General features: G+C 35.7%; 7 protein-coding genes and 1 long non-coding RNA gene across 13 annotated transcripts; 3 read left to right on the forward strand and 5 right to left on the reverse strand.

Moving 5' to 3' along the window:
- The first annotated feature begins 702 nt into the window (after nt 1–702).
- Nucleotides 703–27,090, forward strand: LOC149910835 (tetratricopeptide repeat protein 39B-like). Its single transcript, XM_090119592.1, has 14 exons — nt 703–884; nt 12,985–13,086; nt 13,257–13,285; nt 13,541–13,636; nt 14,060–14,243; nt 15,435–15,592; nt 16,079–16,244; nt 18,907–19,068; nt 19,487–19,650; nt 22,219–22,374; nt 23,040–23,226; nt 23,631–23,845; nt 24,137–24,256; nt 24,667–27,090. Exons 1-14 carry the CDS (start codon nt 801–803, stop codon nt 25,130–25,132), a joined length of 2,289 nt encoding a protein of 762 aa, XP_089975718.1. The 5' UTR covers nt 703–800; the 3' UTR covers nt 25,133–27,090.
- A 6,643-nt stretch (nt 27,091–33,733) lies between these two features.
- Nucleotides 33,734–93,838, reverse strand: LOC149910836 (facilitated trehalose transporter Tret1-like). Of its 2 annotated transcripts, none has more exons than XM_090119814.1 (14): nt 93,712–93,838; nt 63,982–64,093; nt 46,398–46,502; nt 45,672–45,874; nt 43,575–43,730; nt 41,735–41,818; nt 41,451–41,538; nt 40,738–40,868; nt 40,220–40,429; nt 39,805–39,882; nt 39,317–39,415; nt 37,834–37,979; nt 36,237–36,357; nt 33,734–35,578 (listed from the first exon to the last, which is right to left on the reverse strand). In XM_090119814.1, the coding sequence occupies exons 2-14, from the start codon at nt 64,091–64,093 to the stop codon at nt 35,492–35,494; spliced, it is 1,620 nt and encodes a 539-aa protein (XP_089975940.1). In that variant the 5' UTR covers nt 93,712–93,838; the 3' UTR covers nt 33,734–35,491. The 2 variants fall into 2 exon arrangements, with proteins under 2 accessions (XP_089975940.1, XP_089975933.1); XM_090119807.1 differs by having other exon boundaries at nt 40,738–40,871.
- LOC149910837 (uncharacterized) lies at nt 68,462–74,648 on the forward strand. Its single transcript, XM_090106804.1, has 5 exons — nt 68,462–68,632; nt 69,022–69,300; nt 71,168–71,325; nt 73,486–73,744; nt 74,517–74,648. Exons 1-5 carry the CDS (start codon nt 68,462–68,464, stop codon nt 74,646–74,648), a joined length of 999 nt encoding a protein of 332 aa, XP_089962930.1.
- LOC149910838 (uncharacterized) lies at nt 84,153–88,660 on the forward strand. Of its 2 annotated transcripts, XM_090119615.1 has the most exons (3): nt 84,153–84,613; nt 86,038–86,378; nt 86,967–88,660. In XM_090119615.1, exons 2-3 carry the CDS (start codon nt 86,043–86,045, stop codon nt 87,945–87,947), a joined length of 1,317 nt encoding a protein of 438 aa, XP_089975741.1. In that variant the 5' UTR covers nt 84,153–84,613; nt 86,038–86,042; the 3' UTR covers nt 87,948–88,660. The 2 variants fall into 2 exon arrangements, with proteins under 2 accessions (XP_089975741.1, XP_089975750.1); XM_090119624.1 differs by lacking the exon at nt 84,153–84,613 and having other exon boundaries at nt 85,745–86,378.
- LOC149910839 (uncharacterized) lies at nt 88,854–91,641 on the reverse strand. The gene is made up of 2 exons (XM_090119602.1): nt 90,234–91,641; nt 88,854–90,055 (listed from the first exon to the last, which is right to left on the reverse strand). The coding sequence occupies exons 1-2, from the start codon at nt 91,069–91,071 to the stop codon at nt 88,869–88,871; spliced, it is 2,025 nt and encodes a 674-aa protein (XP_089975728.1). The 5' UTR covers nt 91,072–91,641; the 3' UTR covers nt 88,854–88,868.
- Nucleotides 93,839–105,796: 11,958 nt separating the features above from the next.
- Nucleotides 105,797–175,515, reverse strand: Imp (IGF-II mRNA-binding protein). Of its 4 annotated transcripts, none has more exons than XM_090119644.1 (8): nt 175,308–175,515; nt 111,777–111,947; nt 110,658–111,041; nt 109,907–110,150; nt 109,631–109,786; nt 108,797–109,069; nt 108,390–108,644; nt 105,797–106,242 (listed from the first exon to the last, which is right to left on the reverse strand). In XM_090119644.1, the coding sequence occupies exons 1-8, from the start codon at nt 175,364–175,366 to the stop codon at nt 106,156–106,158; spliced, it is 1,629 nt and encodes a 542-aa protein (XP_089975770.1). In that variant the 5' UTR covers nt 175,367–175,515; the 3' UTR covers nt 105,797–106,155. The 4 variants fall into 4 exon arrangements, with proteins under 4 accessions (XP_089975770.1, XP_089975762.1, XP_089975781.1 ...); XM_090119636.1 differs by lacking the exon at nt 175,308–175,515 and adding an exon at nt 137,381–137,868; XM_090119655.1 differs by lacking the exon at nt 175,308–175,515 and adding an exon at nt 114,764–114,923.
- Nucleotides 175,516–206,743: 31,228 nt separating this feature from the next.
- LOC149910841 (insulin-like growth factor 2 mRNA-binding protein 2) lies at nt 206,744–212,659 on the reverse strand. Its single transcript, XM_090119668.1, has 3 exons — nt 212,455–212,659; nt 209,967–210,024; nt 206,744–206,834 (listed from the first exon to the last, which is right to left on the reverse strand). Exons 1-3 carry the CDS (start codon nt 212,657–212,659, stop codon nt 206,744–206,746), a joined length of 354 nt encoding a protein of 117 aa, XP_089975794.1.
- A 253-nt stretch (nt 212,660–212,912) lies between these two features.
- On the reverse strand, nt 212,913–213,989 carry LOC149910842 (uncharacterized). The gene is made up of 2 exons (XR_016457601.1): nt 213,730–213,989; nt 212,913–213,374 (listed from the first exon to the last, which is right to left on the reverse strand). It is a non-coding gene; the product is annotated as an uncharacterized LOC149910842 (long non-coding RNA).
- Between the last annotated feature and the right edge of the window lie 17,042 nt (nt 213,990–231,031).

Below are 231,031 nucleotides of genomic sequence, written 5' to 3' on the forward strand. Positions count from 1 at the left end.
AGTGAGTCGCCTTGATGTGTTGGCTAATTTGATGAGTAAATTTTTAAGACTATTTTTTTTTTGAGAATTTTCGATGCATTTCGAGGCAATGGCTTTTTTTCTCGGCTATTTGGTAAATTTATATTTTGGTAAATTATTAAGATTTCTTTAGAATATTCTTACGTTGGAAACCGCAACACAAAGAAATCAAGGATTGAACCAATTCTATTTTAGTCTTTCTACGCATTTCGGATACATATAATATGTATAATATGTTATAGTTTTTAAAATAACGCCTAATTTTCTTTAAATCTCTAGGTTAAATTGTTGTTTATGTAGGCGAGTGTGGAAAAGAAAAGTTTAGGTGTGCGCTCTTTTCGCGTAAAAGTTTTGAAAACTTCTAAAGTGTAACGTAGCTAACTATATTATTGAAAATAAAACTTCTGAAGTGAATGGGTATTTTTTATATTTATTATAATTAATAAAATATAATTTCTTTAGTAAGTTTTTTTTTATTTAGATTTATAAATTTTTCAATAGTTTTGAGAGACACACCCAAAGGGGGACGGAAAATACTAGATCCAGGTGACCTATTTTATAGCTGTATCTGGGAGATAATTAATTCAGTGTTAGCCCGCCCATATATCACGCGATCGATCGGCTGCAACTGCGCCTGTTATTATTATATACAGTATTGAAATGTTAGGTCGGGTGGTGTCTATATAAGGCGGGGTGGCAGCTTCCCTCCGGCAGGGTCGGCCAGGACTCACAGTCGGAGCGACAGCGGGCCTAGGCAGACGTGCCTGGGTCCCGGCCCCACGATGCACTCGTTCAGAGTACACCGTAAAGCGCGGCGGAAACGTAAATGGCAGTTGGTGTCCAAGGAGATCGAGCACCTCATGGAGGTTCGTTGCGTTTTTATCAGTTTTTTATTGTTTTGCGTGGACGAGCGGACTCGAGCTAGGCGGAGCTGGGCGGATGCTGGGCGATGCTTTTTATCTTTTTATTTTCCATTTTATATTAAATAGGATTACTTTCTAGTGTTAAGGGGAAACGATTTAATCAATTTCGCGAATATTTTGAGAATTTCTTTTGAGTTATTTGATAGGGCTAGTTGGTGTGACGCCAGCGCAACGACGAGGGACATTCAACAAGTTCTCGAAGCAAAATTGAACCCGCGACCGTTGCGTAATTTTATATGATTTATTAATTTATTATTATGTCCTAAACTATTGTTCTAACTATTGGTCTCGTGCTATTCAACCGTGAAATAGTTATTGTGTGAAATTTTATAAATATCATTAACAGTTAACACATTTTTGCGACAAAAATAAAATTAATGTTTAAAATATTATAGTTCCTAAAGGTGATGGCACAATGAAAGCGAATGCGATTGCATTGCGATTTTTTAATGCAGGCGATTTTTTTATTTCTATAAATAGATTAGGCCGCCATTTTGTGGAAATTTCTAGAGCTAAAAATCGATAACAGCATAGGTGGCGCCCCCACCCATATAGCCTCTACAAAATGGCCGCCTGGTGGGCGTTGTCTGTATAACATGAAAAAATATGTTCCTTATATTATATATTTTATATGATTTTTTCTAATCTTGGCGTTCTTTAACAACACATTGCGGCTTTTTATTTACTTGCAATAGCATAAGATAAGAAAAAAACACAAAAAAAAACGTTAATATTAATTTTATAAAATAAAAAAAAATTGGTAATAACATAATTTTAAGAAATATCTAACTTATAAAAAAAGTTTTAAATATATAACATTTAATAAAATTACAAAAAAATGACGAGGCCGCCATTACTGGGTGTGGTCAAGCGCTCGTTCAGAGTCTAGAACAAAGAGCCCTCGGCACTTCTTTGTCTCAACAATCAACCCTCACTTGACATTTCTTTCAAAACATTAATTGAATGCATAATAATATGCATGCGACCTTATTGTCAGTGTCAAAAGTAACCGGTTCGGAATAGCTAATTACTTTTTAGAAAGTTGGAGGACCTAAGCAAAATATAAAATAAAGAGAAAAAATTGTGAAATCGGTGAGGTATTGCGGAATTCGCTATCTATTATTGTATGCATATTCATTTTTCGATGCTTAATTTATTCGAAAGAAAGTTCTAGAAAGTTACGTATTATAATTATTACATGGCGTCCCCCGCACCCTTAGAGGCATGTGCCGTAGCGAAGGCCCCGCCCACACGCTTCTGCGCAACTTTAGGGCGTTATCACGTTGTTCCCGAACTTTGTTATATGTTATATTTATTCCATGGAAAGTTTTAGAACGTTTTGTTGTAACATAGCGTCCCCCGCGCCCCCGCACGCATGCGCAGGAGCAGGGGCTCCTCCCACACGCTTTGGCGCAACTTTAAGGCATTGTCACGTGGTACTGGAATATTGCTATCTATTATATTTATTCTATGGAAAGTTCTAGAACGTTTCATATTTTATAATTATATCATGGCGTCTCCCGCAACCCTGCAAGCATCCGCCGTAGCAACCGCCCCGCCCACACACTTCTTCCCAACTTTAGGGCGTTGTCAAGTTGCTCTAGAACATTGCTGTCTCTTATTTATTCCATGGAAAATTCCAGTACGTTTTGTATTATCGATATATCATGGCGTCCCCCGCATCCTCTGCACGCATGCGCCCTAGCAACAGCCGCCCAACAATGCCGGCCCACACGCTTATGCCTAAGTTTAGGGCGTTGTCACGTTGCTCCAGAACTTTTGCTATATGTAATATGTTTTCCATGGAAAGTTTCAGTATGTTTCGTATTATCCATATATTATGGCGTCCCCCGCACCCCCTGCACGCATGCGCTCTAACCGTATCCGCCCAACGTTGCCGGCCCACTCGCTTCTGCATAAGTTTAGGGCGGCGTTGTCACGTTGTTCCAGAACTTTTGCTATATGTAATTTGTTTTCCATGGAAAGTTCCAGTATGTTTCGTATTATCGATATATTATGGCGTTCCCCGCACCCCCTGCACGCATGCGCCCTAGCAATATCCGCCCAGAGATGCCGGCCCACTCGCTTCTGCATAAGTTAAGGGCGTTGTCATTTTGTTCCAGTACTTTTGCTATATGTAATATGTTTCCATGGAAAGTTCCAGTATGTTTCGTATTATCGATATATTATGGCGTCCCCCGCACCCCCTGCACGCATGCGCCCTAGCAATATCCGCCCAAAGTTGCCGGCCCACTCGCTTCTGCATAAGTTAAGGGAGTTGTCATTTTGTTCCAGTACTTTTGCTATATGTAATATGTTTCCATGGAAAGTTCCAGTATGTTTCGTATTATCGATATATTATGGCGTCCTCCGCACCCCCTGCACGCATGCGCCCTAGTAATTTCCGTCCAACGATGCCGGCCCACTTGCTTCTGCGTAAGTTTAGGGCGTTGTCACGTTGTTCCAGAATATTGCTATATGGTATAGGTATTCCATGGAAAGTTCCAGAACGTTTCGTATTATTATCGATATATTATGGTGCCCCCTCAGGGTGCACGCATGCGCTGTAACAAGGGCCCCGCCCACACGCTTCTGCGCATCCATAGGGCGTTATCACGTTGTTCTAGAACTTCGGCATCTACTATTGAGTGCATATTCATTTTTTCGATGAGTAATTTATTCGATTGAATGTTCTGGAACATTAGTATCATTTATTATAGCGTTCCACCCCGTTCTCCCTGTACGCATGCGCAAAGACTCCGCCCACCCGCTTCCTGCGAGCAGCTTGAGGGCGTTGTCGTCGTTGGACGTTGTTCTAGAACATCGTTATCTATTATTAATTCGATGGAAAGTTCGTTCGTCTAATACGTTGAGTATCATAATTGTATTATGGCGTACCACCCCAGCACCCCCCCCGCAACGCAAGCGCAGTTGCAAATGCTCCGCCCACCCGCTTCTGCGCAACTCTATAGCTGCTTAAGCCCTAGGCTTTGGCAGATTGTTCTAGAACTGCATAGATTATTTTCGCCATTTGCAATGTGATCGCCGGAGCTTGCGGTTCGTGGCGCTAGTGGTGCGTAGGTAGGTGAATTAATATATTTTTTTAAATGGTTTGAATTTTTGTGGGTATTCGCAGCTCGTCTGTTTTTTGTTTTGGTTTTAGGGATTTAAACTTTATCTTTTTATTTTCAGTTAACATATTATACACAGTTAAATTGTTTTTTTTAACCTACAAAATTTTATGGGTCTTCACTCTTCACAGACCCTCTTAAATTTGAGATTATTTAAATTTGAGATTATTCCTTTATTCTCCTTTAATATTTATTTTTATTGACAACTTTAAATAAAGAAATCACAGAAAGAAATGATTCTTATATGTATTATAGTATATATGTCGTGGCCATATTGTAGATTTGCTCATTTCATGATATGATCGATCATTTCACGAAATGGTCGCATTTCATGAAATGGCCAACATAGTTTGATCAGATCGTTAAATCGTCAACGTTTCACGATTTGGCCATCCACATTTGGCCAGATCGTATAAAATATAAAGAGTCCATAAAATATTAAAAAAAATCTGAATATTCTAAAAACTTGTTTAATGTCATTTAAGTTAGTGCCGCGGCAGCGGCCGGCGAATGCTAGAAGCGAATCGTTTTTGCAATAAAAAACAGTTAGTTAGGTTAGACTTTGATAAACAACGCATGAGCCGAGCGAGCAAAGCGAGCGTGCCGCGGCAGCGGCCGCCGAGTGCCAGAAGCGGATCGCTTTTTAAAAAACAAACATTTATAATACTATAGTAGGATATATAAATATATATCCTAAAAGAAAAAATGCGTCTTAAATTATTTTATTTAAGACGCAGTTTTTCTTCAATACATAATATAAGATATTCACATTTTCCATAGTACTCGAACCGTCGTAAATTCTTTGCTATGACTTTCTTCATATTAAACGAATTATGAAGTTTTTAACTGCGAATAATTAAATTTTCGCCAGCGGCCGCCATCTTATCACATAAACACAGAGCTTGCAGCGCCTCTACCAATGATTAATGTAAATATTTTAGGATATGATCAAATAATTTTGATCATTTCATGAAAAAACCGCGCGTTTAGTTGGCCATATCGTTTTTTTTTATGCAATAGGAGGCAACAGAGCAGACGCGTCACCTGGTGGTAAGTGCTCTACGTCGCCCATATGTACCCACAGTGCCAGAGACATTGTGAGTATGTTGCCGGCCTTTAAGGTAGGAATATGCTCTTTTCTTGAAGGTCCCCAGTTCATAGCCGTTTGGAAAAGACGTGAAACGATTTCTTATCATTGATTTGCTCAAGCCACATCATGATGTGGCCAAACTAAATTGGCCATTTCGCGAAATGCGACCATTTCGTGATGGCCAATCATATCATGAAATGAGCAAATTTACGATATGGCCACGACATATATAATATAAAGATTATTTTTCATTAATCCTCTACGAAACAAAGAAATCGATAATCATATATACTCGAGGTTAAATAAATCTATCAATTTATTATTCATTACAATGAGGTTTCGCCAATACATTGTCCATTTTCTAGGATAAACGTCATAACTGCTCCATCAAACGGCTATTATATCGATTGCAAATACATTTTTAAAGAAGCGGTAATAGCGGCTGACTGGAACAAAGCATTTTAAATTATAGCCGTCTTGTATTCAGCAAATTGGCCTGTCTGTTCATAATGTCAATATAATTGCTCAATAGTGACTTGTACTTCAATCAAACAATTATGAATTGACGTGGCATGTGACCAGCGCATATGTGTGGCATGTGCCCTAGCTTCCATTGAGTCATTTTATCAAGACTAAAGATATGTTACAAGAAGATGGTGAAGAGGTAGCAACAAAAAAAGCTATCTCTAATTTAACTTTCTATAGATAATAATTAATTCAAGAATATTGTTTGATAATGTCGGATGGATATTATTAATGATTATTATTTGAAGAACACATTAAAAGATAGTTAATAATTTTTTAATTGGAAAAGGATTATATATTCGAAAATCTTCTTCTTCTCAGTTATATGATGTTTATCACACAATTTACTGTTATCTTTACTGAAACACACACTTATATAGAGACTCTATTTGGATCCTAATTGAACCGTCTTCGCTGATACTCTATGCCAATTTGCATAATGAATTTAGCATTCATGTTGAATTAGTAAAGATAAATAGGTCGGATTCCCAATTTATAGAGAATTCGAGATGAGAGACAATGAGATTCCTTATTATTTAATGGAATTAAAAACTATACAAAAAATATTGAACATAATTATAGCGAGTTATAAAATAAAAGCGTGTTTAATAAACTTGGCGGACTTGCAAATGAGATAGACAAAACAAAAATTACAATTGTTAAATCAATTGTAAGATAATCTTCGGAATTTGCACCCATTAACCTGTTTTTAGTTTCTCCTGAGGTAACTTAATCCCTCAAAACTTTTGCCACCTCAACCTCTGATATTTAACCATAAACTTAAAATAATCAAAGCTAAAAGTATAAACTTGTCGTTAACATAAGTTTTCTTGTTAAAACTTCCAACTAACGAACACCGTTGACACACGATGCGCGATGCTCAAGCGAGTGACAACCGCGAAAGATGAGACGGTTGACGAACAAACTTGTGATTGTTAAGTGCTAGGAATATTGGTAAATCGCGGATCAGGAAAGCCTGTATTTGGTGTAAGTTGAGACAGTTGAGAGAATTTGTGGCGGTTATCAGAATATAGGTAAATTTCGGAATAATTGGAATTGGCGATTTGATGGTGTCAAATTATTGCCTTCGTTTTTGTCAAAATTTCAAGAAAAGATTACAAAAATATTTGAATCTTCGTTCAAATTAAATTTATTTGACGTGTTGTTTAAATGTTTTTAAATTTTTATATTACTGATGAAGAAAAATCTAAAGAGGAATTTGTGAAATTGAGTTTAATTAACAAATCTAATTAACATTTTTGAGTAATTTCACTAAGAAGTAAGTTCAATACAAAGTAGAAAGTAAATTGTCTGATACGAAATTCTGATAAACGATAAGATGTTATGATAACATTCCAAGTTATAAGCTTTTTTGTTTTAACTCTTATTGTGATACGTTTCTCTCTCGAACTATCTAAACATTTTCATAAATTCTCATAAATTTCATAAATTCTTAATTTCGAAGAAGAAACTTTACGGGTTGGACTGTATTTATACAATATATTTTATAGTATAGCTCACAGTATGACCGCGCCGTAAACTGCAACGCCATTTCAATGTACAAGCGGAAGCGATAGCAATAAGCGATTATAATAATATTATGTATATAGCTTTATTTTTACTACTTATTTGTATAAAAAAAATATTTACTTTAAAAATAACTATCGCGTAATACCTCCATTATATTTTATGTAACAGTAATTGTTACAAGGTATTAAATATTTAATAGATAGTTATAAAAACTGATGTAGTTTTTACTTTTTTGTATTGAATTATCCAAATAGCTTATTGTCACAGTAAACTAAATAAAATAAAATTCGAGCAATAAACATACATAAATATTAATTCATTTGAAATTTTAAATATCATATTTAAATTATCAAAATAGTTAATCAAAGAAAAGATGATATCTTAGATCTAGTTAGATCTATCATCTAGATTAAATCAAAGCGATCGGATGATTCAACTTCAAACGGTTGCTTGTTTTTTTATTTATATTTACCTATATCGAAATTAAAAACAATAATTTCATCATATACTTATAATTAACATAAAACAAATAGTGTTCAATAAAATGAAGATATAATCATAGATAAACAGCATAAATGCAAATGTATGTAATCTCTGCCCTCTGCAAATGTCAAGGAAATACGGTATTCACTAAAATTTACCGTTCCTTATTTCTCATTCAAAATTCATTTCATATCTTTAACAAAAATAAACGTAAAATTTCCCGTATTTAACTCTGCTTATATTGTACTTTGTACACTAAATATTTCGCCCTGTTTATATCCCTTTAATTCTATCCGGGCTTTGTTGGAAATCTGTCCATGAGGGGACGACGCGTCTGTATTCAAAAAAGTAGGTTATATACTTCATTAGGTAGCTAATTCTATCCTTTTAAATGTTTCCAGTATTCATTCATTTCTATAGATATTACTTATTGGGTTAGTGGGAATGCTATTTACAATAAATAGTTAGGTACAATACAAACTATACGTGTCTTTTTTATCTGAATGCATTGCATGTTCCTATGTTGTGTTTTTGTGGCCTTTTTGAAAATAGCGTATTATTCCCAAAAACCGCAATAGTGCGGCGTGGATTTTTTATGAGTGATAGGCCTTATTACGAGCAATAATTCTACGCTAGTGACAAGCCGCACTTTTGCGTTTTTAGGGAGAAAAAAAATAAAAACGAAAATCTGAAAAAAATATATTTCTCGGTATTCGGAGGTAGTTTTCAAAAAATAAAAACTGGATAATATGCGCCCAAAGATGCTTTATAAGTCTATATTATTTTATTTAAAATAAATATCTTAGACAGTTACGATTTCAGAATACATTTCAATATTTCTCATGAAAAATTCACCTGAAGTTTGTCATTTTTTTTAAATAAAGTATAACTTATAAGAAATTGACACGTGGGTGTTCTACTCTTACATTATAAATACATCCCTTGATCGATAAATACAATAAACAGCACAGGGAAATTTTTTTGATCTAATGAAACACAGTGGAATGGTATCGAATATGACTTTATAAAATTATAAACATTGCATTGAGTGAAATAAGTATATAATGGTTGTGAATTTATGGACACTCTCAGTGTGTTTTCAAAACTCATTAGACGCATTTCATTTGCATTCTGTATCGAAATCAGTTTTATCGCATTCGTTTTATTGAGTGACCTGTGAAAGTATTAAGTATAATAATCAAAGTGGTGAGGAAATTAAATACAAATAAGCTAAGATATCTGATATGTATATAAATAAAATCAATAGTAGGTTGCAAATGTAACGCTTGTAAAGCAGACCTGTGAGAACGAGACTAACTTAGGGATTACATAGTAACGACTAACGCTTATGCACTTAATTAAAAATAAAACTAAATAGTGCTAGCCGAATGGTGCCTTCAATAATAATTTAGCTGAATGTCGGTGAAAGAATTTTCAAAATTTTCGGAACTGATTTGATTCAAACAGAAACAAATGGTATTATCAGCATGGTAATGATTTTCATAGCAAAAACTACTATACTACTAAAAGAATGCTCTTAAATCTACGTAATAAGGGTAGCAGTTATACGTGACCTTCTCTTTGAATTAGATATTAGAAGCCCTACAAATACTCAAACATTTTCACACGTAGCCTTCTACTAAAGTACTTAGTTTAATCCATGCTACGGAATCTAAATCCAATAACTATTAATCCACTTTCTACAACATAATCTATATAAAACGTAACACTAACCTTTTTTATCATATATAACCAAATTAAATCATATATATAAGTATTCTGCCAATGTTAAATTCGTTATTTGAGAAGTTTTTATTACTATAACTTGGAAAGTAGCAAATTATAATTCACAAAAGCATCGAGATGCAGCTGTTATACTACAAACGTGATGTGAGATAATGTAGCATACGATTAGTAACAAAACACAAGCACTGGAAGGGTGCCTGGCCAGGGGTCAGCCGAGTAGGGCCAATCCCGCTTTATTGGCACGATGAGAGAGTTAATTTTGAATTTGCTATTATGTTGCACATTTGCATATGAATTTTGTATTAAGCTTCGCTCTTAACTTGAGTTTTACGGAACCAGCTAATCATGATGGGCATATTAATGAAAAAATTATCATATTTGGTAGTTTTAGGTACAAGATTGATGTTGAAACAACTGCTCAAAATATGATTTTTTTATATTGCTAAATATATACCACCACCAGCGCTAGTATTGCGCACGCGCATATTTTCTCGTAGTTCTCAGATTATAATATTCTCAATTGAGGAACTCGAATAATAATTTCGCGGAAATATTCTATCATCCGTGTCTATAAAACTCCTAAAAATCTGTTCATCTATTTTGACGACATAACAAAATTTTCTACTTATGAAATAAAAAGTGAACTCGGCTTAAAATAAAGTCTCCCTCGTTATGTTACTGAAGTTTTTCCCAGCGGTTTATTTTACACTAGCTTTCCGCCCGCGGCTTCGCCCGCTTTGTCTTAAACATAATAAATTATATACTAAAACCTTCCTCTTGAATCACTCTATCTATAAAAAAACCGCATCAAAATCCGTTGCGTAGTTTTAAAGATTTAAGCATACATAGGGATACATAGGGACAGAGAAAGCGACTTTGTTTTATACGTACTATGTAGTAATAAAGTGTAGGTAGATAGTATTTGGATTCAGATGATCTCTTATCGTGTATCTTCCTTTTATCGGTGAATAAATAATGAATGACGATAGATAACTTACGTGTTGTTTGTATTTAAATTCCTATTTTAATTGGAGTAGGAAGGATTCATGTGTGAAATATAGCATTACGTTGATTAAAATGTAGGTTGTTCAGAATTATTTTTAAACATTATAATGAATGAATAAAAGTGAATTCATACAAACCAAAAAATATGACTTTCTACCAATAAAAATTTAAATTATTTTACACGTGTTAAATCTAAACTATTTTTGGATAGAAATATCATTTGCTCGTTCATTGGCAAAATTTTAAGGAAAAGCAAATTACCATTGTACACTTCTAGCACAGAATACATAATAGTAGCTAAACGCTACTTCTAGTATACATAATACAACATATAACTAAACCCAATAAGAGGCCATAAATTGCTTCCGGTCATGGCATATAGCATGTAACACTTATCTTGTTTCCAACGGTTTCACAATAATGACTAGGTATAATGTCTGTCTAATTTTCTGTAAAGAGACAAGACCATTGGGCATGAGATATTGTACAGATTATTTCATTCTAGTTTTTAAATTGGGATGATTCATGATTGGCAATTGATATCTGAAATGTTTTTTGTACGATTTGATCATAAAAATTTTGAAAAATTGAGGGTTTGACATTTATCCTTATTTCTTATACATTTATTATGTTCCACTTCCATATCTATTACATTATTGATCGATCATGTATAATATACGGATAACGGTGACAAGTGGCATACAATGGATAGTTCTATACCATAGCTTATACATGTAAGTGAGGGTGTTCATTTAATAAAAATCTCTTCGTGTATGTCGCTAAATATAGCTGGGGACTATTGTGTCCTCCGGCAGTCATCTACAATAAACCCATTCATTTGAAATTGATCGGTAACTGTATTGATATATGTTGTTATGGAGATTCATTGTATTCGTGTTTATCACGAAATACCTTTTAGATGTGTCAATGTATTTTATTTTTCAAGTGGGAATAAAAATGTACTGTTATAATAAAAAATAGCTTGTGGGTTATATAGCTTTACGTAGCTGTACGTATTTGTACTTCTGGATGTTTTGAATTTCTAAAGAAGAAGAAAATCTTTTCTGTGTTGGAAATACATTCCGAAAATGTGTATAAATGGCGAAACGTTCTAATGTTGTTCAAAAACTAAGGGCTGATTTTTCAATGCTTGGTTAATACTTATTCGTCGAATAATGTATAAAACTACCATTTTAAAAACGTATTCTAATTGCCCGTATTTGACAGTTTACGTGACATTTTAAAATTATCGTGTAATACTTTATTGGACGGATAAGTTTTATCCAAGCATTGAAAAATCGGCCCTAAGTGAAATTTTGTTAAGTGGAGAATAAATAATAATCTTAACTTCAAAATTTTAAGTTATAGCATTCTTAATTATTTTGTTAGGTCACCCATTACTAAAATATTAATACCTACGTAGATAATATTTGTTGCAACACGTATTTTATACGAGAAACTCAAGGAAGAGATGTAAAAGCTAGACTTAACTGGGACAACGCGAAACAGGTAGTACTTTGTACTCAATAGTCAATACTCATTGCGTATTTAGTTATTAAGGTTTGATTCGTCTGTGTAACTATAATACATTATGTAAATTATGATGCCTAGGTTTTATGGTCTTTATCTATGCGAAAGTATTGGAAATCATCTTTAAAAAGAGATTCCGGGTTCAATCAAACATATTTAGTTTCTGCGAAAGAATTTCAATATAATTCTGATATGCAATTTACTGTATAGATTACGAATAATGACAATATGATTCGACAAGAGTTTATATTTTGTAATTAGGCATTTGATACTACAATATTACAGTTTCTTAGAATTATGAAATATGAATCCGCTGTACTTAACACCACATTTATATCATTTGATATACAAGCCGCCAAGCGCATATCCTTCCTAATATGCACTATAACCAATAACCATGCTCGCAGTGCGCACACTATTTTGACATTATTTTTAAGATTATTTCAAAATATTTTATTACCTCTACAATACACGATAAAATATTTTGGAAGCTTTACTATGGCGTTTGTTTTACGTTGGTTTTATATTATTACTAGCTTTCCGACCGCGGCTTCGCCCGCTTTATCTAAAACCTAATAAGTTATATACTAAAACTTCCTCTTGAATCACTCTATCTATTAAAAAAACCGCATCAAAATCCGTTGTGTAGTTTTGAAGATTTAAGCATACAAAGGGACATAGGGACAGAGAAAGCGACTTTGTTTTATAGTATGTAGTGATTTTAAATGTTGCTGTCTCATTGCCGTATTTAATGATCATTCATTAAATACAGCGATGAGACAGCACACGGCGCACACGGATTCTAGATATTAAACATTATTTTGAAAATTCCTTCAAATATTTTGACGCCACAGCCATCGCGATGTACCTTCGTACAAATGAGGACATTTAAACGAGCGTCTTTAAAAACTATTTAATTATTAGATCAGTGTGTTCCCTTAAGTTCTATACTCAATATTTCAGCAATTTTCGACGTTTACTTATTGCTTGTTTTGTTATGCAGCGCCACGCCCGCGGCATGGCGCTTCAGGAGGGGCCCCTGACGCCGGCCCTCCCGCAGGCACCGCTGGCGCGATCCGACTCGGCTGATGATTTTGATGATATAGTAAGTACCTTGTTTGATGAAAACACAATGTTAAACCTTAATCAATGATGGATAGAGCTTCATATAATAACACCATTATAGTTATTTATAAATATTTTATTATTTTATCTGTTATTTACGCACTATCTACTTATATCATGATTTTAAAATGACATTATTTTATTTTGCAGGAAGAATTTCAAGATGCGCTGGAGCCAACGTAAGTATACTTTACATTTTTAAGTATTCGTCAGTTTAGTGTAGATAAATAATACTTATTAGGTACTAAAAAAGTACAATTAAATATCGCCTGCGCACGCGACGCGGCGTTTTTGCAAATAAATTTTTGCAATATAATAGTTATTTTAGTATTGTTTTCTATTCTCTTTTACATAAGCATGATGCATTTAGAAACGAATTTTAAACGGGATTTATAACATCGTTCAAATGTTTTAATAAATATTTATTTTATTAGGATGGACTTGAAAAAGTCCCTGGAAGATTGTGAGCTCGCCATCGAGAAATTCTTCGCCAACAATGTGAAAGGGGCCGCAGAGGTGATGAAACCATGGTGGGTACATATGTATATGGACCTTAGTTTAAACAATACATAGTTAATTCTAACTATGTATTGTTTAAAACAATAGTTTATCCACCTATTCAATACTCGACGTCATAATAATTGTTTTTTAATGAATGAACGAAGAACAACACTAAAAGTACATTCATCGCGTGAAAATGGTAAATCACTGCAGGAAGGACACGTCGTCCTATACCTTGTCCTTAAAATTTGGGCTAAAAATGTTCTATTTCTACAAAGAAGCCAAATTTCATACTCCCATATCGATCAACTTAGATTATAACCTACGAATACATCAACGTTTTGCCCAACACGATGGTAGGATGGGTGGACATCCTCCTACCGCCTACCTATTAACAAAAATTGCTTTATTACCCACGAATCCCAGAGTTACATTATAAACGTCAATCCCAGGAAGGAGAAGTCGCTATACCACAGCCACGGCGCGGCGATCTTCGAGTTCATCCCAGCGATGCTGACGATGGACCCGCAGCAGATCCAGAAAGCGCTCTCCGCGGTGAAGGACACCATCTCGCTGTGCAACCGCTTGCGCAAGTCGTACACGTTCGTCGAGTCGCTCGGGAGCATCGTGAAGAAGGTAAGGGAAAGGATTTGGATTTTAGGGAGGAAGTTTTAGGGAAGTTAGATTAGGTTAGGAATTTGGTGAATGTTAGGGAAGTCTTTAAGGGAGATTTGGTTTTGTTAGGCTTTGGGTGAAGTTTATGTTACGATACGTTAGGCTTTGGCAGGAGTTTAGGGTAGAAATTTTAGGGGGAAAAGTAATGGTGACAAAAATTGGTATTAAGTTTGGTTTTGGGTGTGAAAATATTTATTTTGATTGGGAATCATTTTTCAATTTAGTTAATTTTTTTATTTCAAATTGTATTCTGAACTATTCTGGAATCAAGCTAAAAGAAACAAAAGTTTATACAACGGTCCTGCCGTCTAGAAGAAGTTCAATGACAAAAAGTCGAACAGTAAATGTATAAACATCAATCTTTGGATCCTATTATTTAGTATAAGCTATCTATTATATTTTATTCACACTTAGCTTTTATGTAAGAATAAAAATGTTGGGAATTTTCTTCGAACAAAATCTGATATTCGAAGAATTCTGAATCTCATTTACAGACTACTCGTCTTTCAAAGGCATCTTTATAGCAATTTGCGCGTAAATCTGATCACAAACGATGCAGTTATATAATGCAGTCACGGTTTACATCGTTGCATTCTTGCGTCGATTTTAATGCGATCATTTCACCTTTATGGCTTCCTAAACCAATTTTTATTATTTAAATACATTTAGTACTTTATTTTGCATTAAATTTATCTGCAGTTTGTTTACAATTTCAACTTAGTGAAGGGTTACAATGTATTGGAATTGCAATAAAATTGTTACAAATGTTTGTGGTTTTACGAGTAAATGTTTTATCATTGGCATTCTATATATTCTATATATATTAAAATACTTCTAAGAAGAGTTAGACGAAATCTTTTTATTAAATGTTACGAAAAATCACATTCTCCAGACTAAAGACCTTTTTGTCTTCGATCTAAATACACCAACGCGAACGGCCCAAAAACACTTCAAACACTGGTGGTGTTACAGGTGCTTTGACGACCTGTTTTGCAAAGATCCAGACACCAGACTATCTAACAGTCTTCTTTACGGCGTTTTTACATTTATAAAACAAAAGATCTCTTCATAATGTCCATTCTTCTTTACATCTATAAGATATTCTCTAGATACTACAATATTTATATTTATACGATAATTAATCCCCTGTAGCCAAACTTCGCGGCGTTTTCGGAGATGCAGGCGCACGCAGAACTGATCAACGCGGAAGCTCTGCTCGTGCAGGCGTGTCTCGTGGCACTCGAGGGGGAGGACTTAGCGGGGCTCATTAAGGCCACCCTGAAGATTAAGAACAGCCATGATTCTTACAAGTGAGTAGAAGAGTTTTATCATTTTTTTTTGGGTAGAGTATGTGGAAGAGACCACAGGATGTTAATTGATCACCACATTCGTAACAACTTGTGATACGCTTGTCTTAAAGCCCCCAATTTATTTAACTCCTTTTATTTCATGATCTTGAAATGTTAATATACCTTGGTACTATTTTTTTTAGTTTCTGGGAAGAATTGAGGTTAAATTTCCATGTTTTTTTCTTTATTTATTTATCTTATCCAGAATAAATGGCATCTTCTCTTTCGCCTACTTATAAATATTAATAGTAAGCTTGCCTTAATTATGGAATGACTAAATTAATCCATCAGTGACCGGAATCACAGACACAATAGATAATCTATTGTGTCGCGCCCCGATCGGGGCGCTCGGTGGTCAATGGGTTAAAAGTCCTAGTTTTCTTTAGCCCATTATACCAGAAAACCAATACTTCCCACAAAATCTTCTAACATACGTCCGTTCTCCAGGGACTGCGTCAAGATCCTGGACAAAAAGGAGTGGGAGGACGAAGCGTCCCGGACACACTTTGAGAGCGGCGTGCGCATGGGCGTGGCCACGTTCAACGTGATGATCTCGCTGCTGCCGCCCAAGGTCATCAGCGTGCTCGAGTTCGTGGGCTTCTCGGGGGATAAGGTGGGCTATTTTACCAAAAAAATTAAAAAAAATAGTTTTTTTTTTGTCAGTTGCGATCGATCAGTTCGATCGATCATCGAATTATGGTTATAGTTGTGATTTTTAATTAGTTCGTAAGTAAATAAGTTCATAAGGCATATTTTTCTGGTTCAGAAGACTAAATTTGTATTAGAACAATATTTTTTTTGCGAAAATATAAGTAGGTACACGAGCTGCACGGCTACTCGCATTACTTCGCTCCTATTGATCTTATGTTTCATTACGCTAAGACCAACAGAAGCGGAGCCTTGCGGTTGAAACCGCGGTGCGCAGCAAGTAAAAAAATAAAAATAAATAATAAAAAAGCCTTTATTTCTCAATTCACTATGGTCACAATCTTACAATCTGCATGTAATAAATAAAAAAAACGTACACGTGTCTCTTATAACTACATTTTAGACGATTTCTATTTTAGAATTTGAAAATACATTATAATTTTATGGACTATAAAAGATTTTATTGAATAATAAAATACTTTATCAATGAATAGATCTAACAGCTTTTAAAGTTATGTCCGCTTTGAAACATGAAACTTGGAAAAACTAGGTCTTCAGTAAATCTAGGTCTTAGAAAGTTTAAAGTTTGAAACTCTTTGAATTTTTAAAGTTTTTAACTTTTTAATTAATTCTCTATAATTCAAGAATAGGTTTCTAAGCAACCTTGATAACATTCATTTGAAATGAATTAATACAACTGAAATCGAATTTATAAAACAATATTAGTCTAAAATTTTGTCTTGAGAAAATAATATTGAAATTCTTTAAATTTTTTCAGCAAGTTGACTTTTTGATTTTAAATATATCTACGTACTTTTAGAAACTTTCTTCTTGTTGTTGTAAGAATATCCTTACATTTATTAATTGTTGGGAACAAAGAAATTACAAAATCACAATAAGTTATATGTAACAACATTTATTAAAAATAGGACAGAAAAAAATCAAAAAATAACATCGCGTTTTACGATTGATAGAAAACAAATTATTCTTGTTAGGTTTTATTCACTGAGAAATAAATTATGCTTGCTATTTGATGCATAATTCATATTATATTAATCGATAGATCACGTGGTTCATACAATCAACATTGGGTGTATTCGTAATGTGCGACCTACGATGTAGGAGATGGGGTTATATTGTCTGATGATAAAACGTATTCATTGATATTATATTATATGTATAATTTTGAGAGAAAATAGATGAAATTTTTGCATGTCCTATAAAGCTGAAGAGTTCGTTTGGTTGAAAGAGCCAATCTCAGAAACAACTGGTTTGATATTCCTTTTAAAACAGATACAGTTATAAGCAAAAAATCATTGGTACAAATACTCACCCATAATTTGAACAAAACCACCATTCTTTCACGGTCTGAACGAGCTTCTGTTCGATTAAATATCCTAGCTTATGTGCATACTGCACAACACAAACGATACAAATAATCTCTTACCCATACTTCTATAAATAAAAGATAATTTGCTCACCAGGAGGCGAATTTCCAAAGCCGACTCGTGACTCAAATATTGATTTCCATTTGAGTTACTTTTTTACTGACATAGATTATAGACCGGGAGATACTGACACAAAATTTCGAGTCATTTGTAACAGGATGGCGGTTCTACAGGGGTCTTAGTACGCAATGACAAAAAGAAAAATGATGGTGTGAACGCTGGTACCGGCGGATTAGTCGCGTGGGCGTTAGTCGAACTCGTCGGAAAATAGCGAAAGTCAAACGATTTGTAACAGTATGGCACTTATTTTTCCTGTAAGTTTGAGGATCAACAAATATAAATACAAAATTTCAAAGATCTAGGTGTTGGAAATCTTCACTTATATAAATTAATAACAAATTAATTTTTCAAGTATGACAGCACTTTTCCCCCCTACTAGAAGTATGGCAAATATAATAATGGTCACATTTTATCAAATACTCTCCAAAAATCCAAATGCAATACTGGTACAAAAAGTTTGGCAAAATAAAATTTTTTTGCAGATTTTTGGCGGTATGGCGACCATTTGGAATCGTCCGAAAAGTATGGCATGGCGATTTTCGTAAATGGCTGCACGACGATGGTTACCTGTGCAAAAGTTAGCCTGGTACAAATGGTTGAATAATTATTTTATTTAAATCAACACATTCGCGTCGGTATGGCGGGCTGTAAGTCACACCGGAAAAGTATGGCATGACACTACCGCCTACTTCTTTTTATGGACTATCGGTAAATTCTAAAACTTTTGTGTTACAAATCGTTTGACTTTCGCTATTTTTCCAACGAGTTCGACTAACGCCCACGCGACTAATCCGCCGGTACCAGCGTTCACACCATCATTTTTCTTTTTGTCATTGCGTACTAAGACCCCTGTTGAACCGCCATCCTGTTACAAATGACTCGATATTTTGTGTCAGTATCTCCCGGTCTATTAGGTTTTGTCGAGTAATATGCATAAACTAAAGCTCATCTATAAGAGTCCTACTAGACTCAAATAGTATCTAGTCTTTGGAAATTCGCCACCAGGAGCACCGTCTAAACGAGCTCCAGTCGCCAGACCTCAGCTCTGTGCTATTAAACTTACTGTACATACAAATACAGATTTTACCCATAATTTACAAAAAAATCACTATTATCCAGGAGCACGGTCTAAACGAGTTGTTAACCGGCGCCCGTTCCCCGGGCCTGCGCTCCGTGCTCTGCTCCATGACGCTACTGGTCCACAATCTGGTGATCGGCCAGTTCGCCGCTATACCGCCCGACTTTGATCTCGCGGAGCGGCTTATTAATGAGAACTTGCAGGTGAGTGGGTTGGGGGTACAGTTGGCTAGAGTTAGTGGGAGGGATTAGAGTTAGCTAAAGTTAGTTAAAGGGATTAGAGTTAGAGTTAGTTGGTGGGACTGGATATAGAGATAGATAAAATAATTCGATTTAGAGTTAGTTGATTGATTAGAGTTAGAGATAGTTAAAGGAATTAGATTTGGATTTAATGGGACTAGAGTTAGAGGTCGTTAAAGGAATAAGCATTGCAGTTAATGATATTAGAATTGGGGTTAATTGGGAATCTGGAATTAGAATTAGTTAAGAGGAATGCAGTTAAAGATAGTTTGGGGGACTAGAGTGAGAATTTTTGAAGTAACTGGAATTAGAGTCATGGGCAAAATTTTCCACACTGTGAAATTACCGAACCAACATACAAACATGGGCAAATTTTCTCCAGAAATACCCGGACAGTGCCTGGTTCCTAATGTTCAAGGGCAGAATGGAACTGCTCTTGGGGCAACCAGAGAAGGCCGTGGTCACTTACGAAAGGGCCTCAAGCACAAGTGGCTTGTGGCCCCAACTCGTCCACCTTGCTTACTGGGAGAGCATGTGGGCGCATGCGTAAGTATTTATAAGTAAATATATAAGGGGGTCTGTGTGACCTCCTTTTTCTTTTTTTTAAATCTTCCAAAGATACCCAACGGCCCCCGGGGAAAGAGCCGTGGGATATGTCGGATTCTTACCGACTAAAACCCCACTGTGTTCCGGCGAGCCGCTTTAATGATGGGGCCGCGGGTATTGGTTAGAATTCTTCCGCGACTCTGTGTGACCCCCTGTTGGAATGTTAGTGGTAGCATGAGATAGTCAATAATGGCATGATTTTTTTTTTGCCCCCCAATGTCTGGTATAACATTACGTGTTTCTAGTAGATTCTCATTATAGTACAGTGCGACACAAAAGAGATGAAAATAAATGAGGGCGCCACCGTCGCTCATATAGCAACACTGATACTGCGACGCAAGCGATCTTGATACTATAGAATAAAAATCCAAAAATGTATATAATATAATCTAAAATAAATACCGCGATTTAAACCGTTATAATTGTTTCAGTCTATCAATAGTGTAATTTAAGACAAAAATACATTAGTATTTTAATTGACCTACCTAGGTCAAATTTTACTTAAATGTATTTGGTATTAGTTATTTTATAAAAATCGGTCAAGTGTTTAGACTGCAGAGGCGCACATAGAATCAAACATACAAACAAACAAGCATACATGCAGCTCAAACACATTACCCTCTTTCTGGGTCCGTCGGGTAGAAAAAAACAAGGCGATTTGAAAACCACATATTTTTATTTTTTTTGTAGATAAATTTTGTACATTAATATAATTCATCAAAATCTAAATATTCTACTCCTTCAAAGGACTGATCATCACTCTGTTTCGAAGTACTGGCAAGAGGGTACGGGGCATCTTCAGTATCTGTAAATATGATACAGTAAATATGATTTTTTTTCTTATGGTTTGATTGATTAATAGATAGATAGCTGTATGAAAACAGATATCACTATACTATGTAGTAAAATCTAAACTAGGTACTTTATTTGAGGCTGGTTGGATTGGATATAACTTCTTGACTCAAATTGTGCTGGTCGCACTATAAAAACTAGTTTTTGTTTACATACAAATAACCTCAAATTAATTTGCGAAAACGTAATAATCGCCATACATACATACATTAAACACTCGTTACTAATGGAATATTCTATTTTACGTAGTACTGAGCAAAAATAAATGGAATCTCACCGGTATATTCTGCTGTACGTTTGTAAACGTTTTCCAAATCAGTCAATAAATTTCCAGCTTGAAATTCGGACAAACACCGAATAAAAACTTTATACACCACATCACGGACACCGCTACGTTTAACCTTTTTCATGATGTCTCCTTTTTATTTAAATTTCTTGTTCTAAATAACAATTTTATCTCAATAATTCTCCACTTCACGAAAAAAACAACAAATTTTTCTTCAACTTGACAGCTACATTGCCAATTCAGGGTTGCCAGGTAATGAAAAACGAATTAGTTCCAAAATAATTAATTTCATCTCTTTTATGTCGTACTATAATTATATATTCCCCTGTATAGAAAATAAGTTCCCTTGGATATAAGCATTGTCATGAATGATAAATCATGTTTAACCTCAAAAATCACATTATCACAATATCTTGGAGGATCTACATGTCCCCCTGTGGTTGTAAAACATTGTTTTCCTGGTGGTCATGCATAATATTTTTAAAAATTATAATAAGTAGTAATTTCATTGTTACACGCTGTCGCAATATCGAACCCGCGACTTTCAGACGAAAATTATTTTAATTAGAGCTCTTAGTTCGGTCCCTGTCGCGATATTCACAGTGAGTATATTTTAACAAACCAAAAATTACTAATGTTATCTTGCGAATGCATTAATTGAAGCCATTTTAATTAATCTTCTAAATTTTAAGATGCTCGTAAGGTTCTATTAAATACCACGTTCTATTTTGTTCAAATTTTTAAGCACCTCTAGTACATAACGGTCTAAATTTCATTTTATATTTCACAAAAAAATATAGCAAAATTACATAATGCCAGGAACAAAGTTTTCACCATAACTCATATCATGACCATTGCCATGTTTTCCTGTATTTTTTACTGTATGTTATATTTAATTAACATTTTTTATACCTTTTCTTAAAAAGTCGGTTTGTAATTTTGAGCAACTTCCTTTCATGGTGTTGAATGTTGATGGTATGCTATCAGATCTTATATATTATATGGTAGAATATTCAGTTGAAAAGACTTAATTTTTAGGTTTTTGCGCACATTTTCCTCTTACAATTCAAAGATATAAAATTATAAATAGGTAAATTAAAAGATATAAAATCTCACATACATAATTGATTTTATTGATTAAGCTCCATTTTCGAGACTTTTATTCCCCAAAAAACATAATAATTACTATAATTCCTGTAATTTATTATTTCAATAAACATGCATTTCTTTAGTCCATCCATCCATCCATCCATTCCGCCCGGATAAGTCCACTGTTGGACGAAGGCCTCCCCCATAATGTGCCATTTCTTTAGTATTTCCACTTAATTCAGAATTACAACATCCCTTCAAATCAAATTTCCTCCCAACAGGATGATGGGCAACTGGAAACAGTCGTCAGAATTCGCGGCAAAACTCTTGGAACAGAGTATGTGGTCCCGCACAGTGTATGCGTACACTTGCATGGCCACTGCTCTGCACATTAACGACCCTATCCCAGAGCAGAGCTGGGTCGATGGCCTTATTGAGTGAGTATACATAGACACACAGACACACATTACATATACACAATTTGGACTGGATCTGACTTCTACATCTTGCGAGACATGGGTATCCATCTATACCCGAAGATTATAGGGCAGTTCCACTGCACTTAAGTGAATATGCATAATCTGCTGTGAAATTATTGCCAAGAATATTCGTTTTGGGCTTTTAGTATTAAAAGCCCAAAACCTGTATAGGTTTACCAATAAAAATTTTGAGCCTTCGTAAGGTTTAGCTTTAATATTATCTATTGTGAAAGTGACATCCATTTGAAACCGGTCCTTTACGATGTTATTGGAGCCTGGAAATCGATGAGGAAAACTTGTAGTTATCGAGATCCTATAATGCTAATTAAGTAGCACAGACATTTAGATGCTAATTAATAATATTAGAAAGATAAACGAACTTTGTTTTATAATGAAAAGTAATTCTCGACTTAACGTTTAAATTTGCCCCTTATATAAGATTATATACAGGTTATACTTTACGTGACATACTTAGTACATAATCCGACCACTTAACGTTAACTTTTCCCATCTTTTGACCATAACATAACCTGACAACACATATACTGATCAAGACACCAATTTTTAAATGTTTTGGATTATTCCACAAATATCCAGTATACTAATGTATCCGAAATTTTTAGGGCCGCAAACAATTATAGACAAAGGATACTCGGACGTTCGCTACCGATGGAGAAGTTCGCTTTAAAAAGATGCAGGAGGTTCAAATCGCGGGGAAGACTAGTTCTCCCCGCGGTTGAACTTCTCTGCATCTGGAACATGTATCCTTCGGTTGCGAACAACCAGGATCTTGCTGACCAGATGCTAAAAGTGAGTGGCGTTCCTGCACTTAGTGTAGGGCCTTCGCTGGAGGGAGGTTTAGTGTATAAATTGGTCTTTGAGATTTTACATGTAAATGCCTTTTTGTTAGGGGATTTTTGATATAAGCACCTCCTGAAAGTGAAGATTGGTATGGGTGTAAGGAACACATTCGTTGATTGATCTTCATCTGATTTTTTGAGACTATTTGACAATAATTAAAAACAATAATTAAGTTTAATCGGGCAGTTGAGATGTACAAAAAATACGAATGGTTCCTCAAATCCTACTCGAGAATATTTTACCACTTCAACTATTGCTTATTAAAATTAATATTGCTTATTTATTCTAATAAACCAATTTATTACACAAATAAAAATAGAATGAAGTAGACTAATATAAAATTTCCCTTTCAGCAAATTGAAGAAATGTACACGACTATAGAAACAGGCCTGGAAGAACTTAAGGGCCTGGAAGCGGACCTCAGAGAGCTTGAGGAACACAAGGACAAGGGCATGCCGCGGCCCTTCGACGCGGACGACCTTGCGCTAATCCGACACTTGCGAGGGTCTCTATTATCCGCCATGAACTATCCACGACTTGCTTTGAAGTACTTGGATCTTATATTGAAGTAAGTAATTGAAAGTGATTTGTTTCGTCTTGCTCTGTCTTGGAGATTTTAGGAAAAGGGGGCAATTGCAAAAGAAACTTGGGTTTGCAAGATTTGGGTTTCTTGGTAAATTCTCTCACACTTTTCCCTCACTATCGAACGGATTATAAGGTATTTTATTTTTGTTTTTTTCATTGGACAAGGGTAATCTTTAAAATTTTTGAAATCTTACAAATGAAATTTTTGGGCAGAGCAAGCAGCATACTTATTTCCCACAGGAATTTTGTAATAAAAAAACCTTTTTTTCCACAGAAACAAAGAAGAAATAAAAGAGAACACTTTCTTAGTGCCATATACAATGGTAGAAGTGGCGATGTGCCACCACAAGCTTGGAGACCATCACCTGGCTATTAAACTGCTTAATGACGCTAGGTTTGTATTTTACATTTTTATATTAATCTAACCTCTACTGAAAAGATCAAAAATAAAATCAAAATAAAATAATTGTTAATAAGATTACTTTTTCTGTGGCAGTTTACAAGATATAAAATCTTTTAAACCACTTATAATAATTCGAATCCATTTAAGATAAACTTTTATGAATAACACGCAAATGCATTTCGAGATAATAAAATATTTGTATTTGGTTGACTTGATTACCATGCTTATCGAAATTTGCGCTATAACATGTTAATCAAAAGAAAAAGAAGCAATTAATTTCATTATTAAAGGTAATCTAATTCTTTCCTTGTTTAACAACTTCATACAATTATGATATTCCTTTTAAATTTAAATATCTTTATCAAAAATGGTATTAAAAACAATCCAATATTTTATTACAGGAAAAAATCGGGTTATTCCCTCGAATCCCGCTTACAATTCAGGATTCATTCCAAGATCGAGGCCATTCGTAACTACCTAAAGGCCCCGACTCCCAGCGAAGCGACTTACGCTGGAGCTCGAACCAAACTAGAAATGCCCGCTACTTTAGGCACACAGGGAAACCTAGTTATAACCACACAACCGGTCAAAAACCCGGAACTCAACGGGGACAAAGATGACAAGAAAGACAAGAAGAGCAAAAAGGACAAGAAAGAGAAAAAGGAGAAAGTAGACAAAGAGAAAAAAGACAAGAAGGAGAAACCGAAAAAGGAGGAGCCAGAATCACCAATACCGGGGACATCTAAAGACTTTCCGATACAAGAACCGATAAAGAAAGATACGATTATTACCCAGGATGGGGTTATACTATCCCAGCCGAAAAAAGGTCTGCCCTTAAGTATGTTCCCCCCCCAGCGGGGTGAATGACCCCGGCCGTCGGGGAAGGGCCTCAAGTTCAACCGGATCACTGCACTGATATTCAGATACTTTCTGTGCCCGGCCCTTCACCCGGCAATGGCGTTCCCTAACGTCGACACCATGAGGTACTACGAGTTCTAGATATGGACAAACAAACAAACAAATAAGGATACTTGGACTAGACACGGACAAACAAACAAAAAGATTTTGGACAAATTGATAAGAAAACTAAAATGACAATATGGACTAAAAAAGAAGTAAAAATGACGAAACTGAAACTGAAATTTAAGATACTACTTTGAAAGTGACTAAAGACATTGAAAATGTAAATTAAAGTGACTGTAATTGCTATACAAAGGACAAAAAATAGTGATTTAAACTAATTGCACTGTAAAATATGAAATTTAAGTGTCTACACTAATAATTAATTAATTGGACTTTTAGAGCTTTCAAAACAAATCTTTGTCACTCAAATGTTTTGTAGTGACAAAGATTTTAGCTCTGAATGTTTTTTCTATTATGATATTCTTACTATAATTAGATCCCCCGTCTCCGTCTGTGAAGTCGTCCACTTTGTGCTGTAGTCATGCTTTTGGTGTTAACTGTACCGAATTGATGTGTAGTTGTAAGGTTTGTTGATATTTGAGTGTATATTTGTTAATTATACATGGATTTTTGAAGTGAAACTTCTTTATCGGGGTTGGAAAAAAATTTAGTGTAACATTTTTTCGTTACGCGTGACATTTTTCGGTTACGCGCCATCTTTTTTTTATCCCTACCACGACGTATTTCTGTAAAGTTGCATATAGTAAATTATTTTTTGAAAAATAAGGTCATAAAAAAGTTTCACTTCTTACGTGTGTACACTAGTACACGCACACATTTTATTATTTTTTTTATGTATATAATGACCAATTTTTTTAACGTAGAAAGTAACTACATATACGATTATAGGGTTGTACATCACTAAAAATAACCTGTAAATTTTTAAAGAAGTATTTTTTGTAAAAAAGACACCCATTGTACAAATACTTGTTGTGACCTATATATACACTTGAACCTGCTTTAAAAATTAATACTTTTTGGCCTTTATCCAAATTATATTTTTTGTCAACACAGTGCTGTAGAATCTCGTTGACCAACAAAAAGGTATGGAGTAGCTGGAAATTTATTGTTATTTAATAATAATAAAAGTGTAATATTTAAGAACTTGAGGGTATATGTCAATTGAACGAGCTACACCCATACAAGCCGAACGAATTTGCTAACGGTATCTATATATTTTGTATACAAACATCGAATCATTTATTTTCTATAAATCGACTAATATAAGGAGAAATATTTTTTAAAAATAAAATTAACTCATGTATAATTGGAAATGTAACGTTACTATCAAAATTATTTTATTTATTTTTCGACATGAGTATGTTGTGTAATTTAGTAGTTAATAAGGTTTAGACCTAAGCATAGGTTTTTAGGTAATAGGTGTCCACGCAAAAACATCGCGGTATCTAAGCAGGGGTGTTACCATGATGTCTTACAGCAGTATTATATCCAGTGTGGGAAAGGGACGGCGCTAGAAGACCTACGTATATATAGCCGTGTCACTTTTCCACGCTGGGAATAATATTGCTTCACATCATGGTACCGTTGCAGGTAAGTAATAGATATAGATACAGGTAGAAAGGACGGAGTGATAAAAGGTAGTCTCCGATAGAGGGCTGCAAAGCAGTTTCATTTTACTAATTTATAATTAATTAGGCGTTTTATAAAGACGAGTCGCAGGGGACTGGACATTAGAGTGTATTCCCCGACGAGTACAATGTGGGGTCGGGCAATAAAAAAAAAATTCTTTCATCTTATTTTCAATTTGATAGTTTTTTTTTTCTATAAATTTGACTCAAATTATGTTTTAATGGAGGACCTCATAGGGTGGCGTAGTGTCAATAGAGTGGCTTGCAATTAAGTTAAACCACAGAACAATAAAAACAAATAGAAGTGCGATAATGTCATAATTAGTATGAAAACCAGTGTCGCCAAACCCACACATTTAAACCGATAGTTATACAGTACACTACAAGTAAACTATGCCTTTGATTGGACAGCTTAATTTGAGTAAAAACTGACTTAGGTTATAAATTCAGCATTTCAATATGTACCCTAACGCACCATGTTACGGTTTATTTTAGTATAACATCTCTAGGTATATTAGCTGTTTTGTTTCTCATTGCACAGAAATTCCAAATTCGAAAAACATTCAGCTACTCCACAACAGAGGGCGTTAGTTTTCGATAGATATAACTTTGAACCTCAACACATAGAGATAAGGTTGAAATTTGTGTCACTCAACATTAATGACATTAACTTGATATTTATCTGATGCTATGCCCTGAGGGATGTCAGCCTTGTTATCGATATCGAGATATCGATAATTCACAAATAAATATTTTTTGTGTATTTTTTTTCTTTCTATTATACGAGTATAGTATAATGTGTCACATTTTGGAGTATGTTTATTACTACTAAGTACGTCTTTTTATATTATTATTATTAAATAAAAAACGGAATAGAATAGTATTAATCTATATTTACAAAATACAAACAGAAAATATGCATTATTTTAAATCTTGGAACTGCCGTAGGTTTGCTGTATCGATGGCCTTTGTTAGACTGCTTAGTGCTGTCGGCATTCAGTTAACTCGTCACGTTGCATTTATCCATTTCTCTTTTAAATTAGCCTCTTTGGGAAATCTGTAAATAAATTGGACTAATGAAAGCTAAGGAAAAATAAAATAAAATTTAATATTTATAATGTTTGTCTTTTCTAAAGTATCGATACTGTCGATATGCGCCACAAGCATCACTAAAGCGACATTCGTTTGTTTATTGCAATAATATTCCAGAAATTCTTGTTTGCTGTTCAATCTATAATAGTACTAATTTCTTACGGATTAAGGTTCATTTTGACTAGATATTTGTATACAATTTTGACAAATTACAAGCGAAGATATAACATAAAATATTATATGTAAAATAAATAAAAATAAGACTTACCGATGGTATGAAATGCCTCCATTGCTGATATTATTTCGTCTGCTATCATTTTTGCACTCTTATACCGAACAACACGTCCTAATTAATGAATAAATACGGAAAAAAGGTTTGACAGCTGACAACCGACTCGAATATTTTTCTGCGCACAACTGAGAGCAAGTTAGGTGATCTTACCTTACAAGTGACACGTGGGCCACGCCCACATCACACTTCTATCTACTTTACTGTTCTGTGAGTTAAACAGATAATAATAATATTAGAGTTATGGTAATTCACCGTGTGCTCCGACGACAATTTTTATTATGTATTAAGACCAGGTTCCAATTTTCAATACATCTTTAATAGTTTTTATAAAAGATCATCGTCTGCTACTCGATCGAGATCTTTAGATCGAATAAAGAAACCGTCGTAAATATTCACAAATCCATAATAAACTACATGACGTCTATAAAAGATATGTTTTAACTTTCAAGTGGGCGCAAAGCTGGGAGCCCATCGTGGCTTCCGACTGGCGTGCCCGCGCGGAGAGCCGGCAGCTCAGTCTGGCCGTGCCCCGCGTGGGCCGAGCGCTCGCTTGATCGCGGTCATCACGTCGGTTCGCCCAATGGCGAGTGGCGCGGATCAGATCGCGGTGATCGCAAGATAGGAGGCAGATCGGGTGCGAGAGGGAAACCTCACGCGAACCCGATCCGGCGCCGCATTATTAGGCGCCGTCACGTGCCTCTTTGATGAAGGTCGCCGGGCGGTGTAACGGGGAATGTAATCCGTCCGGTGCGGTGTGGCGGCGTGAGACGAGTTCCGCTCGTGCCGCCAACTGGAGGATAGAACAGGCGAACCACCTTCGCTATTCTGTGTTTGCGCTTGGCCTGGTGGCAGGCTGCCGCCGAGGGGGTCGCGGAAGAACCGATACCCGCGGCCCCATCATTAGTGGCTAGATGGAACAATGGGGTTTTAGTCGGTAAGAATCCGACATGACCCACGGCTCCTTCCCCGAGGGCCGTGGGTATCTATGCAAGATTTCCCCACTTAAATAAAAGAAAAAAAAGGGGGCAATGCTCTGACTTTAGTGCACGGTTCATAATAGGTGGCCGGTTCAGTCGTCACTGAACCGACCCGTTGTCTAGTTAAATATGGTATTTGTGAATTTTAAAACATTTATTGTATAAATAATAAAAATACACAGCCTTTATGATTAGGGAGGGAAATTTAGTAATTGGATTTAACACGTTTCAAATTATTTCTGATGAAGTTGACGAGTTAGCGATCTCCACTTTTCTACACTTTCGAAACTTGATCCTAAATTTATATAATTTAATATACCGTTACATTAGACTTATATTATAACATTAGACTTGAAATTTTAATTTCATAATATTTACCAAGCTCTTTGTTAGAGTACTATCTAGTTTGGTTTTAGGGCAGTACAAATCTCAGAGCAATTTAAAAGACAATAGTTGCGACAATCCTAATAAATATTCGCATAAGCATTATTCAGTATATATATAAAACAATTGTTTTTAGTTATTAAGATAATTTTGAATAAGTATATTAAAATTTAATGTTGTTGTCATTGTTCGTCTTTATAATATTGTCCTATTTGCTTTTAGTGTATTAAATATGATATTTATGTACGTAGGTCTTTGTGTACGCGGCCTAACCGTGTTATATTAATTGGTAAGATTAGTTGTAACAATATGTGTTTGTATCCGATAGTCAATTATATCTCATATTATGTTAGCGGGCCAAGCATACGCGCTACAACATTTTCTCAGCTCGTTTTGTCGCGTTTGGATCGTTTATGTCTTTTTCTCTAGCGGCCTTAACGCGGCGGCAAATACTGCTAGACAAGAATACTATAAAATGATATAGAGTTCAGGTAATTTCCTTTTTCTGAATGTGAAGACAACACATTTTAATTTAAATTTCAATACTTAACTATTTCATGATTGTATGTTTTTCAGTCGCTATTCAACAGCATAAATGAGAATAATAATTAACTAAATCGATTTTAAACTTCGCTTTGTCTCGTTGACGAGAAACAGTCTTTCTCTATCGAAATATAGGTATATCGATATCGGCAAAATTGGTTTTGGTGTCGCGTATGTTAGCCTGCAGCATCTAGGTTAATCATCGAGGATAGGTGTTACCTAAACATTGTCTGCAATCCTATCTCTTCTATATACATTTCCTAAATTAATCTCCTGCGGTCACCACGAGTGCACTTTATAATTTTACTTACTAATTTTAATTATTTGTGCTCAATCAGTAGTAATAATAAGCATTTAATTAAAATAAATTAATGTTAGATATAACCTGTGTCATTGAAGGATAGAATTATGATCGAGATGGCCGTGTGCGCCTCATCTCGCATACACCATTAAATTTTTAATTCTATCCTTTAGTCGGACATTCTAGTGTAGGTACTGAAGTTATGTTACGTGCGAAAAACAACTGTTGCGCAATTTTGATTAAAATGTAATGATTATGATAATAATCTACGATTATGATACTTTTTGATGTTTGTAAAATACGGAAATAAAGATCTTGGGGAATAGACAAATGGCAAATCGAATATTTTTATGTCCGAATATTCTCCTAAATCTAGTTTGAATTTAGTTTTGAACAATTTTTCCAATTTAAGCTGGATGGAAGTTTAGTGTACCTACATTCGTATAACTTTTCGGTAGATCTCATGTAGACGTTATGAAGATGATGAAAACAATCCTTGTTTAATGAAAGACCCTATTGGTTTCATCGTTTATGCAATTTGTCTAGAAGCCCTTGTTCCAAACACAAACAACTCATAACATCGAGTGTCCTAGCGTACTTAATTGATGTAAACGTAGTTAAGATTACCAATTAAATGAATGTTAAAAATGCTGTGTTTTTATTACCCCAAAATATACATGATGGCATTAAATTAAAATGGCAAAGTTATCATTTGGGAAATAAAATACCAATATACCTAAGCACTGCCTTCCTTCTTATCAAATGGTCCCTATCCTTATTCCTAAATGAATATGAGATATCTATCCCGTACAGTCCTAATTAATATACTGAAAATGACAATTTTGAAGATTCTCAGAAATAAGTCCTTGATATTTTTTCGATTCTAAAAACTGATGCATAAGTATAGAAGACCAGGCGAGCCAAACAGTCGATCCATAAGTTCAGAATGCTACCATATTATCAGCCCAAGCAGTAAACGATAAAACTAGATTTGATTGGTATTTTATTGATCGTTTCAAAGGCAAAATGTTAATTAATCAATTTGCATCCAACATCATTCAGTATTTGGCTTACATAATACAACATTGGAGATAAACTGGCAGTAAATTCGTAGATTTGACAAAGCAACAGGTGGCTTCAGGCTGTGTGCGACCGCAAACAAGCCGCGGTTAAAGGCAAGCCAAATTTGCTCAATAAATACACAAGCCTCAAATTAAATGGCGCATTAATATTATATTATTGTCGCCAATACTTTATTTAAAGAGAGATTCTACATGAACTGATAAAAGGCAACAGTATTTAGAGCTTATCGAGCACAATATTTCTACTCAATATAATGATATTTAATCACACATATCGAGCTTTGCTTGCTCTTCTATTTGAATTGCATACCTACTTGCGTATTAAGAGGTATTGTGTATTAGTTTCTCGGAAAGGGGAACACTTTAACAAAGAAATAAAACCTCACAAATATTTTCACCAATTTTTTATTTTCTACACTACTCGACCTCTTTTTCAGAGTACATTCTAATAAAACAAATTAACAACTATAGAATCTAAATGGAAAACGTGTGCAATATAAACTTTGTAAAGCGACAACTGAGAGAAACGAGCTCTACACGGGGGCTTAGGCCCAGGCCCGCACGCCGCGCTTGAAGGGCTTGCCGCAGCGCGAGCACACGAGGTACACGACGCGCTTCTGCTCGTGCACCCTCACCCGGATGCGCGTCTCGTTCATGCTGATGAGCACCTTCTGCAGGATGACCGCCTCGTTGTCGGCGAGCGAATCCACCAGCGGTGGCGGCCGCTTCTTGGAGTCCGGTGGGTCCAGTGCGAACAGCATCCGGATGTCGCGGATCTCCTCCTCGTTGAATTCGTGCAGATTCTCAAACAGATTTTTTTTGGCAGCCATTTTAGCGACTCTCTGAACTGAGGGACTCGAAAACTGTTGCTCTCGTGATGCGAAGACGACGAGTGCGTGTGTCCGGGCCGAATCTAGGATATCGATTCGTTATGACGGGTTGCCAGGGTCCGGGACGCACGTAATCCCCGAAATTTTTACAAATATTCAACTGGATAGTTAAAACGCGCACTTAATTTTTCGCTTTTTTATGCTATAATTCGGAACACTCGTTGTTCAGTACGGCGAAAGCTTCAGGCGGCTTATCTCCCGACGGTCCGGCTGGGATTGATACGGATGACGCAGTGATATATTGTAACGCCGATTACAATATACATACATAAATGGAGGTAATGCGTGGAGAGTAGCAACCCTATGGCCTCGGCCGGGTATCGACGCTGCAACATGCACTTGCGCCCTTCTGGGATGCAGCCCTCCCGCAGCCCGCCGCCGCCCGCCCGACCACCAGTTGCGCATTTCTGTATGCGTGATTTCAATGAGGGTGGCGACAGCATCGCGACCACTGATAGCTATGATTTTACAAACTTGCAACATTTATTTTGTATGAATTTTTTAAATTTTTTAATATCCCGTTTAAGAAACTAAAATGTATGTTGTGTTTAGTAACTTCAAGAAACATATTGAACCAATATCTTAAAAGCTCAGTAAAAGCTTTTAATTATATTCAATATGACTAGCAATTTTTTGTGGTTTAACGTGGGTTTAACTGATTATAATAACAAAAAGTACTGATACATCCAAATATTCCTAAGTTATATCACAGACTAATAATAATATACTACGGTTATATCCAGCAGTTCCTTCAATACTAAAACATTGTACATCCATGTTTTTATTGAAAGACATCGACAAGATATTACATAGAAATGTAAATAATACTACTATTGTAGTATTTCAGGCAATTATAAGTGGCGGGAGGGCGAGAGGGTGGAAAAGCTTTGCCTCCCTCTAATAAATCGCAGCCGTACAGCGTGTTTCACAATAAAGTTTTTCCTGCATTGGAATGGTGTTATGTTATGGGGTTTTTTGTTTTGATTTACGAGTATATTTTTGGAAACAGCGCCATCTCTATTTAAAGTTTTATATTGTAATTTGGACCTGAGCGCCAAATGTTACAATTGTGAGGTATATTGTGGTACATGGACCACAACGAATTGAAAAACCCCTTGAAATTAATGCCACATACTAATAATAGTTCCATATCAACCTGAATTGTGTAACTGTATTTAGTTTTAGTTTTTTTGATACTTTTTTAAATAGTTTGTACCTACAGTGCAATATTCGCCACCATACATTACTGCTAATAAAAACCATATTATTAATTAGACAAATAATAAAAATTATAATATGGTAAAGGGAGCAAGGGAGGTTAAAAAAATAACATCTCGATTGAATATTTTTTAATATTTACAAATTATCTATAATCGTATAATACAAAGTAGGTACATTTTAATGCGCTAGTTTGTGCGTATATAAATATTATAAAAATGTTAATTAAATTATATCATTAAATTAATTAAGACTAACACTAAATATTAGTTTACATATTTCAGAATTGATTACAACTGTTCTTATATACGTCCAGTGTATTAAAATTACAATAAAAAGAACCCTGTTTCAAATTATAAAATTCACGCTTCTAAAAACAATATTTTCCCAAAAATTGTACTTGAATGAATTATTACTCTAGCGGTTATCGAGTACACTAAATAAACCATGTTAGCATCACACTGTTCGATGGGGCAATTAATATTTATAAATTTAATAAAAAGTTAACTCATATCAGTATTACTATTACCTAAATATATTACAAATAATCTGATCACATATTGGAATGTAGTTACTAAGTTAAGAATTGTGAGACGTTAAAACGTCTTTACATAAAGGAAACTTTGAGAACATTGAGAAAAGTATTACGCATTGAAAATGTTCATGTATTCTTGTAAATTAACCGACTCGCACCCCTAAAGTGAACATTGGAACCGCTCAGCAAACTTGTCGCTCCTGACAGTGTACCCGCGGCAAACATTTGCCCCATTATAACTTTTGAAATGTCTCATTCAGCGTGTATTTGTATGAATTTAAGGCCAGTTTCACAACTTCTGATATATTTTGTTGAGCTTTTCTGTCGGTTAATATGACAAATGTACTATAAAAATGTTGTCCTTGGTCACGATATAACATGTGAAGTTGTTGTTGGGGATTTTATGGAATAAAAGCTTAATAAATTTTCGCCAAAATCGGAGAAACTAAAGGGTGAAACATTCAGGTGATTGACAGTTCGCGCGAAGACAGGACAACGACCGTAACTTTATCTGTAAGTTGTGAAAATGGCCTTTTACCTTGAAAAATAAAACTTATGCCAATATTCCTTTTTCTACAGAGTAATATTAATAATAGCGGGATGTAGAATACTTACAAAAATACTGAGTTCATGAAAAGTCGAATTTTCCAAGTATATTTAATATTTATATAATAAAAAAAGAAATAGCTATCAAATTACATAACCAAAAAAGAAAGAAATAGAATAGATTCGTATAAAGACTGATTACAAAAGATAGAAGAGATCTAGGAGTAGAAAACAGGTTAAAATACTTATATAGTTCCTAAAACTATGAAATATATATACGTATACTGATTTATGACCAGTATTTTATGTATGTAAATGTTTCTAGAAGTTTTTAAACTAAAATGCATTTCGTTCTTATAATATAAAACATTAATTCAATAATTTAGTACATTAACAATTATTCTTAAACATACATCAAGTTTGATTTTACAATAATAATAAAGGTTTTAAAAAAGTATAAATAGTTTGCACTTAATAAATATTGAAAATTAGTAAATTACGACCTTAATAAATAAAAAAAAATCATGATCACAGACAATTTATGACACAATCAAATACTTCGAACAAAATACATGAACAACTTATACACTTATTTACAATTCTTGTCAATTTACCCATTTGTTTTTAATTATCTATGTTAATATTCAAACAATTTTATTAAAAGAATTGTCAAAGCATAAAAAAATCCAGTACTTTAACACGAAGTCAATTATAAAATTATTTATCTAAACACAGCACAATTCTAAAAACCTAAATAGACATAAAGATTTGAAAATTACGAGACTTTGAGTCAAATTTGGTAAAAATGCTGTAATTATATATAAGTGGTGTCTCCATCGAACGTAGGGTTGGTGAAGCCCGTTATCTCGCTTATCTTCGTTATCTCAGGGGGTGGCAGTTTCTGCGAAAATATAATACTTATTAAAATTTAATTCATTTTATTTTATTTATTACATGGTTATGATCATACCATTAGCCATTATATTACAAAAAACACAATAATTATTTAGTTTCTCCACTTCTAAACAAATTGAATAAACTCTATAACGAATATCGATTAAAAATACCTAATTTAATTCTTTTCCAAAAAATATTGGAAACATAAGGTACCTATAATAATAAAATACACTAATTATTGTTGTAAATTTACTACAATACTAGCAGTGCCGCACGATTTCACCCTCGGATTTATCAGCGGGCAAATTCAAGTATTTCTTTCTATATCTCATATATAAGTGTTAAGTTTCTTCCACGTCCAATTCCAGTGATTCACATAATTCTAAATCATTAATTGTTTCAAGAAAGAGTAACAAATAAACATCATCATCAATAAATGATCATCATCATCCTCACAAACTTTCGCATTTATAATACTAGTAGCATTCGCCCGCTTTGTCTATAACCTAATTAATTATATACTAAAATCTTCCTGTTTAATCACTCTATCTATTCAAAAAACGCATCAAAATCCGTTGCGTAGTTTTAAAGATTTAAGCATACAATAGGGTCAGAGAAAGCGAGTTTATTTTATACTATGTAGTGCTTAATTTCGTCCATACCTTGGAGCGATACACCTTGTTAGTGAGCTTTCTCAAGCCCGCGAAATGGTTCTCAATGTCGTTGAGTTTCTTGCCCTCCGTCTCCGGCAGGATAAAGTAGAACATCACGCACCCCGAGAGGCTGGAGATAAATGTTATTGTTTTATAGATCGTATTGTTCTTTAATGATGTCGCTTGTAAAGTATGTTAATGTAATACGAGTTAGTATTAACTAAATAAACTATAATTTATGTACATTTTGTTTGTTTGTACATTTATTTTAAAATAAATAAAAAAAATAAAAAGCCTTTTATTCAGATCCACATTACAATTATTATAATATGATTCTAATACAAATAAAACTTAAAATCTAATGTAAACCTTAATCTAGTCTCTTATTTGAATTATGCTTATTTTTTTTTTTAACCGACTTCAAAAAAAAGGAGGAGGTTATCAATTCGGCCGGTATGTTTTTTTTTTATGTATGTACACCGATTACTCCGAGGTTTCTGAACCGATTTACGTGATTCTTTTTTTGTTCGATGCGGGATGGTGTCGAATTGGTCCCAAAAAAATTTATTCGGATAGGCCCAGTAGTTTTTATTTTATGAGCATTTTTGTCTGTAATTGTAAATGTTGCAAGTGCAAGTTTGAAGTCGGTTGTTTTTAACGCAGTTATCACTTGTTGTAGATCTGTTTGCCAGTCGACAAAGGCCTCCTCCAACCGTTTCCACTCATTTATTTAGGACAACTTATAAAAAAGACATCAATACATGATATCAAATATGATACAAGTGGATAAGTCGAGTTTTGCTTTAACTACAAATTGTCACGCCAAATTGCAAAAAGTTTATCTGGGAATTAGGACGCTCATAAAAACAAATCATGTAAAAAGTAATGTGTATCAATTCGTACTAACAATAAAGTTATATATTTTTACGTATAAACTATATATTATAGCTAGCAAGAACCAGTGAGATGATTTCCTTTCGGATCATGGTCCAGTGGGATCAAATCGGAGAGATATTTCGCAGGAATTGTTTAACCGCTTTCTGGATGGAGATTATCTCTTTCGTTTAAATCGTTTATTTCAATATCAAACAAGGATGGTTGGACATTATAAAGGTATAATTTCGACTTGGCTCTTTTACTATTATTTTAATTTAAACATTTTAAAAATATTTTTTTTTTACTTTTATCCCTGTTACAACGTGTATAACAACCCAAAGACAAAATAAAAATAATAGTTAAAAAAAAACTAAAAAACACGCTTTTTATAGAAAACCGAACTAAAAAATAGAAATTTTTTATCAAATTAGTGTATTGTCATCGGTCATCAATAAATCTACAAAGTTTGAACGAAATCTGGCCGTTTAAAGGGTCAAAATCGCGCCCAAAGAAGTCGGTTACAAACATACAGGTGAAGCTAATATAAAGCGTGTAAAAAGACGGGTTGCACTCCGGGAGTGCCGGCAGAAGTGAAAACTTGATTATTTACGTTCAGCATGTTTGATATCCATCCGTCTTACGCTTTTTCCATCAGGCCACGTGTCCTGACGCGAGTTTAAGATTTTATACCCAACGCCGCTAAAGAAGTTTTCACTTCAAAAAATCCCACCTCACGATCCCATATAACCCGTAGGTGCCCCAGATGGACAGCGTGTCCACCATGCTGATGTACAGCTTGTTGGTGAGGAAGCCGAAGATGTAGCCCACCGCGCTGGCGAGCCCCGCGCCGCCCGACCGCGTGCGTGCGCTGAACACCTGCAACCAGAGAACAGCATTAGCACAGAATACATAATACGAGCTTAGCATTAGGTAAATATTAGCTTATCTATACTATAGGGCATTTAACTTTTTATTTTTTTTTTTGAAAGAAAGAAAATACGTTTAATCACAAATACTTAACTAAGTACAATTTTTCACTTATAACTAATACACTCCAAAGTAATTTTTAAATAAATTGATTAGGTACTGACTAATTATACCACATTAAATAACCTTTCTATCCTCATATTTAAGATTTCGAAAATATAAAATATTAACCTTTGTATTATTTAAAAAATTTGTTTATTTTTTTCGTATCATTAAATAAATGGCTAATATTGTGCTTAAACTTCACGCCAAGTTCTAAAGAGATCATCGCAGTAGTTTAGAAGCTACATGTATTAGAATGGCGAAACGCGGAAATATCCCCATATTAGTGCCTCCTTTTTTTTTTTGTTTAGCTGGTTAGCGCGACGTACTTTTAGAAAACTAAGCTTCTAAATGCAAAAAATTTCGTATAAATTCCTAGGATATATACAGGTGTAAGATACCTACTAAAATAACTGAAATCTGGAACCTGACTCTGAAATCTGTCCGCTGCGCGTGAAATGCCTCACATATGAAGCACAACCGTAATACTAGGTACTATAATAGGTACGAATTGTCTGCTAAAGCATATGTAATCTTCTTATCTGTACTAACTGGCTAACTAGCGATATCCTGTCTTCCGCGAAATATCAACCCCGTTTACCCCCGGTTGCTATTGATTATATTATGTACCACGGGCGAAGACGGTGTATGATAATATAATATAGATAATAGAATCTGTTATAATTAGTAATTTCCATTAGGCAATACGTTGAAGTAAATTAAACGCACGATACCTACTTTACTTACTTATAAAATATGTGAATGTAAGTTTATTTATTAGGAACAAGTTTAAGCATACGCGAAATTTAACTACTTACTGAAATAATGCGGATACCTTGTATTTTCCTTCGCGAGTGAAGTCGTGGGCGGTAAACTAGTGTTTTATAATTAGGTACCTACTTACCTATTTAGTTCAGTTTTATAATTATTATTTAGTGGTTATTCCGTTTGCTGATTTTTCTGCTACCTACACGTTGACGGTAATCCCTGTTATGAAAATATTCTGATTTTTGACGATATGTATTTGTATATAAATAAAAGTTAAGGTACATGTAACTAAAAATATACATGAATCTATCATGTTGATTCCATTAAGTCTAGTACACCTGGACTTAATGGACATTACATAGTCAACTGTATATCGTTTCAGATACAATTGAAGAATTAAGAATGCGAAGACATACTTCTCCAATGAGGATCCACGGCAGCAGCCTGATGCCCGTGTGGGTGATCAGAGCCAGTAGCATCAGCAGAGTCGTGGGGATCCAAGCGGTGGGATTATTCTGCAGAAAACATTTCATTTCATGTGCTCATTCGGAAATTTAAATTCATTCATCAAAGACATCAAAGTAAACGTAAAATAGAATTATCTTTTTATTTTTAATATCATATTATATCGGTTTACTAGTTTTTTACTACATATTATTACGGAAATTTAACAAAGTAACAAAATAATCATGCAAAAATGCCATTAAAAATAATATTTATATCAGCGCCATCTGTGATATTTCGTACGTACTACAACAATGTTTCAGTTGCAACGATGACAAGACGGACAAAGGAACAGCTTTCACATAAATTTACAAGATGGCACTAGTAGTAGAATGAAAACTAATAAAATTAAAAATTTTTGAATACAATAAATCTAATGATTTCTAATAAAAAGACTTACCGTAGACATAACGCCGGTACTCGCTGTAGTTGTAATATTCACGATTTCTGGTATAACATCTCCACCAACTTCCATGGTCTGGAATAACACGAAGCATTTTAATAAATTTATATTTATTATATTTCTTTATTTTGCTTATTTCTTTTGATAATCAGAGTGCTAGGCGAGCGTGCAGGAAATAAATTGATTTTAAATTTATTAGCGAATGTTGAAAACACCATCGCTGCTCGAAATGCTGTAGAAAACATCATGAGGAAGCCTGCGTGAACCTGCATTTGGCCAGCGTGGTGGATTATGGCCTGCACCCTTATAGGCAGCCCTTATAGGCTTGGCTCGTTTCCCAGCATTGGGAACATTATGGGCTGATATTATGATGATGACAAAGAAATCTTAATCAAGCAATTGGATCAGTAACCGTCAGTATGTAGGCGTCGTAGCCGGCGACCAGCAGGCACACGAGGCCGGCGCCGGCGGTGGACAGCAGCGTGAGCGGGCGCTTGCCGGCGCAGTGCACCAGCGACACGGAGGCCAGCGAGCCGGCGATCTGCAGCAGGCCCAGGATCAGCGTCGCGTAGTACTTGTCGATCGGCGCCTCCAGCATTTGGAATATCGACACCGAGTACGTCTGGAAAAGCACACAATAATAGCTAGCTAGCTAAAAAAATAAAATGTCAATGGTAAAAGGTCAATGTGGTTAGTACGGACTGCGTCTTGGGAATCTTATTCTGGGATAAAGGTTCATCTGGGATAGCAGTTATTGGTCGCATTGTGAATGTTTTCGAGCATTTATTTGCATTAAATGCGTAAATAAACACATATTAATGCATACGATAAAACTGATTCCAAAATCTCAACTTTTCGTGCAAAATTAAAATCAAGGCCGTATAAAAAGAGGATATTTTCAGGGAAAAGTACATAAAAACATGAACTGACCTGCAGCGTGGTCATACCGCTGAAGTGACCCACGAAGAACGCGTAGCTGACCAGGAAGAAGGGCATGAGGAAACTCCTCTCGGTGTAGAGGGAGATCCGCGACCACAGCGTCTCCTCCTCGCCTTGCGCCTCTGCTGGTGGAGGTACCGCTCAAGGTCATTAATAGGCATTAGACTATGGCGAATATTCGTGTTACAGCAACAAATGTGGCTGGGTAGAAGCAAAGCATGGTATTCCATATTCGAGCGAAAAGATGTCGTTTGACATGGATGCTATTATCAGAAGTGGACCATATTGAAATAGCACACGAAAACCACCAGCTCTCAATAAAAGATCAAAATCGGACGCCTAATATAGAAAAGAACATCGCCTATGCCTGCGTTGCCCCAGCATAATACGGTGTGACAGTCTTGAATTAACAAACACAAACAACGTACTCAATAAGATATCTCTTTTATAGTGATCCTTAAATCCATAAATATATATGAAACTAGTGGTCCGCCCCGGCTTCGCCCGTGGTACATATTTCGCAATAAAAGGTAGCCTATGTCCTTTCTCGGGTATCAAAATATCTCCATACCAAATTTCATGCACATTGGTTCAGTAGTTTAGGCGTGATTGAGTAACAGACAGACAGACAGAGTTACTTTCGCATTTATAATATTAGTATGGATAACTAGTATGGTATTATAATATGATCTATGACAGTATACCTTTCTTTTTCTTATAAAGAGCCTCGATGTCTCTCAGTTCTGTTTCAACATTTGCCGCGGCAGTCCAACCGCGCAGCCATTGCAGACTCTGAAAACATGGAATTAGTTATAAAATATATTATTATCATTTAAATATCTTCTGTAATTCAAGTGTATAGTCTCTTTGAAAAGGGGCAGTAAAATAATTTTACCTTAAATACGACTTATATATAAAGTGACTTCTTAGGTTATGTGTTGTGTTTAAAATAGATAAATTATTTGGAAAAAATATTTTCCTCTTTTACCTGTCTTGCTTCATTATAACGTTTCTTATAGACGAGCCAATGAGGAGACTCGGGTACGAAGCATAAAGCCACTACTGCTAAAACCTGTAAATATATGAATTTCTATATTTTATTTTATTTTATTTATTTGGTCAACCAACATTTGTTTACAATGATTCTTAAATATAAAGGAGAATGGGCATTTTACTATGGAAGTTGGGCCTGAACCCTTGAGTTGGACCAATACACATGAGATATTGTTTTTATAATAGATCATAACACATACATAACGGGAAAAATATATATAAAAAAATAATCAACCGGGTTTTTGTACAGTCACATCAAGTTTTATTTCTTTGTGTATAATATTTTTTGCAATAAATAACTGTTATAAGACAATGACAATATTTTTATGTTACTCCAATTCACTTTCACTTACAAATACGTACTAATCTTAAGCCTTCTAATAAGCGAAATACACTAATATTATGTTTTGTAACAGGTACCTATACCGTGTTTATTATAATATTTTAACGTAGTTAGACGTTTTTTGTGGTTAAACTCAGACACTCCAGTGACATTTAGATTTATACTTACTTCACTCGAATTAAAAACACCGTTATTGTGCGCAAAATAATAGCCAAATAAATAAAACTTTTTGCCTTGACTGTACAAGAACCCGGTTGATTTATTTTTTTATTTTATTTTTTTCGTAAGGTATGTGTAATGATCTATCACAAAAACAATATTTCGTGTGTATTGGTCTTAGCCCAAGTTTCAGGCCCAATTTGCCCATTCTCCTTTTACATAACATATAGCTCTTGCGATAAAGTAACAAATAATTAGAGGTTGACACAGCATGCGCCAATTATACAGAGTTAGTTCTTAAAATATTGTTAATATTATTAAAAAAATAAGAATTATTTAATATATATTATTATAAATAAGTATTGCGAATTCTAGCTCTTATTGACCGTGTACAAGTAACTAAAGAAATGTGGTAATATATACCCAATACATGTCAATTAAATCAAAACTTGGTTTTTATCGGGAACAGGTACAGGAACAGGAACTGGTTCCTCAGGAAGGAACCAGCTTATTATTATCAAGAACAATTTTGATCACCGATATCTAATTTTATGATAAGGTAACTACATATTTTTATTTTATCACATCTCGGCAAGGGCCAAGGTGTATATAATATTTATTTTGTTTCGTCTGCAATAACATGGACGCTCACTGCTCAGGCTGTCTTATCACTGATAGTGATTATAATAAATATAAAAAAATATAAGTACGAATTAAAAATCAAATTTAAACAGAAAAAAAAACTTACAAAATAAGCTTTTGTTGTGTATATGGATTGTTACTAAAAAGTAAAAACTGGTTTAAATGTTAATTAAAACTCCAAAGCATCAAAAAAGTGAATATCCTGTTCTGAGTATCAGTATAAACACCTTGTTGACTAGTTTAAGACGTCGAACACTTACATATATAAATAGTTAAGGTCATTGACCGCAACTACACTGTATTTTGGCACAGCGAAATGGTAAATTCATAGATTCAATCTCTGAATAGATAATCTGTGGCCTAGAGTTTTTAAAAACAAAAATAAGATTTCTCCTTGCTTCTATAATAATTCATCAATGAAACATATGTTTAAGACATGTTATCACGCAGCCCATATAATATAATGTTCCTACTGCAGGTTCCTACTCCTTATTAGGATGAGGATTCAAAATGGATGTCAGTCAGTCAGTCACATGTCGTCAATATAATTCTAGGACATGTCGATTTTCTCACGATATTTTCCACCGTTTTCGAGCTGTGCAGATAATTGACATAGTTGGTAGTTACTAACCGTGAACACGATGTTAACAAGAGCCACAGTGCGCCAGTACAGCATCAGGCCGAAGAGGAACTGCGTGAAGACTCCGATGATGATGCACATCGAGCTGGTGGCTGACAGCGCGCCCCGGAGGTGCGGCTGCGTGATCTCCGCTACGTATGTCAGCACCTACATCAGATGGTTTGTAAGTAATATCTAGTGTAAAATCAAGTATGTATGTATATAGCTCATGTGGTATTCTAATGTATAACCTATGTTATTGTAAAGTTTCATCCAAATCGGTAAAGTTGTTTTTTTTTTGGGAAACAGTAACGTACGATTCTCATATACTTTCGTATATATAATATTAGTAGGATTCGAATAAAATCTATACTAATATTATAAAGCTGAAGAGTTTGTTTGGTGTTAGATAGCCAATTTATCGAGGAAGACTATAGGCTATATTATATCATCACGCTAAGACCAATAGGAGCGGAGCAATGCGGGTGAAACCGCGGAGCACAGCCAGTTCGATATATAATAATTAATATAATATAGGTAATAGGACTACCAATTAGTACCTTCAACATAACGTACGGTCTACTCATGTTTTATTAATTTTTGGAGCAGTCGAACATAGCGAAAAATTATTTGTACCTAGGTATATCTTCTTTCTTCACTACATAGTATAAAACAAAGTCGCATTCTCTGTCCCTATTTCCCTATGTCCCTATGTCCCTTTGTACGCTTAAATCTCTGAAACTACGCAAAGGATTTTGATGCGGTTTTTTTTAATAGATAGAGTGATTCAAGAGGAAGGTTTATATGTATAATAACATCCATTAAATAGTGGAGAAGTACTGTTATTTTTGAGGTTTCTAATATGATGTCGTAAATAATTACATTTTATCCGCTTACATTGCAAACGCAGGCTGAACCCTACGAGTTTTATCAAAATAATGTACTAAGTATTGTACACATTGAAAAGGTCTACAGAAAAGTCCGCGATGGCATATGTCTATCTCTTATGGATAACCCACAATAACTTTTTTTGTCATTTACTTTTTACGACAAATAATGGCTAATTTTCGAAGCGTTTTTGAACCAATACAGCATTAATCCTTAACCAATTCAATACCTTGAATACATTGTACATTTAATATAGATCTATATGGCCCTTTACACCGTATGATTTAAGTGAATATTTTCGAAGATATTACAGATTTAAAAATTGCGGGAAGTAGCGTTTGCGGCGGTACGGGCCGGCCGGGCCGCTATGTTTTTATATACAACGTTAAAAGTTTTTCTGTAGTGTATTTAGTATCAGCATTGCACCCGTGCGAAGCCGGGGCGGGTCGCTAGTTATATATAAAAATGAATCGCAAAATGTGTTGGTAAGCGCATAACTCGAGAACGGCTGAACCGATTTCGATAATTCTTTTTTTATTATATTCCTTGAAGTACGAGGATGGTTTTTATGTAGAGAAAACGTAAATATGTACCACGGGCGAAGCCGGGGCGGACCGCTAGTTATAAATATTTATAAATTTAAAGAAATCAAGACATACTCAATCCACTCGCTATTTTATCGCACGTGACACAAAATCTTCCAAATGTTGCGAAATATGATTATTATACTTTTGTTGTGATGCTGCTTGCATAATGCCATGGCGGATGTTACCTCTATCTCGATGGCCTCGTTCAGCCATTTATTTATGTTTACTAAAACATGCAAATTGCACAAGGCAATACAATGACCAGATAATTTACAGTTGACAAGCGAACACACGGATTTTATAAGTATAGGAGGTCATGTCCATATATTTCACAAGAAATGGAATATTGTTCGATGGTGGATTTAAAATATATTAAAATAAAGGTTAAAGCACTTTTTGTGTTTATATCACCTTATTTCTTGTCTCTTGAATAATTTATTATTATTGTGTTGAATTGATAGGTATGTGGAAAATAATCGGAGCTCCCGTTATTTGTCCCTACACCACCGATACTATAATCATATTACTGTCACAACTATAGACCAATGGATTTAGCTATCGTAAAAATAACGGTGAAGATTTCGTAGAAACAATTTAAAAATCTGTAGTAAAAATAATATAAACGTTCACATACGGGTGCCTCCAAAAGACCGCCAGCTAAACCAGTCAATATCAGCGCGGTATACAAGTGTGAAGTGGTCTTGGAGAAGTGGAAGACCAGCCAGGCGATGAAGAAGGGCAGATTGACGAACTGCATGGCGCGCCGCCGACCCAGCGGTGACGTCACCAAGCCTGACAGCGCGCACCCGATGGGCACCACTATCAAGTTTATGGAGCCTGGAGAAGACAATAAATAAAATAAGTATTCATAGTTTAAAAAAGCGTGTGTGCAGAGCATACTTGCCAGAATTGAAACTTCTTTATATATATGGCGAGATTCAAAGATACCAAAATCGTCACCTTACTCCATGACGTGAAGGTGCGACTTTGAAATTATATCTACTCTCAACGCGCCCTGAAGTTTCACTTCAAAAACGCAAATTACTTCAAGTAAAAAAAAAATTGACTAACACTGATTTACGATAAGAAGTAGGTTTGTTATTATGAGAAATTTTGATAAATAATAAACTAAATTAATTTGCCGATTGAACTTCTTCGCTGTAGATTCCAAACATTATTTTGGCAATTAAAACTACATTGTAGAATATACGCACTGATAAAAAGAACAAATTATGGAATTAATTTAGACATTCATTGTACATCAATTTACTTTTTACATCTAATTAATATACTGTCTATTTTTACAATCGATTCTTTATGATAAAGAAAAAATATAAAACAATGGTAAATGGTAACTTACTGATCCATGATATTTCTGAGTTCTGTAAATGCAGTACCTCCCCTTCCATTGGATCTTTCACAGCCGGGATGAGGATGGTGGGGAACCCGAGCGTCATTCCATATCCTGGAAAAAGATAAAATATTTTTAATTTATTTTATCTAAATTACCACGTCCTTAGAGCTTAGACTGAGTATAGTTACAAAAGTACAAAGTATGAATATTTAAATTATTTCATGAAAAGCTTATATTTATTTAGGTTTTTCTTTGATCGCGAGGCGGAAATCTAGTCTAGATTTCCACCTCCCGATCAAAGAAAAACCCACAAAGTTCCCGTTCCTGTGGGATTTCCTTGATAAACAGTAGCCTATGCCTTATTCCGGGTCTTCAGCTATCTACATACAGTTCAATAGTTTTTTCGTGAAAGAATAACAAACATACAAACATACATCCATCCATCCAACCTCACAAATTTTCACCATATTAGTACCGATACAAGTATTTCATTATTTAAGTTTATAAAATAACTCAACACAATAATAAATCGTGCCAATAAATCTATATCTATCACAGAAAGTAGTAATTTATGCTAGTATCTGACTAATTAAAGAGCTAGAAAATTTAGGACCTGCATTAGGTATCTATAATCGCTGGAAACCGGAATGTATCAACTATTCAGCGTTCAATAGTGACCGGAAGGACAAGCCAACCAGGAAACTAAACTTGTATGTCTATTTACGATACAACCTACCTATATTATTAATTATTAATGTAGGTTTGTGTGCGAATCTTGTAAACTCCTTAACAACAGTCATTTTAATTAATTACTGTGCAATGTCTCGTTGTAACGAAGTCAATTAAATATGCATTTCATATAAATTACTCGTCAGTTCATGATCGAATTAAAAACACCGTATTAAATGTATATAAAAATATAAAATTTGGTTTACCTGACGTAACACACCAAAAAACAAATTACACGTGAAATTAGAACGTACACTTTTTTGAAGTAGGTTAAAAATAGCAACAAACATAGTAAGATAGTGACATCGTTTCCGAACGGTCTTGACATTTATTTCCTGACCCACTCCATTGAATAAGTTAATAAATCTATAAAATATATCGATAGCTTTAATTTCAGTATCACTTGAATCCAAATTCAGATAAAATAGATAAATATTTCTTTCAAAACAAATCTTTCAACTACATTCAGTAATCTCTCAAAGGATACTAAAAGCATTACATTTTCACTGAAAAATACGGACTTTAATTAAATTTATTTAAATATTCAATATCATAAAATATTCTACACGTTATTCCTGAAAACTTTTATCATGTAAGTAAATAATGTATCTAATATACTACGTCTATGCGCGACACTATAGTTTTTCTGGCATGATTTATAATCAAAAAGTAATTTACAATATCCTGCTGTATTTAAGCATTTTATTATGAACATCGATTAAAATGTATAAAAGACTTTTAAAAATTATCAACTTCTAAATGTACAAAAATACAAATAATTAAAACATTTAAATGGTCACGCATTATACATCTCAAGCCTTTGTTGCGAAAACTTTGCAGATAAAAGGCATCATTGTTTTTTTTTAGAATGATTGTTACATACCCTATAATTACATTCATAGAAGTATTGTAAGTAATTAGTTATACGTACAATGAAAATTAAAATCTAGCGAGTTTTATCTATCGAATGACTGAAAGGACACGAGTTCCAATGATATTTTTTTCCTATCTATATTATACTTGTATACGTAGTATATTATTATTAGTCTGTGATTATACTATATCTATATTATACTACTAGCGGTCCGCTCCGGCTTCGCCCGTGGTACATACTACATATTTACGTTTTCTCTACATAAGAACCATCCTCGTACTTCAATGAATATAATTAAAAAAGAATTATCGAAATCGGTTCAGCCGTTCTTGAGTTATGCGCTTACCAACACATTTTGCGATTCATTTTTATACATAAGAAGACTAGCGGTCCGCCCCGGCTTCGCCCGTGGTACATGTTTACGTTTTCTCTACATAAGAACCATCCTCGTACTTCAAGGAATATAATAATAAAAGAATTATCGAAATCGGTTCAGCCGTTCTCGAGTTATGCGCTTACCAACACATTTTGCGATTCATTTTTATATTTATAATAAAGAAAGAAAGAAGAAATTAGCTATATATCGTCACGCTACCACTTATATCGGAGCAATGCGTTATGCGGGTAAAGCCGCGGGGCACAGGAGGTAAGGTCGCTTCCAAATTCCAATATGTAGTTTACATTACAGGCGCGGTTACATTGACGAATAGATCAAACTCAGATTATTATCATACCTACAATATGAAAAGGACATGATTAAATCAATATAGGTAAGGACTAAATCACATAAAAAAGTATTTTTATGTCGTGTGGGTTTCTTTTAAATAATAAGCTTGTGGATGTTTACGTACTTATATTTATATGAGTTCTATATGTAGAATACGTGGGAATCATTAGTCGAAAAGTAAAATGTTATTACCTGCGACAGCCTTTTCTTTTGCACGCCTCATAAGCGAAGCGTTGAGGTGGGTACTACTGTCACTTCGCGCAAAACATCTGATTTTTCAAACTTAAAATGTCTTTATGTATCATACATTGCACTTGTAAGATAATACATACACACACATATTAAGAAAAAACACTATTTTTAACGTTCATGATATTTTTGATGTCATTTTTGTTATTTAAACTAGTTAAAAAACAGTTTAAAAAAGTTCTGTCTTGGACGTCCGTGTGTCTGTATGTGCGGATCTTTTTTCTTGTTAACACGATAGCGACCAAAATACTTTACTAATCGAGTCTTTTTTTTTTCTCTTACGCTTGAGTATGCTCAGGAATAGAACCCTTTCATTTTTCAGGGTCTGATTCGATGTGGTTTAATTGTTATTAAATAAACAAAAATAATAATTAATAAATATTTATTAAAAAAAAATTATGAGGCGAATTATATTTATCGCGCCCGAGAGTCCCAAAAAAAACCAATTTTCAAAGATAACTTTATTAAAGAAATATTACAAATAAAAATTAAACATTAAAATTACTTTAAATACCAATGGACTTGCTCGAGGTTAGAGGCTAAGTAAGGTGGAATCCATAGCGGCGATCCAATTTCGATGTCGATGCAAGTCAGCAAAATGTATCCATGAATGCTACCGATGAGTATGTATGTACGCAGAGGCGACTATAAAATATACCAAAGATTATGCAATGGTATAGAGGCGATATCAACTTGTAGATTTTACTATCGGATTTTACTATAGGCTTGGTAGTATATAACACCTCCCCCCTTAGTTCAAGGACTATTTTTGAACGACAGGAAAAAATGTCATTGGCAGCTTTCCACAGTCTTGGCTTGGTCCAGGTTCAGCATAAGTTTGTTCTTGGCGAGGCTTCTTGCTTGATTGGCTTCTTTCTTCATTCTTCTTTCTTCTGTTCAGGATTAATCTTCTGCCCAAAATTATGAGAGAAAGTGCAATAGCACTGAATAATATAGTATAGAAGGGAATAGTTGTGTTATAGAACATTGGAGTTTGTTCTAATTGAATAGGTTCTTGATGGTGAATCTTGTCTTGAATTTCATGAAGTTTCTTAAGGCTGATTGAATTACTTTTAATAGAGAAGGATAAGGTAGGCTCTTTTACATGAGCTGAAACTTTAGTAATTTTTATGGGCTGTCCTTTGATGTGATCGTTGGTGTTGACGATGGTGAAGTCTTCTGTGTGCAGCTTGCAGGTAGGTGGTATTGTAGCGAGGTAGCTTCCATTGAGATTAATGATTTCTTCTCTTTCGCAGGATAACCGGGCTTCAGTTGGAGACGGGAACACGACGACGTAGTGGCGGTCATCAAGTTTTTCCATTGTAGGTTTCATCAGGTTTACGGTAGTCATTTCGCAGGACCTGTCTTCATGGAGATTTCCTTCAACGATGTTGCTGATACAGTCCGGCTGGGGTTTCAGCATGTGGTGGAGCTCGTCTTCACATAAGTACCTCATGCCTGACTTCGGGCATTCTGCCTCTATGTACACGTGCATATTACCAGTGATTGCAAGGAAAGGAGAAGGAGGGATTATAGCTTGCCTATTTTTATTAGGAACAATAGCTAATTTATAAAAGTTATATTCGAGTGGTGAAACTATAGGAAATTTAAAAGCAAAAACTAACTGATCTCCATTAAAATAAGATGCTGGCTTAATTATATTGTAATAGTCTCTAATTTCTAAATCTAATATTTCTTCTTTATTATAAAATGTCTTAAGCTTACTTAACATATTTTTCATTACACCTATACCTATCATAGAATGATGAGTGCGCGAAGCACTGCAAAATGCTAGCGCATTCTCTAACCTAGTTATTTCGCTTACTAAACTGTCTACATTATTACTGCTTATTGCTAATGCTTGTGCGAATTTCGCAAATTTAACTATATCCGGTGAAGGAAATGAGTCAGGGTTTAATATCATAAATAATGTTGTATTAATTTTATTTTGACTTTCTATAATTTCAGCAATAATTTTATTTTGTTCATCCATCCAATCTTTGCTAAGACTGATGTGATGATTCTGTTCAATAACTATTTTATCTTGATTTTTCTTAAGTACTGAAAGAGCTTGATCATACTTTACTGCATCCGAATAATCTAAATTTCCAGTTATACTCTTAATTACTGACCCAAGACTATCTATTAAGCCTCTCTTAAACCTTAAGGGTTCTAGAGTTTTTAATTGTTGCAAAGCAAAATCAAGTTTATCACTTAAATAATCTATTTGCGATTCATAGACAGCATAAGTAAAGTTATCTAACTTACTTCTAATTTCACTTAGCTGAGACTGCACTAAACTAATGTTAGAATCTATTTCCCTTAATTCTATAAACTGTAAAAATGTATGATAATGATGGGTTAGTTGCATGGGACCTAACTTAAAGGGTAAAATTCCAGGGCTTTCTCCAAGATCTTCAAGTTTTATCTCGAGAGCTAGTGTTGATGTTAGAAGCATCATGATCAGCACCCTGCAACAATTTGGCGGTCTTAGGGATTCGTTTTAGCCTATTTTTAGCTATAGGAGCTTTCTTTTTGGATGTATAAATATGAATAGGTAAGTTTGCTAAAACAGTGTCCTGGGTATATCGAGGTGCGAGTTTAGATCTGGAAGCTGAGGGGTTACTGACAAAAATCTGCTGGTTAGGTTCATAATCTACTTCATTTTCTCTAGTTTCATTACGTTTTTCAATGATAGCCTCTCTGTTAGCTAATGATGATTCATTCACAACGTCATAAACCTGTTTCATTTGTTCTCTATGAGATTGCATATACTGTTGAAGTAAATGAATAGTTAAATCGACGTCAGTAGGGTCACGTGGATCAGTATGCCCTAATATAAGGTCATAGGGTTTACATTTAGTAAAACTGTGTATGGAGCTATTATATGCAATTAAAGCGTAAGGCATTAAATTAATTACAGGTTGATCACGCTGTTTTAATTTTAATATACGGAGATGTTCAAGCAAAGTCGAATGAAAACGTTCTATATTACCATTAGCGTTAGGGGAATGAGCCAAAGTTTGATGATGAATTATTTTATGAATTTTACAAAATTCTGAAAACATTTGGTTATTAAATTCTGTACCCTGATCAGTAATTATGGTAAGTGGTAAACCGTGGTGAGTACTAAATGTTAACAAAGCCTGTATGACGCTGAGTGCCGTACCATCTCTAAGTAAGTATGCCTGTCCATATTTCGAAAAAACATCTATAAGGGTTACATATTTTTCATTATTAGCTGTAAAGGTGTCCATATGTACTTTCTCAAAAGGTTTTGTAGCTGGTGGTACTAAATTAAGCTTAGGTCTAATAGGATTCCTGTCATACTTAGCTTGACCACATATTGTGCAATCATTAATATACTTTGTAATATGTTCTTTCATTTCAGGCCAGAAGTAACGTGCTGAAAGTGCAAGGTAGCATTCATTTATCCCGCGATGATTGGTTTTGCCTTCATGATAATTACGAATAATTTCTTGTTGCCTAAGATATTCCTTGACGTTTTCTAATTCTATTTTAGCTATAAAAACTTTCATGCATGAGCTTTTAAATTTTTCCTGTAATATTGGGACTATTTTGTACATACCTAACGGAGGGTTAATAAGTATACCGGTCTTTATTTTAGGGTTTACATATTCTTTAATAGCATTGATTAAATCTGTTTCTAAATTTGATTCTGATAATTGTATAGATATCCTGGAATGAGTATCGAACGGTTTGGTAACCATTGTACGTTTCTTTACATCACTAACAATATTTAAAACTAACTGGCGATGAAATTTATTTAAGGGCTCAGAGGATATAGGTATTTCAAGGATTGGGTTTTCATTAGAGGTATGGGCGGTCATGGTACTTTCGGAGTCGTCGGCTACAGATACTTTGGATGTATTGCCTACTATTGAACTTATCTCTTCGTTAAAGATTTCCACACGAGATAGAGCGTCGGCATTTGTGTTCTTTTTGCCGGGCTTATATTGGGTAGTAAAATCAAACTCGCTTAATTTTAATCTCCATCTCGTTAGTCTAGAATTTGGTTCCTTCAGACTCATAACCCACTGTAATGGTTTATGGTCCGTTAAAATTTTAAATTTACGTCCAAAAAGATAAGGACGAAAATACTTAGTTGCCCATACTATGGCTAACAATTCTTTTTCAATTGTGCTATAATTTACTTCGCTATCATTCAAAGTACGAGAAGCGTACGCTATTGGTTTGTCAGATCCTATGGGTCCTTGTGAAAGTACTGCACCTATTGCAAAATTAGAAGCGTCAGTTGTTAGTAAAAAGTCCTTGTCAAAGTCAGGGTATATTAAAATAGGATCATTAGTTAAAAGTGTCTTACATCGTTCGAAACTGTTAACGTAATCTGAGTCAAAAGTAATTTTCTTTCCCTTTTTTAAACATTGAGTTAATGGTTTCGTGATCTTAGCAAAATCGGGAATGAATTTTCGGTAGTAGCCTACTAAACCCAGGAATGATTTTATTTCTTTAGATGTTTTAGGAATAGGGAATTTTTGAATTGCCGAAATTTTATCGGGATTAGGTTTTATTCCTTCTTCAGTTATTACATGTCCTAGATATGCTGTCTCGTGTTTTAAAAATTCTGATTTGTCAAGCTGAATTTTAAAGTTAGATTCACGTAATCTTTGGAAAACCTTTTCTAGATTTATTATATGTTCCTGTAATGAAGTTGAAAATACAATTATATCGTCGAGATAAACTAAGCAAATGACATTTTGAAGTCCTTTAAGAATATTATCCATAACTCTTTGGAACGTGGAGGGACTATTTTTTAAGCCCATTGGCATTCTGAGAAATTCGTATTTGCCGTTTTCTACACTGAAAGCGGTTTTATGAATATCCTCCTCCGACATTTCCACCTGATAGAAACCTGATGCTAGATCTAAGGTTGTGAAATATTGACATTTCCCTAATTTGTCAAGAATATCATTGATATTAGGTATGGGATATTTGTCGTCGATTGTTTTTTCGTTAACCTTGCGAAAATCAATGACTAACCTCCATTTCTGCTTCCCCGAGGCGTCCATTTTTTTAGGGACAATCCAGATCGGAGAGCTCCAGGCAGATTCCGATGGTCTAATTATGCCCTGACTTAGCATTTTTGAAATTTGGTCTTTTACCTCATCACGCAAAGTATATGGATAACGGTAGCTTTTTGTATATACGGGGACCTCATCATATGTACGGATTTTATGTTTAATTTTGTTCGTAAAAGACAAAGATTCTCCTTCAATATAAAAAACGTCTGCATATTTACTACAAAGTCCTGTTAAATTGGCTTTTTCTTCCTCATTTAAATGGTCTGTTCGCAAACGTGAAATAACGTCACTGGCACGGTTTGAAGATTCTTGTGAAAATTCGGAATTAAAAATAGTTGCTTCTGTCGGATGGTCTAATGAAAAAATTATGTCATTTTTAGTATGATTGGTTACCTGAACTATGGCTTTATTATTTTTAACTGTAGTTAAACATTCACTTATAATGCAATTGCAAATTATTTGTTCTGGCACTAAAACTTCACCATCCGCGGCGTTTATTGGCAATCTAAGAAGTAAAGAGGTTTCACTTGGAATAACTTTTTCATACAAATTAAAATTTCGAGAATTATATAACTTAATTGGGTTTATGGCATTTTTAGTAATTAATGTTGAATTTTTAAGATCTAATTTAGCTTCAAATTTAGTTAACAAATCCATCCCTATCAGACCTTCAAAATAATTATGAAATTTATATACGTATAATTTAATATTACAGTTATCATTGAATTCCTCGAAACAAGGTAATGTAATTGAATAATTGTTTCTACTAGTTGCATGGACGTTAGTGACTTCAAACGGATCAAAATTTAGTGGTATGTCTGGAAAATATTGTTTTACGGCCTGTGGACTAATAAAGGATTGATTTGCTCCAGTATCTATCAAAAATTTTAAATAGAATCCATTTCCGAGGGAAATGCGAATAAATGGCAATTGGCGTTGAGTTTGGAGATTTAATTCTATTTTAACTTTTTTATACTCTGAACCTTCTGAAAATTTTCATTTGTTGATGGTTCTGGTTCTGACTGGGGCTGTTCTACTAACTCCTCGACTATAGGGCTATCACCATATTCATATTGGTTCATTACGGGATAGTCATTATAATAACCTTCATAATTGTAATAATCATCATAGTAATTATAGTAGTCATCATAATTATAATAATCAGGAGTATCGTATTCTAAGCTTGCACATTCATTCACATTAACATCTCGGGGTTTAAAATAATTAGAGGGTGGTGGATTGCCCTGCTTGGACCAATTCCATCCACTTGGACCTGGTTGCATCGGTCTTTCCCTAGTCACAAAATGAGAAACTCCACTCATAGGCTTAGGGCCTTGAAATGATGGTTGCGGTCTAGTTTGTACTTGAAAACCTTGATTATTATTTGGAAGTGGTGCACTGAAAATTTGTTGGGTGCGCGTGGGCATTCGAGGTTGATTAAAAGGCATTTTAAATTGATGTTGGGGTGAAAATGGTGGCTTATGCATAAATTGTGGTCTAGACGGACCTGGCATATTAAAATTATTAGGCCTGAAGGGCTGAAAACTATGAATAGGCATTTTAAAAGGCTGATTATTGTCACTAGGTTTTTTATCTGATACGTGTGAATTCCTATTCTGAATATACATGGTATTAATTTCTTCGTGTACTAACTCTAGAGCTTTTTCTATCGTTTCTGGACGCATACATCTAATACGAGAACCTAAAGGATCTTTTAATCCACGTAAAAATGCTTGAAGGGTTAATTTTTTATAAAGTTCTCGTTTAGCATCGACAGTGGAAACAAGAGATTCATGCAGTGAAACATACGTCATAACTGTACTGAATAAGTTCTGGCAACGTTCATAAAATTCTTGCGGCGTGTTAGACCCTTGTGTTAATAAAGCTAGATCATTGTATAGTGCAGTTTCGTCTCTTTGGTCTGCAAAATTATTTATTAAAGAATTACGAATGCTAGTCCAATCGTTGGGGATACCGTTGGCATTAATTTGTCGCGCGGCAGCACCAACTACTTTGTTCAAAATTCCATTTAAAAGACCCGAATTAATTAATTGATCACCGGCCTGACCATACTTTGCAACTAACTGATCACAAATATTAATAAATCTTACTAAAACATGAGAATTCCCATCAAATTCAGGAACTAAACGGAGGGCTTTACAGATATCATCTAGGGTAGCCATTTTAGATTCTTCAAATTGTCTTAAATTATCAACTAAAATATCCCTGTTAATTTCACTAATTTCTGAATCGTCAAGTTGTCTTAATCTGTCAATTAATTCTTCCCTACTACTTATTTAATTAAAATATTAACATAAATCTAAATTTTATAATTATTATAATGGAAAAATGATTTTAATTTCCTTCAATTAAATTTTTAAAATTTTACCTATTTCTAAAATCAAAAGAAAATTTTAATTCTTATTGATTTAAAGTTCTATACGCCTATAAAATATTTATTAAAATTTTCAGGATCGAAAATTTTGTAACACGTGTTGAAAAAAAAAATCTAAAACTAACATAGGAAATAAAGGAGCAATCACTGAAATAAAGTGTACTCACATAGATCTCGGCATTTCTTGGGAGGTATCGAGGTTTGGATGCTCGGCCACGTTGTTCTTCTAATTTCCGGTTCGGCTGGAAACGCCTATCTCCTCCAGAATTTTCCCTAATTTTATATCCTGGGGGACCCGGAAATCCTACCGACTGCGCCAATTATATTTATCGCGCCCGAGAGTCCCAAAAAAAAACCAATTTTCAAAGATAACTTTATTAAAGAAATATTACAAATAAAAATTAAACATTAAAATTACTTTAAATACCAATGGACTTGCTCGAGGTTAGAGGCTAAGTAAGGTGGAATCCATAGCGGCGATCCAATTTCGATGTCGATGCAAGTCAGCAAAATGTATCCATGAATGCTACCGATGAGTATGTATGTACGCAGAGGCGACTATAAAATATACCAAAGATTATGCAATGGTATAGAGGCGATATCAACTTGTAGATTTTACTATCGGATTTTACTATAGGCTTGGTAGTATATAACAGGCGTGCACTTTTGGATTTTCCAAATTATTTATATTTTTATTTATACTTACATAAAAAAATATAAGTAATTTCAATATTTGACATAAAGATAGAAAATCATGAGGTATTTTATCCTTCAAAATGGTTACACAGATTTTTTTTTTGACAAAATCAAGCAATGCCACGGATTGAAGCTAGCTTATAGTTATCATAAGGCGGTCTCGTTACCGTCTAGCAACAAGAGCTCGGGATTATGATCTAGATAAGAAATAAACACAGATAAGTTTGTTGACATCTAAGTCACTGTTGGTGCCAGTCTCAGCAACAAGCGTGAGACATAATTTGCACTCAGACAAACTTATGTACCCAAATACCGTACCTATTTGTCATTCTTTCTTTATGACAAATGGTTTAAAATATCTAATATCAAAGCAGATTCAGTTATAAAGCCAAGTTATAAAACGTATACCCAATAAGGTACTTATCGATGTCTATTTTTACCAATATCGTCTGAATAACTGAAACCGTAATATACCGGGATAAAATGCACGCAAGTGAAATACATCCCGCAGATGAAGCCAATAAAATCTGTTCTAGGAATTATTTTCATACGCGGATGAGTTGAGAGAAAAATATTCAAGAGTTATTTCCCTCAATTGAAAGATATTAGATTTCTAATATCATATTCCTCGTATTACATCTTCTGTTTATCCTTTTTATTTAGTTTTAACATTTTAAGTTAGATTTCCCTGTTTCTGTATCTAAAAAAGGAGCTGATAGTATAGATTTATTAAGATGCCTGCTCATTGTCATGATCAATCATTTTGATCGACCTTTTTTTTGTTATTTATTAAAATTAATGTATTTCAATCAATGCAATTTATTATGTGTGAGAATGTATATAAAGTGTAATAAATAGACGATAATTATTATAATGAGAAATACTTTATTGGAGGTCGTTATAAATTACATAAAAATAGTTTAGACTTTAGTCTACAACTAATGAATTTAAAGCTCGAAATCTTGACTTTCAGTAGTTTTTTTTCCAAGGAACTGATGGACTTTGCCAGGCTGAAGACATTTTTATAAGTCCCTTAAAACCCAGACCATTGTCAGATTAGATAATAGTTATTACCATTGTATTACATATTAAGGTCAATGCCTTTTTCCTTAATGATTTTGGTACAATCGCGTACAGTACTGACCTTAACATTTTTTTTTTTAAATTTGTAAATGTACCGTTTAATGATTTTTCTCATAAATAATTGTGACAATAAGCAAGTCTAAAGTAACCGATGTACAGTCGCGTACCCTTGAACCGGACACTTCACGTTCTCCTTGCGTTTGCATTCCGTCTTAACTGTACACTCATCTTCAAAAGTGTGTTTAGACAAAAATATATTATATTTGGATTATTTCGCTCATGAGAATAGTAACTGTCTTGTGATATTAAATATCTATGCGTATAACTTGATTATGAACCAATTGATTTGCGTAGGCTGAATGGCGTCACAAATATGTTACCTTCGCTATTTATATTTGCAAAATCTTCAACCCCTTCCTGTCGCCACCTACTTGACACATACAAATGAATATTCAAATCCGCTTATGAATATTCATAAATCATATAGAAGTTATATTTATAGAAATATTTTACATGTCAACATGTATTATTGTTACTCCGTTCATCTACCTACGCCCTGGAATAATTTTAATCTATTTAATTTCTTACACGTGTCTCAAGCCTGAAATCAACAAGATGACGAATCGTTTTCAGTAATCTTATACCAATACAAAACTGCATTTTAGTTGACAGATAAGGAATGATGGTTTCAAGTAGATGTAGATACTCGAAAGAAAATTGGTATCGTTTTACTTTGACATTGTGATTTGTGAGGTAACTTGCATTTTGTTGAGTTAAAACCAAGTTAAAACTTATGTATGCACTTAAGACTAAAACATATACAAAGTTGACATAATATGAATCACACATCGATGGTTCTCATTTCACATTTCATTGTTTTTGAGAAAGGTATTTTACTTTAAATACCAAATAGTTACCACAAGGACTACCGGAAATGTGATGTTTTTGGATTATATTATTTGACAGTACTTTACATAAAAAGAAAATAATTCCTTTGTGCGTTTACTACGGAATAGAGGTCCGCGCCACGCCGGCGTGCCGCCGCCGAGAGACCCCGGCGCGCCGCCGCCGCCGCCGCCGCCGGGTCACAGAAAAATTGGCGCCGAGTTCAAATTTTGCGCGCGAACCATGTGTCACGCACGCGTTGTTGTCTACAACACGGCAACGTCGCATCGATATAGTAGACAATGTCTACTATATCGATGCCAGATGTTTTACTCCAAAAGCTAGCCAAAAAACACTCCAATAAATTTATTGATGAGGATGACGACGTCGCTCAAGAGTGTTGGAGATATTTGGCTACGGCTAAACCTTCAGATTTAGGAGATGTAGAGGACAACATTCTTAAGTTCTGAGAACAAAAAAAAGTTGTTTGTCCTTGGCTTGCCGGATTAGCCCGATCGCTTTTATCTATCTCAGCTACAAGCACGCCAAATAAAAGGGTTTTTTTCTGTAGCTGGGCTAGTCTTAACTGCGAAGAGATCGCGTCTAAATCCTGCAAAAGTTAACAAAATTATTTTTATCCATGATGATTATCAACATGATTTGTTACAAATCAGTAACATTCATTGCTATGCAGACGACAGTACGGGGGATGCTCTTTATCCCGGCCGTGCAAACACCTCAAAGGAAAGCCTCAATGAGAGTCGAAACAAACTTGTGTCTGAAGTCGAGTCTTCTCTCCAAGAAGTCTCAGATTGGGGCGAACTTAATCTTGTCGAGTTCAATCCCCTAAAGACACAGGTTTGCGCGTTCACCGCTAAAAAGACCCCATTTGTCGTAGAATATCGGTTTAAGAGTACTCCCCTTAGTATATCGCTGAAAATCGGAATCCTCGGAGTTGAAATCTCGAGTGACGTTCAATTCCGCAGTCATTTGGAAGCGAAGGCTAAATTAGCCTCGAAAAAACTTGGTGTGCTCAGTAGATCGAGACAGTACTTCAAGCCGGCCCACCGACTTCAGCTGTACAAGGCTCAGGTGCGACCGCATATGGAGTACTGTTCTCATCTCTGGGTCGGAGCCCCACAGTATCAACTCCTTCCTCTTGACCGCATCCAACGTCGAGCAGCTCGAATTGTCGATGACCGTAGGCTTTCCGATATACTCGATCCACTGTCAGTGCGAAGAGACGTTGCGTCTCTCTGTATACTGTACAGAATCTACTATGGGGAGTGCTCTGAGGAATTGTTCCACCTTTTACCAGCCGCACAGTTCCACCACCGGACCACACGCCATAAAAACCAGTTCCATCCGCACCATCTGGATGGTTGGCGCTCCACCACTGTCCGCTTCACCCGCAACTTCCTTCCGCGTACGGTGAAACTATGGAACGATTTGCCACCTGCGGTGTTCCCGAACAACTACGACATTGGGGCCTTCAAGAAAAGAGCTTATTTGTCCATAAAAGGCCGGCAAAGCACCTGTAACACTTCTAGTGTTACAAGCTTAAATATACATGTCTGTGGTTACAAGTGTTTATGGGCGGTGGTGACCACTTAACATCAGGTGGCTCACCTGCTCCTTTGCTTGCTCTGACATAACATTGCCAATAAAATTATTGGCAATTTTTATAATTATCATGTTCATCACTAAATAGTTAAGCTACTTGATTTTAATGAAAATATTTTTGTTATTAAACTTAAAGAGAGATTTTCTACTGCCCTCCCACCCCCTAATAACTTAAAAAAAAACTAGCCCACGCCGGCGACGCCGCGCCACGCCGGGTGCCGCACCCGGCGCGCCGCCGCTGGGCTTTTGGACTGCGGCGCGGACCTCTACTACGGAATAGGAAATAAATGAGTCACGCTTAGGAAAGTTTATATCAGGCGCTGGCTGTATGATTCGCCTAGGATAAGCCTAGAATCTCAATCTACGCGTTAACATTTAGATAAGATACATTGAAGTGTCCTCACAGTGTAATCTATGGGACAGTGAACTGACATATAATGCAATGATTACAATAATAGCAGGCAACAGACATTCCGACTTCCAAGGTACTGAACTTGGAACACGGAAATAAATCAAGTTTCCCGTTTTTCTTAGCTATTTTGGTCCAATTTTGCATAGTTTTCTAAAAATCTTCCTAATATCTTTAAAAAGTATTTCAAATTAGACTATCGGATTGATTTGATAAAAACGCTCTGCAAACATCTATGCTAAAATTGATAAATAAGAAAATCTGTCTGCGTTCCTCCATGAAAGTCTGAGGCCAAGAGCTATTTCAAATCAACCCTAATATTATTGAAGAGCGTACAGCGTGATAACATGAAACGCATTTAGAAAATTGAATTACTTAGATTATATTCATACTGGTTTACTCTGTATTGATGAAACTAACAATTGCACAGATGGTCAAATTTCCATTAGTCATAAGCAAAAAGCCTTTGTCATTTTTTAGCCTCCTATTATCTCAAGGCACAAAACTCATACCAAAAAAGCCCCGTTGAACGTGAAATAAAAACAAAGAAACACTACACACAAACACAAAGTCATGATTGTTTGAAGTTATTAAGTATTAAAAAGCTTTTCATCTCGACATTACCGCGGCGCTCATTGCTCTTGGGAAATAAGCATTGTTCCTGCCAGCACAAACTATGCGATAATAACAAAACACTAACATTGTTTTCAACACATTTATTAATACCTACTTTAAAGTTAATATAATTTTAACACATATTTTATTTATGTAAGAGTTTATCTCCAAAAATGTAGTCCTTATACACTTTTAACCATTTTTATTACAAACTATGGTTCCTCATTCCTGTTGGAGTAGAGTGAAGCCTTTTATTGAAAACAATGTCTTATTCAATCAAACTGCAACAATTCACGAAGTACACCGTACAACGTATATATAGAGTAGGTACTTACTTTATAAAATTCAAAATATTTACATTTAACTTAATCTCTAAACGCTACTGTAACAAATGGTTAAATTGTAATAATAAAGCGCTCAACTATCATAACGCAAATTTATTTTATTAACCTTTAAATAAGTACTTAAAATGCACTCACTCCGTCTACAATATTTCATGCCCTGGTGCACCCGTAACGAGACCCGTAAGACACGTGTCCACTCTCTGTACAAAATATAACTTGAAGAAAAATATAGTAGGTACTGAAGTGTTCAACCTACGTTGTGGCCATGTGAAGTAGGGACGGGAATTCCACAACGTAACGTTTTTTCACGCACCATTGTAATTCTAATAATTTGTAATTTACTGTTAAAAAAGAATTGTCCTCTTATTTAACTATTACATGTTACAATGTACCGCTAATTATAAATATACATAATGATTATGAATCGTCTATTCCTAGAACAATAGTCGTTTTCATAACCATGGATATCTGCTGTTTAAAAACAATTGATCTTGTTACGAGAATATTTATGAAAACTATTGTATCGGTTAACAATAAATTCTCAACATATTTATATATAACTGATGCTCCTTTTAGTTTTAATCGTGATAAGAGAAATACATCTTGAAAACGTTTGTCGTTTATTAAAACACCATTTAAAAACTTTATTTAGTACATCCGCAGACAGAATAATTGGCTACTCATCAGATCCAGGAAATTATTAAACGATAAGAATATTAAAATACTTTATAGATTTCAGCTTCTAAAGGAATTTAACTTGTAGGTAATAAAATGTCAGCAGACGGAAGCAATCTTTAATATCGTCTATTTAATATTTACTGACTAACTACAACTACATGTATACTTACAAGTGCTGTTATGAAATGCACTGATTTTCTTGTTTCATTATAATTTTGAAAGATAACATATGAAGAATAACATTAAAATTTGCTAAATATTGATATATGTACCTTAATTAGAATTTATTCAGTCCTTTAAAAGGGAAGTTAAAATTATGTTCCTTTTAATGTAACAATATCTATTAATATACTAGCGGTCCGCCCCGGCTTCGCCCGTGGTACATATTTACGTTTTCTCTGCATAATAACCATCCTCGTACTTCAAGCTTAAATGATCTAAGACTTCAAGGAATATAATAAAAAAAGAATTATCGAAATCGGTTCAGCCGTTCTCGAGTTATGCGCTTACCAACACATTTTGCGATTCATTTTTATATTATAGATTAAGTAAGGTTTACCATTTTACATAACACTTATAAGTTATAATCTAAAATAATACCGATACGGGATGTATCTAAGGTAAATCGCTATACATAAAAATCAATCTCTTTATCCTTGGTCATGGCATCACGCGTGAAGGGCTGAACCGATTTCGATAATTCTTTTTTAGTTGTATTGGTTATTATCATTTAGATTTTAGAAGGAACTTAAGATTGCAAAACTCGAGAGATTTGCGCCAAAATTAAAAGAAAATAAGAAAACTTAACTATTAGTTTATGTAAATGGCTATTTAGTTTAAAAATTAGATATCACTAAATTATATTTTATCGAAATCAACAATAATACTGTACTTAGAGAGTAATCGTGGACTTTAACCAACCCTGATTACAGACAATCTGCTTTGGATTGAGTTCCTGTTTTCTTTGACTCAATATTTTCTATGCGATGACCTAATAACGTGCAACGATCAGTTTATTAGGTTAATTGTTTTAAATTTATTATCACAAGGTATAAGATGACCAGCAAAAAAGTACAATCAATATTAACGAGAATTAATCTCCACTAAATTATCCATCTCTTATGCTTCGAATTATGAGTCCTGCTCCTGCTATAAGTGAAAAAAAATCATGCTACTACATTGTCTAATGTACAAAATTAAAAAGTACAATTAAAATTTACCTAGAAGCAGAAGGTTTTTGACGCTGACAGCGAGCAGCTGCGGCAGCGCCGTGCGGAGATCCTTCTTGTAGCCGTAGTGACACCTCTCGTCGGACTCCGTTGCTAACACCATCTGAAACACGACATTTTTTAATCCAAATTATACTATATAGTTATACTCTTGACAGACTTTAAAGTAATAATATAAAACCGCTATAAAACATTATTCTCACTTCTAAACATACGAAACCTACAGCCTACTTCAAAATACGAAAAGCTTCTCTATTTGACTATTTTTTTTTGTTTTTTTTTTACCTTACAATTTTCGACTGGGTGAGCCGATTTTGGGAAGCTTTTTTATTTGATAGCTAGTGCATTCCGGTTGGTCACATTTAAATGTTGTCCGGTACTGACCATTTCAAGGCGGTTTAGTTTTGTGTTAAAAAAAAGTACCTATTATTTTAACAACGAAATTTTCAGATAAATAATTTGTCAGCAATAAATTTTAAGGTGGTAAATAGTGTTAACCTTCCGTTCGTTCAATGTTATTTAGCTTAAAGCAAGCCGGCTTGTAGCTCCATGAGTTAATTGACGTCATTATCAAGAAGTACCTAATTATAATTTCTTACAAGTTAGCGAGAAACCGGCCTACAATATACAAGTTGTATATTATGTTTACTATTTATAGAATGTCACTTGTTAAAACTGCGAGACAAACACAAGCATCAATTAAAAACGAAATAAAAACTAACTTGATAAAGTGCTAACAACCTCTTTTACTCGAAAATGAATTTATCGTAAAAAATCGCAAAGGACATCTTGCGATGTTGAAATCAGAATATTGCATCTTTGATTCATATACTCATAATGTGAACATTAACTCATAATTTTAAAATCATACGAATTCACTCAAGTGTTGTGAGAAAGAAAAGTCTGAATATAATCTATCCCTGTGCCAAAATTTATTTTTATTACACGCTTTATAACCGGATCCCATTAGTTGTTTTTATTTCAAAGAACCAAACATCCATACTGGTAGGTACTCACAGTCACGGCTTTCGCTCTAATATTACCAAACATACTTTCTATTACTGATATATAAATACTTTTACATTTCCTATACAATATTAATTATTATCTCAACTAATTAACTATAAAGAGGAAACATTTATTTTTGTATGTTTGTCATGTTTTCACACAAACTTATTGGACCGATTTTTTTAGTCACATAGGCTATATTTAATTTCGTTTCTATCCCAGGTCTGACGAAAGAGAAAAGAAGGGGCGGAATAACAGTAAAATCTGAAACCACTCCAGCTCCTGCATGAAGATAAGCAGCTTATGAACACTGTCGAAAGCTTCTGGGAGGGACTCGGGAGAACATAAGTGTCTCCTGTCTATCCCACTACAGTCTACAGAACCGACCGTAATTCCATAATGACGTGAGCGTATTTTCGTCACAGTCGTCTGGTTGATTCTGCTATTTGATTGAATGACTAGTTTTTTCATTGAATGGCGACATTTAATTGAATGACTAGGCCGATTGTTGATTTAACAAGCGTCACTCAATACTTAGCGGATTTAACTTTAGCGGATTATAAGATACTAGCAATGCCCTGCGGTTTCACCCGCATAGATAGCGATATCGTTACAGTGAAAAGTCTACTATATAGGTCGGACTATAGGTTTAATTTTTAATCACATGAAAATCACCTTTACCCCGTCCCGTCCCGGGTTATGTCGGATTCCTACCGACCAAAACCCCACTGTGTTCCGTCAAGACGCATATTGGTAGAATTCCTCCGTGACCCCCGCACTACGGCCTGCTCGAACAGTATACCTACTATTTTCTGTAGATTGACACTTTTAAAAATTCGTTATATCTTTTGAATGGAATATCCAATTCTTTTCATTTAAAAAGTATTTTGCTGGTATTGAAACAGTCTATAATAAAACATCATTTAATGGGATAAGGATTAATATATGTGTATGGATAACATGGTTTGATTACTGTCGGCACTTTTATTTACTTTGAAAACGTAAAAAAGTTGTTGTAGTAACATAACTACTGAAGATGGACATATGGTATCGCGGACTTTCTTGTAGATATTGATCCATTCTATAATACCGTAGAACATTTTTTTGTTCTATCTTCAATAGATTCCGCAGCGCACGCGATGACAGAAGTTTTATTGACGATTTTATTACACCTTGGGTAACATTATTGCATTTTTGGTAAGGATCTCTAATTTTTTTGAAAATGCAATATAGCCTATGTTGCTCAGTAAAGATGCAGCTTTCTAATGGTGAAAGAATTTTTGAAATCGGTCCAGTAGTTTTTGCGTGAAAACCATACATACATACATACTTACATACATACTTACAAACTTTTCCTCTTTATAACATTAGTAAGTATAGTAAGTATAGATAGCTCTTATAGCCACGACAGATGTTGGTAGAAGCAAAAGTATCACAGATGACAAAAAAGGCTTCACCAATGCACGGATAAATGACATCCTACTTCATACTAAATATCCTTCTAATTCCTACAAATATTATAAATGTGAAAGTTTCTGAGGTTGGGTGTGTGTGTGTGTGTGTTTGTTACTCTTTCACGCAAATACTACTGAACCGATTACAATGAAATTTAGCACACATACATAAAGAGGATAACTTGGATTATCAGTTATTACATAGGATAGGTTTTATCCCGGAAACCCCACGGAGACGGGAACTATGCGGATTTTCCTTTGAAAACGCGGGCGAAGCTGCGGGCGGAAATCTAGCTTTAGATAATTTGTAACCGACACTTGTGTTTAGCACGTACCATAATCTACAAGGATTACGTTGAGAGCTATTTATGACAGGTGAGGCTGTCACGAGTCATGCAAATATTTAAATTGATACTGATATTATTGAGCACTTGTTCTGCATTATCATTTAATTGGGAATGTGACCTTGTTAATAAGATGTTAAATTCGAGAAATGACCGACATGTAGGTATCATTCGATTGAGTGTGAATTACTGATTACAGTCTATATAAATAACTTTCTTCCTTTCTTTCCGATTTGATTGGTTTTGATTCGACTAAATAAATGGAAAAATATATTACCTATTAACACAAAATATTACTAATGAATGATTGTTTCAGAATAAGAATCAACTACAATGGAATAGTATAGAAGTTTAGTTATTTTCGAAGATCCTACACTAGATGATAAAAGGTTATTTTAAAATGTATCTATGAATATCCTTGTTAATATTAATGTAAGGATATAAATCTAGATTTAACATTGTAACTTTTGGTATTTAGATCGATTTTCTGATAATTGTTAAATATCGTGGAAGTTATTAGAACGGTCAGCAGCAACTTGATATTTAGCGTATAATCGTACATAGTAGGTGAAATTTATCATATAAAATATAAAATAATATATATCAGGAAATATTTGTTGCCTCGCCATCGCCTGTGTTAGTTCATTATTCATAATTGCATTGGAAACTTAAGCTTCATTAAGCTTCGAGAGATTGCTTCTTATAAAACTAAGTTACGGGAATACACAGCATCGGGTGTATCTTGTATCGATCAAATAAAAATGCAGAAATTGTTTATTTCTCACACATAGTAATATTGAATAAATCGCATATAATAAATAATGCTGACTGTCGTAAGGTTGTTAGAGTGATTTGCGATATGCCATGTATTCATTGACTAACTATAATTATTGTTCTAAGAACCGCCTTCAGAAATAATTAAATGTAATATACCATTTTATTATAGTAAATAAATCAGGCTGCGGCTTTAATCCCTTTCCCATCCGCTTCAAGGACTACACAACTTATACTAGCTTTTGAGTAAATCTAAAATCAATAAACACATTGTTCTGTAAAATTCTCAATCCGAAATATCGCATTTGGAAAAGTAGTATTTATAATCTCTGGTAGTAGGATTATTTTTAAAAACTCGTTTGTTAAAGCTGGCCATACACGCTAGGGTGTACCTGACAGGTTTGCCTGTGCAGTTACGCCTGTCAGGTAAAGTTGAGTTGAGAAGAGGACATACACGCAGCGGTAAACCTGCACAAACTCTCATTTGAAACCATGCCCTCGGCCGCGGCGCTTGATATCGACGCAGTAGCTTTAATTGATTTATTATTTATTTTATTAAGACACACAAAGTACACCGGCCGCGTCGTTATTCCGAAATTTGTTGACAAATATAGCTATTCGTAAAACATCCAGTCGTTTATATCATTCCGCAAAACAAGATGACGACAGCATCCTACACCAAAGTACACTAGCCACTAAGATTGGCCATTAATAAATACAGTGGCCACTTAGATTGGCCATTAATAAATACATTGGCTACTTAGATTCACCAAAAACAAATATGTACATTGGCCACTAAGACTGGCCAAGGCCATTAACATACTCATTGGCCACTAAAATTGGCCATTAAGTTCTTCCGTGCACAGTTCAGTTCATGGCCATCTAGATGCAATGTGTGCAATACTACGTTGTTATGTGCTGGTAGTGTTGTTCTCCTCAGTGCAGAGCCATGGTCTCCTACTGCTGTACCGGCCCAGGGACATCAGCGATGCGTGTGTCTTCTCCAAGCATTTGAGATACGATCTGTCGTTTGGCATGGGCATGTCTGATACTATTACTTTGGTGATTATTCCTTGTTACTAAGGCATTAGTATAGTGGGGAGGATTATAAGTCTATAAATGTTGCTCCAATGTAGACAGAGGTTTTAACCTTTTGATGACTTCTTATCAGACATTTATTGCTGTGTGATATTAATATTTATCCAAATCTAAACATTGTGTCTAATCTGCAATGCAGTATAATGAAAATTGCGGATTAATCTGAGAAGAATGAAGTCACAGCACAAAAAATAACCAACCAAATACCAACACAATATTATTAATTGCATCTTTATAGACGATTTGTAGCTCATCCCTTTTGCTACGATTACTATGTTTGTTTCTTTGTTTGAAATTTTTATATTTTTTACATGGTGGCTTTTTTTTCTATTTCTCTTTCAATAACTTCGTAGGTATTCCGAACGCTAACAGAGATCGACTACGGCTGCACCATAGAAATAGTAACCGAATCCCCAAACGACCACCTCCTAGTGGTGGTGCGCTACCCCACCACGGTGATCAGCAACTGCGAGCTGAACCGGGACGCCTTCACCATGCTGAAGAAGTGGAGGTGCATCCGCTTCTGTGACGTCACTGATACCAACCACCAGACCCATTACTTTACCTTCCATGTTAAGGATCGGCTGCGGTTCCGATTTGTCAGTAATAGCAGCATCAATGCTGATCTTAATGTGAGTGAAGTTGGTTTTTAGATTGGCAATTATTTTTCGTTAATCGATTATAATTGACATTAGCATAATGACGTGTTGATGAACCGGTGAAACAATAAAATAAATAAGTTGTTAATAGGAGAACTAATACCATTTAAATATTACCTACAGTAAATAGGAATGTCTGATGATTACATCATAGGTCTCTATTTCAACCTACTAGATGAAACCTTAATAAATAAAATAAAATATAAATTCGCAGAATTTGAATTTGTAAAATAATAGGTTATTGAATAATAAACAATTAATTTATTTTTACTTGATCGCACATACACTGATGGACTTGTCCTTAGCAACGAACGAGGTTACAATATAAGATACCTACTGAAAAACGAGACTGACTTGTATCACACGATTTTTAATTAAGTATAGTCCCCATTTAATTCAAGCAATCAATATTATTTAGTTGATCGTAAAGGTAATCTAACTCTAAACTGTTTGTTTGCCTCTTTAACTTCAGGATCTCCCCTTGTATCAAGTCTTTGTCACCTGGGTATGCAACATATAAATAGAATTATCACCTTAATATTGACTTAGTTCTATAAATATTAAATACCCTCAGTATATAATGAGTAACGTGTTACTCGTCCCCATCATCCGTGTTGAAATCACTTGGATGTACTTTTAATGACACATAATAATGTAATCTTAGAATGTAATGATCAAATATACATGTTTAGACTATACAATGGAAGCGCACTTAGATTTATCATGGCGGTTCACAATTTACTAAGGTAATTCTTTGCCGTTGTTTTTTGTTTTCAAACTTGATACAACCTTGATATTTAATACACTCATAAAAACTTGATAATGTGTCCGACAATTAAGGCATTAGGTATTTTATAAAATATTTAAAATAACAGGCCCAACAATTGATAGACGATATAGAAATAATCGAAATATAGGTATAGGTAAAGTCTATAGATATCTATAAAAGGGAGCAAATAGCAATAGGTATATAAAACGAAGTTCAAAAGGTTTCGATGATTAAATTGTATTTATTTATACATATTTTAATCTTATATTTGCATTAACACCCTTATAAATTCAAAAGGGCGTTGTCCTTAGCTCAAAACAACTTTACCCATATCTTTTTTTACTCTTAAGAATTAAGAAACTGTCAAAAGGTAGTCCTTATCTTCACTTATATTAAAAAGGGGCATATAAAAGGGTTACGTATACAAAAATCTGTATTTTTGTATACGTAACCAATAAACTCAAAAATACCTATAATTATTTTGCCGGGCGAAGCCGGGACAAGCCCTAGTTTACAATAATTACATAATTATATACTTTAAAATGAAGACACCGTGTGTCTGTTTTGTTGAACGTAATAATTCAAATATGTATGTGATAAAAAATATATTTCGGAGCAAAGTTGCGAACATTAATCATTTTTTGTTTTTTAGAGCGCACGCTCAGCGAATGCTGATCAAAATGATTTGTATAAAGTTTTAATTTATGTTTTGTTTTTCTTTTTATTTTAGAATTTTCTAACCGCAAAAGAGCTGGTTATATAGGTGACCTGAGCGCACATGTACATTTGCAAGTTGCATGTTACATGGGAGTTGGGACCCTTTTATCAGCTACGTATGTAACCGACTTCTTCAGACTCGATTTTGATCCACTTTGAACGGATATATTTAATTCAAATTTTGTACTTATAAAAGATCGGTAGGCGAGAATACATATTTATATTTATATTTATTCGTCGCCCGGCAAGTGAAAGAGGCGGGTTCAAAAATCAAATCTTCGCTATCGAATTTTTCCATTCTTAAAAAAAAAATTATTCATCTCTGTTAATAAGCAAGGTATCTATCTATCCTAGGCCCACTTCTACCAAGTGACGGTGACATCAGCTCGTCGGAAGCCCCAGGGGGGTTGTCTCCTCAAGAACGAGACCGTGTGTACGGTTGGAGACGATGACTTCTGCTTCACCAGCGGCGTGGTGTGCGACGGGATTAAGAATTGCGGCGTGGATGACTGGTAACGTTTTTCTACTGACTACAAAAAAATGAGGTGGTTAATTAATGGCCCAATAAGAAGAAGGAGGTTCACAATTCGACTGTTTAATTGGGTCTGTTACCTCAGAACTTTCGAATGGGTGAAGCCAATTTGATGGCGAGGTATTTTATATTTGAATTTGTTGGTGCCTTTTAAATTTTGTCTATTATGACTAATTAAAGTGTCTTGTTATAAAAAATTTGAAATGTGAAGTCAAGCAATTTATTTATTCTGAATTAAGGAATTGTGTATTTAAATCGTGTTGTATTTATTTGCATTTTTGGCAGACACTGGCACTTTTTGGTGGACAAGTTAATCAAATCATAAACCTATTATTGTAAAACCGTTATAATAGATATACATAGGTAATTGTTTGATATTTCCAATCCTATTTAATTAAAGACCTTAAAGTATTAGTATTATCATTTTTTTTAAAGCAATCAGGTATAAAGAAAGCATGTGTATGTATCATAAACAAGTTACGTAACACTTACATTAATTTATAAATTAACTCGTCGAAATTGATTGAATTTGACTCCAAATTGACTTGACGTTGCTATTATAGTAATTATTGCAATTATTATATTATGTACATTCGTTTCTACATTGTTAATACAAGACTGTTTTGTTCGTGCAACAAACAAGCAAGAACATATCTTTGATTTCGCGAATTTGCTTAAAGTGTATTTTTATTATTCTTATGTCATGATTGATGTTCATTGAATAGAATAAAAAAATATCGATATTGAATTTGGTTGATTGAAATTTTATATTAAAACTTCTACAATGCAATTACTAATTAGTATGTAATTACATATTAACGAACAAGTTTTTGTAATAGGTACCTATTTAATAATACGTTCTTCGACACACAATTAGAATACAGTGTGCTTTTGTTTACCTCAAATAGGATAATTTTATTGACCTTACCTACGTTTATACGAAAATTGTATCTTCAAATAATAGTTTTATACATTTTTTTATCCTTATCAAAGGATAGGAAACTCGACAATGTTTTTGTTGTTATGTACGTACGTTGTTATGTACCTTAGAATACGTCGTGAATGGTGCGATTATTCAATCAATGAAGCAACATCAACATCTCAGGGCCAGCAGTTTCGTAACTCGCTTGAGGACGTGGAATGTTTGTGTCTTATCACTTTCGATGATTTGGATGGTGGATGACAAACGTATATAATAAGTTCGTTTTTTGGATGTCCTGGGTGTGGGTCGAGCCAATACTACTTACACACGTCCCTAATATTTATATGAAAAAATTAAAGCAAAAACTCTGTATGACTAATATACAAAACAATTCTCAAATTTCCTCACAATTCATCTCTAACCATACCTACCTATTTAATATTTATCGTAAAAAACTCTATCCGAGAACCTGTTCTATTCCAAATAACTAAACTAGTTAGATGGAAAATTTTATTAAAAATAACATGTTTCTTCAATCTATTTCTAATATTTAAATTAGAAATAGATTGATATCAAGTCAATACAATTTAATTATTAGGTAATTTAGTAATTACTGTATCACTATGTCCAATGGAAAAGATACAGACATAACCTTCTCAAACTATACGGCATGGTAAATTGGTTACGAACCAGTTGTTTCGCAATAGACAGTCAAACTGTAATTTATATTTGTATAGCGTTAATGCAACATTGTTTGTTATTTTATTATTGGTTTACACAACATTTACTTCGGCATGAACTTTTAATGACTTTCAAAGATACATTGTTCTTAAAGTATTCAGTCTTGTAAAAATAATAAGCTTTTTAAGAACAGATTTAAACCTACCGAATTTCATACACCACGACTTTACCTTATATGAAAGTAAGACATCAGTATTATAGTCCATCAAGATTTAGTAGTTATAGAAAAACACACATAAACGACACATAAGTGATATAAAAGATAGATAACAACAAAACAGACTAAAATTAACTATTTACTGTAACAACTCGTATTAGCCATGCGTGTGTGTTTGTAATTTGCAATTTTGCAACATTGATGCACTCCTCGTGGTGATATTTTAAAACCTCTATACCTATGGGTCTAAAGTAAATCTCTATGCAATTCAGTGGCGGTACGGCTCGTTAAATCTAAATTGTAATGGGGTAATTGTGCAGGTTCGACGAGCGTAAATCTCAATGTTCATTGCCCGTGGAGAGGCTGGGCTTCGCCCCCGTGGTAGCTGTGATGGCGGCGGCGCTCTGCGCCCTCCTCGCGCTAGCTCACATCATCCAGCGCTGCCTGCCGCCCCTCGCTGACTCCTTCTTCATCTTCAACGCGAATGAGGATAACAGACTCTGTATCGACCCCTTGCTGGTCCCCAGAGACGCGCCTCCACCTGACATTCCCATCACGAAACGGACGTCTATCATTCCGGTATTATGTTATTAATGATTATATTTTTCTGTGCGTGTGTTTTCCACTGAACTCCTTCTAAAATGGTCGATCAATTTTTTTTTGCTAGTTTTCAGTGCAGTTACAATTTGATGCGAGCGAAGCCACGGGCAAAAGCTAGTTTATGTATATGACAGTTCCTCACCACGAATGACTAGGCAGATTTTGAGGAAACTTTCACGCTTGTATAACATGCACTTCATTGAATAATATGTTAGACGACTACTTTACCTGCAAACTCGTGGGAATATTATCCATCATAGTTTTAATTTAATAATTGCCAACATAATGTTCTACATCCCGCACGGCGGCACGCATCCGTTTACTTACATAATAATGGCAAAAACAGTGTCAAGTTAATACATAGTAACAAAAAATTAATAGATATATGATAATTTACTAACTACATGTATTAGGATTTAGTAGGTTATGATAACGCACAAATGAATTTCATTAATACACATTTTAAACCGGCGTGTCTGTCTGTCTTTTTGCGATAAACCTAAAAAAACGCACCGATTTTCATTCAATGGATAACAAGGATTTCGAGGTAGTCTATAATTCGTTAAGTTCTGGACAACGGATGAAGCCACGAGTTGTAACCTAGTGAAATATAAAATTATTGTAAAATTGTCAATTTTTTATTCTTCATAGCGAAATGCTTGGTCGATCTCGCCTGATGGTAAGCTAAGATATGGTCTAAGATTTAACGCGCTTCAGATTTTATGAAACAATTTGTTAATTAAACACACAGGTATTCTCGAGTTCCTCCTCCGAGGAGAGTGGGGGGAGCCTGGAGACCGGGATGGATGTAGCTGACATGGAGATGCAGCCGATCAGCATCACTAGTCCACAAGAGGAATTTTCGCCAACCGAGGTTTATTAGACTTTAAATTTATTTTTTTATAGTCTAAATGAACCGACGATCTTTGCACAGATTGTATTTTTTCAGTTATTTTTATGACAGTGAGGTAACAGACCTATCAAAAGTTATAAAATGAGTAAAATCGACTTGGTTACGAGATTGTCAATAACCGCCGCCATGCGTTCAAGCTTCTGCGTGATTATATAATTAGTCGCATCACTTACTTAGCTTCTATTCAATGGAATCGACGAGAGTGCATCCCGACTATTCCATTTAATACACACGGCATATCACTATCACTACATAGTATAAAACAAAGTCGCTTTCCCTGTCCCTATGTCCCTATGTCCCTTTGTACGCTTAAATCTTTGAAACTACGCAACGGATTTTGATGCGGTTTTTTTTAATAGATAGAGTGATTCAAGAGGAAGGTTTATATGTATAATAACATCCATTAAATAGTGGAGAAGTACTGTTATTTTTGAGATTTCTAATGTGATGTCGTAAAAAAATACATTTTCTCCGCTTACATTGCAAACGCAGGCTAAACCCTACGAGTTTTATCAAAATAATGTACTAAGTATTATACACATTGAAAAGATCTACAGAAAAGTCCGCGATGGTATATGTCTATCTCTTATGGATAACCCACAATAACTTTTTTTTGTCATTTACTTTTTACGACAAATAATGCAAATTTTCGATGCGATTTTAACCAATACAGCATTAATCCTTAACAAATTAAATACCTTGAATACATTGTTCATTTAATATAGATCTATATGGCCCTTTACACCGTTTGATTTAAGTGAATATTTTCGAAGATATTACAGATTTAAAAATTGCGGGACGTAGCGTTTGCGGCGGTACCGGCCGGCCGCCCGGCTATCTATTTTATACCCGTGCGAAGCCGGAGCGGGTCGCTTTGTTTTTATATACAACGTTCACAGTTTTTCTGTAGTGTATTTAGTATCAGCATTGCACCCGTGCGAAGCCGGGGCGGGTCGCTAGTATAAGATAAACAATTATTTATAATTCTAATACTTAAATAGGAAACTGGTCATTATCTAGATTCTAAATTCATTTCTCGACTGACTGTAAACGAAGTTCATTTTTATGATTTTTTTAGCAGGAAACAAAGGAACCGGAGTCCACTCGCAAAAGCAATCTGAAATCTTTGACCGAGCGCCTGCAGGACACCTTTAGGTCTTTTGCCCGACGACGGTCTAGCTCGCCCAAACCAAACAATGTATAGATTCACTACTTTTTGTATACAATACTATAAAATATAAAAAATATTACAGATGTGTTTTATAATTATTTGATAACAAATCTGAATTTAAACTGTTTCAATAAATCGCACTTGTCTCAATGAAAATCTAATTTTTTATATTAAGTATTAACATAATAACATATATTTATACCCGTAAAAAACTTAATATTCAATTGAATACAATCATTACGTTATTATCAATATCGGATGTAATTTATAGAAAAATAAGAAAAATATACTACTCAAAAGAAATTATACGCCACAATGTTTACCTACTCTTTCAAGTTTTTTATTTAGGGTCGGAAATTAAGTCATATATATAAGTCATTAAAAGTTTACAAGGAATATATAATAATAGTAGCATCGTAACATTGTTACTCAAACCACCGTAATATAGAATTAGAACCTCAATTAGCGCCTACATGATTTTGCAACCGGGAAATTTCGCGCACACTGGCGCAAGTGTTAACGTTACTACTAATTATCTTTTTGTTTGTGTTACCGGACATCGCGGGTGTAATAACTAATAACACCAGCTCAACTAGATTAACTGAGTGTTATTTAATACTTCAAAAAGCAATTAACACGACCAATCAGTAAACATTGCCAATTTTCCGCGCATTGCACTTTGCGATAAAATTATATGAAGAAAATTTCTCGGAAATTCTCGTCTCCAACGATCAAGTTTTTACGCGACTGCCTGAAAGGGTAAAATATATTTAAGGATTCATTAGTAAATTACATAGAATCTGAACACTACAAGGTGCTTAGAATACCTATATATATAAAAATGTATAAAACTCAGTTTATATTTTATGTATTCTAAGTCCTAGATGTATTAAAAATATAAAGGGCATAATGTACCTACTCATAAAATTTTGGAGGCTATATGAAATTTAATCACACCAAAAAGTAATTGAATAAACCCTTTATCATCATCAACCCTTTACTACGTTATGTTGTTATGTATTTTTGTTAAAATTTAATAGTTCCTACTGCAGAGCTTTCAAGTTTCAATATAATCTCCTTAATACTTATGAGAATTAGCGTGTAACTTATATTTATGTTGATATATTATAGTTACAATCGCCCCCAGTAAAGACACCTATTTTTTTATTTACCATACATAATCGTAAAATTATTATCTTACAACGACATTGATATACTTACATGATTGCAAGTTAACAATCATGTATGTAATTAATTTTGTATTTTGAGTACCTACTTACGTGAATTATACGGGAATTATAATTAAAATTATATTTATTTTATGTGTCTAGGTATTGAATATGATCGTTACTTCTAGTATTTGTATATTACTGAGTTACCAATCCAAAATTTAAATTTCTTTACCTACTTTTTACGCATTACTTCACCCATTGTAAATTTAAAAATAATTTGGAAAATCCAAAAGTGCACGCCTCATAATTTTTTTTTAATAAATATTTATTAATTATTATTTTTGTTTATTTAATAACAATTAAACCACATCGAATCAGACCCTGAAAAATGAAAGGGTTCTATAATCTATTCCTGAGCATACTCAAGCGTAAGAGAAAAAAAAAAAAAGACTCGATTAGTAAAGTATTTCGGCGCTATCGTGTTAACAAGAAAAAGGATCCGCACATACAGACACACGGACGTCCAAGACAGAACTTTTTTAAACTGTTTTTTAACTAGTTTAAATAACAAAAATGACATCAAAAATATCATGAACATTAAAAATAGTGTTTTTTCTTAATATGTGTGTGTATGTATTATCTTACAAGTGCAATGTATGATACATAAAGACATTTTAAGTTTGAAAAATCAGATGTTTTGCGCGAAGTGACAGTAGTACCCACCTCAACGCTTCGCTTATGAGGCGTGCAATATGGATTAATGTACCTACATATTATGTACCTACTGATATTGGCTCAATCACCTTTATTAGTTTAAATCTGCTTATGAATACTAAGAAATAGGTAATTTGACGACGTTCTAGGTTAGTTTATTTTCTAAGAAGCATATTTAAAAATATAATAAGGATACTTTGGTCTGTGCTTTGGTGTTTCTTATTCGAGCAAGAAAATTATTAACTTAGATAACGTCGACGAACTACTTCTTATCATAAAGACAATTAATAAAAGTCCTCGTGCGCATAGTAAATAGGTACCTACATAGGAGTTCCAAAGACTTGTTTTTAAATTTACTCCTTTATTGATGTAAAAAATTCTAACACTACTTTCTACTACTCGTAGAAGTACCAAGATCCTTGCCCGATACATACAAATAAATAATAATGTTTCTTTGCTAATCCGTCATACATTTTGAATAAAACATGTTTTGTGGTAATGTAGATTATATTTCAAACCCTGTTTCCGGGAACGCGTATACAATTAAACAATAAATACTAGTTTCAAGTTAAATAAACCTAATGTGAATAGAACCTGTGATAGAACTAAGCATGGTAATATTAGAAATTTTTCTGTGTTAGGTATTTCCATTGCCCCACGTAAGGTCGAATTGGTTTAAGGGTGCGTATAAAGCAAAATTACCAATCTTCTATTAGATGATACGTGTAATATTCAAGACCAAATCTAAAAAATAAAATATATATCAAACTAGATGATATGTTCAACGATTCTGTTCAATCAAAAACATAAAATATTAAAATTGACTCGATAAAAAAAAATCACCAAGTTAGCTCTAATTTTCACGCTTTTACGTTTTCTACTTGACATGGTAATACTTATTATGATTTTTTTTTCATAAACAATTATATTAAAACATTTGCAAGATATTTGTCAGAGCATTTTGTGTAATTACTTTTAGTTTTGGTTTTATCTGCGATAAACCACTTTTGGCGCTCTTTTTTTCTCGAGATAAATATGGTTTTATCACGATGGTACCTACTATAGTCTATGTGATAGTGTTTTTTAATACAACGCACAAATATTAATCCTTTTTTTTTCTAGTTTTTTTCTTGGTCTCAAAAAATAAAATGTAATAATTTAATAAAACCTGCCTACATATAATTATTATAAATGTTTTGCATTATTAAATATGTACATATTAAATTAATGTACGGTTGCGCTTAAAATATTGACCATGTAGGTATGTATGTATGTATAGGATGAACGTGATGCACTTTAATGTTTATTAGGTCACACATACGCTTCTTTTGTATGGAATAGGTACCTTGTCTACTTGGATGACAAGCTTTGTATTTTCTTTTATGAGTCCTAACTACATCGATTTATCGCCCCCGATACCCCCTGCATACGAAATTTCATGGAAATATTTAGATTGAGATATTTATATGATAGATGGAAAGATTAGATAGATATATGTATGTATAATATTAGTACATATTTACCAAAACAATGATTCATCATTCAGCCCACGGCTATGCACGTGTGGCTAGATAAATAGATTATGTTTTAGATATATCTGCATGAGTAACAATGCCAAATATGTATTAAAATATAGAGCAATGACCTCCGTCGTCATCTCAACATTATAAAGATTTATATAGTAAGCATTTTGTCACTTTATAAGTAACTAGCGACCCGCCCCGGCTTCGCACGGGTGCAATGCTGATACTAAATACACTACAGAAAAACTGTGAACGTTGTATATAAAAACATTACGGCCCGCTCCGGCTTCGCACGGGTATAAAATAGATAGCCGGGCGGCCGGCCGGTATCGCCGCAAAGGCTACGTCCCGCAATTTTTAAATCTGTAATATCTTCGAAAATATTCACTTAAATCATACGGTGTAAAGGGCCATATAGATCTATATTAAATGAACAATGTATTCAAGGTATTTAATTGGTTAAGGATTAATGCTGTATTGGTTAAAATCGCATCGAAAATTTGTCATTATTTGTCGTAAAAAGTAAATGACAAAAAAAAGTTATTGTGGGTTATCCATAAGAGATAGACATATACCATCGCGGACTTTTCTTTAGACCTTTTCAATGTGTATAATATTTAGTACATTATTTTGATAAAACTCGTAGGCCTCAGCCTGCGTTTGCAATGTAAGCGGAAAAAATGTAATTTTTTACGACATCACATTAGAAACCTCAAAAATAACAGTACTTCTCCACTATTTAATGGATGTTATTATACATATAAACCTTCCTCTTGAATCACTCTATCTATTAAAAAAAACCGCATCAAAATCCGTTGCGTAGTTTCAAAGATTTAAGCGTACAAAGGACATAGGGACATAGGGACAGGGAAAGCGACTTTGTTTTATACTATGTAGTGATGTATTTATAGTTATAAGATGCACAAGATTTCATCGTCAAATAAAAAATATGAATATCTTATCTAATGATATTAGATGTTGCAACACTATTTCATGTTGGATGTTTTCAGGGGCCCTAAATTTTTTAAGGAAACGTGTTGTAGTTCCGGCTAGCTCGGTCAAAGAATTTTATTGACTAGAAATGCAAGAAATTTGAATCTTTCCAACAAACCCGATAAATATGGTAATATGACTATAAAATACATAATCTAAAGCCGAGAATAGATCCTTTACAAGCATTGCATTACGTCGTTAATGAAGTTAAATATAGACTGAGAGTCTGAAAAACTATTTAGTTATTTACTACACAAATACAAACTATTGAGTACGGTGTTCTATGAAATACGAAGATAGTTTATTACAGGGTAACGTCATGTTGTCGATATATTAATTAAAACATACCCTATAAGAATCACATTTTAAAAAATCTGAAAAAAACAATTCTTGGTTTTCCGAACATTAAAAATAGTCTAAAATACAAAGGGGAGTCGATAAAACAGTCAAGTACTGAAAAGAGCTAACTCTTTTTTTTTTTCTTTTTAACGTCCCCTGCGTGTAATTAGCCACAATTTGCCCTATCGACGACGGGAAGATTAACTCTTAAACTCACCCTTCGACAGAATATTTTTTTATTTCAAGCAATTGCTATTTAAAAGATTTCAAACTAGAATAAAAAAATCATAAGCGAATAACATATCTACTTACAAACTTACAAGTAGGTGTGATGTCTGTTGTTAAAAATATATTTTAACCATATTTTAACAATGTAAGAATCAACTTTTTGCTACATGTAATATGCCTTTTGGGGCCAAAAGCAAATGATAATTTTATTAAAAACAGATTCCTACGCCAATTAAATTCACGGAATAATAAATACAAAAATACCGGAAATACGAAACTACTAAAAAGTTGTTTAATAGATTTTAAATGTTAGCTATTTGAATGACCTTATCTAATTCAAGTCTCTCGAGATAGTCTGTTGATGTATTTCATTTTAACAAATAGGAATATTATTTAGTATTTACACACGCATATATTTAATTGCTGTACCAATTTCGATGAAATCCTTTTCCTTAAACAGATTGAAGGCAATGTAAATGAAAATGATATAAGATCAACATACATATACAAAATATACACACATATGTACATAATTTGAAGTAAAACATGATCTATATTTACTCAGAAGCTTTAATAGATAATCTTATTTAAATATTTTATTACTAGCGGTCCGCCCCGGCTTCGCCCGTGGTACATATTTCGCAATAAAAGGTAGCCTATGTTCTTTCTCAGGGTCTAAAGATTGTCTGTGCCAAATTTCATCAAAATCGGTCCAGTAGTTTATTCGTGAAAACCATACATACATACATAATTACAAACCTTTCCTCTTTATAATATTAGTATAGATAGTATAGACATACAAATACGTACGTGCATAATTGATATTTTTTTTCTTTTAAGTCCGTTAACAAACTGTGAAGGTTCTTCACAGTTCAATCATCGTTAGTACAAAGCAAAACTTATGAGGGTCATTTAACAAGCACTTATGTTTAAAAACAACACGTAATAGTCATTTTTATGTTATTTTACACAAACGTGTAAAAACTCCTTTAATGATGTAAAAAATTCTAATAAAATTCTAAAAATTCTTCTTACTACTTTCTACTGCGTGTAGAAGTACCAAGATCCTTGCCGGATACATAAAGCTAACAATAATAAATACATTATTTTTGAAAATATAAATACATTTTTTTTGTTTTGCCATTGTGTTGACTATTAAAAAATATAAAAGTACCGTGCCACATTCGGCCAATCAATGGACATTGGCCACCGATCAATCATTGTAACTATGTTTGGAAAAGCATCATATATGAACTACTGTCTACTCTTGAATGGTGGTATAAACTGGCCCATAATGGACGATGGACTGGCCTATTTTTACGCACTTATCTAATCATAAAATAGTTTAAATGGAGTTCCTAATTTCACAACCTTTTGCAATTTTTTTTAGAAAGTTCGTTTAGCAGTTATAGTAAATTTGAATGACTTCTTTATTTTAGTTTATACATATGTAACACCAAAATAAGCAGACATCATAAACATCGGAAGATCACGAAATTATATAGAAAATGATTATCAACAAGCAGATCGACCGGTATATCATTTATATTATTTTATTCAGTCAACCTACATCTCTAGACTCTAATATATTTAAACATCATACAGTTCAGAAAAATCAAGTTCTTCTTCTCTAATTAATAAAAATACATACATGGGCACCGTACCTACGTTGTTTGTGTTTCATTGATACTTGGAAAATGGGAGAAAAATATGCCACGTATCGACTCGACTCGACATCGACTTGATAAAACTGGCGGTTTTCTAAAAGCAAAAAATTTAAATAAAAGGTTACTTGTCTGGTTTTAATTATTCGTGAATTTATAAACACAACACCGAATGTGGTCAAACAATGAATTTATCGCAATTTTAAAATTACTATACCTAGTATGTAGTTATGTATATCGGTATTCTATATAAGTAGGTAATAAAAAAAATTGACGTTGGAATTGACGCTAGCGCGTTCAAACGTACAAACTTACTTTTATTAGGGGTACCTCAGAAATGACAGCACCGATTAAAAAAAATCCCGGCAATAACACAAGCAATAATTTCCGTGGCCGGGGTGTACCTACCGCTAGCCTTATAATATACTAGTTTAACGCCCGCGGCTTCGCCCGCTTTGTCTAAAACCTAATAAATTATATATTAAAACCTTCCTCTTGAATCACTCTATCTATTAAAAAAAATCGCATCAAAATCCGTTGCGTAGTTTTAAAGATTTAAGCATACAAAGGGACATAAGGACATAGGGACAGAAAAAGCGTCTTTGTTTTATACTATGTAGTGATAGTGATATTTGCATAAAACCAAACTTGAACCAGACACACGAAAACCGTTACTTTTGATGTCTAATCTAATCTAAGAGTCGTCTTTTTAGAAACGTCCTAGATTTTAGATAATTGTTACAATTTATAACTGTGTCAATTCGTGCAAAACAAATACATAAATAAGTACAGTCATAGTCGTCTCATACGTAGTAAAAACTAAACTAAACTAAACACGGTTAAACTCATGAAATTATTTTATTGTCACCGATCCTTGATAAGTGTATTTTTTAACGTATGAATTAAATCTAGATCCGTTTTGAATGAAAGTCGAGTCTAATGCTGTCGGTTACATAAATATTATACTTTGCTTTCTCATGTTCTCTTTATAGGTACTATGTTGTTAGTCCCACAGGTTAGTCCCCTCTGCTCCCTTGACAGTCCACACATTTTTCAGAACATTTAAAAATACTTAAGTTCAATGTAAAGTTGGCAAACTTATAATCATTTTAATGAATGGAATAAATTCGTATAATATCATAGTTGCGGAAACATTTCAAACGTTTGAGGAGAACTCCAAACTCCAATTACTAGCACAAAATGAAGTATTTATTCAATGAGTTGTTGAAACTATAAGTAGCTTTCCGCGCGCCGCGGCCGATCGAGCAACAAAAAGCACCTTGTATCCGTCGCCAATGTCAAATGCATCGAAACCGGTTCAGCTGTTTCGGCGTGAAAATAAAACATACAAACATAAAAACACACTTTCTGATTTAGAAAATGCTTCTAAAAAATCTTTAATATAATATTATAAAAGGTGTCTCCATAGAAACATGTAAGTACTATTTTAATAATTATACAGTTCAGAAATAGAAACTTGAATAGAAAATAAGAACAGCAATGTGCATTGCCATAAAATCTTTCTAAGTCCATTGTAACACATTGTTTGTGAAGGTTAGTTTTTATTTGTTTCTACAGTATTTCACACCCAAGCAGCATCACAAGCTGTATAACAGCGCTATTAAAGTTCGTTTATACTCTTAATACTGTATTTCTTGGCTGCATGAAGGCTGTATAAGCGCTTATACAGAACTTATACCCCTGAAATTGGCACAAATTATGCAGCGTTTTGCGTTATATTAGCTGTACAGTAGCTGTATAAGCATAAAATAGGCTGCATAATAGCTGTTTTGCGGCTGTACTATGGTGTACGAGGAAACCAATACACTCCAATTACTACATTGTTACTCACTTGTTAAGCTTTACGCTGTAAAAAGTCTGTTGAATAAATAGTTACATAAAAGAATTAAAACGAAACAGAAGATTATTTTAATGATGGCGTTATTTTATAATCCATTAAGTGACATTTGTTGTAAACGCTATATTAATTGTGTTTAAAGATTTGGAGGTTTGATAGGCGCAGGATACAGTGCATTATCGTGCAAAAATAAGTTTATTGTGGATATATATATGTTTTGTGGTAAAAAATAAACGCGCCAGCAAAATAACAAAGGAAGAGATATTAAATAAGGTAAGTAAATATGGTTTTTATAGGTTAGAATTTAAAAATGTTTGAATTAATGGACGTAGAGCCTCATTGGTGCATGGTAGGTTATTGGACAAACTGAATATATTGATAAACATAAAAACATTAGTCTAATTTTTATGTATTCATGTTCGTAATCTTCGATTTGTAATTGATAAAATGGCGACAATTTGCTAAGCAGCCTAAATTCTATTTTGATGGTCTTATAGCATTAATAGCTGTACTATGTAGGTAATGGATACTAGTATTCAGCTTTTAGTGGTTGATGGGCTGTATAAACGAATAAATTTACTAATAATGTTGCATAGCAGTGTTTCGAACGTAACCTGTAACCCTTTTTAGGGATACGTAATATTAAGTGAAAAACCAAAATGCGCTGAGAGATCACATCACGTTTTCGAAAATAAACTATTAAAGTTACATATTTTTTATAAATTTCAAAGCAATTATTGTAGATTTGCGGCCTAGAATTTGTAAAGAAATATTTTGTTTTGTTTATGGATTAGGATTTTTAACTCGCTGCAAACTCGGTCATAAATTATCGGAACGAGACAACAGTATTGCTTTCTCTCTCCCACTTGGGAGAATGGCGCGATCCTTTTGTTTATGCGTAGAGATGTACATTACTGCAGTCGATAAGAATTATCGATACATTTGTGTTTCGTTTTTTACTTAGTTATTACATTTTTTCCGTCTAATTCATACAAAATTATCTGATAACATACATGCGCCCGCGCCGAGTACTCTCAACATAGGTTAAGATGATTTATGATCAATGTTGCAGCGAGTTAAAAACCCTAGCGCGGTCTAACCCTCCAGTAGCGGTCAAGAGCGCGCGCCACGTGCCGTTTTTAGATTTTCGCTCGCGGTATCATACTTGTGCACAAACATACTACGTACAACAAAACTAAAACAATTAGATATTTTATTTTAAAGCTCGTGTAAATTAATTGAATTCGGCAGTAATTAAACAAACATTCAGTGTATCCTAAAACTTTTTACAAGCGTTTATTTGTGAACGTCAGGTGAGCGGGTAAATGAGCTTCAATTGTGAGCAGATGTACATGAGAGGCATGTGCGAGCAATGTGGGGAATGTGCCTTATATTAAATGCAATTATGTGGCTATTGTAGAATAACCGCTATAAAAAAATTAAGTGAGCCGCTAACCTGATGACTGGCAAGTGTATTCTGAATTACTAACTATTCAAGGCTCACTTCATTTTTTTATAGCGTTTTTAGCCTCACAACTTATAACCTGTTATCGATCTGTCTGAAATAAAAACTACCTTCATGTTGTTTGATTGAACTAAATATATTTTTTGTATAGACTTGTAAATTGCATAAAATCTTGTTTTTAAAAAACCCTTTTATAATAAAATAAGTACTTACATATTTATTTATTTTTTAGGAAAAATGCCGTTCAAGATTGTGGAGACAGTGGAGAAAGGGAAATGTTTACTTTTCATTGTACCCAGTTTATGGGAAACAAATGGCATTTTGAAATGGCCAAAAAACTGCTTAGATGTGCGCAAATTGGTCATGAATGAAAATTGTTTACCTGCAACTGGATGGTCAGCCTCAAGGTGTCGAGTAAAAAGACACTCAATACCGTCCTTTTCGGAAGCAGAGAGAGAATTAGGGCTTATGCTTGAAAGAAGCGATACGGATGACACCGACAGAGAAATACAAAACAGCAAAGTGCAATGTCAAAAAGAAAACGTGAACTATAACGCTTTAGCAGAGCAGTTGGTTTGTATATTTTTCTTTTTACATTATTTTGATTAGTAGTGTGGTCTCAGCAAGTAAGCAGACGTACTCAAATTTTCAAAATCCGCACCCAATTGCATTTATACTTTAAATTTTATAGGTTCACTAGACGAACCTCCCAGTCATTGCACGGTTAGAATAAGTAGTTTTTATTGAGGATTTTCTTAAAACTTGCGAGGTCTTTTAGACCCCCTTAATGCCAGCTCATCGCAACATCCTTACTTTTTCCGCGAATGTCTACTAACTGTAAACTAAATTAAATTAACTTAAATTAAATTATGGGTCTAGCAGTTTTAGCGGTTTCGTGATGAGTTAATAAATAAGGCACAGAGCCATATTTGATATTTGACGATCGTTCAGCGATCCAGGCTCGTTGACAAGCGGCGCGTGGTTCGGCACCAGCGCGCTTTATACCTATTCAATACAATGATATTATATATAGATTCAATATGAATATTTTGTTTGAAATGTTTACATTCCGTATTAGACTTATAAATATTTTGCAGTTTTGATAACATTTTATGATGTTTTTGATAATATTTATTTTATGTTGTTTATGGTTGGTTTCAGGTTTTTAAGACACCAACTCTACCATCCACTTCATCAGCTTCAACCAAAATACTCGAACCCTTACATCCCGATCTGGACGCTTCAACTGCAACGGAATATATTGTTCAATACGTCGTGAATGAACCAGATGTAGAAACAAATTCGGGCAGCATGGTAACCTTGCACAATGAGTTTGAAACTCAAATTCCTATTCAAACCCAGCAAAATAATGATGTCAATCAGACTATTCAGTATCTACAAAAAATCTTGCAAAATCAATATAATATGGAACAAAAAATAAACATTCTGGAAAGTAATCAAAAAAAAATATTTCATAAATTGGCAAGCTTATCGGTACAACTAGACGATGGATTTTCCAAGCAGGATCTGAACAAAAATGCAGATGTGGTTTCATTGGCCGAATCCAAACTAAGATTTGATAGTGAAGCTTTCATCATAAAACCTATTGACTCTATTTCAGACCTAGAGAAGATGGAGTCATTTCTATTGGACAAAAAAAATAAAATTAAACTTTTAACACAATATTCTTTTGTATGTCCAAAATCAGAGGGCAAAGGGGCAACATGCGCCTATAAAATACTAGACATGTTTCTATCTCGGGAATTTCTGTGTAAATGCTCTTGGACAGGGGGGAGCAGGAAGAGCGAGGAGACTAAATTTGGTTTGAAAAAATACAAAAACATCCTTAACTTTTTCTTTGAACTTGTAAGGTCCTGGGATGGCACTTACACCCTGACTGATAACGAAAATTTTTTCAAGTCTGTATTAAAAAACTCTGGCAAGAGGAAACTGAATAAAAACGAAAGAGCCTCTACAAAAAGAATAAGGACAAAAAAAACTGGACCACAACAAGAAAACCAAAACGCCGGAAATCAAGAGGAAATACAAAATGATATGGAAACGAACGAAGAAAGCTCTGAAAATATAGCAAATGACGCAGAATCTATTGAACGAGAGGAGAATGAAGAATCACTTTGTTAATAGGTATTACTACCTATTAACAAAGTGATTCTTTAGCTATTACATCGGTTTTGATTGAGATTGTTTAGCTATCTACATCGGTTCAAAAAACGTAGAATTAAGTTGTTTTAAAAACACGTAATCTCGTGGCTGTGATTTTCTTATAAGACAAAGTAGTAATTAAACTATTATAAATTAGTATGTTATAAGACTGACGGAATGGAAAAAAACATTTTGTTAAGCTAACCTATTTTTTAAGAAGATACATAATCACTCAAAAAGACTGTGATTGTCCTTAAGACAAAACATATACCAAAACTTATTTTATAGTCTTTTACTTAGTATGTTAGTTTAATACTTACCAAAAACACATAAGTAACAACTAAAACTTCTTTTTATTTTGCATTGCATTTAATTTAAATACTTAGCTAATTAAAAATGAAAACTAAACAATTTTCAGTAAATTTTTTTTATTTAACTTATAATCCTCGAGGAAAACAATCTCCATAAGTTTCTACACTCTTTTTTACACCCTGTATAAACCGTGAAGTTTTAGTTATTAGTTATTAGGTTCCGTTAGTGAAGATATTTAATTCATGATTATGAAAATCTTTTACTTTGGGACTAACTCTAGCTCATATTCAAAAGCCAGCTGTTTGATTACAATAAATGACATTCTTACTTATATCAATACTTATTCGACTAATTTGTATGAAATAGCTATTTTTTTTTCAAGATAGTAAGAAGGCCCCTTAGTGAAAGTTGTTTATATTCATGGTTCTCCTGACAAACGGAACCTAATACTTAAATTTCACGGTTTATAGATAATATGTAGAAAATTACTTTGCTATGAGTATTGAAATTGTATTATTATGACTCTATTAGCGAAAACTGATAAAAAATAAAAAATCTATATAAATTAGAATGAATTTTATTTCTCTATCAAACTGTGTGCAAAAGGGGTATAAAATATAATTGGTTTTTATGTTCTATACATACTAGTTTCATTTTTACATCTTCAGGATTAACAATGGTCTCAATTTGCCCAGAGGCATGCAATTTGGCTTTGAATATATTCAAATATGACGATTTTATTGGTGATTCAAAAACTTCTGCTAAGTCTGTAATTATAAGAGCGCATATTTTTATTTTTTTCTCAAGCATAAATATTTTCTTTACCTCGAGAACCTGACCATCGTTGCATAAAAAATATTTATCTTTCGATTTTGGTGACAGTTTATAGTCTTTGAAATGTAGTGCAGTTAGTTTTTTATTGTTAGTACTTACAAATGGTTCATTAAATACGATTTTTTTTCTGCTCTGTACGATTTCTGAAGCTACTAAATCTTCACTAAATCTTTTCGCCACTTGAGCAAGAGGTTTGTGTCCGTGCCTAAGCATCCTTTTAATTAAATAAAGCTTGTTCTCGAAAGGATATGCACTGAAAGTATGAAGCGAACCGAACCGTTGTACTTCATCCACGATGTGTGCCACATTGTGAACGTTACTTGTAATATAATCTACTCCGTAAAAGACTTTAAAATGTTCAACAAAATACTGTAGGAACTCTTTTGCCAACGGAAGTAAATGAACATAGTTTTTACTAGTACATATTGTTATACCGCAAAAAAACGTCAAAAAATGGCATAATGCGTCATGTGACATCACATGTGGAAGTATAACAATGCTTAAATAAAGCAAGAATGATCTATATTCAGATGCTTTCCAATGGGAAAGACAATCTAGTCCTCTCACTGACCGATGAATTTCAGATGGCAATTTACATTCAGAAAGAAAATTAGAAACTGTTTCAATATCTTTGGCACACCATTTAGTTATGTACTTTCCAAAATTACCATTGCGCCAACCAACTAGTAACCGTTTCATTATGCCCAAGTCGACTAGATGCAAAGAATCTGCTACCGGGAAGTCTTCAATCATATCGATTCCTAATCGTAGTAAAGGTGAGTCTTTTTTATGGTGAGGTCCATACTTCTTGTCACGAAATTCTTGGTCAGTCCTCGGACGGCAGTTCATATCAGGAAAAGTTACTGTATGGGATGTATGTGAATATTCTCCTACGGTCACACATTTTAAGCATCCATGCTTTCCATTAAAATTGCATACACCTGAAAAATAAATTAATATACCATTATCAAAGTGACTTGTATTTAAATTATTCATATTTTATTCTCATAGTTCATTACTTAAGTGAAAGAAAAGTAGTAGCATTACTTAAGTGAATTGCAATCTTTTGATATTTATGCATAATGATTTACTTATATTCTACTGTTTCAATTCTATTACCTTTAATGTAAGCTCTCGCAGGAGAATCGCATATAAAACATCTTATTCCTATAGATACTTTACTCTTGATTTGTTCAACGTACATTCCATTTTTAATTAGGTTGTCAATTTCGTTAACAAAATCATTTAAATATTCGTCAATTTGCTTTGGTTTTCCAACACCAAAATAAATACCAATCACTAACGGTTCTACATCGGGTCTTTCAAATATAGTACATAAAATCGGCCAAAACTCTTTATTAGAACTATTAAATATTGGAAGACCGTCAAAATTGAAATTCAAACAAATTTTACTCGGAACGTCAACCCATTTTTCTAATATATTTTTTAAAGATTTAGTTAGGCCGTTATGCCAATATTCACCTCCTTGAATCGGTTTGATTTGTATTTGCTTTGCAGTACCTAAAATTGTTCTAGCATCGCATGGTAAAATTCCTGGAAATCTTAAGTTTATGATAGTAGCTAAATCATTCAATGCTACTTGAGCTATGTTTCTTTCTCTGGCCCAATTCTGTATTTGTTGGCGAAATAATAAATTTTTTTCATATTCACTTTCGCCGTCACTTGAACTGCTGCATGATAAAATGTCGTCATCAGTTGCAGAAGGTAAAGCTAATAAGTTACACCTGATATAACTTTGATCATTCACAATATTTTCTACGGAACCCCTTTCATTAGATGTCGACGGTATTGACGCTTGACTGTAGGTGATCTGATCTGTTGCAATATCTCCATGTTCCTCGGCAGTTATTTCATTTTGTTGATAATTTGTAATATTTAAATATTCCTGTTCAATCTTTCTTCTAATAGCACCAAATCTTTTTCGCTTTTTCCACATATTTTTAAAACAATCACAAAATACAGCATACAATCACAAAATACCGTACAATGCACAATAATTCAAAATGGCGACTGTCTATTATACAGATTAAGACAGTACTATAGGCGTCATTTATTTTTATTGCTGTTTATTACTCTCAAAGACAGAAATTAGACAGCTATCTTCAGTAAAAGGGTGTACAATTACACCATAAAAAGAAGCTGTAGAAGAGAGTTTGCCTACTTCATAATACAGAAATAAGATTTGAGGACCACCATGATACAGCTCTAAGCTGTATTAAGTAAGTGACGGTATGCAAAATGCAGCTATTGTACAGCTTTAATACTAAAATGAGATTAAAGCGTTACAGGAAACTTAAAGCTGTACATGACAGTTATCATACACTGATTTAGAACTTTAAGCGTACTTTGACTCCTTAATACAGACTTAATACAGTTAGAGCTGAATAATTACTCCTAAACCGACATTATAACACTACAATGTCTTATCAACGTTCTTATACAGCTGTAAAACAGCGTTAAGTGATACATTAGCTGCTTTTTAGGTGTTCATTACGCTTGGTTGCTGCTTGGGCACCGTGCATCTCTGATGTACTTACAGTACTGATAGGGAGATACAGACTACAGTCTTTAACAATAAACTAGTGACCAACCGCGACTTTACTTGCGTAAAAAAAATATGGTTTCCCATTCCCCATACCAATTACCCTATCATGTTTCAACCTAAGATTTCAACATTTTAAATAGTAACATTCAACGACCTGTTTCAAGGTCCAATATAGCAACATGAGATGTCAAAAAAAACCTTCGAATCGAATGCGAAATCATAACAAACAATATTTTATATGAAAACTAGCGGTCCGCCCCGGCTTCGCCCGTGGTACATATAAAAATAGATGTTGGCCGATTCTCAGACTTACCCGATATGCACAGAAAATTTCATGAGAATCGGTCCACCCGTTTCGGAGGAGTATGCAGACTAACATTGTGACACGAGAATTTTATATATAAGACTAGCGGTCCGCCCCGGCTTCGCCCGTGGTACATATGAATGTTACAAATGACGCGAAATTTTGTGGGTCATTTGTAACAGGATGGCGGTTCTACAGGAGTCTTAGTACCTACGCAATGACATAAAGAAAAATGATGGTCCGAACGCTGATACCGGATGCGTTAAGATACTGTAATATAAAATATAACAGTATCTTAAGATAAAATATTATAGTATCTTCACCGTGTGTGACGCGCTTAAGCCTTTTGATTGATGTTAACTAAATTCAAGTGCATAATATGACATGTCACCAAAGTGTCAACAAGATATCGAATCTTGTAGGGACCCGGACACTATCTCTCAGGTGTACTCAACGCATTAAAAAGGAGGGTCATTCAAATATTTTGTAATATTTTATCGATTAAAATGTAATTGTGATAAAATTCATTGATTGATAAGTCTCGAAATCGTACAAACCTCTCGCCCTTGTCCTCGCCCTAATTACAGGCATGTTGAAAAATAAATAAAACCATAGATTAGGCTCAATAAAAGAGGTAATTAGATTTTGGCCCCGAATTTAAGCGTATTTACCGCTCATTTGATAATTGTTGTAAAATGACTTTAAACATCCTTGCTCTTATAATATCTGTATTTTTTATAAATAATGCGTAGGTAGGTAGGTATCAGGAGAAATTATAAAACTGTAAGACATTTGTTGCAAATTAGTTACATGAAACCTATACCTATGTCAATATTACACTGATTACACGTTTTTTATGTTCATTTAATTCAAATAAACATTTGTTTTAAATTCGTTAATTGCTGTTACTAATACCTACCTAATACCTAAATAGAAAGCATTTCAACGTGAACAATAGCGTTCTTTAATTCTTTAAAACTTAAATAAAATGATAGTTTATAAACTACTAGCTTACCGCCCGCGGCTTCGCCCGCTTTGTCTAAAACCTATAAAATTATATAGTAAAACCTTCCTCTTGAATCACTCTATCTATTAAAAAAAACTGCATCAAAATCCGTTGCGTAGTTTTAAAGATTTAAGCATACAAAGGGACATAGGGAAGTAGGGACAGAGAAACCGACTTTGTTTTATACTATGTAGTGATAGTGAAGATACGAAATAAAGCATATTTAATTCTATAAAACCTCTCTTGAGATAAATGTAAAAGATAAGACAATTGATATAAACATTGTTATATTATAATGCAGTTAAACAAAAAATAATAATCGCTTTTGCAATGCATTCGCAAGGACCATGCACATTCCTAATTTAAATTTAAAAAAACGTAACGTTCCAAAGATACAATACTACCTTCTTGTATAAGCATGTAAAAATCTGGGTACCTAGTAATTAAATTATTTCTGAATATTGTAAATAAAAATACGTTAAGAAACTTTTAAAATCAACATCCACCACCATTTCAAATTTTCCAATTCTCTATTAACCATTGATTTACACATTCATTAGCATTCGTCTTCTCTAATTAAATTTCTTATTTCACTTTAAAATAACAATAAATAAAAAGAACAACGATGACACTAATTAATCATTATTCATAATCAAACGCGTGCATCTTAACCAGGTTCATTAAAATATACACATGTCAACAAATCGCAGAAACGACTTACCTTTACACGACTCACGAATACGGCCTAAGACGAGCACGTAACACGACCACCCCAAGACGACACTGAGACAACACTCGCGGACGGCCGCGGCGGCGGCTGGCGGCAACTAGGCAGTAGGCACTAGCCAGATCCTCCGGCACCCCGACCTACCTACCTTTTACTTTTAGTTTAATTGAATCCTCGCTACCCATTTATCTACTATTTACATAGAAAATTTATTTAACGGTCGTTTTTATCTCATTATTAATTTAACGGTCCGGAACGTTAGCAATGTATCGATTAGGGATTGGTTACAATAATTACAAATAGTTGTGCTAGATCCGTGACGATTAAAGAATATCTAACCCTCAACCTCATTTCATAATAAGGTACTAATTAGATTACCGTCGTAAAAATTGCAAATCAAGAAAGTAAGGTCGCTAAAAGAAATGCGATTGAATAAGTAAATACAATTATAGAAAGATTTCAATTTTTTTGAGACACTTCGCAAAGGACCAATTATTATTTAATTGCAATAGTTGAACTGATTAATAATTGTTGGTTTTAAGCACATAAAAATAATCATAAAAGTTTAATTGCACTAGGAAGTAGGGGAGACCGAGGGGTTTTGAAACAGCCTACTGCTGTTTGTTTAATGATATTCGAGCGAATCAATACGAGCAAGATAGATATAAATCATACTTTACAGTTTACAGCATATTGTATTTACTTTTTGCCTTCGTATTGTTGAATTGTAATGGTAATTAGGAGAAAACACCATGCATTGTAATCAGTTTTTATTTAAAAAATTAGGGGCAATAAAAAGTGAACTTTGAAGATTTTTACTTTGACACTTGTGACACTTTCGTTATGACTCTTTTTTTTTAAGGTATATTTAGGAGACCATGGCTCATTTTCTGGGGGCACGGTAGTGCCCCCGCCAAGACTACTAGCTGTGCCCCGCGATTTTACCCGCAGTGCTCCGCTCCTGTTAGTCTTAGCGCGATGACAATATAAATATATAGCTACCTATAAATAAATGGGCTATAAATAAATAATAATAATAATATGGCCTTCCTCGATAAATGGGCTATCTAACACCGAAAGAATTTTTCAAATCGGACCAGTACCTAGTTCTTGAGATAAAAAACAAACAAAAACACAAACTCTTCAGCTTTTTTAATATTACTATAGATTCGAGATCGAGAGTAATTAAGATATTCTTTTTTTTATAAATAAGTTATTTAAATATAAGTATTGTGCATAACCCATTGAGCCCCGAACGGCCCGATCGGTCCACGACACAATAGATTTTCTATTGTGTCTGTGATTCCGGGGCCTGAGTTAATAATATTAAATTGCAGCTTATAAACTACTAGCTTTCCGCCCCGACTTCGCCCGCGTTTTCAAAGAAAAACCCGCAGTTCCCGTTCCCGTGGGATTTCCGGGATAAAACCTATCCTATGCGTTAATCCAAGTTACCCTCCATTTGTGTGCTTAATTTCATTGTAATCGGTTCAGTAGTTTTTGCGTAAAAGAGTAACAACACACACACACATCCTCACAAACTTTCGCATTTATTGGTCTAGATCCGAATATAGGTCGACCTGTAGCGGCGTGATAATAGAATGAGACCAATTTTATAATACGTAGTCTAGGTATTAAAAAATCTATTAAAGATGGGTTGACTGATAAAATCCCGGACAGGATTTTTTTAATTATTTAACCCATTAATATTAGTAGGAAGTAGGATGATCTAGTTACCTAGGTATGCAAATCAAGACACGGTCTAACAAGTATCAGACAAAAATGGAGCCTAATCGTACCAGAGCGCTTCCTTGGTTCAAAGAGCGCATGAAAATTCCCCACCATGTTGTCAAGCTAATGAAAATTCTTGTGAAGCTTGCTTGAACATAGACAAAGTTGAACAGTAATATCATAATAAAAGTTAATTTTAAGTACTTGAGTACAAAATTAGCAGTATTTTCTTTGCATAATTTTGTTTTTTGTTAACTCAAGGAAAAGCACAGATTACTGAATAGGTAGTTTCTTATAAGTGTGTAATGAAAGTCTCAACTCTCATGTGCTGCGCCCTTGTAAGATATGAGGCAGATGCATTTTCATCGGTTTCCGTGATCGACTTTCTTTGCGTAAAAGATGATCATTGATCAGCCTTCTTTGTCCTGCCAGACTGAGCCGCCCTAACGCACCACCAGAAGGAGACGGCGAAAAACAGAAATATATAGTCGAGCACATGGAAATCAATTATTATAAAATATTTCAAACCACACAAAAAAGATGGATAAATAAGAAATTGTACTCAATTATTGAAAGGAATACTTACTTAGTTAGTTCTATATTACTTAGTTCTATTAGATATTGATAAAAAGTAAGGAAGGTTCTTACTAGACTATCTTATACCCCAAAAATTAATAGCATTAATTGTCTACCTTAATATGCTTAACTGCATTACTTTTTATACCTCATAGGTTTATCTACGAGGATACATAAATAGAGCAGAACGAATGGCGGATTCAATGACTGGTCACAATAGAAAATCCTTGGAATTATTTTAACAGAATGTAGTTTTTGATTCGCTACACTTTGATGTTATTACGTGAAATTCTGTTTAAAAAAGAAGCATCTTAGATGCCATTGTATTGTCTTGAAAACATCCATAATTATTGTTATAAAGTTTGAGTAAACTTGTGTTGGGTTTGAAATTTGAATAACGATTTTATTATCACACTATCTAACTACTTATGTATAATAATTATTATTTTGTAGCATTCCTATACCTAGGTATGTTAGTAATTGGAACATCTGTTGAAGTACCGAACGTAGATCATTTTTAAATCACTTATCTCTGGAAATATATAAAATGTAAAAAAATCTGTTGTTTTACCTACCTATAGAATATATATTTTCGAAAAGGTTTTTACTTTTTACTTTTCACTTAAAAAATCCTTATCACACAAAAATGGAACAATAAAACATTTTATTGCGAACAGTTCGTTCAACAACAAAATAATCATAAATGTATAAATCAAATGGCATTATTTAGATGGGAGGTGGTGGCGTGGTGCGGCGTGATGGCAGCGGCGCTGGCGGCGGGCTCGCAAGAGGACCCGCTGCAGCAGGCACTCTTACTCGTGGACCTGTTGAAAACTGGTGACTACTTACTTCTCTTTGAGAACCCATTTTATTCTACTATTGTAGTATAATAATATTGTAATTTGTACTAGCTAACTCGAGAACAGAACAACCCGTTGATAAAAATTGTTTACGAATGAGTGAGTCTATTATTGGTAGATCTATGTTTCTTGTCTTCCTAGAAAAAAAAGTTTCTAAAAATCTGATTTAATATCTTTAAGGTGTAACTAAGAAGTACATACTTATTTTAGTTTACGTCACTATAGTTTCAACTTCTAATAGGTACTTATTAATCGTAATTAGCAATATGCGACATATTGCGGGGTATTTTACTGTTTTATTTTGATTGCAAACCTTTTGTAAAAATGAATGATCGTTGTGCATTATTTATATAAACATTCTGCTTTTTTATTGGTCTCTGCATTTCAACAGAATACGCCAGAGTCAAAGGCGAGAACATAATTCTCCGGAAACGTGAGCTAAAGTTTCAAAGCTCTGTGGACGACGAAACCTGCCCGCCGACTGAACCTACTGACACAGTATGTAAGTATATATTGTAATATATAATAATCAAGTAGTTAAATATTGAAATAATATGCTTTAATTACGACATTCTACAGCACAGATTTTAAAAATAAAAGTTGGAATAAAAAAAACAGTGAACAGGCCACGATTCGACTTCTATAATATAGACCGGGAGATACTGACACAAAATTTCGAGTCATTTGTAACAAGGATGGCGGTTCTACAGGGGTCTTAGTACGCAATGACAAAAAGAAAAATGATGGTGTGAACGCTGGTACCGGTGGCTTAGTCGCGTGGGCGTTTGTCGAACTCGTCGGAAAAATAGCGAAAGTCAAACGATTTGTAACACAAAAATTTTAGAATTTACCGATAACCCATAAAAAAGTAGTAGGCGGTAGTGTCATGCCATACTTTTCCGGTGTGACTTACAGCCCGCCATACCGACGCGAATGTGTTGATTTAAATAAAACAATCATTCAACCATTTGTACCAGGCTAACTTTTGCACAGGTAACTATCGTCGTGCAGCCATTTACGAAAATCGCCATGCCATACTTTTCGGACGATTCCAAATGGTCGCCATACCGCCGAAAATCTGCAAAAAATTTTTATTTCGCCAAACTTTTTGTACCAGTATTGCATTTGGATTTTTGGAGAGTATTTGATAAAATGTGACCATTATTATATTTGCCATACTTCTAGTAGGGGGAAAAAGTGCTGTCATACTTGAAAACTTAATTTATTATTAATTTATATAAGTGAAGATTTCCAACACATAGATCTTTGAAATTTTGTATTTATATTTGTTGATCCTCAAACTTACAGGAAAAATAAGTGCCATACTGTTACAAATCGTTTGACTTTCGCTATTTTCCGACGAGTTCGACTAACGCCCACGCGACTAAGCCGCCGGTACCAGCGTTCACGCCATCGTTTTTCTTTTTGTCATTGCGTACTAAAACCCCTGTAGAACCGCCATCCTGTTACAAATGACTCGAAATTTTGTGTCAGTATCTCCCGGTCTAATATGTACCTAGTATAATAACATTTTTACTGCACAGCACCGATAGCTGACGGCAGAAGATCTGGGGTTCAGCACGGCAACTTATTAACACCCCATCCTGTAGCGTCACGAAGAAAACTATATAGTAAGTTTAATAATACTAATGTTGAGAAAATTACAATCATTTCATTTTTTTTTACACTTCACAAAACTAATTTTTGAGTTATGCGGAACCAAATGCGTGGCTATACTATTTAAAGCAATACAGAATACTGTCCGTTTTTGTAAAATTATAGCATGTCAATTCATTTCATAAGTTACCAATCCTATGCATTCAAGAATTAAAAAGTAACTACTGCGTTAGGTTTTTATTGCAAAATGCCACTCGTGGGTGTGGCGTGAGGTGTTCAGGGGAGGGCGTAATCATTCATTTTCAGGATGGTTTCCGCCCAACCCCTGGCCGATGACCAATGATTTCATTCGCTCGCTATTATTGTCAATTCTACTACCTACATAATATACCATATAATATGTACCGAAATCGCAATGATTTGCAGCTGTGTTCTTGTTGATTAGATGAACCTGTCTAATTGGGTAAATAATTTAGTGAACATTATTTTAAGAAAGCAGAAGACAAGATTACGAAGATGCATTCGGTCCACATCCTGGCGGCGACATCCCCAAATCGACTACAACTACCACCACGTCACCGAAAACCGAAACAACGAAACAAACTTCGACATCTATGAGTATATCGATAACATCTTCAACCAGTGAAAGTCCCAAAAGTAAAATATATACCACTGAAGAGCACTCTTCAGCTATAATTACACAACAATCGTTCCATACGAAACTCGAAAATCCTGTGAAAAACGAACTACCGCCTAAAAAACTTGGTAAGATTTAAAACTTCTTTGATATACATATTATATTTTGACTACCCATACTTTTCTCATTTTGTAATATCATTTACATCATGCTGTGGATCAGGTAGATCTATTTCATTCATAAGCAAATTATCGTTCTCATACTAATGCTAAATTATTTCACCAGGGTTTAAAAAAGTTGGATTAAGTCATAAAAAAGCGTTCACAAAAACGACCCGAGATCCAGTCATGGAGCAGGTCGCTTCGGAAATAATGAATGAGATGAAAGATTCCAAAACCCCAAAACTTAAGAAGTATGCTTTTTATTCTGCGCCGCTTCTCAGCCCTAAAACAGAGAGAATGACAAAGTTCGAGAACTTCACCAGGGGTACATTGAGGATCCACCAGGCAACCAGCAAGCGGTATCAGCTACCACTGCCCGAGAACAATGCATTCTGCTTCTTCCACCCGGACAGCGCTCTATGTCGCACTATAATTTAGATTTTGTCCATCTAGTAATTCTAGTTCAACATAAATTATGACTTCAATTCTTTAGGTCATGAGCTTAGATTACAAAATAAAAGACAGATGGAGCGTTGCCGAACTAAACCGAATAATTTATCGTCATTTCCATAAAGCTATGTGTGCTGTCATTTCGCCGCTGCACTGTACGAACACGGTGCTTCTGTGTGCGTGTTATGTTACCAGATATTGAAAAATTTCCCAAATTTTTGCCCGACTACGGAAGAAAGAGGGTTATGTTTTCGAGTGTATGTATGTATAATACATATTTCTTTGACACGCCCTGCAATATAAACTGTTGGATCGATTTTGAGTTGTGAGGTGTCATTGCAATCATCTGAATTATTAAGGTAGTGGTGGTAGTGACGTATGCTACATAAATTAGCAGTCATGTTTTAATTTTTATTTTAATATAAATTCGGGTTTATAAAGCACCTATCTACTAAAGTTAAATATGGACGAAATAATTTTATTCAATTTTTAATTAAATAAATTACATAAAAAAAGGTTTTATTTTTCAAAACATATGAATGCGAATAGCTGTAGTTTTTAGTCGAGATTGCGGGAAATTTTATTTTCATCATATCCATCATGGAGTTCACATGAATTAAATCGCGAGCGAAAACGACTATGACGCTTTTTATAAAAGTAACAAAAAATGTATAATGCATATTAAAATAATCTAATAATGATCATGAACCTTTATTGCACTATAGAAATAATCACATTCACGATCGAAAAATCCAACAGCACTACCCCGAAGATCTTTTACCCATTTTACTGTTTTACCCCTAAAATTGGCAAATTCATTTTCAAAATACTGGCAGCATACGTTGAAGTTTTGAATTCCTTCGTATATGTAAAATTATTATTTGTATATAAAATTAAATAAGCCAAATAATCTACAGAAAACCTGTAAAACGATGTTTTATGTTTTTGTTTGTTTTCGGGAACAAATTTTACAGCGTTTTAATATCACAAGACAGCATTTTTTTACTAAAATATCAAACCCATTTTGACGTATTGCATGACACTAGAATCGCTATATCACTGGCGGAGGTACGTATTCGTTTTTGATTTCGTATTTTCTTTGACAAGGGCGAAGGACGATTGACATGCTCCATCTGCATTTTATTTTGTAATCTAAGGTCATGAGTATTATACATATGCGCAGCAACATTGATTATGAACTTGAGTAGGTATGGGGCGTTTAAATGTTAATACCTAACTTTAGGTTAATTTTTAATAGCGCGCAGATTCGTCTCTGTAAATTTATCATCTCTTGTGATACAAATGCAGGAAGGTCAGTATTTGTGGGTACTGTGTCATCTCGATATACTTAGATGTAGATTTGCTAGGTAACTTAATTCGGGTTCGTGATTCAATGAACGTATTATTATGTGTAACATGGTTTGCTAAATGTTGCGTCAAATGATCGCGTCAATTTAAAATTAAGAAAAGGTGTTGAAATAAAAGCACAAAATAATTTTCATCGTTTTATTACATTAAGAAACCTAAATTTGACAATATTTTCCGTTACGGTGAAAATAGCATTCTTATACTATATTGAAATTTCAGTTTAAATTCAGTTCCCAAAAACATGCACAAAGATAATTATCATATTCATTTAGTAATATTGAGGTAGTTATTAGTTTCAGAACTTATACCAATTACAAAAATGGCTCTAAAAATAACAGTAAAGAAAAATTTGTGTGGTACATGTGTGAACGTCCTGCGTGAACTGTAGTGAACGTAAACAAAACTTCTATATATTGTACCTGCGACCTAACGATATGAGAAGCATCAATCAACACGACGCCGCGCGCCAACTAATACATACCGTAAACATTTATTTATTATTCAATCAATATTACACATATTACATGCCGTTCGGGACGCGTGCCTCACTCGGAATGCGCCTGATCGAGCACGCACAATCAAATCGAAAACCATTCGATCACACGCCAAATACACAAAATTGATTACACACATTACAAATTAAAGTATAATTAATGTAACAGTACAATCAACCAAACAAGAACGATAAAGGTAATTAGCGAACATGACATGTAAGGGTAAGGGAAAGGGGTACAGGGCTGGCGGAGCGCGAGCGAGGCGGCAGGTGTAGTTCAGTCTCGGGCCGCCCGCCCGCGCCCGCCATAACTTAACACTACTTCACAACGATACAATAAACTAAAAACTATTCATTTCTGCTCGCTAAACAAAATCAAATCATAATGAGGCTAGCATTACGACTCCTGCTTTACTTGGAAGGAATAACCACACGCCTATATGTACACTGTCCTGCCGCGCGGCTGGCTCCGCGCTCAGTCCTAACTGCTTCTCATTGTATACGTCTTCTCGATGGGGCCGCGCGGCGGCGGAGCGCCCGCCTCGGGCCGAGTGCCCGCGCCGCCCCGCGCCTCGGGGGGCTCGCGCCGCGTTCCGCCGCCGCGCGGAGCCCGACATAAACCTCGTGCCTCGAAAACGAAAACTTTCACCAAATCACTTAAAATTAAATTAAACACCTCGCGAAGTAGTAATCGGTGGTCGAAAGAAACTATATCGTGCTGATAATAATTAAATGTGTGAACGTTTCGGGTCTGGAGGTTATGCGTCTCATATTGTCGGAGTGGTGCAGTTCGGGTCCTGCCCGCTGACGACGCCCTATCTCCGAGGAGAGTGACACCATGACGAATATAAAAATACATGGAATGTGTGTCAAGTAATTAGCCGACGTTTCGGCCGAACGGAACACTGCTGTTATCATTTAAGTACGCATCTTTGTACTAATACTAATCGAGGAAAAACGAATACAGGTTGTATGGAACCTAGTTACAACAATTTTGTCCGGCGTGAAAGCGCTGGCTCGTCAGAATTCGTTGTGAAAAATATCTACATTACACAGAAGATTTTTAAAATATATTTATTGTCAAATGGACTTGGACCGATGATTTGTAATTTAGGACCAATCAAATGTTGTAAAAAAAGGTGCACACAAGTACTTGATACCGATTGTACACAATGATGAATGAGCCAGCGAAATCAAACAATGTAACCAAAACGTGCACATGCCAGAAGGGAACGCGCGCGTCATGCGACCGAAGCTTATCGACATAAGCTAGCCGGGACTTCCAATAAGAACTGACGGCCACCCCCTTCTTACAACTTATATTCGTTATTCCACAACGCGTGCCCGCCCGCCGCATACACAATTTAATATAACAAAAAGCAAAAAATAGAAAAAAAACTCAACGGGCAACGCGCTGTTTATTTGTGATTTGTACCGATCATCCGATTCCGGTTTAATATAAATTTCATTCATAATGTGATACATACAAAAAAATCATTTATTACAATTACATAGCAAAAAGGTCAAGTCAAATAAGTATAAGTTACTCAGTAAATATGTTTCATATCATACTTTAGATTTCATTTCGAGTCAACGTTGCGCTCGATCAACACGTAAAATATAATAAACTTCATAGTTATCAAGATTTGTATGATACAGTAGGCACGGCAACGTTGACCGTCACTGCGGAGCGTGTGTATAATCGCAGAGTTGAGTACGATTGTCGCGCCGTCGGAGCAGGCGCGCCTTCCGTCAACGTCTGGGTGTGACTGACCAGATCGATCAGTTGATCACGTGGTCATACATGGCCCTGCGCCTGGGTACGCGGGCTACCCGCTTCATAGTCGGTCAAACTTAGTTTGAGAACATACCGATACATCGTAATACAAATCGTTGAATTAAGAAACCCACTTTATTACCCAAGCGCAGTGGAACAGTAGTTTTCGTAGTCCAATTGCGAGATTTATTAATAATATTTGGAAGTGGTTTGATACAGCGAGATCGGCGCTTTCAGGGTGAAGATTGCATTTCACAGAGATACCTTTTAAATTATTAATTATTATAATAATAAATTGTTAATTATATTAATAAATTGAATGAAATAAGGATTACTAATATAATAGTTTATTTCCGGAATAAGCTATTGTATGCAATAATATAATTAAATAATTCAAATTGAAACATTATGATAGAATTCAACAGAGTCTCTGTGAAACCCAATCGGCACAAGTAGGTGTAGCGGAGCGGGCAAGTCCCGTTAACTACTCGGAGAGCTGGTTTCGTGTCCGGAGCTTGCTGCCACCTAACTAATATACACTAACTTACTTAAGATGACAAGATCGAAACTAGAACGTGAAACATCCAGTTCCACAACTTCCATATATTATTATCACATTCATAAATATAAACATCTAAGCTTTCCAATTTTGATATCATTCACTTAAATCTTAATCTCACAATATATCTCCCTTGGCACAATAATAACACAAATACTAGAGTCGCATCAAGCGCGGGGCGCGTGGGCGCAGTGCCGAGTGCCCTTTTCACGCGACGACACAAAAAACCGTTATAAAGCTAACAAAATTATAAAGAAAACGATCAACAAATGTCACTTATACAAATAAATCGTAAACCAGCAGTCAACGTCCAACAATCGATATCGAGTGGAACGTATATGTGTAGCGGCCAGGTAAAGCGAGCCGGCGGAGCGTCCTCGCCACGCTCCGTAGCGAGCCCAGTGCTGCGACTCATCCGTCCCGAGTTGTTACAACCCACACACCGTATGTATCTTATGTAACAGATTAATCTATCTCAATAACGAAACAAAATACACGTCTGTATAATTGCATTGTCTACTTAACACTTGTATAAGAACTAAATATGGATAACTATTGCAATGTAACCATCGGATATATATTAACGGTAAGAAAACAATCTAACAATTATATATCTCATTGGGTCAACTGTTTATATGAAAAATAATTGTATATGAAAAATATATATAGTTATATATAATAGTCTTCAACATGTATAATTGCGGAAAGATTAATATTTATTTACTACTAGTTTAATAGTTAATACATCGATCAACAACGAGCGAGAGGACTCCTTGCTATTTACAAGCGCGCGCTCCGGTCTTATATCGTCAGTTATAGAATTCACAACTTCTAAACAGATATATGTATAATATAGACATATAATGTAAAGGTGTGTCCCCACCGGCGGTGGAGACGCCTGGGCGAATACTAAAATATCAGCGCGGTAGGGACATAGCTTTACGATATTAAAAAGTTACAGTAGGGCCGACGTATCCGAAGTTACGTACGATTTTAAATCCTAACTAGATTTTACGCAAGTTACCTATACAATTATATTCTACACTTAGAAAACATCTGTTTAAATCTGATAGTTTTATAAATGCGAGTCAAATCGGTGCGATCCACAGGCGAGCGCGTCGGCGTGTGAGGAAGGAATCTAATAATAGGGAAAATTATACAATTTAAAGTGAGGACAAAATAAAAATCAGCATATTCGGTGGAGTGTGGTCAGCTCCCGCGGATCGCACGCAACCGTCCTAGCAAACGAGGAACATGTATTGAAGGTGTGCTCTTGGTATATGCGCGCCAAATAACTAGAACCTTCGCAGTGATCGATTTGTAGGTCCGAATCAGCTTTGAATGTTGAAATGGAATTTTGACACTTTTTAAGTATACATTGCAACTATTTAAAAAAGAGATGAAATTTTTGCAATACTGTTCTCAAGTCTGATGGAATAACTTCACATCAACCGTTTTAAATTAATTTGTACACTTGCGTGTTTTTAATACCAAAGGATTACACGTAAGCTCGGTTCCCATTTGGATATCGACTCATTTCGTTTATGAATAATTGTTACATTATCTTTTATCCCTAGAAAAAAAATCAATTCATTCAGTCACAATCAAAATGAGTCACTGCATGTGAAAACCGAGTAAGTACCAATCTCTGTACTCAATCTATCTACAATAACAATACGGGCAACGTAACTGGCCAAAATTTATGACATTAAAAAACATTGACTTTTACAAAGATAATTGTAAATAGATTGGATTACAAAGTTTGGTAGACGGCCAGTCTATAACATCTATCTTTAATTGCTACTAAATATACTGTAAACGAGTAAGTTATAAATCAATTATAGATACATTCTATTCATTAAACATACATAGACACCAACTATTGACCAGTAGGTACATAAATTCATCTCGCACGCTAGCGAAACTATTATAAAACGTGAGTCGGGTCTACCGAACAATACTGAACGGGTATGGAAATAATGCGTACGCTAAAGACAGGTGAAATACTACTGGCGGAAGTCGGCGCTATCGTCGGTGTCTGCATGCGCCGGACAGGCGGGGCGGGGTCTAGTTATCTGTCGGCGCTACAACGGATACGGCGGGCCCCGGCGGGTGGTGTGCAGCAGAGCGCCTACTGCGGCGGGCCCCGGCGGGTGGCGTGCAGTAGAGCGCCTACTGCGGCGGGCCCCGGCGGGTGGTAGTAGAGCGCCTACTGCGGCGGCGGCTGCGCGGCGCGGCGGTGGCGGCCCGGCGCGCTGGCCTGCGCCACCATCGCGCGGATGCGTCGCTGCGCCGACTGCAACACACGCTCTCGTCAGCCACCGGCCCACCGCTGCCCGACAGACGATAGTCCTCACTCTTCACACACCTCACCATCAAATACCAGTCGATCAGATACGATTGAGGGAGGACGATCGTCTGTACAAAGTTCAATTAGCAGTGGGTAATTTTATTTTGGGTCGATCCGTGTGAGGGTTCCCAATGTTAACTCTTATTCTGCCGACGTCACGAGTGTAGAAAATGTGATTAAACTTATTTAACACACGTAATATTATACACGTAATTTACTAAAAAGTAAAATTACTTTCGCCAGCCAGATACAATAATATAAAATAATAAAATTTACCAAGTTTAAAGTAAACTGAACATTTCGTGACGCCGTCAGTATATATCTTTTAAATATAAGTGAAATGAATAATTTCATTATTTATCGCGATGCATTTCTTATGATTATGATCATTTCTCATACATTAATTATTATTATTTACATAAGTTTATAGTAACTATATTTACACGAAATAATATCTATTCACTTATATTTAAAACATAAATAAATCGCGCGCTAGCAAATAATCCTAATGAATAAACACTACACATTCTATTCGAGTGTAATACATAACAAGATTAGGAATTAATTATCAACAATATTTTCGTACAGTGTTTTCAATGTCTGTATAGTGTAAGGTAATTGATGAATAGTATATGATTACAAAAAATACCGAACATAATGCAACCTGCACCTCTATCTAAAACAAACCACACATACGTCATCCATCCACACGCGTAGTAACCAAGTCCAGGGTCGACAAACACTTATAAAACAAAACGTTAAAAACATTCGCTGATTTCGCTCAATACAATGGAACGGAAACTTACCTATTGCGACGTCCTAACAGGCAATTCATTGTGAACCACGGTCAAATCGGAAGCAACGGGGACCGAGCGCGTTCACCCGCCATCTGGTGGCTGCTACAAAACGTAAAAATTATTATGCCACAGTGAGTCGCCGGTAACAAAACACTTCGCAACGCCAGCAATCCCTTATTTACATATTTTGTACTTATCTTAACGCGTCCATCTTCAATCTCCTCGGTTGGACTTGGCACTAGCTACATTCTCTCTCCCGTTCATACCATACACATTACGCTTTCATCGCAAATCTTAAGTTTCTAAATAGCGACGAGTGAATCGAAAAATGAAATGACAAAACTAAAATTTGGATTGAAGAAGGTATTTCAAAAAGCCAGTATATTAAAATATGCGACATGAGATTGCCTGTTGTTAGAGTAGTTTAATGTTTAATGTTTATGTAGAAGTGACTGTGTATCGGTATATAACGTATTGCCAAATTTTATTACACAGTTATAACGATTTTCAGTAAGAATGAGTGTAGTATGTGACTGGTGTGCAAGTTACTGTTAATGAAACATTCTATGCATATCATTTATTAAATATTTGATAATGCTCAGTTGGAAATATTATATATAATCTCCACTATATATATATAAGCTATCTATTAGCTTATAAGTTATAAGTAACTGAGCAATAACAAAATAATTATCCGAAACATATTATAAAGTCGCAAGAAATAAATATCGTCGATTTGATCAAAAAGAATTCCGTACATTATCGTTCAAGCATAAGGAATTCTTCTTGACTCGCGATAGTATAAAACAACATTTGTAAAACAGTAACACATTATACTGAGGCCCATACCAGACATTGACTAGATTTCCATTGCGACATCGAGTCGTTGTTTTAAAGCTACACGGATTGTAATTTGTATTGTACACTAGAAAATTATTATTTAACATCCAATTTGCGATTACGCCTTTGAAGCATGTTGAATTGTTCTATAAAAAGTAAATATAAAACCGATGGTAAATCAACGATGCAATAAATTCACGACTGCATCACTTAAATGCGGATGTGTCGACGATGTAATATTACATTTGAATTAATGTGCATGTAATGCAATTGGCAGGAAATACAATGGACGGGGTGTGTACCGTGTGCGCGTCGGATGTTAAATAAATATTAATGCTCAATCTACAACGAAATACAGGAAGAATACGGGTAATATGCAGCACGCGTAACGCACAATGGGCACAGGTCAACGCGGGCTAGGGCCGAGCGGGGCAGTCGCAAGGCGGCGGGCCATACCTGCACGCTGTAGAAGGGGCCGACGATGTGCACGGTGGTCTCGTGGTCGTGCGCCGCGCCGGCCGGCTGCGGCTGCTCCGGCAGCTTGATCAGCGAGCCGGTCACACGCTGCAGCTCGCGCACGTTCTGCCCGCCCTTGCCGATGATGCGCCCCACCTGCGACGACGCCACCACGATCTCCACGGTCAGCCGCACGTCGTCCGAGCCCGACATGAAGCCCTCCTCGCGCATCTTTTCGAAGATCAAGTACTGCGCCTGAAACGGGTCACGCGCCGCATTAGTATACCGCACGGTTATCACGTTTTGTTATATGTTCGATTTAAACACAGACTTCATATTACGAAATTGAATATAAATATTGTTTTGAGCAGACACATACAATAAATGAATAAGTATAAAGACAGTACCTTCCACTGCGCCTCAGGGCTGCCCACGATGGTGACCTTCCTCTCCTGCTGAGCAGCGGCGGCGCCCGCACCGGCGCCCGCGCCCGGGCCGGCGCCCACACCCACGCCCACGCCCACGCCGACGCCCACACCGGCGCCCTCACCCTTGTCCTGCTCCAAGGGCGCGATCTTTACGGACGCGTTGCTAAAACGGATTATGTTGCGAATGTGCGAGCCCTTGGTGCCGATGATCGCGCCCACCGCGTTGTTCGGGATGTAAAGGTATGTGGTCTCCTGTTACACACAAGCCATATTATCATATTAGTCACTTGCACTTATTAACGGCGAACCTTTTAACAGTAAACTAAACAGTCTTCAAATAGTCAAAACTGGAAGTTAAGGGACTACCAGTCGCCACTCACTTTCAATAAAAATAACTTCACACAGTAAAATGTTCCGAGATCTCAATAAACATACCCAAAAAATTGAGAACCTCCACCATATTTTGACATCTTTAAAAAAACATAGCTATTTATTGGATTTTATATTTGCACAATATTTTTCGATTGCCCGATCATTTCAACTCTCAACATGGCAGCTCAAAATATGTATTTAATCTACATCTGCTCGTGAGTCATCAAATTCGCGGTACGGACTCGTGTATGCAGCCATACTCAGCAATCGGCATGAATCACACCATAATATAATCGATTCAAGTATGCATACACACGATGAAAGGGTTCAGTTTGCTTTCAAAATATTCAAGTTAAAGAGTAGTAGATGTAAATCAAGTGTCACACATAGTTGTTAGCGAGCTACTTTTGTTGAACGAGTAATGTGAGGGTGTGTGCTCACCTGCGAGTCGCCGGCGCCCTGCTGCGCGCCGCCCTGGCCGGACAGCGGCGCGTAGATCGGCGGCGGGAAGGGAGGCGGCGCGCCGCAGTAGCCGCGCGTCGACATCATCGCCATCGGGTGCAGCCCGGGGAACATTATGCTCTGCGGCGCCAGCACCTGCGCACGCACACCTTACTAAACATCTGGCTTAGTAGTACACCAAACTACCCTTTTAATCGATTTAAACTTGTAAATGTATGCCCGGTAAGTTTATCGTAACGAAAATATTTTATTCACCTGCAGATCGTTCTCGTAACTCTGCCGGAGCTTGGCAGAGATCTGCGACTCCGCCTTGGCCATGTTCTCGATGGTGCCCTTGACGGTGATGATGCGCTCCAGGTTGAAGCTGTTGATGTCGTTGATGGACGACACCGTAATCTTGGTGTCTGTCTCCTGCATGATGCGCTTGATCGTGTTGCCGCCCTTGCCAATGATGCGGCCGATCAGGTTGTTATGAGCGAGGATCTTCAGGCAGATCTCACTGAAAATTGGAAAATCTCAATTATATAATTACACTAACTCAATATTACATAAATCGGAAACAATTATAGTATTGTCTGGGAAATAATAAATTAATAAGTCGTGATATAGGCATTTCCAACTGAATAACTTAATTGCAATCAATATGGAAGTGTTCACATTCATTTAATATGTAAAGTGGGTCCGTCGAGGCTTTTTATTTAAGTTATTTGCAAGATATACAATCACCATTAAAGTTGGCTTTATTTAAACCGTCGTGTCGGTCGATAAGTGTCATCCGTGGCTAAATAATTCAGTGGAACTATCAAGTAATGAAGACTCGCCTCGTGCGTAATAAGGCTACCGGAGGGGCGACGGCTTTCAGACGACAGTATATTATTATCAATCATAGTTAATAGAAAGCATGAGGGAATCGTATTCAATGGTCCTATATAGTGTTGGAGTATCATAAACATCGTTAGATGCAAATAGGGATATAAATATGTAATAGTGAGCTAAATGTACAAACCCCTTGTTAGTGTTGTTGGCCTCCTGCTGCATAACTTCTAGGATGCGCTTGCATGCATTGGTGCAGTTCTCGGGGTTGCCGTAGATGGTGATCGCCTTCTCGGAGGAGCCGACGTTGTCCTTGCGGTGCACGTCGACGCGGGCGCGGCTCTGCTGCGTGATGAGGCGGATGGTGCTGCCCTGGCGGCCGATGATGGCGCCCACCATGTCGCTCTGCACGAGCAGGCGTAGCGGGAAGTCGGTGGGGCGCGAGCCGGTGCCCGGCACGCCGCCGCCGCGGCCGCCGCCGGGCCTGCCCCGCCGGCCCCCGCGCGCCGGGCCCTCGGCCGGCTCCACCTTCATGCGGCTGCCCTCCAGCTCGAATCCGTTCAGGAGATTAATAGCCCTGCAAACACACGTGTTCCAACATCCGCTCAAGACGATTTCACATCGGACTCGATTACACCTCGCAGCTATCCGATTGCATTACGATATGAGAGAAAGGTGTCAACGCAATTTAATTATGTGATCATAAAAAAAAAATAACAAAAAGTGACAAAACTCACATTTCCGTTTGTTAAAATTGCTTCAACAAGAAAATATAATTTTAAAGAATCTCTCTTCAGATACGTTAATATTGGAATTATTTTGTTAATTTACCTATGGAATGAAAATTTTATGAATAATCTATTAAAATTCATTTATTATAATTATTTCTTGGCATGCGTGTTAATGAACAAGTGGTAACGACAATAAGGGGCATAAAAACAACTTTCTTGCACATTGAATAATTAAGATTCACTACATGCACATAAATTTTATTTTTTATATTACTAAAAATTAATTACAATATTACATTAATCTAAGTTCTTACGATTATCTCTTATAGAAACATTAAACTTATTTGACCTCCCAATTCTTTACACATGAACATTTTCCACCAAACACACAAATACACAAACGTCGCCAAAAAGTCTAATAATCCCATAACCAACACCACTACATTTTCCACCACCAAGTCATGCAATCGATAACGCGAAAGAGCGCAGTTGTAAAGCACAGAGTAGAAGATAGCACAGTGTAGATAAGCACAGAGAGTGGAAGAGAAATTCATGCAGTGTCAAGCGGGGCCTATACTCACTGCTGTGCCTGTTCAGGGGTTTCAAAGGTGATGTACACCGCTTGGGTGTTCGCATCGCGCGAGATGGCTTTGTCGCAGTGCTGCACGTTGCCGTACTGTGAGAGCAGAGGCTCGATGTTGTCGAACCGAACGTGCAGGGGCAGCCCACTGATCAGCACTTTTGACGACCGGCTGTGACAAGCGACATGCCCATTGATAATATGCACACAGAGGTCGGCGCGTATCGCCCACGCGAATCCGCGCGGTTTACGATGCCCAATCACTCAATTATTTAAACAAAATACTGATAACTCGAGTATGAATGGAAAAATTTATCTCGAGTGCATACACTTTAGTTTATCATAAAATTAATTACATTTTTGTTATAATATTGAAACATGACCCCGAATCGAGATATGCACATCTTGTGTACATTCCGAAGGAGCAAATATTTGAACCCAGTGTCGAACCTGGGGTACAAAAGTGCAATCATCGTGAGTATAGTGTACGCGCATCAGAATGCGGCGGGTGTGCGGGGTAGGGGCGCGGGCGGCGGCCTGCAAGCGAGCGATACGCGACCCTACACACAAAATGGCGGAGCCGGAGATGACATCACCGAGCGCCGGCCCCCGCGCACCCCGCGCCTCCACCCCGATCGCCATTCACAAGTCGTAGTGGGTCGCCCGCGCCAGGTGACCCCTCGTAGTGCGTTTACCTACATTCTCTTACTATGTCTACGATCATCGCATCCACATGCCTTATCACTTTATCATATCTAGTTACTCCGCGTGGAGTAGTACTCAGTTACAGCTCCGTATCGCGCCTGGCACCTCAATCATCGCACCGCGATACGTATACAAACCCAATTCAAATACTTTTACGACAAAATCGGTAACTTAGCTTAGCAACGAGTTATCACAAAACGTTTGCGAAACAGCGATGTTTACATGCGAAGAGTACCAATACGCGCGCGCCTGTTCGATTATAATTTTCCGTCACGGACATTGAATAAAATAAGCAATAGTCAATGAATTTGCTAAACTATGTCAGGTTATCGATTAGATTGCAAACCTGTATACGAAGGAATGCGCATTACACACAGTACATATTATGTATATCGTATATAACGTTAGTTCAGCTTTAATACTACGATTCCGCCCATTCAACACAATAGCGCGTGATCCCTAGGGGTACCGCGAATGGTCCAGGCCATACCGCGAGGGGCGGAGCACTATTTAACCCTAACTATTCACTACAATGCGCTTTTTATATTGCTCTGCACATAACCTACGTAGGCATGTGTTGGTATTCTTATTTACCTAGAACATACAACGGTATCGATACTCGACACGGTGAGCCGAAAAAATGCGCTTCGTTGGTGAAATTTAAATCTTGTTATTGGAAATGTCGGGTTGCAGAAGTTCGCTATTCAGCTTTGCTTTGTAAGGAACCTGCTCCGAAATAACATTAGAAAATGTAAGTAAAATGTAAGTACTTATAATGTAGCAACATGGTTAACTTTGCACACTCAGTACGGTTTCAAGTAAAGGCAACAAAGCCATTCATATTTAAACTACGTTGTTTTTAAACAAAATCCATTTCTATAATTATCTATCTACCTATCCAGTTTCTTGATAAGCATAAAAGGCAGTACTAACAGACTTAAAACATATTTTTTCAAGTTCTAACCTTCTATTTGAACAAAAAACTAAATACGAAAACAATTTCTAGCCTCCGACACAGGGGACCTAATATTAATTATTGTCAAGTTAAAATAAAATAATGGTAAGATAATTCATTTCATATAAAAACACGCAGACAGCCACGCATATTGCATCGTAATTACAGACCTCGTTAGGCCGTGCAATCAATAGCACCGAAAACTTTATAAACAAACAACCAAATAAGGCATTGTACAATGTACGCTGTCTGGAGACCTGTTCTTAACTTTTTGGATGGAAAGTTACAATTACGCCGACCTCTAGCCGCAACCGGTTACCATTAAAGGATCGCTACAGTACACAATATATTATATATTGCTGTAAATGCACGGGAAGTTTGTTATTCAAAACCATTTAAAGATTTAATATGAGCAGTCCCAGAAACGTAAATAGTTATTCCACGATTACCTACATCTAATACTAGTAGAATGAGCAGCCGAGCACGACAAACGCCGACCGGTTCCGGCGACCAGCGCCGCAAGAGCCCTTGCCGCCGCAGCGCGGCATCCCGCGCTGGCTCTTGCAACACTGGCACGTTCGCTCAACGTACTATTCTCATACAGCTCATTATTATGTGTAAGTACTACTGTTTTTCCTTTCTTTATGAAACGTTGGTGAAAACAATCGATTGGTTTTGATTATTTTTCACATGCAAATTAAGTCTTACAATAACAAACATCTGAATACCTACTTATTTACTGTTATTGAAGTAAATATTTAAAAGTTCATTTAGGTTAAAATATATCAATACGAGACATTAGCACAAAAATAAATTTATAAGTCTTTTGGCTTTCGTTTACTACAAAAGGCTCAAGGCGCGGTTGTTAGGTATTCATTTACGTGATAGCATACGACAAAATATTTTAAGACGATTTTAAGCTGAGACAAATCGGCGAATAAAATTTTACCCTGTTGATAAGTACCTACTAGTAATGAGATTCAAGTTCTTGGCTTAGGTAGGGCAGTGAATTGACAGAAGAATGAGCGACCTGTATACCAGTACGCGTTCCCGAGAACCTGGACACCCTATACTATGCAATTTTATCAGTAAAACTTGGCGTTTGGCGCGGTGACTCAAGTCCAATCGCGCCGTCGCCGGCGCCGCCATTTTATTCAGCCCACCACGTGCTCGTGTTATATGCAATCCATTACTGAATTGTCAAATTTACTTATATTACGCTACATTATTAAAAATGTATACTTATATCTTATTAAATTCGATGTATTTCTAGGAAAACAGCACGCCCGGTTCGCCGGCTGCATGATATTCAATCGAAATTGTACTACCTGCGGTGTTTCATTCTGTGCATCTAGTTTCCGAAGCCGGCAACGATAGCGTCTGACGTGGAAGCACTCAGGTCGGCAATCACGCGTACAAACAGTTACAAAAACGAACAGCGTTAACGGTACACGCAGCGCGCTAGTGCAAGCGTATCCGAATGACTGAGCGCGGCGCGGAGTGCGGCCGCAGAGGGCGCGAGCCGCGAAGCGGTGTCACAACGGCTTGCAGTGAAACCCCCCCCGCGTCGCGCCTTTAGCCCCGAGCTCGACCCACACCGCGTGCTGATAAAAACCAACAATCATTCACCCAACTCGAAATTAATTACTTTACTCGCCGATACTCAAGGACAAAACGTCTATCTTCTCATTACAACTTTAGTGTACGATACCAACGACGTAAAAAAACAAACGACTGTCGTAAAAATATAATCAGTGCAATCCTAGTTATATTCTCATAATCGCTTCCTCATCATAATATGTGCACCTAAGATCATGCGACCGTCCTATACGCATGGTCAGCACTAAGCTATGTTATCGCTTCCGTCGCTGAAACGGTGATCATCATAGGTACGTCATAGAAATTGAAAATGAAAAATACGACCGTACAAAGAAATATAATTTAAAGGAAATTTTATGCACAACATTTTCAGTTTTCGTGGTATATGAAACTTACAAGATAAGAATAATAACGAACGAAAAACACGTTAAAAATACATCTAACCAGCATTTAGCACCTATATTCATTTGTGTTCACATGTTGTGTTTGATAAAATATAATATGTATATTACAGCATCTTAAACAAACACTGCTAATACCGCACCGTCTCACAGCTGCAACATAAGGGATTCATAGAAATAAAAATGAAAAACTGAAGTAAAGTCGGCTACACACATTTCGCGAGCTCCAGAAAACGTTCAAAAACAAGACTTGTGGGGGGAATGGTGTGGGAGTTAGCAGCCTTTATACGATTGATATTTCTCTTTTTGGTTTTTCATTCACTGTCACAATTACCTATAGAATTTTTCTTCATTGATGTGGAACAGCCGCTATGTGAATATTATGATGTAAATAAGGGAAGTAGCCTCGTAAATTCATAGGTCTAGAAGATAAAAAAACAAGAGCCAAAACGTGTGAAGACTGCAGACACAGGATTTCTGGCAACATTAAGGTTTGACGACCGACTCATGTGAACTGTCATTAATCTAGCCGACGCATCGGCTACTGGGTTAAATGCGACAACTTCAACAAAATCATCAGATGACCATGAATGTGAACATCACTACAAATTCCATACGAAACGGTATCCCCACAGCTGTTACATTGGCAGCGTATTATTATGTTATACAATATATACATTATGCAACTACTGTCACACGTTCCCCAAATATAAGTTGTCACCGGACTTGACAAGTGGGTATTTTGACACAAACGGAAAACAATTTCATGGTCAAACGACATTTGGCAAGGGTCCGCCGAGGGGTGAGTTCCCTTTGAATAAGAAAGGCATTTAACAAACGCAATACCATTTATCATGTCGGTCTGACAGGATCTTGTGTGCAATGACAACGCAAAACGCTATGCTACCATTCGATATTCCTATTTTGTAGGTATGTACAGTCAGAAGCATAAATATATTACCATTTGCAGATTAGCAATAATATCTGTCATAAGAACGGGTTCAATAATATCTGTCTGCCCGTATACAGCAAAAATATCTGACATTAGTAGGCAGCATAATAAAGTGACATCAAAATTATGTGACGAAAATGTTACAGCAAATAATTGTGACAACCTCTCGAAGCATAAATATGTGACGTCACCTAGGAGGCAATAATATCTGACACAATTTTATATTTCCGTATGTAAAATATTATTGATTCCTCACAAAAAGCATAAATATGTGACACTAGCTTTCCGCCCGCGGCTTCGCCTGCGTTTTCACAGAAATACCGCATAGTTCCCGATCCCGTGGGAATTTTGGGATAAAACCTATCCTAAGTGTTAACCCAAGTTCCCCTTTATTTGTCTGCTAAATTTTATTGTAATCGGTTCAGTAGTATTTGCGTGAAAGAGTAACAAACACACACATACACATCCTCACAAACTTTCGCATTAATAATACTAGATTAGTAGGATAGGAAGTAGGATTATAATAGGACTAGTAGGATAAGATAGGATAGGATTTTAAAAAGGCAAACCGTTATTTATTGAATTAGTGTTATGTATTTTGCTGGGGTAAAAATATGAACAAAAGACACATTATATTTTGTAAATATTTTTTTTTTAATAAAATTACGATAATATGATAACTTGCCATAATTTTCGATATTCAATAAAATAATAGCAATATTATAGGCTAATCTTAGGCTAATTATTATAAGTAAATGAAAATGAATAACGGAGCAATCGTGTCAAACGCCGCTAACGTCAAATATAACAAAACATGTGACAAAACAATTTCTAAATAATACAAGAAGGTTACACTGAACCTTCAAATAAAATAGATCTACCCAAGTGGGCATTCATATAAGTATATGAATACTTTAATTTTGTCATGATATGATATCCTTCTAATATTAATTATAAATGCGAAAGTTCGTGAGTATCATGTAAGGATGTTTGTTACTCTTTCACATAAAAAAGAGAAAATGGAATTTAGCACACACATAGAAGGTAACTTGGATTAACGCTTATAAGAGCTTTTATCCTGGAAATCCCACAGGAACGGAAACTATGCGGGTATTTCTTTGAAAACACGGGCGAAGCCGCGGGTGTTAAGCTAGTAGGATATAATATCTAGACATACAATATGTAGTATACAACGACGGCACATATTAATTAATATGGTAATAATGTTTTAAAACAACGTAGTTAAAATAAAATTTATTTATTTTGTATTAACTAATTCAATATTAAATTGAAAATAAAATTGTGTCAGATATTATTGCTTCCTAGTTGATGTCACATATTTATGCTTTTAGTGTGGAATCAACGCAAAATACAGAAATATAAAATTGTGTCAGATATTATTGCCACCTAGTCGGTGTCACATCTTTATGCTTTGTGTGAGGAATCGATGCAAAATACAGAAATATGAAATTGTGTCAGATATTATTGCTTCCTAGTTGATGTCACATATTTATGCTTTTTGTGAGGAATCGATGCAAAATATAGAAATATGAAATTGTGTCAGATATTATTGCTTCCTAGTTGATGTCACATATTTATGACTAGCGGTCCGCCCCGGCTTCGCCCGTGGTATATATTTCGAAATAAAAGGTAGCCTATGTTCTTTCTCAGGGTCTAAAGATTATCTGTGCCAAATTTCATCAAAATCGGTCCAGTAGTTTATGCGTGAAAACCATACATACATACATACAAACCTACCTTTCCTCTTTATAATAATTATGTTTCTCTGTTCCATAATACTCGGGTACCACCAGAAGGACGGTACCCGGATCTTTGGAAGGCTTACGTGGGGACACGGATCCAACACGCAGAGGCCCTTTCGAGAATTTTAATGTGTTGTGGTATTAGTATAGATTTGTATGAGGAATCGATGCAAAATACAGAAATACGAAATTGTGTCAGATATTATTGCTTCCTAGTTGATGTCACATATTTATGCCGTGAGAGGTTGTCACAATTATTGCTGTAACATTTTCGTCACATAATTTTGATGCCACTTTATTATGCTGCCTACTAATGTCAGATATTTTTGCTGTATACGGGCAGACAGATATTATTGAATTAGTACTAGTGACAGATATTTTTGCACATCGCCCCCTAGGCATATATTATTGCTCGTGACTGTACGTACATGATTCCGAGGTACTTCTATAATATATTTATTAATAACTTTTTTTTATTATGCATTGAAATGAGATCATCTACAGATATACGTACCTATTAGCCGTGGGTTCACACGGGTAGTTGAAATTAAAAGCGAAAATAAGTCACGAGTTAAATCGAAATGAAGCATGGAACTGAAAATGACTTGTTGATGCCAGCTTGTTGCAGGAGAACGGTTGATAATGTGTTTGAAAAATTACTCTTAGCTTTTGGATATACCTATTACCTAGCAACCAATATTCTTTGTTTTATAAATAAGTAAAATAATAACAATTTTCAGAAAGGAAAAGTAATTAATATACCTACGTGGAAGTGGAACCAATGCTTGTCAGCTTTGCCACCATAAAAAATACAGTACTTAATAGTTAAATGAGAGAAAAAATGCATTTGTTTTACAACACAGACTGACATATAATAATTAATAGCTTTATGTGTTGGAACTTGAAAATTAAATATAATAATTGCCAACTGATTTGCGCACTATTTGTACGGTTTCGTAGGTAACTACCCAAATAATTCGTAAACAATTAACAAACCCAGTCGGGCAAGCAATCTTCTACAAATATTTTAACTTTTAAGATAATTGATTAAATGCATAAGTTTGTGAGCATGAACCTTAGGCATGAATCTTTTATTTAATGTTAGGTACTATTTCATGATTTTTTTTATATACATATTATTATATTTATATAAAAAAATATATAATAATAATTTTATTTGTATATATCAGAATAATATTTTATTAATAGTTATACATCAGAATAATATATGATCTATAGAAATTATTAGCTATCTATCAAAGCATGTTTTATATGAAATAAAAAATATCTAATAAATTAAACAGGTAATCACTAATCACGTTAAAGGATTCCGTACAGTATCAGTGTACACTCCTATTAGACCGGGAGATACTGACACAAAATTTCGAGTCATTTGTAACAGGATGGCGGTTCTATAGGGGTCTTAGTACGCAATGATAAAAAGAAAAATGATGGTGTGATCGCTGGTATCGGTGGTTTAGTCGCGTGGGCGTTAGCCGAACTCGTCGGAAAAATAGCGAAAGTCAAACGATTTGTAACACAAAAATTTTAGTATTTACCGATAGCCCATAAAAAAGAAGTAGGCGGTAGTGTCATGCCATACTTTTCCGGTGTGACTTACAGCCCGCCATACCGACGCGAATATGTTGATTTAAATAAAACAATTATTCAACCATTTGTACCAGGCTAACTTTTGCACAGGTAACCATCGTCGTGCAGCCATTTACGAAAATCGCCATGCCATACTTTTCGGACGATTCCAAATGGTCACCATACCGCCGAAAATCTGCAAAAAAAATTTATTTCGCCAAACTTTTTGTACCAGTATTGCATTTGGATTTTTGGAGAGTATTTGATAAAATGTGACCATTATTATATTTGCCATACTTCTAGTAGGGGGAAAAAGTGCTGTCATACTTGAAAAATTAATTTAGTATTAATTTATATAAGTGAAGATTTCCAACACCTAGATCTTTGAAATTTTGTATTTATATTCTTTGATCCTCAAACTTCCAGGAAAAATAAGTGCCATACTGTTACAAATCGTTTGACTTTCGCTATTTTCCGACGAGTTCGACTAACGCCCACGCGACTAAGCCGCCGGTACCAGCGTTCACACCATCATTTTTCTTTTTGTCATTGCGTACTAAGAACCCTGTAGAACCGCCATCCTGTTACAAATGACTCGAAATTTTGTGTCAGTATCTCCCGGTCTATATGTGACATGGTGTATTATGATGAATTATAGTCGTACATGGGTGGAATTGTAACGCTACCTGAAAGAAAAGTTGTTCTAATATCTAAATAGAAGAATCTAATCGAAAATGTTTCTCAAAGGAAACAAAAAACTTAATTTTGAAAAGAAAAAACTTTTAGTTACATAAGACAAAATTTTCATATATGTATAATATATAATATCGCAACTGGGAAGTCGTGAGTATTTTTGTGTCAACAAAACGCGATTAGTCTTCTCTAGTCGCGAAGACAACGGTATTCAGTCAAGTGTGCATGGTTGATGGTGTAAGCGGGAGACGCCCGCCTAGACTGGGAGCACCGAGCACGCGCGCAAACAGGTGGCGATTAATAATAGCCCCGCAAACTCGTCAATAGGAGGTCTAAAGTTGACCACGATAATCTTTTATTATAAATAACGAACACGCGCGAAAAGCTACGCCAGTGCATCCGATTGCACCTGCGTGATGCAGTTCTTTCAATGGCTCGCAATCGTTCACAAAGCACATTTTAATGAAACTTGACGATTACGACCGACCGTTTAAGATCTATTCTACGATTTGGCCTCAGTTTAACGATTTGTTCAAATTATGGAGCCGCCAAGAAGGAATGTCGTTAATGCAAAAATTCCAATTATACTGGGCCGCAGCAACAGGGCCGCACGGCGCACCGCAGGTGTACGTACACTCACAGCACACAGTGCAGCGCGCACCGTGCACATATCTTAGCGGCGAGGGGCCCGCTCAAAGCCATTGTTTCCGACCACTCTAGATCAACTGATTATTCATTTAATGCTTTTCATAGCACTCCAATTCGCAGCGTTTTAATGGAACGATTTGCAGACGAAGTCACGGCGTTTACGAAGCGATCATTTCATGTCATTGAAATAGGCAAGAAGTCAAGGCGAGAGCTTTGAGAATTTAGTCAAAATAAATAGGCTGGCCGACAAAAACGTAAACACGGGCGAAGCCGGGGCGGACCGCTAGTTTGTAATATATGTATATTAATTATTAATAATGTACTAAACGCATTCACTAGGATTTAAAGAATTCCATCAGATTGTAGGCGTTTACGGTTTAATCTTCTTATATATAAAAATGAATCGCAAAATGTGTTGGTAAGCGCATAACTCGAGAACGGCTGAACCGATTTCGATAATTCTTTTTTTATTATATTCCTTGAAGTACGAGGATGGTTCTTATGTAGAGAAAACGTAAACATGTACCACGGGCGAAGCCGGGGCGGACCGCTAGTTAAGTAATAAAACACGTTTAAAGAATCTCTGTCGCTGAAGCATTATTTTATCTCTATTTGTATAGACAACGTCTGTCGGGTCAGGTAGTAAAATTTAATACTATCAATAATAACATCAATCAATAATTTATGACAGTTCCACGAAAATTGTAGAAATGTCTTAGACCGGGAGATACTGACACAAAATTTCGAGTCATTTGTAACAGGATGGCGGTTCTACAGGGGTCTTAGTACGCAATGACAAAAAGAAAAATGATGTCAAATCGTTTGACTTTCGCTATTTTCCGACGAGTTCGACTAACGCCCACGCGACTAAGCCGCCGGTACCAGCGTTCACACCATCATTTTTCTTTTTGTCATTGCGTACTAAGAACCCTGTAGAACCGCCATCCTGTTACAAATGACTCGAAATTTTGTGTCAGTATCTCCCGGTCTATCTACGCTATTAACGGCCTCAAAGATTTTGAGTATTTATTGAGATTGTATTCAATTAACTTATGTTAAGCCTCCATCTGCCCTTTATTGCACGCCTCATAAGCGAAGCGTTGAGGTGGGTACTACTGTCACTTCGCGCAAAAAATCTGATTTTTCAAACTTAAAATGTCTTTATGTATCATACATTGCACTTGTAAGATAATACATACACACACATATTAAGAAAAAACACTATTTTTAACGTTCATGATATTTTTGATGTCATTTTTGTTATTTAAACTAGTTAAAAAACAGTTTAAAAAAGTTCTGTCTTGGACGTCCGTGTGTCTGTATGTGCGGATCCTTTTTCTTGTTAACACGATAGCGACCGAAATACTTTACTAATCGAGTCTTTTTTTTTCTCTTACGCTTGAGTATGCTCAGGAATAGAACCCTTTCATTTTTCAGGGTCTGATTCAATGTGGTTTAATTGTTATTAAATAAACAAAAATAATAATTAATAAATATTTATTAAAAAAAAATTATGAGGCGTGCACTTTTGGATTTTCCAAATTATTTTGTAAGTGCATTCATGTGGACGTTCTGAGTGACACACTTTAATGCGACTAATAAAAAACAAAGATAAACAACTAACAAGTGAGGATAAAGCGGCAGCGACGCGAGGCAATCAGGCAAACGTAGTAATTTTCAATCCGAAAGCTGTCTGGACAGGAAAAAGGAACATCCGATGCCGATATCTCTGGATAAAAACGATCGATTTAAATCGTATTAAAGAGTACGAGGGATATAAAAAGCTGTGTGCAATCTGGTGGAGTCGATTGTTGGCTCGTGCGCGGGCGCCACCTGCCGACAGGTGCAGCCAGCCCACACCGCGTCTGCATACAGATAGATAACCATTGACTCAAAGCTGTCCTTCATTTTGTAACTCTACACACTGTTATTGGGAAAAAGGAAGCGTTAATTCTACATCAACCTCAACTCAACATCCCATTTAAAATTCGGCAGAGTAAGTCAAAATTCTATAGCACAGCAAAGTAATCAAATCAATAGCCGACCCGCAAGTGTGTTTATTCAATGTTGTAAGGAATGGACTGGAGCTATATTTTTATACTTGTATATTTTTATCTATAATTTTAGCACATATTTTTCAATTGCTTTACTAAGTGGAGCGAAATGGCAAATGGCAGTGTAATAAATAGTTCATTAGGTTTCGGTGCACACTGCAGCCGGCTAGTTGAACCAGCGCGCTAGCTATCACTTGCTCACAAGAATAATAATAATGAAACTGAACAACATAAATAGACAACCGTACTACGACACCACTTTCCCCGACTGTTACGCAAATGTCTCCTCTCATCTCACAATGCCCTTGACATTGTCGGAGATGGTTCCGTGATAGACGGACGAAAATTTTTAACTCTGCACACGACCTCGATCGATAACATATTTGAAATAAACTTGCATTGTAATCGCAACATAGCCGAAACAATTCAGTACCGAAATCAAATAACGGGTAACTAGGGCTCCTGCTAAAGCTAAGCTCGAAGCCCTTCGCAGTAATTGGTTTGATAGACTTCACGCAAATTGGCCCTGAATGTTTGTACTCAAACCTTACCCTGCATTATGATGTGTACCATCCTCAACAGGGGTCCAAGCGCGAGGGCGTGTGGGGTAAACATTTATTTTTTTCACATATTGTTCCAAAGAGGGTAGCAGTCATCTATGAATTACAAACTTATTCATGCAATATATTCAATATAAACGTAATTTACTGACATTAAATAACTTTATTCATGTGAATGACTTAAGTACATAAATTTCAAATAATGTGCTAAAAGAAACAATATCCGGAATTTTTCGTAAACCTTCTACGAGATTTTTGATAGCCATGATTCCAATACCGAACTTTCTACTCCAATAATTTACGTGATAATTATTAACCGACCGGTATATTTTTTTATGTATGTACACCGATTACTCAGAGGTTTGTGAATCGATTTACGTGATTCTTTTTATGTTTGATGCGAAATGGTGTCGAATTGATCCCATAAAAAATTTATTCGGATAGGCCCAGTAGTTTTTATTTTATGAGCATTTTTGTCTGATCTCGATGACTTAATTGAAATGCACGTGCTTACTGCTTGGCACTGACTTCAAACCTATTTAATAATTAATAGCACATCTAAATAATATATTGTAACTAGCGGTCCGCCCCGGCTTCGCCCGTGGTACATATTTACGTTTTCTCTACATAAAAACCATCCTTGTACTTCAAGGAATATAATAAAAAAAGAATTATCGAAATCGGTTCAGCCGTTCTTGAGTTATGCGCTTACCAACACATTTTGCGATTCATTTTTATATATATTGTAATTAATAATATCAGTTGTTTTTTTTTACTTTTCCGTTTTTGAATTCGGTTGTTTTTAACGTAGTTATATTATTAATATCTTTTTTTTTGGAGAATCTTAGTTATAAGATTTTAATTGTAATGTGTAACCTTGTAAACGTTGTTTAATGTAAAAAGATTGCAATGTTCCAACGGCTAAGACAAAAAGAGCCAAACTTATTCTATCACACGCAGCTATTTTCGACGAACAAAGAAAGGATTAAGAGTAACAAAACCTCCCCTTGCTTCTGAGAAAGCGGTTGAGGGGAGAGGAGGCCGAGCGGGAATTTGGGACCGCTGGCGGGCAAACAGCCATTTATTATTATATAACACACCGCATTCCGCATCGCTGCACGTATTATTGAGACGGAATCTTTTCATTTACTAGCTTACTGCTTAGTGGTATCTGCGTTCCCTTTTATAAATTACTAGCGGTCCGCCCCGGCTTCGCCCGTGGTACATATTTCGCAATAAAGGTAGCCTATGTTCTTTCTCAGGGTCTAAAGTTTATCTGTGCCAAATTTAATCAAAATCGGTCCAGTAGTTTAAGCGTGAAAACCATACATACAAACCTTTCCTCTTTATAATATTAGTATAGATAATCTACTAGGTAGCTGACCCTAGTCTTAGTTACGAATATGGTCAAACGCGTAAAGCGTTCAAATTATTATCTATTAAATAGCGCCATCTATTACTTAATTACTCAAACTAGTCAACAGATGTATTGTTAGATTAGAATGGTTCATTAATTTTATAATCCAGTCTGTAGGTATTTATGCTCTACAAAAGGTGGCGTAGAAAATGTTTTGAAACAATATTGTTTAGGTATGAAAGGTTAATAAAAATCCAAGTTTTCGACCTTGACGGACCCAGGCGCTAGCCGCCATCTTGAATTAAAGGTGCTAAAATTAGGTATATTTTAAATAACTTCTCAATTGTTTAATAGATCACAAAAGTGTCTATGAGGGGTTCAAAGAAGACAAAATTACCTACATTTTTTTCATACATGATTATTCTGTAAGTCTTAAAGGTAAAAAGTTACAAGCGACGGAAATAATAAAATTTACAGAAATCATATAATTTTAATTTTGTTTAAAAATTGTGCAGCAATCTTTTTTTATTCTTTTTGATGGCCCGGGCTGGTTAATGGTGGCTTCTTCATTATCGTCGCTGAAATTTTCTGTTTCATTGTCTGTATTTTTAATTTCCAAACATGAAATTTCGTCGATTAAATTTACTTTTTATTGATAACTTTACGAATCGTTCATATCGGATATCTTCTAAGGATTCCTTATCCATGTCCCCTCCGTAAAAAGTTACTAGAAAGCGTGCTCCAGCGTCTTCGATTTAGTCTGGTCTTGATGACGAAATTTCATGGTTGGAAACTAAAAATACAGACAATGAAACAGAAAATTTCAGCGACGATAATGAAGAAGCCACCATTAACCAGCCCGGGCCATCAAAGAGAATTAAAAAATGATAGCTGTACAATTTTTAAACAAAATTAAAATTATATGATTTCTGTAAATATTATTATTTCCGTCGCTTATAACTTTTTACCTTTAAGACTTACAGAATAATCATGTATGAAAAAAATGTAGGTAATTTTGTCTTCTTTGAACCCCTCATAGACACTTTTGTGATTTAGTAAACAATTGAGAAGTTATTTAAAATATACCTAATTTTAGCACCTTTAATTCAAGATGGCGGCTAGCGCCTGGGTCCGTCAAGGTCGAAAACTTGGATTTTTATTAACCTTTCATACCTAAACAATATTGTTTCAAAACATTTTCTACGCCACCTTTTGTAGAGCAGAGGCTTTTACATTTCCCCACAGACTGGACTATTATTAGAGCAAACAGATAATTATTGTGACTGTCAAATAATAATTTGCAATAAAATAAATTGACGACTTTAAACTGAGATGTAACCTATCCTATCTTTCAAGTTAGATCAAACATCACACGGGGTGTAAATCAAATTTAAAATCGGTTCAGTAGTTGAGAGTCCATCCCGGACAGTGACACGTAGGTACTTTTAATCCTACGTACTACTGTTATAAAGGTAGTTAGGTAGGTAGAAAGTTTGTAAGTATGGCTGTATGGATGTTTGTTACTCTTTCGCGTAAAAACCACAATATAGTTTATACATCAGAATAACACATAGGATAGGTTTTATCCCGGAAATCCCACGGGAACGGGAACTATGCGGGTTTTCCTTTGAAAACGCGGGCGAAGCCGCGGGCGAAAATCTAGTATATTATAAGGCATACATTCGCGACTGCCGAAGTGTCGACTGTGGCCATAAGAACAACAAATTTATGCCATAACTATAGCACTAATCTCTCTCTATCCCTATTCCCTACCTACACACCAGTCGTGTTCCTAATTCATTCAAACCGATAATCTTTAAAATCCTAGTATGTGTACATGTTAGGATTTCATAGATTCTCGCAAAATCCAAAGAAAATTTAACCTACGTCACAAATTATGTACCTATTATTATTAAGAAAACTTCTAGGGATTTTATTTTTTTATTATCGAAGGTGTACATACTGTGTATGAACTGGTTATTGCAATTAAATTCATGTTATAGATAAGGGTTGCTGATTGTTCACTTTTTAGTTTTTAATACTTTCAAGTAGGTACCACATTTATAAATTCGTGTGAATAGCGACGCGACGTCAGTTACGAACATGCAATTCCAATGGTCCTCTTTACAATGGGCAACGTTGGGCGAGCAGAGGCCATCACGAATCACGATAGAGTAGTCTATATATATACTGTAGACTGTAGAGAGCCTAGATATGTACTATGATCATTGATCGGCTGTCATTGTAGAATGTCGATTTTTATTCATAATCGCCGCTAACATTGACGATCATTTGTTGGGCCAACGCTGTCCACTGTGAAGAGGGCCCATTAATACCGCGTTTACACAGTGGGTAATTGTGTTCCTTGTTCGCCTCACCATTCGCATGAATGTGTAAATAGTAAATACGGTTATTTTTAGTAAAGCTAGATGTTGATAATGATTGATGCTACAGCATAAGCTTTCCGCCAACGACTGCCCGAGCTTCGTATTAATTCTTATGGTGGCAGTACACATTGGGCCAACGTGTTGGGCCAACGGGTTGGGCCAACGTGTAGAGAGCTACTTGGCGGTATGTTGGCTTCATTAGCCTAGTTGGCGCCAATATTGGCAGGCCAACCGAATGTTGTCGGTTTTTTGTGCACACATCAAAGGATCTTGGCGCGCTCCACAAACAGCGTTCACACGTTGGTGTCTTGTTCAGTTTGTTGTTACTCGTCAGCGGAGACAGTATCGTTGCGCGTCAATGAAATTTATGTTTAACCATGTTCCGATAGCGATGGCGGCGCCGAGGTTTTACAATTCGTAGATTTGTATCGACATGAAGGAATAATTTGGAATCCACGGCATGAACTACACAAAAATAAAACCATATGACTCAATAAATTAGATGTTCTATTTTCTATTTATTATATTATTCTAGATGTTTTTCTTATCTAACTTTCATACAATGCGATAAAAAAATGAATATATTTATAAAATGAGTAAAATAGTATTAAAAAGTTACTTGTTCTTAAAAATTAAATAACAATATACAATGAGCATTATTTTGATCAAATTGTGCTTTATTACATAAACTAGCGACCCGCCCCGGCTTCGCACGGGTGCAATGCTTATACTAAATACACTACAGAAAAACTGTGAACGTTGTATATAAAAACATAGCGGCTTCGCACGGGTATAAAATAGATAGCTGGGCGGCCGGCCGGTACCGCCGCAAACGCTACGTCCCGCAATTTTTAAAATCTGTAATATCTTCGAAAATATTCACTTAAATCATACGGTGTAAAGGGCCATATAGATCTATATTAAATGAACAATGTATTCAAGGTATTTAATTGGTTAAGGATTAATGCTGTATTGGTTAAAATCGCATCGAAAATTAGCCATTATTTGTCGTAAAAAGTAAATGACAAAAAAAAGTTATTGTGGGTTATCCATAACAGATAGACATATACCATCGCGGACTTTTCTGTAGACCTTTTCAATGTGTATAATACTTAGTACATTATTTTGATAAAACTCGTAGGGTTCAGCCTGCGTTTGCAATGTAAGCGGAAAAAATGTAATTTTTTACGACATCACATTAGAAACCTCAAAAATAACAGTACTTCTCCACTATTTAATGGATGTTATTATACATATAAACCTTCCTCTTGAATCACTCTATCTATTAAAAAAAACCGCATCAAAATCCGTTGCGTAGTTTCAAAGATTTAAGCGTACAAAGGGACATAGGGACATAGGGACAGGGAAAGCGACTTTGTTTTATACTATGTAGTGATAATATTATCATTTAATAAAATAATATCTAAAATCTAATCTTTAAAGTTTCGTTTTATAGGTAAGTAGTTAAAATTAAATTAAATGTAAAATGTACACATTTTAAACATTTGAAAAAATCTAAACATAATAATGTTTTATTTATACAGTTATAAAAAAAGGACAATAGAGATTGGAAAATGGTATCATCGCAGACGGCAGAGTACATTCATTGTTATTGATGCACATGTACGTAATCCCTCTTTGCCCGTCGTACGGTTCTGTTGTCCGGTCAACCGGACCACGGGAAAAAAATATTTTCCGTAGTACAGTTGGCCGGACTACGGAATAAATATTTTTTTCCATAGTCCGGTTGACCGGACTATGGAAGATCTAGTTTAAACTTTTTATCAATTTGACCTTTTTGTTTAATATATTGTAAATATGGGATGATATTTTTTTATTCTGACAGTTGTTTTCCTGAACAATGATAGTAATGCCCTTACAGTTTCATATGTTGGTTGCTATCTATCTATAGGGCTTTGAAAATATTGCTAATATTATGTCCCAACGTTTACAATACATTTCAAGGAAAGGTGGGACAGTGCTGCTATTTGATGGGCATCAGTATTACAAAAATTGTAATTACAAAGATGGCTCGTTACTGTGGAGATGTAGCTCTTATAAAAAACTGAAATGCAAAGGATTTATAACTGTTCGCGTAAGGATAACTTACATATAACTTTTTTATTTTAACACATTACAATATTAGTTATCATCAGCCCATTAACATCACCCTGCAAGGAGTACAGGGGTATAGACGTTATTGTATTTTTGTATTTAAACCAATGCATCCCCTTATAAATTCCCTGCTAATGCATCAACAATAAATTCTCTATCATTTTACTTATAGAATGAAACTGTGGTTAAAATTACTCCTCATCAATGTCCAAGAAACGAAGCAAAAAATGATGTCGATGTAGCAATGGCTAATTTAAAAGAAGATGTTAAAAAATCGGACCTTCCTATACCTATGCTTTATAACGAGGCAGTTGAAAAACTAAAAGATATTGGAATCGACATGGTAGTAGAGGTGCCAGAATTTCGTAATGTTCAACATGGCCTTTATAATTCGAGAAATAAAAGCAATGGTGTCAAAAAAATGGTGTGTCAAAGTCCAGAAGAGGTACAAGTTCCATCAAAGTTTTTAAATAACTTTATGTTAGCCGATTATTGTTTTGAAAAAAACAGGATTATCATATTTTGCTCTCAAGAAGCGAGGAAGTTAATTCCATTGATAACAGAGTTTTTTTTTGATGGAACGTTTAAAAGTTGCCCACGTCCGTTTTATCAATTATTTACGGTACATGGTGAAGTAGGCAGCACGGCTGAAACAACGAATGTGATTCCTTTGATATTTGTCCTCATGAGTGATAAGAAAGAAAAAAGCTATTCAATAGTGTTTAGTTTGCTCAAATCAAAGTTGGGATGGAATCCTTCTGAAGTCCATTGTGACTATGAGAGAGCAGCTATAAATGCCATTAATCGAGAATTTCCAATAGTAACGATAATCGGGTGCTATTATCACTGGTCAAGATGTGTGTGGAGAAAAGCTAAGAGTATGGGCTTTACAAAATCAGGAGTGGAGAGACGTATTATAACACTGTGTGCTAGATTACCACTTTTGCCATGTGAAACTATTTTAGATGCATGGCGACACATTAAATCAGAAGCTCTCTCGAACATGGACAAGTTTTTTAAATATTTTGATAAAATGTGGATTAACAGTAAATATTGCCAATTTATCTCTGTTTTTGGACAACGACACCGCACCAATAACAGCGTGGAGGGATGGAATTCCAAATTAAATCGAGCAATCAATAAAAACTATGTTAACATATTACGGCTTCTAAATTATTTAGAGAAAATGGATAAGCAAACACAAATCAGAATTACAAAATGCAATAAACAAAATATTAAACGCAAAAGGGAAGATATACTAAAAGACGATACAATAAGGCATATTCAATTGCAACTTTTAAACGAAGAAATTGATTTAGGCTATGCTTTGGAGAAGCTAGCAAATATAAGATAATAATTAGTAGGTAATACTTATAAACGCAATTTCCGTACCATGGGGAAAGAGGGAATTTAAATATTCAGTTTGATAATGCTGTTTGTTTTTTTTGTTGTTTTAGGCACTCGTTTTAAGTCACATGAAATATGTAGTAACTGAGGCATTTTTTTTTATTTCAATAAAGCTAACATTATTTAGAGTCGCTTTTAGTTAATGTTTTTTTTTCTTATTTGATTAAACTTTCCATTGTTATTTTAAATCTCCTTTGACTGTATTCCTATAGTTATATAAAAAGGCAACCGGACCAAGTAAAATATTATTTTTCAGAATGGTCACACTGGGTTTATCATGTTTTCGTTGCAAAACTACGGAAAATATTTTTTTCCCATAGTCCGGTTGACCGGACAACAGAACCGTACGACGGGCAAAGAGTGGTACGTAATAATTAAACGCACTGTATAAATAAATTGCCGCGGCTGCAAGAACTTCTACGGACTACGTACGTCCATCTTTGAAGCGCCAATGCAGAATGATCAGTACGCCAATGTGTGAACAGGAATCTTGATATCCTTCATTTTTTCCCAACACGTTGGCCCAACCCAACGCCTTGGCCCCATGTGTACTGCCGCTATTATGGTGGCAGTACACATGGGGCCAACAATGCGATAAAAAAATGAATATATTTTTTAAAATGAGTAAAATAGTATTAAAAAGTTACTTGTTCTTAAAAATTAAATAACAATATAGGTACAATGAGCATAATTTTGATCAAATTGTTTTTTTTTTATCGCATTGTATGAAAGTGAGATAAGAAAAACATCTAGAATAATATGATAAATAGAAAATAAAACATCTAATTTATTGAGTCATATGGTTTTTAGGGTTCCGTAGCCAAAATGGCAAAAACGGAACCCTTATAGTTTCGTCATGTCCGTCTGTCCGTCTGTCCGTCTGTCCGTCTGTCACAGCCGATTTACTCGGAAACTATAAGTACTACAGTGATGAAATTTGATGGGAATATGTGTTGTATGAACCGCTACAAAAATATGACACTAAATAGTAAAAAAAAGAATTGGGGGTGGGGCCCCCCATACATGTAACTGAGGGATGAAATTTTTTTTTTCGATGTACATACCCGTGTGGGGTATCAATGGAAAGGTCTTTTAAAATGATATAAAGTTTTCTAAAAAACATTTTTCTTAAAGTGAACGGTTTTTGAGATATCAGCTCTCAAAGTCGTAAAAAGTATGTCCCCCCCCCTCTATTTTTATAACTACGGGGTATAAAATTCTAAAAAAAATAGAGGTGATGCATGCTAATTAACTCTTTCAACGATTTTTGGTTTGATCAAAGTATCTCTTATAGTTTTTGAGATAGGTTGATTTAACTGTAATTTATTATATTTGCTGCTACGGAACCCTTTGTGCGCGAGCCCGACTCGCACTTGGCCGGTTTTTATTATTTTTGTGTAAGTAGATCATGCCGTGGATTCCAAATTATTCCTTCATGTGGATACAATGGAGAATGTTCACTAATTTTGATTATTAGCAATCCATATTCTCTGTCAAAAATAAATAATACTAGTGAAAAAATTACTTCGATACGTCAATTAGTTTCCGATTTAGAAGTAAAACAAGTTGTAAACGGCCGGTGATGGTGTGACGTCACACCACAACACGCTCAATCTGGCTCACTCAGTCCGCTAGCGATCGCGCGCCCGTGCCGTCGAAATTATAATTAAATACTTTTAAAAATGTCCAATCTAAATACCAGAAAATCATGTGTTGTTCCTAAATGTAAAAATACAACTACCAATTCACCGGATTAGTTGTTTTTTATAGTTGCAAAGGACGTAAACAAAAAATGGTCAGAGGTGCAAAACCTTTGGTGTCAGAATTTTCCGTGTTCTTACATAGTACCTACTACATATTATAATATTTTGAGAACATTGCAGCTGTTTTGCGTTATCCTTTGTTTTCTATACAAGTTTTAATCTATACTAGATTGTGCTTCTGCTCTGCTCGTATGGGCTAAGTATAGGTAGATGGCTAGTAAGATTTTTTCTTGTTTTAAGTTGAGAATGAGATGGAGAACTATACTAAAATATAAGTTGGTCGGGGGAAGAATTAAACAAAAACAGGGTATAGTTCCACACAAATTCAAATGTCAACAGGAAAATGAAGATAAACCTCAGAGATCAGCAGTGCAAAAACGCAATCGTATCTAGAATATTTTGAGAAACTATTAAATAAAGATGAAACTTTGGCATGACTGTTATTTTATTAAACGAATAATAATTAGTAATTACTATTATTGGACTATTAACGAAATTCGCGGATGAAAACCCATCAAAATACTGCGCAAGCTGTAACACCTACTACAGCGCTGCCGACTTGATACTAAGCGCGGGGGCGCGACCGCGCGGCGCGTTGTGACGTGACGTCACAAGCGGTCACGTGACTATTAGCGGGACTCGATATTTTTCGAAACTTTGAATGCGTATAAAATCAAAACTACTTGGTATTTTTGACTACGACAAAAACTAGTGTATTTGTATACATACAGGCTTTACTGAGACACAATTTCAAGGGATTTGGCATACCTAGTAACATTCTTCATTCGTAGAATATAGTCACGTGACCGCTTGTGACGTCACGTCACAACGCACCGCGCGGCCGCGTCCCCGCGCGGTGTGTATAAAGCAAAATTACCAATCTTCTATTGGATGATACGTGTAATATTCAAGACCAAATATAAAAATTAAAATATATATCAAACTAGATGATATGTTCAACGATTCTGTTTAATCAAAAACATAAAATATTAAAATTTACTCGATAAAAAAAAATTACCAAGTTAGCTCTAATTTTCACACTTTTACGTTTTCTACTTGACATGGTAATACTTATTATGATTTTTTTTTCATAAACAATTATATTAAATCATTTGCAAGATATTTGTCAGATCATTTTGTGTAATTACTTTTAGTTTTGGTTTTATTTTTGGCGCTCTTTTTTTCTCGAGATAAACGTTTGGTTTTGTCACGATAAAAGTGGTTTATCGCAGATAAAACCAAAACTAAAAGTAATTAAGTACTCAAAATGCTCTGCCAAATATCTTGCAAATGTTTTAATATAATTGTTTATGAAAAAAAAATCATAATAAGTATTACCATGTCAAGTAGAAAACGTAAAAGTGTGAAAATTAGAGCTAACTTGGTGATTTTTTTTTATCGAGTCAATTTTAATATTTTATGTTTTTGATTGAACAGAATCGTTGAACATATCATCTAGTTTGTTATATATTTTATTTTTTAGATTTGGTCTTGCATATTACACGTATAATCTAATAGAAGATTGGTAATTTTGCTTTATACGCACCCTAGTATCAAGTCGGCAGCGCTGTAGTAGGTGTTATAGCTTGCGCAGTATTTTGATGGGTTTTCGTCCGCGAATTTCGTTAATAGTCCAAAGTAATTATTATTCGTTTAATAAAATAACAGTCATGCCAAAGTTTCATCTTTATTTAATAGTTTCTCAAAATATTCTATACGATTGCGTTTTTGCACTGCTGATCTCTGAGGTTTATCTTCATTTTCCTGTTGACATTTGAATTTGTGTGGAACTATACCCTGTTTTTGTTTAATTCTTCCCCCGACCAACTTATATTTTAGTACAGTTCTCCATATCATTCTCAACTTAAAACAAGAAAAAATCTTACTAGCCATCAACCTATACTTAGCCCATACGAGCAGAGCAGAAGCACAGTCTAGTATTAGTCAGTTCAATAAAGAAACGAATCTTCAATGGCGGCCAAAGCTGACTTTGACAGATGGTAGGATCATCAAAAAAGAAAATAAAAATAACGTAAATTGATAATTATTTTATTAATTATTTCAAATTGTTTGTTGGCAAACTTTTTTGTTATTGTATTTGTGTATTTATATGAATTATCATATTTACGTATACAGAATGTAATAAAATCCCTATAATACTTGTAATATGCCCATAAAACTGAACAACTTTTCCCAAAGAACATATTTTGTCAAATTCCAATAAAACATTATTTACTTTCGCAAATGCATAATTGTCATTGTAAATTTATGATAAAAACTATTATAGGGAAAATCAAATACATTTTTAGTAATTTTATTTTTCCATTTTTTTTTGCATACCGTACGGCTGTGTGTGAGCGAGAGGGAATGATAAGCGCCGCCATTGAAGATTCGTTTCTTTAAAGAACTGATTAATATAGATTAAAACTTGTATAGAAAACAAAGGATAACGCAAAACAGCTGCAATGTTCTCAAAATATTATAATATGTAGCTTACTTCCTTTGCAACTATAAAAAACAACTTATCCGGCGAATTGGTTGTTGTATTTTTACATTTAGGAACAACACATGATTTTCTGGTATTTGGATTGGACATTTTTAAAAGTATTTAATTATAATTTCGACGGCGCGGGCGCGCGATCGCTAGCGGACTGAGTGAGCCAGATTGAGCGTGTTGTGGTGTGACGTCACACCATCACCGGGCGTTTACAACTTGTTTTACTTCTAAATCGGAAAATAATTGACGTATCGAAGTAATTTTTTCTCTAGTATTATTTATTTTTGACAGAGAATATGGAGTGCTAATAATCAAAATTAGTGAACATTCTCCATTGTAAAGGCCGCTGCATACGTGACGGGATTTTACCCGGACGGGACGTGACGGGAAGTTTTGGAAACATCGTTGCATACAAAATGTATCCAAATACGCATATGTCACGGGAACATCGACGGGACGGGAACGTGGACGGGAAAAATATCGTCGCCGACGATGTTTAGCACGTCCCGTCCCGCACGTGCCCCGTCCCGTCCGTGATTTCGCTACGTATGCACAGTCGCTCCGTTCGTGCCGGAGAGATTAGTAGTGACGCCTTCCAAGTATCGAAAATGGACGACGAAAAACTAATCGAATGTGTTCGCTCATATCCAGCGTTGTATAGTATAGCGAACCCACAATATTTAGATATTTAGATATTGTGGTATTCCTAACTATACTTAGTCCTTTTCACCTATGATGATTCCTGTGACACTTCATCGTGTTCTGAATTACGTAGGTATTTTATGTTTAAAATGCCAAAATAATTTTAGTGCATAATATTTTTGTTTTATGGCGGCATTATTACCAAAAATATAAAAATGAAACATCTTAAGCTTATAAATTAAAAACAGTATTGTTTAGTTTAAATTCAAATTTCTTTATTTGCAGAATGTAGATTACAAAGATGTTAATGTTTTCTTGACGGTCGTAGCTTCTTCGTCATCTAGAGCAATAGCAATTAAAGCCAATTCTTGAATTGAAAAATCCATCTTTCGTTGTTCACAACACTAGCACGTTAGATCAGAATCACGTCACGGTGCGTATGCGTTTGCTCCACGTTCCCGTTGTGAACGTGCCCGTCCCGCTCACGTCCCGTCCGAGGTATTTTCCCGTCACGTATGCAGCGGCCTTAAAACCTCATCGGCGCCAACGTGTGAACGCTGTTTGCGGAGCGCGCCAAGATCCTTTGATGTGTGCACAAAAAACCGACAACATTCGGTTGGCCTGCCAATATTGGCGCCAACTAGGCTAATGAAGCCAACATACCGCCAAGTAGCTCTCTACACATTGGCCCAACCCGTTGGCCCAACACGTTGGCCACATGTGTACTGCCACCATAAAGCTGAAGAGTTTGTTTGTTTGTTTGAACGCGCTAATCTCGGGAACTACTGGTCGATTTGAAAAATTCTTTCGGTGTTAGATAGCCCATTTATCGAGTAAGGTTATAGGCTATATATCATCACGCTACGACCAACAGGAGTGGAGCCACGGGGGTGAAACCGCGCGGAGCAGCTAGTACGAGAATGAACATGGCGCCCAAAATTTCGGCATCTCTCTCTAACTCAAGCTCGGTCGACGCGTTCTCCAGAGCCGGTTCGGTCCAAACATAAATTATTTGTCGTATATATTGTGTTAATAATTTAAGTTTTATTATGGAAAGTAAATAGGTAATGCGGAGACATGAATATAGCATGAAAATTATTTAACCTAATACTAATGAAGACCCATCGCCTAAGCAAGATGGCGCTACATCATAAAAGATTTATAATAAATCATTTATTATGTAATAATATATGATATAGCTATATATATTATTTGTTATTCTACTCCGAAGATATCGATTTTCCATGCGAATCCAAGATTAAACGTACTAAACGGCGGGAAATATTTTTTAAGTTGTCCACTGTATACATTTAATAACAGCTATAGTCTTAAAGAATGAACGTTCGTCCTTGTTCACCACGGCGTGTACGAAAGAGATAGATATAGTGATCTTGGACGGGGAGCCATGAATGCACATTTGAGTAGTGATGTGTAAAATTTAAATGAAACGCGGCATACTTATATCGATGAATACATTGTTTGAAAGTTATCGAACATAATACTAGAAGTTATCGAACCTGTCCTGATGATCTTCCTGTTCGTACATTTGATCATGCTCGTCTTGAGACAGACTTAGCTCGCCAAACTGTTGCTCCACGGAGTTGGACATTTCACTTGATTACAATTTACACACAACACAAAAACACCAAGAAGATACAAGATCCAAACAATTCACAGGTCCAGATAACGATGCACTCAACTAGAGCTAATTGAGAATCTCTAGCGAATCGTCAGGTAATTGATGCGATGCGGTTTTGTAGATAGGTAAGAATGATTGATGTCACGATTGTTGGCTGTATGTTGGATGGATGGACGGCGACGTACGACAGCCGGTGCGCACACGTGCTCCGCTTACTGAGTCGCAGTTTATTTTTGTATTACATAATATGGGAAGCGGGCAAAGGCACCGAGAGCAGAGCGGCGTGGTTTAGGTACGGGCACGTGTGCGCCGCGCGTACGGTTCGCTGGCAAGATCGCTACCCGACTGGCTGACGTGCGTGACTGAACCGAACGGGCGACGCGACGCCGATCCGACTCGATTCTCCTTTCATCAATTTCGTGTAGATTTTGTTTGAGAATGCGCGCGCTGGGCGTGGCTGACGCGGGGCCCGCGGGGAGCTCACAACGCGTTCTAGTGACGTGACGATATCGATTTATTTTATCGATTAAAATATTCGAGAAAAACATTAATTTGTATGTATGCGTCACTAGCTCTTTTGCTTCACCCGGTTAAGGCTTTGTCAGATAGGACGCGTATTTTAGCGCTGCGTAGTAGCGCTGCAGCGTCCTGTTTTAACGTCGCGCGAGGCTTCGTCAAACAGAACGCTTTAGCGCGCGTTAGGACACAGCAATTGATATTATTAAAGCTGCATGTTGTTTACATAATTATTACTTACGAACAAAACAAGGTACAGCGATATTAACTCCGGAGTCGGAAGAATTTTTTACTTACCAGTTTCATTAATTTCTTCTCCGATTTGTGCCCACAATTTTGCCTTTATTGATATATCTTTATAGTTTATATGAACTATCCTTCGTATTATATAAGCATGGATATTTTCTAAGAAATTCTATCAAATTTTCGGTCAATATGCAGTATTTTATTATTCTTTTACGCCTATTAACTCCGACGCTAAAATAAAATTTGTAAAAAAATACAACACCCGACGTTAAAGCGTCCTAACGCCGCGACAGAGCGTTGCGTTCTGCTAGCGCCGGCGCTCTGTTTGACGGTATTCTACGATGGTAGTAGAACACATCTTAGCGTCATATCGCGGCGTCAACTTAACGCTCTGACGCGCGCTAAGTACGCGTCCTGTCTGACAAAGCCTTTAGGTGTGAAATGTAGAGCCTATGCCACCCCGCAATAAGAAATCGTTATCAGTTAGGTTTTTTCTCTTGATACATTATTGAGGATGGCTGTTATTAGCTAAATAGTTATTTTTAATTTCAGGGGATCTTTTAAAATGTGCAGTTTGTCATTCAGGAAAGGACAGTTTCAAAGGAGCTCTGTATCCCAAATATTTTTGATTCTGTAAAATGTTACAGAAAATTAAATTAAGTACGTCATCTTCACGCAATAATGATTGACATACAACTTAAATAAAGATAAAAACTTTATGTTACATCGACTTCATAAACAATTAAAATTCGATTTGCTTATGGCTTTGGATGTTTATTTTATACTATTTGTAAGGCGGCCAATGACGAATCTTATCATAAAGAAAATTCGAGGTTAACAAAAAAAACTATCGATATAACGAAGATTTCACGGCAAATCCCTACTTAGAAGTTCGTGAAGTATATTCGTTATTGAATCCGCGTGCCGGCGCCCCGCGCCCATGCCTTTTCTACGGTGATTGTCCGGGGCCCGTGGAGGGCGGTCGCCCGACACCGCCTACTTCGTCCGGTACAGGCGTCACCCACTTCGTGTCCCGCTTCGCTATCCAAATCTACAGCGGCCCGGGCACAATGATCCGTCTCTACCTTTTGCTCCATCCAGCCCGACGCCCTTCAAAGGTCCTCAATATTCTAGTTCTAACTTACTAGACCCACGAAATGTCAATCAAGTCGAAACGCGAGTTCGCCGTTCGAATTATGCAAAGAAATCCAATTATGCTTCATACAATTTACTAATTGGTATGTAATTATATGATAGCAACGAAATATATATATTTTTTGTAATATCCCGACGTCAAGACGAGGAGGTAAATGTCGGGAGGTAAGAGCCGTTCGAGCGCAGCGAGTGAGGGCCGGCGAGTGAGCGTGCGCCGCCAGCCGCGCTGCGTCACCGCTGATTCATACCTCGCTCTCACTATCGGGACCGATGCATATGCGGGTCATAAAGCATTCTCCTATAGCGTCCCAATCTGCTAATAATATCGCGCACGATATCTGCGACAATTTTATGGCCAATCTATTTCGAATAAGTATAATTAATATTATAATTTATAAGCATAAGTATAAATTTATATCTAATACATGTTTTGGGTAAAAAATCTTTTCAAATACTCCGTAGTCCGTACTCCGTACCTAATAAAATAGATGTAATAAATGGTAGCAGTAAACCTAGTTTGACTTGACGTCATCATTATTAAGGTACCTAAATCATTTCATTAAAGAAACGAATCTTCATTAAAGAAACGAAACGAATATGGCCTAATAATATAGTGCCTGGGGGTCTTCACCTCAGATTAGAGTTATAGTGAATGAATTATTATGATCGATGTGGGATATTGTTTTTTAAACTATAAATTGCAAAGTTTACCCAATTTTTTTTGTGCACTCCATTGTTATTGTGAAAAATTCATGTTTGACCATAGAGGGTGTCCCAAGAAGTAGTGATATACTGAAGCTGGGAGGTAGAGGACATAAAGGGCTATCCGAATCACCCCCCATGTATTTGTACAGTATATTATGCGATTTTTCGTATTTTCGGAGTTATGTTTTTTTTTTTTCAAATTTTCACCGATCGCCGAGTACGTAGAGATTTTGATTTATGGTGATGCTGATGGCGGTAAATGCTTGATTTTTTTTGTGTGCTAAGCTGAAAGATAGATTTTAGTAACATTTAAGTACTATGGTTAGATCTTCGAATGGAATAAAAAAAAAGAATTTAATGCCGAGAAAGATAAAATTACCCAGTATGTTCATAACTTCAAGGGCCCGTAAAAAATAAAATCACATAAAAAATATCCGTTTGGCTTTTTAAAAACTTACTCTATCTATGAGGTAGCTACCCTGAAAATTTTATTTTATTACTAGTGGTCCGCCCCGGCTTCGCCCGTGGTACATATTTCGCAATAAAAGGTAGCCTATGTCCTTTCTCGGGTATCAAAATATCTCCATACCAAATTTCATGCAAATTGGTTCAGCAGTTTAGGCGTAATTGAGTAACAGACAGACAGACAGACAGAGTTACTTTCGCATTTATAATATTAGTAAGGATTCATAAGGCTTCAATCGAAAAATTGAAATCTGAAAGTGGTAAGTGCAAAATTTTAATGCAAACAAAACAAAACCAATTACAAGGTGTTTAATTAAGGTTGGGTCGCCTAAGATCGGATGTGACATAAGATCGGATGCATGGAATAACTCGCAAACTAGGCAATATTCTCTACTGCTGCCAACACTACTAGATCCGCCATTTTGTTCTGCCCCTCTCTTCACTCTGCGGCCGGCCAGGGACCAGACGGGACGTGTACGCAGGTGATTCAGCAGAAAAGGTGTATTTTGTGGCGAAAATCGTCGATCCGATCTTACCTACAAAATTTTGATGGCTCATTGTGGAGAGTACTTTCATTGAAATAATGTAATTAATTATTTTGGGGCAGAATTAGCGAATCCTCTTTCCATCTGTATACTTTGATTACGCCTAGGACGTTCACAACCCTAGATCCGATCTTCCCTCCCAATGCCGAAGATCGGACCGAAGTTTAGCTCTTGACTGCGCCTTATGCAATAATGCGCAATAATTATTAACTTTTAATATATTTAACTATCCAATGACGCTATGACTATCAGACCTTAGGTACATTTTCATTATTTAGTCCTAGAACACGGAGGATAAAAGTTTGAGAAACTTAATTAGGATGAGGAGGGAAGACCGGACTAAAAAAACGCAATAATAAAAAAAACTTCTTTGTCAAATTTTTTGAGGAATTTCCTGACTCAATCATTGATGCTCAATGTATGGACGTAAGTCCGGATGTTTTCCTAATGTGAACATTATTATTAAACGCATAGAAGTGAAGATACTACATAGTCCGATCTTCGGCCGAACTGTTATTTTCTTCACTATGGTAAGTCGAAAAAAGTCTGCTTTTTAGGCTCTAAATTTGCTTAGATAGATAGCATCTACGCAAACCAAAAAATTAGGGGTTAAACAATATTTCTTTGTCATCAATTTACAGTTGACCGCAACAGAAAAACGACATCGAATCATGAGAAATAAAATAAAAAATACAGTACGTATAAAATTTTCGGCAAATGCGTCCGATCTTAGGCGACCCAACCTTACAATAAATTTTCAAAATGACCCCCCCTGTTGCTCACTGCAAGTGCAACATCACCGAAAAAAGTTGTCTTTTACACGTCTGAATACCCGTTTATTATTTTTATGGTTTCTTCTGCTACTCTCCATTTCCGGGTTAATTCGTTCAAATTGCGGCATTCTCTCGAGTAGACGAGGTGTTTTTAGTATCTGCATACAAAAAAATGCCGGCGTTGTCAGATTTCATACATCAAAACTTCAACTTTGTATGAATCCATCACGAATTTTATAGCCGTCCAGAAAACCGATTATTATCGAGATATCTAGAAAAGGATTTCTGGTATAACCGACAGAGACACTTGCAGCAAAATATCATTCGGATTCATTCACCTCGACCTCAGTAATGTTGAAAAGAAAATTAATCTAAGTAGATGCAGCAATGGAGCAAATATAATATACAAGTACCCACATAGAAGAGAATGATGATTGAAAATTTACCATGCAAAAGTTGAAAAAGTCATCACTACAGAGCATATACCGGTAGAAAAAACTATTAAAAACGACTATAATAGAACGCTTTCACGATGATATTATCATTTCAACTAAATATTTAATGTAGGCAACAATGTAGGTACATAAATGTAATATATTTAAATAAACAGATTTGGTACTAATATTTTTTTTTCTTTTTATTAGCGCCGATTTTTCAATGCTCGGATAAAACTTATTCGTCGAATAATGTATAAACTACCATTTTATAAACGTATTCTAATTGCCCGTATTTGACAGTTTTCGTGACATATTAATATTATCGTGCAATACTTTATTGGACGGATAAGTTTTATCCAAGCATTGAAAAATCGGCCCTAAGTCGTAATTAATTACTAAAAAAATATTAGGTCAAGTTCCTATAAAATATTATTTACTATCGTAAATACATAATTGTCATTGTAAATTTATGGTAAAAACTATGTATTATATAGGGAAAATCAAATACATTTTAGTGATTTTACTTTACCCTATTTTTTTGCATACCGTACGGCCGTGTGTAAGTGGGAGGGAATGATAAGCGCCTCCATTTAAGATTTGTTTCTCTAATAAAACGCGTTATATAATTATTTTATGAACGACATTCTTGCTCAAAGCGAGCTTTGCACTCTATGTACCTACATCCTGTAGAGATGCTGCTGCCTCCCCAACATTAGGTAGAGCCGACCTTGAGAACTTGATGTTAGGATTACTCCTCAGATGAATGACCCTGTATGAGCGTACTCGACCCTTATGGTCCGGGAGCCAGCAGCCGATTTTATGACCAAGTTCCTCTCAAGCGGTAATTAGTAAAATGCATCAAAGTATAGTATAATGAAGCCTCGTGAACGTCAGCTGGCGCTCGGTTGGGGGGGGTGAGCGGTTGTAGCCTCCCACGCACGTAGGAAAAAAAATACATTCATTCATTTCCTCTCAGCTAAAAATTTGTCAAATTGTAGCTAACCCAATATCTCAACGAAAAAAAATAATCAGCTGGTTACAGCATGGTGTATTATACGTCAGCTGGTGTCTCGAAAATGAAAAAAAAAAAAATATTTTCCGTGATTTCCTCTCAAACAAAAATTTACCTGATGATAGCTTATATGTAACTGTGGATAAATAATATATAAGTCAGCTGGCTGTATTAAATGGATCCATCTTTGCCAAAAGAATCATTTGCCTATCCTCGCGTGCAGTGGTTTTTCATGGTCGAGCTTTTCTAGGCACTTGATCGGAAGTACCATGCTCTTTTAAATAAACTGTAGCATTGAATATCTTTTTATCGAACACTAAATGATTTGCAATTTTCCTGTAACTCCAGTTTTTGTCAAAATGTAAACTTAAAATTATTTTTCTTGTTGATGGGTCACAAATCTTACTTTTACCCATTTAAACTGCAAAGCAAATTAATTTTCAAAAAATTTTAGATGGAATGTTTAAAAAACGGTGCAAATATTTGTAGAAGAAAAAAAAAATTTGTCAGCATTTTAACAGGTTTTGACTTTGGAACACTCGAACCATGCTGTTTCTAATTTGTTGTCCAGACTGAAAATACTCGACAATCAGACTTCACTTAAAGTTGTTGAATTTTATTAATTTAAGCTAACGTTTGATTAAAATGAAGCAATTTCTTATAAAACTAGATAAACAGGTGTTCTATTACATATGAAATCATACTTAATCTCTAATACGTTAATACATAAATGTTAAATGAATTTGATGACTCCTTCATCGTATTACGTGTTTCTAATTAAACGTCCACCACTGTATATATATTAAGGGGGGTCCCCATACAATAAATGATTTTTTTCTATTTATAGTACCTACGGAACCCTTCGTGCGCGAGTCCGATTTGCACTTGGCCGGTTTTTAGTATATTTTATGGTTACATTTATGATATAGGTAGGTAAGTAAGTACTTACTACTTACTTATAGAATATTTCTTTTTTCGAAGATGTTTTGAACTATTTTAACAAAACGTCGTATTAAGTATTCTATTTTACTCGGTAGTTTTTTGCCATTTGTCCAGGTGTAAATTCGGTTTACAAAATACATTATATATAGGTACCTACGAATTTAATGCTCTAAGTAGTAAGTACGAATACATTCCATATGTAAAGAACAGTTAAAAGTAAAAGAAACATAATTATCTTTGTCATTTTTATTTTTAGGAATTGATTACGAATTGTCCCATCACATCTCTGATTTGATTTATAGCGGGCTAGAGTATTGATGATGATGAATTTCATCTGCAAATTGCAACTAGACTGCAAGATTGCACGCCTCTGTATCTTCTTAACAGGAAAAAAGAGATACATGTGAGAACCATGGGTATGAGAAACGAATGAAACGATAAGATAGTTGCATCATTGTGATACCTACTCGAAAAGCCATTGTATTTTTAAGTACCTAGGTACTTTTAATGTATATATCCAGCCTGTTATATTCTTATAATAAGTAGTAAGATTTGTTTGTAAGTAACTGTTGCAAGGGTTAAATGCTTCAAAACTTGTTTACGTTGTTAAAGACTTAGGAGCTTCGCTTATAAAAATTTATCCCAAAGCCATATCTAAACAACACCACAATTCACCCTCGAAATTATCTAAAACCCATAACTAAAAGCATCCATCACGTCAAAGGAGCAAGCGACCCCATTCGTATCGACAAGGTGCTGAATTTTATTTATAATAATAATCGGTATGCGGTGCTCAAACAAGCGTGAAGCTCTTTCCCGTGCAAAAAATCAGCTTTACAAATAATATTCTAATGACGCTGTTACACGGACGATGTAATAATAACCGTTACGTTCGTTACACCAACCCTCTTGCAATTTATTTGAATCGAATTTCAGAGCTGGTTTTATCAGATTCATTGATGATTGAACCGGCCCCCGAGCCCACTGCAAGGCTAAAGCACAAAGACTAAGCAGCCATCCATCAAGTTTCGGGCCCGTTCCTCGACACGTGCTACTCCGCACTCCGCAGTCCGCGCAGTGACGCTGCGTTAGCTTTTGCACCCAATACGAGCTGGATTTCACCTTTCAGGTACTGTATTGTACTTTTACTATTATCCCCAAATCTGATTACTTACTTATAGCAAATTTTTTTTTGGCCGGATCTCGAGTCGTCATTACTTCATGTTCATGGAAGTGTTTGTAATAAAAGAAATAAATAAGACAAGTAAAGAAACACATTACTAAATACCACTTTTTATGTCGTTTCACTTTTCACGTGAACAAAAACAACTGATTATTTATAATCAAAGAGAGACATTTTAAATAACTATTTTTCGGTGATAAAGAAACACTAGGCCAACATTTTAACGATAAACAGCGCTTTTTATTATTTTGATATTCTGTTAGGAAACACCGGTTCCAATTAATATTATTATTAGGACTCAACTACTCGATTTTTTTCATTGGGTGATTGGAGAATAATAATCCATAATAAACTTAATTTACTCCCTTATCCAATTAAATGGCATAATGATAACAGATACCTACGCAATACGCATATATGTATAAATCAAGTCTAAATCATATTCTAGAAAACAATTTTCATTCACCACCACGTACTGTTCTCCGAGAAATGTCTATGCTCTAAGTATTTGTAACCTTTGGCAAAATTATAAGCACTTTTGTAAGTCTAATTGGTAAAAAGTACATGTATTGATATGGGGAATTTTAAATTAAATAAAATGACGGGTTGTGTGTGAAGGCAGTTTGTTCGTTGCTATTTCTATGAAAACATCAACGACTACCTGACTTCTAAATTGTAATAAGCCCTAACAAAGGTACAAAATAAATTTAGGGTTCGATTTAACACATATTTCGGTATTAAAATTTAAAATGATCGATAAAAAAGAATTTCGTTTCTCGCTCTCCGATTTCGAACTAACTGCAAATGCAAATAAATTGCAAGAAAATGCCATCATTATTACAATAAACAGATCGAATCGACATGCAGATAAATTATTTAAACTACATAGGCCACAGCCATTACATATAGAGACAGATCACAACACATGCACTGTTATTTTTTTCAACATCAAACAACCAATGAACATAGCAGGACCTCAGTGCATTCAATATACCAATTAATACAACATACATACCTACTTGGATTAATGGGAATACATTTTTTCACGGTGATTTTATCGTACACTTCGTAGTATGTAAAGAGGTATGGAAATCTAAATCTAAAGACCATCAACATCAAACGAGGGCAGAAAGGACACTAGTCTACTAAATATCCACCATCAACCCTCACCTGAGCAGACGATTAGCCATGAATCCAGGCACCGCGCCTACACGTCACACATGCGTCCCGGACGCGTTTACCTGCGTTTAATTTTCAGGAGGCCGAGTTCAGGACGTTTCAAAAGCATTAATGAATAGAGGCGTAATTAACACGCACCTGTCACCGGCTAAGCTACGTGGCGAGACAGATCGGATTTCCAGCAGCCTCTCAGGGCGCCGTCGTAAAACTTAAATGGATTCTGCGCGTAGGGTGAGGCAGCTGGGCGGAGTGCATACAGCCTTCGCTGCACCCTGCGCGCCGCCGCATCCAATCGGGTGGGCGGCCCCTCCCGCCGCGCGGCACGACGACGGCCAGCCACACGATTGGAGCGACCACGTACGATGACCTCTGACCCCGGCCGAGCCTCAATTTCATACGCGGTGCCGCCAAAATTATTACGTCACTCGCTATTAATTAACCATATAGGTTATAATTACCTTATTAGAGATTAATAAAATATAATTTTTTTCTAAGTATTAAACAATTGGTACGGTCTGCCTAACAGGAACATTTTGTATCAATATTCAAACTACCATTATGAAATGTCACACAAAATGGAAAAATGAATGAGAAAGATTCAACCTCAACGCCATATCAACTAACTACATAATATGACAAAAAGGTAAGGTTATCGAAAATTTACCTTCCCATTCAAACTACTCTCACCTGCAGCTGCGCTCAAACCGACAAAAAACATATTTATTATTTAGTATTGTGGTATTATGTTGAAATGCTTCGCGAAACCTTTATATAAATTGAAACAAATAGGGTATAATTATGATAGCTAAAAGAGCTAGGTTAGCTTTCTGAATTAAATACGACGGAAATGTCAAACGATCCAATATTTGAAAATAAGTTACCATAATTTGCCAAATAAAGGTTTATCAAGACAATTCATACTAATATTATAAATGCGAAAGTAACTCTATCTGTTACTCAATCACGCCTGAACTACTGAACCAATTTTCATGAAATTTGGTATGGATATATTTTGATACCCGAGAACGGACATAGCTACTTTTTATCCCGGGAAAATGACGCAATCCTGGAAATCCCACGGGAACGGGAACTATGCGGGTTTTTCTTTTACTGCGCGGGCGAAGCCGCGGGCGGAAAGCTAGTTTAAATATAATACGAGAAACTGGTATCCGCCGGACTCTCCACTGCAACTGGCGACAAGTCCGCGGACAAATCTGCGTGTCCGGTGCGCGGCTCTGGCCTAGTGTGTGGAGGATGACGGATTTGACCATGTCCATATAGGTACGGCTCGGGGCTCATGCCAGCAATACAGGCATCAAACAAAAACCGCAAAACACACACCAACAGTGAACAGGTGGCTGCAATGTGCACCTCGCCGCTCGCGCCATCTACAACAACCGGCCTAGTGTATGACCTCTCACCTCTGGGCTCTGATAGCAATCGTTTCTGGATCGTTTCGTGTGTATCGTTCGATGCCATGTTTACGTATAGATGCATGAGTATAATGTATTGCATTATGGTATTGTTTTTGTAACCGTAATATTTTTGCTATTAGAAAATTAATTATATTTTGTAAAGGCGAATATTCTTCCGCATCGGTTTTTTATAGATCTGCAGACTATTAAATATATGTATATTGTATAGGTTTGTTTGTCACAACATACTCCCCAATGCGCTGTGACTTTACTTACTATAATAATTGAACAGAGTGCTCGAGCTTGATTTCCCGTTTCATTAAAGTACAAATTACACGCTGAATATAATGGTTTACGGTTATATAATATATTTCCAAGCTTATTCAATTAAAACTTTCCATGATCGTTATTTTCTTCAGACCTCGCTTCGCCATTTATGTACCTATATTAAAAGCACAACAATATTTATTCTTATAATCTTATATATAAAATTCTCGTGTCACAATGTTAGTCTGCATACTCCTCCGAAACGGGTGGACCGATTCTCATGAAATTTTCTGTGCATATCGGGTAAGTCTGAGAATCGGCCAACATCTATTTTTCATATGTACCACGGGCGAAGCCGGGGCGGACCGCTAGTCTTATATAAAAACGGTGCAGGTATTTTCATTATATATGTAATAGGCTATCATTCAACACTAGAAAACCGCATTATCACTGAACATTTTGCATTTCACGGATAGATAAGAAATAAGTAAGTACCTATATTTGACTTTCCACATAATTATGACGGGCATTATCATAGCTAATTGTTCCCAAACAATATAATTCCTGTTCCTATAAATTGACAACACCATTTCTAGAGGGCGGAAGCTATCCATTTGCGTTAAATAAAATCGCAACAGGCGCACACACATGACAAGAGCAGCGTCGCTACGTCGGGCACTGCACACGCCACGCTCCGTCCCAGATAAATAATATTACTGATTCATCACCATCACAGTCATATCATATAGAAAGTCCCAACAAACTTGTATTCTCCATTTACATATTTCAGGAGCTACAGATGCCAGTCTCGATTTACTTCAATTCGAAAACTTTATATTCCAACAGTTTATGATAATGAATAATTTTTGTACTTTACTATCAAATATCGAAATATATATTTAATTATTTAACCGATTGCTTTTGATGAATAAGCCAATCTGAAAAACATAAATGATTTGTGCCGATACAAATGGAGACTGTTAGACTACAAGCCCGCATAGGACAAAAATATGGGTCAAATGAACCACCAGGGGACCTATCTAGAACGATAGCAGAGCAAAAAATAATAAGATTCATCACTATGCCGTCACTTGTAAGCTGTCCAACTGAGCGCAGATGAGAATTGAAAAGTACAGGTAGACTCGGTAAATTTTGGTCATATATTTTTGTACGGCATTCTTAACCATCGATAGATCCATTAAAAATAATAAGAAACCGCTCAGTGCCGTACAAAAATGGTGGTCCACCAAGTCGGAATTTTTATTTAATTTCCGAGAGTTACCGGGGGTAAATTTGGTCATTTGACCATGTACGGCATCTGTGTCATACTATTGCTATACTGCTTTTAATCCATTATTCCGCAACGCCGTACAAAAATCATGGGGACAAGGGGAAAAAATCGAGAGTTATAATCCCCTCTTTCCCCACTCCAGGGGGTCATTTGACACAACACGAAATAAATTTATTTTTAAAGTATTTTATGCAAAGATAATATTTTTTCATGTGCCGTACATTTTCGTTGGTTCAAAGGGGAAAAATCTGAAAAAGAAAAAAATCCATATAACGAAATGTTTGCTTTATATTTTTATAATAAAATATAAATATACATTAATATTAAGAAGCTCGAGGTGGTTAATTATCACCTTGGAAAGTCGGAGTCAGGTGGAATGGACTCCGTTAAATTGATGAACTAATAAAAAAGCTATGAACGAAAAGATGTGAATTATATGCAATCAGTCCATGAATACAGGTAAAGTCACAAGCAAATGGTAGTAATATATACATATTCAAAATTTACAAGTAAAGCGCTTTCAAATGATACCAAATACTGCATATTTATCTTAACTTTATTTTTTTACTCTGTATGTTTTGTCCACTAGAGGGCGCCACATTAGATTTTGTGAAACCCCATATGACCTTTAGCTAGCTGGTCGCTGGTTATCCAGTGAACAATTCAGACGCTTCTAATGATATGTCATTTGTCGAATTCTGATATGTAGTTTAGAAGTTACGAGGGAATAGATGAACATACATACATGACCTGTAAACAACCATAACCCTCCTTTTGCTTTGCCGTAGTTGGGTAAAAATATGTTAATGCCGTACTGTATCAAATGGCCATAAAGCACCCTTAAAATTGTAGCTTTCGTCGCTTTCATCAGCCTAAAAGATGTGGTCTGCACAAAAATGTACGGCATCGTTTTTTCCTAATTTATCTATGTTAATACTATTTAAAACAACGGATAAAGTGTAGAAAACTATTATATTTCATTAATCTACGATGTTTAAACTTTAACAAAATTTCTGGTTTTGCATTTCTCTATAACTTTTTTTAGAACGGTTTCTTTTGAACGGCAATACTATACAACAATTGAATTTTACAATATCATGTTAAAAAAAAAGTTCCCGTACAGGGTCAAATGACCTTACAGCTCTTTATATCAAGAATTCGATGAAATTAAGATGATTATTGGTATACATTTAAAAGAACAATTATTTTTTGACGGCATTGCTTTTAATAGTACTTTTGAGTGCTAGATAATGTTTTGGAACCGAAGCCGTACTTAGTCAAATGACCCCGTGGAGTGGGGAAAGAGAGGGGATTGCAACTCTCGATTTTTCCCCTTGTCCCCATGATTTTTGTACGGCGTTGCGGAATAATGGATTAAAAGCAGTATAGCAATAGTATGACACAGATGCCGTACATGGTCAAATGACCAAATTTACCCCCGGTAACTCTCGGAAATTAAATAAAAATTCCGACTTGGTGGACCACCATTTTTGTACGGCACTGAGCGGTTTCTTATTATTTTTAATGGATCTATCGATGGTTAAGAATGCCGTACAAAAATATATGACCAAAATTTACCGAGTCTACCTGTACTTTTCAATTCTCATCTGCACTCAGTTGGACAGCTTACAAGTGACGGCATAGTGATGAATCTTATTATTTTTTGCTCAGCTATCGTTCTAGATATGTCCCCTGGTGGTTCATTTGACCCATATTTTTGTCCTATGCGGGCTTGTAGTCTATGTAGTCGATCAAAAAAGCGCAACACTCGTTTATCTTGTAATTAAAACAGCTCGTCAACAAAAAGTGGCCCTTAGTCAGCAGACAGTTCCAGACATCTCGAACGGTCATTTGTTTTGGCGAAACACCAAATGCAGACTCTATCCGGACGAGCATAGGAATGATTATCATAGAGGTGCAAAGATATTCAGAGACCCAAGTCGTAGCTAGTACCGAGAGTTTATTTTGTTGGAGGAGAAATGTAAGGCAATGTTGTGGAGTGCGTGCTGCGTCCGCGGGCAGTCGGGCACGCATCGGAGTCAACGAACGCGGAGGAAATGCTCGTCTGGAGCGCGCCACTTGCGTCAATTAGCCCGCGTGGAGAGCACGCAAATGACCGTCATTTTTATTTATTTTTATTATGGCACATCGATAACACTTTCATCGAATCGAGACTTCGTATACTATAAATTCGAACATTTATTTTTGACCGCTTCTCTTTTATCGCGTATTCTGTGCAGGAGAACTGAACCTTAATTTTATGGAATTTTAAGGGCTAGCGCGTATAGATGCCGCGCAACTTAGTTGCCCGACATCTATTTTGTCTCTGTTGCTGTCTCCTCGCAAAGTTTTGAACGATGCGCACACGAAAGCGACAACAACGCAACTTTTTCTTAAAAATTTTTTTGCATTTATCAACATGGATTTCGAAGATACGGTTGTGGTCTGTGCACTTGTCCTTAGAAACCGAAGATGACAGCGAGAAGGCAACATGGAAATTACCAAATATGTATTGTTCTATATAATTTTCGATATAACTATGTATTAAGTATAGGCCATGCGTCGCAGGTGGTCGTCGTATCACTGGCGATAAGCCATTGCTCAGATGAGCAATCTGACACCGAGCATAATATCACAGAATAGTATTACCATGACGGTGGATCCGTCTCCGGGCGATCAATTACTCAACCAAATGTTATACTTTTATAAGATAATTACTAGTAGTGGTTTAAATTTCCTTTGTTGAAAAATAAATATACAGAGTGTAATCGTTAAGTGTGCACAGGCAATTATTCCGTAACAATTACAGATATCAAAAAACTTTAAACTGATATCGAAAGTACTTAACCTAATGAGTAAAACGGCCATAATAAATTTTTAAAAATAATAGGAGAAATATCTAAAAAACTTGAAACCCTCCCATACATTTAGTATGAGATACGAATATCCCATGTACATTTAATATGATGAAAGATTTTAGTTTTTTCTTTTTTTTTTTGATTTTCTGCTTTTACTACTTCGCAAAGGAGAATGGGCAAATTGGGCCTGAAACTTGGGCTAAGACCAATACACACGAAATATTGTTTTTGTGATAGATCATTACACATACCTTACGAAAAAAATAAAATAAAAAAATAAATCAACCGGGTTCTTGTACAGTCAAGGCAAAAAGTTTTATTTATTTGGCTATTATTTTGCGCACAATAACGGTGTTTTTAATTCGAGTGAAGTAAATATAAATCTAAATGTCACTGGAGTGACTGAGTTTAACCACAAAAAACGTCTAACTACGTTGAATTATAATAAACACGATATAGGTAACTGTTACAAAACATAATATTATATTTCGGTTATTAGAAGGCTTAAGATTAGTACGTATTTGTAAGTGAAAGTGAATTAGAGTAACATAAAGATATTATCATTGTCTTATAACAGTTACCTATTTACTGCAAAAAATATTATACACAACGAAATAAAACTTGATGTGACTGTACAAAAACCCGGTTGATTATTTTTTTATATATATTTTTCCCGTTATCTATGTGTTATGATCTATTATAAAAACAATATCTCATGTGTATTGGTCCAACTCAAGGGTTCAGGCCCAACTTCCATAGTAAAATGCCCATTCTCCTTTGAAGAGAAGTTCATTTAGAAACTGTAAATAGAGCTCCTCATTGTATTTCAAAATGAGGACATCACTTCGAAAATCTGCTATGAATACAAAATGTATGGGAAATAAAATGTATGGAAGCGTTTAATGTAACATTTTTGGATATTTCTCGTTTTATTTTTAAAAATTTATTATGACCATTTTACTCATTAGGTTAAGTACTTTCGATATCAGTTTAAAGTTTTTTGATATCTGCAATAGTTTCGGAATAATCGCTTGTACACACTTAACGATTACACCCTGTATAGCTTCATTTACACTACACACTACCTGCTGGTCCATTTTAAATTGAATATATTATGAAATAATTTAAGGGTAACATACTAATTTGGTCCAGGACAAGGAACAAAACGAGAAAGTATAACGTTAGATAAAAAAAACCCTCGCGCCAGACTTAACGCAGGAAATGTTAGAAACTTTCCGGCTCCCGGCGTGGATGCGCTCCACATCCAGTCAATCGATGAATTCCTTTGCCTCCATACTGGATATTAAAAATATTCTGGAAAAACTTGGAATGTACTAGCGAAGTATTTCCACGCTTGACAACCAAATTCCAACATTTAAGAACTTTCATACTATAGGTCCTACCTTCCAATAAATTACAGTAAGAGTAGGATGTTCCAAAACTTCCAAATAAGATACTATATTATAGTTTTTAAAGAAAAAAATTCAGGCATTTTCCTCCAGTTTGCTTTTAAACTGTGCCAATGTATTTGGAAACTTGCCAAATAGTGGATTATCAAAATTCACTGTTCTGTTTGGAGCTAATAAGCGCAGGAGATCACGGTCAAGGTTGGGACTAGGGGCACGAGAACTACGACGTATAATAGCTATAATAATAATAAACACTTTATTGCACACACAAACAAAACAAAATCAAACAAAAAATACAAACAAAGTAATATAGAGCGGTACAAAATAGGCGGCCTTATCGCTAAGAAGCGATGTCTTCCATTCCATATAGGTATAATAGCTATAGTCATTCAAGGTATAAGTTTAACTCATCTAAGAGAATTGGTGTAATAAATAATATTTATTTGTTTTTTTTTTCTGCAAACAACTGTAAATGAAAGTAACAAGAAAAGGAAATGAACATTATAACGAGTCTTCGCTAGTTTCATCACGCAAAGAGAAACAGCCTTAGTTCAAAATTGATGTCCTATTTTATGGACTTCCTAGGAATAAATTCCAGGCGCTAAATTATTGAGACCACTGGAAAGCGAAGAGTTGCAATGTACGAGGTTCCAAGTTCTAACCACGTGGCATTTGCAAGACGCGGACGGCTAAATAGCGAAATAGGTACCTAGGTTAACTTTTATATATTCATAAAAAATATAGTTACGTGACGTGTACGTCATCTCTCAGATCCATCGAATCACCTTACTGCTACATATTGCTCTTTTTGACCAGGATTTTTGTACGGCGTTGGAACAAATAAAAAGAGGTAATGTAATTGTTTCGAACCGATGCCGTACAAAACTAAATTTACCCAAAAATAGTCGAGTGCCGAATGGTATCGTTTCATTTTTCAGACTCCTAAGGTCAGCTCATCCGTAATTATAATACCTATATAATTTAATGATATTCATATTAATTTACCAAGTATTTCGCATAACTAATCACGAGGAACACTGTATTTGAATATATTTAATACAATTATGTATAATTATAGATTTCTGATGTTTCGTTATTAATAAAAATATAAACATCATGAATCATAAACATTATGAAATGAATTAGGAGTTGCAATCAACCTGGCCCTTTGCTCCTTGGCCCAAGAAATCTTGCATCATAAGGTCAATATAAGACTAGTTTAGTCGTAAATGACAAGCCTATAAATAAATACTATGGCGTGTTGTCCGTTGAAAGGGATATTTACAACAACTACCCCACCAATATAATTATTTAATTTGACTCAGCGTGGTTATGATACTCAAATAGTATCCCTATAGGTTGTATCGGTTGTTCGAAAGCTGGAAATCTTCCACTGCGGACATTGTCTCGTGTATGCAACGCTCGAGCATTTATTGCGTATTGTCACTTTGTCGCACGCCCGCGCCGGTCACCCGAGCCACGCGCGGCGTGTTGTGACTACTGCCTCTGCCGTTACGTCCGTTGCCATACCCGTCTCTATAGCTGCCGTGGGCTTTACTTCCCATCTCAGCTCTCTAGAAAGCTCAAACGGTAAAATAATCGTTGGTATTTATTTTTTAATAAATCACATTTTCGATTCGTACAGAGCTTGATATTTGTAATTATTATATTAGATTTTTTTAATCGATAATTAAATTTGAAAATCTGATCATGACGTAATTTAAGTTCTTATCTTTACCCGAGTCTCTTCACATTTAAGGCCCTAAGCCTTCATTTGAGTCAAGAGATATTCGAAACGACCGACGCTTAAAAAAAACTCAAAAGAACATGATAAAAATGTTTCATAACAATAATTGTATAATAAAATATCTAGCTATCTGGGCATGGAGTTTCAGAATGTAACTCGTAAGTTTATAAAGCTCGTTTTGTGAAATGGCCGCGATATTGTGTAAATTAGCCTATTAACTAGTTTTGCCGTACCTTCAGAGCTATTACGCACTGTCGACCAGTCGCTGGCGACTCAGTCGCCGGCGACTGTGACTTACTATAGTTTAAATAGGGGCTTGCGCACTTAGTCGTCAGTCGTCCAGGAGTAAGTCCGGTCGACAGTGCGTAATAGCTCTCAAAGTATGTATTCGTTATTATATTTGGGGCTGATTTTTCAATGCTTGGTTAAAACTTAGACAGTGCGCGCACGAGCAACTTTGTCTCCGCAACTATTTTGTCTCTCCACCCATGGGCTAGTATGAAAGTGCGCGCACGTAGCGACGCAACTCCCCATACAAATTGATGGGAGAGACAAAATAGTTGCGGAGACAAAGTTGCTCGTGCGCGCTAGCTCTAAAGCTTTGGTCTGGTGATCATGACGCACAACGCTGAGGTATGCGCCCCAACGCAGCGTCACGACGCAGCATTTACCGTCCCTGCGGAGAGGTGGTCAGTTGATTTTGCCGCAGCTACCAAGGTAGACGTGAACATGAACAATTTTGCTGTAATTATCAAACTTCTATGTTTTTTGTATTTATTTTTATATAAAGAAGGATAGCTGCGAACTAATTCTATTAAATTGTCTTCGAAAAAATTCATATTGTCGCATTCATATATGCCGTGACGCATACCCGCACACCGCAGCGTTCAATCGAGAATGACGCCGCGCTGTGCGGGAGTACACCTCCCCACTCACCGCGCTTGCCCTTCGCCGCGGACGCATACTGCGACGGAACAAGAGAACATTGTCGACGTTTTTCATATGATTGAGTGTCCGGCATCGCAAACCGTATACCTCAGCGTTGTGCGTCATGATCACCAGACCAAAGCTTAAGAGCGTATGGGGAGTTGCGTCGCTACGTGCGCGCACTTTCATACTAGCCCATGGGTGGAGAGACAAAATAGTTGCGGAGACAAAGTTGCTCGTGCGCGCATGCTCATGTATTGTGATTGTCCGTATTTGACAGTTTACAGGTGACATTTTAATATGTTCGTGTAATACTTTATTGGACGGATAAATTTTAACCAAGGATTGAAAAATCGGCTCTTTGTGAGTTTTATCAAGCGATTGTAATGGATGCTTTATTAAAAATTTCAATTTATTAAAAGCTGAGGTTCTAAGTTTCGATGCCATATTACCTATTGAAAAAAAGAAAATGCTCATCAAAAATGAGGTTTGAACAACATTGCAACTGATATATAATTAATTAACAAGTAATGATTTGGATTCTATTGGGAATATAATACACTCACCGGCACGGAATCTTGGCCACTGCAAATTTTTGGGTAAAATAACACTATTTCTTTTCTACTACAAAATTCAATAAAAATTTAATCAAAACTAGTTACTTTCATGTTTTTACTAACTTTTAGTAATAATTGGAAGTTTATAAGAAGTACTCCCGCGTAGATATGAATTAAACAAGAATTTACGCTTTTACTGTGAAATTTAAATGATTTCTTAAAAAATGCACAAAAATTAGAAAGAACGTTCCCATAAAAAAAATTGAACCTTTTAATATAGGGTGTTTCCTTCTCTTTCCTTTAACACTGTTTGCATCCAGTCTGGCATACTCTAGAAGACATTTTTGATGTCCACTTGAGCTATAGTGTACCAAACGGCCCCAGCTGTATTTCTAAGCTCATCTAACTTTGTTGCTGTATTGGAATCGAACTTTATGTTTCTTTTAAGCATGTACCAGATGTGTACTATTGGATTAAGATCCGGGCTTCGAGCTGGCCACTCCAATTTTTCAATAATAACCTCTTGAAGGTACTCTTATACGCATCGTACGACACGCGGACGTGCGTTATAGTGTATTAGTAGCAAATTTTCTTCACTGATAAACCTGTAATAGGGCTGAACATGTTCCTGGAGAATTTCCTCAATATACCTGATCAAATTTAAGCCATTATCTACGATAACTAACCCCGTGCGAGCATCGGAACTTATACCTCCCCATACCATTATTGACCCTCCATGAAAAATCGCAGTTTGAGTGTGGTGATGGGTGAAAACCTCTCTTCTCGTCTCCTCTATACTGACTCTTGGCTATCAGAAGCTCGTAAAGTGACTTAGCAGTCATCTGTGAACACCTCACGAGCGCACTGGCTGTGGGTCCAGTTTTCATGTTCTCGCGCAAAACGAAGGCGTGCTTCTCTGTGATGTCTGAGGAGTTCTGGACGGCGTGCTGGTGTGCAAACCTTCAAATTAACTTCCTTCATTAGTCTTCTCACCGATTGCTCACTCACATTTATTATCCTGGTGTTTTAGAGCCGGTGGCGTATCTCAAAAACTGTCAGAAAGCCATTTCTGAGTATCTCTTGAACAATAAACGGGTCTTCTCGAGCTGATGTGCACATCACGCCTTCATTTTCTGGTCTGCACGTGTAGCTACCAGTCTCCTGGTATCTTCTCCATGTATAGTGTACCGCTAAACGTGGTACGTACTGAACATTAGGTACTTTATGTTGCGGCAGTGATTGGTCTAACATTGTGATGGCCTGAGCAGGTTGTTCAGATGTTAACGGCATTTTTTATTGTTTGTTATGATCATTGACTACAGTACAACAATAACAATATCTTAAAACGTCATAAACGATATCGAAAAAAGTTTAAAACGAACAATTCGTAACTTCGGCTCAACCGCACAAATCACAAATTTCGAGTAACTCTTAAAAAGTGGTAAAAGATTATTCTCAAACTTAATGATTTCTTACCATAAAATTAAACAAATAATATGTTAACATATCTGCATACAAAAAAATCGTGCAAAACACTTCAAACTTTTCTTATCGGCAAATTTGTAAGTGGCCAAGATTCCGTGCCGGTGAGTGTATTATCCTAAATTAAATTTTAAAAGATACTGGGTAAAGTAAATAATTCTGAGATAAAGAGATGGTGGAGGCTTAATTAGTCGATAGTTGTAAAATGAGCTTATTATACATAATCTATATTTTCTAATTATGCCAAAACGTAAAATAAAACAAATAGCTTAGCGAATAACATAGTCGGTCATAAAAATAGTATGTACCTAGTTCGATAACGAAAATCTCCGGCGAGTAAAATTTTGGTGTAGAATTATAATTAGAAATGAAGTGTCAACTGCTAAAAATTCTCATCGAATTACGTAAAAAATACCGCTGAGGCAGAGCAGATACGATATTTTATATTTTCGAGATTTTGCATATAGGTTGGTAAACCCACCGACGGTGCTGAAGTTGTCAGTCACCATGCTTTAAGTTACCTACATTGCACAAGTTAATGCACAAGGACTTGGTCATGAATGAACCTGTTGCTGGCTCCGGGACTAATATTACTATCTTAAGGGCTCTTTCAATTTATGCGTTTCGTATCGGACCGCTGCCGCACGTTTTCCGTGCCGCTAGTTATAACCCGCTGCCGTGCCGTTGCAGTACGGTAGCAGTCCGTTACCAAACGCTTAAATTGAAAGCGTATCTGACTGCCGTGCGTTTGTATGCTAGTGCTGTTTTAAATTTATTTGACACCAGTTAAGCCATGGACTCTGACGAAGAAACATAAAGTGCTCTTATTGAAAAGTTTGGTTTTAAAGTTGGCAACTCTGTTAGTCAATTTCAATTTCAACTGCCCGTCCGTATTATTACCACGACTGACTTATATATTATAACCTCAAGACGCGCGTATTTCTGTTACTTGAGTACCCGTAGAAATGTAAGATGATTGAATTAGATTAGACCAAAAAATTAATTTTTTAGAGCATGACTATTCTCTGTCAAATAATACTGATATATCGATATTTTTTTTTAAAAATATCAATTTTTTTTACAAAAAACATCGATACGATATATATCGATACTTTATTGCATTTCCGACATCCCCATGGGACTTGCGACGTTTCCGCCCTGCTATCGAGCGTTCGCGGTACGGACGCCGCGCTGTTGCCGCACCGTGCATTTTGTATGAAAACAAACGACCGGCCGTGTGCCGTACGACAAACGCACCGCTTCGGCACTGTAGCGGTCCGATACGAAACGCATAAATTGAAAGAGCCCTAAAAGTTTAAGTATACGTATATTGGCCATTCTCTGCTTTTTAGATTCCAACGTTCCTACGACGGTTGTCTGTTCATTTAGCCCCTCTTCCTGTCGATAAAAATCTGAAGGGACCTAACCAGAATCAGAATACTTAATGAGGAGAAAACAACTGCTGAGACAAAATTATATTAATATTTCTTTACATTAAAAGATTACTCTTTAGTACGGATATCCCTACGATTCTCACCCCTTTTACATAACGTCGTTTCGTAAATAAGCTGATCAAATATTTACAGCAGTGCCGAGGGGCGGTGATTCAGGCAGTCACGCTCGACATTTAAGGCATCCATTCTTAATTCCAAATCAACCCAAGTCAAACGATAAGACAGGACAACCTAGCTAGATAATAATCGAAACGATCATCGTCCAAGTAAAAGCGAACGTTTACAAAGCGACGGTCGAGCCGGCCACGTAACTACCTATTACGGTTCGGTCAGCGCGTGCCCCCGTATAGGGCGATAGGACAAAGCCTCCGCAATAATTCAATCGCAAATAAAGGGTGCCCTCCCCGATCAGGAGAAAGTGCGCAACGGAAGAAAGTAGTGTTCGCTCGTCTCGTCGCGCTCGCCACGCGGCCGGCACGCGCGCGCCGCTCCCACACCTGGCCACCCCTTTCACCGCTGCACTGACAAAAGATGCGCTCACATACTACACTCCACACGGCGCGTCCACCTATCCGTTATGTTTTCTTACACTTCGTCGGGTTAACCCTTTCAGAATAAGACGCTTAACTGTACAAAACGACGTGAATGCACATCGCGAACCGATTGTACCTACTCGTGCTCTACAATTTATTCATATGAAATAATGAACATTCAACTACTACTGCTACCACAACGTTTAATATTATTGGCTATTGGGATCGGTATATCTATTTTATTAAAACTAGCTCTTATCACAAAGTAGCATATTTAACTTTCACGAGTAATTAGCTCAAATGCACTTAATTTTTTACACCTACTCGAGCAACCCCTGCTAGTGACGCGTGGGTAAAGATCATCAAACTTTGCCCTCATTTGTGAAAATCGTGTTTCAAATTTAAATAAGCGAAACGGTTAGTCGCATTCCCCTGCAAATATTTCGCAACATCCAAAGGGCGACTTAACTCATCAAAACTTCTTACACTGAATAAAACAGCGCGTACAAAGCACAAAGACGAAGGGTCATAATATCGACTTGATAATCTTATAGACCGGGAGATACTGACACAAAATTTCGAGTCATTTGTAACAAGGATGGCGGTTCTACAGGGGTCTTAGTACGCAATGACAAAAAGAAAAATGATGGTGTGAACGCTGGTGCCGGTGGCTTAGTCGCGTGGGCGATTGTCGAACTCGTCGGAAAAATAGCGAAAGTCAAACGATTTGTAACACAAAAATTTTAGAATTTACCGATAGCCCATAAAAAAGTAGTAGGCGGTAGTGTCATGCCATACTTTTCCGGTGTGACTTACAGCCCGCCATACCGACGCGAATGTGTTGATTTAAATAAAACAATCATTCAACCATTTGTACCAGGCTAACTTTTGCACAGGTAACTATCGTCGTGCAGCCATTTACGAAAATCGCCATGCCATACTTTTCGGACGATTCCAAATGGTCGCCATACCGCCGAAAATCTGCAAAAAATTTTTATTTCGCCAAACTTTTTGTACCAGTATTGCATTTGGATTTTTGGAGAGTATTTGATAAAATGTGACCATTTTTATATTTGCCATACTTCTAGTAGGGGGAAAAAGTGCTGTCATACTTGAAAACTTAATTTATTATTAATTTATATAAGTGAAGATTTCCAACACATAGATCTTTGAAATTTTGTATTTATATTTGTTGATCCTCAAACTTACAGGAAAAATAAGTGCCATACTGTTACAAATCGTTTGACTTTCGCTATTTTCCGACGAGTTCGACTAACGCCCACGCGACTAAGCCGCCGGTACCAGCGTTCACGCCATCGTTTTTCTTTTTGTCATTGCGTACTAAGACCCCTGTAGAACCGCCATCCAGTTACAAATGACTCGAAATTTTGTGTCAGTATCTCCCGGTCTATTACTGGTTCTCGCTTGACCCTTTGAAACTATTCAAATTTCGTTCCAATGAAATACGGCTCAAGACTACAGTAGTTACCTACTACATAATAATATCTCTTGAATAAAACAGTTCAATTCTAAGGTGAGAGAACGAGTACAAAATGAAGGTTATGTTTGAAAATATAAAATGATTTTATATGTATGTATGTCCGCCTGTGATAATATGACCTTCAGTTTGCTTAAGGTATGAGTTGTCTTTATTTTTTTTCCCAAAAAAAAAATGATTTTCAAAACAGTAAATAATGGCGTGTCGTATAAATACAATGAAATAAGCGTGATATAATATAGCGCCAACTTGCGACCTAATTACGCATGGCGGCGTATAATATTAAATAATTAATAGTAGCGGACAATACAACGCGAGCTGTCAACGGTGGTCTGTAATTAATCCACGACGTACCTAGTTTCAAATATAATTACGAAGACTTGGAAAATAAGCAAATGGTTAGTTTCACAGTCGCCGGCAACAAACAATGAATAATTGTAAATGCAATAGCTGACAGCGACTGTCGACAATGACAAGTATCACCGACCGCACATGCAAATTGTCCGCTTTACGATTCAGTCGGCGACGACGTGAAAAATTGACAACGCCGTACCCTGCACGGTGCACCGACGCGGACGTAACCGATATCATATGCTCATGTTCACCACGCCATCTTGAAACGATCTCGATTCAAACTCATGACCTACCTTTCCATTTTCTTGTTTGACCAACTCACAGAATCGATACGTATACAGATTTTTTTCGTGGCATTTACGCATTTTCTAATAGGTACATATTAAATTATTAAATTACATACTAATCAGAGGTTTCATATAACAAATGACATACTACAGATAAATAAAAAAGTGTGAGCAAAACATTTGTTTTGATAGAATTAAAAAAAATATATATTCTATCGAGAAAAGTTTCACTCTTTTAAAGTCGACTAAGATAAAAAGTTGAATTTCCCTTAATATGAAGGCTGTTACAGATTCTGAGGAACTACAAAATTGCTTATCACACACTTTTAAAAATGAATGGCTGGCATTGCAGGAGGGCAGTAAAATTGGTGAGAGTAGATTTTCTGTAGTGTATAATATTTTTGTTGACCTTCCAATCTCGTTGCTTGTTAATTTCACTAAATATTCCTAGTCAGTTGTTACATTAAACGAATATCATCAACGAATGTTCTTCAAACAAAAGAAAGAGGAAGGTAAAGGATGCAGCGCAGCAAGAATGTTGAATTTTTTGGAATTCGTAAAATAAAAAAGCACCAGACAAGGGGTTAAATAATTATCAATATGCCAACAACTCGCTCCCCTCGGTCAGTCAAAGGAAAAATGGATGATGCGAAAGCTGCATTAGATACATATATTGCAAATTTTTTTAAGCTACGTAATATTGCATCGCACATTTTTCAGACACTTAAAAAAGAAAATCATAATATGATTTTGATTGGTTTTTCACCAGATTTAATTAAATCCAAAAATTTATAACTACACAAAGAGGGACAGGGAACTCATTTGAAAGAAAAAAAAAACATATGGGGAGACATCACGTGTATTTACTCAGGAGGTCTTTAGGAGTGCCGATTCTTTGTTGTCCTAACAATTCCGTTTTAATTTAATTTTTAATGAAACAGGACATACTGCACTAGACATGTTTTTTTTTCATAGAAAGTCTATGTAAAAGGGTTAAAAATTGAAATTTTATAACTTTATACCGTAACAAATACATTAAAGACGAGGACCATTCGACTTAATGATGTTTTAGTGAAAGACGTGACTTGTAGACTATATTGCTGATATAGCACATGTTGTATGTCTTTTTGTTTGTGCTCTATGATTGTACCTACATATGTGTTTTTTTTTTTAATTACAGTTTTAACTTTTGTATTTGTGTGTGATGTGTGAGTGGTAAAAATAATAAAAAAAAAAACAAGTAAACTTCTTACAAAAGCTGAAAATCATTTACTGTTCAAACATCGAGTAAGTCATACTCGATGAATGAAGTTCGCTGATGCTATAAATACCGTATAATTAAATATGAGCCACCCAGAAAACTGAATCAAAACTCAAAGAAACGGCAATATTTATCTCTAACCAGCCGTTAGTTGCGGTCGCGGTGGCGTCCACGGCGGCACCCTCGGATTTCACTTCGAGACAGTTATTTCTGGCGGGACGAGGACATCTTTGCTTATTTTTAATTAAACCTACCTAAGTTTAACTTCCCAAATTAACCATGATTGAATGCAAACTGTTGGTAGATACACAAATCAATCGCAGAGATTAGATCTCTTAGATAACCTTTATTTTATAGTAATATACATTTAACATACATACTTCGAAGAAACGATTTAATTTTTGAATTCATTAACTTCAGTCTTAAATTTAAATTCTAGATACATATTCCAAATTACTTGGTGCGAGCCATCCCAATAGACTATAGAGAAGAGTCAAGACTCTCGATTCGGACGACTTTGGGTCAGTGGGCCAGAAGTTCACGTTCGATTGCAACTTCAACAGAGCTATTAACATGTCACACTATCAAATATCTGGCACAGAGAGGTATATTGCTAGTTGAGTTTGCTCAGTTCCCATTTCCCAATCGTATTTACATTAACTTCATCATAAATTATATCCTCGTCTGTAGAAACATAGGAAACACGTTTGTTATTCAATGTTTTTCCAAATGGACTGCGAGCAAATTTCGTTAGTCATTTCTTCATTAAAATGTATAATTAATGGTTAATAAGATAAGCGCCTCGTTGAGAATGGTTTAGCAATGGTGACTTTGGAAGTTAAGCGTTAAGCTTTTTTTTGAGGAAGACTGCAGATGCTTGCACGTACTACGTGCACGCATCAGTGTCTTTCGCCAAAAAAACACTTGCCAGGAAGGTCACCACAATTGGACCCACCAATTGACCTGTCAGCTGACCGTCTCCATGCTTAATGCTTATCTTAACCACTTTACAAATTTTCAGCCCGAAAGAAATGATTGATGAAATGCTTGCTTGCGAACCAGAAGAATTATGAATGTTTAGAGGGGTGGGTAAAAATAATAAGAACTGCTTTAATTTTATCGTGGCTATTTACGAATCACGTTACTGTACGTTATCAACCAAGAAACTGCGCGATAACATAATCGTCAAAACGCTTAAATGTCGATTTACTTAATGAACGACAAATAAAGTTTATCTCAGAGCAAAGGTTAAATATGCAATACTACTAGCGCTTCACGATGTTATGTCTCATGTCTCGATATGCTCTTATCTACACGTCTATGAAGAACAATAATTTATTATTATAATTATTGAATGAATGTGACGAGGTCTCCAGTTATTCAATAAGATACCGCCCGCATCGTACTCGTACATTGTGAATGACGTATTTGAATCGATTAACTATTATTTATTGACAAAAGGCAAATGGCTTTACTAATAATTGCTGTTTTTAAAGAAAGTTATCTTATCAATTTTATGCACTTTTTGTAGTAGTAACAATTATTATTTATTAATTATAGTCCTTGTATTACGGTAGGTACTAAAATCAAAAGGTTTTATTAATAAACATGTTAGATTTATTATGTGGTGAGTTTATGACAAATATAAATTCTGACTGGACATAGGTATAATAAAACGAAAGATCAAAGTTTGCCTTTTCCCGCTTAACACTTTATCAGATATGTAATACATGGTTGGTAGAGATCACTGCATATTGCCGAAGTTATAAGGCCGACAATTTGGTACATTCATATACAATAAAGTGTAATAAATAAATAACTTCAATGGATAATCTCTTTCTGATTTGTATCTAGATTACGAATTAGATCAATTTAACCCGATTTTACGTCCATGTTATATTCATGAATTTCAATGGAAACAGTAAATTAAAGCTGCCGCGACGTTTAACAGAAACTTAATAAATTTTGTCCTTTATATTGCAACTTTGCAAGCAGTGACTTAAATGCCGAGCAGCTAACAATTTGAAGTATTCGCTCTTTACACCAGTCTCTGAAAATCTAGACTTGAATCTGTATGAAACTCATTGTTTCAAAACTTATTATAAATTCGTGTTTCGTTTATGAAGCGGGGTTATAAGTCCTGATCACCATGTCACTGTGTATATTTATTAGCTACTAGTGGTCCGCCCCGGCTTCGCTCGTGGTACATATTTCGCAATAAAAGATAGCCTATGTCCTTTCTCGGTTATCAAAATATCTCCATACTAAGTTTCATGCAAATTGGTTCAGTAGTTTAGGCGTGATTGAGTAACAGACAGACAGACAGAGTTACTTTCGCATTTATAATATTAGTATGGATATGTATTATAATACTTTCTTGCTAGATACGTAAATAATTTATTTTATGGTAGAGCGGTGGTGGTGGTTTATCTAATGTGAAGCAATCACCACCATGAAGTAGAGCTTCAAGTGCATTGCCCGCTTGTATAAGTTAAGTTATGGAGTTTCTTGCCGATTCTTCTCCATAGACTACAAGCCCGCATAGGACAAAAATATGGGTCAAATGAACCACCAGGGGACATATCTAGAACGATAGCAGAGCAAAAAATAATAAGATTCATCACTATGCCGTCACTTGTAAGCTGTCCAACTGAGTGCAGATGAGAATTGAAAAGTACAGGTAGACTCGGTAAATTTTGGTCATATATTTTTGTACGGCATTCTTAACCATCGATAGATCCATTAAAAATAATAAGAAACCGCTCAGTGCCGTACAAAAATGGTGGTCCACCAAGTCGGAATTTTTATTTAATTTCCGAGAGTTACCGGGGGTAAATTTGGTCATTTGACCATGTACGGCATCTGTGTCATACTATTGCTATACTGCTTTTAATCCATTATTCCGCAACGCCGTACAAAAATCATGGGGCCAAGGGGAAAAAATCGAGAGATGCAATCCCCTCTCTTTCCCCACTCCAGGGGGTCATTTGACTAAGTACGGCTTCGGTTCCAAAACATTATCTTGCACTCAAAAGTACTATTAAAAGCAATGCCGTCAAAAAATAATTGTTCTTTTAAATGTTTACCAATAATCATCTTAATTTCATCGAATTCTTGATATAAAGAGCTGTAAGGTCATTTGACCCTGTACGGGAACTTTTTTTTTAACATGATATTGTAAAATTCAATTGTTGTATAGTATTGCCGTTCAAAAGAAACCGTTCTAAAAAAAGTTATAGAGAAATGCAAAACCAGAAATTTTGTTAAAGTTTAAACATCGTAGATTAATGAAATATAATAGTTTTCTACACTTTATCCGTTGTTTTAAATAGTATTAACATAGATAAATTAGGAAAAAACGATGCCGTACATTTTTGTGCAGACCACATCTTTTAGGCTTTCATCAGAAAGCGACGAAAGCTACAATTTTAAGAGTGCTTTATGGCCATTTGATACAGTACGGCATTAACATATTTTTACCCAACTACGGCAAAGCAAAAGGAGGGTTATGGTTGTTTACAGGTCATGTATGTATGTTCATCTATTCCCTCGTAACTTCTAAACTACTTATCAGAATTCGACAAATGACATATCATTAGAGGCGTCTGAATTGTTCACTGGATAACCAACGACCAGCTAGCTAAAGGCTATATGGGGTTTCACAAAATCTAATGTGGCGCCCTCTAGCGGACAAAACATACAGAGTAAAAAAATAAAGTTAAGATAAATATGCAGTGTTTGGTATCATTTGAAAGCGCTTTACTTGTACATTTTGAATATGTATATATTACTAGCATTTGCTTGTGACTTTACCTGTATTCATGGACTGATTGCATATAATTCACATCTTTTCGTTCATAGCTTTTTTATTAGTTCATCAATTTAACGGAGTCCATTCCACCTGACTCCGACTTTCCAAGGTGATAATTAACCACCTCGAGCTTCTTAATATTAATGTATATTTATATTTTATTATAAAAATGTAAAGCAAACATTTCGTTATATGGATTTTTTTCTTTTTCAGATTTTTCCCCTTTGAACCAACGAAAATGTACGGCACATGAAAAAATATTATCTATGCATAAAATACTTTAAAAATAAATTTATTTCGTGTTGTGTCAAATGACCCCCTGGAGTGGGGAAAGAGAGGGGATTACAACTCTCGATTTTTTCCCCTTGTCCCCATGATTTTTGTACGGCGTTGCGGAATAATGGATTAAAAGCAGTATAGCAATAGTATGACACAGATGCCGTACATGGTCAAATGACCAAATTTACCCCCAGTAACTCTCGGAAATTAAATAAAAATTCCGACTTGGTGGACCACCATTTTTGTACGGCATTGAGCGGTTTCTTATTATTTTTAATGGATCTATCGATGGTTAAGAATGCCGTACAAAAATATATGACCAAAATTTACCGAGTCTACCTGTACTTTTCAATTCTCATCTGCACTCAGTTGGACAGCTTACAAGTGACGGCATAGTGATGAATCTTATTATTTTTTGCTCTGCTATCGTTCTAGATATGTCCCCTGGTGGTTCATTTGACCCATATTTTTGTCCTATGCGGGCTTGTAGTCTACCATAGATAAGTACTGCTTTCCGAATCGCTGGTAAATGTTAAAAATACTATGTTATGACGATTCAAAAGTGCTACTAAATAGTAGTCTAATTGAATAAACGAATGTTTGAGTTTAAGGAAATATGAATAAAAAAGAAAATAAGGATTTCCATACAATTTCGCGATAGCGATTAAATCTTAATCCCGTTCTGTCGCAAAATCCGTTCTTAATTGACGGTAAAGTATAGAATGCAGAACCTTGTGTATACCCGTAATGACTATATTATAAATTCACTTTATAGACCGCTGATAGACCGGGAGATACTGACACAAAATTTCGAGTCATTTGTAACAGGATGGCGGTTCTACAGGGGTCTTAGTACGCAATGACAAAAAGAAAAATGATGGTGTGAACGCTGGTACCGGTGGGTTAGTCGCGTGGGCGTTAGTCGAACTCGTCGGAAAAATAGCGAAAGTCAAACGATTTGTAACACAAAAATTTTAGAATTTACCGATAGCCCATAAAAAAGAAGTAGGCGGTAGTGTCATGCCATACTTTTCCGGTATGACTTACAGCCCGCCATACCGACGCGAATGTGTTGATTTAAAAAAAACAATTATTCAACCACTTGTACCAAGCTAACTTTTGCACAGGTAACCATCGTCGTGCAGCCATTTACGAAAATCGCCATGCCATACTTTTCGGACGATTCCAAATGGTCGCCATACCGCCGAAAATCTGCAAATTTTTTTTATTTCGCCTATCTTTTTGTACCAGTATTGCATTTGGCTTTTTGGAGAGTGTTTGATAAAATGTGACCATTATTATATTTGCCATACTTCTAGTAGGGGGAAAAAGTGCTGTCATACTTGAAAAATAAATTTATTATTAATTTATATAAGTGAAGATTTCCAACACCTAGATCTTTGAAATTTTGTATTTATATTCGTTGATCCTCAAACTTACAGGAAAAATAAGTGCCATACTGTTACAAATCGTTTGACTTTCGCTATTTTCCGATGAGTTCGACTAACGCCCACGCGACTAAGCCGCCGGTACCAGCGTTCACACCATCATTTTTCTTTTTGTCATTGCGTACTAAGAGCCCTGTAGAACCGCCATCCTGTTACAAATGACTCGAAATTTTGTGTCAGTATCTCCCGGTCTATGATTATTATTGTCAATTAGCTTATTAGCCCGGCTTAGCTCGTTTAAATAATTCAATTTGCAAAGCCACATATTCTGTTTGTAGTATAATTGTCAGACAAGTTAACTTTAGTCCGGTGAACGTAAAAAAAAATCTGACAACTACCTATTGCATCTAACGGTGAATTTGCATCTAACGGTGAATTTACATCAAACGAGCGAATGCTCAATCTAACCCCACTATGTCAAATTATTTTAGTGTAAACAGGCGTAGAGCATTCTTTCGTTGTTCAAAAAGTGCGTTGGAAAAGATTCTATGCAATGTTCTAATGCTGAAAAACGCACTGAATACGAGTTTTCGTTTACACTAAAAGATCACGAAATATGCTCTAGCTCTATGATCGTCTGATGTAAATGCACGGTTATGTAAAAACTGATATCTATAAAGTCGGTGATGAAATGATTATAAAAAATTGCAACAATACTTGTGCTAAATCATAAGCACCATTGCCATTCGACAGTCGTAGAGATTATTTCAGCTCCTGAACAACGATCTCCTAAGCACCGAGCTACCTAATTGGTGGTATTGTTGAAAACACAATAAAAAAATACTAAATGCCTCATCATTCCTTGCACTTGGCGACGATTACGGGGCTTTGTTTTCAACTGAAATACCCAAAAACGAAGGAGTTTCTAATAATTCGACTGCATTAATTCGACTGCTGGAATAATTTACCACCTCCATTACGAAACTCGAGGACCTTATCAAGTTTTAAATATGGTCTCAAAAAACAGCTACTTACCGAGTTTCGTAACCAGCCTTAGTCACATTGTTATTACAGTCGTACCGTGATTGTTGTATTTATTGTTTACTGTGCGGGACGCGGTAAAGGTGATTTTCATGTGATTAAAAATTAAACCTATTATCCGACCTATAGTAGACTTTTCTCTGTCACGATATCGCTATCTATGCGGGTGAAACCGCAGGGCATTGCTTGTATTTATATATTATACAATATAGGTATATTTAAAGTACACAAAAATTATAGTATTCTGTATTATATTATATTTAAGTATTATTGATTCACATCTTTTGACTGGCACTCCAACAAGGGACTACTGAAAATCAGCGCTTCACAACATAACGTGTAGCACATGCTGAGTTGCTACCCTTTTTGGCACCACACTGATCAGCCGTAAGTAAAGTTACCTACTAGTCCGGGATACATCGCCCATTTTTGCAAGTGATTACTATCAAGCTAATTTTTCGTGAGTAGCTTTATTTTGATGAGATGCCCAATAATTTCATGTACGAAACTCTCGATTGTGGTAGCTTAAATAAAAATAAATAAAATAAACAGAGGTAACAAGGATAAAAATTTTTGATTTGACGGTTCTCAAATATTTATTACGCAATTCGTAGGACAATATGTCTGTTGAATTATATAAGTATTAAATAAGTGAAAATAAAAAAATCAGCTTGTTAGTAATCATTTATGATGACTTCGTTATCGATACACATTGGAAAGGGGGACTCTTTGATTAAACCATAGATTTTGAAGGACAAATATTTTTTCGAATAATTTAGATAATTATCTTGAGATTGAACAAAAAAAAACATTCAGTTAGTAATTAATATTTGAGAACCATCAAATCAAAATATTTTATCCTTGTTTCCTCTGGTAGCTACCACAATCGAGAGTTTCATACATTAAATTATTGGGCATCTCATCAAAATAAAGCTACTCACGAAAAATTAGCTTGATAGTAATCACTTGCAAAAATGGGCGATGTATCCCGGACTATACCTTTTTTAATGTATTTTCTTTTTTTCCCGTTTATTTTTGTTTTTTTTTCTGTTTGTATTGTGTGGTGCTAAATCAACATTCTTTCTTTCTTTCATTTTATTCTCTTGGATTTGGGTTTTCTACTGATGATTTTTTTTTGTCAAATGGCAACAAAATCCTAATTATTTGAGTAGGTATATTGTAATACGTCCTGAAATGATACCTCCTCCAGGATTTCCGGAAACCTATTATGGAGAAAATAATTTACAAATACTTTACGAAGTGATATTTTATTATTTATTTATGATGCGAAATTTTGTTCATTTTTTTTCATATCGGAAGCCAACGGAGCGATTTTAAAAATTTTGAAACGAGAGCAATGATGACAATGTCATGCCAAATGTTGAATAGGACTTCAAAGTGAATAAAAATGGCGGCAAACATTTGTGAGTCACCGATGTGTTGGAGCTATTATTCAGGCAATAAAAGTGGGTTCAGGTTGGGAAAAGGAAACGGATTTCCGATACTTATTGGATCATATTCGAACAGCTTTGTGGTAAAAATCCAAAACATTTTCGGGTTTACAAGGGCCGCTGTTACATTTTTGGCTCTATCTATTTTAATTGATATCTAGTGTTATACCTATGTTGAGCTAATAAAAGCGAAAAGCGAATATGTTCTACAACTTTTTAATAGTTATCACGATATTTTTAAAAAAACATTATTAAATTAGTTACATACCTACTTAATACTTATTAGTTTACTTACTTTAAAAGCTGTAGTTTTTTTTCTTATTATAAATTCTGTATTTCTTTTATGTACATTTTAGTATTTGGGTAGACCGTACAAAGTACAAACTTACATATTTTAAGTTCAATTCAAATTCAATTTATTTAAATGAAACAAAAATAGGTATTTTCAATAAATAGAAATATGAAGGTGAAAGGCCTACCTACAAATATAAAATAAGTATACAAAAAAAAATTAAGTACTGTTTCATTCATTTATTAAGATTTGACCAAAACTATTAAGACTACCTATCTTTTTATTTTTTAGTCCTTAATAAATATTATTTTTAAATTAATTGTAAATTTGCTAAAGTCTACGATTAAAGCTGTTGAAAGTCAAATAAATTGCTACAAGATGTCGGTTAAAAAAGACACCGGGCATTGAATGAGATATTATAGATAGACAGACGGACTGTTTATAAAACCGGGCATTACTAGGAAAATAGGTCATTGACCGGCATGTTGCATAGGGTTTGTGGAGAGAGGACAATTGTAGGTGTTAGGGACTAACTTCATATCGAAATTGGTAGGTAGATAAATGAATTTTCTGATTAAGCTAATGTCATTTCTACTTTACATATTCAATTTTAAAATGCGTTGAGCTATAAAATGTTCTTAGATCATTAAGTAATAATGATCTAAGAAAATGTTAACCCCTTATTGCATGAATTATTAAGGAGATGAAATAAAAATTATTTTTTTGCAAAAAAGTGTTTATTAGACCTTACATTATGAGATCAAATTGAGAAAAAAAATTATTTACTTATATTATAGAAAATATGAAACGGCGCCATATATGGACTCGTATGCAGTGTTTGTTGTATTTTTTCTGTCATATATGGCTTCGTATGCAATTAGAAAAAAGTAACTAATTAATGAAATAAAAATATATTCCGGACTAATTTCACACACACGGTTGCTAAGCCCCAAACTAAACTTAGGCTTGTATCCTGAATGCTAAGTCAACTGATATACTACATATACTTTACATAAATCCTATCCTACTAATATTATAAATGCGAAAGTTTGTGAGGGTGGATGTTTGTGTATGTGTTTGTTTGTTACTCTTTCACGCAATTACTACTGAACCGACTTCAATGAAATTTAGCACACATAATATAGAGGGTAACTTGGACTAACACATAGGATAGGTTTTATCCCGGAAATCCCACGGGAACGGGAAATATGCGGGGGGGCTTTCTTTGAAAACGCGGGTGAGGCCGCGGCCGCGGGTGACATGTTAGTACTTTATATGGATACCTAAATAACACCCAGAATCATAGCCAACTGCTTGCTTAAAACAATTACGTTTGTCATTATAACATTAAAAGTAAAAACACGTTATATTTTTCACATAACGTGAAGGAACGAAATTGGAACAATATAGGCATAACTGACGGCCGTTCTTCTTCCAAATTGGGTAATGACTAATCCCATCAGATCGTACAGAGTCAAAGTAAAAATCTAGATGTCTTGCAGGAGTTTTTCGTAGCTTTTTTGCGGCAATTGGCGAGTCAGGAATACTGAGGAGACTCCAGAGATGCCGATGTTTCTAAGTTTTTGAGAGACTACCACGTCTTTTGGTAATAAGAGCTTTCCATGACTTTCGCATTTGTTCTGAAACAGCTAATTAAAAATCATACAGTAGCATATAGCATGAGTCTGTATTTATTGATGATGATAATATGATATTTATATGCTTAGTAGTGAGATAAAAGTGTCCAGGATCCATACTGGAACAATCAGTGAAAGTATCCTTGAATGCATACCAAGCCACATATGACATAATATATTTTGGACAGAATGCATACGAAGCCAAATATGACAGATTTGGAAAAGTACAAAAAACATGATGAAAGCAAAAAAAACAACCAAACCAAATGTTTTTCCTTATTTTAGAAAGAATAAAGAATGAAGTAATATTTTTTTTCATGGCTTTACTCACCTTTTTGATATTGAAATTTTAATTTGAAAATCACGGTTTTTTCCGCGCACCCAAACCGTCGCACGCGCTAGACTAAATCTATAATATATCTGATGGATAATGTTTACACTGTATAAATTAATTACATTCCAATTCTCGATGAAATGCTGTTTAAGATGTAAGGTAGTTTTTTTAGATATTGTTTATAGTTAGCCTGTAAAAAATTCATGAACTTCGTCGTCCATATATGGCTTTGTATGCGGTAAGGGGTTAATGATCGAATAGTTTATATGTACGTAAACAATAGATTTAAATTTTAAACTTATTGATGTCATCGTGAGAACTGCGGCGCGTTGGCGCCACGATTCTTTGATGTGCAGATGGAAACCCGACAGTTGTGGGATCGACCGTGCATTATTTATACATATTATGTATAAGTATATTTTATTAACTCATCGACTACATGATAGCCCGCATAACCCTAAGCCAACACGCTTCTTTAAGGGCCGATTTTTCAATGCTTGGATAAAACTTATTCGTCGAATAATGTATAAAACTACCATTTTTGTTTGTCTAAATATTTAGTTGTCTCAATAGTTTAAGCGCTATTATGGTGCAAACCCACACTTGACCGTTAACATTTCACGGCGCAGTTCTAGGCCGGCCTGTGACCGGCCCGAGTTCCCTGACCCATCAGCTTATTCTCAACGCGCATTCGTCATTCACTACGCCCGTGCCGATTTTAAAACTTGTCTACTAGTGAAAAACGACAGCATTTAGCGTGCACGGGAAAAACCCTAGCCATAACTCGATGAGCCATAATTACCGGAATAAGACATATTTGCAGTGTGACTCATCCGTATTTTCGTCGGCCGGCGTCTCGCGGCATCGCCGTTTCAACCATAGATTTCATCATTACACAAAAAGCGCACCATTCGCCGTCACACTGATACGCCGAGGCCTATTTTTAAAACTCATTACGGGCCGATAACGTTACGTTACGCTTGCACTGCGATAGCGTCCCTATGACGTAATTTCGTTCGTGGGAATGGTCGCTTGGAATGTGGATGCGACATGATCCGCGCTGAAAGTACTCACCTGTCCTCGTAGGTAGGGGAAGCGCCTCCGGAGGGGCCCTGGGACGCGTCACCGTCCATGGTTTTTGGTGGGTTAGTCGGGTCAGGTAGTGGAACGAGAAAAGCGCGCGCCGACGACGGGTGCGGCTAAGTGCAATGATGCGGGAGCGCAGTCGTACGCTCACGGACCGATCGCAAGTCACGACTGACGAGCGGCGACCAGCCAGCACCGGCGGGGCCGAGGGCGCGGGTGGAGGCGTGGGAACGAAGCCCCGCGCGTCGCCTAGCAACGTACCGCACGTGGCCGCACACTACTCTGCCATCGAGTACGAGTCCATCGTGAAAAGCGGACTCTAGGCTTTTCTCGGCTGCGGAAACTCGTGTCACCTCATGGTAAACAATCGGTGACGAGTACATATTATGTATAAGCAACCGCATTATTCACTTTCCTAGGATTTAAACAAGACGCGATAATAATATCCAGTGAACTACCTTTAACAAATACCTACCATTTATCTTATCATTAATTATCGTCCGACACTGCCCACTGGTGTACTATTGTTTATACTATCGCGATTCGCGATCGTCACAAATACGATTGAACCTAAGTATGTACCTACATTAGATCATAGAATTCATCAAGTCAAAATAAGGCGTACGTTAACGTGCCTTAGGCACCTTAGGTACCTCATGATTGACGGTTAGAGATTTATTTATAATTTATATATATTTTGGCTTTAGAGATTTCTTATTTATCATTTTGGGACATAAATCCTACTTTTATTTCAATGATACTCGTAAGTTCGAAACCAATAATTACATACCTACATACCTACCTATAACGAGCTATTATATTTTCATATTGTTAGGCACAGTTTTATCTTGTTTTGGCCTGGTGACGGGCAACCGCTGATGGGGTCACGGAAGAATTCTACCATACCCGTGGCCCCGTCGTTGATGCGGCTTGACGGAACACAGTGGGGTTTTGGTCGGTAGGAATCCGACATAACCCACGGCCCCTTCCCCGGAGGCCGTGGGTAGGTATCTATGCAAGATTTCGCCACTTAACACGTTGACTGCGGCACAGATATATCTGTACTTTCCATTACTGCGTTACGGGTCGTTTTAAACCTTGTCCTATACCAGACATTGTGGCGGCACGAGGCATATTAAACCCCACCGCCCGTAGGAGATCAAAATCCTTTTTTTGGCGCCAAATAAGACAAAGTGTGCGGCTTTTGTCCTGATTATTATTAACAATGAGTTCATTAACCTAAATCTACCGTCGCCCGTGGTTAGATTAGTTAGTTTAGATTCTATGGGTAAAATAAAATGTGGGATCTGATGTACCCCATACCGCACTGAACGATAGCAGTTTTTCATATAATTTAGTGATGGGAAAAGAAATATCGACTTTATTTAATTGTATTTATTTATCAAACTTATGGATGTTTTTCATTAAAACAGGCCAAGCAATAATATTTTTTCAGATTTCAGATTTTAGAGTTTCACCACCCGGTTTTTCTTCATCTTCCTCTTTGATTAACTTTTTTCGGCAACGTTTCGACATAATCGGCAGCAGTCTCGAATGTGTTGCACAACACTAACCGCGTGAAGCTAGCTTAGGGTGCGGTACGAGGTTCGCGGGGTACGAGGTTTTCGCAACCTCGTTCCGCACTGTGTTAGAATTTTTATTAGTTCAGTGCGGCACGAGGTCTAAGAAACCCGGTATTAAGGTCGGTATACCATTGAACTAGGAATCAATAGCACATCTCAGATATATAGATATCACTTTCCTACACTGAACCAGATGGAAGTTATGCCTCCCGCACGACAGAGAAGTTTAAGTTTTTTCCTACCGCTATAACGACGAGACACGGACAGGGCGTTTCAAGCCCTGTTTCGCAGCGAACGTGTTAAAAAAAAAGGGCACAGTTTTATCTAGGCTCTATGTCTATGTCCAGTATTAAATATAATGAAAAATATATAACATAATAGCAATCATTTATTTCACCCTCAATCTATAACTTGTACTAATATTATAAAGAGGAAAGGTTCGTAATTATGTAATTATGTATATGTAATATGTATGTATGGTTTTCACGCATAAACTACTGGACCGATTTCAAAAATTCTTTCACCATTAGAAAGCTGCATCTTTACTGAGCAACATAGGCTATGTTGCATTTTCAAAACCTAACCTAACCTAGAGATCCTTACTAAAAAATTAAAAATGCAATAATGAAACCCAAGGTGTAAAAAATTCCTCAATAAAACTTCTGTCATCGCGTGCGCTGCGGAATCTATTGAAGATAGAACAAAACAATGTTCTAGGGTATTATAGAATGGATCAATATCTACAAGAAAGTCCGCGATACCATATGTCCATCTTCAGTAGTTATGTTACTACAACTTTTTTTACGTTTTCAAAGTATATAGAAGTGCCGACAGTAATCAAACCATGTTATCCATACACATTACACATATATTATTCCTTATCCCCTTAAATGATGTTTTATTATAGACTGTTTCAATAACAGCCATTGTGTTTAGTGGATATTCCATTCCAAAGATACTAACGAAAAAGTGTCAATCTACTTTTTAAAAGTGTCAATCTAGAGAAAATAGTAGGTATACTTAATAGGTACTGTTTAATACAATGAGCAGGCGTAGTGCGGGACGGGGTAAAGGTGATTTTCATGTGATTAGTCCGACCTATAGCCATTAGAAAATGGCAAATGATGACATCACTGATGCAGCTACTATAGACAGGCGCGTTAACCCTAGAACCGTACCCATATTAAAATTTCATTAACGGTACCCAGGGGTACAAGTGTACCCCTATGAAAAAAACTAAATTACAAAAAGATTATTAACTTTTTTTAAATGTTGTCTTATTAAGGTCATCTTAACATTCATTTAGGTCCTAATAATTTAATTTATAATGGCATTTTTATATTTTTTCTACAATTTACACACACTTTACGTTGGTGATCAAAATTTATTAAAAGTTTTCACTTCCTGCATTGTGTGCGGGACTGACGGAATTTTAACGTGGATATTCACAGTTACATCTCAGATTTTGAAAAAGCAGTGGTCCCTGCAGTTATTGGTAATTGTTGTCCTAAAATATCTCCATTACTTATTTGTAGAGACATTGGCAAAGTTATGTACTGAAATCATTCTTCTAGGTGAAGTTTTTTATAAGAAAAAAATTAAAATTTTTTCGTCAGGTTCATATTTTGATGCCTCACCAAGTACCAGCTCTTCTTGTTATTCCACCTCCCACAAAAAATCAAAATTCATCCATTATTTGCCATCAAAAAAAGAAAATGAATAACTCAGGTATTCAAATCATGCAGCAAATCATAAATTTGTTGAAAATACAAATTTCCACACTATTTAACAATAACAGTATGTATATAACATGAATGTAAAGTAAACTTATAATTGTACATCAAATTTATCAATAAAAATATAAAATAAAAGGACCAAAAGGCGAAAAAATAAAATAAATGAACCTTGAAATACTTACGTTCGTAGTACCCAGGGGTACTGGAGTACCCCGACAGGTTCGTACGACGTGTTCTCAATAGCTTGACCACTGATCGAATACGGTATCTACGTGTCTCCTCATCCCCGATAAATACACGAACGCGCAAAAGAAACCGTTGTTTAGAAAAAAAGATATAGAAGATTTTCTGAATTTTTTTTCATTTGTACCCCAGGGTACGGTTCTAGGGTTAAATGCGTTCCAGTTATTTCCTAAAGTGCAGTGCGATTTGCGAATCAAACATCTTAATATGGTGTCGGACGCTGCCCGTATGACGCAATAAACAAATAGACAGCCAGCAGACTGAGTGAGTCTGAGTGCACGATTACATGGATTGCTACCATTATCGGGGATAGGGATGGATAAATTGTAAATTGCTTGAGACGAATTACCCTATCGGCGCAGAATACTTTATAGTAGCTAATGCTATCGCGATCGGTAGCGTTTAGCCATTATTAAGTAGGTACCTATTCTGTGCTATCGGCTGAAAGCCACTGCCTCGAATGATGTACCTACGCGACTACGTAGTACGTCTACAGTAAGAATATTATATAATATATGCTACATGTTCCCAAACAATTACTACCTACTTGTTAACGTGTATGGTACGGGAGCTATTAACGTTTTAAAAAAAGTCATTTTAGTATACTTAGTTGGGTTTTTTATATACTGTTTCTCTTGCTATTTCGGTTAGAGTCCGCGCTGTCTGGCTGGCGGTAGTGGTTGCGTTTGTTACGTACTAACTAGTAACTACTAACCATCACTAGGTATGTGAATGCATTATACTACTTGTAGGTACAATTTAAATAAACTCATTTGTAACGTGCATAGTTTTTGTCCAAATGTTCATTTAGCAAAAACAATCTACCTATACAAACTTAGGTACTAAAAATAATACAAAGCTGAAGAGTTTGTTAAATAAAATTAGTTAATAAATATACTCTGTGCAATAGTTGAATCATATTTTTATGATACTTATACCTAGTATCTAACATTGAAGAATATATTATAATTATTCTACAGCTTGCAAAATGAGTTATGAGGATCAAGAAAATTGTATAAAATAATGTTACTTTTAGTATCAGAGACGCATATAGATATGATATGTATTTATGAATACCACAAGAGGAGCTTCAGAAAAGCAAATATCGAATGAATTTAAAAAGTAAACTCAAAGACGAAACTTCTGCACCTAGCGCCATCTATTGACGACATTTAGCTTAATGTAAAGAAAGCAATACATTTTCATCAAAATATCTGCCAATACCAAAATTATACAGCAACAAAACACAATAATTACTAATTAGGATTTCCAAGTTTCTTATTAGTAACTAAGTGTATCAGATAGCACAGAGGTGTACAATACAAAACAGCTGATAAATAATAAATAAATAATAAAAAAAACCGTACTCAAACAAAAATCTATACTTGAGTAAATTGTACGAGCAAAATAACGACTAAATATCGCGAAAACTATTTCTAATTAACGGCTCCCGAGGCGCAAAAGAAATACATGAGACCCTTTGTTCCCAGTGCAACGTGCTTTCCTTTTAAGTTAATGTTTCAAAGAGATTTAATTACATAGCAAACAGATCCTCAACATCATTTATTAGTTGCTCGCTAACGCTAAGCGTGTGTTGCATGCACTTTTATTAGCTGTATACAGTTAATCAAATTTATTCTAATTACTTTCTTCAATTACATCCCTCTACATACTTTCTGTACTAGTACTGACTACTGATACTAATATCGAAATGAATATCTATCACGTGATTACCTCGGAACTGGGAAACCACTTGTAAAATTGGAACAATTTGAAGGAGCCAACTTTTTGCTAAAAAAAACAAAACTAAACAAAAGAGCGAAGTAGGGAATGGAAATCGGGCGATTAGATGAAGTGAACGCTAGAGTTGCATGAATCAATTTTATTCGAGCCTTGTTTGCCGACATACTTTGATAAACAAACGAAATAAATTGTATCTAGTGTATACCTACTTTACGCTATACGTGAGAGTCTCATCTCGGATTTATAATATTCAATTTGTTTCCGGCTCAGATTTAAGAACGCCGAAAAAAACATTGTTATTTTCGAAGTTATTTTCGTTTTTACAATATTGTTAGCCTGATTTGGCTCTATATAGAGCTGAAAAACCAAACGAAACCTAATGACCTCGGGATGCAAAGACCTTGTCAATTTGTACGAATAATCAAATATTGCACTGTAAAAGTGCAATATTAATGATGTAACTATTTTCACTTTTTAATTAGAACATAAGTACATATATCAATTATAAGATATAAAATAATGTAGAGGTCGTCTAATAATCCCCATTTATTTCAACACATATATTTCAAAAGTAACCTAAGTTGGAAACGAGATCCGCGGGTCACAGCGAGCACAGCAACGAACCGCGATTAGGGCAGAAACGAGCCATTTGGCCTACTTGTATGATAGAATGTTGTTGGTGACCCTACAATCAAAAAGCTCTAAAACAATTTTCTCTATAATTAAGATATGTACTTACGAGACCTTAAAGAAAACAAAAAAATATAAAGATAAGATTTAAATGAGTCGTGTGTTACAATTGCATCGTTAATTAATCTAGTCACACAAATAATGCGACACTAACGTACACGTAGAAGCCTCTAGAATGAGGCCAGCCCACACCCCAGAGCCTGCAGGCAGTGAGTGCTCAGTAATCACGCACGCGGCGCGTGCAAGGAGGCCGTACGCGGCTCACCCACATCACAAGGAGCCTGTCGTGGGCCAAGGGGACGTAATATTTGCTCCCCCTCTTCGATTCCTCTTTGTGTCTCCTACGGAAATTAAGCCCGGGACTCGACTGCCGCGGCGGATTGACATTCGGATGATGTGCCACTTCTTTTTTTTAAATATGTTTCCCCTTACGTTTCGTTTAAGTTAATCAACTGGGAGCGTTTCCTTCGACTCGTTATTCAATAACGGTGTTAATAAAAACAAATACATTTTAAATATTCATATGTTATAAACATAATATGTATGTCAAAAAAGCAAAACGAGAAATAATGTAATTTGAAAAATGATGAAACGTCTTCTTTGCGATATAAATTCGATGTATGTTTATAGTTTTACCTCTTTTTGTATTATAATAATTATCTATTGATTACATTTTTGATACGAGAGTCACATGGCCACCAGCCACTACAAAAAGAAATATGTACTAAAATATCTCAGTAACTTGATATTTGTTTCGTGCTCATTATTATTTCAAAAATGAAATGCAATAAGTTGCTCTAGAAAAATGTAGGTATTGAATAAAAGTTTACAACTTCTCCGTCCGCGTCGCCCTCAACCTCTGTTGCAACCATCTAAGCACGTTAAAGTAAATATTTAAACAGTTAAAGGGTAAAAAAGCTTATGAAAGCAAAATGTAGATGGACAATTAGAGGCACTTAGAATCATAAATAAATTATGAGAATTAGAGGGGCGCGTCGCGAATTCTGTACATTCTTACCTTCTATCTTTGCGCCCAGAGGAGATCTGGTAGACTGGTTCCTACCAGACATTAAGGGTGACAAATCAAAATCGAGCTATGCTGCGCTGTACTGCGCTGTGCAGTGTGCTGTGTTTGGTCAACTCGCTCGTTTAATAATCCGAATGTTGAATGTGAATCCGTTTTGGAATGGTATCCGTCTTACGCATGGAATATAAGGGCTAAAAAAAAATCCGTCTTATGCTTTTTCGATCAGGCCACGTGTCCTGACGCGAGTTTAAGATTTTATACCCAACGCCGCTAAAGAAGTTTTCACTTCAAAAAAAAAAAAATTGACGATTGGTAGGTACCAGTATGGCATTTAGATATTTGGAAAGTATATGATGCAATGTGACCATTATTATAATATTTGCCATACTTTTAATAGAGGGAAAAATAACTTGAAATGTAGCAAGTAACTTTGATTCACTAAAAATACTTTTTATGAATCAAAGTTACTTGCTACATTTCAATTAAGTCATCGAGATCAGACAAAAATGCTCATAAAATAAAAAGTACTGGGCCTATCCGCATAAATTTGTATGGGACCAATTCGACACTATTCCGCATCAAACAAAAAAAGAATCACGTAAATCGGTTCAGAAACCTCGGAGTAATCGGTGTTCATACATTTAAAAAAAAAACATACCGGCCAAATTCACCTAACATTATTTATTTATTACACTGAATTGTAATATATTATAATTAATGCAAGAGTGAAGTTGAGGACGTATTTTTAATGAAAATTTTCCCTAAAATGCAGGAAAGTTTATAAAATGGCAACACTCGAAGATAGAGCGAAATGCACTGAGGTGGCCACGCATGTTCTGAATCTAGTTGTACTAAATCTGTGAATTTAATATGTTTGTTTCGCCACTCCGAGAGCAGAGCTGCCAATATGGAAATATTTGGTCAGATAGTTATTCATCAAATAAATCACGATTGAAAAATAGGCGAGCCGTAATGAGTTAGATAAATAATTGAATAAATCTATTCGAGGGATAGTTATTAGACTGTTTATCTCGGGATTGAAAAATCGGCCCTAAGGTCGTTGAACCGTGTAATTGCCTTAAATAATATCATGTCTACAAATACCAAAACGAAAAGTGTCACGCGTACCTATTTTACCGTCCGTATTTTTGAGTCTAAACCGATTTCCTTGTAAAAACTGAAACTGGATCGGCCAAAGATAAAGTGCACGCAAGAGAAGTCACAGGACGTCATCAGATAAAGTAAAGATTAAACAAAAATAATATCGCAACTAACCCTGTCTGAAATAGACAATTTAATAAAATAAAGGCCGGAAATAAATAACAACTATTTCCTGTGCACTAAGAAAAGCTAAACATAATAATAACCGGACGATGGGGATAGGAAGTGAAAAGATAGATATCGTTAAATCCATCCAACAATACCAAATGCAACCACTGCTCTTTCATTTTAACCTGTTTTTCTAGTAATTGACCAATGAAGACCTATGAAAAGATTTGAAAACGGTCTGCCGGGTAAGAAGGGAATGGAGGGGCTCCAACGTTGCATACCTAATGAAGGTTGGGACTGACAAGGTGACGAAGGACTGTTCGGAGTTTTATGAAATGTAGGTAATTTAACTTTATATTGTTTATTATAGTTATTAACTCGTACAATATACATTAAACAAGTCAATTGTAATAACCACTATGGTAAAGGTCACCAACTTCTATCGCTAGTTCGGGGTTATGCAAGATCAAATCATTTTTACATTTAGCTACTGCACATTATCCAATCCTCCAACATGGAGAAAAGCTGTGGGAAAACCGGCGTGTTTACGAGACAATAATCTGCAAGAAGTTCTTCCAACTAGCCACCCCTAAGCGACCATTAAGCCGCAGCCCGTAGGTAATGTGACGATAAAGCGCACATTCAGCTTTTAAATAATTCATTTACCCGTTTAAAGAGACAATAATCCCTCTCCGACAGTCCCTCGAGGACGTGGGCTTTGATTTTTCACAATTTTAATATATTCAAAGCAAAAATAAAGCGACAGCTGTGACAAAATGGCATTTAGTAATTTAATTTGAAATTATTCATTTTTAAATTTTAAATATAATTTATTCAGAATATTCAATTTTTTCAAATCATTTAAATTGTGTTTGTAAAATAATTTAGCTAAATAAGTAACTTAATAGTTTTAAATTTTAGTAAACAAATTAAAAAAAGCATAATAAACAAGCATAGAAAACAGATGTAATTATAAATAATAATTTGGAAAATCCAAAAGTGCACGCCTCGTAATTTTTTTTTAATAAATATTTATTAATTATTATTTTTGTTTATTTAATAACAATTAAACCACATCGAATCAGACCCTGAAAAATGAAAGGGTTCTATTCCTGAGCATACTCAAGCGTAAGAGAAAAAAAAGACTCGATTAGTAAAGTATTTCGGTCGCTATCGTGTTAACAAGAAAAAGGATCCGCACATACAGACACACGGACGTCCAAGACAGAACTTTTTTAAACTGTTTTTTAACTAGTTTAAATAACAAAAATGACATCAAAAATATCATGAACGTTAAAAATAGTGTTTTTTCTTAATATGTGTGTTTATGTATTATCTTACAAGTGCAATGTATGATACATAAAGACATTTTAAGTTTGAAAAATCAGATGTTTTGCGCGAAGTGACAGTACCTAGTACCCACCTCAACGCTTCGCTTATGAGGCGTGCAATTAGTAACTAGTACCTACTAAAATGTATTCATTTTATACATAATATGTATTGTAATATGATTATAATTCAAATACTTGCTTTGAATTAATCTCTATGAATAATTAAAATAAATTATAAGCTGAAGCCCCACTTAAACGTTCCAAAGGTTTCGTATCAAATAGATCGCTTTGATTATTATCAAAGAGCAGTTATAGATGTACATACTGTATACGCATTACGCAGTGATTACATCACAAAGCTATCATCAAAGCTTCGGCAACCAACAGGTAGAAACGCCTCCGAATGCCGGCGGGGCACGGGGGCGCGGGGCGCGGAGTGCGGGGCGCGAGGGCGCAGGGCGCGGGGGTGGCGGCGCCGGGGGGTGGGGGCGAGTCAACAAGAATTGGTATTGCAACGCGTATCTGATACGGTTTCCCTTGATCTCGCTGCCGCAGCCCGGCCAGCTCGCGATCAAATTAATGTAATATGCCACCATCCTACACGTCGTCGTAATGTTACATGCATTATTATGTTACAGGTTATAAATCCACATATCACACTCCGGTATTGGTAGCCAATACCCCAATAAAAAATAGTCGCTTAAATACCTATATTCATGTAGGTACCAAATTACTGAAATAAAAATATATTTAAGTATTATAATTGGTAATTTAATTAGCTACATTTTCTGCACAACGCAAACGACTCGAACGATACACACGTAACTTAGTTACGTACCTGTTTGCGAGAGCAGGGTGCATCGTTAAACTCTGAAACCTGACTCCTTTCGCAGTTCTTTGCAACATCCGACAACAAAAAAAACATCAACAACAACAACTCGGTGAAAGCGTTTTTAAAGTTCCTATATCTGTTACATATTTTATAGTCTACTAGCGGTCCGCCCCGGCTTCGCCCGTAGTACATATTTCGCAATAAAATACCTTTTTATGCCTATGTTCTTTCTCAGGGTCTAACGATTATCTGTGCCAAATTTCTTCAAAATCGGTCCAGTAGTTTATGCGTGAAAACCATACATACATACATACAAACCTTTCCTCTTTATAATATTAAGTATAGATAAGGGGCGTAGCTACCGCCGTATCTGCCGTATCAATTATACGGGGCCCCCGCGCCAAGGGGGCCCCCAACGTGCGCTTTTTTGAGAAATCTTTACCCTTCCTAAGGACCCCCAAACAAATTTTTATACGGGGCCCCGCCAAGGCACGCTACGCTTCTGGTATAGATAGACAAATTATTAGCAAAATGTAAAATACTCTTGTATCCAGCCTTCAGGTCTAACCTTGTCTAACGCTTGACGAAAGTACCAAGAAAAAACAAATCGAATTTACCAGACTAAATTGATAGGTACCTGAAAATAACAAAATTGGTTATTTCAGTTTGGTCTCCAACACACGTCTGCTGCCGTACAAAACAGAGGTCCAAGTCGACTGGTTTTCATTAAGACTGTCATAGGTGAACAACGCCGACCGGACAGCTCCGTCCCGCTGGAACCCGCTTTAAAAAAAACCTTACTTTTTTTCAGCCTATTTTACCTACAAACGATGCTAATAAATGTAGTATAGGTCAATTTTTTGTAGTCTTATTAGTTACTTAGAAAACATCATTGATATCGTTCGAAGTAAAAAATATAAATAATAGCGTGTTGATTAGTTTTGGAATGGGTTCCAAATTGATTGTAGTTTATTGTAGTGGCAAGAAAATTCTTTATTTGCGTTGTTTTATCTCAAATTATTGCAAGAAGGTCACAATAACAAGATTTTAAAAAATAAATAACACTTGTTCAAAAACTACAAACGATGCCAATAAATGTAGTATAGGTCAATTTTTTGTAGTCTTATTAGTTACTTAGAAAACATCATTGATATCGTTCGAAGTAAAAAATATAAATAATAGCGTGTTGATTAGTTTTGGAATGGGTTCCAAATTGATTGTAGTTTATTGTAGTGGCAAGAAAATTCTTTATTTGCGTTGTTTTATCTCAAATTATTGCAAGAAGGTCACAATAACAAGATTTTAAAAAATAAATAACACTTGTTCAAAAACTACAAACAATGCCAATAAATGTAGTATAGGTCAATTTTTTGTAGTCTTATTAGTTACTTAGAAAACATCATTGATATCGTTCGAAGTAAAAAATATAAATAATAGCGTGTTGATTAGTTTTGGAATGGGTTCCAAATTGATTGTAGTTTATTGTAGTGGCAAGAAAATTCTTTATTTGCGTTGTTTTATCTCAAATTATTGCAAGAAGGTCACAATAACGAGATTTTAAAAAATAAATAACACTTGTTCAAAAACTACAAACGATTTTATTATTAGTTGAAATTATAAAAAAAATAACAAATAGTAGTACTAAGTTATATCACATATCACTCTTGTAATTGCATATAAATATTTATGATTATTTTATTACATAAAATAACATATGTATTGTTTTTTTATGTTTTGATGTTTTCTAAGTAACTAATAAGACTACAAAAAATTGACCTATACTACATTTATTGGCATCGTTTGTAGTTTTTGAACAAGTGTTATTTATTTTTTTAAATCTTGTTATTGTGACCTTCTTGCAATAATTTGAGATAAAACAACGCAAATAAAGAATTTTCTTGCCACTACAATAAACTACAATCAATTTGGAACCCATTCCAAAACTAATCAACACGCTATTATTTATATTTTTTACTTCGAACGATATCAATGATGTTTTCTAAGTAACTAATAAGACTACAAAAAATTGACCTATAGGGTCAACCGGGGCAAATGCAACTAAAAAATAACAAGTGTCAAGTTTGATCGGTTGCAGTTATCTCCTTTTATATTTGGTCATTTATTTGACCCATTTAGTGATTTTTGTATTTATTCAAGATTATTTTCAACCAATCAAGCAATACAGTAGTCTTATAAATAACTGGTAGTGAGAATATTTCCTAAAATTGGTAGAAAAAGTTACATTAACCCCTAGTCGGGGGTAAATGCAACTAACTGCCATAGCTCTTCTTCTATTTCATATAAAACAACGAATATAGAATATATTTATGAGATTTCATGTTATTCATAGGATTTTGAACTGGATTACCGTGTAGCAAGAACGAGTTTTCAGGAAAAATCTTATTTTTCTGATTGTGGGGCAAATGCAACTATTTGTTAGAGAATTAGTGTGGGGAATGCAAAAAACTTATTCATCGATATATTTTTATTATTCTATATATATATATACAATAACGTTATCTATACAATAACGTTGCGATCGTAGATGGCGCCGCATTATTTAGAGGAAAAACTCATGTACCTACTTTGATTTACCACTTTAAATCGCAACAAAAAAAAAAATAACAGTGTACTACCTACTAAGTCAATTTTAGTTTTTGGTCAGAACAAATAATATTCTTTGTGTTAAATATTGTTAAAAACGTAAACCAAACAAAATACGTTTGTTAGTTAATCAACCGTTTACTAAAAATTACTTGAACAATCACAGAACTATCCTACCTATCGTTTTCAGTTACTTATATTCTTTAACCACGCTTTATCTAATTTGAATTTTACTTATGAACCCGTCTCTGGGTATAATATCGAAGAAATAATCGATGGTTCTTCTTTAATTAATCATAAAGAAAGTATATTTTGACTACAAAGAAGGATACATAATAAAAATATCGACACTGTCACATCACTAGTGTTTTTAGTTTCATACAAAAATATAAGGGGCTATTGTAACTAACCTCACAGTTGCAATAACCCCACAGTGAAATTTTCATGAGGCAATTGTAACTGCATCAATAACACAAAATAGAGTCAACTAACGCACTAAAAATATAAATGAAATATGCTTAACGGCTTGTGATAATCGCGTCCAATCAAAAACACCTGCAAAAAATCACAACTAAACAATTTTTTTGTCTGCAAAACTCGACACCTGTTTTTACGCACACCAACTTCAAAATAGCGGTTTGACACAATGGCCTATCAATCAAATAGTTTTCATCGTAGGGGCACCATCTATTACTTGTAAGATTTATTAGTCGTTGAGCTATTGAATCATAGGTGGCGATTTATTACAACAACTCTAATAAATTAGTTATGATAACTAGTTGCCATAGCCCCATAGTTGCATTTGCCCCGGTTGACCCTACTACATTTATTGGCATCGTTTGTAGTTTTTGAACAAGTGTTATTTATTTTTTAAAATCTTGTTATTGTGACCTTCTTGCAATAATTTGAGATAAAACAACGCAAATAAAGAATTTTCTTGCCACTACAATAAACTACAATCAATTTGGAACCCATTCCAAAACTAATCAACACGCTATTATTTATATTTTTTACTTCGAACGATATCAATGATGTTTTCTAAGTAACTAATAAGACTACAAAAAATTGACCTATACTACATTTATTGGCATCGTTTGTAGTTTTTGAACAAGTGTTATTTATTTTTTAAAATCTTGTTATTGTGACCTTCTTGCAATAATTTGAGATAAAACAACGCAAATAAAGAATTTTCTTGCCACTACAATAAACTACAATCAATTTGGAACCCATTCCAAAACTAATCAACACGCTATTATTTATATTTTTTACTTCGAACGATATCAATGATGTTTTCTAAGTAACTAATAAGACTACAAAAAATTGACCCATACTACATTTATTGGCATCGTTTGTAGTTTTTGAACAAGTGTTATTTATTTTTTAAAATCTTGTTATTGTGACCTTCTTGCAATAATTTGAGATAAAACAACGCAAATAAAGAATTTTCTTGCCACTACAATAAACTACAATCAATTTGGAACCCATTCCAAAACTAATCAACACGCTATTATTTATATTTTTTACTTCGAACGATATCAATGATGTTTTCTAAGTAACTAATAAGACTACAAAAAATTGACCTATACTACATTTATTAGCATCGTTTGTAGGTAAAATAGGCTGAAAAAAAGTAAGGTTTTTTTTAAAGCGGGTTCCAGCGTGACGGAGCTCGACCGGACGCCATCAAAGAGTAAAAATAACACTTCATTATGAAAATTTAGCGCAATCCATTTGTGAAATCAAATTTCGCCTTTGTGCAAGACCTGAGCAATTACTTCTCTCTGATATTAGAAATTTACTGAGTTATTTTCATTTGCAGCGTCCAGTTTTCTTTTTCCTATTGTCACGTCTATTGTCGTCGCTTAATTAAACGTGTAATATGATGGGGAGTGATATATCCAGTGGATCAGGACGTACAGTACATTTATTGTTCCATTAAATTTCCCATTCATATTAAAAATTCTATTCCCCCTTTGTGAATTAAAAATTTCCTTTAGCTATAATTTTATATTATACTTTGCCTTTGACGCTGTTGCATTTTTGTCCGTGCAAAAGCAACCATTTTTTTTTCTATTTATTTTTTATAAATTTTCCACCCTTCGTTTGGTTTTTTCCTTATTTCCATTTCCAATTAAAGCATGGGCTTTATTGTGACGAGGAAAATTAATTTCAAATCTTTCGAGTAATTATATTTGTGCCGAGATCAAAAGGGCTAGGGTATTCAATGTCTATTGAATATTTAACAAATAGGTACCCTAATATAGAGAACCGCTACATGTACCTCATCTCCTTTCCCCAATAGCGAGTGTAAGCCTGGACAATGCCTGTACACCCGATCACGCCGCGTCGTGTAAATAGCAATGTTAATAAAATTAAATTAAAAATTAACCCATTTCAAGTGCACCCTGAACTAATTGTATAATAATTAATCGATAACTCCATTGCAGCCCGTTCCGCTGAACACACCCACGTTCGCAAGTATCTATGTACATAACCTCTGGAGCGCACACCAACAGCGAATAATGCATTGCGTTTTCAGTTTAAGTTAATGTTATGTATTCCATTTCATATTGATTCCTAATTACTATGAAACTTGAATAAAACTAGCCGATGTTCATCGTGGATTGCGCTGACTGCTGACTAATATACCTACTTACGTAATATGATACACATACTCGTATAATATCATTAGTAAATTATAAATACAGGTACTGTCAATTCATTAAATTATACCAATCCTACATCTACTTTAAATTGTTAATTAGAATTCTAGTGTCACAATGTTCATAACGAAATAACCAAACTCCTTGGAAACTGCTGGAATAATATTAATGATTTTTTTTTTGTATATATTGGACATGGATGTCTTTTTAGGTGAGATTGGAAAGTGGTAAATTACTTTTCTTAGAATTAGAATAACATTTGCCAGGGCGACCTTATAAATACGGCTAATACTCGTATGTCTAAAAACTGGAACAGTTTAAAATATTTAATGTTCAGTAATAGAAACCATTACAGACGACCTGCATAATACGGTGAGTGCTTTATTTTCTCCTAAGTGGCGCACCTCACCGCACATCCCGGAGTCTAATAACTTTCAATTTATTTAAAGTGAGCTTCAATGAAAATGTTTACCGGCCGCGGCGTCTCGTCTAGCGCCCAGCGCCCTGCAAGGGCGCCCATCGCTACATCCCAATTCCCAACCTACATCACTTCGCCGATATAATTGAGTTCCTTTGTTGCGGATTAATTGCTACCTAAATCGTTCAAACCTCGTGACCTCGAGCAGCTGTAACAAGGATCAAGGGGGCGATCAACTGAAACCAAATATCTGAATCCGATCGACTAACGTAGATATCGTAGCACGATAGGTTATATTAGTCCGAGATCCCAGAGCGATAAGACATAACTTATTTTCTAAAAGATGAAACTTTAAGTTCTCAGTAGTGTCTCCTGTACTTTGTATACCTGCTTGTTTGTGAAGTTTGCCCAGTGACACCTGGGCAGGTACCAGATGAGAAAGGTGACTAAAAATAAGAGTTACTTTACTTAAATTTCCGATTACTCGGCCACTCACAGCCGTGGAGTTTCTACTGTTTATAACTGCGCAATTCGGCATTTTACTCTATTCAGTTTCACGTCTTTCCTTGGCGAACTGCAAGCGCGTACTGAGTGTAGGCCAGCGTCAAGTAAGTGTTGTATACTTAGTTTGGACACGGGAAGTACATACACTCGCGTAGTCTATCTTGATGTATGTCTGTATGGATACAATAGAAGCGAGTTAATTATCTGAATCACCGTGTTCAATGTTAGCACGGAAAAGTGTCCGTGTCGTTCCAATTAGGCGGCACGGCAGTTTTCGGTAATGGCCCAATGAACTCGGTGCTTAATTGACGGCTCGGTTCAACAGGTCAGTCGAGGGGCAGCGCGGGCCGGGGCGCCGGGGCGCGGGGGCGCGGCGGGCTCTCCGTGTCATAGGTAAACGATACAATGGGGACTGTTTCTCTAGATTATTTCGGAGGTTACTTTTCCCATGATTAGAGAAGCCATCTAATTTCCCTATGTAAAGTCGTTTCATACAGACAGTCAAGACTGATTTCCATTTTTTCAGCCCGTAAGTATCTGCTATAGCAGATAATGTTATGAAACCAAAACGACCACTGTTGAATATTGACTAGAAAATAAAACATTTCCAACCGCGTAATGCGTACCGCCTCGTACACGTATCACCCGTGTACCTACAGAACTAGAACCTACACATTAATTAGATCGGTGTAACCGCGCTAATCTCCATTCTCCCCGCAGGCAAGCCTCCGCTAAACTCCGCTTAGCGCCCGCCGCCCGCCCGCAATCATTAGCGAGCGAGGAACATTCGCGGGATCAAGTGTCGCTCGCCTACTCCGGGAGACAGACGGGGCAGCGTATTTCCAAACTATACATAGCCAGAACGCAACCATAGGAAGCTGCTCGTGTATACTTTGTAATGCTGTTTTTAAGTTTGTTATTACAATATATACACGAATTTTGCGTACTGATCGTGTATACTTTGTAAAGCGGATGCTTGCTTCTTCTTTCCAAACTATACACGATCAGTACGCAAAATATGTATAACTAAATATAGCTAACACCACTTACGCTTGAGCGAAATAATAAATATATAGGCAATCAAAGACTTGTACAGCTATATCTATCTACTTTTATTCTTCTTGATTGATTCAGTAAAATATGGAATAAAAATATTATTAGGTAAGCTTAGAAAAATAAATAGGTAACAGATATAAGGGTTACCTATGGGTTAGGTTAGGTTCGTGTTTTTTTTAACTACTTACACAAAAATAGGAGCCCTGCGAAGCGGGGCTCCGTCGCCTCGCAACCGTCTTCTTCTGGACTTATTAGATTCTTACATTTTAGCACTATTGTCAATTGTAAGTCGTGCAGTATAGTCGGGAACGAACTACGAAGACACAAGCATCCTCGATACAAAAAATATACGATCAGTACGCAACATTATATACACAATACACATGCATTTTAATAATAGATTTCAAAACAGCAATACAATAATATAAACGCGAGCAATGGAGAGACGCCGCGCTTACTCCGAAACATACACGATTAGTCCGCATGCGTACTGGCGCTGTATGTTTTGGAGCGCTATTCTTAATTACTTCACTACAAAGTATACGCGAGTATTTGCAAGTATTTGCGTACTGCTGTTGTATAGATTGGAAGAACTTTGTAAAAAAAGTTATTTCCAAACTATACGTGATTAGTTTCACACCGTTGCGTACTGGCCTTGTATAGTTTGGAAAGACGCGACGGGGCATTGTTTTAAACTTCTGTTGAACGAGTTTCACGGGCAGTTTCCACTTTCAGTGGTTGTTTGAGTTGTCTGTTAGTTGAAATTACGGATAATGTATGAAAATTTATGACAGATAGAAGTTGCATATTATAGTACCTAGATTATTTTTTTAAAAATAAGGTCTTAAAGAAGTTTCACTTCTTACGTATGTACAACTAGTACACGCACACATGTTTCACATTCGTCGTAAGTCGTCTTCTGTTATGAATTAAAATAAAGAGCATTTGCCAAAGTTACTATGGGTACCAGCACAGGTACCAGATTTAGGATACATAGAGATTTGTAAAATGGAGCCCTCGATTTCACTCCAAACAATAAACTATCATTATTTAAAATTTATTGAATGATATATAATAATATGTATATATATAAAAATGAATCGCAAAATGTGTTGGTAAGCGCATAACTCGAGAACGGCTGAACCGATTTCGATAATTCTTTTTTTATTATATTCCTTGAAGTACGAGGATGGTTCTTATGTAGAGAAAACGTAAACATGTACCACGGGCGAAGCCGGGGCGGACCGCTAGTATGTATATATATATATATTATGTAACAGTACAGATTGTTTCAACAACAGAAAATACATTCAAGCGACATACTACATTTTACAAACGCACGAACCTACTACCTATAAGAAGAAGGAAAGAAAACGATTATTTAAATAGCACATAGGTGATAATATAATTATGTATATACTTACCTAGGATCTATTACAGTGTACGTTATTATAAATCTAGTTTTATTTTATCGGGGGCATGCAAATAATAAAAAATAATAATTTTATCATCGACAATCATCAACTTAAAATAAAAAATAACCCTATTAAACAGAATTACATCTCGCACTATCCCTTCACAAACGACAAAGCACTAGTCGAATGGGCGGGGCTCCGGTTACCTAGAAGCAGATGTCACAAAAGGGCAGCATAGCAACCCTAGTAACCCTAGACTAGGCCTAACCCCTCCCCGTGTGCTTATGTACCGGGTGTACCGCGCCCGTGCCCCTCCGCTCCGCACCTATCAACTACAACACCTAATTGGACACTAAACGCTTCTCCGTTCTCGCGACGTAAACAATTACGCCGCCACTCGCATAAAAATGGAAAATGAATATGGTGTAACGCTCTATCAAATTAATATTCAATTAATTAGTCGACAGACGAAACCTAGTTTACGCGGCGACTATCTGTAAAATACATTTACGCGGACAGCTTTTAATTATTATGATCTCTTTGTAACAGGAAAGTACTTTTTACCGTGAAATTCGCTTTTGCAAAGTTCATATTCATATTGCTGGAGGAAATTTAAATAAAAATTGTAATAAATTCTTGCTGGGACAAATTAAAAGAAGCCCCGGTCGCGGAATAGGGGTTCTTCTTTCTCATGATTAATCCATACTTATACGTCTATACTAATATTATAAAGAGGAAAAGTTTGTATGTATGTATGTATGGTTTTCACGCATAAACTACTGGACCGATTTCAAAAATTCTTTCACCATTAGAAAGCTGCATCTTTACTGAGCAACATAGGCTATATTGCATTTTCAAAAAAATTAGAGATCCTTACCAAAAATGCAATAATGTAACCGAAGGTGTAAAAAAATCCTCAATAAAACTTCTGTCATCGCGTGCGCTGCGGAATCTATTGAAGATAGAACAAAAAAATGTTCTACGGTATTATAGAATGGATCAATATCTACAAGAAAGTCCGCGATACCATATGTCCATCTTCAGTAGTTATGTTACTACAACAACTTTTTTACGTTTTCAAAGTAAATAGAAGTGCCGACAGTAATCAAACCATGTTGTCCATACACATATATTAATCCTTATCCCATTAAATGATGTTTTAATATAGACTGTTTCAATACCAGCAAAATACTTTTTAAATGAAAAGAATTGTATATTCCATTCAAAAGATACACCGAATTTTTAAGTGTCAATCTACAGAAAATAGTAGGTATACTGTTCGAGCAGGCCGTAGTGCGGGGGTCACGGAGGAATTCTACCAATATGCGTCTTGGCGGAACACAGAGGGGTTTTGGTCGGTAGGAATCCGACATAACCCACGGCCCCTCCACCGGAGGCCGTGGGTATCTATGAAAGATTTCCCCACTAAAACAAAAAAAAAAAAAAAGGCCGTAGTGCGGGACGGGGTAAAGGTGATTTTCATGTGATTAAAAATTAAACCTATAGTCCGACCTATAGTAGACTTTTCACTGTAACGATATCGCTATCTATGCGGGTGAAACCGCAGGGCATTGCTAGTATATTATAAATGCGAAAGTAACTCTGTCTGTCTGTTACGACGTCGTTACAATCACGCCTTAACTACTGAACCAATTTGCATGAAATTTGGTATAGAGATATTTTGATACCCGAGAAAGGACATAGGCTACTTTTTACCCCGGGACATAGTATAGGTTTTAACTTTTATCACAGAAATCCCACGGGAACGGGAACTATGCGGGTTTTTCTTTGATGCGCGGGCGAAGCCACGGGCGGAAAGCTAGTATGTAATATGATAGAAAGCGGACCTTTGAATCTTAATAGAAAATTTTACGAACATAAAAAATTACACTATACCTAACATTCTAATTGTTAAGGCATGTTCCGTACGAGTTCGTATTGTTTTTAGCATTCTACAAAGCACATGTAGCACAATATTACTGCTACAATATTACCGATCTCAATAAAATTAATAATTATTCCTTAAATACTATTTTCCTCAAACCCTGAAGTTTCAAGTCGTATTTCTGTACAATAGGAAAAACTTCAACTTCAAACCCATAATACCAAACAAAGTACAAAAGTTATGACGAAGTTGGCCGCAACAGGTAATAGCGTCAATGAGCGGCAACTTTTCCGCCGCCCGGCAAAAATAGCTGCAAAACTGAAGCCGACAAATTTCAAGGCAACGACACAAGTTGGAAGGCTCGCTTTAGAAATAGCCGCACGGCTGGCTGCCACAAAGGCTTTATACTCCAGAAGGGTGCCCACGCGATGGCTTCCGCCACTCCTCGGACCAGCGACTTGGTCGTTCACACGTGAAAACTGAAAGACATTATTTTTAGCGCATATCGATCAACCCGTTCAGGTCACATCCTGCAGATTAGAAACTAGGCGCAGGTTTGTTTTGAGGGCCAATTGTTTTAAGAAAAACAGTTATTATTCTGTATACATGGAGTCAATATTATAATACAGAAGGAAATATAAGTATTATTGCAATTGCAACAAGTTGCTGAGTACATAGAACCACGGAAACACCACTTCATTGAGAGAAAAGATTCATAATACTGCAGTATATAGATGAAATAAAGTTATTATCTTTAAAACGAAAACCATGTGCGCACAATACAAAATAATTAGACTTTGTTTCAAATAAACAAGCTGAAGCGTAACTATAGCAACACAAGATATAATTTCCGCTCGGCGCAGACTCCCCTGACTTTATCTACAAATAATAATTAGCCCGGGAACAATTTCCACTTAGGTCTCACACACAATGAGTTTACATACGAATCAAACATCCAGCCTACCTACACCAACAGCTTATGAGAATTTAGAATTCGGGGCTCGATCGATTCGCGACTTAATCCCATATTTATTTCAAGAAGAATCGTCAGAGCAACATCTGCTGGCTGAACAATGGGGATTAGAGCTTAGCTCAAAGCGATCTAACGAAACGCGCGATTCGCATGCTTGTTCAAACATAAAACGATGCCAACAGGATATTCGTGTTCCAAACCATTAAAGGGGCAAGTAAATTTACTTCAAGCCAGCTTCATAAGTCAATTAGGATCCAGTTGACCCGCTGCGGCGCTGGCGCTGCTAACTTCGTTAAACAGCCGCACATTTGTCCCATTACCCACATTTTACCCCGACTTCCTGTTTTATAAATAGCAGTGCCAGGCTAAAATAAGTATCCACTACCACTAAAATTTCTTCTGATCGAGATCCGATCAGAAGCCAAATAAATTTCATACATATCTGATAGACGTGCAACTTTTATTGGGACTGGGGAGATTTGAAGCTGAGAATATTCTTGGACATTACAAAGTGAGCAAATCTATGTCATGAATTATCTAGTTTCCCATAAATCAAACAAAAATATTGTTCAATAATTATTAAAAAAATTATAATAATTAATTATTATGTGTAAAATGTACATTGTAATATAGGGACGTGTCTTTTATGTCGAAAGCAAGGACTCGTGCATCATATACCATTTGGCACTAGATATGCAACATATTAGATTTTATAACAAATATTAAACATAGTTAAGTGTTACACAAATTAGCAATAACGACAGCACAAAAATCACGACTCAAATGTACATTCAAAACATAACCACATCGATATTGCTCATTCAACGAAAATCGCCAAGCGTGTTCGTATTTAAAGCTGTCTGGTGTAACAACGTATGGGATTAAATTATTTGTAGAAGCTCCCCAACGTCCGCAAACGTTTAATGCTATCTCGATGGTGCCAGCCCTCGGGCTCGTATGGGGATTTGGCCTTTAACACTCTGCGCCTTTAATCTACAGGAATGGGTGCGAAGTGCGGTTCCGTCGTATATCCTCGGACAGAATTCGATGTGGTATGTCTATTGGCTATATCTCAATTAAACTTTTTTTGGTAGTAATGCATTATTCACACTCAAATTTTAATCTTTTGACAAAATTAATCATGCCAAATAGCAAATAATAGTTAATATTAGCAATAAACAATATTGATAACATCAAAGAATAACTCGTGTATTCACGTATTCGTATAAGTACCGTATAAAAAGCTCCTCAATTATAATATTGCCAATTTGATGCTCCTCGCGAGGCTGCATATGTAGTCCTAGTGTTCATAATAGTAACATTGCATTTTATGACTGACAATCTTGTACCGTTTTGTTTAATATCCTGATTGTTTTTCTTGAATTTCCTGTTCAGAAGACGTGTTCGACCTTCTACGATTTACCGAGTAGTAGATCAAATCAAGTCTCCGCTGTCGCCTTCTAAAGAAATGCGATAGAAACTTGAACAAATAGTCTACTTTAAATTTCCTGAATGGGCAAGTATTTTTGAAGGTTATCTGCTATATTACATGTTTGTAAAAATAATAAAATCTTTCCACTTTATAATATTACATTAGTGTAGATGTTGATTAGGACCATTGAGTAAAATTTAAAACAAATCCAAAAGGGCCGTTATCAATGTCCTTTTCGTTGTCATTCGCTCCGCAACCGCCAGTCACTGTACCGTTTAGCTCCAGCCAAACAAAGGCATAAAAAGGTTATACAAATGACTATTTCATTAGTTGAATGTCACACGTGTCCCAGCGGCGGCCGGGCCCACGTGCGCGCCCTTTGTCGAGCTCGGAGCGGCAGGCACCGAGCACACAATGCTGCCCAGCAACGCTGGCTAGGCCGCCGGTCGCCGGTCGCCACTCGCCAGTCCCAGAGGCACAATGCTCGACAAGCTGACAGTTGGCCTAGGGTCTACATCCGAATTCCGTGCCGGTGTACGGTGACTACTGTTTGTGACGTGCGCGGGATATTGTCAAACTATTAGCAGATAGCTCATGACTTCATCACAAGAGAGGAAAGAGGGACATTTTGTTAAAATAATTTGTTGAATTGCATTTGTGCGAAAAACATGTGGATCTGGCTCGGTATGATCGTTTATTTACGCCAAGAATTTACGTTAAGGAATACAGCACTCGAGCTTCCTCCAACTTCACGATATTGCACTCGTCCGAAACCTAAGGCGTAAAAGCTACAGTTACTCGCAGATTATTAGCTTTACACTAACAGTGTACATCTGGTCCTAGTGAGCGACGTGTTTGCTATGTGAAACTGTCCCATGATATTTACTGCAAGTGGCAAGCAAACGTGAAAACAGTCTTGTGTACATATTACAATTTTGATAAAAAGGTTTATAAACTAAAGATTAAGGGTGCACTCACACACATCAGTCACCGTCACGGCACGTCACCGGACAGGATTAAAAAAAAATATGTATCAATAGTTCTAGTATGACCACAGATTAGAGAATAGTTACTTCGTAACAGATACATCACTCCCATACAAAAGCTAAAATACCTACGCTATATTTACCTACAAAATGCGCCGCAACTCGGCTGCAGTAAGAAATGTACTCTACGAACACGCACCGAGAAGTGAGTTTCCCGCGCACGCCGCGTGATTGCGTCATCAAACGAAAACTTTAGGGTTGTACCACAGGTTGTACCGAGCGCGTAAATTAAACACAGAGTTGCTGAAACACTTAATTTTTTATTGTTTACATTATACAATAAAAAAAATGAAATCTTATTGATAGTAGTTGTTTCCTTCGGTTTCACCCGCGTGGACCCGCTATATGTGTCTCGTGGATAAAAAGTAGCCTGGTAGGTTTGTGAGTTTCTTTGTTACTGCGTGGCTCCGACTCCGTACTCCGAACTCCCGACACCCGTCCACATCGCAATAACCGGGCATCTTGGTAGCGAGCGCGGGAAACGTGACGCGGGTGCGCAGTCTCGCGTGTGCCAACCAACTGCCGCTTGGGTCGGTACCGACCTACTGTGCGGTAGGCGCTTATAGCGCGACCTTGAGCGAGTGACGGAGGCCTGGTATGACTCTGTTCCCACACGACAGTCGCCGGCACGAAATCTATCAGTGACGTCACCGGTCAGGCACGTCAAATAATCTTTCCATACATGTATCATACTTTTATCCCCACTCACCCGGTGCCGTCACGTCTCAGTTCAGTCAGCGTCGTGCTACCGTCAATAATTGCTACATGTTCTCTAGCGTGACACACGTCTAATCACTGACTAACCTGATGTATGTGTTCAATGATTCAGTCAAACCGGCGACATGACTGACGGACAACATGACGGTGACTGGTGTTTGTGGATACGTACACAAACCGTCACCGATCAGTCATCGGTGACTTGACGGTGACTGATGTGTGTGAGTGCACCCTAAGACGACGCGCAATGCCTAGAGAATTCAAGAAAACTTTTCAGGTTCACGTGTGTAAACTTCTCTCAAAAATTAGAGAAGAGCCAAAGTGACTTAATAAATTTAACTTCCCAAGGACTCAAGCTTACGTCACCTTGGTTCCGCAAAGTTTTTAACGAATGGATACATGAGGGATGACAAAAGCGCGGCCCTCGTAGGGGTCGCCTTGAGGAGTTACGTAAGGCGGTGGCGCGGGGTGCGGAGAGCTGCGTGCGAGGTGCGGGGCGGGGGGCGGGGGCGGTGCGGCGCGGGGTGCAGGGGGCGAGCTCGTGATAAAGCCTGTCCCGCGCCCCGGTATCGCATCTGCGATTTTAGTACATATTTTTAAATTTGTTTAGGGCTGCAACGCAGGACGCAACAAATAAATTAGAAAACCAGTTGCTCAACCGATGCCCGACACCATATTGTTTGTTGATAGCATCTAGATTACCACCCGAACCCTTATGTATTGTAACGATAAAATTCTTTAAGGATTTTTGATCATCAAAAAAGATAACTTATTAGAAATTTATGCATGTCCATTATTTCAATTTGCAAGTGAATATTCCATATTTAGGTAGGTTGAATAGTTAATTTAGATTATATATTGATGCATGTTACTCCTAAAGACATTACAAGAAATAAAAATCACCCCTTCATATTATGTATTTCAGCAATGAGCATATAATAGATATCCTTTGTTTTGCTCTTTGCTTATTCTTTATTTCACTGAAGTTACAAAGTAATAGTAAGGTAGTAACTATTTACTGAAGTGTTGTAATAGCGATCGATAGAAAAGCGATATAAACTAGGCCTACATGGTGGCCGGCAACTGAAGCATTTAAAGTTTTGAGGTCATCATTTTTGACGTGACAACGTGTTATAATTCGATAGAGCCGGCTGCACGCACGAAAAAACATGACTCATGCGGCGTTACCTCGCTCTGAGGCGTTCCATGTAAGACTTGAAGTGCAAGCGAGAGCGCGGAAAGAGCGACAAAGAAGCACAATCGGACGTTGTTACGTGCAACTATCGTCAGTAAACCGATTTTAGAGACAACCAATTTTTTAATCTTTTGCGTAGTGATTCGCCCTGCCTCCCTCCCCCGCAGCTGCCAGCCCTGCGGCGAGCACGTGTGAGGCCCGGCCCCTCCGACGGCCGCGCGTCGTGCGCTCTTGCACAAAAAGCACGCACCAGTCAGGCAGCGGGCTAAATTGGTGCGACCTACCGCTCCTTGCTCAAACCGACTTCAAGATTTGCAACTTCTACGCAGTTACGCGACATTAGTGCATAGGTTTCTAAAATACTGCATAGTAGCAGTATTGTAGTAATCATGCTGTTATTATACTTATCTTAAGAAGGCTACAAAGATTGTGTGAGGATTTCGGGTATTTACATAATTAACCTACTTTTTAATCATCATTTAATTAGGAGAAGTTCAACCAACGGTAATACTCCAGACGAGATAAAGCTTTCACGAAGCTAGACAGACAATTAGGATAATAAGGGACTGAAGCATAACAGTGATTAGTATTATTTGTTTCAGAATCACTCACTACCAAAATGTTGTACATAAAATATAATGTTTTAAACGGAATAAATAGACTTTCAATGGCCTCTGTATCATGAAGCTACCGTGCATGCTAGAGGTCTCTTTTTGCTGGTTGCGAGCGATGAATGGATTTTTCAAGCGTAGCGAGTGTTGGTCGCTTGTTTCCTACATGTTATTGAATGCACGGCCAAAGTTGCAAAGCTTATTTAATTATTAGCAGAGCGAGATATTTCAGGTGTGTTCGCGACACGGGGAGCACGGAACGCTAAACTGTTGAAATGGTTTCAGAGCAAAGCTCGCGAACTGACTGGACCTCGACAGCCGAGCCCACATTCCATTTACTCGCATAAATAGCTGCGTCAACAAAGAACAACTTTAACTGTAAACAGAAATAAAACCTACTGGTACGAGTTGTTACTTGTGACGCTATTCAAAATTTATTTATAGAAAGAAATGTTATATTATCGCAATTAGTGACAAAATAAAACTTGCGCATTTTCGCGAAACGAATTGAATTTGTAATGGCCAATTATTTGATACTTATATCAAAAATACAAATAATGATGGCAAGTGAAATACGTAAATGGGTACATATTTTAAGACCACAATAGGGCTTCTCTAATTGAGCAAAGTTAACATCAATGCGACCAGAGTGATAAAAGCCGAGACTCAAAAGCACCAATTTACCTTTACGTTCTTAAGAGGCATGTGGGCGGTTCATTAGAGATAATAAATCATTTTATATTTTCCAATAGAAAACTTCCAATAATTTCCAAGTTTTCGAACAACATCGCAAACAAAAATAAAAGGATTAATCCGATAACTAGAATAATGAGCTCAATATAACAAGGCTGATGGCGATTCAATACTAACGAGTAGCGCGCTCTGATACATAAGCTGTTTATGAGATGGCTCTAGTGGGGCTTTATTGCTGCTAAGCTTCCAGAAACAGCTCTATTGCGATACTGGAAATATGATATAAAGCAGAATATTCAAGGATTTCATTTTTCAATAGAAAACAGGTCTTATTGTTCATTTCAAATTTTAATTTATCAGCCAATAAACAATACGAGAACAACACTCTATACTTATCTCTCTATACAATCTATACTTAGTATAATTTTAAAAAATCTGGCAATTTTGGTCATTTCGATTTTAGATTAAAAATCAACGGGTTAAGCATGCGACATTTGTGGTCGACAAATAAAAGCAAAATTCAATTAAAGCTTCGAGGCTTATTGACATTTCATTATTGGCTGAGATGAAACGTCCGCGTCGGCTAATCTCACCGGAGACCGCAGACCGTTTAATGCGGCTTACTGCCCACTACAGGCTTTATAGCTTCAGCAGTAGATATTCCGGGCACGTGTAAGGTAATTTGTCTTTGAATAAAGTGTTTTGTCATCGGTAAACAAAAACAAATAGAGTTAGAAATTGATACAAATTAATGATGACTGTAGGACGATGGATACGCATTACGCACGCTATAAATCCCTGTTTACGTTGTAAACATCACCCTCTCAATGTGATATGACGTGCACAACAGGGTTATACATAATCACGTTCACACAACATTGGTCTGAAATGAAGCGACGTATAAAACAAGTGTATGATGTGGCTGTCAACGCCGTCGCGTTGTTTACCACGCGCGTCGCCAATTGAGGTCAACTGCTTCGAAGAACTTGAAGATGGTCTCCAGGCAACCGCCAATCGATATAGAACAGAGGTTGTGCGAAAGCTTTTCTACCTGGAAACCGACCTCAACCGAGTCCTTGGAGTGGAGGAAAATGAGCAGAAACGCTAAAAAATTGCGTGCTTCTTTATTGCAGAATATTACAACATTTTTAAGGGCGCTTAATTATCGTGATATTGGAAAATTTTCTTAAGTACAATTTCAAAGAAAGCTTTTATATCTTCGTTTTGTACGAAATAATTAATTGAATTAATAGGAAATATGTTATCTAACAAAAAAAAATATTTTTCATATTTCGAGGTAAATAATATAATTAACTAATAACTATGCTGACAAACACATGCCTTTACTTAAGCAAATTTTAGTCTATTGCACGCCTCATAAGCGAAGCGTTGAGGTGGGTACTACCACAGTATTACCATTATTTCCTACAGTAGTGCGACGAATGTACTTGTGCAGAGAAACGGAGGGGAACTGGCGGGGGTCGGGCGACGCGGGCCGCGTAAAGCAAACACGCTTAGTTTGCTTTACCTAGCGCGAAAGGATGACGCAGTCGTATTTTTTGTGTAATAATTTTATTATGCATAGGTACTTACATATTCTATTATGGCGCGCACAAACTGTTCGGTTTACGGATGTAAATCTACATTGAAATCCCAGAAGGAAACAATATTTCAGAAAGATTGTATTAATTGTATCTGTTGAATTAAAATCAAAGCTATGTACATATATATGTTGTCCTCATTATTTTCTAATCAGATTGTACATCCCAATGCGAATGCATTACTTAGTTAAATGTTATAATATATCTACAATTAAGGACATCCAAAAATAAAGTGTCCACGTAAATAATATTTAGCAGTGCAATATCTGTAATTATATATTTATGAACAAATAATTACATCAGATTTAATAATCGCAATTATTTTGAATGTACATATGAATAAAGATTTCATCATAATATTAATAATCACAATTGTTTTATTTCCCATTTGTTGCAACCCTAGCGTATTTTCGTGTGGCAGCGTCATTACCTACGCTGGCGGCGGCATCGCGCGACATCAAAGGCGATTCCTTACTGTAGGAAATAATGGTAATACTGTGGTACTACTGTCACTTCGCGCAAAACATCTGATTTTTCAAACTTAAAATGTCTTTATGTATCATACATTGCACTTGTAAGATAATACATACACACACATATTAAGAAAAAACACTATATTTAACGTTCATGATATTTTTGATATCATTTTTGTTATTTAAACTAGTTAAAAAACAGTTTAAAAAAGTTCTGTCTTGGACGTCCGTGTGTCTGTATGTGCGGATCCTTTTTCTTGTTAACACGATAGCGACCGAAATACTTTACTAATCGAGTCTTTTTTTTTCTCTTACGCTTGAGTATGCTCAGGAATAGAACCCTTTCATTTTTCAGGGTCTGATTCGATGTGGTTTAATTGTTATTAAATAAACAAAAATAATAATTAATAAATATTTATTAAAAAAAATTATGAGGTGTGCACTTTTGGATTTTCCAAATTATTTAAACAATACGAGGAGGGTGGAATTACATGTTGCCAACCGCTCTAAATATTAATAAAGCTCGATCATTTTCAACATTGCAGTATGAAAGCGAGGCTCACATAATATATTATTCAAGTCCAAGCTCTGGCGCGGCAAACAAATTGTAAGCTGCACTAAGTATGCCCCGGCACACGACCTAAGCTTCTGTAAATGTTCCTGGAAATTATTATTTCTATTCATACACCTCGCATGCTGTCCAATGATCAAAACATCCGAATTGCACGAGTGGTATTTAGGTACTAATGTAAGTATGATTAAATTTATGAAATTCTACAGCTTTAGTTAGGTATTTAATACCACGGTCCACGTGTGCGGTGTGCGTTCCGAAATAAACTCCACTACATTTCATGTTCAAATTTTCTATTTAGAATAAATGTATTTTGTTATTAAGTTTGATAATTAATTGCAAGGGTTTCCTCCGAATGAACGGCTTAAAAGTACTTACTCGTGGAGTACTTACGTAGTTTGTGAATGCCGAACTTTATTGATAGTGGAATTTGTAAGCGACTAGGGACTAAATAACTGACATGTATAAATAATGAATACCAGTAGCAAGAGAGTAGAGACGAGAATGAGCCTAAATTCTAAAATAACCCCCGCATTGAAATGTTATGCCTTTAAATAATAATCGAACAATTTATTGCTAAAATTATTGGGTATATAATAAAGTCTAATAATTTTGAAAGAAAATACCAATGCATTGCGGTTGTAGGTATGAATACGCAATTTGCATATTTGTAGAAGATCAGAAGATGTATTAAAATGGTGTGGAAAACGTCAAAATTCGGCATGAATACGCAATTCAGCCAGAGGCCTTATAAATGGAGGCCGGACATGCTCTTGGCGAGATTTTTGACCTTTTGGTCATGTAGGATGTTTTTTATTACGTTTTAGCGGAAGCTTAAAAAGGGGTCCTTTGTTCTTATTTGCTCACCTATCATGCTTGATGAAATAGGCAAAAATAAAACAAGTGGTCGTAATCCGACACTTATAAGGAGCCATTCAAAATTCCAATTCTGTTGTGATGCAGTCTACATTGATTTTAAAACTCGTAACCAACAACTTAACGCCCAATTAGGTTTATCAAAATCCAGATATACCACAAGCCATTTTTATCGAAACTATACAGTGAAATAGTAGCTAATTGATTGTGTAAGATAGTTCGTATGTGTACTACGACTCACCGCCAGCCGCCGCCGCCTGTGGACGAGTCGGTGCTGGTCTCCTTGAGCTGCGTAGCGCTGGCGCTCTGCAGGTTGGATGCGTTGACGCTGCAACAAATACAGTAGATTTTGTATTCAAACTAGACTTTAAAAAGTTAGTATTCATGAGTATTTACTTTCCTAGACCATCAAGTTGTTTGTCAGGAAGAGATAACTGCCGTAGCGATAAGACAGCCTGTTGTGCTCAACTGTGTCTATATTGTATTTAGTCCAAAAATGTATTTTTTTTGTATTTTGTGTGTTCAGAGTGTTCAGAGTTCTAAATTATATTTTATTATGTAAGTAGTTACTTTTAAAATGAACGTTTTTCTAAAAAGATACCTTAATCCAATCAATATTCTTAATGTAGGTAAATATGCATTTTAATCGATAGTCATCGCAGTTTCGAGATCTTCCTCAGACGAGGAAGTATGGTTAGTAACTTAAGACTTCGTTTAAATACCATCAATATGTAAACCCCAAATCCCAATATGTAAAACCTTTAAAACTATATGAAACCTAAAAGAAATAAGAGATCCAGTGTCGGTTGCTCGCCATTAATTGTGCAACGGATGAAACAAAACTTGACAATTTAATCCCTTAAAATGAAGCGAAACAGTACACAGTGAGTATTAGAAAAGAAAAAAGAAAGTGAGTTCGCTAAAGGACTTCAAAGTGTATTTATCAAGCGCAATCAGTTTTCGTTTAAAAATTGCCAAAAACGCGTCGCACCATAGACAATCCCAGCTCGTTCCCGCCATTGTTTCGGCCGACAATGGGCCGTTAGCTCGGCGCAGGTAAACAAGCCCTTCCCGGAATCTCGCCGAGCTGCGAGATGCGGGCTCGTGGGGCCGAGCAGGGCCGGCGGGCGGGGGCGGGAGAGGAGGGGGCGCAGGGCGAGCGGGGCAGGCGGGCGGGGGGCGGACTTGAATGGAAACCACCACGCGTCTCCGCACGTGATGTTTATGAAATTGTTATCCGATAGTTCTGAGTCTGAGGTCAATTGTTCGCGGCAAGACGCCAGATTTCTGACGACCTTCCTGCTGTTATAAACTTGCTGTAATATGTGAAATTTGAATCACCCCTGACGTCAACGCAACGTCGCGTCGTAACCGAGAGTTGCACAATACGAAACAGACGATTATTATGACTGTCTACCGTTCATAATAAGGCCAAGAGATAAGTATGTACTGGTGGTAGAATCACTATGAGGCCTTTTTATTTAGATACTGTCTTATTTAGAGCTAGAAATTAGAACCATGGGAATAATAATTCATCATTTCAGTTTATTCGTTCTAAATAGGTAAGTGCTATATTCATAGAAACGTTGGAAATATCCCGTTTCCGTGGTATTCCAGTTGTTAAAGGGTTTGTACAAGAGATAAACAACTAATAGCAGCATCAGGGGAAGCTCAGTAATCTCAAAAGAGCATCGTAAAGCAGGCGCTAGGGATATTATACAATCTAGACGGACAGTGTCTCTTTACACTTTAGCAGAGCTTAGCGATGAGGAAAATTTATATATTTATTTACTACTATAAATTATTTACTATTATTGGTTCATTTAGTCAAAGTGAAATCCTATAGGTATAATAAATATGAATCGCAAAATGTGTTGCTATGTTCCATTTGTAATTTCATATTATATTTATTGATGTTTGGTAAAATAAAGCTTTCCTTACGGAAAATGAAATCGCAGAGTGTATACTGAAAGACTGTCCTCCACCCACCTGATTCTTAAGCCGATTTGTGACATTTTAATTTACTTTCTTATGCGGGCTTCCTATAGAATGCTAGCATGGTAATATTTTGATCAGTGAAAAATTATGCGATAGTGAGTAGCCTTAGATAACGAATTTTCCCTTTGAATGGACTTTCTCGACAATGCTGAATGCACTATAGCGGGAATCCCTACAATGACGATAATAATGCAAGAGGCGACTGTTGGAAATATGTTAAAGTTATATTGAGTGCTTTCCCATCCCTCACGCTCTAAAGTCTAAATCCAATCCTACTAATATTATATTAATATTAATATAATATAATACATATAGTATATATAAATCTCGTGTCACAATGTTTGTCCTCAATGGACTCCTAAACCACTTAACCGATTATAATAAAATTTGCACACCATGCGCAATTCGATCCAACTTGAGAGATAGGATAGTTTAAACATGTACAACGGGCATGTACATAATGTAAACAACGGGCGAAGCCGGGGCGGACCGCTGCAGCTGGTAAATTATAAATTATTATAAATGCGAAAGTTTGTGAGGATGTGTGTGTGTGTGTGTTTGTTACTCTTTCACGCAAATTCTACAGAACCGATTACAATGAAATTTAGCACACATATAGAGAGTAACTTGGTTAAAGACATAGGAGGAGAACGGGAACTATGAGGGTTTTCCTTTGAAAACGCGGGCGAAGCCGCGGTCGGAAATCTAGTCCTATATCTATACTAATATTATAAAGCTGAAGAGTTTGTTTGAACGCGCTAATCTCGGGAACTACTGGTCCGATTTGAAAAATTCTTTCGGTGTTAGATAGCCCATTTATCGAGGAAGGTTATAGGCTATAATTATATCTCATCACGCTACGACCAACAGGAGTGGAGCCACGGGGGTGAAACCGCGCGGAGCTGCTAGTTATAAATAGCCGCCATTTCGCAGCGCCATATAGTGTCGCAAGCAAAGCTACAAGTGACTTACAGAACCACATACAGAACTAAAGGATTTACGCTGCATTTACTCAAACCCAATACAAACTACAAACTGAACATCTCTGGCTTTAGACTAACGCAGAAGGCTATTGCGAATGGCTTTACACAGCAATTCAATGTCTGTAATACTGTGGCAATGTACAAGTAGGTACATAACATCGTGAAGTAATATGATAGACATAAGAACTCCATTTTTATAATCATTAATCGTGTAATCTTACAAAGTGTTATTAATTCTTAACCAGAAAAAAGGTTAATATCTTTTTCATCATTTTATGAAAAAAAATGTTTTATTAATACATAGTCAGCCAGCCCTTATGGAAACAGGCTTCAGGCAATAATCAACATGATCCTGCTTACAAGGCATCAAAAAGAAATGCTGCCAATTATGAGAAAATATCACATTTTATCAACTCCCACGCGAAATTGCGGATTTAGCCAGTAGGTACATTATACGTAAAATATAATATCATACTCACATTTTCTTGTTAGCAACAGATGGTTCTACGATCAGCGGCAGCCCGCAGTATGAGTATCCTGTTGGATAAAATATATCATTATTTAAGAGATATTTTCTTGTTCTACGCAAATCGTAGTTAAGAAACTTCTTAATGAAAACCTTTAAACTATTTCTAGATAAATATCATAAAAAAAAACTAAGTACAATTGCATAGTAGCCTGAAGACAATCTTTTATCTAAATATACCCCTGTAGTTAAATAGACTCCGTAGAACGGCGTATTTCACAAGTTTCCAAATACAACGCTTGTTAAGTCTTTAAATGAAAAATTGAAGTTTCCAGAACAGTGATTAAAGCAACAGAGATACATCAGAACTTCAAACTTCGCTCCACTCCAACACAGAATTTCTCTCAAGGTGTCGGAAAACCTCGAGAGTAACGCGGATACAACTTTATAAAGTGGCTTAGTTTCGCGTGTAACTTAAAATATAGTTAACAAAATAGTTGCACTGTGTACACGGGCACACGGGTGCGCCGCGAACAGACAAGTCTGGGATGTTCACGTTATTTAATCGCTCAAACACAGATAACTTATGAATTTCTTGATGGAAAGCTTCTGCCGAAGAGGCTCGCACGCAGCGTTCATGCTTTAATACAAACTCCTATACTCAGGATCAAAAGTTGTTACAGTTTAAGAGTTACACAAATTGTTGCCAAGTTTAACTTTACAATTAATTCAGTTCTAGTATTACGTTTTCATCCGTTATATGATTTTTATGTAGATAAGTTATAGGTACATAGACTTATTCTTAGCGACATGAAACCAATTATTGACGATTACGTGTATTTGTGCTCTAACAGGCTTATCATCAATTAGACTCTAGCAGGTAAAATGTTGTTCATAATATTATCACAGTATAAATATTATATTTAGGTTTTAGTAGACTGTGATATTATCCTGAAACGTAGACATGTAAAAGACAAAAATAAATAATTAAGCAAATAGGGCTTCACTCTGAATTATTGGTTTAATTTGACTTATGAGTTTAGCATAATATAAAGATGACAATGTTACGTGGGCCACACTGAAAGTTTTGCGTAACTAATAAATAAAACAATTTATTTGTCTAATATTATATTTACTACTTTTTAAAGTATTCTTCGTTACATTTAAAACACTTTTTCATCCGTTCAAACCATTTCTGGAAACATGAGGACCATTGGTCCGAGGGTATGTTTTCTGCGTGCTGTTTGAAAGCAACCACGGACTCTTCTGGCCCCGTAAATGTCGAACCACTCATTGAATCATAGATTTTTGGGAAAAGGAAGAAATCGCAAGGTGCTAGGTTAGTACTGCGTGCGGCATGAGTCACGTGCTCTATGATTTCAGAAGCCAAAAATGACTTTGTTTTGTTCGCGGTGTGCGCCGAAGCACTGTCATGGTGCAACAAGATGCGACTTCTAGGTCGCTTTTCTCTTATTTTTTCTAAGACATTGGGCAAACAAATAGTGGTGTACCACTCGACATTAACAGTCTTTTGTTGCTCAAGTGGGATAGTGCAGACAGGATTCGTCTTAGTGAAAAATAATGCAATCATTTGTTTGCCAACCCTTCTCGCCTGCCTCAATTTGGTTGGTTTGCTGTCACTTTCAAACACCCACAAAGAATATTGGTGTTTACTTTCTGGAATATAACCATATATTCATATTTCATATCCTGTCACGATATTATACACGGCATTAGAATGTCCGTAATTGTACTTTAATAGCATTTCTGAACACCAATCTACTCGATTTCGTTTTTGTTCTGGAGTGAGTTTGGGAGCAATCCACCGTCAACCAAGCTTCCTAACTTTGAAATGTTCATGTAAAATTTTCTGGATTTGTCTCATACCAATCCCCAAATGTCCTCGAATCTCCTAATAAGTGATATGGCAATTTTCTTAAATTAGTCGTCTGACGGTAGCCATATTTTCCTCCGTGATCGCAGTTGAGGGTCGACCTTCAGGAATTTCATCATGGTGAGAAACACGGCCTCGATGAAATTCAGCATATCAATGCCTTACAGTGCTCAAATGAGGTGCTTCCCTCCCAAAAGTATTTTGAAGGCGAGCAGTGCAAGCTTTCGGAGAAAGCGAACTTTTAAAATCATCAAAAAAAATCGCCCTAAAATTGTTTCGTGTTAGTTACTTATGAGACTTCATATGTTAAAAAAATATAACACTCGAAATTCAAACATTTATGGGTGGTCAGAAACGCAAAACTTTTAGTGTGCACTAGGTACAAATGTTGACGTCATAATATATTGAGTTTTTAGATACTTCCATTGATAAAGATATCAAAAGATCGATAAATATTTTTATAATAATAACGAAAGCCTATACGTTTGGGTTTCTCTATACAATATGTGCTCCATGCGGATAAAAAAGATAGAGATAATTTTCTCAGTTACTTGTCAATTTAATACCTAATTTTACTTACAAAGTTACATAGTAATAATTCACTTACCGTGCAGTTTATCGATGGCCCGATCGGCTGCCGATTGGTCCGGGAAGTCCACAAAGGCGTATCCGCCGCGCTTTACAGAAATGTCGGCCACGGTCAGGTTGTGTTCCGCGAACAACTGTCGAACTGCCGCCTCGTCCGCCTCCATCGGCAAGTTGCCGATGTACAGCTTGTTCATAGCAGAAACATTCTTCAGCTGTTCACTCATGTTGGGGGTTTACCAATTACCAGGGTGTACGGAGATGCGAAGCGATGCCCGGTTGTCTTTTGTCTGTCTGCGCTCGTGACACTGCCCTGAATTTCGAATCATTGTTCTTCTAGATGGCCATGACTGTCAGCATAGCAAGGAGGTTTAATAAAAAGGTTTTATATCATTAAAGTCTAAGTACTTGTCGTACTTACGTGATTAGGGTCAACTCATCTAATTCTGTGACAAAACAGAATATGAAAAAAAAAACAGGTTAAACTTTATAAATTTTATTTTTATTTTTAATAGGAACATTAATCAATCTTCTATTTATCATATGGAGCAAGTGTAATCTTAACACATATGAATTAACTCAGCGTAAAATGAGCTTAATCAAACCGCGATGACTTGCCTAATTCTGTGACAATCACCATAATTCGGTGATAGTACTTCTCTAATTCTGTTATAACCGAATTAAGTGAGTATTTATTATTTTTTAACACAAAAGTAAAAAAAAATACAATAAATAAAAAATATAAACATATTGAAAGTAATAATTATGTATTTATTAATCAACGAGAAACTATCAAAAGAGGGGAACAATAAAAAACAATATTGGACTTTATAATTGTTTGTGTGTACAGACTCATTTTTGACTGCAGAATACTTTGAATTGCGGATGTCAGGGTTGTTTCATTATATTTTCTATTTTTATTTTTGTCTTCCTCCATGCTGTCTAAAATAAAAAAATAACTCACTTAATTATGTGATAAAAAATAACGGACTTTTTTAAAATGCTTGAAAGCGATCCTACTTTTTTACCTGAGTAAAAATAAATATTTTCTGACTTAAACGACTAACGTATACGTACTGAAAACAATTATTAATACACGAATTGAAAATAATAAAAATTTGCTTGGTTAATTCGGTGACACTGTTTTGAGTTGCAATCTTGAGAATCGTTAACTTTTTGAACCCAGGAAATAAGGTATTATGCAAAAACAAATGAAAAATTATTAAAACCTTTATCGGTATCAACAAGAATATGTTTTTAACAATTAATTGTGAAAGTATCATGAACTTACACTCACCTTTTCTATTTAAAATTAATTAAATAATGACAGCACAGTTGCACGCTACCGGTGAAACGTCAAACATGGCGGGCGCAGTGACAAATCCCGTGATTGTTACTATTTCACCCGCACGATTTTAACAAAAATTTGTACACGAAAAGAAGCTTTATTACCATACCATAGGGTTAATTTTAATGTATTGGATTTTACTCCTATAACGCTGTAAAAGAGTCCAAACGTTGTATCTCCGAATTAAGTGAGTCACATAATTAGGTGAGTTTACCCTACATCATTTATTTTAAAACATTTTGAAATTAATCAACGTTGTTTTACACATTTTGTAACTTTTACTGAATAATAAGAAGTATATATTCAACTTGAAAAAATTATTTGAAATAGAGATATATTTTTTAAATCAAGTAAAATAAAATGAATATGTATATTATTAGAGAAAGCTTGTTATGTTATTGCTGACTTACGAACGCTGTGTTATTGATGAATAAATTACAATACTTAGGGCCTGTTTCACCACCCTCAAGTAAAGTGTCGAGTAGGCTAATCGCCAGTTAAAGTGACCCGTAACTTCAAGTGCGAGTTTCACGACGTCCGAGTAGCACTAATCATAAGATTAACTGACCCGTAACTTACTTGCCACGTCTTCTGCCAATTAGCGTGTTTTACTCGACGATTAAGTATTGTCTGTTGTCATTTCTTGAATATCACCAACGATTTTTTTTTAATAAACGAATAAAAATGGATTTATTTGATTTAATTGATCATCAGTTGGATGAATTAGAATATTCTTCGACACAACGAATAGCAAGGATTCGTGTATTTAAATTCCGTGTTGATTATTTTACGAACCTGGATGAAACTGATTTTTTCGCTAGATTTCGTCTATCGAAATATGCAGTTAACCAAGTGCATAACTTTATAAAACATAAAATAATGCCTACATTGCAAAGGTGAGTAGTATTTTTTAATTATTGAAGTGATTTTACTTATAGATAACCTATCAAATCATATTAATCCCTCCCTCCTATAATATTCAAAGTAGCTACATAAATGTTGTTTGAAGTAGGTGTAGTAGGTAGTTACCTAACTTATAAATAATAATAATAGTTTAAAAAAACTAAAAAACACGCTTTTTGTAGAAAACCGAACTAAAAATAGAAATCAAAAATCGCGCCCAAAGAAGTCGGTTACAAACAAACATACTTACAGGTGAAGCTAATATAAAGCGTGTAAAAATCTTTATTTTAGAAATCAAGCAGTTCCAACAAAAACAAGCCTACTATTAACATTGAGGTATCTCGCTACTGGATCCTACTTAAGAAGTGGTATTTTTGTACAAGAGAGACTAAAATATCTCTCTCATGTAAAGAAAAGTTTGCACTTCTATCTCTTTTTACTTTATTCATGATAATTAAATAGGTAAGTACTTAATATAATAACTAAACAAATTAAAATCACACGCGTATTTCCAACCCTACAGACAATCCACAACAATTAACAAATAATAAATGACAGCTGCAATAGTGCAATGACGTTTGACGAGTGACATTGACGTAATATCATATTGAACGAATGTGACGTACGATTTGTTCCGTTACTCATTTAACCAGTAAGTTGTTACTCAGAGCTTATTTTTTGTTTGTGAAATTGACAAAAGATACTCGTAACCTTTACTTGCTGATTAACGTTAATTAAGAAGTAACTAATCAACGCTTTACTTGGAGATGGTGAACGAGGCCCTTAGACAAATTGATATGCATATTTTATGAATATGAATTCAATATGAATTGTGATGTTTTACGTACCTAGTTACTAGATAGTGTTGAAATTATTGTCAGAAATGTATGTTATGAGGAGTATTTAGGTACATTAATATTAGGCTAGAGCAAGAGAATTCTATCGTGATATTTTAGTGTTTTTTTTACTAAGTACAGTATTAGAAAATTGCATAGAATCTTATCAAACGCACAGAATAAGTAAAGAATGCCGTACGCCTGTTCACACTAAAGAATTTGACGTAGTGGGGTTAGACTGAGCATTCGCTCGTTGTAAATGCACCGTACTCCGTAGGATAGATGGAATAATATGAATTATAACGATGACAAAGCGATGACATTATAGCGAAGTACATGGAAGTATAAATTGTTAACATTTAGTAATATTGTGATTGCAGGAACAGTGCACAGCACAGCGCACACCACACACAGACACACAGGCACACGAGCGCGCGCAGTGGCCAGTTGTTTATCCGATGCATTACTCCGGTAAACGGCGCTGAATGTCGTATAAAGTTACAGCTAAGCCAACTGCACGCAAACAAAGGGCATCTTAATCAATTTCTCATTCAAGCCTAATTTTGAGGAGTTCTCAATGTAATATGAGAGCGCGCGTCATCCTGTTTGCAGGATTGTGTTACCAGACCGATGTCTCCAGCTCGGGTTTATTCATTTCCCATAATATTTTCCCCAGATGACAGGTACGAGCTTGTAAATATGAAAACAGTCTTGCTTTGCGAGAGCTTTATATGGTAACGTACTCTCGTGTCGATGTACGAGCGTTGTGTTTTATGTACCTATTAAGTAAAAGAAACTAAATTACTGAAAAGATATCTTTCTTATATATAAAAATGAATCGCAAAATGTGTTGGTAAGCGCATAACTCGAGAACGGCTGAACCGATTTCGATAATTCTTTTTTTATTATATTCCTTGAAGTACGAGGATGGTTTTTATGTAGAGAAAAGGTAAATAAGTACCACGGGCGAAGCCGGGGCGGACCGCTAGTGTTCTATAGATACAATATGTTGTATGATATTTTTTAAAACTGTTTAGCTACCCATGACTGTTTTCCTGCAACTCGTAATTAACCCTAGAATCGCCGAAAACTTTGAACATGTAAACCCCGTGCCAACACGCTGATCCTGTTACCAAGGGGTGTTCATATTCATACGATTATAGAAGTATGCGTCTAATTCTAATGGAGCATTCATCGTTTGCTAAAATATAAAATATTAGCCCTTTATAATATATCTAATACCATATTCATAATTGCTTCGAGCCAAAACAGGATCACGTTTTTTTACTTATTGCCGGACCAAGGTTGCGTTCAGGAATTTTTAGTAGACCGTCCTTAATGATTTGCGGCCAGCGTGTAGACGTGGCAAAATTATGGTCAAACACACTTGGAAAAATACACTATGATATAGAAGGTATCAAGTCTGTTTTTAGTAAAACGATAAACACATTTTGCATTGCACAGGAAATATGAAAATAAATAAATAATTCAAATCGACTCGACGGTATCCGGATCAAATATGTATTTATGACGGAGTGTTGTTTGATACACAGGTCATATTGTCCTGTAAGTACAATATGAATGCATTGCATGACTTCGAAATTGCTTTATCTCGATAAGTCAATAGTACATTACATTATGAGCTTGAAGTTATGAAGCGTTCAATAAATAAAACTTACTATATCGAACTCCTGAAGCGATGAATTCTCGGCCAGCTCCCAAATGGATTAAAAATCTACGGCATTTCAAATGAAATAGGTATCCTTTTTGTTACGATATTGCTTGCAATTGGATGTTTTGTTTACGAATAATATTATTATGCTAAATTCAAGGTTTTCTATTATTACATATTAAATTTCCATGCCTGTTTCTGTTTGTGCTACCGATGTTGAAATAATTTGCTTATGGAAGAATAACTTGAACCGGAATTTTAAAAACTAAACTTTATGTTATAAAAGATATACATATATATAGATACCTACTTGCATAGTTAAAAACTACGAAGGTAGGTTTTTAGAACATTATTTTGCGTGTACGACCTACTAATATTTCCTCAGATAAATATATTTTTCTGAAACTCATTAAACATTTGAAATGAAGTAAGAAATATATTATGAAGATTCTTGGAACATTAATTATATGGTAAATGAAAGAATGTGAAAAAAAAACTGCATAATGTGCATAAACAAGTTTTCCTGAACCCCTTAGGGGTATGTAGCGGATTTTATACGTGTTCTTTATTACTTTTCTTCTTTCTACCAGTTTCATATTAGCGTGGATCAAAGCTAGATGCAACTTCCATTAGCTTTCAACGATGAGTTCTGTATGAAGACTTTAAATGTAATACGATTTATTGGACGCATCATTGAACTGAATATTAAGTTGATTATGAGATTCTTTATTGGTTAATGTTTTTTACAAAAATCTTTTGTAACTCTCTAATTCCCAAAACAAATTGCTAACTATGAAATGCATACTTTGATGCACCTTCTGATTTATGAGCTACTTTTGAATCGATTAACTAATCATCTTAACGTACCAACTACCAAGTACTTTTCGTCTACGGCACGAAAAGTAGCCGCTGCAGTAACAGAGAGCAAGCGTAACCCATTTCGTGTTATTTAAGTAACGAGATCGGTTGCGGGAATAAAATATAGTCATCAACGATAGCGGCTTCGTAAAGTGAAATTTTCCGCTTCGTAATTAACTTCCCCTTCACCTACTTAACAGCGAACATCTCGGAGGCTCCGTTTTATTTCCACGGCGCTGCGCTGCCCTTACGCGTTGTGACCATCAGTTCCATGGGAACTGGTATTTTTACCTTTTCTGTGCAGAAATCAACTTGCTGAAAAGCAAAGCGGTCGATTTATATAATAGTAATGGCCATGTATGCAAATATTAAAATCAAATAAATTTTATACGAAAAACTAGAACGTATGTATAACTTTGTACAGTTTGAAATATATTACGCGCGCAAATAGCATTCATAATAAATTTTGTTTATGAGTTAGTTACAGTTATAATTTTTAGGTAAACAAGCAATATTCTTATTTCTTGCCATTACTTTCTAGGTACTTAATTTATAATCACTACATAGTATAAAACAAAGTCGCTTTCTCTGTCCCTATGTCCCTTTGTATGCTTAAATCTTTAAAACTACGCTACGGATTTTGATGCGGTTTTTTTAATAGATAGAGTGATTCAAGAGGAAGGTTTTAGTATATAATTTATTAGGTTTTAGACAAATCGGGCGAAGTAGCGGGCGGTAAGCTAGTTTATTCTATACTATAGGATTTTGTTTTAGGTACAAGTTATAAGTCAAAATTTTTAAGAAATAATTGCTGTATTAATTCTTAGAACAATATCAAAAATTATTCCACTAGGAGCATCAAGCAAATAGGTACTGCAAATTATTATTAATGCGATCCATAAGCTATGTTTGCATTTTTAAATAAGGACACGGGTCAGCTTGTATAATAAACTACTTCAACGGATTTGAACTCTAGATAGCATTCTTAGAAGCTATCAAGATTCTTAAAACCGTTGCATAAAGAAAATAACAAGCACAACATCATTTCTAGAGAGATAACGTCTTTGTGGCAGCATGTTTGTGGCTCACAAATAATAACAAATCCGAATCAACGTTTCTCTGAGCTACTAGTATTATCTAGTATAGTTTCTATATTATCTGTGCCCTGAGTTCGTAATGACAAGCTTAAAGTCCTAGGAATAACGGCAGCATGGTCACTCGCAGTCGAAGCTTCAGTAACGCCAATTAACAATATTGTATAAGTATTTATCGATACTTTTCCTGCAAACACGTAATTGTTTACAGGCCGCTTCCGACGGCTTCGACTTTAACTAGAACACTTTTTAATTAAACGCGTTATAAATACAGGTGGATACAGGTGGATAACAATCGGTAATGTATTCATGTTGTAGGCTCTTACTAGTAAAGTATTATACATATACTAGCCGTTTCAAATCGGACCAGTAGTTCTCGAGATTAGCGCGTTCAAACAAACAAACAAACAAACTCTTCAGCTTTATAATATTAGTAGGTATAGATTAATTGTGCTCTATATCACGTTATCAAATTGAAAGCTACGTTTTCAGTTCGTAGATCATAATTAATTTAATTGCAAATTAATATGACCCGTTCAAAATGAATATTGAATGTAATGTCCCCAAAGCCCCAATCAGATAAAAGTCTATGTCATGATTGATTCTTTAGATTATGGGAAATGAATAAATAAAAATGCTATTGCTTAACGTCAAAGAAAAAACTTTTTCCTTGTAATTACTTACATATTTCTAAAGATTGATTCTTTACAAATGTGTAAGTACTTACAGTGAGTTGGCGAATCCCTAGTAGTTGGATATTAAATTGGTAGAAGAGTCCATCAATAAGGATTTCATTAATATTAACTAGCGGTCCGCCCCGGCTTCGCCCGTGGTACATATTTACGTTTTCTCTTTCTTCAAGGAATATAATAAAAAAAGAATTTTCTAAATCGGTTCAGCCGTTCTCGAGTTATGCGCTTACCAACACATTTTGCGATTCATTTTTATATACAGGGTGTAATCGTTAAGTGTGCACAAGCGATTATTCCGTAACTATTGCAGATATCAAAAAACTTTAAACTGATATCGAAAGTACTTAACCTAATGAGTAAAATGGCCATAATAAATTTTTAAAAATAAAACGAGAAATAACCAAAAATGTTACATTAAACGCTCCCATACAATTTATTTCCCATACATTTTGTATTCATAGTAGATTTTCGAAGTGACGTCCTTATTGTGCAATACAATGAGGAGGTCTATTTACTGTTTCTAAATGAACTTCCCTCCAAATTTGCGAAGTAATTAAAGCAGAAAACCAAAAAAACAAAAAAAAAGCTAAAATCTTTCATATTAAATGTATAGGTTGATCCAAAAGTAATGATAATTGGGTATTTCCTGTGCACATAAAAATATAAAATAAATGTTTTATGCTTGCTCATGTAATCACTAAGTTATCACAAAAAAATTATATCTACAGGCCACGTTTCCAAGTATTAACATTAATTTTAATGTGAACAGTGCGAGCCAGAATGTTTCCCGACGAAAAGAAGAAACAACGATTCGACATTTAGAGGGTGAATTTCTAAATTTTTAATGAGATCAGGATAATTTTTTGTCACGATTTGTGACCATGGGCGTTACCTGGGTTCACCATGTTTATGCTGAAACCAAGAAACAATCAATGGCCTGGATGCGAGCTTCCAAAGTGACGGTGAAGATTTTCAAAGTGAAAATTAGTGGGATAGATTAAAGCCGTAGTTTTTTGGGACGCTGAAGAAATGTGGAATATTTTAAGAAGGTAGCCACTACTACACAGGGCTCTTACTACACAGACCAAATTAAAAGATTGCGGGTAGGTTAGTAAGAAAAAGAGACATGGCAAACTTCGGTCTTGAATGTTGGTTCACCAAGACAACGCACCAGATCACAAAGCGTCAGTTGCGATGGCTGCCAATCAAAAATCGGCATTGAAAATGCTTGAACACCCACCCTGTTTGTAAGATCTAGCTCCTAGTTAATTCTATCTCTTACCTCGGCACAAGAAACACCGTCGATACAAGAAATTTTAAGACGACAGCGAAGTGATGGCCGATTTTGAGGGGTTTTTGTAGATGAAGTCAAAGTTTTTTTTTTCTAAGTTAAGGAAAAAAAATATCGAAGTATATTATCTAGTTAGAAGACTATCTAGAGAAATACATAATTATTTTAACTGTAATGTTAACCTTGTTTAATATTGATTATCATTACTTTTGGATCAACCCATGTACATGGGATATTCATATCTCATACTAAATGTATGGGAGGGTTTAAAGTTAATTTTTTAGATATTTCTCGTATTATTTTTTAAAATTTATTATGGCCATTTTACTCATTAGGTTAAGTACTTTCGATATCAGTTTAAAGTTTTTTGATATCTGTAATAGTTACGGAATAATCGCCTGTGCACACTTAACGATTACACCCTGTATAAGAGAAGATTATTGTCGGCATTGACCTATTTTCATACAAAATTGGCTTCCATGATTGTGTCAACTAAAACTAGATATTAATATACCTACTTATTAAACTTATTAAATATTTTTTACTCAAATTTGAAACAATTAAAAAAAAATGTGTGCGTGTACTAGTGTACTTACACACGTAAGAAGTGAAACTTCTTTATGACCTTAAAAATGTCACGAGTATGGCGTAACGCAAAAATGTCACGCGTACGGCGTAACGCAAAAATGTGACGCGTACGGCGTAACGCAAAAATGTTACACTAAATTTTTGTCCAACCCCGATAAAGAAGTTTCACTTCAAAAAACATTTCGAAACATAGGTATTTTATTCACCACGCGTCCAGGAGCAGAGCAATGCGGACAGACTGTCCGCTGTCCGGGACAGCAACAAACACAGCGACAAACGGACAACAAGGTCTTTGTTAAAGTGTCCTGTTTTATCTGGAAATGTTGAAAAAAAAATACGTTTTCATGTTTTATTTGAGCATCTGAGTTCTGACTATGTACTTTATTCTAATTCTACTTAAATTTATTACCATAAGTTAAACTAGGTATTATATTCGTTTGTTTTTACTTTTTATAAATATGTACTTATCAGCTAAGTACCTAGGTACCTACCTAGGTAGTTTGGTGTTCGCGTCGCCTCAATGATCTAATTAAGTAGGTATTCTTTGTCTCAAAGCAAAGACTAGAAACACCTAGAAAATAAGAAATGTTTTTCCATTTGCAATATTATATTATATTCTATTTCATACGTTTACAATAAGTTTACAATGGAAAACGTTACACAATACATGGCGATTACAGCTGATACTTTATATTGTAACGTGATGTACTTATAGTCTGTCTGTGGTCTGTCCACGTAGAGGGAGAATGAACTATCTGTCCACTATAATATTATACTTAAGATATGACTCGATTAGAGTTTCAGGTATGAATATGTTGGCTTCGTGTTTTAAAATATTGCAGACCCGTACGACAAAAAAATAAAATCGAGCCGATTTCGTCCAATTATGTATCGAGTCCGTCCACGGTCTTCGAAATATGATGAATATTAACATATATATTTTTTTTGACGGGCTAGAATAAATATTATCTTTTCTTAAAAAACTATTCAATTTCGAAACAACCGCGTCTGAAAATTGAAATATAAAATTTGAAAACACACAATCGAGCTTCAGAACTCAAAATACAATTCAATCAAGTGTACCGTTTAAATGAAATGATTTCAAAGATGAAAGAATTTATATTTCCGAAGTGAATTATACTTTTTGATCGTTTATTTAGTTGGTGTGGAGTGTCGAAACCTCCCTCTTTGTAAAGCACCTGCCAACGCTTTACAGATTACTTGTTGAAATTCTCACTGAAAATTAATAAATCCGAAAATAAAGTTACTTTAGCTTACAAATCTATATACATACTTACATATAATAAAGCTGTAGAAGGGTCAATTCTGTACATTGAAAATATTGAAATAATAAATAGCACGGGGTGTTACTGGATCGATACCAAACCCAAATATGTGATTAAAAAACTTTTGGCTGTCTGTCTGTCTGTATGTTCAGGCATCACGTGAAAACTAATGGTTCGATTTCGTTGAAACTTGGTATAATTATACCTTATTATCCTGGGCATAAAATGGAATACTTTTTATGCTGGAAAAATACTTACGTAGAAAAAAAATAATTCTTAATTTTTCAGTTTTATAGACCGACATCCGCGCGGACGGAGTCGCGGGCGGAAGCTAGTACACAAATATTTTTGAAATATTTATTTTATGTACACGTGATAAATATTTTAACACAAAATAATATAAAAAGTACTAAGTAGGTAATTAATAATTATATATAACTAGCCGCTCCACGCGGTTTCACCCCCGTGGCTCCTCTCCTGTTGGTCGTAGCGTGATGGTATATAGCCTATAGCCTTCCTCGATAAATGAGCTATCTAACACCGAAAGAATTTTTCAAATCGGACCAGTAGTTCCCGAGATTAGCGCGTTCAAACAAACAAACAAACTCTTTAGTTTTGCTTTATAAATTATAATCTTCTAATATGTCGTGGCCATATCGTAGATTTGCTCATTTCATGAAATGGCCAACATAAATCGTCAACGTTTCACGATTTGGTCATCGACATTTGTCCGGATCGTATAAAATATATAGAGAGTCCATAATACATTAAAAAATTCAGAATATTTTAAGAACTTGTTTATTGTCATTTAAATTAGTGCCGCGGTAGCGGCCGGCGAATGCCAGAACTCAGAAGCGAACGGTTTTTGCAATAGAAAACAGTTAGGTTAGGTTAGACTTTAATAAACAACGCACAAGCCGAGCAAGCAAAGCGAGCGTGTTACGGCAGCACTCAGCAGCCGGCGAGTGTCAGAATAGTGTCGACTGTCGAACTCAGAAGCGAATCGCTTTAAAAAAAAGAAAACTATAATAACATAATAGGATATATTATGTATTATTAAATAAATATATGTATAGGATTTTAGACGCATTATTTTTTCAATATACGATATGATCTGCATTTTCCATAGTATACTCACCTCACTCACCTCTTCGTCGAAATTCTTTGCTATGACTTTCTCCATATTGTAATTATGAAGTTTTTAACTGCGATTAATTAAATTTTCGCCACCGGCCGCCGTCTTATCAAATAAACACAGCGCTCGCAGCGCCTCTACCAATAATTAATGTAACTATTAATTTACGTTATGATCTAATAATTTTGATCATTTCATGAAAAAAACGCGCGTTTAGTTGGCCATATCGAGAAACGATTTCTTATCATTGATCTGCTCAAACTACATCATGATGTGGCCAATAGACATTCAGTCATTTCATGAATAGCGACCATATCACGAAATGATCGATCATTTCATGAAAAGAGCAAATCTACGATATGGCCACGACATATAGATGGGCAAATCTCCAAGGTCATACAACAAAAACATCAGTGGTAATTCGCTAAAACATAGTACGACATCTCTCGGTTTTTCAGATGAACTAACTAATACTCAACGTGTCAACAAAGAGAACTACATATTTTAAATATCCAATAGATTGCGCTGTAATAAAAGTTACATGACCGGTCCTCATGTGAACTAAAATAAAAGTTTTAAAATAATATATTTTCGTATTGCATGATAGACTGCATCTTTTTACATTAAAATTAATTAATAATAAATAAGTATGAGATGTTGGTAGGGCATTCAGAAGACAGAAACATCTACTCCATATCAACTCAGTAGGAGATTTGCTTATAAATATGTAAATGTCGCTTTTTCATTCGTAAAATTAACAGCTAGTTCTGAATTCAACATATAGATGGCATGTATGTACGCAATGAAGATGGCGGTATATGCTTTAGGTTGTCGTCGTATATCTATATATATAATAAAACTAAGTCGATAAAATGTGCGTGCCGATAAAACTTAAAAAGGAGTCCCGACACGATAAAGGGACTTATGTGGTGTGATAGCCCTTTGTCCCCCCTCGAACAAGAAAGTACCCGTTTTAATCTAAAGGGCATGTTTTTAAAGATATAAGGGACTTTCCGACCATTCAACTTGGAAATTAAGTGCAGTGGCGCCATCTGTTATCGAATATTTGAACTTCGGAGACTATACACAATATTCATAGTGTATTATAGTCTCCATAGTTGTGACACTTGTGAGCCATTGCAGCATGTGTAGTAGTGGCGCGAAATAGAAAATTCCAATTTCAATAAAATCTTAAATTTAAATTTTGTGTATTTAGACGTCATTATTTAACGTATATTTTGGAGTTAAAGCGACATAATTTTAGTTATCCAAATTAGTTCTCAAAATATTTAAAAATTTAGGTTTTTAAATTTCGTGCCTTTACTTCATACGCTACCGCTACAGAAGCTAGAAAGTTCCCGTTATAATCTAAAGGGCGTGTTTCTAAAGATATAAGGAACTTTCCAACCCTACATAGTGGCGCCATCTGTTATCGAATATTTAAACTTCATTCAGGACAACGATTGTTTGGGTTGAATTTCCAAAAGCGTTGCGAGCAATTGTAGCATGTGTAGTAGTGACATGAAATTTAAAATTCCAATTTCAATAAAGTCTTAAATTTAATTTGTTGCTATAATAAAGTTATTAAATTTTGTGTATTTATACGTCATTAGCTAACTTATATTTTGGAGTTAAAGCGACATAAAATTAGTTATCCAAATTAGTTCTCAAAACATTAAAAAATTAAGGTTTTTAAATTTCGCGCTTTTACTACAAATGCTACCGCTATAGAACCTTTTATTATGGCGGACGATAATGACCAGAATACTCTAGAAGGTGTGAGAGAGAAAATATTTTCAAATTTTCTCGAATATTCTAGAGCCTAGCTCTCTGAAGTGTCTCTGAATATACAAGAGCCCGGTGTCGCTCACCAGAGTTAGTTTAATTTGAACAGCGCAAAACTTCCCCACTGAATTTCTAAACTCTTTACAAGTACCAGGAATGCCATTACACTGCCTTCGTCTGAAAATTGGAACTCCAATCATACCTACTACTCAGAAATCTCAACTCCCCAAAATTATGTAATGGAACTAGAATGATCGTAAAACAGCTATCGAATAATATCATTGAAGCTGAACTTATTTCTGGGAAGACCAAAGGACAGACAGTATTTATACCTAGATACCTCTGATCTCTTCGGAATTGCCATTTCAATTTAAAAGACTGCAGTTTCCAATAAAATTAGCCTTTACAATTAACAAAGCGCAAGGACAAACTTTAAAATAATGTTGTGGCATTAACCTCAAAGAATCCTGCTTCTCTCACGGTCAGCTATATGTAGCTTGCTCAAGAGTAGGAAATCCGAAAAAATTATGTATATATTATACTCCGGACAATAAAATGAAAAATGTTGTTTATAAACAAGTATTGTAAATAATGAGAAAATGTTTTCAATAAACTTTTTTTTTTACTTTTTACGTCATAGTTTATTGCACGCCTCATAAGCGAAGCGTTGAGGTGGGTACTACTGTCACTTCGCGCAAAACATCTGATTTTTCAAACTTAAAATGTCTTTATGTATCATACATTGCACTTGTAAGATAATACATACACACACATATTAAGAAAAAACACTATTTTTAACGTTCATGATATTTTTGATGTCATTTTTGTTATTTAAACTAGTTAAAAAACAGTTTAAAAAAGTTCTGTCTTGGACGTCCGTGTGTCTGTATGTGCGGATCCTTTTTCTTGTTAACACGATAGCGACCGAAATACTTTACTAATCGAGTCTTTTTTTTTCTCTTACGCTTGAGTATGCTCAGGAATAGAACCCTTTCATTTTTCAGGGTCTGATTCGATGTGGTTTAATTGTTATTAAATAAACAAAAATAATAATTAATAAATATTTATTAAAAAAAAATTATGAGGCGTGCACTTTTGGATTTTCCAAATTATTTTTTTACTTCGACTCTACCACGTCATCTCATATCAACTCCCGGGCGAAGCCGGGTTTTTTAGCTAGTATATTATAATTTTAAGTTAGGATTATGAAATAGCCTGTTCAATGTTCATGTATAACCTATTGCCGTAACTAAAATGATCTACGTACTCAAGCAAATTCATATATGTATACCACAACTGTGTGTACTGTGTGTACCACTGTGTACAACGTTTAACATATTATTTACATTACTAAACCGATTTTGATAAAATTATTGTATTTATAAGTGAACGTGGAAAAGTAAAAACACGAGGCATAATTTTTCTTATATTTTTTTATTTTCATTTAAACATCATATTAAAAATCTTCAGATTCTAAATATAATAAAAATGAATCGCTAAATGTGTTGGTAAGCGCAAAACTCGAGAACGGCTGAACCGATTTCGTTAATATTTTTTTTCTTGAAGTACGAGTATGTCTCTTATGGAGAGAAAACGTAAACGTGTACCACGGGCAAAGCTGGGGCGGACTGCTAATTATCAATAAACACTGTAGCTGTCTAGCATTCCCTAGCACGTGCGAGTTAATGTCACGTGCACACAGCATGCCTGTGTCTGGCAATCGAGTAGGTAGCACACTACTCCAGCTACTTGCATGGAACGCGGGGGCGGGAGAGTGGCACGTGTGAGCTCACGAACAAGCCAGTAACTGTCCAATTGTGAAGATCTGGGGGTAAGTAGTATTAATTGCAGTGTCGCCTGTCGGAAAGTAATGGCGCTATAGTCTGTCCACTATAAGAATTGCTTTTTGACAGCTCGACGGGTGATACCAGAAGTGATGTCCAAAAGATTATCGATTGTGATACCATTTGAATTATAAATTCAAAATATTATCATAAATCGAATCAGGTACGTAAATAATAATTACAACGTAAACTTACTAATAAGATATGTAATAATAAGCCCACATATCTATGAATTTTATGTTAAAACTAAACTAAACTAACTAATATTTTATTATTTATTGGTTTCTATCTTAAAATTTGGTTGTCTTTATGTTTAAATTACAGAACATATTAGAAGAGTTTTTCTGTATCGTATATATTTTACAGAGTATTTCTATCGATTATTATAATCTATCGACCCATCATTGAATAATTCTGTGTAGACATCACTAAGTGGGCGGGGCCGGTCCATGAAGTACAATAATTATTTGTATGACATTTTAACATAGACAATACAATTCTTCATAGGCGTGAAGCTGTCAAAAAGCAAAGTTGTTTAAAGCTCATTTTTTTCCACACTGAAATGAATTCTGCTATAAGACACCATAGTGGCCCGGTCTTCTGTCACCAGCTCTGATGACAGTGGTACGAGCAGTACACATTTACTCGTGTGACATTTGTGGTGTAACTGCAGGCTATGTTAAGGCCCATGTGGGGTAAGGGACAGATCATCAGATGCATTATTCATCTATTTCACTGATCCATTTTCTTTAGGGATAAGTGATCAGCCTTCTGTGTCCTACCAGACCAAGACATTTTTTTCTTCGTCTCCACAGGGAATCGAACCCAGGACCCCTCGGTGCTACGCTCACGCGTCAACCACTGTACCAAGGAGGCGGTCAACTAACATAACTGCATAAATTGTTTTCAAATGCTGAGTCCCTACTCCCTAGTTATACCTTTTCGATTAAAACTTTTTCTTGTTATGTGTATGTAACTTTAATTTTACTACGAATTAATAAATATTCCATTGTGTTCTATTCTACATGACGAAAATAAAAGGAAAAATAAATTACGGTTAATCCGAGTTCGGGAAGTGGGAGGGGGGAGCTTTTAAGAGAAAAAAATGCTTTCTCTCGATTTCCGACAAAACTACAAGTCCTACGGAAAAAGTTCAATGGCAAAGTTGTAGGTAATTACAAGATCTAGGTACAACTTTTGTATTGACAATTTTTTCACATAACCTCAAAATTTAGGTGAAAAATTCAAAAAACCAAGTTTTTGGTTTTTTATTTTTATCTACTTCAAAATTTATTTATTTTCTACGAAATTTGGTGGAAACTTGCTTAATTATGTCCCAAATACACTGTAATTTATTTGATTGAAAATATTTATTTTTTCGCCTTATTTTGAATTAATACAAAAAAAACAACCTAACTTTCAATCGAAAAGTCACCCGTTAAAATATCAGCCTTTTTCAAAAACTTGGGGAGTCTTTTATTCATTGAAATCTCTACTTTCATATGGTGTAAAAAAAATAAACATTACCATAGTAAATGTTCTCAGGAAATGCATACAAACAGTGTGAAAATGAGCTTTTACTAAATCAGACACACTTCTCACTCTCACTACTTTTTTTTTTTATGTATCAGCGGGCAAACGAGCTGGCGCGTCACCGGATTAATGCGATGATTGGCACCGCCCATAATCACCCACAAGACCTGTACGGTTGCAGGTGTGTTGCCGGCCTTTTAGGGAAGAGTACGCTCTCTTTTTGAAGTACCCTAAGTCGTATCTGTCCGGAAATGCTGAGCTCGGGAGGTCGTTCCACAGAGGAGTGGTGCGTGGAAGAAAGTTCCTCCTAAATCGCACGGTGGAAGAGCGCCAAGTGGGTGTGAAATACTGTCCCGCTCTACAGAACACACCAAGTTTTTGGGAGGCTAGCTTAGCTTTTCCTTCCAGATGACAACGAAACTGGACATCATTCGATATTTCGACTCCAAGTATACTAATGCTGGCTGAGACTCTGGTGGGAATGCCCTGAAAAACTGGAGACACGACGAAGGGAGTTTTTTTGGTGGTAAACGCGCAAACCTGTGTCTTTTTTTGGTTGAACTCAACAAGGTTATGTTTACCCCAATTGGAGATCTCCTCAAGAGAGTTCTCAATTTGAGACACAAGTTCGTTCCGGTGCTCAGTAACGGTATCCCGAGAAATATTGCATCGGCCGGTATAATGTGCGTCAACAGTGCTGTCGTCTGCATAGCAATGAATGCCACTACTATATAGATGTAATAAAGACGTATGTAATATTATTTAAGTATTTTTATTTATCCTTGCTTTAACTTGGTTATTTCAATTAAAATAAGTCAAAGATCTTTATATACTTAGTTTAAATTTCCAACTATGTAGTAAGTCTTGCGCAAAATCCTTGGCTCGAACTCGTAGACTATCCGTAGACCTTTGCTGCTACGCCAACCCTGTACACAGATTCATTTTATCTTTTATTTCTAAAGTAAAATTAAATAACATATAATTAATTATCGGTGGTAGCGACGCAAGCTTTTTAAGCAGTCTGCAACATATTATATTTGATTGATCTTCTAGAATAAATTGTTTGGTACGAGCCATCTTTTGGATATGTATTATCGTACATGGATGGATGGACATCGTGTATTTGTACAAATATTCATAAATAAATAATAAACAAGAAAACAATAGGTGATTTAATGTATGATATAGAGTTATATAGATATCTTAGGAAAACAAATATTTACAATTTTAACTGACATAATATAGACCGGGAGATACTGACACAAAATTTCGAGTCATTTGTAACAAGGATGGCGGTTCTACAGGGGTCTTAGTACGCAATGACAAAAAGAAAAATGATGGTGTGAACGCTGGTACCGGTGGCTTAGTCGCGTGGGCGTTTGTCGAACTCGTCGGAAAAATAGCGAAAGTCAAACGATTTGTAACACAAAAATTTTAGAATTTACCGATAGCCCATAAAAAAGTAGTAGGCGGTAGTGTCATGCCATACTTTTCCGGTGTGACTTACAGCCCGCCATACCGACGCGAATGTGTTGATTTAAATAAAACAATCATTCAACCATTTGTACCAGGCTAACTTTTGCACAGGTAACTATCGTCGTGCAGCCATTTACGAAAATCGCCATGCCATACTTTTCGGACGATTCCAAATGGTCGCCATACCGCCGAAAATCTGCAAAAAATTTTTATTTCGCCAAACTTTTTGTACCAGTATTGCATTTGGATTTTTGGAGA

Source organism: Colias eurytheme, chromosome 1 (genome assembly GCF_061535395.1).
Source record: "Colias eurytheme isolate Ceu_HAF_F1 chromosome 1, ilColEury1 Martin Lab GWU primary, whole genome shotgun sequence".
Classification (NCBI taxonomy): domain Eukaryota; kingdom Metazoa; phylum Arthropoda; class Insecta; order Lepidoptera; family Pieridae; genus Colias; species Colias eurytheme.

Excerpts from the sequence above, each read along its gene's own strand:
- LOC149910839 (XM_090119602.1), bottom strand. The coding sequence starts at position 91,071 with ATGTGGAAAAAGCGAAAAAGATTTGGTGCTATTAGAAGAAAGATTGAA. Across the intron at positions 90,056-90,233 it reads TGCGAGAGCTTACATTAAAG|GTGTATGCAATTTTAATGGA; the intron begins GTAATAGAATTG and ends TTTATTTTTCAG.
- LOC149910838 (XM_090119615.1), top strand. The coding sequence starts at position 86,043 with ATGCCGTTCAAGATTGTGGAGACAGTGGAGAAAGGGAAATGTTTACTT. Across the intron at positions 86,379-86,966 it reads ACGCTTTAGCAGAGCAGTTG|GTTTTTAAGACACCAACTCT; the intron begins GTTTGTATATTT and ends GGTTGGTTTCAG.
- LOC149910836 (XM_090119807.1), bottom strand. The coding sequence starts at position 64,093 with ATGGTGTTAGCAACGGAGTCCGACGAGAGGTGTCACTACGGCTACAAG. Across the intron at positions 40,872-41,450 it reads TCTTTATAAGAAAAAGAAAG|CAGAGGCGCAAGGCGAGGAG; the intron begins GTATACTGTCAT and ends TACCTCCACCAG. Across the intron at positions 35,579-36,236 it reads ACAAGGTGTATCGCTCCAAG|AAACTGCCACCCCCTGAGAT; the intron begins GTATGGACGAAA and ends ATATTTTCGCAG.
- LOC149910835 (XM_090119592.1), top strand. The coding sequence starts at position 801 with ATGCACTCGTTCAGAGTACACCGTAAAGCGCGGCGGAAACGTAAATGG. Across the intron at positions 885-12,984 it reads AGATCGAGCACCTCATGGAG|CGCCACGCCCGCGGCATGGC; the intron begins GTTCGTTGCGTT and ends TTTGTTATGCAG. Across the intron at positions 13,286-13,540 it reads CAAGATGCGCTGGAGCCAAC|GATGGACTTGAAAAAGTCCC; the intron begins GTAAGTATACTT and ends TTATTTTATTAG.
- Imp (XM_090119636.1), bottom strand. The coding sequence starts at position 137,472 with ATGTCCAACTCCGTGGAGCAACAGTTTGGCGAGCTAAGTCTGTCTCAA. Across the intron at positions 111,042-111,776 it reads ACCCCTGAACAGGCACAGCA|GGCTATTAATCTCCTGAACG; the intron begins GTGAGTATAGGC and ends GTGTGTTTGCAG. Across the intron at positions 109,787-109,906 it reads GTTACGAGAACGATCTGCAG|GTGCTGGCGCCGCAGAGCAT; the intron begins GTGAATAAAATA and ends GTGCGTGCGCAG.
- LOC149910841 (XM_090119668.1), bottom strand. The coding sequence starts at position 212,659 with ATGAGTGAACAGCTGAAGAATGTTTCTGCTATGAACAAGCTGTACATC. Across the intron at positions 210,025-212,454 it reads GGCCATCGATAAACTGCACG|GATACTCATACTGCGGGCTG; the intron begins GTAAGTGAATTA and ends TTTATCCAACAG. Across the intron at positions 206,835-209,966 it reads TCTGTTGCTAACAAGAAAAT|CGTCAACGCATCCAACCTGC; the intron begins GTGAGTATGATA and ends TATTTGTTGCAG.
- LOC149910837 (XM_090106804.1), top strand. The coding sequence starts at position 68,462 with ATGTGTGCAATACTACGTTGTTATGTGCTGGTAGTGTTGTTCTCCTCA. Across the intron at positions 68,633-69,021 it reads TGTCTGATACTATTACTTTG|GTATTCCGAACGCTAACAGA; the intron begins GTGATTATTCCT and ends ATAACTTCGTAG. Across the intron at positions 71,326-73,485 it reads AATTGCGGCGTGGATGACTG|GTTCGACGAGCGTAAATCTC; the intron begins GTAACGTTTTTC and ends GTAATTGTGCAG.